Source organism: Colletes latitarsis, chromosome 1 (assembly GCF_051014445.1).
Source record: "Colletes latitarsis isolate SP2378_abdomen chromosome 1, iyColLati1, whole genome shotgun sequence".
In the NCBI taxonomy this organism is placed as follows: Eukaryota; Metazoa; Arthropoda; class Insecta; order Hymenoptera; family Colletidae; genus Colletes; species Colletes latitarsis.
The window spans coordinates 19,600,190-19,888,547 of record NC_135134.1 but is presented as its reverse complement, the minus strand read 5'-3'; the positions used below and the strand labels follow the sequence as shown (position 1 = coordinate 19,888,547).

The 288,358-nt window shown below is 44.3% G+C and overlaps 1 protein-coding gene across 1 annotated transcript; it reads left to right on the top strand.

The window, feature by feature from the left end:
• Positions 1 to 88,648: 88,648 nt before the first annotated feature.
• LOC143342923 (uncharacterized) lies at positions 88,649 to 89,986 on the top strand. The gene has a single exon (XM_076767257.1). It carries the CDS (start codon positions 88,649 to 88,651, stop codon positions 89,984 to 89,986), a length of 1,338 nt encoding a protein of 445 aa, XP_076623372.1.
• Positions 89,987 to 288,358: the final 198,372 nt, after the last annotated feature.

Below are 288,358 nucleotides of genomic sequence, written 5' to 3'. Positions count from 1 at the left end.
GTAATGTGGTACCACACTGAAATAGTCAGTAGAGGATGGTTCCGAATAGTATATTAGAGGATAACGCTGGCTATGTCTGGGTTTGTTCTGGTATTTGCTATCATCTGGCTCATACTTTCGCGTTTTTCGCATATTTGTTGGCCAGATCCTGTGTTTTTTCTGGTTTGGATCCCGTAGTAATGGAGTTCCGCACCGAAACAGTCAATTAAACCTGGTTGCGATTAATATTTTAGACGATAACGCCGGTTTTTTCTCGGTTAGGTCTGGGATTTGCCCTCATCTGTCTCGTACTTCCGCAATTTTCGCACACTTATTGGCAAGATCCTGGCCTTTTTTTGGTTTGTATCACGTAGTAATGCGGTTCCACACCGAAACAGTCAATTAAACCTGGTTGCGATTAGTGTTTTAGAGGATAACGCTGGTTATGTCTGGGTTAGTTCTGGTATTTGCAATCATCTGGCTCATACTTTCGCTTTCTTCGCATACTTGATGGCCAGATGCTGGGTTTTTTCTGGTTTGGATCCCGTAATAATGAAGTTCCACACCGATACAGCCAATTAAACCTGGTTGCGATTAATATTTTAGAGGATAACGCCGGTTATGTCTGGGTTAGGTCTAGTATTTGCCCGCATTTGGCTCGTACTTTCGTATTTTTCTCATACTTGTTGGGCAGATCCTGGGCTCTTTCTGGATTGGATCACGTAATAATGTGGTAACACACTGAAACAGTCAAATAAACCTGGTTCCGATTAATATTTCAGAAGGATAACGCCGGCTATGTCTGGGTTAGGTCTGGTATTTCCCATCATCTAGTTCGTACTTTCGCATTTTTCGCTTACTTGTTGGCCAGACTCTGGCCTTTTTCTGGTTTGGAACACGTAGTATTGTGGTACCACACTGACACTGTCAATAAAAGCTGGTTCCGATTAGTATTTTAGAGGAGAACGCTGGTTAGGTCTGGGTTACGTCTGGTATTTGCAATCATCTGCCACATACATTCGCATTTTTTGCATACTTGTTGGCGAGATCCTGCGTTTTTTCTGGTTTGGATCACGTAGTAATGCGGTACCACACCAAAACAGTCAATTAATCCTGGTTGCGATTAATATTTTAGAGGATAACGCCGGTTATGTCTCGGTTAGGTCTGTGATTTGCCCTCATCTGTCTCGTTCTTTCGTATTTTTCGCATTCTTGTTGGCCAGATCCTGGGCTTTTTCTGCTTTGTATCACGTAGTAATGTGGTACCACACTGAAACAGTCAATAGAAGCTGGCTCCGAATAGTATTTTAGAGGATAACGCCGGTTATATCTGGGTTAGTTCTGGTATTTGCAATCATCTTGCTCATACTTTCGATTTTTTCGCATGCATGTTGGCCATATGCTGGGTTTTTTCTGGTTTGGATCCCGTAATAATGACGTTCCACACCGAAACAGCCAATTAAACCTGGTTTCGATTAATATTTTAGAGGATATTACTGGTTATATCTCGGTTAGGTCTGGGATTTGCCCTCATCTGGCCCGTACTTTCGCATTTTTCGCATACTTGAATGGCCAGATCCTGTGTTTTTCTGTTGTTAGGATCACGTAGTAATGTGGTATCACCCTGAAACAGTCAATTAAACCTGGTTGCGATTAAAATTTTAGAGGATAACGCCGGTTATGTCTCGGTTAAGTCTGCGATTTGCCCTCATCTGGCTCGTACTTTCGCATTTTTCCCAAACTTGTTGGCCAGATCCTGGGCTTTTTCTGGTTTGTATCACGTAGTAATGTGGTACCACACTGAAACAGTCAATAAAAGCTGGTTCCGATTAGTGTTTTAGAGGATAACGCTGGTTATGTCTGGGTTAGTTCTGGTATTTGCAATCATCTGGCTCATACTTTCACTTTTTTCGCATACTTGTTGGCCAGATGCTGGGTTTTTTCTGGTTTGGATCCCGTAATAATGACGTTCCACACCGAAACAGCCAATTAAACCTGGTTTCGATTAATATATTAGAGGATAACGCCGGTTATATCTCGGTTAGGTCAGGGATTTGCCCTCATCTGGCTCGTACCTTCGCATTTTTCGCATACTTGTTGGCCAGATCCTGGCCTTTTTCTGGCTCGGACCACGTAGTAATGTGGTACCACACCGAAACAGTCAATTAAACCCGGTTGCGATTAATATTTTAGAGGATAACGCCGGTTATGTCTTGGTTAGGTCTGGGATTTGCCCCCATCTGGCTCGTACTTTCGCATTTCTCGCATACTTGTTGGCCAGATACTGGCCTTTTCCTGGTTTCGATCCCGTAGTAGTGCGGTACCATACTGAAACAGTCAATTAAATCTGGTTGCGATTAATATTTTGGAGGATAACGCTGGTTATGTCTGGGTTACGTCTGGTATTTGCAATCATCTGCCACATACTTTCGCATTTTTGGCATACTTGTTTGCCACATCCTGGGTTCTTTTCTGGTTCGAACCACGTAGTAATGTGGTACCACACCGAAACAGTCAATTAAACCTGGTTGCGATTAATATTTTAGAGGATAACGCTGGTTATGTCTGGGTTAGGTCTAGTATTTGCCCTCACTTGGCTCGTACGTTCGTATTTTTCTCATACTTGTTGGGCAGATCCTGGGCTTTTTCTGGATTGGAGCACGTAATAATGTGGTACCACACTGAAACAGTCAATAGAAGCTGGTTCCGATTAGTATTTTCGATGATAACGCCGGCTATGTCTGGGTTAGGTCTGGTATTTGCCATCATCTAGCTCGTACTTTCGCATTTTTCGCTTACTTGTTGGCCACATCCTGGGTTCTTTTCTGGCTCGAACCACGTAGTAATGTGGTACCTCACCGAAACAGTCAATTAAACCTGGTTGCGATTAATATTTTAGAGGATAACGCCGGTTATATCTCGGTTAGGTCAGGTATTTGCCATCATCTAGCTCGTACTTTCGCATTTTTCGCTTACTTGTTGGCCAGACTCTGGCCTTTTTCTGGTTTGGAACACGTAGTAATGTGGTACCACACTGACACTGTCAATAAAAGCTGGTTCCGATTAGTATTTTAGAGGAGAACGCTGGTTAGGTCTGGGTTACGTCTGGTATTTGCAATCATCTGCCACATACATTCGCATTTTTCGCATACTTGTTGGCGAGATCCTGCGTGTTTTCTGGTTTGGATCACGTAGTAATGCGGTACCACACCGAAACAGTCAATTAATCCTGGTTGCGATTAATATTTTAGAGGATAACGCCGCTTATGTCTCGGTTAGGTCTGTGATTTGCCCTCATCTGGCCCGTACTTTCGCATTTTTCGCATACTCGAATGGCCAGATCCTGTGTTTTTCTATTGTTAGGATCACGTAGTAATGTGGTACCACACTGAAACAGTCAGTAGAAGATCGTTCCGAATAGTATTTTAGAGGATAACGCTGGCTATGGCTGGGTTTGTTCTGGTATTTGCTATCATCTGGCTCATACTTTCGCGTTTTTCGCATATTTGTTGGCCAGATCCTGTGTTTTTTCTGGTTTGGATCCCGTAGTAATGGGGTTCCACACCGAAACAGTCAATTAAACCTGGTTGCGATTAATATTTTAGAGGATGACGCCGGTTATCTCTCGGTTAGGTCTGGGATTTGCCCTCATCTGGCTCGTACTTGCGCATTTTTTGCATACTTGTTGGCCAGATCCTGGGCTTCTTCTGGTTTGGATCACGTAGCAATGTGGGACCACTCTGAAACAGTCAATTAAACCTGGTTGCGATTAATATTTTAGACGATAACGCCGGTTTTTTCTCGGTTAGGTCTGGGATTTGCCCTCATCTGTCTCGTACTTCCGCAATTTTCACACACTTATTGGCAAGATCCTGGCCTTTTTTTGGTTTGTATCACGTAGTAATGCGGTTCCACACCGAAACAGTCAATTAAACCTGGTTGCGATTAATATTTTCGAGGATAACGCCGGTTATCTCTCGGTTAGGTCTGGGATTTGCCCTCATCTGGCCCGTACTTTCGCATTTTTACATACTTGTTGGCCAGATCCTAGGCTTTTTGCTGGCTTGGATCACGTAGTAATGTGGTCCCACACTGAAACAGTCAATAAAAGCTGGTTCCGATTAGTGTTTTAGAGGATAACGCTGGTTATGTCTGGGTTAGTTCTGGTATTTGCAATCATCTGGCTCATACTTTCGCTTTTTTCGTATACTTGTTGGCCAGATGCTGGGTTCTTTCTGGTTTGGATCCCGTAATAATGAAGTTCCACACCGATACAGCCAATTAAACCTGGTTTCGATTAATATTTTAGAGGATAACGCCGGTAATGTCTTGGTTAGGTCTGGGATTTGCCCCCATCTGGCTCGTACTTTCGCATTTCTCGCATACTTGTTGGCCAGATACTGGCCTTTTCCTGGTTTCGATCACGTAGTAGTGCGGAACCATACTGAAACAGTCAATTAAATCTGGTTGCGATTAATATTTTGGAGGATAACGCTGGTTATGTCTGGGTTACGTCTGGTATTTGCAATCATCTGCCACATACTTTCGCATTTTTGGCATACTTGTTTGCCACATCCTGGGTTCTTTTCTGGCTCGAACCACGTAGTAATCTGGTACCACACCGAAACAGTCAATTAAACCTGGTTGCGATTAATATTTTAGAGGATAACGCCGGTTATGTCTGGGTTAGGTCTAGTATTTGCCCCCATTTGGCTCGTACTTTCGTATTTTTCTCATACTTGTTGGGCAGATCCTGGGCTTCTTCTGGTTTGTATCACGTAGTAATGCGGTTCCACACCGAAACAGTCAATTAAACCTGGTTGCGATTAATATTTTAGAGGATAACGCTGTTTATGTCTCAGTTAGGTCTGGGATTTTCCCTCATCTGGCTCGTACCTTCGCATTTTTCGCATACTTGTTGGCCAGATCCTGGCCTTTTTCTGGCTCGGACCACGTAGTAATGTGGTACCACACCGAAACAGTCAATTAAACCCGGTTGCGATTAATATTTTAGAGGATAACGCCGGTTATGTCTTGGTTAGGTCTGGGATTTGCCCCCATCTGGCTCGTACTTTCGCATTTCTCGCATACTTGTTGGCCAGATACTGGCCTTTTCCTGGTTTCGATCCCGTAGTAGTGCGGTACCATACTGAAACAGTCAATAGAAGCTGGCTCCGAATAGTATTTTAGAGGATAACGCCGGTTATGTCTGGGTTAGTTCTGGTATTTGCAATCATCTTGCTCATACTTTCGATTTTTTCGCATACATGTTGGCCATATGCTGGGTTTTTTCAGGTTTGGATCCCGTAATAATGACGTTCCACACCGAAACAGCCAATTAAACCTGGTTTCGATTAATATTTTAGAGGGTATTGCCGGTTATATCTCGGTTAGGTCTGGGATTTGCCCTCATCTGGCCCGTACTTTCGCATTTTTCGCATACTTGAATGGCCAGATCCTGTGTTTTTCTGTTGTTAGGATCACGTAGTAATGTGGTATCACCCTGAAACAGTCAATTAAACCTGGTTGCGATTAAAATTTTAGAGGATAACGCCGGTTATGTCTCGGTTAAGTCTGCGATTTGCCCTCATCTGGCTCGTACTTTCGCATTTTTCCCATACTTGTTGGCCAGATCCTGGGCTTCTTCTGGATTGGATCGCGTTGTAATGTGGGACCACACTGAGACAGTCAATAAAAGCTGGTTCCGATTAGTATTTTAGACGATAACGCTGGTTATGTCAGGGTTAGTTCTGGTATTTGCAATCATCTGGCTTATACTTTCGCGATTCTCGCATACTTGTTGGCAAGATCCTGGGCTTTTTCTTGTTTGTGTCACGTAGTAATGCGGTAGCACACCGAAACAGTCAATTAAACCTGGTTGCGATTAATATTTTAGAGGATAACGCCGGTTATGTCTCGGTTAAGTCTGCGATTTGCCCTCATCTGGCTCGTACTTTCGCATTTTTCGCATACTTGTTGGCCAGATCCTGTGTTTTTCTGGTTTGTATCACGTAGTAATGTGGTACCACACTGAAACAGTCAGTAGAAGATCGTTCCGAATAGTATTTTAGAGGATAACGCTGGCTATGTCTGGGTTTGTTCTGGTATTTGCTATCATCTGGCTCATACTTTCGCGTTTTTCGCATATTTGTTGGCCAGATCCTGTGTTTTTTCTGGTTTGGATCCCGTAGTAATGGGGTTCCACACCGAAACAGTCAATTAAACCTGGTTGCGATTAATATTTTAGAGGATAACGCCGGTTATCTCTCGGTTAGGTCTGGGATTTGCCCTCATCTGGCTCGTACTTGCGCATTTTTTGCATACTTGTTGGCCAGATCCTGGGCTTCTTTTGGTTTGGATTACGTAGTAATGTGGTATCACCCTGAAACAGTCAATTAAACCTGGTTGCGATTAAAATTTTAGAGGATAACGCCGGTTATGTCTCGGTTAAGTCTGCGATTTGCCCTCATCTGGCTCGTACTTTCGCATTTTTCCCATACTTGTTGGCCAGATCCTGGGCTTCTTCTGGATTGGATCGCGTTGTAATGTGGGACCACACTGAGACAGTCAATAATAGCTGGTTCCGATTAGTATTTTAGGCGATAACGCTGGTTATGTCAGGGTTAGTTCTGGTGTTTGCAATCATCTGGCTTATACTTTCGCGTTTCTCGCATACTTGTTGGCAAGATCCTGGGCTTTTTCTTGTTTGTGTCACGTAGTAATGCGGTAGCACACCGAAACAGTCAATTAAACCTGGTTGCGATTAATATTTTAGAGGATAACGCCGGTTATGTCTCGGTTAAGTCTGCGATTTGCCCTCATCTGGCTCGTACTTTCGCATTTTTCGCATACTTGTTGGCCAGATCCTGTGTTTTTCTGGTTTGTATCACGTAGTAATGTGGTACCACACTGAAACAGTCAGTAGAAGATCGTTCCGAATAGTATTTTAGAGGATAACGCTGGCTATGTCTGGGTTTGTTCTGGTATTTGCAATCATCTGGCTCATACTTTCGCTTTTTTCGCATACTTGTTGGCCGGATGCTGGGTTCTTTCTGGTTTGGATCCCGTAATAATGAAGTTCCACACTGATACAGCCAATTAAACCTGGTTTCGATTAATATTTTAGAGGATAACGCCGGTAATGTCTTGGTTAGGTCTGGGATTTGCCCCCATCTGGCTCGTACTTTCGCATTTCTCGCATACTTGTTGGCCAGATACTGGCCTTTTCCTGGTTTCGATCACGTAGTAGTGCGGAACCATACTGAAACAGTCAATTAAATCTGGTTGCGATTAATATTTTGGAGGATAACGCTGGTTATGTCTGGGTTACGTCTGGTATTTGCAATCATCTGCCACATACTTTCGCATTTTTGGCATACTTGTTTGCCACATCCTGGGTTCTTTTCTGGCTCGAACCACGTAGTAATCTGGTACCACACCGAAACAGTCAATTAAACCTGGTTGCGATTAATATTTTAGAGGATAACGCCGGTTATGTCTGGGTTAGGTCTAGTATTTGCCCCCATTTGGCTCGTACTTTCGTATTTTTCTCATACTTGTTGGGCAGATCCTGGGCTTCTTCTGGTTTGTATCACGTAGTAATGCGGTTCCACACCGAAACAGACAATTAAACCTGGTTGCGATTAATATTTTAGAGAATAACGCTGTTTATGTCTCAGTTAGGTCTGGGATTTTCCCTCATGTGGCTCGTACCTTCGCATTTTTCGCATACTTGTTGGCCAGATCCTGGCCTTTTTCTGGCTCGGACCACGTAGTAATGTGGTACCACACCGAAACAGTCAATTAAACCCGGTTGCGATTAATATTTTAGAGGATAACGCCGGTTATGTCTTGGTTAGGTCTGGGATTTGCCCCCATCTGGCTCGTACTTTCGCATTTCTCGCATACTTGTTGGCCAGATACTGGCCTTTTCCTGGTTTCGATCCCGTAGTAGTGCGGTACCATACTGAAACAGTCAATAGAAGCTGGCTCCGAATAGTATTTTAGAGGATAACGCCGGTTATGTCTGGGTTAGTTCTGGTATTTGCAATCATCTTGCTCATACTTTCGATTTTTTCGCATACATGTTGGCCATATGCTGGGTTTTTTCTGGTTTGGATCCCGTAGTAATGGGGTTCCACACCGAAACAGTCAATTAAACCTGGTTGCGATTAATATTTTAGAGGATAACGCCGGTTATCTCTCGGTTAGGTCAGGGATTTGCCCTCATCTGGCTCGTACCTTCGCATTTTTCGCATACTTGTTGGCCAGATCCTGGCCTTTTTCTGGCTCGGACCACGTAGTAATGTGGTACCACACTGACACTGTCAATAAAAGCTGGTTCCGATTAGTATTTTAGAGGAGAACGCTGGTTAGGTCTGGGTTACGTCTGGTATTTGCAATCATCTGCCACATACATTCGCATTTTTCGCATACTTGTTGGCGAGATCCTGCGTTTTTTCTGGTTTGGATCACGTAGTAATGCGGTACCACACCGAAACAGTCAATTAATCCTGGTTGCGATTAATATTTTAGAGGATAACGCCGCTTATGTCTCGGTTAGGTCTGTGATTTGCCCTCATCTGGCTCGTACTTTCGCATTTCTCGCATACTTGTTGGCCAGATACTGGCCTTTTCCTGGTTTCGATCACGTAGTAGTGCGGAACCATACTGAAACAGTCAATTAAATCTGGTTGCGATTAATATTTTGGAGGATAACGCTGGTTATGTCTGGGTTACGTCTGGTATTTGCAATCATCTGCCACATACTTTCGCATTTTTGGCATACTTGTTTGCCACATCCTGGGTTCATTTCTGGCTCGAAACACGTAGTAATCTGGTACCACACCGAAACAGTCAATTAAACCTGGTTCCGATTAGTATTTTCGATGATAACGCCGGCTATGTCTGGGTTAGGTCAGGTATTTGCCATCATCTAGCTCGTACTTTCGCATTTTTCGCTTACTTGTTGGCCAGACTCTGGCCTTTTTCTGGTTTGGAACACGTAGTAATGTGGTACCACACTGACACTGTCAATAAAAGCTGGTTCCGATTAGTATTTTAGAGGAGAACGCTGGTTAGGTCTGGGTTACGTCTGGTATTTGCAATCATCTGCCACATACATTCGCATTTTTCGCATACTTGTTGGCGAGATCCTGCGTTTTTTCTGGTTTGGATCACGTAGTAATGCGGTACCACACCGAAACAGTCAATTAATCCTGGTTGCGATTAATATTTTAGAGGATAACGCCGCTTATGTCTCGGTTAGGTCTGTGATTTGCCCTCATCTGGCTCGTACTTTCGCATTTCTCGCATGCTTGTTGGCCAGATCCTGGGCTTTTTCTGCTTTGTATCACGTAGTAATGTGGTACCACACTGAAACAGTCAATAGAAGCTGGTTCCGAATAGTATTTTAGAGGATAACGCCGGTTATGTCTGGGTTAGTTCTGGTATTTGCAATCATCTTGCTCATACTTTCGCTTTTTTCGCATACATGTTGGCCAGATGCTGGGTTTTTTCTGGTTTGGCTCCCGTAATAATGACGTTCCACACCGAAACAGACAATTAAACCTGGTTTCGATTAATATTTTAGAGGATATTGCCGGTTATATCTCGGTTAGGGCTGGGATTTGCCCTCATCTGGCCCGTACTTTCGCATTTTTCGCATACTTGAATGGCCAGATCCTGTGTTTTTCTATTGTTAGGATCACGCAGTAATGTGGTACCACACTGAAACAGTCAGTAGAAGATGGTTCCGAATAGTATTTTAGAGGATAACGCTGGCTATGTCTGGGTTTGTTCTGGTATTTGCTATCATCTGGCTCATACTTTCGCGTTTTTCGCATATTTGTTGGCCAGATCCTGTGTTTTTTCTGGTTTGGATCCCGTAGTAATGGGGTTCCACACCGAAACAGTCAATTAAACCTGGTTGCGATTAATATTTTAGAGGATAACGCCGGTTATCTCTCGGTTAGGTCTGGGATTTGCCCTCATCTGGCTCGTACTTGCGCATTTTTTGCATACTTGTTGGCCAGATCCTGGGCTTCTTCTGGTTTGGATCACGTAGCATTGTGGGACCACTCTGAAACAGTCAATTAAACCTGGTTGCGATTAATATTTTAGAGGATAACGCCGGTTATGTCTTGGTTAGGTCTGGGATTTGCCCCCATCTGGCTCGTACTTTCGCATTTCTCGCATACTTGTTGGCCAGATACTGGCCTTTTCCTGGTTTCGATCCCGTAGTAGTGCGGTACCATACTGAAACAGTCAATTAAATCTGGTTGCGATTAATATTTTGGAGGATAACGCTGGTTATGTCTGGGTTAGTTCTGGTATTTGCAATCATCTGGCTCATACTTTCGCTTTTTTCGCATACTTGTTGGCCAGATGCTGGGTCTTTTCTGGTGTGGATCCCGTAATAATGAAGTTCCACACCGATACAGCCAATTAAACCTGGTTTCGATTAATATTTTAGAGGATAACGCCGGTAATGTCTTGGTTAGGTCTGGGATTTGCCCCCATCTGGCTCGTACCTTCGCATTTCTCGAATACTTGTTGGCCAGATACTGGCCTTTTCCTGGTTTCGATCACGTAGTAGTGCGGAACCATACTGAAACAGTCAATTAAATCTGGTTGCGATTAATATTTTGGAGGATAACGCTGGTTATGGCTGGGTTACGTCTGGTATTTGCAATCATCTGCCACATACTTTCGCATTTTTGGCATACTTGTTTGCCACATCCTGGGTTCATTTCTGGCTCGAAACACGTAGTAATCTGGTACCACACCGAAACAGTCAATTAAACCTGGTTCCGATTAGTATTTTCGATGATAACGCCGGCTATGTCTGGGTTAGGTCAGGTATTTGCCATCATCTAGCTCGTACTTTCGCATTTTTCGCTTACTTGTTGGCCAGACTCTGGCCTTTTTCTGGTTTGGAACACGTAGTAATGTGGTACCACACTGACACTGTCAATAAAAGCTGGTTCCGATTAGTATTTTAGAGGAGAACGCTGGTTAGGTCTGGGTTACGTCTGGTATTTGCAATCATCTGCCACATACATTCGCATTTTTCGCATACTTGTTGGCGAGATCCTGCGTTTTTTCTGGTTTGGATCACGTAGTAATGCGGTACCACACCGAAACAGTCAATTAATCCTGGTTGCGATTAATATTTTAGAGGATAACGCCGCTTATGTCTCGGTTAGGTCTGTGATTTGCCCTCATCTGGCTCGTACTTTCGCATTTCTCGCATACTTGTTGGCCAGATCCTGGGCTTTTTCTGCTTTGTATCACGTAGTAATATGGTACCACACTGAAACAGTCAATAGAAGCTGGTTCCGAATAGTATTTTAGAGGATAACGCCGGTTATGTCTGGGTTAGTTCTGGTATTTGCAATCATCTTGCTCATACTTTCGCTTTTTTCGCATACATGTTGGCCAGATGCTGGGTTTTTTCTGGTTTGGCTCCCGTAATAATGACGTTCCACACCGAAACAGACAATTAAACCTGGTTTCGATTAATATTTTAGAGGATATTGCCGGTTATATCTCGGTTAGGGCTGGGATTTGCCCTCATCTGGCCCGTACTTTCGCATTTTTCGCATACTTGAATGGCCAGATCCTGTGTTTTTCTATTGTTAGGATCACGCAGTAATGTGGTACCACACTGAAACAGTCAGTAGAAGATGGTTCCGAATAGTATTTTAGAGGATAACGCTGGCTATGTCTGGGTTTGTTCTGGTATTTGCTATCATCTGGCTCATACTTTCGCGTTTTTCGCATATTTGTTGGCCAGATCCTGTGTTTTTTCTGGTTTGGATCCCGTAGTAATGGGGTTCCACACCGAAACAGTCAATTAAACCTGGTTGCGATTAATATTTTAGAGGATAACGCCGGTTATCTCTCGGTTAGGTCTGGGATTTGCCCTCATCTGGCTCGTACTTGCGCATTTTTTGCATACTTGTTGGCCAGATCCTGGGCTTCTTCTGGTTTGGATCACGTAGCATTGTGGGACCACTCTGAAACAGTCAATTAAACCTGGTTGCGATTAATATTTTAGACGATAACGCCGGTTTTTTCTCGGTTAGGTCTGGGATTTGCCCTCATCTGGCTCGTACTTCCGCAATTTTCACACACTTACTGGCAAGATCCTGGCCTTTTTTTGGTTTGTATCACGTAGTAATGCGGTTCCACACCGAAACAGTCAATTAAACCTGGTTGCGATTAATATTTTCGAGGATAACGCCGGTTATGTCTGGGTTAGGTCTAGTATTTGCCCTCATTTGGCTCGTACTTTCGTATTTTTCTCATACTTGTTGGGCAGATCCTGGGCTTCTTCTGGTTTGGATCACGTAGTAATGTGGGACCACTCTGAAACACTCAATTAAACCTGGTTGCGATTAATATTTTAGAGGACAACGCCGGTTATTTCTCGGTTAGGTCTGGGATTTGCCCTCATCTGTACCGTACTTCCGCAATTTTCGCACACTTATTGGCAAGATCCAGGCCTTTTTTTGGTTTGTATCACGTAGTAATGCGGTTCCACACCGAAACAGTCAATTAAACCTGGTTCCGATTAGTATTTTAGAGGAGAACGCTGGTTAGGTCTGGGTTACGTCTGGTATTTGCTATCATCTGCCACATACATTCGCGTTTTTCGCATATTTGTTGGCCAGATCCTGTGTTTTTTCTGGTTTGGATCCCGTAGTAATGGGGTTCCACACCGAAACAGTCAATTAAACCTGGTTGCGATTAATATTTTAGAGGATAACGCCGGTTATCTCTCGGTTAGGTCAGGGATTTGCCCTCATCTGGCTCGTACCTTCGCATTTTTCGCATACTTGTTGGCCAGATCCTGGCCTTTTTCTGGCTCGGACCACGTAGTAATGTGGTGCCACACCGAAACAGTCAATTAAACCCGGTTGCGATTAATATTTTAGAGGATAACGCCGGTTATGTCTTGGTTAGGTCTGGGATTTGCCCCCATCTGGCTCGTACTTTCGCATTTCTCGCATACTTGTTGGCCAGATACTGGCCTTTTCCTGGTTTCGATCACGTAGTAGTGCGGTACCATACTGAAACAGTCAATTAAATCTGGTTGCGATTAATATTTTGGAGGATAACGCTGGTTATGTCTGGGTTACGTCTGGTATTTGCAATCATCTGCCACATACTTTCGCATTTTTGGCATACTTGTTTGCCACATCCTGGGTTCTTTTCTGGCTCGAACCACGTAGTAATGTGGTACCACACCGAAACAGTCAATTAAACCTGGTTGCGATTAATATTTTAGAGGATAACGCCGGTTATGTCTGGGTTAGGTCTAGTATTTGCCCTCATTTGGCTCGTACTTTCGTATTTTTCTCATACATGTTGGGCAGATCCTGGGCTTTTTCTGGATTGGATCACGTAATAATGTGGAACCACACTGAAACAGTCAATAGAAGCTGGTTTCGATTAGTATTTTAGATGATCACGCAGGCTATGTCTCGGTTAGGTCTGGCATTTTCACTAATCTGGATCGTAATTACGCATTTTTCGCATTACTTGTTGGCCAGATCCTGGCCTTTTTCAGGCTTGGACCACGTAGTAATGTGGTACCACACTGAAACAGTCAATTAAACCTGGTTGCGATTAATATTTTAGAGGATAACGCCGGTTATGTCTCGGTTAAGTCTGCAATTTGCCCTCATCTGGCTCGTACTTTCGCATTTTTCGCATACTTGTTGGCCAGATCCTGGGCTATTTCTGGTTTGTATCACGTAGTAATGACATTCCACACCGAAACAGTCAATTAAACCTGGTTCCGAATAGTATTTTAAAGGATAACGCAGGTTATGTCTCGGTTAGGTCTGGGATTTGCCCTTATCTGGCTCGTACTTTCGCATTTTTCGCATACTTGTTGGCCAGATCCTGGCCTTTTTCTGGCTTGGACCAAGTAGTAATGTGGGACCACACTGAAACAGTCAATTAAACCTGGTTGCGATTAATATTTTAGAGGATAACGCCGGTTATGTCTCGGTTAGTTCTGGGATTTTCACTAATCTGGATCGTAATTTCGCGTTGCTCGCATACTTGTTGGCAATATCCTGGGCTTTTTCTGGTTTGGATCCCGTAGTAATGAGGTTCCACACCGAGACAGTCAATTAAACCTGGTTGCGATTAATATTTTAGAGGATAACGCCGGTTATGTCTCGGTTAGGTCTGGGATTTTCACTAATCTGGATCGTAATTTCGCGTTTCTCGCGTACTTGTTGGCAAGACCCTGGGCTTTTTCTGGTTTGTGTCACGTAGTAATGCGGTAGCACACCGAAACAGCCAATTAAACCTGGTTGCGATTAATATTTTAGAGGATAACGCCGGTTATGTCTCGGTTAAGTCTGCAATTTGCCCTCATCTGGCTCGTACTTTCGCATTTTTCGCATACTTGTTGGCCAGATCCTGGGCTTTTTCTGGTTTGTATCATGTAGTAATGACATTCCACACCGAAACAGTCAATTAAACCTGGTCCCGAATAGTATTTTAGAGGATAACGCAGGTTATGTCTCGGTTAGGTCTGGGATTTGCCCTTATCTGGCCCGTACTTTCGCATTTTTCGCATACTTGTTGGCCAGATCCTGGCCTTTTTCTGGCTTGGACCAAGTAGTAATGTGGGACCACACTGAAACAGTCAATTAAACCTGGTTGCGAATAATATTTTAGAGGATAACGCCGGTTATGTCTCGGTTAAGTCTGCAATTTGCCCTCATCTCGCTCGTACTTTCGCATTTTTCGCATACTTGAATGGCCAGACCATGTGTTTTTCTATTGTTAGGATCACGTAGTAATGTGGTACCACACTGTAACAGTCAATTAAACCTGGTTGCGATTAAAATTTTACAGGATAACGCCGGTTATGTCTCGGTTAAGTCTGCAATTTGCCCTCATCTGGCTCGTACTTTCACATTTTTCGCATACTTGTTGGCCAGATCCTGGGCATTCTCTGGTTTGGATCACGTAGTAATGTGGTACCACACTGAGACAGTCAATAAAAGCTGGTTCCGATTAGTATTTTAGACGATAATGCTGGTTATGTCTGGGTTAGTTCTGGTATTTGCAATCATCTGGCTCATACTTTCGCGTTTCTCGCATACTTGTTGGCAAGATCCTGGGCTTTTTCTGGTTTGCGTCACGTAGTAATGGGGTTCCATACCGAAACAGTCAGTTAAACCTGGTTGCGATTAATATTTTAGAGGATAACGCCGTTTATCTCCCGGTTAGGTCTGGGATTTGCCCTCATCTGGCTCGTACTTTCGCATTTTACGCATACTTGTTGGCCAGATCCTGGGCTTCTTCTGGTTTGGATCACGTAGTAATGTGGGACCACTCTGAAACAGTCAATTAAACCTGGTTGCGATTAATATTTTAGAGGATAACGCCGGTTATGTCTCGGTTAGGTCAGGGATTTGCCCTCATCTGGCTCGTACCTTCGTATTTTTCGCATACTTGTTGGCCAGATCCTGGCCTTTTTCTGGCTCGGACCACGTAGTAATGCGGTACCACACCGAAACAGTCAATTAAACCTGGTTGCGATTAATATTTTAGAGGATAACGCCGATTATGTCTCGGTTAAGTCTGCGATTTGCCCTCATCTGGCTCGTGCTTTTGCATTTTTCGCATACTTGTTGGCCAGATCCTGGGCTTTTTCTGGTTTGTATCACGTAGTAATGTGTTACCACACTGAAAGAGTCAATAGAAGCTGGTTCCGAATAGTATTTTAGAGGATAACGCTGGCTATGTCTGGGTTAGTTCTGGTACTTGCAATCATCTGGCTCATACTTTCGCGTTTTTCGCATATTTGTTGGCCAGATCCAGGGTTTTTTCTGGTTTGGATCCCGTAGTAATGAGGTTCCACAACGAAACAGTCAATTAAACCTGGTTGCGATTAATATTTTAGAGGATAACGGCGGTTATGTCTTGGTTAGGTCTGGGATTTGCCCTCATCTGGCTCGCCCTTGCGCATTTTTCGCATACCTGTCGGCCAGATCCTGGGCTTCTTCTGGTTTGGATCACGTAGTAATGTGGGACCACACTGAAACAGTCAATTAAACCTGGTTTCGAATTGTTTAAATAACGCGTTAATTCGTTGTTTGAAAAGTCGGTTAAACCGTCGCGTGATCGATAGAAAAAGCAGAAAGTTTCTTATACGGTATTCTCAGTTTACGCGACATTCCAGAGCCTTCTCTGCGGCGTAATATGTTTCGAGCAATACCGTGTAGAAAAACTACAAACTTACTTTCGATACAAATCACGCGATCGGCCTAGTAACGGTTCCCTGAGAACACGTGTTCATACGCCAAAATTACAGAGAGGATACAAAATTAATAAGAGACAGACAGCTTAGACCAGATAGCGCCACGAGATGAAAATTTCCCCTCCCTCGTGGCCACGGTTAAGCAGGTATGTCTCGGGAGCACTTGCTATCTGGTTCTCGACGAGTGCGGATCGCCTGAGCCGACCTCGTCAATCTGTCGGAATCGATACATACGATTAATTAGATTCGTCTAATACGACGTGGATCCACTTAACCGAAACGGTACAAGACAGAGACTGCTGCGGATTCGAAAGAATCACGTCCAGTCGAATTTCGTACCCTACGGTTTCGTGAGAATATCTCGATTTCCGCGGTAACTGAACCATAGGAACGGGAAAATTTACTCGATAACTTGAGTAATTTTCATAACCCGCCATCGGTGGCTGAATATAATCAGATTGCACTTAAACAGTGCTTGATTATCGCCACCGTTGTGACGGACAAACACGTATTGCTGAAATCAGTGGTCGTGTTTGAGAGCCGAGAGAATTTCTTGATTCTCTGCTTGGCTATTGTACGGTTCAGAACCCCAACCTACAGGGAGCCTTCGTTGCAAAATCCCTGGGTTGGGTTCGTCGTTTTCCAGGGTCGAAACAAAAGTTTGGGATAACACCCGATAGGGGCCTTATTGGCATTCCCTGGGTAAATATCTCGGCTAGTTTCGACCTGCTCGAGCGTGGGTTCCAGATCGTCAGTGGGTACGGACACTCGACGTAGAACTACGTTCAAAGGGACCCGTGGTGTTAGAACCTTAATAATCAGTCGCTTCTGCGCAGTTAAGGCTCTGCATCACACCGGTCCCGTACGGACCAGGGAACGGCGAGGGACCGCGGAGTTGACAACCTTTGGAGCCTTACAACCTCCACTTGTTGTCCTCTCCTGCAAAAACCAAGCCTGCAGCAGTGGGAAGATAGACATTCGAATCTCGTCTTCCCTATCTGCAATTCAACGTTTCCAAAATCTGAAACGTTGAAATAATAATACAGTCCACTAACACAGTTGTGTATCGCTGTGTAAGAATCCCGCTCCTGTTTACCGTAAACGGAAGGAGGAGCGAGGGGATTAGAGCGAGTCAGACAACGCACCGAGCGTTGTCAGGTATTAACCGCCGGATTTCGGTATTTCTTTTGATTACAGAAGACCGAGACGAGAGCCGTAGGGGCCGACGGCGGCGCAGGTTTTTTTCCCCGAGCCATCAGCTCGGGGTTTTTTCCTGCAATTTTTAAAAAATCACAAATATAAATTTAATTTTCGTTAATTTTCTTTTTTACGTTTATTTAATTTTTGCATATTTCATCTTAATAAACGGCCAGTCCATTGGACTAGGCGAAAGAAAATTATAAACTGTACATTCACTTTCCCCCATATTCCCAATCCCTCGTGATCCGGGCCAAACTTCGTTAAAGGGTACGAGACAAGGTCTTTTCACATCCTTTGCACATACTCGTACCTATTTTAACAAAGGTCCTTCGAGCCGGATTTAACACGAGGTTGAGAGGAATTGGGAAAGGTACAGTAAATCACACGTGTCGAATATCCACGTGAGAGGTTAGTTCGAGCTGATTAATCCTCGATAAAACCCAACAATGGCCGTGGCTAAAGAAACCATGTGGACGGAAGCTGATGAGCACATAGAGACCATGTGCGAAATCACCTACCGCCTAAGCAAATTGGGTACTAACCTGAGAAAAACTGGCAGAGCGAATTACTCGGTGAGACTTCTCGAGGAAAAGCTCGATTTTGCCAAAACACAATGGAAGGAGTTAAACGATCGGTATACGGCCGTGCGCAAGCTCTTAAAGCCGGCGCAAAGACAAAACTACGATTTCTTTAAACAGAATATTATCGTAGCCGCCGAAAACGATTTCCACGAATACATGGATCTCGTAAGCACGGAAATCGACCAACTCACCACTGACAAAAGAACAGCGGTGTCGGTCGAACCATGCAACGTACCGATCGAGCTCCCCAAGCAGCGAATACCCAAATTCGGAGGTGATCCTCGAGAGTGGGAACACTTTGAGGATCTGTTTACCGCCGGGGTAATTAACAATGCTGCGTTGGGAGACATCCAACGATTGTATTTTCTAAATGCCTGCCTTGAGGGGCCGGCTGCAGCAATCGTTGCTTCCCTTCCAGTCGTGGGTCGCAACTTCACGGAAGCGTGGACGAGGCTGAAGACCGAATTCGGCCTCCCACGCATAGTCACTGGGAAACTACTGGACAAGCTTCTATATCTGAAGCCCATCGATATGAACGACTTGTCCAGCATGCAATAAGTGACCGTGGGTTGCACCCAAGCAATCGCTGTTCTGGATACAAAGGGCACACCAGAACAGCAACGAGACTGGCTGCTCGCTCATTGGGTGAAGCAACACTTCACCCCCGAAATGGAGCTGGAATGGCAAAAAACGCTAGACCTCTCGCCCGATTATCCTACGTTCGAGGACGTAAGGAAATTCGTGGACAAACGGTCACGTGCCTTGCTCTCCATGAACGAGGAGCGCAGAAAAGCTGCCTTGGGGCTTCCAACAAAATCCACGCGTAATCGAAGCGCGGCGTGGGAAGTCAGCGCCGCCTCGAAGAACGTGAGAAGCCATAACGTTGTCATGGAAAACGTCCAGGCTGAACAGCCACGACGAACGGGTTCCGATAACGTCAGGCAGGTTGGAACAACGCCCACTCAATTGTGCGGATTCTGTAACGGGCCGCACAGTTTGCCGAACTGCCGAAATTTTGCAATATTGACTGCAAAAATGCGCAGTCAGTATGTGAAAGGTCGCCGGTGGTGCATCCAGTGCCTGGGCACCACTCATACGGTGACCAAATGCAAAAACTCCACGGCATGTACGACGTGCGGCGGGATGCACCATTCCCTGCTGCACTTCGAGGTAAAACGGGAAGCTCAACCGACTAAGCCGTTACCAAAAAGTGAGGTCGGCAACCGGGAAGAGCGGCGTCTTAATGACCAATCCCGTCGGCCTACGAAATCGAGGCCGAAACCCAACACTTCGGCGAGTGCTAAAACAACGCCCGCCTCTACGTCGCACTGTACCGCTCTTGGTACAGGCGCACCGAGGCCAGTGCTATTAGCGACCGCCCGAGTTAAAGTGTTCGGCAAAAATGGCACGACGCGAATCGCGCGCGCCCTACTCGATCAAGGATCGGAAACGTCCTTCATATCCGCGAGTTTGGTGAATGACCTCAAACTCGCGCGGAGGAAAACCCCAGCTACGGTGACGGGCCTAGGGGGTGACCGAACCCGATCGATAAAGTACAGTGTCGGAATGAGTCTCGGCGCAAAAGACGGTGAGAAACCGATGTGTGTGGCTGATGCGTACGTCGTGCCTCAAATCACGACCTACGCGACTCCATCGGTAGGAACGCTCGGATACGAAGCGTTCCTGGAATTACCGCTTGCCGACCCCGACCCCGCATCGGATCAAACCATTGAAATTTTGATCGGTGCGGACTTATACGCACAGATTATGCGAGCGGGATTCCGTCGCATAAACGATGCAGGTCCCATTGCACAAGAAACTGCATTCGGCTGGGTGATATCCGGGCCGACAAACGCAGCAAGTGGTGCGCAGAACACGGTGCAGTCGCTGCACTGCACCGTACTCGAATCGCTGGATCAAGCGGTTCGAAAGTTCTGGGAAATGGAAGAAATTCCCGCAACCTCCACGCATACCAAAGCAGAAGAGGAGTGCGAAGCATTCTTTCAAAAAACCGTTACCCGTGACGAAACTGGGCGGTTTGTAGTTCGACTCCCCCTCAATTGCCCGAGACCGGAAGAAGCGTTGGGAAATTCCTTCCATATCGCGCTTTCCGCTCTCACAAGGCTGAGGAAGAAACTGGACACGAATCCGACTCTCGGTAAAGAATACGCAGAGTTTCTAGCGGAATACGAGTCTTTAGGTCATATGTCGCGTATCGAACCTATTGACCAAACTAGACTTTACATTCCGCACCGAGCGGTCATTCGCACGGACAGCGCGACCACCAAATTGCGAGTCGTCTTTAATGCGACCAGCAGGACAGTGGGTGGACGCTCCCTAAACGACATCCTACACGTAGGTCCGAAATTACAAAACGATATTACCTCGGTATTAACGAGATGGCGTTTGTACGAATACGTGTTGGTGGCTGATATCGAGAAGATGTTTCGACAGATTCTCGTCGCCCCTGAGGATCGTCGTTTTCAATGCATAGTATGGAATGCACCCGAAACCGAACAGCTGGTAGCGTTCGAGTTAAATACCGTTACATACGGAACGGCGTGCGCCCCGTACTTGTCGATGCGTACCCTCCTCGAATTAAAGGAACAGGATGGAAAGAAATTTCCGCTTGCCGCTCCGATTCTCGAGAAGGACATTTACGTCGACGATGTATTCCTGGGAGCACCTGATAAATCCTTGTTGGAGAAAATCCGCACACAAGTCTGCGAGCTCCTCCAAGGAGGCGGGTTTGAGCTGAAGTGGGCAGGAAATTCGCCACAATTATTGCGAAATATTCCCCACAGCGCTCACTCCCACGCCGTTGACCTCACTTTGTTCGATGATTCTGAACTAAAAGCGCTCGGTTTACGATGGATACCGTCTGGAGATTATTTCTATTTCAATCTCCAACGGTTCCAACCCTCGGCATCACCGATGACAAAAAGAAATTTGTTTTCGGAAATTGCCAAGCTCTTCGATCCGCTCGGCTGGCTCTCGCCGGTTGTAATTCGCGCGAAGATTTTGATGCAGTCTCAGTGGCTGGAGAAAATCCAGTGGGACGATCAAATCTCCGCGAATACGCAAAAAACGTGGAATGCGTTCTGTACGGATTGGAGCAGCTTAAAGGAGCTAAAAATTCCTAGATGGATATGTTTCGGAGCTGATACGGTGTCAGTAGAATTGCATGGATTCTGCGACGCTTCGCTCGCGGCCTATTCGGCCGTCACGTATTTACGCGTGACGACGATAAGCAACGAAATTTTTACGACGTTGCTGATGGCAAAAACGCGAGTCGCTCCGATTAAAACGCAGTCCATCCCAGTCCTCGAATTAAACGGGGCGGCACTCCTCTCCGAGCTGGTGGTGCACGTGCAGCGGTCACTTCCGATAAAAGTGCACCGCGTAATCTGCTGGACAGATTCCACGATTGCATTGGCTTGGTTAAGGAAGCATGCATCGACATGGAAGGTTGTAATCGCCAACCGAGTGTCGAAAATCCAGACATTACTCCCGAACGCTGAATGGCATCATGTTCCCACGCGCTCGAACCCCGCGGATCTAAATTCGCGTGGGGTGGACGCGTCGGAACTCCTTCAGTCGGAGCTCTGGATTTCCGGGCCGACGTGGCTTCGACAAGCGGAAGAAAATTGGCCAAAAATGCCCGCTTCGATCGAGACCGAGGAGGGTAAGCGCGTATCGCATACCCTCGTAGCAACTCCACAAAAGGAATGGGATTTTGTATTCCGATTTTCCAAATGGAGTAAGCTACTCCGCGTAACCGCCTACTGTCTTCGTCTAAAAAGGACGTGGGACGGGGAGCGGCGGTCTTTCGGTGCCAAAATCGTCGAAGCACCGGAATTACAGCGTGCAACAGAAAGAATTGTGCGCTATTTACAACGCATGCACTTTGCGGAAGAGTACCAAAGCTTAAAAAAGCGGAAGGGAATTCCTGCAAAGTCTCCGTTAAAAAGCCTCAACCCTTTCCTCGACGAAAAAGACGTCTTGCGAGTGGGTGGAAGGCTGGAGAATGCAGCACTTGCATGGGAAACAAAACACCCGGTAATTCTGCCAAAGCATCATGTTTCTAACATGATAATCCGGCAATGTCACGTTGATACGTTACACGGGGGTTTGCAATTAACCATGTACACGGTGAGACAGAAATTCTGGATCATCGGTTGTCGTAACGCGGCGCGTACGGTTATCCATAATTGCATACGATGCGTGAGATGGCAAGCAAACGCCTCTACGCAGATAATGCAGGATTTAATTCCGGAACGCAGTCGCGAGGCACGAGTTTTTTCGAACTGCGGAGTAGATTACGCTGGACCATACCGTGTCCGCGACTCCGCCGGTCGAGGAAAAGCAGCTCATAAACCTTACATAGCAGTATTCGTCTGCTTCGCTACAAGAGCCGTGCATATCGAACTCGTGCATGATTACACAACAAGTGCATTTTTGGCCGCCTTGGATCGATTTATCGCTCGTCGAGGAGTTCCGTCCTGCATGTTCAGTGACAACGGAACAAACTTCGTCGGAGCGGATCGAGAATTGCGAGAACATTTCAATATCGTGTACAATACACAGGAAATGCGCAATAAGTGCGGCCAGAAGGGTATTACGTGGAAATTTAATCCACCTAGTGCACCTCATTTCGGCGGTATGCAAGAAGCCGGTGTGAAATCGGTGAAACATCACCCCAAACGCACCCTCGGCGATTTCGCGCCTACAAGCGAGGAAATGCAGACATTACTCTGCAAGATCGAAGCGAGCTTGAATTCTCGACCGATTTCCGCTTTAAGCGATAACCCTGAGGATTATGCGCCTCTCACACCGGGCCACTTCTTGATCGAAAGTCCGATAAATGCACTTCCGTTCGAGTCCGTGGAAACTGAAAAACTCTCCCGCCTTACACGTTGGAGAGCGATACAGAAATTCCACGAGCAACTCTGGAGGCATTGGACGCGTGATTATCTCACGCACCTCCAGAACCGCTATAAGTGGCATACCGCCCACGCACAGCTAAAACCAAACGATTTGGTGTTAGTGCAAAATCCTCTTCTCCCCCCAAATCAATGGGAAATGGGGAGAATCGAGGAAACATTCCCGGGTAAAGACAGGCGTGTGCGTGTAGTTAAAGTTCGCACAGCAACGTCCACCTACACACGTCCTATTACACGTCTGTGTAAATTGCCCGTGGAAGAGTCGGTAACGACAACAAACGTCGACGACGCTATCGGGACATAAGAAATCCCGAATTCCGCTAGACAAAGAGACACAGTAGAGTGAGAAAGACCATTGACACAATCCTGGTGTTGTCTCACACGTTCTACAAGTCTCAGCTGAGGGATACGGACAGAGGGGTACCATACCCTACCATCCCGTCAAGAATTGAGGAAGGGAGCGATTCCCCGATTCCCCGGGATCCACGGCTTTAAAAGCAGGATCCGCGGACCGAATCGGTTCAGTTCCGGATCAAATCAAGCGGAAACAATGTCGAGCGACGAGAGTGTAATAACGGTAGTGGGGTCCAACCGTATTGACCCGGAAATGGAGGCGCAGTTTGGGCGCCTCCTCAAATTGGGGGAAGTGTTCGCCCCCAAAAGCACCAAGGAGGCGGAGGAGCCCGAAGCAGTGGCCTCGACTTCAACCGCCCCAGAAAACAGGACCACCGAGGCAGCGGATCCCGAAAAAGAACCGCCAGCCGCCACCGTCGGCACTTTGCCGACCTACGACGTATACATGGGGCCGGAGTTAATACGTGTGCCGGCCCATATACCGTGGACCACCAAACGATATAAATGTCCGGCCGAAGGCGGCCACTTTCATCTAAAATGGGCACCATGTGGCCGGCTCGTCGCCTGTAACTTTCGGCCGCTAAAGGCCCGAAAGAGCGCGACGACAACGGCCGTTCAGCCGCCACCAACGCCAACCGGGCCGCCCCCGCCGACAAAGCCGACCTCGTCGAGGAAGCGGCCAGTCAGGGAGAACCCGGTGCCCCGGGAAACAGGGAGGTCCTGGCGCCGCAGTGAGCAGCGACGAAAGGCAAGGGCGAGGGCCCGGCAACCCTCCGGTGATGGCCAGCGGCGGGACAACTCCCTAACGGAGGTGGTCCTCACCTCCCTGAAGCTGCTGCAGGAGCAGCAGGCAAGCAGCCAGGCGTCATCGTCGAAGTAAGTAACTTAATTTTGTTAATTAAGTGAACAAAATCCTCTCTGTGTCGAAAAAACCGCGAATTACCGCTCCTTTGTTTAATGCACGGACCGTGCAAGGGGGGCGGTATGTTTAAATAACGCGTTAATTCGTTGTTTGAAAAGTCGGTTAAACCGTCGCGTGATCGATAGAAAAAGCAGAAAGTTTCTTATACGGTATTCTCAGTTTACGCGACATTCCAGAGCCTTCTCTGCGGCGTAATATGTTTCGAGCAATACCGTGTAGAAAAACTACAAACTTACTTTCGATACAAATCACGCGATCGGCCTAGTAACGGTTCCCTGAGAACACGTGTTCATACGCCAAAATTACAGAGAGGATACAAAATTAATAAGAGACAGACAGCTTAGACCAGATAGCGCCACGAGATGAAACTTTCCCCTCCCTCGTGGCCACGGTTAAGCAGGTATGTCTCGGGAGCACTTGCTATCTGGTTCTCGACGAGTGCGGATCGCCTGAGCCGACCTCGTCAATCTGTCGGAATCGATACATACGATTAATTAGATTCGTCTAATACGACGTGGATCCACTTAACCGAAACGGTACAAGACAGAGACTGCTGCGGATTCGAAAGAATCACGTCCAGTCGAATTTCGTACCCTACGGTTTCGTGAGAATATCTCGATTTCCGCGGTAACTGAACCATAGGAACGGGAAAATTTACTCGATAACTTGAGTAATTTTCATAACCCGCCATCGGTGGCTGAATATAATCAGATTGCACTTAAACAGTGCTTGATTATCGCCACCGTTGTGACGGACAAACACGTATTGCTGAAATCAGTGGTCGTGTTTGAGAGCCGAGAGAATTTCTTGATTCTCTGCTTGGCTATTGTACGGTTCAGAACCCCAACCTACAGGGAGCCTTCGTTGCAAAATCCCTGGGTTGGGTTCGTCGTTTTCCAGGGTCGAAACAAAAGTTTGGGATAACACCCGATAGGGGCCTTATTGGCATTCCCTGGGTAAATATCTCGGCTAGTTTCGACCTGCTCGAGCGTGGGTTCCAGATCGTCAGTGGGTACGGACACTCGACGTAGAACTACGTTCAAAGGGACCCGTGGTGTTAGAACCTTAATAATCAGTCGCTTCTGCGCAGTTAAGGCTCTGCATCACACCGGTCCCGTACGGACCAGGGAACGGCGAGGGACCGCGGAGTTGACAACCTTTGGAGCCTTACAACCTCCACTTGTTGTCCTCTCCTGCAAAAACCAAGCCTGCAGCAGTGGGAAGATAGACATTCGAATCTCGTCTTCCCCATCTGCAATTCAACGTTTCCAAAATCTGAAACGTTGAAATAATAATACAGTCCACTAACACAGTTGTGTATCGCTGTGTAAGAATCCCGCTCCTGTTTACCGTAAACGGAAGGAGGAGCGAGGGGATTAGAGCGAGTCAGACAACGCACCGAGCGTTGTCAGGTATTAACCGCCGGATTTCGGTATTTCTTTTGATTACAGAAGACCGAGACGAGAGCCGTAGGGGCCGACGGCGGCGCAGGTTTTTTTCCCCGAGCCATCAGCTCGGGGTTTTTTCCTGCAATTTTTAAAAAATCACAAATATAAATTTAATTTTCGTTAATTTTCTTTTTTACGTTTATTTAATTTTTGCATATTTCATCTTAATAAACGGCCAGTCCATTGGACTAGGCGAAAGAAAATTATAAACTGTACATTCACTTTCCCCCATATTCCCAATCCCTCGTGATCCGGACCAAACTTCGTTAAAGGGTACGAGACAAGGTCTTTTCACAACCTTTGCACATACTCGTACCTATTTTAACACGAATAGTGTTTTAGAGGATAACGCTGGTTATGTCTGGGTTAGTTCTGGTATTTGCAATCATCTGGTTCATACTTTCGCTTTTTTCGCATACTTGTTGGCCAGATGCTGGGTTTTTTCTGGTTTGGATCCCATAATAATGACGTTCCACACCGAAACAGCCAACTAAACCTGGTTTCGATTCATATTTTAGAGGATAACGCCGGTTATATCTCGGTTAGGTCAGGGATTTGCCCTCATCTGGCTCGTACCTTCGCATTTTTCGCATACTTGTTGGCCAGATCCTGGCCTATTTCTGGCTCGGACCACGTAGTAATGCAGTACCACACCGAAACAGTCAATTAAACCTGGTTGCGATTAATATTTTAGAGGATAACGCCGGTTATGTCTCGGTTAGGTCTGGGATTTGCCCCCATCTGGCTCGTACTTTCGCATTTCTCGCATACTTGTTGGCCAGATGCTGGGTTTTTTCTGGTTTGGATCCCATAATAATGACGTTCCACACCGAAACAGCCAACTAAACCTGGTTTCGATTCATATTTTAGAGGATAACTCCGGTTATTTCTCAGTTAGGTCGGGGATTTGCCCTCATCTGTCTCGTACTTCCGCAATTTTCGCACACTTATTGGCAAGATCCTGGCCTGTTTCTGGTTTCGATCACGTAGTAGTGCGGTACCATACTGAAACAGTCAATTAAATCTGGTTGCGATTAATATTTTGGAGGATAACGCTGGTTATGTCTGGGTCACGTCTGGTATTTGCAATCATCTGCCACATACTTTCGCATTTTTGGCATACTTGTTTGCCACATCCTGGGTTCTTTTCTGGCTCGATCCACGTAGTAATGTGGTACCACACCGAAACAGTCAATTAAACCTGGTTGCGATTAATATTTTAGAGGATAACGCCGGTTATGTCTGGGTTAGGTCTAGTATTTGCCCTCATTTGGCTCGTACTTTCGTATTTTTCTCATACTTGTTGGGCAGATCCTGGGCTTTTTCTGGATTGGATCACGTAATAATGTGGTACCACACTGAAACAGTCAATAGAAGCTGGTTCCGATTAGTATTTTAGATGATAACGTAGGCTATGTCTCGCTTAGGTCTGGGATTTGCCCTCATCTGGCCCGTACTTTCGCATTTTTCGTATACTTGTTGGCCCGATCCTAGGCTTTTTGCTGGTTTGGATCACATAGAAATGTGGTACCACACTTAAACAGTCAATAAAAGCTGGTTCCGATTAGTATTTTAGAGGATAACGCAGGTTATGTCTCGGTTAGTTCTGGGATATGCCCTTATTTGGCTCGTACTTACGTATTTTTCTCATACTAGATGGGCAGCTACTGGCCTATTTTCTGGTTAGGATCACGTATTAATGTGGTGCCGCCATGAGATAGTCAATTCAACCTGGATTCTATCAATATTCTAGATGATAACGCCGGTTAGGTCTGACTTAGGTCTGGTATTTGCCCTCATCTGGCTCGTACTTTCGCATTTTTCGCATACTTGTTGGCCAGATCCTGGCCTTTTTCTGGCTTGGACCAAGTAGTAATGTGGGACCACACTGAAACAGTCAATTAAACCTGGTTGCGATTAATATTTTAGAGGATAAAGCCGGTTATGTCACGGTTAGGTCTGGGATTTTCACTAATCTGGATCGTAATTTCGCGTTTCACGCATACTTGTTGGCAAGATCCTGGGCTTTTTCTGGTTTGGATCCCGTAGTAATGAGGTTCCACACCGAAACAGTCAATTAAACCTGGTTGCGATTAATATTTTAGAGGATAACGCCGGTTATGTCTCGGTTAGGTCTGGGATTTGCCCTTATCTGGCTCGTACTTTCGCATTTTTCGCATACTTGTTGGCCAGATCCTGGCCTTTTTCTGGCTTGGACCAAGTAGTAATGTGGGACCACACTGAAACAGTCGATTAAGCCTGGTTGCGATTAATATTTTAGAGGATAACGCCGGTTATGTCTCGGTTAAGTCTGCAATTTGCCCTCATCTGGCTCGTACTTTCGCATTTTCCGCATACTTGTTGGCCAGATCATGGGCTTTTTCTGGTTTGTATCACGTAGTAATGACATTCCACACCGAAACAGTCAATTAAACCTGGTTCCGAATAGTATTTTAGAGGATAACGCAGGTTATGTCTCGGTTAGGTCTGGGATTTGCCCTTATCTGGCCCGTACTTTCGCATTTTTCGCATACTTGTTGGCCAGATCCTGGCCTTTTTCTGGCTTGGACCAAGTAGTAATGTGGGACCACACTGAAACAGTCAATTAAACCTGGTTGCGATTAATATTTTAGAGGATAACGCCGGTTATGTCTCGGTTAGGTCTGGGATTTGCCATCATCTGGCTCGTCCTTTCGCATTTTTCGCATACTTGTGGCCAGATCCTGGGTTTTTTCAGGTTTGGATCCCGTAATAATGACATTCCACACCGAAACAGTCAATTAAACCTGGTTTCGATTAATATTTTAGAGGATATTGCCGGTTATATCTCGGTTAGGTATGGGATATGCCCTCATCTGGCCCGTACTTTCGCATTTTTCGCATACTTGAATGGCCAGACCCTGTGTTTTTCTATTGTTAGGACCACGTAGTAATGTGGTACCACACTGAAACAGTCAATTAAACCTGGTTGCGATTAAAATTTTAGAGGATAACGCAGGATATGTCTCGGTTAGGTCTGGGATTTGCCCTCATCTGGCTCGTACTTTCGCATTTTTCGCATACTCGTTGGCCAGATCCTGGGCTTTTTCTGGTTTGTATCACGTAGTAATGACATTCCACACCGAAACAGTCAATTAATCCTGGTTCCGAATAGTATTTTAGAGGATAACGCAGGTTATGTCTCGGTTAGGTCTGGGATTTGCCGTTATCTGGCCCGTACTTTCGCATTTTTCGCATACTTGTTGGCCAGATCCTGGCCTTTTTCTGGCTTGGACCAAGTAGTAATGTGGGACCACACTGAAACAGTCAATTAAACCTGGTTGCGATTAATATTTTAGAGGATAACGCCGGTTATGTCTCGGTTAGGTCTGGGATTTGCCATCATCTGGCTCGTACTTTCGCATTTTTCGCATACTTGTTGGCCAGATCCTGGGTTTTTTCTGTTTTGGATCCCGTAATAGTGACATTCCACACCGAAACAGTCAATTAAACCCGGTTTCGATTAATATTTTAGAGGATATTGCCGGTTATATCTCGGTTAGGTATGGGATATGCCCTCATCTGGCCCGTACTATCGCATTTTTCGCATACTTGAATGGCCAGACCCTGTGTTTTTCTATTGTTAGGATCACGTAGTAATGTGGTACCACAGTGAAACAGTCAATTAAACCTGGTTGCGATTAAAATTTTAGATGATAACGCAGGATATGTCTCGGTTAGGTCTGGGATTTGCCCCCATCTGGCCCGTACTTTCGCATTTTTCGCATACTTCAATGACCAGATCCTGGGTTTTTCTATTGTTAGGATCACGTAGTAATGTGGTACCACACTGAGACAGTCAATAAAAGCTGGTTCCGATTAGTATTTTAGACGATAACGCTGGTTATGTCTGGGTTAGTTCTGGTATTTGCAATCATCTGGCTCATAGTTTCGCGTTTCTCGCATACTTGTTGGCAAGATCCTGGGCTTTTTCTGGTTTGCGTCACGTAGTAATGCGGTAGCACACCGAAACGGTCAATTAAACCTGGTTGCGATTAATATTTTAGAGGATAACGCCGGTTATGTCTCGGTTAAGTCTGCGATTTGCACTCATCTGGCTCGTACTTTCGCATTTTTCGCATACTTGTTGGCCAGATCCTGGGCTTTTTCTGGTTTGGATCCCGTAGTAGTGCGGTACCATACTGAAACAGTCAATTAAATCTGGTTGCGATTAATATTTTGGAGGATAACGCTGGTTATGTCTGGGTTACGTCTGGTATTTGCAATCATCTGCCACATACTTTCGCATTTTTGGCATACTTGTTTGCCACATCCTGGGTTCTTTTCTGGCTCGAACCACGTAGTAATGTGGTACCACACCGAAACAGTCAATTAAACCTGGTTGCGATTAATATTTTAGAGGATAACGCAGGTTATGTCTCGGTTAGCTCTGGGAATTGCCCTCATTTGGCTCGTACTTTCGTATTTTTCTCATACTTGTTGGGCAGCTACTGGGCGTTTTTATGGTTAGGATCACGTATTAATGTGGTGCCACACTGAGATAGTCAATTCAACCTGGATTCTTTCAATATTTTAGAGGATAACGCCGGTTAGGTCTGAGTTAGGTCTGGTATTTGCCCTCATCTGGCTCGTACTTCCGCATTTTTCGCATACCTGTTGGCCAGATCCTGGGCTTTTTCTGGTTTGGATCACGCAGTAATGTGGTACCACACTGAAACAGTCAATGAAGGCTGGTTCCGATTAGTATTTTAGAGGATAACGCAGGTTATGTCTCGGTTAGCTCTGGGAATTGCCCCCATTTGGCTCGTACTTTCGTATTTTTCTCATACTTGTTGTGCAGATCCTGGGCTTTTTGCTGGTTTGGATCACGTAGAAATGTGGTACCACACTGAAACAGTCAATAGAAGCTGGTTCCGATTAGTATTTTAGATGATAACGCAGGCTATGTCTCGGTTAGGTCTGGGATTTGCCCTCATCTGGCTCGTACTTTCGCATTTTTCGCATACTCGTTGGCCAGATCCTGGGCTTTTTCTGGTTTGTATCACGTAGTAATGACATTCCACACCGAAACAGTCAATTAATCCTGGTTCCGAATAGTATTTTAGAGGATAACGCAGGTTATGTCTCGGTTAGGTCTGGGATTTGCCGTTATCTGGCCCGTACTTTCGCATTTTTCGCATACTTGTTGGCCAGATCCTGGCCTTTTTCTGGCTTGGACCAAGTAGTAATGTGGGACCACACTGAAACAGTCAATTAAACCTGGTTGCGATTAATATTTTAGAGGATAACGCCGGTTATGTCTCGGTTAGGTCTGGGATTTGCCATCATCTGGCTCGTACTTTCGCATTTTTCGCATACTTGTTGGCCAGATCCTGGGTTTTTTCTGTTTTGGATCCCGTAATAGTGACATTCCACACCGAAACAGTCAATTAAACCCGGTTTCGATTAATATTTTAGAGGATATTGCCGGTTATATCTCGGTTAGGTATGGGATATGCCCTCATCTGGCCCGTACTATCGCATTTTTCGCATACTTGAATGGCCAGACCCTGTGTTTTTCTATTGTTAGGATCACGTAGTAATGTGGTACCACAGTGAAACAGTCAATTAAACCTGGTTGCGATTAAAATTTTAGATGATAACGCAGGATATGTCTCGGTTAGGTCTGGGATTTGCCCCCATCTGGCCCGTACTTTCGCATTTTTCGCATACTTCAATGACCAGATCCTGGGTTTTTCTATTGTTAGGATCACGTAGTAATGTGGTACCACACTGAGACAGTCAATAAAAGCTGGTTCCGATTAGTATTTTAGACGATAACGCTGGTTATGTCTGGGTTAGTTCTGGTATTTGCAATCATCTGGCTCATAGTTTCGCGTTTCTCGCATACTTGTTGGCAAGATCCTGGGCTTTTTCTGGTTTGCGTCACGTAGTAATGCGGTAGCACACCGAAACGGTCAATTAAACCTGGTTGCGATTAATATTTTAGAGGATAACGCCGGTTATGTCTCGGTTAAGTCTGCGATTTGCACTCATCTGGCTCGTACTTTCGCATTTTTCGCATACTTGTTGGCCAGATCCTGGGCTTTTTCTGGTTTGGATCCCGTAGTAGTGCGGTACCATACTGAAACAGTCAATTAAATCTGGTTGCGATTAATATTTTGGAGGATAACGCTGGTTATGTCTGGGTTACGTCTGGTATTTGCAATCATCTGCCACATACTTTCGCATTTTTGGCATACTTGTTTGCCACATCCTGGGTTCTTTTCTGGCTCGAACCACGTAGTAATGTGGTACCACACCGAAACAGTCAATTAAACCTGGTTGCGATCAATATTTTAGAGGGTAACGCCGGTTATGTCTGGGTTAGGTCTAGTATTTGCCCTCATTTGGCTCGTACTTTCGTATTTTTCTCATACTTGTTGGGCAGATCCTGGGCTTTTTCTGGTTTGGAGCACGTAATAATGTGGAACCACACTGAAACAGTCAATAGAAGCTGGTTCCGATTAGTATTTTAGATGATAACGCAGGCTATGTCTCGGTTAGGTCTGGGATTTGCCCTCATCTGGCCCGTACTTTCGCATTTTTCGTACACTTGTTGGCCAGATCCTTTGCTTTTTGCTGGTTTGGATCACGTAGTAATGTGGTACCACACTGAAACAGTCAATAAAAGCTGGTTCCGATTAGTATTTTAGAGGATAACGCAGGTTATGTCTCGGTTAGCTCTGGGAATTGCCCTCATTTGGCTCGTACTTTCGTATTTTTCTCATACTTGTTGGGCAGCTACTGGGCTTTTTTATGGTTAGGATCACGTATTAATGTGGTGCCACACTGAGATAGTCAATTCAACCTGGATTCTTTCAATATTTTAGAGGATAACGCCGGTTAGGTCTGAGTTAGGTCTGGTATTTGCCCTCATCTGGCTCGTACTTCCGCATTTTTCGCATACCTGTTGGCCAGATCCTGGGCTTTTTCTGGTTTGGATCACGCAGTAATGTGGTACCACACTGAAACAGTCAATGAAGGCTGGTTCCGATTAGTATTTTAGAGGATAACGCAGGTTATGTCTCGGTTAGCTCTGGGAATTGCCCCCATTTGGCTCGTACTTTCGTATTTTTCTCATACTTGTTGTGCAGATCCTGGGCTTTTTGCTGGTTTGGATCACGTGGAAATGTGGTACCACACTGAAACAGTCAATAGAAGCTGGTTCCGATTAGTATTTTAGATGATAACGCAGGCTATGTCTCGGTTAGGTCTGGTATTTGCCCTCATCTGGCTCGTACTTCCGCATTTTTCGCATACTTGTTGGCCAGATCCTGGGTTTTTTCTGGTTTGGATCCCGTAGTAATGAGGTTCCAGACCGAAACAGTCAATTAAACCTGGTTGCGGTTAATATTTTAGAGGATAACGCCGGTTATGTCTCGGTTAGGTCTGGGATTTTCACTCTTCTGGATCGCAATTTCGCATTTTTCGCATACTTGTTGGCCAGATCCAGGCCTTTTTCAGGCTTGGACCACGTAGTAATGTGGTACCACACTGAAACAGTCAATAAAAGCTGGTTCCGATTAGTGTTTTAGAGGATAACGCTGGTTATGTCTGGGTTAGTTCTGGTATTTGCAATCATCTGGCTCATACTTCCGCTTTTTTCGCATACTTGTTGGCCAGGTGCTAGGTTTTTTCTGGTTTGGATCCCGTAATAATGACGTTCCACACCGAAAGAGTCAAATAAACCTGGTTGCGATTAATATTTTAGAGGATAACGCCGGTTATGTCTCGGTTAGGTCTGGGATTTTCACTAATCTGGATCGTACCTTCGCATTTTTCGCATACTTGTTGGCCAGATCCTGGCCTTTTTCTGGCTTGGACCAAGTAGTAATGTGGGACCACACTGAAACAGTCAATTAAAGCTGGTTCCGATTAGTGTTTTAGAGGATAACGCTGGTTATGTCTGGGTTAGTTCTGGTATTTGCAATCATCTGGGTCATACTTTCGCTTTTTTCGCATACTTGTTGGCCAGATGCTGGGTTTTTTCTGGTTTGGATCCCGTAATAATGACGTTCCACACCGAAACAGTCAATTAAACCTGGTTGCGATTAATATTTTAGAGGATAACGCCGGTTATGTCTCGGTTAGGTCTGGGATTTTCACTAATCTGGATCGTAATTTCGCGTTTCTCGCATACTTGTTGGCAAGATCCTGGGCTTTTTCTGATTTGTGTCACGTAGTAATGCGGTAGCACACCGAAACAGTCGATTAAACCTGGTTGCGATTAATATTTTAGAGGATAACGCCGGTTATGTCTCGGTTAGGTCTGGGATTTGCCATCATCTGGCTCGTACTTTCGCATTTTTCGCATACTTGTTGGCCAGATCCTGGGTTTTTTCAGGTTTGGATCCCGTAATAATGACATTCCACACCGAAACAGTCAATTAAACCTGGGTTCGATTAATATTTTAGAGGATATTGCCGGTTATATCTCGGTTAGGTATGGGATATGCCCTCATCTGGCCCGTACTTTCGCATTTTTCGCATACTTGAATGGCCAGACCCTGTGTTTTTCTATTGTTAGGATCACGTAGTAATGTGGTACCACACTGAAACAGTCAATTAAACCTGGTTGCGATTAAAATTTTAGATGATAACGCAGGATATGTCTCGGTTAGGTCTGGGATTTGCCCTATCTGGCCCGTACTTTCGCATTTTTCGCATACTTCAATGACCAGATCCTGGGTTTTTCTATTGTTAGGATCACGTAGTAATGTGGTACCACACTGAGACAGTCAATAAAAGCTGGTTCCGATTAGTATTTTAGACGATAACGCTGGTTATGTCTGGGTTAGTTCTGGTATTTGCAATCATCTGGCTCATACTTTCGCGTTTCTCGCATACTTGTTGGCAAGATCCTGGGCTTTTTCTGGTTTGCGTCACGTAGTAATGCGGTAGCACACCGAAACGGTCAATTAAACCTGGTTGCGATTAATATTTTAGAGGATAACGCCGGTTATGTCTCGGTTAAGTCTGCGATTTGCACTCATCTGCCTCGTACTTTCGCATTTTTCGCATACTTGTTGGCCAGATCCTGGGCTTTTTCTGGTTTGTATCACGTAGCAATGTGGTACCACACTGAAACAGTCAATAGAAGCTGGTTCCGACTAGTATTTTAGAGGATAACGCTGGCTATGTCTGGGTTTGTTCTGGTATTTGCTATCATCTGGCTCATAGTTTCGCGTTTTTCGCATATTTGTTGGCCAGATCCTGTGTTTTTTCTGGTTTGGACCCCGTAGTAATGGGGTTCCATACCGAAACAGTCAGTTAAACCTGGTTGCGATTAATATTTTGGAGGATAACGCCGTTTATCTCCCGGTTAGGTCTGGGATTTGCCCCCATCTGGCCCGTACTTTCGCATTTTTCGCATACTTCAATGACCAGATGCTGGGTTTTTCTATTGTTAGGATCACGTAGTAATGTGGTACCACACTGAGACAGTCAGTAAAAGCTGGTTCCGATTAGTATTTTAGACGATAACGCTGGTTATGCCTGGGTTAGTTCTGGTATTTGCAATCATCTGGCTCATACTTTCGCGTTTCTCGCATACTTGTTGGCAAGATCCTGGGCTTTTTCTGGTTTGCGTCACGTAGTAATGCGGTAGCACACCGAAACGGTCAATTAAACCTGGTTGCGGTTAATATTTTAGAGGATAACGCCGGTTATGTCTCGGTTAAGTCTGCGATTCGCCCTCATCTGGCTCGTACTTTCGCATTTTTCGCATACTTGTTGGCCAGATCCTGGGCTTTTTCTGGTTTGGATCCCGTAGTAATGAGGTTCCACACCGAAACAGTCAATTAAACCTGGTTGCGATTAATATTTTAGAGGATAACGCCGGTTATGTCTCGGTTAGGTCTGGGATTTTCACTCATCTGGATCGCAATTTCGCATTTTTCGCATACTTGTTGGCCAGATCCAGGCCTTTTTCAGGCTTGGACCACGTAGTAATGTGGTACCACACTGAAACAGTCAATAAAAGATGGTTCCGATTAGTGTTTTAGAGGATAACGCTGGTTATGTCTGGGTTAGTTCTGGTATTTGCAATCATCTGGCTCATACTTTCGCTTTTTTCGCATACTTGTTGGCTAGGTGCTGGGTTTTTTCTGGTTTGGATCCCGTAATAATGACGTTCCACACCGAAACAGTCAAATAAACCTGGTTGCGATTAATATTTTAGAGGATAACGCCGGTTATGTCTCGGTTAGGTCAGGGATTTTCACTAATCTGGATCGTACCTTCGCATTTTTCGCATACTAGTTGGCCAGATCCTGGCCTTTTTCTGGCTCGGACCACGTAGTAATGTGGTACCACACAGAAGCAGTCAATTAAACCTGGTTGCGATTAATATTATGGAGGATAACGCCGGTTATGTCTCGGTTAGGTCTGGGCTTTGCCCCCATCTGGCTCGTACTTCCGCAATTTTCGCACACTTATTGGCAAGATCCTGGCCTTTTTCTGGTTTCGATCACGTAGTAGTGCGGTACCATACTGAAACAGTCAATTAAATCTGGTTGCGATTAATATTTTGGAGGATAACGCTGGTTATGTCTGGGTTACGTCTGGTATTTGCCCTCATTTTGCTCGTACTTTCGTATTTTTCTCATACTTGTTGGGCAGATCCTGGGCTTTTTCTGGTTTGGAGCACGTAATAATGTGGTACCACACTGAAACAGTCAATAGAAGCTGGTTCCGAATAGTATTTTAGATGATAACGCAGGCTATGTCTCGGTTAGGTCTGGGATTTGCCCTCATCTGGCCCGTACTTTCGCATTTTTCGTACACTTGTTGGCCAGATCCTAGGCTTTTTGCTGGTTTGGATCACGTAGTAATGTGGTACCACACTGAAACAGTCAATAAAAGCTGGTTCCGATTAGTATTTTAGAGGATAACGCAGGTTATGTCTCGGTTAGCTCTGGGAATTGCCCTCATTTGGCTCGTACTTTCGTATTTTTCTCATACTTGTTGGGCAGCTACTGGGCTTTTTTATGGTTAGGATCACGTATTAATGTGGTGCCACACTGAGATAGTCAATTCAACCTGGATTCTTTCAATATTTTAGAGGATAACGCCGGTTAGGTCTGAGTTAGGTCTGGTATTTGCCCTCATCTGGCTCGTACTTCCGCATTTTTCGCATACCTGTTGGCCAGATCCTGGGCTTTTTCTGGTTTGGATCACGCAGTAATGTTGTACCACACTGAAACAGTCAATGAAGGCTGGTTCCGATTAGTATTTTAGATGATAACGCAGGCTATGTCTCGGTTAGGTCTGGTATTTGCCCTCATCTGGCTCGTACTTTCGCATTTTTCGCATACTTGTTGGCCAGATCCTGGGCTTTTTCTGGTTTGGATCCCGTAGTAATGAGGTTCCACACCGAAACAGTCAATTAAACCTGGTTGCGATTAATATTTTAGAGGATAACGCCGGTTATGTCTCGGTTAGGTCTGGTATTTGCCCTCATCTGGCTCGTACTTCCGCATTTTTCGCATACCTGTTGGCCAGATCCTGGGCTTTTTCTGGTTTGGATCACGCAGTAATGTGGTACCACACTGAAACAGTCAATGAAGGCTGGTTCCGATTAGTATTTTAGAGGATAACGCAGGTTATGTCTCGGTTAGCTCTGGGAATTGCCCCCATTTGGCTCGTACTTTCGTATTTTTCTCATACTTGTTGTGCAGATCCTGGGCTTTTTGCTGGTTTGGATCACGTAGAAATGTGGTACCACACTGAAACAGTCAATAGAAGCTGGTTCCGATTAGTATTTTAGATGATAACGCAGGCTATGTCTCGGTTAGGTCTGGTATTTGCCCTCATCTGGCTCGTACTTCCGCATTTTTCGCATACTTGTTGGCCAGATCCTGGGTTTTTTCTGGTTTGGATCCCGTAGTAATGAGGTTCCAGACCGAAACAGTCAATTAAACCTGGTTGCGGTTAATATTTTAGAGGATAACGCCGGTTATGTCTCGGTTAGGTCTGGGATTTTCACTCTTCTGGATCGCAGTTTCGCATTTTTCGTATACTTGTTGGCCAGATCCAGGCCTTTTTCAGGCTTGGACCACGTAGTAATGTGGTACCACACTGAAACAGTCAATAAAAGCTGGTTCCGATTAGTGTTTTAGAGGATAACGCTGGTTATGTCTGGGTTAGTTCTGGTATTTGCAATCATCTGGCTCATACTTCCGCTTTTTTCGCATACTTGTTGGCCAGGTGCTAGGTTTTTTCTGGTTTGGATCCCGTAATAATGACGTTCCACACCGAAAGAGTCAAATAAACCTGGTTGCGATTAATATTTTAGAGGATAACGCCGGTTATGTCTCGGTTAGGTCTGGGATTTTCACTAATCTGGATCGTACCTTCGCATTTTTCGCATACTTGTTGGCCAGATCCCGGCCTTTTTCTGGCTCGGACCACGTAGTAATGTGGTACCACACCGAAACAGTCAATTAAACCTGGTTGCGATTAATATTTTAGAGGATAACGCCGGTTATGTCTGGGTTAGCTCTGGGAATTGCCCTCATTTGGCTCGTACTTTCGTATTTTTCTCATACTTTTTGGGCAGATCCTGGGCTTTTTGCTGGTTTGGATAACGTAGGAATGTGGTACCACACTGAAACAGTCAATAGAAGCTGGTTCCGATTAGTATTTTAGATGATAACGCAGGCTATGTCTCGGTTAGGTCTGGTATTTGCCCTCATCTGGCTCGTACTTCCGCATTTTTCGCATACTTGTTGGCCAGATCCTGGGCTTTTTCTGGTTTGGATCCCGTAGTAATGAGGTTCCACACCGAAACAGTCAATTAAACCTGGTTGCGATTAATATTTTAGAGGATAACGCCGGTTATGTCTCGGTTAGGTCTGGGATTTTCACTCATCTGGATCGTAATTTCGCATTTTTCGCATACTTGTTGGCCAGATCCAGGCCTTTTTCAGGCTTGGACCACGTTGTAATGTGGTACCACACTGAAACAGTCAATTAAAGCTGGTTCCGATTAGTGTTTTAGAGGATAACGCTGGTTATGTCTGGGTTAGTTCTGGTATTTGCAATCATCTGGGTCATACTTTCGCTTTTTTCGCATACTTGTTGGCCAGATGCTGGGTTTTTTCTGGTTTGGATCCCGTAATAATGACGTTCCACACCGAAACAGTCAATTGAACCTGGTTGCGATTAATATTTTAGAGGATAACGCCGGTTATGTCTCGGTTAGGTCTAGGATTTTCACTAATCTGGATCGTAATTTCGCGTTTCTCGCATACTTGTTGGCAAGATCGTGGGCTTTTTCTGATTTGTGTCACGTAGTAATGCGGTAGCACACCGAAACAGTCGATTAAACCTGGTTGCGATTAATATTTTAGAGGATAACGCCGGTTATGTCTCGGTTAAGTCTGCAATTTGCCCTCATCTGGCTCGTACTTTCGCATTTTCCGCATACTTGTTGGCCAGATCATGGGCTTTTTCTGGTTTGTATCACGTAGTAATGACATTCCACACCGAAACAGTCAATTAAACCTGGTTCCGAATAGTATTTTAGAGGATAACGCAGGTTATGTCTCGGTTAGGTCTGGGATTTGCCCTTATCTGGCCCGTACTTTCGCATTTTTCGCATACTTGTTGGCCAGATCCTGGCCTTTTTCTGGCTTGGACCAAGTAGTAATGTGGGACCACACTGAAACAGTCAATTAAACCTGGTTGCGATTAATATTTTAGAGGATAACGCCGGTTATGTCTCGGTTAGGTCTGGGATTTGCCATCATCTGGCTCGTACTTTCGCATTTTTCGCATACTTGTTGGCCAGATCCTGGGTTTTTTCAGGTTTGGATCCCGTAATAATGACATTCCACACCGAAACAGTCAATTAAACCTGGTTTCGATTAATATTTTAGAGGATATTGCCGGTTATATCTCGGTTAGGTATGGGATATGCCCTCATCTGGCCCGTACTTTCGCATTTTTCGCATACTTGAATGGCCAGACCCTGTGTTTTTCTATTGTTAGGATCACGTAGTAATGTGGTACCACACTGAAACAGTCAATTAAACCTGGTTGCGATTAAAATTTTAGATGATAACGCAGGATATGTCTCGGTTAGGTCTGGGATTTGCCCCCATCTGGCCCGTACCTTCGCATTTTTCGCATACTTCAATGACCAGATCCTGGGTTTTTCTATTGTTAGGATCACGTTGTAATGTGGTACCACACTGAGACAGTCAATAAAAGCTGGTTCCGATTAGTATTTTAGACGATAACGCTGGTTATGTCTGGGTTAGTTCTGGTATTTGCAATCATCTGGCTCATACTTTCGCGTTTCTCGCACACTTGTTGGCAAGATCCTGGGCTTTTTCTGGTTTGCGTCACGTAGTAATGCGGTAGCACACCGAAACGGTCAATTAAACCTGGTTGCGATTAATATTTTAGAGGATAACGCCGGTTATGTCTCGGTTAAGTCTGCGATTTGCACTCATCTGCCTCGTACTTTCGCATTTTTCGCATACTTGTTGGCCAGATCCTGGGCTTTTTCTGGTTTGTATCACGTAGCAATGTGGTACCACACTGAAACAGTCAATAGAAGCTGGTTCCGACTAGTATTTTAGAGGATAACGCTGGCTATGTCTGGGTTTGTTCTGGTATTTGCTATCATCTGGCTCATACTTTCGCGTTTTTCGCATATTTGTTGGCCAGATCCTGTGTTTTTTCTGGTTTGGACCCCGTAGTAATGGGGTTCCATACCGAAACAGTCAGTTAAACCTGGTTGCGATTAATATTTTAGAGGATAACGCCGTTTATCTCCCGGTTAGGTCTGGGATTTGCCCCCATCTGGCCCGTACTTTCGCATTTTTCGCATACTTCAATGACCAGATCCTGGGTTTTTCTATTGTTAGGATCACGTAGTAATGTGGTACCACACTGAGACAGTCAATAAGAGCTGGTTCCGATTAGTATTTTAGACGATAACGCTGGTTATGTCTGGGTTAGTTCTGGTATTTGCAATCATCTGGCTCATACTTTCGCGTTTCTCGCATACTTGTTGGCAAGATCCTGGGCTTTTTCTGGTTTGCGTCACGTAGTAATGCGGTAGCACACCGAAACGGTCAATTAAACCTGGTTGCGGTTAATATTTTAGAGGATAACGCCGGTTATGTCTCGGTTAAGTCTGCGATTCGCCCTCATCTGGCTCGTATTTTCGCATTTTTCGCATACTTGTTGGCCAGATCCTGGGCTTTTTCTGGTTTGGATCCCATAGTAATGAGGTTCCACACCGAAACAGTCAATTAAACCTGGTTGCGATTAATATTTTAGAGGATAACGCCGGTTATGTCTCGGTTAGGTCTGGGATTTTCACTCATCTGGATCGCAATTTCGCATTTTTCGCATACTTGTTGGCCAGATCCAGGCCTTTTTCAGGCTTGGACCACGTAGTAATGTGGTACCACACTGAAACAGTCAATAAAAGATGGTTCCGATTAGTGTTTTAGAGGATAACGCTGGTTATGTCTGGGTTAGTTCTGGTATTTGCAATCATCTGGCTCATTCTTTCGCTTTTTTCGCATACTTGTTGGCTAGGTGCTGGGTTTTTTCTGGTTTGGATCCCGTAATAATGACGTTCCACACCGAAACAGTCAAATAAACCTGGTTGCGATTAATATTTTAGAGGATAACGCCGGTTATGTCCCGGTTAGGTCAGGGATTTTCACTATTCTGGATCGTACCTTCGCATTTTTCGCATACTTGATGGCCAGATCCTGGCCTTTTTCTGGCTCGGACCACGTAGTAATGTGGTACCACACAGAAACAGTCAATTAAACCTGGTTGCGATTAATATTATGGAGGATAACGCCGGTTATGTCTCGGTTACGTCTGGGCTTTGCCCCCATCTGGCTCGTACTTCCGCAATTTTCGCACACTTATTGGCAAGATCCTGGCCTTTTTCTGGTTTCGATCACGTAGTAGTGCGGTACCATACTGAAACAGTCAATTAAATCTGGTTGCGATTAATATTTTGGAGGATAACGCTGGTTATGTCTGGGTTACGTCTGGTATTTGCCCTCATTTGGCTCGTACTTTCGTATTTTTCTCATACTTGTTGGGCAGATCCTGGGCTTTTTCTGGTTTGGAGCACGTAATAATGTGGTACCACACTGAAACAGTCAATAGAAGCTGGTTCCGAATAGTATTTTAGATGATAACGCAGGCTATGTCTCGGTTAGGTCTGGGATTTGCCCTCATCTGGCCCGTACTTTCGCATTTTTCGTACACTTGTTGGCCAGATCCTAGGCTTTTTGCTGGTTTGGATCACGTAGTAATGTGGTACCACACTGAAACAGTCAATAAAAGCTGGTTCCGATTAGTATTTTAGAGGATAACGCAGGTTATGTCTCGGTTAGCTCTGGGAATTGCCCTCATTTGGCTCGTACTTTCGTATTTTTCTCATACTTGTTGGGCAGCTACTGGGCTTTTTTATGGTTAGGATCACGTATTAATGTGGTGCCACACTGAGATAGTCAATTCAACCTGGATTCTTTCAATATTTTAGAGGATAACGCCGGTTAGGTCTGAGTTAGGTCTGGTATTTGCCCTCATCTGGCTCGTACTTCCGCATTTTTCGCATACCTGTTGGCTAGATCCTGGGCTTTTTCTGGTTTGGATCACGCAGTAATGTGGTACCACACTGAAACAGTCAATGAAGGCTGGTTCCGATTAGTATTTTAGAGGATAACGCAGGTTATGTCTCGGTTAGCTCTGGGAATTGCCCCCATTTGGCTCGAACTTTCGTATTTTTCTCATACTTGTTGTGCAGATCCTGGGCTTTTTGCTGGTTTGGATCACGTAGAAATGTGGTACCACACTGAAACAGTCAATAGAAGCTGGTTCCGATTAGTATTTTAGATGATAACGCAGGCTATGTCTCGGTTAGGTCTGGTATTTGCCCACATCTGGCTCGTACTTCCGCATTTTTCGCATACTTGTTGGCCAGATCCTGGGTTTTTTCTGGTTTGGATCCCGTAGTAATGAGGTTCCAGACCGAAACAGTCAATTAAACCTGGTTGCGGTTAATATTTTAGAGGATAACGCCGGTTATGTCTCGGTTAGGTCTGGGATTTTCACTCATCTGGATCGCAATTTCGCATTTTTCGCATACTTGTTGGCCAGATCCAGGCCTTTTTCAGGCTTGGACCACGTAGTAATGTGGTACCACACTGAAACAGTCAATAAAAGCTGGTTCCGATTAGTGTTTTAGAGGATAACGCTGGTTATGTCTGGGTTAGTTCTGGTATTTGCAATCATCTGGCTCATACTTCCGTTTTTTTCGCATACTTGTTGGCCAGGTGCTGGGTTTTTTCTGGTTTGGATCCCGTAATAATGACGTTCCACACCGAAAGAGTCAAATAAACCTGGTTGCGATTAATATTTTAGAGGACAACGCCGGTTATGTCTCGGTTAGGTCTGGGATTTTCACTAATCTGGATCGTACCTACGCATTTTTCGCATACTTGTTGGCCAGATCCCGGCCTTTTTCTGGCTCGGACCACATAGTAATGTGGTACCACACCGAAACAGTCAATTAAACCTGGTTGCGATTAATATTTTAGAGGATAACGCCGGTTATGTCTGGGTTAGCTCTGGGAATTGCCCTCATTTGGCTCGTACTTTCGTATTTTTCTCATACTTTTTGGGCAGATCCTGGGCTTTTTGCTGGTTTGGATAACGTAGGAATGTGGTACCACACTGAAACAGTCAATAGAAGCTGGTTCCGATTAGTATTTTAGATGATAACGCAGGCTATGTCTCGGTTAGGTCTGGTATTTGCCCTCATCTGGCTCGTACTTCCGCATTTTTCGCATACTTGTTGGCCAGATCCTGGGTTTTTTCTGGTTTGGATCCCGTAGTAATGAGGTTCCAGACCGAAACAGTCAATTAAACCTGGTTGCGGTTATTATTTTAGAGGATAACGCCGGTTATGTCTCGGTTAGGTCTGGGATTTTCACTCATCTGGATCGCAATTTCGCATTTTTCGCATACTTGTTGGCCAGATCCAGGCCTTTTTCAGGCTTGGACCACGTAGTAATGTGGTACCACACTGAAACAGTCAATAGAAGCTGGTTCCGACTAGTATTGTAGAGGATGACGCAGGTTACGTCTGGGTTAGTTCTGGTATTTACAATCATCTGGCTCATACTTTCGCGTTTTTCGCATACTTGTTGGCCAGATCATGGGTTCTTTCTGGTTTGGATCCCGTAGTAATGAGGTTCCACACCGAAACAGTCAATTAAACCTGGTTGCGATTAATATTTTAGAGGATAACGACGGTTATGTCTCGGTTAGGTCTGGGATTTTCACTCATCTGGATCGTAATTTCGCATTTTTCGCATACTTGTTGGCCAGATCCAGGCCTTTTTCAGGCTTGGACCACGTTGTAATGTGGTACCACACTGAAACAGTCAATTAAAGCTGGTTCCGATTACTGTTTTAGAGGATAACGCTGGTTATGTCTGGGTTAGTTCTGGTATTTGCAATCATCTGGGTCATACTTTCGCTTTTTTCGCATACTTGTTGGCCAGATGCTGGGTTTTTTCTGGTTTGGATCCCGTAATAATGACGTTCCACACCGAAACAGTCAATTAAACCTGGTTGCGATTAATATTTTAGAGGATAACGCCGGTTATGTCTCGGTTAGGTCTGGGATTTTCACTAATCTGGATCGTAATTTCGCGTTTCTCGCATACTTGTTGGCAAGATCCTGGGCTTTTTCTGATTTGTGTCACGTAGTAATGCGGTAGCACACCGAAACAGTCGATTAAACCTGGTTGCGATTAATATTTTAGAGGATAACGCCGGTTATGTCTCGGTTAAGTCTGCAATTTGCCCTCATCTGGCTCGTACTTTCGCATTTTCCGCATACTTGTTGGCCAGATCATGGGCTTTTTCTGGTTTGTATCACGTAGTAATGACATTCCACACCGAAACAGTCAATTAAACCTGGTTCCGAATAGTATTTTAGAGGATAACGCCGGTTATGTCTCGGTTAAGTCTGCAATTTGCCCTCATCTGGCTCGTACTTTCGCATTTTCCGCATACTTGTTGGCCAGATCATGGGCTTTTTCTGGTTTGTATCACGTAGTAATGACATTCCACACCGAAACAGTCAATTAAACCTGGTTCCGAATAGTATTTTAGAGGATAACGCCGGTTATGTCTCGGTTAGGTCTGGGATTTGCCATCATCTGGCTCGTACTTTCGCATTTTTCGCATACTTGTTGGCCAGATCCTGGGTTTTTTCAGGTTTGGATCCCGTAATAATGACATTCCACACCGAAACAGTCAATTAAACCTGGTTTCGATTATTATTTTAGAGGATATTGCCGGTTATATCTCGGTTAGGTATGGGATATGCCCTCATCTGGCCCGTACTTTCGCATTTTTCGCATACTTGAATGGCCAGACCCTGTGTTTTTCTATTGTTAGGATCACGTAGTAATGTGGTACCACACTGAAACAGTCAATTAAACCTGGTTGCGATTAAAATTTTAGATGATAACGCAGGATATGTCTCGGTTAGGTCTGGGATTTGCCCCCATCTGGCCCGTACTTTCGCATTTTTCGCATACTTCAATGACCAGATCCTGGGTTTTTCTATTGTTAGGATCACGTTGTAATGTGGTACCACACTGAGACAGTCAATAAAAGCTGGTTCCGATTAGTATTTTAGACGATAACGCTGGTTATGTCTGGGTTAGTTCTGGTATTTGCAATCATCTGGCTCATACTTTCGCGTTTCTCGCATACTTGTTGGCAAGATCCTGGGCTTTTTCTGGTTTGCGTCACGTAGTAATGCGGTAGCACACCGAAACGGTCAATTAAACCTGGTTGCGATTAATATTTTAGAGGATAACGCCGGTTATGTCTCGGTTAAGTCTGCGATTTGCACTCATCTGCCTCGTACTTTCGCATTTTTCGCATACTTGTTGGCCAGATCCTGGGCTTTTTCTGGTTTGTATCACGTAGCAATGTGGTACCACACTGAAACAGTCAATAGAAGCTGGTTCCGACTAGTATTTTAGAGGATAACGCTGGCTATGTCTGGGTTTGTTCTGGTATTTGCTATCATCTGGCTCATACTTTCGCGTTTTTCGCATATTTGTTGGCCAGATCCTGTGTTTTTTCTGGTTTGGACCCCGTAGTAATGGGGTTCCATACCGAAACAGTCAGTTAAACCTGGTTGCGATTAATATTTTAGAGGATAACGCCGTTTATCTCCCGGTTAGGTCTGGGATTTGCCCCCATCTGGCCCGTACTTTCGCATTTTTCGCATACTTCAATGACCAGATCCTGGGTTTTTCTATTGTTAGGATCACGTAGTAATGTGGTACCACACTGAGACAGTCAATAAAAGCTGGTTCCGATTAGTATTTTAGACGATAACGCTGGTTATGTCTGGGTTAGTTCTGGTATTTGCAATCATCTGGCTCATACTTTCGCGTTTCTCGCATACTTGTTGGCAAGATCCTGGGCTTTTTCTGGTTTGCGTCACGTAGTAATGCGGTAGCACACCGAAACGGTCAATTAAACCTGGTTGCGATTAATATTTTAGAGGATAACGCCGGTTATGTCTCGGTTAAGTCTGCGATTCGCCCTCATCTGGCTCGTACTTTCGCATTTTTCGCATACTTGTTGGCCAGATCCTGGGCTTTTTCTGGTTTGGATCCCGTAGTAATGAGGTTCCACACCGAAACAGTCAATTAAACCTGGTTGCGATTAATATTTTAGAGGATAACGCCGGTTATGTCTCGGTTAGGTCTGGGATTTGCCATCATCTGGCTCGTACTTTCGCATTTTTCGCATACTTGTTGGCCAGATCCTGGGTTTTTTCAGGTTTGGATCCCGTAATAATGACATTCCACACCGAAACAGTCAATTAAACCTGGTTTCGATTATTATTTTAGAGGATATTGCCGGTTATATCTCGGTTAGGTATGGGATATGCCCTCATCTGGCCCGTACTTTCGCATTTTTCGCATACTTCAATGACCAGATCCTGGGTTTTTCTATTGTTAGGATCACGTTGTAATGTGGTACCACACTGAGACAGTCAATAAAAGCTGGTTCCGATTAGTATTTTAGACGATAACGCTGGTTATGTCTGGGTTAGTTCTGGTATTTGCAATCATCTGGCTCATACTTTCGCGTTTCTCGCATACTTGTTGGCAAGATCCTGGGCTTTTTCTGGTTTGCGTCACGTAGTAATGCGGTAGCACACCGAAACGGTCAATTAAACCTGGTTGCGATTAATATTTTAGAGGATAACGCCGGTTATGTCTCGGTTAAGTCTGCGATTTGCACTCATCTGCCTCGTACTTTCGCATTTTTCGCATACTTGTTGGCCAGATCCTGGGCTTTTTCTGGTTTGTATCACGTAGCAATGTGGTACCACACTGAAACAGTCAATAGAAGCTGGTTCCGACTAGTATTTTAGAGGATAACGCTGGCTATGTCTGGGTTTGTTCTGGTATTTGCTATCATCTGGCTCATACTTTCGCGTTTTTCGCATATTTGTTGGCCAGATCCTGTGTTTTTTCTGGTTTGGACCCCGTAGTAATGGGGTTCCATACCGAAACAGTCAGTTAAACCTGGTTGCGATTAATATTTTAGAGGATAACGCCGTTTATCTCCCGGTTAGGTCTGGGATTTGCCCCCATCTGGCCCGTACTTTCGCATTTTTCGCATACTTCAATGACCAGATCCTGGGTTTTTCTATTGTTAGGATCACGTAGTAATGTGGTACCACACTGAGACAGTCAATAAAAGCTGGTTCCGATTAGTATTTTAGACGATAACGCTGGTTATGTCTGGGTTAGTTCTGGTATTTGCAATCATCTGGCTCATACTTTCGCGTTTCTCGCATACTTGTTGGCAAGATCCTGGGCTTTTTCTGGTTTGCGTCACGTAGTAATGCGGTAGCACACCGAAACGGTCAATTAAACCTGGTTGCGATTAATATTTTAGAGGATAACGCCGGTTATGTCTCGGTTAAGTCTGCGATTCGCCCTCATCTGGCTCGTACTTTCGCATTTTTCGCATACTTGTTGGCCAGATCCTGGGCTTTTTCTGGTTTGGATCCCGTAGTAATGAGGTTCCACACCGAAACAGTCAATTAAACCTGGTTGCGATTAATATTTTAGAGGATAACGCCGGTTATGTCTCGGTTAGGTCTGGGATTTTCACTCATCTGGATCGCAATTTCGCATTTTCCGCATACTTGTTGGCCAGATCCAGGCCTTTTTCAGGCTTGGACCACGTAGTAATGTGGTACCACACTGAAACAGTCAATAAAAGCTGGTTCCGATTAGTGTTTTAGAGGATAACGCTGGTTATGTCTGGGTTAGTTCTGGTATTTGCAATCATCTTGCTCATACTTTCGCTTTTTTCGCATACTTGTTGGCCAGATGCTGGGTTTTTTCTGGTTTGGATCCCGCAATAATGACGTTCCACACCGAAAGAGTCAAATAAACCTGGTTGCGATTAATATTTTAGAGGATAACGCCGGTTATGTCTCGGTTAGGTCTGGGATTTTCACTAATCTGGATCGTACTTTCGTATTTTTCTCATACTTTTTGGGCAGATCCTGGGCTTTTTGCTGGTTTGGAAAACGTAGGAATGTGGTACCACACTGAAACAGTCAATAGAAGCTGGTTCCGATTAGTATTTTAGATGATAACGCAGGCTATGTCTCGGTTAGGTCTGGGATTTTCACTCATCAGGATCGTAATTTCGCATTTTTCGCATTACTTGTTGGCCAGATGCTGGCCTTTTTCAGGCTTGGACCACGTAGTAATGTTGGTACCACACTGAAGCAGTCAATAGAAGCTGGTTCCGATTAGTATTTTAGATGATAACGCAGGCTATGTCTCGGTTAGGTCTGGTATTTGCCCTCATCTGGCTCATACTTTCGCTTTTTTCGCATACTTGTTGGCCAGATGCTGGGTTTTTTCTGGTTTGGATCCCGTAATAATGACGTTCCACACCGAAACAGTCAACTAAACCAGGTTGCGATTAATATTTTAGAGGATAACGCCGGTTATGTCTCGGTTAGGTCTGGGATTTTCACTAATCTGGATCGTAATTTCGCATTTTTCGCACACTTGTTGGCCAGATCCTGGCCTTTTTCTGGCTTAGACCAAGCAGTAATGTGGGACCACACTGAAACAGTCAATTAAACCTGGTTGCGATTAATATTTTAGAGGATAACGCCGGTTATGTCTCGGTTAGGTCTGGGATTTGCCCTCATCTGGCTCGTACTTTCGCATTTTTCGCATACTTGTTGGCCAGATCCTGGGTTTTTTCTGGTTTGGATACCGTAATAATGACATTCCACACCGAAACAGTCAATTAAACCTGGTTTCGATTAATATTTTAGAGGATATTGCCGGTTATATCTCGGTTAGGTATGGGATTTGCCCCCATCTGGCCCGTATTTTCGCATTTTTCGCATACTTGAATGGCCAGATCCTGGGTTTTTCCATTGTTAGGATCACGTAGTAATGTGGTACCACACTGAGACAGTCAATAAAAGCTGGTTCCGATTAGTATTTTAGACGATATCGCTGGTTATGTCTGGGTTAGTTCTGGTATTTGCAATCATCTGGCTCATACTTTCGCTTTTTTCGCATACTTGTTGGCCAGATGCTGGGTTTTTTCTGGTTTGGATCCCATAATAATGACGTTCCACACCGAAACAGCCAATTAAACCTGGTTTCGATTAATATTTTAGAGGATAACGCCGGTTATGTCTCGGTTAGGTCTGGGATTTGCCCCCATCTGGCTCGTACTTCCGCAATTTTCGCACACTTATTGGCAAGATCCCGGCCTTTTTCTGGTTTCGATCACGTAGTAGTGCGGTACCATACTGAAACAGTCAATTAAATCTGGTTGCGATTAATATTTTGGAGGATAACGCTGGTTATGTCTGGGTTACGTCTGGTATTTGCTATCATCTGCCACATACTTTCGCATTTTTGGCATACTTGTTTGCCACATCCTGGGTTCTTTTCTGGCTCGAACCACGTAGTAATGTGGTACCACACCGAAACAGTCAATTAAACCTGGTTGCGATTAATATTTTAGAGGATAACGCCGGTCATGTCTGGGTTAGGTCTAGTATTTGCCCTCATTTGGCTCGTACTTTCGTATTTTTCTCATACTTGTTGGGCAGCTACTGGGCTTTTTCTGGTTTGTATCACGTAGTAATGTGGTACCACACTGAAACAGTCAATAGAAGCTGGTTCCGATTAGTATTTTAGATGATAACGCAGGCTATGTCTCGGTTAGGTCTGGGATTTGCCCTCATCTGGCCCGTACTTTCGCATTTTTCGTATACTTGTTGGCCAGATCCTAGGCTTTTTGCTGGTTTGGATCACGTAGTAATGTGGTACCACACTGAAACAGTCAATAAAAGCTGGTTCCGATTAGTATTTTAGAGGATAACGCGGGTTATGTCTCGGTTAGCTCTGGGAATTGCCCTCATTTGGCTCGTACTTTCGTAGTTTTCTCATACTTGTTGGGCAGCTACTGGGCTTTTTTCTGGTTAGGATCACGTATTAATGTGGTGCCGCACTGAGATAGTCAATTCAACCTGGATTCTATCAATATTTTAGAGGATAACGCCGGTTAGGTCTGAGTTAGGTCTGGTATTTGCCCTCATCAGGCTCGTACTTTCGTATTTTTCTCATACTTGTTGGGCAGCTACTGGGCTTTTTCTGGTTTGTATCACGTAGTAATGTGGTACCACACTGAAACAGTCAATAGAAGCTGGTTCCGATTAGTATTTTAGATGATAACGCAGGCTATGTCTCGGTTAGGTCTGGTATTTGCCCTCATCTGGCTCGTACTTTCGCGTTTTTCGCATATTTGTTGGCCAGATCCTGTGTTTTTTCTGGTTTGGATCCCGTAGTAATGGGGTTCCACACCGAAACAGTCAATTAAACCTGGTTGCAATTAATATTTTAGAGGATAACGCCGGTTATGTCTCGGTTAGGTCTGGGATTTTCACTCATCTGGATCGTAAATTCGCATTTTTCGCATTACTTGTTGGCCAGATCCTGGCCTTTTTCAGGCTTGGACCACGTAGTAATGTGGTACCACACTGCAACAGTCAAATCAACCTGGTTCCGATTAATATTTTACAGCATAACGCCGGCTATGTCTGGGATAGGTCTGGTATTTGCCCTCATTTTGCTCGTGCTTTCGCATTTTTCGCTTACTTGTTGGCCAGATTCTGGCCTTTTTCTGCTTTGTATCACGTAGTAATGTGGTACCACACTGAAACAGTCAATAGAAGCTGGTTCCGAATAGTATTTTAGAGGATGACACAGGTTACGTCTGGGTTAGTTCTGGTATTTACAATCATCTGGCTCATACTTTCGCGTTTTTCGCATACTTGTTGGCCAGATCCTGGGTTTTTTCTGGTTTGGATCCCGTAATAATGACATTCCACAACGAAACAGTCAATTAAACCTGGTTTCGATTAATATTTTAGAGGATATTGCCGGTTATATCCCGGTTAGGTATGGGATTTGCCCCCACCTGGCCCGTATTTTCGCATTTTTCGCATACTTGAATGGCCAGATCCTGGATTTTTCTATTGTTATGATCACGTAGTAATGTGGTACCACACTGAAACAGTCAATAAAAGCTGGTTCCGATTAGTATTTTAGACGATATCGCTGGTAATGTCTGGGTTAGTTCTGGTATTTGCAATCATCTGGCTCATACTTTCGCTTTTTTCGCATACTTTTTGGCCAGATGCTGGGTTTTGCTGGTTTGGATCCCGTAAGAATGACGTTCCACACCGAAACAGTCAATTAAACCAGGTTGCGATTAATATTTTAGAGGATAACGCCGGTTATGTCTCGGTTAGGTCTGGGATTTTCACTAATCTGGATCGTAATTTCGAATTTTTCGCACACTTGTTGGCCAGATCCTGGCCTTTTTCTGGCTTAGACCAAGCAGTAATGTGGGACCACACTGAAACAGTCAATTAAATCTGGTTGCGATTAATATTTTAGAGGATAACGCCGGTTATGTCTCGGTTAGGTCTGGGATTTGCCCTCATCTGGCTCGTACTTTCGCATTTTTCGCATACTTGTTGGCCAGATCCTGGGTTTTTTCTGGTTTGGATCCCGTAATAATGACATTCCACACCGAAACAGTCAATTAAACCTGGTTTCGATTAATATTTTAGAGGATATTGCCGGTTATATCTCGGTTAGGTATGGGATTTGCCCCCATCTGGCCCGTATTTTCGCATTTTTCGCATACTTGAATGGCCAGATCCTGGGTTTTTCCATTGTTAGGATCACGTAGTAATGTGGTACCACACTGAGACAGTCAATAAAAGCTGGTTCCGATTAGTATTTTAGACGATATCGCTGGTTATGTCTGGGTTAGTTCTGGTATTTGCAATCATCTGGCTCATACTTTCGCTTTTCTCGCATACTTGTTGGCCAGATGCTGGGTTTTTTCTGGTTTGGATCCCATAATAATGACGTTCCACACCGAAACAGCCAATTAAACCTGGTTTCGATTAATATTTTAGAGGATAACGCCGGTTATGTCTCGGTTAGGTCTGGGATTTGCCCCCATCTGGCTCGTACTTCCGCAATTTTCGCACACTTATTGGCAAGATCCCGGCCTTTTTCTGGTTTCGATCACGTAGTAGTGCGGTACCATACTGAAACAGTCAATTAAATCTGGTTGCGATTAATATTTTGGAGGATAACGCTGGTTATGTCTGGGTTACGTCTGGTATTTGCTATCATCTGCCACATACTTTCGCATTTTTGGCATACTTGTTTGCCACATCCTGGGTTCTTTTCTGGCTCGAACCACGTAGTAATGTGGTACCACACCGAAACAGTCAATTAAACCTGGTTGCGATTAATATTTTAGAGGATAACGCCGGTCATGTCTGGGTTAGGTCTAGTATTTGCCCTCATTTGACTCGTACTTTCGTATTTTTCTCATACGTGTTGGGCAGATCCTGGGCTTTTTCTGGTTTGGATCACGTAATAATGTGGTACCACACTGAAACAGTCAATAGAAGCTGGTTCCGATTAGTATTTTAGATGATAACGCAGGCTATGTCTCGGTTAGGTCTGGGATTTGCCCTCATCTGGCCCGTACTTTCGCATTTTTCGTATACTTGTTGGCCAGATCCTAGGCTTTTTGCTGGTTTGGATCACGTAGTAATGTGGTAACACACTGAAACAGTCAATAAAAGATGGTTCCGATTAGTATTTTAGAGGATAACGCGGGTTATGTCTCGGTTAGCTCTGGGAATTGCCCTCATTTGGCTCGTACTTTCGTAGTTTTCTCATACTTGTTGGGCAGCTACTGGGCTTTTTTCTGGTTAGGATCACGTATTAATGTGGTGCCGCACTGAGATAGTCAATTCAACCTGGATTCTATCAATATTTTAGAGGATAACGCCGGTTAGGTCTGAGTTAGGTCTGGTATTTGCCCTCATCAGGCTCGTACTTTCGTATTTTTCTCATACTTGTTGGGCAGCTACTGGGCTTTTTCTGGTTTGTATCACGTAGTAATGTGGTACCACACTGAAACAGTCAATAGAAGCTGGTTCCGATTAACATTTTAGATGATAACGCAGGCTATGTCTCGGTTAGGTCTGGTATTTGCCCTCATCTGGCTCGTACTTTCGCGTTTTTCGCATATTTGTTGGCCAGATCCTGGGTTTTTTCTGGTTTGGATCCCGTAGTAATGGGGTTCCACACCGAAACAGTCAATTAAACCTGGTTTCGATTAATATTTTAGAGGATATTGCCGGTTATATCCCGGTTAGGTCTGGGATTTTCACTCATCTGGATCGTAAATTCGCATTTTTCGCATTACTTGTTGGCCGGATCCTGGCCTTTTTCAGGCTTGGACCACGTAGTAATGTGGTACCACACTGCAACAGTCAAATCAACCTGGTTCCGATTAATATTTTAGAGCATAACGCCGGCTATGTCTGGGATAGGTCTGGTATTTGCCCTCATTTTGCTCGTGCTTTCGCATTTTTCGCTTACTTGTTGGCCAGATTCTGGCCTTTTTCTGCTTTGTATCACGTAGTAATGTGGTACCACACTGAAACAGTCAATAGAAGCTGGTTCCGAATAGTATTTTAGAGGATGACACAGGTTACGTCTAGGTTAGTTCTGGTATTTACAATCATCTGGCTCATACTTTCGCGTTTTTCGCATACTTGTTGGCCAGATCCTGGGTTTTTTCTGGTTTGGATCCCGTAATAATGACATTCCACACCGAAACAGTCAATTAAACCTGGTTTCGATTAATATTTTAGAGGATATTGCCGGTTATATCCCGGTTAGGTATGGGATTTGCCCCCATCTGGCCCGTATTTTCGCATTTTTCGCATACTTGAATGGCCAGATCCTGGATTTTTCTATTGTTATGATCACGTAGTAATGTGGTACCACACTGAAACAGTCAATAAAAGCTGGTTCCGATTAGTATTTTAGACGATATCGCTGGTAATGTCTGGGTTAGTTCTGGTATTTGCAATCATCTGGCTCATACTTTCGCTTTTTTCGCATACTTTTTGGCCAGATGCTGGGTTTTGCTGGTTTGGATCCCGTAAGAATGACGTTCCACACCGAAACAGTCAATTAAACCAGGTTGCGATTAATATTTTAGAGGATAACGCCGGTTATGTCTCGGTTAGGTCTGGGATTTTCACTAATCTGGATCGTAATTTCGCATTTTTCGCACACTTGTTGGCCAGATCCTGGCCTTTTTCTGGCTTAGACCAAGCAGTAATGTGGGACCACACTGAAACAGTCAATTAAATCTGGTTGCGATTAATATTTTAGAGGATAACGCCGGTTATGTCTCGGTTAGGTCTGGGATTTGCCCTCATCTGGCTCGTACTTTCGCATTTTTCGCATACTTGTTGGCCAGATCCTGGGTTTTTTCTGGTTTGGATCCCGTAATAATGACATTCCACACCGAAACAGTCAATTAAACCTGGTTTCGATTAATATTTTAGAGGATATTGCCGGTTATATCTCGGTTAGGTATGGGATTTGCCCCCATCTGGCCCGTATTTTCGCATTTTTCGCATACTTGAATGGCCAGATCCTGGGTTTTTCCATTGTTAGGATCACGTAGTAATGTGGTACCACACTGAAACAGTCAATAGAAGCTGGTTCCGATTAACATTTTAGATGATAACGCAGGCTATGTCTCGGTTAGGTCTGGTATTTGCCCTCATCTGGCTCGTACTTTCGCGTTTTTCGCATATTTGTTGGCCAGATCCTGGGTTTTTTCTGGTTTGGATCCCGAAGTAATGGGGTTCCACACCGAAACAGTCAATTAAACCTGGTTTCGATTAATATTTTAGAGGATATTGCCGGTTATATCCCGGTTAGGTCTGGGATTTTCACTCATCTGGATCGTAAATTCGCATTTTTCGCATTACTTGTTGGCCGGATCCTGGCCTTTTTCAGGCTTGGACCACGTAGTAATGTGGTACCACACTGCAACAGTCAAATCAACCTGGTTCCGATTAATATTTTAGAGCATAACGCCGGCTATGTCTGGGATAGGTCTGGTATTTGCCCTCATTTTGCTCGTGCTTTCGCATTTTTCGCTTACTTGTTGGCCAGATTCTGGCCTTTTTCTGCTTTGTATCACGTAGTAATGTGGTACCACACTGAAACAGTCAATAGAAGCTGGTTCCGAATAGTATTTTAGAGGATGACACAGGTTACGTCTAGGTTAGTTCTGGTATTTACAATCATCTGGCTCATACTTTCGCGTTTTTCGCATACTTGTTGGCCAGATCCTGGGTTTTTTCTGGTTTGGATCCCGTAATAATGACATTCCATACCGAAACAGTCAATTAAACCTGGTTTCGATTAATATTTTAGAGGATATTGCCGGTTATATCCCGGTTAGGTATGGGATTTGCCCCCATCTGGCCCGTATTTTCGCATTTTTCGCATACTTGAATGGCCAGATCCTGGATTTTTCTATTGTTATGATCACGTAGTAATGTGGTACCACACTGAAACAGTCAATAAAAGCTGGTTCCGATTAGTATTTTAGACGATATCGCTGGTAATGTCTGGGTTAGTTCTGGTATTTGCAATCATCTGGCTCATACTTTCGCTTTTTTCGCATACTTTTTGGCCAGATGCTGGGTTTTGCTGGTTTGGATCCCGTAAGAATGACGTTCCACACCGAAACAGTCAATTAAACCAGGTTGCGATTAATATTTTAGAGGATAACGCCGGTTATGTCTCGGTTAGGTCTGGGATTTTCACTAATCTGGATCGTAATTTCGCATTTTTCGCACACTTGTTGGCCAGATCCTGGCCTTTTTCTGGCTTAGACCAAGCAGTAATGTGGGACCACACTGAAACAGTCAATTAAATCTGGTTGCGATTAATATTTTAGAGGATAACGCCGGTTATGTCTCGGTTAGGTCTGGGATTTGCCCTCATCTGGCTCGTACTTTCGCATTTTTCGCATACTTGTTGGCCAGATCCTGGGTTTTTTCTGGTTTGGATCCCGTAATAATGACATTCCACACCGAAACAGTCAATTAAACCTGGTTTCGATTAATATTTTAGAGGATATTGCCGGTTATATCTCGGTTAGGTATGGGATTTGCCCCCATCTGGCCCGTATTTTCGCATTTTTCGCATACTTGAATGGCCAGATCCTGGGTTTTTCCATTGTTAGGATCACGTAGTAATGTGGTACCACACTGAGACAGTCAATAAAAGCTGGTTCCGATTAGTATTTTAGACGATATCGCTGGTTATGTCTGGGTTAGTTCTGGTATTTGCAATCATCTGGCTCATACTTTCGCTTTTCTCGCATACTTGTTGGCCAGATGCTGGGTTTTTTCTGGTTTGGATCCCGTAATAATGACATTCCACACCGAAACAGTCAATTAAACCTGGTTTCGATTAATATTTTAGAGGATAACGCCGGTTATGTCTCGGTTAGGTCTGGGATTTGCCCCCATCTGGCTCGTACTTCCGCAATTTTCGCACACTTATTGGCAAGATCCTGGCCTTTTTCTGGTTTCGATCACGTAGTAGTGCGGTACCATACTGAAACAGTCAATTAAATCTGGTTGCGATTAATATGTTGGAGGATAACGCTGGTTATGTCTGGGTTACGTCTGGTATTTGCTATCATCTGCCACATACTTTCGCATTTTTGGCATACTTGTTTGCCACATCCTGGGTTCTTTTCTGGCTCGAACCACGTAGTATTGTGGTACCACACCGAAACAGTCAATTAAACCTGGTTGCGATTAATATTTTAGAGGATAACGCCGGTTATGTCTGGGTTAGGTCTAGTATTTGCCCTCATTTGGCTCGTGCTTTCGCATTTTTCGCTTACTTGTTGGCCAGATTCTGGCCTTTTTCTGCTTTGTATCACGTAGTAATGTGGTACCACACTGAAACAGTCAATAGAAGCTGGTTCCGAATAGTATTTTAGAGGATGACACAGGTTACGTCTGGGTTAGTTCTGGTATTTACAATCATCTGGCTCATACTTTCGCGTTTTTCGCATACTTGTTGGCCAGATCCTGGGTTTTTTCTGGTTTGGATCCCGTAATAATGACATTCCACACCGAAACAGTCAATTAAACCTGGTTTCGATTAATATTTTAGAGGATATTGCCGGTTATATCCCGGTTAGGTATGGGATTTGCCCCCATCTGGCCCGTATTTTCGCATTTTTCGCATACTTGAATGGCCAGATCCTGGATTTTTCTATTGTTATGATCACGTAGTAATGTGGTACCACACTGAAACAGTCAATAAAAGCTGGTTCCGACTAGTATTTTAGACGATATCGCTGGTAATGTCTGGGTTAGTTCTGGTATTTGCAATCATCTGGCTCATACTTTCGCTTTTTTCGCATACTTTTTGGCCAGATGCTGGGTTTTGCTGGTTTGGATCCCGTGGTAATGGGGTTCCACACCGAAACAGTCAATTAAACCTGGTTGCAATTAATATTTTAGAGGATAACGCCGGTTATGTCTCGGTTAGGTCTGGGATTTTCACTCATCTGGATCGTAAATTCGCATTTTTCGCATTACTTGTTGGCCAGATCCTGGCCTTTTTCAGGCTTGGACCACGTAGTAATGTGGTACCACACCGCAACAGTCAAATCAACCTGGTTCCGATTAATATTTTAGAGCATAACGCCGGCTATGTCTGGGATAGGTCTGGTATTTGCCCTCATTTTGCTCGTGCTTTCGCATTTTTCGCTTACTTGTTGGCCAGATTCTGGCCTTTTTCTGCTTTGTATCACGTAGTAATGTGGTACCACACTGAAACAGTCAATAGAAGCTGGTTCCGAATAGTATTTTAGAGGATGACACAGGTTACGTCTGGGTTAGTTCTGGTATTTACAATCATCTGGCTCATACTTTCGCGTTTTTCGCATACTTGTTGGCCAGATCCTGGGTTTTTTCTGGTTTGGATCCCGTAATAATGACATTCCACACCGAAACAGTCAATTAAACCTGGTTTCGATTAATATTTTAGAGGATATTGCCGGTTATATCCCGGTTAGGTATGGGATTTGCCCCCATCTGGCCCGTATTTTCGCATTTTTCGCATACTTGAATGGCCAGATCCTGGATTTTTCTATTGTTATGATCACGTAGTAATGTGGTACCACACTGAAACAGTCAATAAAAGCTGGTTCCGATTAGTATTTTAGACGATATCGCTGGTAATGTCTGGGTTAGTTCTGGTATTTGCAATCATCTGGCTCATACTTTCGCTTTTTTCGCATACTTTTTGGCCAGATGCTGGGTTTTGCTGGTTTGGATCCCGTAAGAATGACGTTCCACACCGAAACAGTCAATTAAACCAGGTTGCGATTAATATTTTAGAGGATAACGCCGGTTATGTCTCGGTTAGGTCTGGGATTTTCACTAATCTGGATCGTAATTTCGCATTTTTCGCACACTTGTTGGCCAGATCCTGGCCTTTTTCTGGCTTAGACCAAGCAGTAATGTGGGACCACACTGAAACAGTCAATTAAATCTGGTTGCGATTAATATTTTAGAGGATAACGCCGGTTATGTCTCGGTTAGGTCTGGGATTTGCCCTCATCTGGCTCGTACTTTCGCATTTTTCGCATACTTGTTGGCCAGATCCTGGGTTTTTTCTGGTTTGGATCCCGTAATAATGACATTCCACACCGAAACAGTCAATTAAACCTGGTTTCGATTAATATTTTAGAGGATATTGCCGGTTATATCTCGGTTAGGTATGGGATTTGCCCCCATCTGGCCCGTATTTTCGCATTTTTCGCATACTTGAATGGCCAGATCCTGGGTTTTTCCATTGTTAGGATCACGTAGTAATGTGGTACCACACTGAGACAGTCAATAAAAGCTGGTTCCGATTAGTATTTTAGACGATATCGCTGGTTATGTCTGGGTTAGTTCTGGTATTTGCAATCATCTGGCTCATACTTTCGCTTTTTTCGCATACTTGTTGGCCAGATGCTGGGTTTTTTCTGGTTTGGATCCCATAATAATGACGTTCCACACCGAAACAGCCAATTAAACCTGGTTTCGATTAATATTTTAGAGGATAACGCCGGTTATGTCTCGGTTAGGTCTGGGATTTGCCCCCATCTGGCTCGTACTTCCGCAATTTTCGCACACTTATTGGCAAGATCCTGGCCTTTTTCTGGTTTCGATCACGTAGTAGTGCGGTACCATACTGAAACAGTCAATTAAATCTGGTTGCGATTAATATTTTGGAGGATAACGCTGGTTATGTCTGGGTTACGTCTGGTATTTGCTATCATCTGCCACATACTTTCGCATTTTTGGCATACTTGTTTGCCACATCCTGGGTTCTTTTCTGGCTCGAACCACGTAGTAATGTGGTACCACACCGAAACAGTCAATTAAACCTGGTTGCGATTAATATTTTAGAGGATAACGCCGGTTATGTCTGGGTTAGGTCTAGTATTTGCCCTCATTTGGCTCGTACTTTCGTATTTTTCTCATACTTGTTGGGCAGATCCTGGGCTTTTTCTGGTTTGGATCACGTAATAATGTGGTACCACACTGAAACAGTCAATAGAAGCTGGTTCCGATTAGTATTTTAGATGATAACGCAGGCTATGTCTCGGTTAGGTCTGGGATTTGCCCTCATCTGGCCCGTACTTTCGCATTTTTCGTATACTTGTTGGCCAGATCCTAGGCTTTTTGCTGGTTTGGATCACGTAGTAATGTGGTACCACACTGAAACAGTCAATTCAACCTGGATTCTATCAATATTTTAGAGGATAACGCCGGTTAGGTCTGAGTTAGGTCTGGTATTTGCCCTCATCAGGCTCGTACTTTCGTATTTTTCTCATACTTGTTGGGCAGCTACTGGGCTTTTTCTGGTTTGTATCACGTAGTAATGTGGTACCACACTGAAACAGTGAATAGAAGCTGGTTCCGATTAGTATTTTAGATGATAACGCAGGCTATGTCTCGGTTAGGTCTGGTATTTGCCCTCATCTGGCTCGTACTTTCGCGTTTTTCGCATATTTGTTGGCCAGATCCTGTGTTTTTTCTGGTTTGGATCCCGTAGTAATGGAGTTCCACACCGAAACAGTCAATTAAACCAGGTTGCGATTAATATTTTAGAGGATAACGCCGGTTATGTCTCGGTTAGGTCTGGGATTTTCACTAATCTGGATCGTAATTTCGCATTTTTCGCACACTTGTTGGCCAGATCCTGGCCTTTTTCTGGCTTAGACCAAGCAGTAATGTGGGACCACACTGAAACAGTCAATTAAATCTGGTTGCGATTAATATTTTAGAGGATAACGCCGGTTATGTCTCGGTTAGGTCTGGGATTTGCCCTCATCTGGCTCGTACTTTCGCATTTTTCGCATACTTGTTGGCCAGATCCTGGGTTTTTTCTGGTTTGGATCCCGTAATAATGACATTCCACACCGAAACAGTCAATTAAACCTGGTTTCGATTAATATTTTAGAGGATATTGCCGGTTATATCTCGGTTAGGTATGGGATTTGCCCCCATCTGGCCCGTATTTTCGCATTTTTCGCATACTTGAATGGCCAGATCCTGGGTTTTTCCATTGTTAGGATCACGTAGTAATGTGGTACCACACTGAAACAGTCAATAAAAGCTGGTTCCGATTAGTGTTTTAGAGGATAACGCTGGTTATGTCTGGGTTAGTTCTGGTATTTGCAATCATCTTGCTCATACTTTCGCTTTTTTCGCATACTTGTTGGCCAGATCCTGGGTTTTTTCTGGTTCGGATCCCGTAATAATGACATTCCACACCGAAACAGTCAATTAAACCTGGTTTCGATTAATATTTTAGAGGATATTGCCGGTTATATCTCGGTTAGGTATGGGATTTGCCCCCATCTGGCCCGTATTTTCGCATTTTTCGCATACTTGAATGGCCAGATCCTGGGTTTTTCCATTGTTAGGATCACGTAGTAATGTGGTACCACACTGAGACAGTCAATAAAAGCTGGTTCCGATTAGTATTTTAGACGATATCGCTGGTTATGTCTGGGTTAGTTCTGGTATTTGCAATCATCTGGCTCATACTTTCGCTTTTTTCGCATACTTGTTGGCCAGATGCTGGGTTTTTTCTGGTTTGGATCCCATAATAATGACGTTCCACACCGAAACAGCCAATTAAACCTGGTTTCGATTAATATTTTAGAGGATAACGCCGGTTATGTCTCGGTTAGGTCTGGGATTTGCCCCCATCTGGCTCGTACTTCCGCAATTTTCGCACACTTATTGGCAAGATCCTGGCCTCTTTCTGGTTTCGATCACGTGGTAGTGCGGTACCATACTGAAACAGTCAATTAAATCTGGTTGCGATTAATATTTTGGAGGATAACGCTGGTTATGTCTGGGTTACGTCTGGTATTTGCTATCATCTGCCACATACTTTCGCATTTTTGGCATACTTGTTTGCCACATCCTGGGTTCTTTTCTGGCTCGAACCACGTAGTAATGTGGTACCACACCGAAACAGTCGATTAAACCTGGTTGCGATTAATATTTTAGAGGATAACGCCGGTTATGTCTGGGTTAGGTCTAGTATTTGCCCTCATTTGGCTCGTACTTTCGTATTTTTCTCATACTTGTTGGGCAGATCCTGGGCTTTTTCTGGTTTGGATCACGTAATAATGTGGTACCACACTGAAACAGTAAATAGAAGCTGGTTCCGATTAGTATTTTAGATGATAACGCAGGCTATGTCTCGGTTAGGTCTGGGATTTGCCCTCATCTGGCCCGTACTTTCGCATTTTTCGTATACTTGTTGGCCAGATCCTAGGCTTTTTGCTGGTTTGGATCACGTAGTAATGTGGTACCACACTGAAACAGTCAATAAAAGCTGGTTCCGATTAGTATTTTAGAGGATAACGCAGGTTATGTCTCGGTTAGCTCTGGGAATTGCCCTCATTTGGCTCGTACTTTCGTAGTTTTCTCATACTTGTTGGGCAGCTACTGGGCTTTTTTCTGGTTAGGATCACGTACTAATGTGGTGCCGCACTGAGATAGTCAATTCAACCTGGATTCTATCAATATTTTAGAGGATAACGCCGGTTAGGTCTGAGTTTGGTCTGGTATTTGCCCTCATCAGGCTCGTACTTTCGTATTTTTCTCATACTTGTTGGGCAGCTACTGGGCTTTTTCTGGTTTGTATCACGTAGTAATGTGGTACCACACTGAAACAGTCAATAGAAGCTGGTTCCGATTAGTATTTTAGATGATAACGCAGGCTATGTCTCGGTTAGGTCTGGTATTTGCCCTCATCTGGCTCGTACTTTCGCGTTTTTCGCATATTTGTTGGCCAGATCCTGTGTTTTTTCTGGTTTGGATCCCGTAGTAATGGGGTTCCACACCGAAACAGTCAATTAAACCTGGTTGCAATTAATATTTTAGAGGATAACGCCGGTTATGTCTCGGTTAGATCTGGGATTTTCACTCATCTGGATCGTAAATTCGCATTTTTCGCATTACTTGTTGGCCAGATCCTGGCCTTTTTCAGGCTTGGACCACGTAGTAATGTGGTACCACACTGCAACAGTCAAATCAACCTGGTTCCGATTAATATTTTAGAGCATAACGCCGGCTATGTCTGGGATAGGTCTGGTATTTGCCCTCATTTTGCTCGTGCTTTCGCATTTCTCGCTTACTTGTTGGCCAGATTCTGGCCTTTTTCTGCTTTGTATCACGTAGTAATGTGGTACCACACTGAAACAGTCAATAGAAGCTGGTTCCGAATAGTATTTTAGAGGATGACGCAGGTTACGTCTGGGTTAGTTCTGGTATTTACAATCATCTGGCTCATACTTTCGCGTTTTTCGCATACTTGTTGGCCAGATCATGGGTTTTTTCTGGTTTGGATCCCGTAGTAATGAGGTTCCACACCGAAACAGTCAATTAAACCTGGTTGCGATTAATATTTTAGAGGATAGCGCCGGTTATGTCTCGGTTAGGTCTGAGATTTTCACTCATCTGGATCGTAATTTCGCATTTTTCGCATACTTGTTGGCCAGATCCAGGCCTTTTTCGGGCTTGGACCACGTAGTAATGTGGTACCACACTGAAACAGTCAATAAAAGCTGGTTCCGATTAGTGTTTTAGAGGATAACGCTGGTTATGTCTGGGTTAGTTCTGGTATTTGCAATCATCTGGCTCGTACTTTCGCATTTTTCGCATACTTGTGGGCCAGATCCTGCGCTTCTTCTGGTTTGTGTCACGTAGTAATGCGGTACCACACCCAAACAGTCAATTAAACCTGGTTGCGATAAATATTTTAGAGGATAACGCCTGTTATGTCTCGGTTAGGTCTGGGATTTGCCGTCATCTGGCTCATACTTTCGCGTTTTTCGCATATTTGTTGGCCAGATCCTGGGTTTTTTCTGGTTTGGATCCCGAAGTAATGAGGTTCCACACCCAAACAGTCAATTAAACCTGGTTGCGATAAATATTTCAGAGGATAACGCCGTCTATGTCTCGGTTAGGTCTGGGATTTGCCCTCATCTGGCTCGTACTTTCGCATTTTTCGCATACTTGAATGGCCAGATCCTGGGTTTTTCCATTGTTAGGATCACGTAGTAATGTGGTACCACACTGAGACAGTCAATAAAAGCTGGTTGCGATTAATATTTTAGAGGATAACGCTGGTTATGTCTCGGTTAGGTCTGGGATTTGCCCTCATCTGGCCCATACTTTCGCATTTTTCGCATACTTTAATGGCCAGATCCTGGGTTTTTTTATTGTTAGGATCACGTAGTAATGTCGTACCACACTGAGACAGTCAATAAAAGCTGGTTCCGATTAGTATTTTAGACGATAACGCTGGTTATGTCTGGGTTAGTTCTGGTATTTGCAATCATCTTGCTCGTACTTTCGCATTTTTCGCATACTTGAATGGCCAGATCCTGTGTTTTTCAATTGTTAGGATCACATAGTAATGTGGTACCACACTAAAACAGTCAATTAAACCTGGTTGCGATTAAAATTTTAGAGGATAACGCAGGTTATGTCTCGGTTAGGTCTGGGATTTGCCCTCATCTGGCCCATACTTTCGCATTTTTCGCATACTTTAATGGCCAGATCCTGGGTTTTTTTATTGTTAGGATCACGTAGTAATGTCGTACCACACTGAGACTGTCAATAAAAGCTGGTTCCGATTAGTATTTTAGACGATAACGCTGGTTATGTCTGGGTTAGTTCTGGTATTTGCAATCATCTTGCTCGTACTTTTGCATTTTTCGCATACTTGTTGGGGAGATCCTGGGCTTCATCTGGTTTGGATCACGTAGTAATGTGGGACCACTCCGAAACAGTCAATTAAACCTGGTTGCGATTAATATTTTAGAGGATAACGCCGGTTATGTCTCGGTTAGGTCTGGTATTTGCAATCATCTTGCTCGTACTTTTGCATTTTTCGCATACTTGTTGGGGAGATCCTGGGCTTCATCTGGTTTGGATCACGTAGTAATGTGGGACCACTCCGAAACAGTCAATTAAACCTGGTTGCGATTAATATTTTAGAGGATAACGCCGGTTATGTCTCGGTTAGGTCTGGGATTTGCCCTCATCTGGCTCGTACTTTCGCACTATTTCGCATACTTGTTGGCCAGATCCTGGGCTTTTTCTGGTTTGTATCACGTAGTAATGTGGTACCACACTGAGACTGTCAATAAAAGCTGGTTCCGATTAGTATTTTAGACGATAACGCTGGTTATGTCTGGGTTAGTTCTGGTATTTGCAATCATCTTGCTCGTACTTTTGCATTTTTCGCATACTTGTTGGGGAGATCCTGGGCTTCATCTGGTTTGGATCACGTAGTAATGTGGGACCACTCCGAAACAGTCAATTAAACCTGGTTGCGATTAATATTTTAGAGGATAACGCCGGTTATGTCTCGGTTAGGTCTGGAATTTGCAATCATCTGGCTCATACTTTCGCGTTTTTCGCATATTTGTTGGCCAGATACTGTGTTTTTTCTGGTTTGGATCCCGTAGTAATGGGGGTCCACACCGAAACAGTCAATTAAACCTGGTTGCGATTAATATTTTAGAGGATAACGCCGTTTATGTCTCGGTTAGGTCTGGGATTTGCCCTCATCTGGCTCGTACTTTCGCACTATTTCGCATACTTGTTGGCCAGATCCTGGGCTTCTTCTGGTTTGGATCACGTAGTAATGTGGGACCACACTGAAACAGTCAATTAAACCTGGTTTCGATTAATATTTTAGAGGATAACTCCGGTTATTTCTCGGTTAGGTCTGGGATTTGCCCTCATCTGTCTCGTATGTCCGCAATTTTCGCATACATATTGGCAAGATCCTGGCCTTTTTCTGGTTTATATCACGTAGTAATGCGGTACTACACTGAAACAGTCAATTAAACCTGGTTGCGATTAATATTTTAGAGGATAACGCTGGTTATTTGTCGGTTAGGTCTGGGATTTGCCCTCATCTGGCCCGTACTTTCGCATTTTTGCATACTTGTTGGCCAGATCCTAGGCTTTTTGCTGGTTTGGATGACGTAGTAATGTGGTACCACACTGAAACAGTCAATAAAAGCTGGTTCCGATTAGTGTTTTAGAGGATAACGCTGGTTATGTCTGGGTTAGTTCTGGTATTTGCAATCATCTTGCTCATACTTTCGCTTTTTTCGCATACTTGTTGGCCAGATCCTGGGTTTTTTCTGGTTTGGATCCCTTAATAATGACGTTCCATACCGAAACAGCCAATTAAACCTGGTTTCGATTAATATTTTAGAGGATAACGCCGGTTATGTCTCGGTTAGGTCTGGGATTTGCCCCCATCTGGCTCGTACTTCCGCAATTTTCGCACACTTATTGGCAAGATCCTGGCCTTTTTCTGGTTTCGATCACGTAGTAGTGCGGTACCATACTGAAACAGTCAATTAAATCTGGTTGCGATTAATATTTTGGAGGATAACGCTGGTTATGTCTGGGTTACGTCTGGTATTTGCTATCATCTGCCACATACTTTCGCATTTTTCCCATACTTGTTGGCCAGATCCTGGGCTTTTTCTGGTTTGGATCACGTAATAATGTGGTACCACACTGAAACAGTCAATTAAAGCTGGTTGCGATTAATATTTTAGAGGATAACGCTGGTTATGTCTCGGTTAGGTCTGGGATTTGCCCTCATCTGGCTCGTACTTTTGCATTTTTCGCATACTTGTTGGGGAGATCCTGGGCTTCATCTGGTTTGGATCACGTAGTAATGTGGGACCACTCCGAAACAGTCAATTAAACCTGGTTGCGATTAATATTTTAGAGGATAACGCCGGTTATGTCTCGGTTAGGTCTGGTATTTGCAATCATCTTGCTCATACTTTCGCGTTTTTCGCATATTTGTTGGCCAGATACTGTGTTTTTTCTGGTTTGGATCACGTAATAATGTGGTACCACACTGAAACAGTCAATAAAAGCTGGTTCCGATTAGTATTTTAGAGGATAACGCAGGTTATGTCTCGGTTAGCTCTGGGAATTGCCCTCATTTGGCTCGTACTTTCGTAGTTTTCTCATACTTGTTGGGCAGCTACTGGGCTTTTTTCTGGTTAGGATCACGTATTAATGTGGTGCCGCACTGAGATAGTCAATTCAACCTGGATTCTATCAATATTTTAGAGGATAACGCCGGTTAGGTCTGAGTTAGGTCTGGTATTTGCCCTCATCAGGCTCGTACTTTCGTATTTTTCTCATACTTGTTGGGCAGCTACTGGGCTTTTTCTGGTTTGTATCACGTAGTAATGTGGTACCACACTGAAACAGTCAATAGAAGCTGGTTCCGATTAGTATTTTAGATGATAACGCAGGCTATGTCTCGGTTAGGTCTGGTATTTGCCCTCATCTGGCTCGTACTTTCGCGTTTTTCGCATATTTGTTGGCCAGATCCTGTGTTTTTTCTGGTTTGGATCCCGTAGTAATGGGGTTCCACACCGAAACAGTCAATTAAACCTGGTTGCAATTAATATTTTAGAGGATAACGCCGGTTATGTCTCGGTTAGGTCTGGGATTTTCACTCATCTGGATCGTAAATTCGCATTTTTCGCATTACTTGTTGGCCAGATCCTGGCCTTTTTCAGGCTTGGACCACGCAGTAATGTGGTACCACACTGCAACAGTCAAATCAACCTGGTTCCGATTAATATTTTAGAGGATAACGCCGGTTATGTCTCGGTTAGGTCTGAGATTTTCACTCATCTGGATCGTAATTTCGCGTTTTTCGCATATTTGTTGGCCAGATCCTGGGTTTTTTCTGGTTTGGATCCCGAAGTAATGAGGTTCCACACCCAAACAGTCAATTAAACCTGGTTGCGATAAATATTTTAGAGGATAACGCCGTTTATGTCTCGGTTAGGTCTGGGATTTGCCCTCATCTGGCTCGTACTTTCGCATTTTTCCCATACTTGTTGGCCAGATCCTGGGCTTTTTCTGGTTTGGATCACGTAATAATGTGGTACCACACTGAAACAGTCAATTAAAGCTGGTTGCGATTAATATTTTAGAGGATAACGCTGGTTATGTCTCGGTTAGGTCTGGGATTTGCCCTCATCTGGCTCGTACTTTTGCATTTTTCGCATACTTGTTGGGGAGATCCTGGGCTTCATCTGGTTTGGATCACGTAGTAATGTGGGACCACTCCGAAACAGTCAATTAAACCTGGTTGCGATTAATATTTTAGAGGATAACGCCGGTTATGTCTCGGTTAGGTCTGGTATTTGCAATCATCTTGCTCATACTTTCGCGTTTTTCGCATATTTGTTGGCCAGATACTGTGTTTTTTCTGGTTTGGATCACGTAATAATGTGGTACCACACTGAAACAGTCAATTAAAGCTGGTTGCGATTAATATTTTAGAGGATAACGCCGGTTATGTCTCGGTTAGGTCTGGGATTTGCCCTCATCTGGCTCGTACTTTTGCATTTTTCGCATACTTGTTAGGGAGATCCTGGGCTTCATCTGGTTTGGATCACGTAGTAATGTGGGACCACTCCGAAACAGTCAATTAAACCTGGTTGCGATTAATATTTTAGAGGATAACGCCGGTTATGTCTCGGTTAGTTCTGGTATTTGCAATCATCTTGCTCGTACTTTTGCATTTTTCGCATACTTGTTGGGGAGATCCTGGGCTTCATCTGGTTTGGATCACGTAGTAATGTGGTACCACTCTGAGACAGTCAATAGAAGCTGGTTCCGAATAGTATTTTAGAGGATAACGCTGGCTATGTCTGGGTTAGTTCTGGTATTTGCAATCATCTGGCTCATACTTTCGCGTTTTTCGCATATTTGTTGGCCAGATACTGTGTTTTTTCTGGTTTGGATCCCGTAGTAATGGGGGTCCACACCGAAACAGTCAATTAAACCTGGTTGCGAATAATATTTTAGAGGATAACGCCGTTTATGTCTCAGTTAGGTCTGGGATTTGCCCTCATCTGGCTCGTACTATCGCACTATTTCGCATACTTGTTCGCCAGATCCTGGGCTTCTTCTGGTTTGGATCACGTAGTAATGTGGGACCACACTGAAACAGTCAATTAAACCTGGTTTCGATTAATATTTTAGAGGATAACTCCGGTTATTTCTCGGTTAGGTCTGGGATTTGCCCTCATCTGTCTCGTATGTCCGCAATTTTCGCATACATATTGGCAAGATCCTGGCCTTTTTCTGGTTTATATCACGTAGTAATGCGGTACTACACTGAAACAGTCAATTAAACCTGGTTGCGATTAATATTTTAGAGGATAACGCTGGTTATTTGGCGGTTAGGTCTGGGATTTGCCCTCATCTGGCCCGTACTTTCGCATTTTTGCATACTTGTTGGCCAGATCCTAGGCTTTTTGCTGGTTTGGATCACGTAGTAATGTGGTACCACACTGAAACAGTCAATAAAAGCTGGTTCCGATTAGTGTTTTAGAGGATAACGCTGGTTATGTCTGGGTTAGTTTTGGTATTTGCAATCATCTTGCTCATACTTTCGCTTTTTTCGCATACTTGTTGGCCAGATGCTGGGTTTTTTCTGGTTTGGATCCCGTAATAATGACGTTCCACACCGAAACCGTCAATTAAACCTGGTTCCGGTTAATATTTTAGAGGATAACGCTGGTTATGTCTCGGTTAGGTCTGGGATTTGCCCTCATCTGGCCCGTACTTTCGCATTTTTCGCATACTTGTTGGCCAGTTCCTGGGCTTTTTCTGGTTTGGATCACGTAGTAATGTGGTACCACACTGAAACAGTCAGTAAAAGCTGGTTCCGATTTGTGTTTTAGAGGATAACGCTGGTTATGTCTGGGTTTGTTCTGGTATTTGCAATCATCTTGCTCATACTTTCGCTTTTTTCGCATACTTGTTGGCCAGGTGCTGGGTTTTTTCTGGTTTGGATCCCGTAATAATGACGTTCCACACCGAAACAGTCAATTAAACCTGGTTTCGATTAATATTTTAGAGGATATTGCCGGTTATATCTCGGTTAGGTCTGGGATTTGCCCTCATCTGGCTCGTACCTTCGCATTTTTCGCATACTTGTTGGCCAGATCCTGGCCTTTTTCTGGCTTGGACCAAGTAGTAATGTGGGACCACACTGAAACAGTCAATTGAACCTGGTTGCGATTAATATTTTAGAGGATAACGCCGGTTATGTCTCGGTTAGGTCTGGGATTTGCCCTCATCTGCCTCGTACTTTCGCATTTTTCGCATACTTGTTGGCCAGATCCTGGGTTTTTCTGGTTTGGATCCCGTAATAATGACATTCCACACCGAAACAGTCAATTAAACCTGGTTTCGATTAATATTTTAGAGGATACTGCCGGTTATATCTCGGTTAGGTCTGGGATTTGCCCTTATCTGGATCGTAATTTCGCATTTTTCGCATACTTGTTGGCCAGATCCAGCCTTTTTCAGGCTTGGACCACGTAGTAATGTGGTACCACACTGAAACAGTCAATAAAAGCTGGTTCCGATTAGTGTTTTAGAGGATAACGCATGTTAGGTCTAGGTTAGGCCTGGGATTTGCTCTCATCAGGCTCATACTTTCGCATATTTCTCATACTTGATGGCCAGATTCTGGGCTTTTTCTGGTTTGGATCACGTAGTAATGTGGTACCACACTGAAGCAGTCGACTAAACGTGGTCTCGATCAGTATTTTAGAGGATAACGCATGTTAGGTCTGGATTAGGTCTGGGATTTGACCTCATCAGGGTCATACTTACGCATACTTCTCATACTTGTTGGCCTGATCCTGGGCTTTTTCTGGTTTGGATCACGTAGTAATGTGGTGCCAGACTGAAACAGTCGACTGACCCTGGTCATGATCAGTATGTTAGAGGATAACGCATGTTGGGTCTGGATTAGGTCTGGATTAGGTCTGGGATTTGCCCTCTTCAGTCTCATACTTTCGCAATCTTCACAAACCTCATGAACAGATCCTGGGTTTGTTGTGCTTTGGATCACATAGCAATGTGGTACCACCCAGAAGCGGTCGATTAAACCAGGTTTCGATCAATATTTTAGATGATAAAGCATGTTAGGGCTAGGTTAGGCCTGGGATTTGCCCTCACCAGGCTCATACTTTCGCATTCTTCACATACTTGTTGAACAGATCCTGGGATTTTTCTGCTTTGGAACACGTAGTAATGTGGTACCACACTGAAAGAGACGATTAAACCTGGTTTCGATCGATATTTTAGAGGATATCGCATGTTAGGTCTAGGTTAAGCCTGGGATTTGCCCTCATCAGGGTCATACTTTCACATTTTTCGCATACTTGTTGGCCAGATCTCGGGCATTTTCAGGTTTGGATCACGTGGTAATGTGGTATCACACTGAAACAGTCCATTAACCCTGGTCTCGATCAATATTTTAGTGGATAACGCATGTTAGGTCTGTGTTCGGTCTGGATTAGGTCTGGGATTTGCCCTCATCAGTCTCATACTTCCGCATTCTTCACATACTTCTTGAACAGATCCTGTGTTTTTTGTGGTTTGGATCACATAGTAGTGTGGTACCACACTGAAACAGTCGATTAAACATGGTTTTGATCAATATTTTAGAGGATGACTCATGTTAGGTCAGAGTTGGGTCTAGGATTTGCCTTCATCAGGCTCATACTTTCGCATATTTCTCTTACTTGTTAGCCAGATCCTTTGCTCTTTCTGGTTTGGATCACATAGAAATGTGGTACCACACTGAAACAGTCAACTAAACCTGGTTTCGATCAATATTTTAGAGGATAACGCATGTTAGGTCTGGATTAGGTCTTGATTAGGTCTGGCATTTGCCCTCTTCAGTCTCATACTTTCGCATTCTTCACAAACTTCTTGAACAGATCCTGGGTTTGTTCTGGTTTGGATCACATAGTAATGTGGTACCACCCAGAAACTGTCGACTAAACCTGGTCACGATCAATATTTTAGAGGATAACGCATGTTAGGTCTAGGTTGGGTCTGGGATTTGCTCTCATCAAGCTCATACTTTCGCATATTTCTCATACTCGATGGCCAGATTCTGGGTTTTTTATGGTTTTGATCGCGTAGTAGTGTGGTACCGTACTGAAACTGTCGACTAAAGCTGGTCTCGATCAGCATTTTCGAGGATAACGCATGTTAGGTCTGTGTTCGGTCTGGATTAGGTCTGGGATTTGCCCTCATCAGTCTCATACTTCCGCATTCTTCAGATACTTCTTGAACAGATCCTGTGTTTTTTGTGGTTTGGATCACATAGTAGTGTGGTACCACACCGAAACAGTCGATTAAACATGGTTTTGATCAATATTTTAGAGGATGACTCATGTTAGGTCAGAGTTGGGTCTAGGATTTGCCCTCATCAGGCTCATAATTTCGCATTCTTCACATACTTGTTGAACAGATCCCATGTTTTTTCTGGTTTGGATCACGTAGAAATGTGGTACCACACTGAAACAGTCGATTAACCCTGGTCTCGATCAATATTTTAGAGGATAACGCATGTTAGGTCTGTGTTCGGTCTGGATTAGGTCTGGGATTTGCCCTCATCAGTCTCATACTTCCGCATTCTTCACATACTTCTTGAACAGATCCTGGGTTTTTTGTGGTTTGGATCACATAGAAATGTGGTACCACACTGAAACAGTCAATTAAACCTGGTTTCGATCATTATTTTAGAGGATAACGCATGTTAGGTCTGGATTAGGTCTGGATTAGGTCTGGGATTTGCCCTCTTCAGTCTCATACTTTCGCAATCTTCACAAACTTCTTGAACAGATCCTGGGTTTGTTCTGGTTTGGGTCACATAGTAATGTGGTACCACCCAGAAACAGTCGACTAAACCTGGTCACGATCAATATTTTAGAGGATAACGCATGTTAGGTCTGGATTAGTTCTGGATTAGGTCTGGGATTTGCCCTCATCAGTCTCATACTGCCGCATTCTTCAGATACTTCTTGAACAGATCCTGGGTTTTTTCTTGTTTGGATCACATAGTAGTGTGGTACCACACTGAAACAGTCGATTAAACATGGTTTCGATCAATGTTTTAGAGGATAACGCATGTTAGGTGTAGGTTAGGCCTTGAATTTGCCCTCATCAGACTCATAATTTCGCATTCTTCACATACTTCTTGAACAGATCCTGGGTTTGTTCTGGTTTGGATCACATAGTAATGTGGTACCTCCCAGAAACTGTCGATTAAACCAGGTTTCGATCAATATTTTAGAGGATAACGCATGTTAGGTCTAGGTTAGGCCTTGAATTTGCCCTCATCAGACTCATAATTTCGCATTCTTCACATACTTCTTGAACAGATCCTGGGTTTCTTCTGGTTTGGATCACATAGTAATGTGGTACCTCCCAGAAACTGTCGATTAAACCAGGTTTCGATCAATATTTTAGATGATAACGCATGTTAGGGCTAGGTTAGGCCTGGGATTTGCCCTCACCAGGCTCATACTTTCGCATTCTTCACATACATGTTGAACAGATCCTGGGATTTTTCTGCTTTGGATCACGTAGTAATGTGGTACCACACTGAAAGAGACGATTAAACCTGGTGCCGATCAATATTTTAGAGGATAACTCATGTTAGGTCAGAGTTGGGTCTAGGATTTGCCCTCATCAGGCTCATACTTTCGCATATTTCCCTTAGTTGTTAGCCAGATCCTTTGCTCTTTCTGGTTTGAATCACATAGAAATGTGGTACCACACTGAAACAGTCAATTAAACCTGGTTTCGATCAATATTTTAGAGGATAACGCATGTTAGGTCTAGGTTAGTTCTGTGATTTGCTCTCATCAGGCTCATACTCTCGCTTATTTCTCATACTTGATGGCCAGATTCTGGGCTTTCTCTGGTTGGGATCACACAGTAATGTGGTACCACACTGAAAGAGACGATTAAACCTGGTTCCGATCAATATTTTTGAGGATAACGCATGCTAGGTCTACGTTAGGTGTGGGATTTGCTTGCATCAGGCTCATACCTTCGCTTATTTCTCATACTTGTTGGCCAGATCTCGGGCATTTTCAGGTTTGGATCACGTGGTAATGTGGTATCACACTGAAACAGTCCATTAACCCTGGTTACGATCAATATTTTAGAGGATAACGCATGTTAGGTCTGGATTAGGTCTGGATTAGGTCTGGGATTTGCCCTCTTCAGTCTCATACTTTCGCAATCTTCACAAACTTCTTGAACAGATCCTGGGTTTGTTCTGGTTTGGATCACATAGTAATGTGGTACCACCCAGAAACAGTCGACTAAACCTGGTCACGATCAATATTTTAGTGGCTAACGCATGTTAGGTCTAGGTTAGGTCTGGGATTTGCTCTCATCAAACTCATACTTTCGCATATTTTTCATACTCGATGGCCAGATTCTGGGTTTTTTCTGGTTTTGATCGCGTAGTAGTGTGGTACCACACTGAAACAGTCGACTAAAGCTGGTCTCGATCAGCATTTTCGAGGATAACGCATGTTAGGTCTGGATTAGGTCTGGATTAGGTCTGGCATTTGCCCACATCAGTCTCATACTTCCGCATTCTTCAGATACTTCTTGAACAGATCCTGGGTTTTTTCTTGTTTGGATCACATAGTCGGGCGGTACCACACTGAAGCAGTCGATTAAACATGGTTTCGATCAATATTTTAGAGGATAACTCATGTTAGGTCAGAGTTGGGTCTAGGATTTGCCCTCATCAGGCTCATACTTTCGCATATTTCTCTTACTTGTTAGCCTGATCCTTTGCTCCTTCTGCTTTGGATCACGTAGTAATGTGGTACCACACTGAAAGAGACGATTAAACCTGGTTCCGATCAATATTTTTGAGGATAACGCATGCTAGGTCTACGTTAGGTGTGGGATTTGCTCGCATCAGACTGATACTTTCGCATATTTCTCGTACTTGATGGCCAGATTCTGGACTTTTTCTGGTTGGGATCACACAGTAATGTGGTTCCACACTGAAACAGTCCATTAAACCTGGTTTCGATCGATATTTTAGAGGATATCGCGTGTTAGGTCTAGGTTAGGCCTGGGATTTGCCCTCATCAGGGTCATACTTTCACATTTTTCGCATACTTGTTGGCCAGATCCTGGCCTTTTTCAGGCTTGGACCACGCAGTGATGTGGTACCACACTGAAACAGTCAGTTAAACCTGGTTCCGATTAATATTTCAGAAGGATAACGCCGGCTATGTCTGGGTTAGGTCTGGTATTTCCCATCATCTAGCTCGTACTTTCGCATTTTTCGCTTACTTGTTGGCCAGACTCTGGCCTTTTTCTGGTTTGGAACACGTAGTAAAGTGGTACCACACTGACACTGTCAATAAAAGCTGGTTCCGATTAGTATTTTAGAGGAGAACGCTGGTTAGGTCTGGGATACGTCTGGTATTTGCAATCATCTGCCACATACATTCGCATTTTTCGCATACATGTTGGCGAGATCCTGGGCTTTTTCTTGTTTGTGTCACGTAGTAATGCGGTAGCACACCGAAACAGTCAATAAAACCTGGTTGCGATTAATATTTTAGAGGATAACGCCGGTTGTGACTCGGTTAAGTCCGCGATTTGCCCTCATCTGGCTCGTACTTTCGCATTTTTCGCATACTTGATGGCCAGATCCTGGGCTTTTTCTGGTTTGTATCACGTAGTAATGTGGAACCACACTGAAACAGTCAGTACAAGATGGTTCCGAATAGTATTTTAGAGGATAACTCTGGCTATGTCTGGGTTTGTTCTGGTATTTGCTATCAACTGGCTCATACATTCGCGTTTTTCGCATATTTGGTGGCCAGATCCTGTGTTTTTTCTGGTTTGGATCCCGTAGTAATGGGGTTCCACACCGAAACAGTCAATTAAACCTGGTTGCGATTAATATTTTAGAGGATAACGCCGGTTATCTCTCGGTTAGGTCTGGGATTTGCCCTCATCTGGATCGTACTTGCGCATATTTTGCATACTTGTTGGCCAGATCCTGGGCTTCTTCTGGTTTGGATCACGTAGTAATGTGGGTCCACTCTGAAACAGTCAATTAAACCTGGTTGCGATTAATATTTTAGAGGACAACGCCGGTTATTTCTCGGTTAGGTCTGGGATTTGCCCTCATCTGTCTCGTACTTCCGCAATTTTCGCACACTTATTGACAAGATCCTGGCCTTTTTTTGGTTTGTATCACGTAGTAATGCGGTTCCACACCGAAACAGTCAATTAAACCTGGTTGCGATTAATATTTCAGAGGATAACGCTGGTTATGTCTCAGTTAGGTCTGGGATTTGCCCTCATCTGGCCCGTACTTTCGCATTAATGCATACTTGTTGGCCAGATCCTTGGCTTTTTGCTCTTTTGGATCACGTAGTAATGTGGTACCACACTGAAACAGTCAATAAAATCTGGTTCCGATTAGTATTTTAGAGGAGAACGCTGGTTAGGACTGGGTTACGTCTGGTATTTGCAATCATCTGCCACATACATTCGCATTTTTCGCATACTTGTTGGCGAGATCCTGCGTTTTTTCTGGTTTGGATCACGTAGTAATGCGGTACCACACCGAGACAGTCAATTAATCCTGGTTGCGATTAATATTTTAGAGGATAACGCCGGTTATGTCTCGGTTAGGTCTGTGATTTGCCCTCATCTGTCTCGTGCTTTCGTATTTTTCGCATACTTGTTGGCCAGATCCTGGGCTTTTTCTGCTTTGGATCACGTGGTAATGTGGTACCACACTGAAACAGTCAATAAAAGCTGGTTCCGATTAGTGTTTTAGAGGATAACGCTGGTTATGTCTGGGTTAGTTCTGGTATTTGCAATCATCTGGCTCATACTTTCGCTTTTTTCTCATACTTGTTGGCCAGATGCTCGGTTTTTTCTGGTTTGGATCCCGTAATAATGACGTTCCACACCGAAACAACCAATTAAACCTGGTTTCGATTAATATTTTAGAGGATAACGCCGGTTATATCTCGGTTAGGTCAGGGATTTGCCCTCATCTGGCTCGTACCTTCGCATTTTTCGCATACTTGTTGGCCAGATCCTGGCCTTTTTCTGGCTCGGACCACGTAGTAATGTGGTACCACACCGAAACAGTCAATTAAACCTGATTGCGATTAATATTTTAGAGGTTAACGCCGGTTATGTCTGGGTTAGGTCTAGTATTTGCCCTCATTTGGCTCGTACTTTCGTATTTTTCTCATACTTGTTGGGCAGATCCTGGGCTCTTTCTGGATTGAATCACGTAGTAATGTGGTACAACACTGAAACAGTCAGTAGAAGATGGTTCCGAATAGTATTTTAGTGGATAACGCTGACTATGTCTGGGTTCGTTCTGGTATTTGCTATCATCTGGCTCATACTTTCGCGTTTTTCGCATATTTGTTGGCCAGATCCTGTGTTTTTTCTGGTTTGGATCCCGTAGTAATGGGGTTCCACACCGAAACAGTCAATTAAACCTGGTTGCGATTAATATTTTAGATGATAACGCCGGTTATCTCTCGGTTAGGTCTGGGATTTGCCCTCATCTGGCTCGTACTTGCGCATTATTTGCATACTTGTTGGCCAGATCCTGGGCTTCTTCTGGTTTGGATCACGTAGTAATGTGGGACCACTCTGAAACAGTCAATTAAACCTGGTTGCGATTAATATTTTAGAGGACAACGCCGGTTATTTCTCGGTTAGGTCTGGGATCTGCCCTCATCTGTCTCGTACTTCCCCAATTTTCGCACACTTATTGGCAAGATCCTGGCCTTTTTTTGGCTTGTATCACGTAGTAATGCGGTAGCACACCGAAACAGTCAATTAAACCTGGTTGCGATTAATATTTTAGAGGATAACGCTGGTTATGTCACAGTTAGGTCTGGGATTTGCCCTCATCTAGCCCGTACTTTCGCATTTTTGCATACTTGTTGGCCAGATCCTTGGCTTTTTGCTGGTTTGGATCACGTAGTAATGTGGTACCACACTGAAACAGTCAATAAAAGCTGGTTCCGATTAGTGTTTTAGAGGATAACGCTGGTTATGTCTGGGTTAGTTCTGGTATTTGCAATCATCTGGCTGATACTTTCGCTTTTTTCGCATACTTGTTGGCCAGATGCTGGGTTTTTTCTGGTTTGGATCCCGTAATAATGACGTTCCACACCGAAACAGCCAATTAAACCTGGTTTCGATTAATATATTAGAGGATAACGCCGGTTATATCTCGGTTAGGTCAGGGATTTGCCCTCATCTGGCTCGTACCTTCGCATTTTTCGCATACTTGTTGGCCAGATCCTGGCCTTTTTCTGGCTCGGACCACGTAGTAATGTGGTACCACACCGAAACAGTCAATTAAACCCGGTTGCGATTAATATTTTTGGGGATAACGCCGGTTATGTCTTGGTTGGGTCTGGGATTTGCCCCCATCTGGCTCGTACTTTCGCATTTCTCGCATACTTGTTGGCCAGATACTGGCCTTTTCCTGGTTTCGATCACGTAGTAGTGCGGTACCATACTGAAACAGTCAATTAAATCTGGTTGCGATTAATATTTTGGAGGATAACGCTGGTTATGTCTGGGTTACGTCTGGTATTTGCAATCATCTGCCACATACTTTCGCATTTTTGGCATACTTGTTTGCCACATCCTGGGTTCTTTTCTGGCTCGAACCACGTAGTAATGTGGTACCACACCGAAACAGACAATTAAACCTGGTTGCGATTAATATTTTAGAGGTTAACGCCGGTTATGTCTGGGTTAGGTCTAGTATTTGCCCTCATTTGGCTCGTACTTTCGTATTTTTCTCATACTTGTTGGGCAGATCCTGGGCTCTTTCTGGATTGGATCACGTAATAATGTGGTACCACACTGAAACAGTCAAATAAACCTGGTTCCGACTAATATTTCAGAACGATAACGCCGGCTATGTCTGGGTTAGGTCTGGTATTTCCCATCATCTAGCTCGTACTTTCGCATTTTTCTCTTACTTGTTGGCCAGACTCTAGCCTTTTTCTGGTTTGGAACACGTAGTAATGAGGTACCACACTGACACTGTCAATAAAAGCTGGTTCCGATTAGTATTTTAGAGGAGAACGCTGGTTATGTCAGGGTTAGTTCTGGTATTTGCAATCATCTGGCTTATACTTTCGCGTTTCTCGCATACTTGTTGGCAAGATCCTGGGCTTTTTCTTGTTTGTGTCACGTAGTAATGCGGTAGCACACCGAAACAGTCAATTAAACCTGGTTGCGATTAATATTTTAGAGGACAACGCCGGTTATTTCTCGGTTAGGTCTGGGATCTGCCCTCATCTGTCTCGTACTTCCCCAATTTTCGCACACTTATTGGCAAGATCCTGGCCTTTTTTTGGCTTGTATCACGTAGTAATGCGGTAGCACACCAAAACAGTCAATTAAACCTGGTTGCGATTAATATTTTAGAGGATAACGCTGGTTATGTCTCAGTTAGGTCTGGGATTTGCCCTCATCTGGCCCGTACTTTCGCATTTTTGCATACCTGTTGGCCAGATCCTTGGCTTTTTGCTGGTTTGTATCACGTAGTAATGTGGTACCACACTGAAACAGTCAATAGAAGCTGGTTCCGAATAGTATTTTAATGGATAACGCCGGTTATGTCTGGGTTAGTTCTGGTATTTGCAATCATCTTGCTCATACTTTCGATTTTTTCGCATACATGTTGGCCAGATGCTGGGTTTTTTCTGGTTTGGATCCCGTAATAATGACGTTCCACACCGAAACAGCCAATTAAACCTGGTTTCGATTAATATTTTAGAGGATATTGCCGGTTATATCTCGGTTAGGTCTGGGATTTGCCCTCATCTGGCCCGTACTTTCGCATTTTTCGCATACTTGTTGGCCAGATCCTGGGCTTTTTCTGGTTTGTATCACGTAGTAATGTGGTACCACACCGAAACAGTCAATTAAACCCGGTTGCGATTAATATTTTAGAGGATAACGCCGGTTATGTCTTGGTTAGGTCTGGGATATGCCCCCATCTGGCTCGTACTTTCGCATTTCTCGCATACTTGTTGGCCAGATACTGGCCTTTTCCTGGTTTCGATCCCGTAGTAGTGCGGTACCATACTGAAACAGTCAATTAAATCTGGTTGCGATTAATATTTTGGAGGATAACGCTGGTTATGTCTGGGTTACGTCTGGTATTTGCAATCATCTGCCACATACTTTCGCATTTTTGGCATACTTGTTTGCCACATCCTGGGTTCTTTTCTGGCTCGAACCACGTAGTAATGTGGTACCACACCGAAACAGTCAATTAAACCTGGTTGCGATTAATATTTTAGAGGATAACGCCGGTTATGTCTGGGTTAGATCTAGTATTTGCCCTCATTTGGCTCGTACTTTCGTATTTTTCTCATACTTGTTGGGCAGATCCTGGGCTTCTTCTGGTTTGGATCATGTAGTAATGTGGGACCACTCTGAAACAGTCAATTAAACCTGGTTGCGATTAATATTTTAGAAGACAACGCCGGTTATGTCTCAGTTAGGTCTGAGATTTGCCCTCATCTGGCGCGTACTTTCGCATTTTTGCATACTTGTTGGCCAGATCCTTGGCATTTTGCTGGTTTGGATCACGTAGTAATGTGGTACCACACTGAAACAGTCAATAAAAGCTGGTTCCGATTAGTGTTTTAGAGGATAACGCTGGTTATGTCTGGGTTAGTTCTGGTATTTGCAATCATCTGGCTCATACTTTCGCTTTTCTCGCATACTTGTTGGCCAGATGCTGGGTTTTTTCTGGTTTGGATCCCGTAATAATGACGTTCCACACCGAAACAGCCAATTAAACCTGGTTTCGATTAATATTTTAGAGGATAACGCCGGTTATATCTTGGTTAGGTCAAGGATTTGCCCTCATCTGGCTCGTACCTTCGCATTTTTCGCATACTTGTTGGCCAGATCCTGGCCTTTTTCTGGCTCGGACCACGTAGTAATGTGGTACCACACCGAAACAGTCAATTAAACCCGGTTGCGATTAATAGTTTAGAGGATAACGCCGGTTATGTCTTGGTTAGGTCTGGGATTTGCCCCCATCTGGCTCGTACTTTCGCATTTTTCTCGTACTTGTTGGGCAGATCCTGGGCTTTTTCTGGATTGGATCACGTAACAATGTGGTACCACACTGAAACAGTCAATAGAAGCTGGTTCCGATTAGTATTTTCGATGATAACGCCGGCTATGTCTGGGTTAGGTCTGGTATTTGCCATCATCTAGCTCGTACTTTCGCATTTTTCGCATACTTGTTGGCGAGATCCTGCGTTTTTTCTGGTTTGGATCACGCAGTAATGCGGTACCACACCGAAACAGTCAATTAATCCTGGTTGCGATTAATATTTTAGAGGATAACGCCGCTTATGTCTCGGTTAGGTCTGTGATTTGCCCTCATCTGTCTCGTGCTTTCGTATTTTTCGCATACTTGTTGGCCAGATCCTGGGCTTTTTCTGCTTTGTATCACGTAGTAATGTGGTACCACACTGAAACAGTCAATAGAAGCTGGTTCCGAATAGTATTTTAGAGGATAACGCCGGTTATGTCTGGGTTAGTTCTGGTATTTGCAATCATCTTGCTGATACCTTCGCTTTTTTCGCATACATGTTGGCCAGATGCTGGGTTTTTTCTGGTTTGGCTCCCGTAATAATGACGTTCCACACCAAAACAGACAATTAAACCTGGTTTCGATTAATATTTTAGAGGATATTGCCGGTTATATCTCGGTTAGGGCTGGGATTTGCCCTCATCTGGCCCGTACTTTCGCATTTTTCGCATACTTGAATGGCCAGATCCTGTGTTTTTCTATTGTTAGGATCACGTAGTAATGTGGTACCACACTGAAACAGTCAGCAGAAGATGGTTCCGAATAGTATTTTAGAGGATAACGCTGGCTATGTCTGGGTTTGTTCTGGTATTTGCTATCATCTGGCTCATACTTTCGCGTTTTTCGCATATTTGTTGGCCAGATCCTGTGTTTTTTCTGGTTTGGATCCCGTAGTAATGGGGTTCCACACCGAAACAGTCAATTAAACCTGGTTGCGATTAATATTTTAGAGGATAACGCCGGTTACCTCTCGGTCAGGACTGGGATTTGCCCTCATCTGGCTCGTACTTGCGCATTTTTACATACTTGTTGGCCAGATCCTAGGCTTTTTGCTAGCTTGGATCACGTAGTAATGTGGTCCCACACTGAAACAGTCAATAAAAGCTGGTTCCGATTAGTGTTTTAGAGGATAACGCTGGTTATGTCTGGGTTAGTTCTGGTATTTGCAATCATCTGGCTCATACTTTCGCTTTTCTCGCATACTTGTTGGCCAGACTCTGGCCTTTTTCTGGTTTGGAACACGTAGTAATGTGGTACCACACTGACACTGTCAATAAAAGCTGGTTCCGATTAGTATTTTAGAGGAGAACGCTGGTTAGGCCTGGGTTACGTCTGGTATTTGCAATCATCTGCCACATACATTCGCATTTTTCGCATACTTGTTGGCGAGATCCTGCGTTTTTTCTGGTTTGGATCACGTAGTAATGCGGTACCACACCGAAACAGTCAATTAATCCTGGTTGCGATTAATATTTTAGAGGATAACGCCGGTTATATCTCGGTTAGGTCTAGTATTTGCCCTCATTTGGCTCGTACGTTCGTATTTTTCTCATACTTATTGGCCAGATCCTGGGCTTTTTCTGCTTTGTATCACGTAGTAATGTGGTACCACACTGAAACAGTCAATAGAAGCTGGTTCCGAATAGAATTTTAGAGACTAACGCCGGTTATGTCTGGGTTGGTTCTGGTATTTGCAATCATCCTGCTCATACTTTCGCTTTTTTCGCATACATGTTGGCCAGATGCTGGGTTTTTTCTGGTTTGGATCCCGTAATAATGACGTTCCACACCGAAACAGACAATTAAACCTGGTTTCGATTAATATTTTAGAGGATATTGCCGGTTATATCTCGGTTAGGTCTGGGATTTGCCCTGATCAGGCCCGTACTTTCGCATTTTTCGCATACATGAATGGCCAGATCCTGTGTTTTTCTATTGTTAGGATCACGTAGTAATGTGGTATCACACTGAAACAGTCAATTAAACCTGGTTGCTGTTAAAATTTTAGAGGATAACGCCGGTTATGTCTCGGTTAAGTCTGCAATTTGCCCTCATCTGGCTCGTACTTTCGCATTTTTCGCATACTTGTTGGCCAGATCCTGGGCTTCTACTGGTTTGGATCACGTTGTAATGTGGGACCACACTGAAACAGTCAATTAAACCTGATTTCGATTAATATTTTAGAGGATAACGCCGGTTATGTCTCGGTTAGGTCTGGGATTTGCCCTCATCTGGCCCGTACTTTCGCATTTTTCGCATACTTGAATGGCCAGAACCTGGGTTTTTCTGTTGTTAGGAACACGTAGTAATGTGGTACCACACTGAGGCAGTCAATAAAAGCTGGTTCCGATTAGTATTTTAGACGATAACGCTGGTTATGTCAGGGTTAGTTCTGGTATCTGCAATCATCTGGCTCATACTTTCGCGTTTCTCGCATACTTGTTGGCAAGATCCTGGGCTTTTTCTTGTTTGTGTCACGTAGTAATGCGGTAGCACACCGAAACAGTCAATTAAACCTGGTTGCGGTTAATATTTTAGACGATAACGCCGGTTTTTTCTCGGTTAGGTCTGGGATTTGCCCTCATCTGTCTCGTACTTCCGCAATTTTCGCACAATTATTGGCAAGATCCTGGCCTTTTTTTGGTTTGTATCACGTAGTAATGCGGTTCCACACCGAAACAGTCAATTAAACCTGGTTGCGATTAGTGTTTTAGAGGATAACGCTGGTTATGTCTGGGTTAGTTCTGGTATTTGCAATCATCTGGCTCATACTTTCGCTTTTTTCGCATACTTGATGGCCAGATGCTGGGTTTTTTCTGGTTTGGATCCCGTAATAATGAAGTTCCACACCGATACAGCCAATTAAACCTGGTTTCGATTAATATTTTAGAGGATAACGCCGGTTATGTCTTGGTTAGGTCTGGGATTTGCCCCCATCTGGCTCGTACTTTCGCATTTCTCGCATACTTGTTGGCCAGATACTGGCCTTTTCCTGGTTTCGATCACGTAGTAGTGCGGAACCATACTGAAACAGTCAATTAAATCTGGTTGCGATTTATATTTTGGAGGATAACACTGGTTATGTCTGGGTTACGTCTGGTATTTGCAATCATCTGCCACATACTTTCGCATTTTTGGCATACTTGTTTGCCACATCCTGGGTTCTTTTCTGGCTCGAACCACGTAGTAATGTGGTACCACACCGAAACAGTCAATTAAACCTGGTTGCGATTAATATTTTAGAGGATAACGCCGGTTATGTCTGGGTTAGGTCTAGTATTTGCCCTCATTTGGCTCGTACTTTCGTATTTTTCTCATACTTGTTGGGCAGATCCTGTGCTTTTTCTGGATTGGATCACGTAATAATGTGGAACCACACTGAAACAGTCAATAGAAGCTGGTTTCGATTAGTATTTTAGATGATAACGCAGGCTATGTCTCGGTTAGGTCTGGGATTTGCCCTCATCTGGCCCGTACTTTCGCATTTTTCGTATACTTGTTGGCCCGATCCTAGGCTTTTTGCTGGTTTGGATCGCGTAGAAATGTGGTACCACACTGAAACAGTCAATAAAAGCTGGTTCCGATTAGTATTTTAGAGGATAACGCAGGTTATGTCTCGGTTAGTTCTGCGATATGCCCTTATTTGGCTCGTACTTACGTATTTTTCTCATACTAGTTGGGCAGCTATTGGCCTTTTTTCTGGTTAGGATCACGTATTAATGTGGTACCGCACTGAGATAGTCAATTCAACCTGGATTCTATCAATATTTTAGATGATAACGCCGGTTAGGTCTGACTTATGTCTGGTATTTGCCCTCATCTGGCTCGTACTTCCGCATTTTTCGCATACCTGTTGGCCAGATCCTGGGCTTTTTCTGGTTTGGATCACGCAGTAATGTGGTACCACACTGAAACAGTCAATGAAGGCTGGTTTCGATATATATTTTAGAGGATAACACCGGTTACGTCTGGGTTCATTCTGGTATTTGCAATCATCTGGCTCATACTTTCGCGTTTTTCGCATACTTGTTGGCCAGATCTTGGGTTTTTTCTGGTTTGGATCCCGTAGTAATGAGTTTCCACACCGAAACAGTCAATTAAACCTGGTTCCGAATAGTATTTTAAAGGATAACGCAGGTTATGTCTCGGTTAAGTCTGCAATTTGCCCTCATCTGGCTCGTACTTTCGCATTTTTCGCATACTTGAATGGCCAGACCCTGTGTTTTTCTATTGTTAGGATCACGTAGTAATGTGGTACCACACTGAAACAGTCAATTAAACCTGGTTGCGATTAAAATTTTAGAGGATAACGCCGGTTATGTCTCGGTTAAGTCTGCAATTTGCCCTCATCTGGCTCGTACTTTCGCATTTTTCGCATACTTGAATGGCCAGACCCTGTGTTTTTCTATTGTTAGGATCACGTAGTAATGTGGTACCACACTGAGACAGTCAATAAAAGCTGGTTCCGATTAGTATTTTAGACGATAACGCTGGTTATGTCTGGGTTAGTTCTGGTATTTGCAATCATCTGGCTCATACTTTCGCATTTTTCGCACACTTGTTGGCAAGATCCTGGGCTTTTTCTGGTTTGCGTCACGTAGTAATGCGGTAGCACACCGAAACGGTCAATTAAACCTGGTTGCGATTAATATTTTAGAGGATAACGCCGGTTATGTCTCGGTTATGTCTGCGATTTGCCCTCATCTGGCTCGTACTTTCGCATTTGTCGCATACTTGTTGGCCAGATCCTGGGCTTTTTCTGGTTTGTATCACGTAGTAATGTGGTACCACACTGAAACAGTCTATAGAAGCTGGTTCCGACTAGTATTTTAGAGGATAACGCTGGCTATGTCTGGGTTTGTTCTGGTATTTGCTATCATCTGGCTCATACTTTCGCGTTTTTCGCATATTTGTTGTCCAGATCCTGTGTTTTTTCTGGTTTGGATCCCGTAGTAATGGGGTTCCATACCGAAACATTCAGTTAAACCTGGTTGTGATTAATATTTTAGAGGATAACGCCGTTTATCTCCCGGTTAGGTCTGGGATTTGCCCTCATCTGGCTCGTACTTTCGCATTTTTCGCATACTTGTTGGCCAGATCCGGGGCTTCTTCTGGTTTGGATCACGTAGTAATGTGGGACCACTCTGAAACAGTCAATTAAACCTGGTTGCGATTAATATTTTAGAGGATAACGCCGGTTATGTCTCGGTTAGGTCAGGGATTTGCCCTCATCTGGCTCGCACCTTCGCATTTTTCGCATACTTGTTGGCCAGATCCTGGCCTTTTTCTGGCTCGGACCACGTAGTAATGCGGTACTACACCGAAACAGTCAATTAAACCTGGTTGCGATTAATATTTTAGAGGATAACGCCGGTTATGTCTCGGTAAAGTCTGCGATTTGCCCTTATCTGGCTCGTGCTTTTGCATTTTTCGCATACTTGTTGGCCAGATCCTGGGCTTTTTCTGGTTTGTATCACGTAGTAATGTATTACCACACTGAAAGAGTCAATAGAAGCTGGTTCCGAATAGTATTTTAGAGGATAACGCTGGCTATGGCTGGGTTAGTTCTGGTACTTCCAATCATCTGGCTCATACTTTCGCGTTTTTCGCCTATTTGTTGGCCAGATCCTGGGTTTTTTCTGGTTTGGATCCCGTAGTAATGAGGTTCCACAACGAAGCAGTCAATTAAACCTGGTTGCGATTAATATTTTAGAGGATAACGCCGGTTATGTCTTGGTTAGATCTGGGATTTTCCCTCATCTGGCTCGCACTTTCGCATTTTTCGCATACCTGTCGGCCAGATCCTGGGCTTCTTCTGGTTTGGATCACATAGTAATGTGGGACCACACTGAAACAGTCAATTAAACCTGGTTTCGAATTGTTTAAATAACGCGTTAATTCGTTGTTTGAAAAGTCGGTTAAACCGTCGCGTGATCGATAGAAAAGTCAGAATGTTTCTTATACGGTATTCTCAGTTTACGCGACATTCCAGAGCCTTCTCTGCGGCGTAATATGTTTCGAGCAATACCGTGTAGAAAAACTACAAACTTACTTTCGATACAAATCACGCGATCGGCCTAGTATCGGTTCCCTGAGAACACGTGTTCATACGCCAAAATTACAGAGAGGATACAAAATTAATAAGAGACAGACAGCTTAGACCAGATAGCGCCACGAGATGAAACTTTCCCCTCCCTCGTGGCCACGGTTAAGCAGGTATGTCTCGGGAGCACTTGCTATCTGGTTCTCGACGAGTGCGGATCGCCTGAGCCGACCTCGTCAATCTGTCGGAATCGATACATACGATTAATTAGATTCGTCTAATACGATCGTGGATCCACTTAACCGAAACGGTACAAGACAGAGACTGCTGCGGATTCGAAAGAATCACGTCCAGTCGAATTTCGTACCCTACGGTTTCGTGAGAATATCTCGATTTCCGCGGTAACTGAACCATAGGAACGGGAAAATTTACTCGATAACTTGAGTAATTTTCATAACCCGCCATCGGTGGCTGAATATAATCAGATTGCACTTAAACAGTGCTTGATTATCGCCACCGTTGTGACGGACAAACACGTATTGCTGAAATCAGTGGTCGTGTTTGAGAACCGAGAGAATTTCTTGATTCTCTGCTTGGCTATTGTACGGTTCAGAACCCCAACCTACAGGGAGCCTTCGTTGCAAAATCCCTGGGTTGGGTTCGTCGTTTTCCAGGGTCGAAACAAAAGTTTGGGATAACACCCGATAGGGGCCTTATTGGCATTCCCTGGGTAAATATCTCGGCTAGTTTCGACCTGCTCGAGCGTGGGTTCCAGATCGTCAGTGGGTACGGACACTCGACGTAGAACTACGTTCAAAGGGACCCGTGGTGTTAGAACCTTAATAATCAGTCGCTTCTGCGCAGTTAAGGCTCTGCATCACACCGGTCCCGTACGGACCAGGGAACGGCGAGGGACCGCGGAGTTGACAACCTTTGGAGCCTTACAACCTCCACTTGTTGTCCTCTCCTGCAAAAACCAAGCCTGCAGCAGTGGGAAGATAGACATTCGAATCTCGTCTTCCCCATCTGCAATTCAACGTTTCCAAAATCTGAAACGTTGAAATAATAATACAGTCCACTAACACAGTTGTGTATCGCTGTGTAAGAATCCCGCTCCTGTTTACCGTAAACGGAAGGAGGAGCGAGGGGATTAGAGCGAGTCAGACGACGCACCGAGCGTTGTCAGGTATTAACCGCCGGATTTCGATATTTCTTTTGATTACAGAAGACCGAGACGAGAGCCGTAGGGGCCGACGGCGGCGCAGGTTTTTTTCCCGAGCCATCAGCTCGGGGTTTTTTCCTGCAATTTTTAAAAAATCACAAATATAAATTTAATTTTCGTTAATTTTCTTTTTTACGTTTATTTAATTTTTGAATCTTTCATCTTAATAAACGGCCAGTCCATTGGACTAGGCGAAAGAAAATTATAAACTGTACATTCACATTCCCCCATATTCCCAATCCCTCGTGATCCGGACCAAACTTCGTTAAAGGGTACGAGACAAGGTCTTTTCACAACCTTTGCACATACTCGTACCTATTTTAACAAAGGTCCTTCGAGCCGGATTTAACACGAGGTTGAGAGGAATTGGGAAAGGTACAGTAAATCACACGTGTCGAATATCCACGTGAGAGGTTAGTTCGAGCTGATTAATCCTCGATAAAACCCAACAATGGCCGTGGCTAAAGAAACCATGTGGACGGAAGCTGATGAGCACATAGAGACCATGTGCGAAATCACCTACCGCCTAAGCAAATTGGGTACTAACCTGAGGAAAACTGGCAGAGCGAATTACTCGGTGAGACTTCTCGAGGAAAAGCTCGATTTTGCCAAAACACAATGGAAGGAGTTAAACGATCGGTATACGGCCGTGCGCAAGCTCTTAAAGCCGGCGCAAAGACAAAACTACGATTTCTTTAAACAGAATATTATCGTAGCCGCCGAAAACGATTTCCACGAGTACATGGATCTCGTAAGCACGGAAATCGACCAACTCACCACTGACAAAAGAACAGCGGTATCGGTCGAACCATGCAACGTACCGATCGAGCTCCCCAAGCAGCGAATACCCAAATTCGGAGGTGATCCTCGAGAGTGGAAACACTTTGAGGATCTGTTTACCGCCGGGGTAATTAACAATGCTGCGTTGGGAGACATCCAACGATTGTATTTTCTAAATGCCTGCCTTGAGGGGCCGGCTGCAGCAATCGTTGCTTCCCTTCCAGTCGTGGGTCGCAACTTCACGGAAGCGTGGACGAGGCTGAAGACCGAATTCGGCCTCCCACGCATAGTCACTGGGAAACTACTGGACAAGCTTCTATATCTGAAGCCCATCGATATGAACGACTTGTCCAGCATGCAACAAGTGACCGTGGGTTGCACCCAAGCAATCGCTGTTCTGGATACAAAGGGCACACCAGAACAGCAACGAGACTGGCTGCTCGCTCATTGGGTGAAGCAACACTTCACCCCCGAAATGGAGCTGGAATGGCAAAAAACGCTAGACCTCTCGCCCGATTATCCTACGTTCGAGGACGTAAGGAAATTCGTGGACAAACGGTCACGTGCCTTGCTCTCCATGAACGAGGAGCGCAGAAAAGCTGCCTTGGGGCTTCCAACAAAATCCACGCGTAATCGAAGCGCGGCGTGGGAAGTCAGCGCCGCCTCGAAGAACGTGAGAAGCCATAACGTTGTCATGGAAAACGTCCAGGCTGAACAGCCACGACGAACGGGTTCCGATAACGTCAGGCAGGTTGGAACAACGCCCACTCAATTGTGCGGATTCTGTAACGGGCCGCACAGTTTGCCGAACTGCCGAAATTTTGCAATATTGACTGCAAAAATGCGCAGTCAGTATGTGAAAGGTCGCCGGTGGTGCATCCAGTGCCTGGGCACCACTCATACGGTGACCAAATGCAAAAACTCCACGGCATGTACGACGTGCGGCGGGATGCACCATTCCCTGCTGCACTTCGAGGTAAAACGGGAAGCTCAACCGACTAAGCCGTAACCAAAAAGTGAGGTCGGCAACCGGGAAGAGCGGCGTCTTAATGACCAATCCCGTCGGCCTACGAAATCGAGGCCGAAACCCAACACTTCGGCGAGTGCTAAAACAACGCCCGCCTCTACGTCGCACTGTACCGCTCTTGATACAGGCGCACCGAGGCCAGTGCTATTAGCGACCGCCCGAGTTAAAGTGTTCGGCAAAAATGGCACGACGCGAATCGCGCGCGCCCTACTCGATCAAGGATCGGAAACGTCCTTCATATCCGCGAGTTTGGTGAATGACCTCAAACTCGCGCGGAGGAAAACCCCAGCTACGGTGACGGGCCTAGGGGGTGACCGAACCCGATCGATAAAGTACAGTGTCGGAATGAGTCTCGGCGCAAAAGACGGTGAGAAACCGATGTGTGTGGCTGATGCGTACGTCGTGCCTCAAATCACGACCTACGCGACTCCATCGGTAGGAACGCTCGGATACGAAGCGTTCCTGGAATTACCGCTTGCCGACCCCGACCCCGCATCGGATCAAACCATTGAAATTTTGATCGGTGCGGACTTATACGCACAGATTATGCGAGCGGGATTCCGTCGCATAAACGATGCAGGTCCCATTGCACAAGAAACTGCATTCGGCTGGGTGATATCCGGGCCGACAAACGCAGCAAGTGGTGCGCAGAACACGGTGCAGTCGCTGCACTGCACCGTACTCGAATCGCTGGATCAAGCGGTTCGAAAGTTCTGGGAAATGGAAGAAATTCCCGCAACCTCCACGCATACCAAAGCAGAAGAGGAGTGCGAAGCATTCTTTCAAAAAACCGTTACCCGTGACGAAACTGGGCGGTTTGTAGTCCGACTCCCCCTCAATTGCCCGAGACCGGAAGAAGCGTTGGGAAATTCCTTCCATATCGCGCTTTCCGCTCTCACAAGGCTGAGGAAGAAACTGGACACGAATCCGACTCTCGGTAAAGAATACGCAGAGTTTCTAGCGGAATACGAGTCTTTAGGTCATATGTCGCGTATCGAACCTATTGACCAAACTAGACTTTACATTCCGCACCGAGCGGTCATTCGCACGGACAGCGCGACCACCAAATTGCGAGTCGTCTTTAATGCGACCAGCAGGACAGTGGGTGGACGCTCCCTAAACGACATCCTACACGTAGGTCCGAAATTACAAAACGATATTACCTCGGTATTAACGAGATGGCGTTTGTACGAATACGTGTTGGTGGCTGATATCGAGAAGATGTTTCGACAGATTCTCGTCGCCCCTGAGGATCGTCGTTTTCAATGCATAGTATGGAATGCACCCGAAACCGAACAGCTGGTAGCGTTCGAGTTAAATACCGTTACATACGGAACGGCGTGCGCCCCGTACTTGTCGATGCGTACCCTCCTCGAATTAAAGGAACAGGATGGAAAGAAATTTCCGCTTGCCGCTCCGATTCTCGAGAAGGACATTTACGTCGACGATGTATTCCTGGGAGCACCTGATAAATCCTTGTTGGAGAAAATCCGCACACAAGTCTGCGAGCTCCTCCAAGGAGGCGGGTTTGAGCTGAAGTGGGCAGGAAATTCGCCACAATTATTGCGAAATATTCCCCACAGCGCTCACTCCCACGCCGTTGACCTCACTTTGTTCGATGATTCTGAACTAAAAGCGCTCGGTTTACGATGGATACCGTCTGGAGATTATTTCTATTTCAATCTCCAACGGTTCCAACCCTCGGCATCACCGATGACAAAAAGAAATTTGTTTTCGGAAATTGCCAAGCTCTTCGATCCGCTCGGCTGGCTCTCGCCGGTTGTAATTCGCGCGAAGATTTTGATGCAGTCTCAGTGGCTGGAGAAAATCCAGTGGGACGATCAAATCTCCGCGAATACGCAAAAAACGTGGAATGCGTTCTGTACGGATTGGAGCAGCTTAAAGGAGCTAAAAATTCCTAGATGGATATGTTTCGGAGCTGATACGGTGTCAGTAGAATTGCATGGATTCTGCGACGCTTCGCTCGCGGCCTATTCGGCCGTCACGTATTTACGCGTGACGACGATAAGCAACGAAATTTTTACGACGTTGCTGATGGCAAAAACGCGAGTCGCTCCGATTAAAACGCAGTCCATCCCAGTCCTCGAATTAAACGGGGCGGCACTCCTCTCCGAGCTGGTGGTGCACGTGCAGCGGTCACTTCCGATAAAAGTGCACCGCGTAATCTGCTGGACAGATTCCACGATTGCATTGGCTTGGTTAAGGAAGCATGCATCGACATGGAAGGTTGTAATCGCCAACCGAGTGTCGAAAATCCAGACATTACTCCCGAACGCTGAATGGCATCATGTTCCCACGCGCTCGAACCCCGCGGATCTAAATTCGCGTGGGGTGGACGCGTCGGAACTCCTTCAGTCGGAGCTCTGGATTTCCGGGCCGACGTGGCTTCGACAAGCGGAAGAAAATTGGCCAAAAATGCCCGCTTCGATCGAGACCGAGGAGGGTAAGCGCGTATCGCATACCCTCGTAGCAACTCCACAAAAGGAATGGGATTTTGTATTCCGATTTTCCAAATGGAGTAAGCTACTCCGCGTAACCGCCTACTGTCTTCGTCTAAAAAGGACGTGGGACGGGGAGCGGCGGTCTTTCGGTGCCAAAATCGTCGAAGCACCGGAATTACAGCGTGCAACAGAAAGAATTGTGCGCTATTTACAACGCATGCACTTTGCGGAAGAGTACCAAAGCTTAAAAAAGCGGAAGGGAATTCCTGCAAAGTCTCCGTTAAAAAGCCTCAACCCTTTCCTCGACGAAAAAGACGTCTTGCGAGTGGGTGGAAGGCTGGAGAATGCAGCACTTGCATGGGAAACAAAACACCCGGTAATTCTGCCAAAGCATCATGTTTCTAACATGATAATCCGGCAATGTCACGTTGATACGTTACACGGGGGTTTGCAATTAACCATGTACACGGTGAGACAGAAATTCTGGATCATCGGTTGTCGTAACGCGGCGCGTACGGTTATCCATAATTGCATACGATGCGTGAGATGGCAAGCAAACGCCTCTACGCAGATAATGCAGGATTTAATTCCGGAACGCAGTCGCGAGGCACGAGTTTTTTCGAACTGCGGAGTAGATTACGCTGGACCATACCGTGTCCGCGACTCCGCCGGTCGAGGAAAAGCAGCTCATAAACCTTACATAGCAGTATTCGTCTGCTTCGCTACAAGAGCCGTGCATATCGAACTCGTGCATGATTACACAACAAGTGCATTTTTGGCCGCCTTGGATCGATTTATCGCTCGTCGAGGAGTTCCGTCCTGCATGTTCAGTGACAACGGAACAAACTTCGTCGGAGCGGATCGAGAATTGCGAGAACATTTCAATATCGTGTACAATACACAGGAAATGCGCAATAAGTGCGGCCAGAAGGGTATTACGTGGAAATTTAATCCACCTAGTGCACCTCATTTCGGCGGTATGCAAGAAGCCGGTGTGAAATCGGTGAAACATCACCCCAAACGCACCCTCGGCGATTTCGCGCCTACAAGCGAGGAAATGCAGACATTACTCTGCAAGATCGAAGCGAGCTTGAATTCTCGACCGATTTCCGCTTTAAGCGATAACCCTGAGGATTATGCGCCTCTCACACCGGGCCACTTCTTGATCGAAAGTCCGATAAATGCACTTCCGTTCGAGTCCGTGGAAACTGAAAAACTCTCCCGCCTTACACGTTGGAGAGCGATACAGAAATTCCACGAGCAACTCTGGAGGCATTGGACGCGTGATTATCTCACGCACCTCCAGAACCGCTATAAGTGGCATACCGCCCACGCACAGCTAAAACCAAACGATTTGGTGTTAGTGCAAAATCCTCTTCTCCCCCCAAATCAATGGGAAATGGGGAGAATCGAGGAAACATTCCCGGGTAAAGACAGGCGTGTGCGTGTAGTTAAAGTTCGCACAGCAACGTCCACCTACACACGTCCTATTACACGTCTGTGTAAATTGCCCGTGGAAGAGTCGGTAACGACAACAAACGTCGACGACGCTATCGGGACATAAGAAATCCCGAATTCCGCTAGACAAAGAGACACAGTAGAGTGAGAAAGACCATTGACACAATCCTGGTGTTGTCTCACACGTTCTACAAGTCTCAGCTGAGGGATACGGACAGAGGGGTACCATACCCTACCATCCCGTCAAGAATTGAGGAAGGGAGCGATTCCCCGATTCCCCGGGATCCACGGCTTTAAAAGCAGGATCCGCGGACCGAATCGGTTCAGTTCCGGATCAAATCAAGCGGAAACAATGTCGAGCGACGAGAGTGTAATAACGGTAGTGGGGTCCAACCGTATTGACCCGGAAATGGAGGCGCAGTTTGGGCGCCTCCTCAAATTGGGGGAAGTGTTCGCCCCCAAAAGCACCAAGGAGGCGGAGGAGCCCGAAGCAGTGGCCTCGACTTCAACCGCCCCAGAAAACAGGACCACCGAGGCAGCGGATCCCGAAAAAGAACCGCCAGCCGCCACCGTCGGCACTTTGCCGACCTACGACGTATACATGGGGCCGGAGTTAATACGTGTGCCGGCCCATATACCGTGGACCACCAAACGATATAAATGTCCGGCCGAAGGCGGCCACTTTCATCTAAAATGGGCACCATGTGGCCGGCTCGTCGCCTGTAACTTTCGGCCGCTAAAGGCCCGAAAGAGCGCGACGACAACGGCCGTTCAGCCGCCACCAACGCCAACCGGGCCGCCCCCGCCGACAAAGCCGACCTCGTCGAGGAAGCGGCCAGTCAGGGAGAACCCGGTGCCCCGGGAAACAGGGAGGTCCTGGCGCCGCAGTGAGCAGCGACGAAAGGCAAGGGCGAGGGCCCGGCAACCCTCCGGTGATGGCCAGCGGCGGGACAACTCCCTAACGGAGGTGGTCCTCACCTCCCTGAAGCTGCTGCAGGAGCAGCAGGCAAGCAGCCAGGCGTCATCGTCGAAGTAAGTAACTTAATTTTGTTAATTAAGTGAACAAAATCCTCTCTGTGTCGAAAAAACCGCGAATTACCGCTCCTTTGTTTAATGCACGGACCGTGCAAGGGGGGCGGTATGTTTAAATAACGCGTTAATTCGTTGTTTGAAAAGTCGGTTAAACCGTCGCGTGATCGATAGAAAAAGCAGAAAGTTTCTTATACGGTATTCTCAGTTTACGCGACATTCCAGAGCCTTCTCTGCGGCGTAATATGTTTCGAGCAATACCGTGTAGAAAAACTACAAACTTACTTTCGATACAAATCACGCGATCGGCCTAGTAACGGTTCCCTGAGAACACGTGTTCATACGCCAAAATTACAGAGAGGATACAAAATTAATAAGAGACAGACAGCTTAGACCAGATAGCGCCACGAGATGAAAATTTCCCCTCCCTCGTGGCCACGGTTAAGCAGGTATGTCTCGGGAGCACTTGCTATCTGGTTCTCGACGAGTGCGGATCGCCTGAGCCGACCTCGTCAATCTGTCGGAATCGATACATACGATTAATTAGATTCGTCTAATACGACGTGGATCCACTTAACCGAAACGGTACAAGACAGAGACTGCTGCGGATTCGAAAGAATCACGTCCAGTCGAATTTCGTACCCTACGGTTTCGTGAGAATATCTCGATTTCCGCGGTAACTGAACCATAGGAACGGGAAAATTTACTCGATAACTTGAGTAATTTTCATAACCCGCCATCGGTGGCTGAATATAATCAGATTGCACTTAAACAGTGCTTGATTATCGCCACCGTTGTGACGGACAAACACGTATTGCTGAAATCAGTGGTCGTGTTTGAGAACCGAGAGAATTTCTTGATTCTCTGCTTGGCTATTGTACGGTTCAGAACCCCAACCTACAGGGAGCCTTCGTTACAAAATCCCTGGGTTGGGTTCGTCGTTTTCCAGGGTCGAAACAAAAGTTTGGGATAACACCCCATAGGGGCCTTATTGGCATTCCCTGGGTAAATATCTCGGCTAGTTTCGACCTGCTCGAGCGTGGGTTCCAGATCGTCAGTGGGTACGGACACTCGACGTAGAACTACGTTCAAAGGGACCCGTGGTGTTAGAACCTTAATAATCAGTCGCTTCTGCGCAGTTAAGGCTCTGCATCACACCGGTCCCGTACGGACCAGGGAACGGCGAGGGACCGCGGAGTTGACAACCTTTGGAGCCTTACAACCTCCACTTGTTGTCCTCTCCTGCAAAAACCAAGCCTGCAGCAGTGGGAAGATAGACATTCGAATCTCGTCTTCCCCATCTGCAATTCAACGTTTCCAAAATCTGAAACGTTGAAATAATAATACAGTCCACTAACACAGTTGTGTATCGCTGTGTAAGAATCCCGCTCCTGTTTACCGTAAACGGAAGGAGGAGCGAGGGGATTAGAGCGAGTCAGACGACGCACCGAGCGTTGTCAGGTATTAACCGCCGGATTTCGGTATTTCTTTTGATTACAGAAGACCGAGACGAGAGCCGTAGGGGCCGACGGCGGCGCAGGTTTTTTTCCCGAGCCATCAGCTCGGGGTTTTTTCCTGCAATTTTTAAAAAATCACAAATATAAATTTAATTTTCGTTAATTTTCTTTTTTACGTTTATTTAATTTTTGAATCTTTCATCTTAATAAACGGCCAGTCCATTGGACTAGGCGAAAGAAAATTATAAACTGTACATTCACATTCCCCCATATTCCCAATCCCTCGTGATCCGGACCAAACTTCGTTAAAGGGTACGAGACAAGGTCTTTTCACAACCTTTGCACATACTCGTACCTATTTTAACACGAATAGTGTTTTAGAGGATAACGCTGGTTATGTCTGGGTTAGTTCTGGTATTTGCAATCATCTGGTTCATACTTTCGCTTTTTTCGCATACTTGTTGGCCAGATGCTGGGTTTTTTCTGGTTTGGATCCCATAATAATGACGTTCCACACCGAAACAGCCAATTAAACCTGGTTTCGATTAATATTTTAGAGGATAACGCCGGTTATATCACGGTTAGGTCAGGGATTTGCCCTCATCTCGCTCGTACCTTCGCATTTTTCGCATACTTGTTGGCCAGATCCTGGCCTATTTCTGGCTCGGACCACGTAGTAATGCGGTACCACACCGAAACAGTCAATTAAACCTGGTTGCGATTAATATTTTAGAGGATAACGCCGGTTATGACTCGGTTAGGTCTGGGATTTGCCCCCATCTGGCTCGTACTTTCGCATTTCTCGCATACTTGTTGGCCAGATCCTGGGCTTCTTCTGGTTTGGATCACGTAGTAATGTGGGACCACACTGAAACAGTCAATTAAACCTGGTTTCGATTAATATTTTAGAGGATAACTCCGGTTATTTCTCGGTTAGGTCGGGGATTTGCCCTCATCTGTCTCGTACTTCCGCAATTTTCGCACACTTATTGGCAAGATCCTGGCCTGTTTCTGGTTTCGCTCACGTAGTAGTGCGGTACCATACTGAAACAGTCAATTAAATCTGGTTGCGATTAATATTTTGGAGGATAACGCTGGTTATGTCTGGGTCACGTCTGGTATTTGCAATCATCTGCCACATACTTTCGCATTTTTGGCATACTTGTTTGCCACATCCTGGGTTCTTTTCTGGCTCGATCCACGTAGTAATGTGGTACCACACCGAAACAGTCAATTAAACCTGGTTGCGATTAATATTTTAAAGGATAACGCCGGTTATGTCTGGGTTAGGTCTAGTATTTGCCCTCATTTGGCTCGTACTTTCGTATTTTTCTCATACTTGTTGGGCAGATACTGGGCCTTTTCTGGATTGGATCACGTAATAATGTGGTACCACACTGAAACAGTCAATAGAAGCTGGTTCCGATTAGTATTTTAGATGATAACGTAGGCTATGTCTCGGTTAGGTCTGGGATTTGCCCTCATCTGGCCCGTACTTTCGCATTTTTCGTATACTTGTTTGCCCGATCCTAGGCTTTTTGCTAGTTTGGATCACATAGAAATGTGGTACCACACTGAAACAGTCAATAAAATCTGGTTCCGATTAGTATTTTAGAGGATAACGCAGGTTATGTCTCGGTTAGTTCTGGGATATGCCCTTATTTGGCTCGTACTTACGTATTTTTCTCATACTAGTTGGGCAGCTACTGGCCTTTTTTCTGGTTAGGATCACGTATTAATGTGGTGCCGCACTGAGATAGTCAATTCAACCTGGATTCTATCAATATTTTAGATGATAACGCCGGTTAGGTCTGACTTAGGTCTGGTATTTGCCCTCATCTGGCTCGTACTTCCGCATTTTTCGCATACCTGTTGGTCAGATCCTGGGCTTTTTCTGGTGTGGATCACGCAGTAATGTGGTACCACACTGAAACAGACAATGAAGGCTGGTTTCGATATATATTTTAGAGGATAACACCGGTTAGGTCTGGGTTACGTCTGGTATTTGCAATCATCTGCCACATACATTCTCATTTTTCACATACTTGTTGGAGAGATCCAACATTTTCTCTGGTTTGGATCATGTAGTAATGCGGTACCACACCGAAAGAGTCAATTAAACCTGGTTGCGATTAATATTTTAGAGGATAACGCCGGTTATGTCTCGGTTAGGTCTGGGATTTGCCCCCATCTGTCTCGATCTTTCGTATTCTTCACATACTTGTCGGCCAGATCCTGGGCTTTTTCTGCTTTGTATAACGTAGTAATGTGGTACCACACTGAAACAGTCAATGGAAGCTGGTTCCGAATAGTATCTTAGAGGATAACGCAGGTTACGTCTGGGTCCATTCTGGTATTTGCAATTATCTGGCTTATACTTTCGCGTTTTTCGCATACTTGTTGGCCAGATCTTGGGTTTTTTCTGGTTTGGATCCCGTAGTAATGAGTTTCCACACAGAAACAGTCAATTAAACCAGGTTGCGATTAATATTTTAGAGGATAACGCCGGATATGTCTCGGTTAGTTCTGGGATTTTCACTCATCTGGATCGTAATTTCGCATTTTTCGCATTACTTGTTGGCCAGATCCTGGCCTTTTTCAGGCTTGGACCACGTAGTAATGTGGTACCACACTGAAACAGTCAAATAAACCTGGTTCCGATTAATATTTTAGAGGATAACGCCGGCTATGTCTGGGTTAGGTCTGGTATTTGCCCTCATCTAGCTCGTACTTTCGCATTTTTCGCTTACTTGTTGGCCAGATTCTGGCCTTCTTCTGGTTTGGATCACGTAGTAATGTGGTACCACTCTGAGACTGTCAATAAAAGCTCGTTCCGATTAGTATTTTAGAGGAGAACGCTGGTTAGGTCTGGGATACGTCTGGTATTTGCAATCATCTGCCACATACATTCGCATTTTTCGCATACTTGTTGGCGAGATCCTGCGTTTTTTCTGGTTTGGATCACGTAGTTATGCGGTACCACACCGAAACAGTCAATTAAACCTGGTGGCGATTAATATTTTAGAGGTTAACGCCGGTTGTGTCTCGGTTAGGTCTGGGATTTGCCCTCATCTGTCTCGTGCTTTCGTATTTTTCGCATACTTGTTGGCCAGATCCTGGGCTTTTTCTGCTTTGTATCACGTAGTAATGTGGTACCACACTGAAACAGTCAATAGAGGCTGGTTCCGAATAGTATTTTAGAGGATAACCCAGGTTATGTCTCGGTTAGGTCTGGGATTTGCCCTTATTTGGCCCGTACTTTCGCTTTTTTCGCATTCTTGTTGTCCAGATCCTGGGTTTTTTCTGGTTTGGATCCCGTAGTAATGAGGTTCCACACCGAAACAGTCAATTAAACCTGGTTGCGATTAATATTTTAGAGGATAACGCCGGTTATGTCTCGGTTAAGTCTGCAATTTGCCCTCATCTGGCTCGTACTTTCGCATTTTTCGCATACTTGTTGGCCAGATCCTGGCCTTTTTCTGGCTTGGACCAAGTAGTAATGTGGGACCACACTGAAACAGTCAATTAAACCTGGTTGCGATTAATATTTTAGAGGATAACGCTGGTTATGTCTCGGTTAGGTCTGGGATTTTCACTAATCTGGATCGTAATTTCGCGTTTCTCGCATACTTGTTGGCAATATCCTGGGCTTTTTCTGGTTTGGATCCCGTAGTAATGATGTTCCACACCGAAACAGTCAATTAAACCTGGTTGCGATTAATATTTTAGAGGATAACGCCGGTTATGTCTCGGTTAGGTCTGGGATTTTCACTAAACTGGATCGTAATTTCGCGTTTCTCGCATACTTGTTGGCAAGATCCTGGGCTTTTTCTGGTTTGTGTCAGGTAGTAATGCGGTAGCACACCGAAACAGCCAATTAAACCTGGTTGCGATTAATATTTTAGAGGATAACGCCGGTTATGTCTCGGTTAAGTCTGCAATTTGCCCTCATCTGGCTCGTACTTTCGCATTTTTCGCATACCTGTTGGCCAGATCCTGGGCTTTTTCTGGTTTGTATCATGTAGTAATGACATTCCACACCGAAACAGTCAATTAAACCTGGTTCCGAATAGCATTTTACAGGATAACGCAGGTTATGTCTCGGTTAGGTCTGGGATTTGCCCTTATCTGGCCCGTACTTTCGCATTTTTCGCATACTTGTTGGCCAGATCCTGGCCTTTTTCTGGCTTGGACCAAGTAGTAATGTGGGACCACACTGAAACAGTCAATTAAACCTGGTTGCGATTAATACTTTAGAGGATAACGCCGGTTATGTCTCGGTTAGGTCTGGGATTTGCCATCATCTGGCTCGTACTTTCGCATTTTTCGCATACTTGTTGGCCAGATCCTGGGCTCTTTCTGGTTTGTATCACGTAGTAATGACATTCCACACCGAAACGGTCAATTAAACCTGGTTCCGAATAGTATTTTAGAGGATAACGCAGGTTATGTCTCGGTTAGGTCTCGGATTTGCCCTTATCTGGCCCGTACTTTCGCATTTTTCGCATACTTGTTGGCCAGATCCTGGCCTTTTTCTGGCTTGGACCAAGTAGTAATGTGGGACCACACTGAAACAGTCAATTAAACCTGGTTGCGTTTAATATTTTAGAGGATAACGCCGGTTATGTCTCGGTTAGGTCTGGGATTTGCCATCATCTGGCTCGTACTTTCGCATTTTTCGCATACTTGTTGGCCAGATCCTGGGTTTTTTCTGGTTTGGATCCCGTAATAATGACATTCCACACCGAAACAGTCAATTAAACCTGGTTTCGATTAATATTTTAGAGGATATTGCCGGTTATATCTCGGTTAGGTATGGGATATGCCCTCATCTGGCCCGTACTATCGCATTTTTCGCATACTTGAATGGCCAGACCCCCGGCTGCTGGAGGACGTGGTCAATACACTCTTCCCAATTGGGGAGAGGGGACCGCGTCCTCCGGCGGCGGCGGCTGTCCCAGTGGAGTGGACGGCCGAGCTGGGGGTCACGCAGGAGGAGCTGGCAGCGGCCATCAGACGGCTCGGGGTTCGTAACACGGCCCCGGGTCCGGATGGTGTGCCCGGCCGGGTTTGGGTCCTGACCCAGGGCGTCCTTGGGGCCGACCTCAGGCGGTTGTTCGACCGCTGCCTGAGGGACGGGCGATTCCCCCCCAGTTGGAAGGTGGCGAGGATGGTCCTCCTCCGGAAGGAGGGTCGGCCCGCGGAGTCTCCCTCCGCATACCGGCCCATTTGTCTCCTCGACGAGGTGGGCAAGCTCTTCGAGCGTGTGATTGCTGCCCGCCTCGTCGAGCACCTGTCGCGGGGTGATCCCGGTCTGGCCGACTGCCAGTTCGGTTTCCGGGGGGGCCGATCGACTATCGACGCGATAGGTCGTGTGAGGGCCCTCTCGGAGGCGGCCGTCTCCCGGGGAGGGGTGGCATTGGCAATATCCTTGGATATTGCCAATGCCTTTAACACCCTCCCCTGGGAAGAGATAAGGAGGGGACTCGAATATCATCGAGTCCCCCCTTGTCTCAGGGCGGTCGTCGGGGATTATCTCCGCGGCAGGTGGATCGAGTATCCGGGCCGGGATGGTGATATGCGGAGGGAGGTGTACTGCGGTGTTCCGCAGGGGTCGGTCCTCGGGCCACTCCTGTGGAACATCGCGTACGACTCGGTGTTGCGGGCCGGCCTCCCCGACGGCGTCAGCACGGTGTGTTATGCGGATGACACACTGGTGCTGGCCGTCGGGGCGCACTGGGGGAGGGCCATGCGTCGCGCGGAGGAGGGGTCGCAACGCGTCGTCGACCGGATCAGGGGGATGGGGATGACGGTGGCGGTCCATAAGACCGAGGTGATTGCGTTTCATTCACCTCGGCAGGATCCGCCACCCCCTCTGATTCGGGTGGGTGGGGCTGACATCTAGGTGAAGCCCCAGATCAGGTATCTAGGGCTGATCCTCGATAGCCACTGGCGTTTCGAGAAGCATTTCCGGTGCCTGGTCCCCCGGTTGGAAAGGATGGTTGCGGCTCTGGGCCAGATCCTGCCCAACCTGGGGGGCCCGGCGGGCCGAGTTTGTCGCCTCTATGTGGCAATGGTCCAGTCGGTGGCCCTATACGGGGCCCCCGTCTGGGCGGACGACCTGGCTGCCTCCCGGCGCAGCATGACTATGCTGCGTCGGGTGCAGAGGCGCGTGGCGCTCAGGGTCGTCCGCGGGTATCGGACCATGTCACATGAGGCGGCGACGGTTCTAGCGGGGATGCCGCCCATGGACCTGCTCGCGCGGTCGCACGCGGTGATGTACCGGCACCGCGTCGACCGTCGCGCGGGGGTGGGGGCGGTCCCGGGCGGGCAGGAACCTGCTTGGGGCGATTTGAAGCGCCAGGCCCGGCAGTCCGTGTTGCTCGCGTGGCAGGAGCGGCTGGCTCTGCCAACCGCGGGGCACCGGACTGTCGGGGCTGTTCGGCCACTCCTGAAGGAGTGGCTGGACAGAGGCCATGGCAGCCTCACCTACCGGATGGCGCAGGTATTTTCCGGGCATGGCAGCTTCGGAAGATACCTGTGCCGGATAGGGAAGGAGCCGACGGCGCGTTGCTGCCACTGCGACGCTGAGCAGGACACGGCGGATCATACCCTGGAGGTATGCCCCGCGTGGGAGGGGGAGCGCCGTGTCCTGGTCGGCGTCGTCGGGCGGGATGTCTCGCTGCCGGGCGTGGTGCGCGCCATGCTCGGCAGCGAGGAGAAGTGGAGGGCCGTGGCCTCCTTCTGCGAGAACGTAATGTTGCAGAAGGAGGCCGCGGGGAGGGAGCGCGAGCTTCAGCGGCGCACTGAAGCTCGCGCTCGTGCGGTGGCCCGAGGTCGTCGCCCGGTCGCGAGGCGTCGCGGGCGGCCGCCTCGGCGTGGCGGATGACCTAGGCTGGGAGGGGGGTCCCCTCAGGACCCCCCTCCCGCCACGCGGCGCCGGGTCGGACCGGTTGGGGGTAGGAGTGCCTCCCCCTACCGGTCCGACGCAAGGGGAGGCACCCTCGGCGGTCTGGTGCGGCCATGAACGCCCGGCCGCCGAGGGGTGGAAACGGGGTCGCGGGCGGTTGCGAGTTGGGGCTCGCAGCCGCCACTAAACGCGGCCCCGGGACGGATAGCGGCGGGATGGAGTGGCCCCGTCCCGCCGCTATGAGGCAGTGTGTCTACTGGGGGGACCGATTGTCCCCCGGGGGATGGGCGCGAAAGCGCGGGCACGGGGAGGATACCGGAAGAATGCTTCGAGCGATTCCCGGTATCCTCCCAAAGCGTGCCGAAGGGTCACCGTGGGGTTTTTAGTGGGTAGGTCCCGCGCCTGCCGTTGTACGGGCGCGGGGAATCCCACACACCCCTCCCACATCTCCCCAAGGAGGTGGGTGGGAGTCTTTCGAAGATTTTCCCCACGACAAAAAAAAAAAAAAAAAAAATACTTGAATGGCCAGACCCTGTGTTTTTCTATTGTTAGGATCACGTAGTAATGTGGTACCACACTGAAACAGTCAATTAAACCTGGTTGCGATTAAAATTTTAGAGGATAACGCAGGATATGTCTCGGTTAGGTCTGGGATTTGCCCTCATCTGGCTCGTACTTTCGCATTTTTCGCATACTTGTTGGCCAGATCCAGGCCTTTTTCAGGCTTGGACCACGTAGTAATGTGGTACCACACTGAAACAGTCAATAAAAGCTGGTTCCGATTAGTGTTTTAGAGGATAACGCTGGTTATGTCTGGGTTAGTTCTGGTATTTGCAATCATCTGGCTCATACTTTCGCTTTTTTCGCATACTTGTTGGCTAGGTGCTGTGTTTTTTCTGGTTTGGATCCCGTAATGATGACGTTCCACACCGAAACAGTCAAATAAACCTGGTTGCGATTAATATTTTAGAGGATAACGCCGGTTATGTCTCGGTTAGGTCTGGGCTTTGCCCCCATCTGGCTCGTACTTTCGCATTTCTCGCATACTTGTTGGCCAGATCCTGGGCTTCTTCTGGTTTGGATCACGTAGTAATGTGGGACCACACTGAAACAGTCAATTAAACCTGGTTTCGATTAATATTTTAGAGGATAACTCCAGTTATTTCTCGGTTAGGCCTGGGATTTGCCCTGATCTGTCTCGTACTTCCGCATTTTTCGCACACTTATTGGCAAGATCCTGGCCTTTTTCTGGTTTCGATCACGTAGTAATGTGGTACCACACATAAACAGTCAATAGAAGCTGGTTCCGACTAGTATTTTAGAGGATGACGCTGGTTATGTCTGGGTTACGTATGGTATTTGCAATCATCTGCCACATACTTTCGCATTTTTGGCATACTTATTTACCACATCCTGGGTTCTTTTCTGGCTCGAACCACGTAGTAATGTGGTACCACACCGAAACAGTCAATTAAACCTGGTTGCGATTAATATTTTAGAGGGTAACGCCGGTTATGTCTGGGTTAGGTCTAGTATTTGCCCTCATTTGGCTCGTACTTTCGCATTTTTCTCATACTTGTTGGGCAGATCATGGGTTTTTTCTGGTTTGGATCCCGTAGTAATGAGGTTCCGCACCGAAACAGTCAATTAAACCTGGTTGCGATTAATATTTTAGAGGATAACGCCGTTATGTCTCGGTTAGGTCTCGGATTTTCACTCATCTGGATCGTAATTTCGCATTTTTCGCATACTTGTTGGCCAGATCCAGGCCTTTTCCAGGCTTGGACCACGTAGTAATGTGGTAGCACACTGAAGCAGTCAATAAAAGCTGGTTCCGATTAGTGTTTTAGAGGATAACGCTGGTTATGTCTGGGTTAGTTCTGGTATTTGCAATCATCTGGCTCATACTTTCGCATTTTTCGCACACTTGTTGGCCAGATCCTGGCCTTTTTCTGGCTTGGACCAAGCAGTAATGTGGGACCACACTGAAACAGTCAATAGAAGCTGGTTCCGATTAGTATTTTAGATGATAACGCAGGCTATGTCTCGGTTAGGTCTGGTATTTGCCCTCATCTGGCTCGTACTTCCGCATTTCTCGCATACTTGTTGGCCAGATCCTGGGCTTTTTCTGGTTTGTATCACGTAGTAATGTGGTACCACACATAAACAGTCAATAGAAGCTGTTTCCGACTAGTATTTTAGAGGATGACGCAGGTTACGTCTGGGTTAGTTCTGGTATTTACAATCATCTGGCTCATACTTTCGCTTTTTTCGCATACTTGTTGGCCAGATGCTGGGTTTTTTCTGGTTTGGATCCCGTAATAATGACGTTCCACACCGAAACAGTCAATTAAGCCTGGTTGCGATTAATATTTTAGAGGATAACGCCGGTTATGTCTCGGTTAGGTCTGGGATTTTCACTAATCTGGATCGTAATTTCGCATTTTTCGCATACTTGTTGGCCAGATCCTGGCCTTTTTCTGGCTTGGACCAAGTAGTAATGTTGGACCACACTGAAACAGTCAATTAAACCTGGTTGCGATTAATATTTTAGAGGATAACGCCGGTTATGTCTCGGTTAGGTCTGGGATTTGCCCTCATCTGGCTCGTACTTTCGCATTTTTCGCATACTTGTTGGCCAGATCCTTGGTTTTTTCTGGTTTGGATCCCGTAATAATGACATTCCACACCGAAACAGTCAATTAAACCTGGTTGCGATTAATATTTTAGTGGATATTGCCGGTTATATCTCGGTTAGGTAAGGGATTTGCCCTCATCTGGCCCGTACTTTCGCATTTTTCGCATACTTCAATGGCCAGACCCTGTGTTTTACTATTGTTAGGATCACGTAGTAATGTGGTACCACACTGAAACAGTCAAATAAACCTGGCTGCGATTAAAATTTTAGAGGATAACGCAGGTTATGTCTCGGTTAGGTCCGGGATTTGCCCACATCTGGCCCGTACTTTCGCATTTTTCGCATACTTAAGTGGCCAGATCCTGGGTTTTTCTATTGTTAGGATCACGTAATAATGTGGTACCACACTGAAACAGTCAATTAAACCTGGTTGCGATTAATATTTTAGAGGATAACGCCGGTTATGTCTCGGTTAGGTCTGGGATTTTCACTAATCTGGACGTAATTTCGCATTTTTCGCATACTTGTTGGCCAGGTCCTGGCCTTTTTCTGGCTTGGACAAAGTAGTAATGTGGGACCACACTGAAACAGTCAATTAAACCTGGTTGCGATTAATATTTTAGAGTATAACGCCGGTTATGTCTCGGTTAGGTCTGGGATTTGCCCTCATCTGGCTCATACTTTCGCGTTTTTCGCATATTTGTTGGCCAGATCCTGTGTTTTTTCTGGTTTGGACCCCGTAGTAATAGGGTTCCACACCGAAACAGTCAATTAAACCTGGTTGCGACTAATATTTTAGAGGATAACGCCGGTTATGTCTTGTTTAGGTCTGGGATTTTCACTCATCAGGATCGTAACTTCGCATTTTTCGCATTACTTGTTGGCCAGATCCTGGCCTTTTTCAGGCTAGGACCACGTAGTAATGTGGTACCACACTGAAGCAGTCAATAGAAACTGGTTCCGATTAGTATTTTAGATGATAACGCAGGCTATGTCTCGGTTAGGTCTGGGATTTGCCCTCATCTGGCTCATACTTTCGCGTTTTTCGCATATTTGTTGGCCAGATCCTGTGTTTTTTCTGGTTTGGATCCCGTAGTAATAGGGTTCCACACCGAAACAGTCAATTAAACCTGGTTGCGACTAATATTTTAGAGGATAACGCCGGTTATGTCTTGTTTAGGTCTGGGATTTTCACTCATCAGGATCGTAATTTCGCATTTTTCGCATTACTTGTTGGCCAGATCCTGGCCTTTTTCAGGCTTGGACCACGTAGTAATGTGGTACCACACTGAAGCAGTCAATAAAAGCTGGTTCCGATTAGTGTTTTAGAGGATAAAGCAGGTTATGTCTGGGTTAGGTCTGGTATTTGCAATCATCTGGCTCATACTTTCGCATTTTTCGCACACTTGTTGGCCAGATCCTGGCCTTTTTCTGGCTTGGACCAAGCAGTAATGTGGGACCACACTGAAACAGTCAATTAAACCTGGTTGCGATAAATATTTTAGAGGATAACGCCGGCTATGTCTGGGATAGGTCTGGTATTTGCCCTCATTTTGCTCGTACTTTCGCATTTTTCGCTTACTTGTTGGCCAGATTCTGGCCTTTTTCTGCTTTGTATCACGTAGTAATGTGGTACCACACTGAAGCAGTCAATAGAAGCTGGTTCCGAATAGTATTTTAGAGGATGACGCAGGTTACGTCTGGGTTAGTTCTGGTATTTGCAAACATCTGGCTCGTACTTTCGCATTTTTCGCAAACTTGTGGGCCAGATCCTGGGCTTCTTCTGGTTTGTGTCACGTAGTAATGCGGTACCACACCCAACCAGTCAATTAAACATAGTTGCGATAAATATTTTAGAGGATAACGCCTGTTATGTCTCGGTTAGGTCTGGGATTTGCCGTCATCTGGCTCATACTTTCGCGTTTTTCGCATATTTGTTGGCCAGATCCTGGGTTTTTTCTGGTTTGGATCCCGAAGTAATGAGGTTCCACACCCAAACAGTCAATTAAACCTGGTTGCGATTAATATTTTAGGGGATAACGCTGGTTATGTCTCGGTTAGGTCTGGGATTTGCCCTCATCTGGCTCGTACTTTCGCATTTTTCGCATACTTGAATGGCCAGATCCTGTGTTTTTCTATTGTTAGGATCACATAGTAATGTGGTACCACACTGAAACAGTCAATTAAACCTGGTTGCGATTAAAATTTTAGAGGATAACGCAGGTTATGTCTCGGTTAGGTCTGGGATTTGCCCTCATCTGGCCCGTACTTTCGCATTTTTCGCATACTTTAATGGCCAGATCCTGGGTTTTTTTATTGTTAGGATCACGTAGTAATGTCGTACCACACTGAGACAGTCAATAAAAGCTGGTTCCGATTAGTATTTTAGACGATAACGCTGGTTATGTCTGGGTAAATTCTGGTATTTGCAATCATCTGGCTATTACTTTCGCGTTTCTCGCATACTTGTTGGCAAGATCCTGGGCTTCATCTGGTTTGGATCACGTAGTAATGTGGGACCACTCCGAAACAGTCAATTAAACCTGGTTGCGATTAATATTTTAGAGGATAACGCCGGTTATGTCTCGGTTAGGTCTGGGATTTGCCCTCATCTGGCTCGTACTTTCGCACTATTTCGCATACTTGTTGGCCAGATCCTGGGCTTTTTCTGGTTTGTATCACGTAGTAATGTGGTACCACTCTGAAACAGTCAATAGAAACTGGTTCCGAATAGTATTTTAGAGGATAACGCTGGCTATGTCTGGGTTAGATCTGGTATTTGCAATCATCTGGCTCATACTTTCGCGTTTTTCGCATATTTGTTGGCCAGATACTGTGTTTTTTCTGGTCTGGATCCCGTAGTAATGGGGGTCCACACCGAAACAGTCAATTAAACCTGGTTGCGATTAATATTTTAGAGGATAACGCCGGTTATCTCTCGGTTAGGTCTGACATTTGCCCTCATCTGGCTCGTACTTTCGCATTTTTCGCATACTTGTTGGCCAGATCCTGGGCTTCTTCTGGTCTGGATCACGTAGTAATGTGGGACCACTCTGAAACAGTAAATTAAACCTGGTTGCGAATAATACTTTAGAGGATAACGCCGGTTATGTCTCGGTTAGGTCTGGGATTTGCCCTCATCTGGCTCGTACTTTCGCACTATTTCGCATACTTGTTGGCCAGATCCTGGGCTTTTTCTGGTTTGTATCACGTAGTAATGTGGTACCACACTGAAACAGTCAATAGAAGCTGGTTCCGAATAGTATTTTAGAGGATAACGCTGGTTATGTCTCGGTTAGTTCTGGGATTTGCCCTCATCTGGCTCGTACTTTCGCGTTTTTCGCATATTTGTTGGCCAGATACTGTGTTTTTTCTGGTCTGGATCCCGTAGTAATGGGGGTCCACACCGAAACAGTCAATTAAACCTGGTTCCGAATAGTATTTTAGAGGATAACGCCGGTTATCTCTCGGTTAGGTCTGACATTTGCCCTCATCTGGCTCGTACTTTCGCATTTTTCGCATACTTGTTGGCCAGATCCTGGCCTTTTTCTGGTTTATATCACGTAGTAATGCGGTACTACACTGAAACAGTCAATTAAACCTGGTTGCGATTAATATTTTAGAGGATAACGCTGGTTATTTGTCGGTTAGGTCTGGGATTTGCCCTCATCTGGCCCGTACTTTCGCATTTTTGCATACTTGTTGGCCAGATCCTAGGCTTTTTGCTGGTTTGGATCACGTAGTAATGTGGTACCACTCTGAAACAGTCAATAGAAACTGGTTCCGAATAGTATTTTAGAGGATAACGCTGGCTATGTCTGGGTTAGATCTGGTATTTGCAATCATCTGGCTCATACTTTCGCGTTTTTCGCATATTTGTTGGCCAGATACTGTGTTTTTTCTGGTCTGGATCCCGTAGTAATGGGGGTCCACACCGAAGCAGTCAATTAAACCTGGTTGCGATTAATATTTTAGAGGATAACGCCGGTTATCTCTCGGTTAGGTCTGACATTTGCCCTCATCTGGCTCGTACTTTCGCATTTTTCGCATACTTGTTGGCCAGATCCTGGGTTTTTCTGGTTTGGATCCCGTAATAATGACATTCCACACCGAAACAGTCAATTAAACCTGGTTTCGATTAATATTTTAGAGGGTACTGCCGGTTATATCTCGGTTAGGTCTGGAATTTGCCCTCATCTGGCTCGTACCTTCGCATTTTTCGCATACTTGTTGGCCAGATCCTGGCCTTTTTCTGGTTTATATCACGTAGTAATGCGGTACTACACTGAAACAGTCAATTAAACCTGGTTGCGATTAATATTTTAGAGGATAACGCTGGTTATTTGTCGGTTAGGTCTGGGATTTGCCCTCATCTGGCCCGTACTTTCGCATTTTTGCATACTTGTTGGCCAGATCCTAGGCTTTTTGCTGGTTTGGATCACGTAGTAATGTGGTACCACACTGAAACAGTCAATCAAAGCTGGTTCCGAATAGTATTTTAGAGGATGACGCAGGTTACGTGTGGGTTAGTTCTGGTATTTACAATCATCTGGCCCATACTTTCGCGCTTTTCGCATACTTGTTGGCCAGATCATGGGTTTTTTTCTGGTTTAGGATCCCGTAGTAATGAGGTTCCACACCGAAACAGTCAATTAAACCTGGTTGCGATTAATATTTTAGAGGATAACGCCGGTTATGTCTCGGTTAGGTCTGGGATTTGCCCTCATCTGCCTCGTACTTTCGCATTTTTCGCATACTTGTTGGCCAGATCCTGGGTTTTTCTGGTTTGGATCCCGTAATAATGACATTCCACACCGAAACAGTCAATTAAACCTGGTTTCGATTAATATTTTAGAGGGTACTGCCGGTTATATCTCGGTTAGGTCTGGAATTTGCCCTCATCTGGCTCGTACCTTCGCATTTTTCGCATACTTGTTGGCCAGATCCTGGCCTTTTTCTGGCTTGGACCAAGTAGTAATGTGGGACCACACTGAAACAGTCAATTAAACCTGGTTGCGATTAATATTTTAGAGGATAACGCTGGTTATGTCTCGGTTAGGTCTGGGATTTTCACTCATCTGGATCGTAATTTCGCATTTTTCGCATACTTGTTGGCCAGATCCAGCCTTTTTCAGGCTTGCACCACGTAGTAATGTGGTGCCACACTGAAACAGTCAATAAAAGCTGGTTCCGATTAGTGTTTTAGTGGATAACGCTGGTTATGTCTGGGTTAGTTCTGGTATTTGCAATCATCTTGCTCATACTTTCGCTTTTTTCGCATACTTGTTGGCCAGGTGCTGGGTTTTTTCTGGTTTGGATCCCGTAATAATGACGTTCCACACCGAAACAGTCAATTAGACCTGGTTCCGATTAATATTTTAGAGGATATTGCCGGTTATATCACGGTTAGGTCTGGGATATGCCCTCACCTGGCTCGTACCTTCGCATTTTTCGCATACTTGTTGGCCAGATCCTGGCCTTTTTCTGGCTTGGACCAAGTAGTAATGTGGGACCACACTGAAACAGTCAATTGAACCTGGTTGCGATTAATATTTTAGAGGATAACGCCGGTTATGTCTCGGTTAGGTCTGGGATTTGCCCTCATCTGCCTCGTACTTTCGCATTTTTCGCATACTTGTTGGCCAGATCCAGCCTTTTTCAGGCTTGGACCACGTAGTAATGTGGTACCACACTGAAACAGTCAATAAAAGCTGGTTCCGATTAGTGTTTTAGAGGATAACGCTGGTTATGTCTGGGTTAGTTCTGGTATTTGCAATCATCTGGCTCGTACTTTCGTATTTTTCGCATACTTGTGGGCCAGATCCTGGGCTTCTTCTGGTTTGTGTCACGTAGTAATGCGCTACCACACCCAAACAGTCAATTAAACCTGGTTGCGACAAATATTTTAGAGGATAACGCCGGTTATGTCTCGGTTAGGTCTGGGATTTGCCGTCATCTGGCTCATACTTTCGCGTTTTTCGCATATTTGTTGGCCAGATCCTGGGTTTTTTCTGGTTTGGATCCCGAAGTAATGAGGTTCCACACCCAAACAGTCAATTAAACCTGGTTGCGATTAATATTTTAGAGGATAACGCCGGTTATGTCTCGGTTAGGTCTGGGATTTGCCCTCATCTGGCTCGTACTTTCGCATTTTTCGCATACTTGAATGGCCAGATCTTGGGTTTTTTTATTGTTAGGATCACGTAGTAATGTCGTACCACACTGAGACAGTCAATAAAAGCTGGTTCCGATTAGTATTTTAGACGATAACGCTGGTTATGTCTGGGTTAGTTCTGGTATTTGCAATCATCTGGCTCATACTTTCGCGTTTCTCGCATACTTGTTGGCAAGATCCTGGGCTTCATCCGGTTTGGATCACGTAGTAATGTGGGACCACTCCGAAACAGTCAATTAAACCTGGTTGCGATTAATATTTTAGAGCATAACGCCGGTTATGTCTCGGTTAGGTCTGGGATTTGCCCTCATCTGGCTCATACTTTCGCGTTTTTCGCATATTTGTTGGCCAGATCCTGTGTTTTTTCTGGTTTGGATCCCGTAGTAATAGGGTTCCACACCGAAACAGTCAATTAAACCTGGTTGCGACTAATATTTTAGAGGATAACGCCGGTTATGTCTTGTTTAGGTCTGGGATTTTCACTCATCAGGATCGTAATTTCGCATTTTTCGCATTACTTGTTGGCCAGATCCTGGCCTTTTTCAGGCTTGGACCACGTAGTAATGTGGTACCACACTGAAGCAGTCAATAGAAACTGGTTCCGATTAGTATTTTAGATGATAACGCAGGCTATGTCTCGGTTAGGTCTGGTATTTGCCCTCATCTGGCTTGTACTTCCGCATTTTTCGCATACTTGTTGGCCAGATCATGGGTTTTTTCTGGTTTGGATCCCGTAGTAATGAGGTTCCGCACCGAAACAGTCAATTAAACCTGGTTGCGATTAATATTTTAGAGGATAACGCCGTTATGTCTCGGTTAGGTCTCGGATTTTCACTCATCTGGATCGTAATTTCGCATTTTTCGCATACTTGTTGGCCAGATCCAGGCCTTTTCCAGGCTTGGACCACGTAGTAATGTGGTACCACACTGAAGCAGTCAATAAAAGCTGGTTCCGATTAGTGTTTTAGAGGATAACGCTGGTTATGTCTGGGTTAGTTCTGGTATTTGCAATCATCTGGCTCATACTTTCGCATTTTTCGCACACTTGTTGGCCAGATCCTGGCCTTTTTCTGGCTTGGACCAAGCAGTAATGTGGGACCACACTGAAACAGTCAATTAAACCTGGTTGCGATAAATATTTTAGAGGATAACGCCGGCTATGTCTGGGATAGGTCTGGTATTTGCCCTCATTTTGCTCGTACTTTCGCATTTTTCGCTTACTTGTTGGCCAGATTCTGGCCTTTTTCTGCTTTGTATCACGTAGTAATGTGGTACCACACTGAAGCAGTCAATAGAAGCTGGTTCCGAATAGTATTTTAGAGGATGACGCAGGTTACGTCTGGGTTAGTTCTGGTTTTTACAATCATCTGGCTCATACTTTCGCATTTTTCGCATACTTGTTGGCCAGATCCAGGCCTTTTTCAGGCTTGGACCACGTAGTAATGTGGTACCACACTGAAACAGTCAATAAAAGCTGGTTCCGATTAGTGTTTTAGAGGATAACGCTGGTTATGTCTGGGTTAGTTCTGGTATTTGCAAACATCTGGCTCGTACTTTCGCATTTTTCGCAAACTTGTGGGCCAGATCCTGGGCTTCTTCTGGTTTGTGTCACGTAGTAATGCGGTACCACACCCAACCAGTCAATTAAACATAGTTGCGATAAATATTTTAGAGGATAACGCCTGTTATGTCTCGGTTAGGTCTGGGATTTGCCGTCATCTGGCTCATACTTTCGCGTTTTTCGCATATTTGTTGGCCAGATCCTGGGTTTTTTCTGGTTTGGATCCCGAAGTAATGAGGTTCCACACCCAAACAGTCAATTAAACCTGGTTGCGATTAATATTTTAGGGGATAACGCTGGTTATGTCTCGGTTAGGTCTGGGATTTGCCCTCATCTGGCTCGTACTTTCGCATTTTTCGCATACTTGAATGGCCAGATCCTGTGTTTTTCTATTGTTAGGATCACATAGTAATGTGGTACCACACTGAAACAGTCAATTAAACCTGGTTGCGATTAAAATTTTAGAGGATAACGCAGGTTATGTCTCGGTTAGGTCTGGGATTTGCCCTCATCTGGCCCGTACTTTCGCATTTTTCGCATACTTTAATGGCCAGATCCTGGGTTTTTTTATTGTTAGGATCACGTAGTAATGTCGTACCATACTGAGACAGTCAATAAAAGCTGGTTCCGATTAGTATTTTAGACGATAACGCTGGTTATGTCTGGGTAAATTCTGGTATTTGCAATCATCTGGCTATTACTTTCGCGTTTCTCGCATACTTGTTGGCAAGATCCTGGGCTTCATCTGGTTTGGATCACGTAGTAATGTGGTACCACTCTGAAACAGTCAATAGAAACTGGTTCCGAATAGTATTTTAGAGGATAACGCTGGCTATGTCTGGGTTAGATCTGGTATTTGCAATCATCTGGCTCGTACTTTCGCATTTTTCGCATACTTGTTGGCCAGATCCTGGGCTTCTTCTGGTCTGGATCACGTAGTAATGTGGGACCACTCTGAAACAGTAAATTAAACCTGGTTGCGAATAATACTTTAGAGGATAACGCCGGTTATGTCTCGGTTAGGTCTGGGATTTGCCCTCATCTGGCTCGTACTTTCGCATTTTTCGCATACTTGTTGGCCAGATCCTGGCCTTTTTCTGGCTTGGACCAAGTAGTAATGTGGGACCACACTGAAACAGTCAATTAAACCTGGTTGCGATTAATATTTTAGAGGATAACGCCGGTTATGTCTCGGTTAGGTCTGGGATTTGCCCTCATCTGGCTCGTACTTTCGCATTTTTCGCATACTTGAATGGCCAGATCTTGGGTTTTTTTATTGTTAGGATCACGTGGTAATGTCGTACCACACTGAGACAGTCAATAAAAGCTGGTTCCGATTAGTATTTTAGACGATAACGCTGGTTATGTCTGGGTTAGTTCTGGTATTTGCAATCATCTGGCTCATACTTTCGCGTTTCTCGCAGACTTGTTGGCAAGATCCTGGGCTTCATCCGGTTTGGATCACGTAGTAATGTGGGACCACTCCGAAACAGTCAATTAAACCTGGTTGCGATTAATATTTTAGAGCATAACGCCGGTTATGTCTCGGTTAGGTCTGGGATTTGCCCACATCTGGCTCGTACTTTCGCACTATTTCGCATACTTGTTGGCCAGATCCTGGGCTTTTTCTGGTTTGTATCACGTAGTAATGTGGTACCACTCTGAAACAGTCAATAGAAGCTGGTTCCGAGTAGTATTTTAGAGGATAACGCTGGCTATGTCTGGGTTAGTTCTGGTATTTGCAATCATCTGGCTCATACTTTCGCGTTTTTCGCATATTTGTTGGCCAGATACTGTGTTTTTTCTGGTTTGCGTCCCGTAGTAATGGGGTTCCACACCGAAACAGTCAATTAAACCTGGTTGCGATTAATATTTTAGAGGATAACGCCGGTTATCACTCGGTTAGTTCTGGGATTTGCCCTCATCTGGCTCGTACTTTCGCATTTTTCGGATACTTGTTGGCCGGTTCCTGGGCTTCTTCTGGTTTGGATCACGTAGTAATGTGGGACCACACTGTAACAGTCAATTAAACCTGGTTTCGATTAATATTTTAGAGGATAACTCCGGTTATTTCTCGGTTAGGTCTGGGATTTGCCCTCATCTGTCTCGTATGTCCGCAATTTTCGCATACTCATTGGCAAGATCCTGGCCTTTTTCTGGTTTATATCACGTAGTAATGCGGTGCTACACTGAAACAGTCAATTAAACCTGGTTGCGATTAGTATTTTAGAGGATAACGCCGGTTATGTCTCGGTTAGGTCTGGGATTTGCCCTCATCTGGCTCATACTTTCGCGTTTTTCGCATATTTGTTGGCCAGATCCTGTGTTGTTTCTGGTTTGGATCCCGTAGTAATAGGGTTCCACACCGAAACAGTCAATTAAACCTGGTTGCGACTAATATTTTAGAGGATAACGCCGGTTATGTCTTGTTTAGGTCTGGGATTTTCACTCATCAGGATCGTAATTTCGCATTTTTCGCATTACTTGTTGGCCAGATCCTGGCCTTTTTCAGGCTTGGACCACGTAGTAATGTGGTACCACACTGAAGCAGTCAATAGAAACTGGTTCCGATTAGTATTTTAGATGATAACGCAGGCTATGTCTCGGTTAGGTCTGGTATTTGCCCTCATCTGGCTCGTACTTCCGCATTTTTCGCATACTTGTTGGCCAGATCATGGGTTTTTTCTGGTTTGGATCCCGTAGTAATGAGGTTCCGCACCGAAACAGTCAATTAAACCTGGTTGCGATTAATATTTTAGAGGATAACGCCGTTATGTCTCGGTTAGGTCTCGGATTTTCACTCATCTGGATCGTAATTTCGCATTTTTCGCATACTTGTTGGCCAGATCCAGGCCTTCTCCAGGCTTGGACCACGTAGTAATGTGGTACCACACTGAAGCAGTCAATAAAAGCTGGTTCCGATTAGTGTTTTAGAGGATAACGCTGGTTATGTCTGGGTTAGTTCTGGTATTTGCAATCATCTGGCTCATACTTTCGCATTTTTCGCACACTTGTTGGCCAGATCCTGGCCTTTTTCTGGCTTGGACCAAGCAGTAATGTGGGACCACACTGAAACAGTCAATTAAACCTGGTTGCGATAAATATTTTAGAGGATAACGCCGGCTATGTCTGGGATAGGTCTGGTATTTGCCCTCATTTTGCTCGTACTTTCGCATTTTTCGCTTACTTGTTGGCCAGATTCTGGCCTTTTTCTGCTTTGTATCACGTAGTAATGTGGTACCACACTGAAGCAGTCAATAGAAGCTGGTTCCGAATAGTATTTTAGAGGATGACGCAGGTTACGTCTGGGTTAGTTCTGGTTTTTACAATCATCTGGCTCATACTTTCGCATTTTTCGCATACTTGTTGGCCAGATCCAGGCCTTTTTCAGGCTTGGACCACGTAGTAATGTGGTACCACACTGAAACAGTCAATAAAAGCTGGTTCCGATTAGTGTTTTAGAGTATAACGCTGGTTATGTCTGGGTTAGTTCTGGTATTTGCAAACATCTGGCTCGTACTTTCGCATTTTTCGCAAACTTGTGGGCCAGATCCTGGGCTTCTTCTGGTTTGTGTCACGTAGTAATGCGGCACCACACCCAACCAGTCAATTAAACATAGTTGCGATAAATATTTTAGAGGATAACGCCTGTTATGTCTCGGTTAGGTCTGGGATTTGCCGTCATCTGGCTCATACTTTCGCGTTTTTCGCATATTTGTTGGCCAGATCCTGGGTTTTTTCTGGTTTGGATCCCGAAGTAATGAGGTTCCACACCCAAACAGTCAATTAAACCTGGTTGCGATTAATATTTTAGGGGATAACGCTGGTTATGTCTCGGTTAGGTCTGGGATTTGCCCTCATCTGGCTCGTACTTTCGCATTTTTCGCATACTTGTTGGCCAGATCCTGGCCTTTTTCTGGCTTGGACCAAGTAGTAATGTGGGACCACACTGAAACAGTCAATTAAACCTGGTTGCGATTAATATTTTAGAGGATAACGCCGGTTATGTCTCGGTTAGGTCTGGGATTTGCCCTCATCTGGCTCGTACTTTCGCATTTTTCGCATACTTGAATGGCCAGATCCTGTGTTTTTCTATTGTTAGGATCACATAGTAATGTGGTACCACACTGAAACAGTCAATTAAACCTGGTTGCGATTAAAATTTTAGAGGATAACGCAGGTTATGTCTCGGTTAGGTCTGGGATTTGCCCTCATCTGGCCCGTACTTTCGCATTTTTCGCATACTTTAATGGCCAGATCCTGGGTTTTTTTATTGTTAGGATCACGTAGTAATGTCGTACCACACTGAGACAGTCAATAAAAGCTGGTTCCGATTAGTATTTTAGACGATAACGCTGGTTATGTCTGGGTAAATTCTGGTATTTGCAATCATCTGGCTATTACTTTCGCGTTTCTCGCATACTTGTTGGCAAGATCCTGGGCTTCATCTGGTTTGGATCACGTAGTAATGTGGTACCACTCTGAAACAGTCAATAGAAACTGGTTCCGAATAGTATTTTAGAGGATAACGCTGGCTATGTCTGGGTTAGATCTGGTATTTGCAATCATCTGGCTCGTACTTTCGCATTTTTCGCATACTTGTTGGCCAGATCCTGGGCTTCTTCTGGTCTGGATCACGTAGTAATGTGGGACCACTCTGAAACAGTAAATTAAACCTGGTTGCGAATAATACTTTAGAGGATAACGCCGGTTATGTCTCGGTTAGGTCTGGGATTTGCCCTCATCTGGCTCGTACTTTCGCATTTTTCGCATACTTGTTGGCCAGATCCTGGCCTTTTTCTGGCTTGGACCAAGTAGTAATGTGGGACCACACTGAAACAGTCAATTAAACCTGGTTGCGATTAATATTTTAGAGGATAACGCCGGTTATGTCTCGGTTAGGTCTGGGATTTGCCCTCATCTGGCTCGTACTTTCGCATTTTTCGCATACTTGAATGGCCAGATCTTGGGTTTTTTTATTGTTAGGATCACGTGGTAATGTCGTACCACACTGAGACAGTCAATAAAAGCTGGTTCCGATTAGTATTTTAGACGATAACGCTGGTTATGTCTGGGTTAGTTCTGGTATTTGCAATCATCTGGCTCATACTTTCGCGTTTCTCGCATACTTGTTGGCAAGATCCTGGGCTTCATCCGGTTTGGATCACGTAGTAATGTGGGACCACTCCGAAACAGTCAATTAAACCTGGTTGCGATTAATATTTTAGAGCATAACGCCGGTTATGTCTCGGTTAGGTCTGGGATTTGCCCACATCTGGCTCGTACTTTCGCACTATTTCGCATACTTGTTGGCCAGATCCTGGGCTTTTTCTGGTTTGTATCACGTAGTAATGTGGTACCACTCTGAAACAGTCAATAGAAGCTGGTTCCGAGTAGTATTTTAGAGGATAACGCTGGCTATGTCTGGGTTAGTTCTGGTATTTGCAATCATCTGGCTCATACTTTCGCGTTTTTCGCATATTTGTTGGCCAGATACTGTGTTTTTTCTGGTTTGCGTCCCGTAGTAATGGGGTTCCACACCGAAACAGTCAATTAAACCTGGTTGCGATTAATATTTTAGAGGATAACGCCGGTTATCACTCGGTTAGTTCTGGGATTTGCCCTCATCTGGCTCGTACTTTCGCATTTTTCGGATACTTGTTGGCCGGTTCCTGGGCTTCTTCTGGTTTGGATCACGTAGTAATGTGGGACCACACTGTAACAGTCAATTAAACCTGGTTTCGATTAATATTTTAGAGGATAACTCCGGTTATTTCTCGGTTAGGTCTGGGATTTGCCCTCATCTGTCTCGTATGTCCGCAATTTTCGCATACTCATTGGCAAGATCCTGGCCTTTTTCTGGTTTATATCACGTAGTAATGCGGTGCTACACTGAAACAGTCAATTAAACCTGGTTGCGATTAGTATTTTAGAGGATAACGCCGGTTATGTCTCGGTTAGGTCTGGGATTTGCCCTCATCTGGCTCATACTTTCGCGTTTTTCGCATATTTGTTGGCCAGATCCTGTGTTGTTTCTGGTTTGGATCCCGTAGTAATAGGGTTCCACACCGAAACAGTCAATTAAACCTGGTTGCGACTAATATTTTAGAGGATAACGCCGGTTATGTCTTGTTTAGGTCTGGGATTTTCACTCATCAGGATCGTAATTTCGCATTTTTCGCATTACTTGTTGGCCAGATCCTGGCCTTTTTCAGGCTTGGACCACGTAGTAATGTGGTACCACACTGAAGCAGTCAATAGAAACTGGTTCCGATTAGTATTTTAGATGATAACGCAGGCTATGTCTCGGTTAGGTCTGGTATTTGCCCTCATCTGGCTCGTACTTCCGCATTTTTCGCATACTTGTTGGCCAGATCATGGGTTTTTTCTGGTTTGGATCCCGTAGTAATGAGGTTCCGCACCGAAACAGTCAATTAAACCTGGTTGCGATTAATATTTTAGAGGATAACGCCGTTATGTCTCGGTTAGGTCTCGGATTTTCACTCATCTGGATCGTAATTTCGCATTTTTCGCATACTTGTTGGCCAGATCCAGGCCTTCTCCAGGCTTGGACCACGTAGTAATGTGGTACCACACTGAAGCAGTCAATAAAAGCTGGTTCCGATTAGTGTTTTAGAGGATAACGCTGGTTATGTCTGGGTTAGTTCTGGTATTTGCAATCATCTGGCTCATACTTTCGCATTTTTCGCACACTTGTTGGCCAGATCCTGGCCTTTTTCTGGCTTGGACCAAGCAGTAATGTGGGACCACACTGAAACAGTCAATTAAACCTGGTTGCGATAAATATTTTAGAGGATAACGCCGGCTATGTCTGGGATAGGTCTGGTATTTGCCCTCATTTTGCTCGTACTTTCGCATTTTTCGCTTACTTGTTGGCCAGATTCTGGCCTTTTTCTGCTTTGTATCACGTAGTAATGTGGTACCACACTGAAGCAGTCAATAGAAGCTGGTTCCGAATAGTATTTTAGAGGATGACGCAGGTTACGTCTGGGTTAGTTCTGGTTTTTACAATCATCTGGCTCATACTTTCGCATTTTTCGCATACTTGTTGGCCAGATCCAGGCCTTTTTCAGGCTTGGACCACGTAGTAATGTGGTACCACACTGAAACAGTCAATAAAAGCTGGTTCCGATTAGTGTTTTAGAGTATAACGCTGGTTATGTCTGGGTTAGTTCTGGTATTTGCAAACATCTGGCTCGTACTTTCGCATTTTTCGCAAACTTGTGGGCCAGATCCTGGGCTTCTTCTGGTTTGTGTCACGTAGTAATGCGGTACCACACCCAACCAGTCAATTAAACATAGTTGCGATAAATATTTTAGAGGATAACGCCTGTTATGTCTCGGTTAGGTCTGGGATTTGCCGTCATCTGGCTCATACTTTCGCGTTTTTCGCATATTTGTTGGCCAGATCCTGGGTTTTTTCTGGTTTGGATCCCGAAGTAATGAGGTTCCACACCCAAACAGTCAATTAAACCTGGTTGCGATTAATATTTTAGGGGATAACGCTGGTTATGTCTCGGTTAGGTCTGGGATTTGCCCTCATCTGGCTCGTACTTTCGCATTTTTCGCATACTTGTTGGCCAGATCCTGGGCTTTTTCTGGTTTGTATCACGTAGTAATGTGGTACCACTCTGAAACAGTCAATAGAAGCTGGTTCCGAGTAGTATTTTAGAGGATAACGCTGGCTATGTCTGGGTTAGTTCTGGTATTTGCAATCATCTGGCTCATACTTTCGCGTTTCTCGCATACTTGTTGGCAAGATCCTGGGCTTCATCCGGTTTGGATCACGTAGTAATGTGGGACCACTCCGAAACAGTCAATTAAACCTGGTTGCGATTAATATTTTAGAGCATAACGCCGGTTATGTCTCGGTTAGGTCTGGGATTTGCCCACATCTGGCTCGTACTTTCGCACTATTTCGCATACTTGTTGGCCAGATCCTGGGCTTTTTCTGGTTTGTATCACGTAGTAATGTGGTACCACTCTGAAACAGTCAATAGAAGCTGGTTCCGAGTAGTATTTTAGAGGATAACGCTGGCTATGTCTGGGTTAGTTCTGGTATTTGCAATCATCTGGCTCATACTTTCGCGTTTTTCGCATATTTGTTGGCCAGATACTGTGTTTTTTCTGGTTTGCGTCCCGTAGTAATGGGGTTCCACACCGAAACAGTCAATTAAACCTGGTTGCGATTAATATTTTAGAGGATAACGCCGGTTATCACTCGGTTAGTTCTGGGATTTGCCCTCATCTGGCTCGTACTTTCGCATTTTTCGGATACTTGTTGGCCGGTTCCTGGGCTTCTTCTGGTTTGGATCACGTAGTAATGTGGGACCACACTGTAACAGTCAATTAAACCTGGTTTCGATTAATATTTTAGAGGATAACTCCGGTTATTTCTCGGTTAGGTCTGGGATTTGCCCTCATCTGTCTCGTATGTCCGCAATTTTCGCATACTCATTGGCAAGATCCTGGCCTTTTTCTGGTTTATATCACGTAGTAATGCGGTGCTACACTGAAACAGTCAATTAAACCTGGTTGCGATTAGTATTTTAGAGGATAACGCCGGTTATGTCTCGGTTAGGTCTGGGATTTGCCCTCATCTGGCTCATACTTTCGCGTTTTTCGCATATTTGTTGGCCAGATCCTGTGTTGTTTCTGGTTTGGATCCCGTAGTAATAGGGTTCCACACCGAAACAGTCAATTAAACCTGGTTGCGACTAATATTTTAGAGGATAACGCCGGTTATGTCTTGTTTAGGTCTGGGATTTTCACTCATCAGGATCGTAATTTCGCATTTTTCGCATTACTTGTTGGCCAGATCCTGGCCTTTTTCAGGCTTGGACCACGTAGTAATGTGGTACCACACTGAAGCAGTCAATAGAAACTGGTTCCGATTAGTATTTTAGATGATAACGCAGGCTATGTCTCGGTTAGGTCTGGTATTTGCCCTCATCTGGCTCGTACTTCCGCATTTTTCGCATACTTGTTGGCCAGATCATGGGTTTTTTCTGGTTTGGATCCCGTAGTAATGAGGTTCCGCACCGAAACAGTCAATTAAACCTGGTTGCGATTAATATTTTAGAGGATAACGCCGTTATGTCTCGGTTAGGTCTCGGATTTTCACTCATCTGGATCGTAATTTCGCATTTTTCGCATACTTGTTGGCCAGATCCAGGCCTTCTCCAGGCTTGGACCACGTAGTAATGTGGTACCACACTGAAGCAGTCAATAAAAGCTGGTTCCGATTAGTGTTTTAGAGGATAACGCTGGTTATGTCTGGGTTAGTTCTGGTATTTGCAATCATCTGGCTCATACTTTCGCATTTTTCGCACACTTGTTGGCCAGATCCTGGCCTTTTTCTGGCTTGGACCAAGCAGTAATGTGGGACCACACTGAAACAGTCAATTAAACCTGGTTGCGATAAATATTTTAGAGGATAACGCCGGCTATGTCTGGGATAGGTCTGGTATTTGCCCTCATTTTGCTCGTACTTTCGCATTTTTCGCTTACTTGTTGGCCAGATTCTGGCCTTTTTCTGCTTTGTATCACGTAGTAATGTGGTACCACACTGAAGCAGTCAATAGAAGCTGGTTCCGAATAGTATTTTAGAGGATGACGCAGGTTACGTCTGGGTTAGTTCTGGTTTTTACAATCATCTGGCTCATACTTTCGCATTTTTCGCATACTTGTTGGCCAGATCCAGGCCTTTTTCAGGCTTGGACCACGTAGTAATGTGGTACCACACTGAAACAGTCAATAAAAGCTGGTTCCGATTAGTGTTTTAGAGTATAACGCTGGTTATGTCTGGGTTAGTTCTGGTATTTGCAAACATCTGGCTCGTACTTTCGCATTTTTCGCAAACTTGTGGGCCAGATCCTGGGCTTCTTCTGGTTTGTGTCACGTAGTAATGCGGTACCACACCCAACCAGTCAATTAAACATAGTTGCGATAAATATTTTAGAGGATAACGCCTGTTATGTCTCGGTTAGGTCTGGGATTTGCCGTCATCTGGCTCATACTTTCGCGTTTTTCGCATATTTGTTGGCCAGATCCTGGGTTTTTTCTGGTTTGGATCCCGAAGTAATGAGGTTCCACACCCAAACAGTCAATTAAACCTGGTTGCGATTAATATTTTAGGGGATAACGCTGGTTATGTCTCGGTTAGGTCTGGGATTTGCCCTCATCTGGCTCGTACTTTCGCATTTTTCGCATACTTGTTGGCCAGATCCTGGCCTTTTTCTGGCTTGGACCAAGTAGTAATGTGGGACCACACTGAAACAGTCAATTAAACCTGGTTGCGATTAATATTTTAGAGGATAACGCCGGTTATGTCTCGGTTAGGTCTGGGATTTGCCCTCATCTGGCTCGTACTTTCGCATTTTTCGCATACTTGAATGGCCAGATCCTGTGTTTTTCTATTGTTAGGATCACATAGTAATGTGGTACCACACTGAAACAGTCAATTAAACCTGGTTGCGATTAAAATTTTAGAGGATAACGCAGGTTATGTCTCGGTTAGGTCTGGGATTTGCCCTCATCTGGCCCGTACTTTCGCATTTTTCGCATACTTTAATGGCCAGATCCTGGGTTTTTTTATTGTTAGGATCACGTAGTAATGTCGTACCACACTGAGACAGTCAATAAAAGCTGGTTCCGATTAGTATTTTAGACGATAACGCTGGTTATGTCTGGGTAAATTCTGGTATTTGCAATCATCTGGCTATTACTTTCGCGTTTCTCGCATACTTGTTGGCAAGATCCTGGGCTTCATCTGGTTTGGATCACGTAGTAATGTGGTACCACTCTGAAACAGTCAATAGAAACTGGTTCCGAATAGTATTTTAGAGGATAACGCTGGCTATGTCTGGGTTAGATCTGGTATTTGCAATCATCTGGCTCGTACTTTCGCATTTTTCGCATACTTGTTGGCCAGATCCTGGGCTTCTTCTGGTCTGGATCACGTAGTAATGTGGGACCACTCTGAAACAGTAAATTAAACCTGGTTGCGAATAATACTTTAGAGGATAACGCCGGTTATGTCTCGGTTAGGTCTGGGATTTGCCCTCATCTGGCTCGTACTTTCGCATTTTTCGCATACTTGTTGGCCAGATCCTGGCCTTTTTCTGGCTTGGACCAAGTAGTAATGTGGGACCACACTGAAACAGTCAATTAAACCTGGTTGCGATTAATATTTTAGAGGATAACGCCGGTTATGTCTCGGTTAGGTCTGGGATTTGCCCTCATCTGGCTCGTACTTTCGCATTTTTCGCATACTTGAATGGCCAGATCTTGGGTTTTTTTATTGTTAGGATCACGTGGTAATGTCGTACCACACTGAGACAGTCAATAAAAGCTGGTTCCGATTAGTATTTTAGACGATAACGCTGGTTATGTCTGGGTTAGTTCTGGTATTTGCAATCATCTGGCTCATACTTTCGCGTTTCTCGCATACTTGTTGGCAAGATCCTGGGCTTCATCCGGTTTGGATCACGTAGTAATGTGGGACCACTCCGAAACAGTCAATTAAACCTGGTTGCGATTAATATTTTAGAGCATAACGCCGGTTATGTCTCGGTTAGGTCTGGGATTTGCCCACATCTGGCTCGTACTTTCGCACTATTTCGCATACTTGTTGGCCAGATCCTGGGCTTTTTCTGGTTTGTATCACGTAGTAATGTGGTACCACTCTGAAACAGTCAATAGAAGCTGGTTCCGAGTAGTATTTTAGAGGATAACGCTGGCTATGTCTGGGTTAGTTCTGGTATTTGCAATCATCTGGCTCATACTTTCGCGTTTTTCGCATATTTGTTGGCCAGATACTGTGTTTTTTCTGGTTTGCGTCCCGTAGTAATGGGGTTCCACACCGAAACAGTCAATTAAACCTGGTTGCGATTAATATTTTAGAGGATAACGCCGGTTATCACTCGGTTAGTTCTGGGATTTGCCCTCATCTGGCTCGTACTTTCGCATTTTTCGGATACTTGTTGGCCGGTTCCTGGGCTTCTTCTGGTTTGGATCACGTAGTAATGTGGGACCACACTGTAACAGTCAATTAAACCTGGTTTCGATTAATATTTTAGAGGATAACTCCGGTTATTTCTCGGTTAGGTCTGGGATTTGCCCTCATCTGTCTCGTATGTCCGCAATTTTCGCATACTCATTGGCAAGATCCTGGCCTTTTTCTGGTTTATATCACGTAGTAATGCGGTGCTACACTGAAACAGTCAATTAAACCTGGTTGCGATTAGTATTTTAGAGGATAACGCCGGTTATGTCTCGGTTAGGTCTGGGATTTGCCCTCATCTGGCTCATACTTTCGCGTTTTTCGCATATTTGTTGGCCAGATCCTGTGTTGTTTCTGGTTTGGATCCCGTAGTAATAGGGTTCCACACCGAAACAGTCAATTAAACCTGGTTGCGACTAATATTTTAGAGGATAACGCCGGTTATGTCTTGTTTAGGTCTGGGATTTTCACTCATCAGGATCGTAATTTCGCATTTTTCGCATTACTTGTTGGCCAGATCCTGGCCTTTTTCAGGCTTGGACCACGTAGTAATGTGGTACCACACTGAAGCAGTCAATAGAAACTGGTTCCGATTAGTATTTTAGATGATAACGCAGGCTATGTCTCGGTTAGGTCTGGTATTTGCCCTCATCTGGCTCGTACTTCCGCATTTTTCGCATACTTGTTGGCCAGATCATGGGTTTTTTCTGGTTTGGATCCCGTAGTAATGAGGTTCCGCACCGAAACAGTCAATTAAACCTGGTTGCGATTAATATTTTAGAGGATAACGCCGTTATGTCTCGGTTAGGTCTCGGATTTTCACTCATCTGGATCGTAATTTCGCATTTTTCGCATACTTGTTGGCCAGATCCAGGCCTTCTCCAGGCTTGGACCACGTAGTAATGTGGTACCACACTGAAGCAGTCAATAAAAGCTGGTTCCGATTAGTGTTTTAGAGGATAACGCTGGTTATGTCTGGGTTAGTTCTGGTATTTGCAATCATCTGGCTCATACTTTCGCATTTTTCGCACACTTGTTGGCCAGATCCTGGCCTTTTTCTGGCTTGGACCAAGCAGTAATGTGGGACCACACTGAAACAGTCAATTAAACCTGGTTGCGATAAATATTTTAGAGGATAACGCCGGCTATGTCTGGGATAGGTCTGGTATTTGCCCTCATTTTGCTCGTACTTTCGCATTTTTCGCTTACTTGTTGGCCAGATTCTGGCCTTTTTCTGCTTTGTATCACGTAGTAATGTGGTACCACACTGAAGCAGTCAATAGAAGCTGGTTCCGAATAGTATTTTAGAGGATGACGCAGGTTACGTCTGGGTTAGTTCTGGTTTTTACAATCATCTGGCTCATACTTTCGCATTTTTCGCATACTTGTTGGCCAGATCCAGGCCTTTTTCAGGCTTGGACCACGTAGTAATGTGGTACCACACTGAAACAGTCAATAAAAGCTGGTTCCGATTAGTGTTTTAGAGTATAACGCTGGTTATGTCTGGGTTAGTTCTGGTATTTGCAAACATCTGGCTCGTACTTTCGCATTTTTCGCAAACTTGTGGGCCAGATCCTGGGCTTCTTCTGGTTTGTGTCACGTAGTAATGCGGTACCACACCCAACCAGTCAATTAAACATAGTTGCGATAAATATTTTAGAGGATAACGCCTGTTATGTCTCGGTTAGGTCTGGGATTTGCCGTCATCTGGCTCATACTTTCGCATTTTTCGCATATTTGTTGGCCAGATCCTGGGTTTTTTCTGGTTTGGATCCCGAAGTAATGAGGTTCCACACCCAAACAGTCAATTAAACCTGGTTGCGATTAATATTTTAGGGGATAACGCTGGTTATGTCTCGGTTAGGTCTGGGATTTGCCCTCATCTGGCTCGTACTTTCGCATTTTTCGCATACTTGTTGGCCAGATCCTGGCCTTTTTCTGGCTTGGACCAAGTAGTAATGTGGGACCACACTGAAACAGTCAATTAAACCTGGTTGCGATTAATATTTTAGAGGATAACGCCGGTTATGTCTCGGTTAGGTCTGGGATTTGCCCTCATCTGGCTCGTACTTTCGCATTTTTCGCATACTTGAATGGACAGATCCTGTGTTTTTCTATTGTTAGGATCACATAGTAATGTGGTACCACACTGAAACAGTCAATTAAACCTGGTTGCGATTAAAATTTTAGAGGATAACGCAGGTTATGTCTCGGTTAGGTCTGGGATTTGCCCTCATCTGGCCCGTACTTTCGCATTTTTCGCATACTTTAATGGCCAGATCCTGGGGTTTTTTATTGTTAGGATCACGTAGTAATGTCGTACCACACTGAGACAGTCAATAAAAGCTGGTTCCGATTAGTATTTTAGACGATAACGCTGGTTATGTCTGGGTAAATTCTGGTATTTGCAATCATCTGGCTATTACTTTCGCGTTTCTCGCATACTTGTTGGCAAGATCCTGGGCTTCATCTGGTTTGGATCACGTAGTAATGTGGGACCACTCCGAAACAGTCAATTAAACCTGGTTGCGATTAATATTTTAGAGGATAACGCCGGTTATATCTCGGTTAGGTCTGGGATTTGCCCTCATCTGGCTCGTACTTTCGCACTATTTCGCATACTTGTTGGCCAGATCCAGGGCTTTTTCTGGTTTGTATCACGTAGTAATGTGGTACCACTCTGAAACAGTCAATAGAAACTGGTTCCGAATAGTATTTTAGAGGATAACGCTGGCTATGTCTGGGTTAGATCTGGTATTTGCAATCATCTGGCTCATACTTTCGCATTTTTCGCATACTTGTTGGCCAGATCCTGGCCTTTTTCTGGCTTGGACCAAGTAGTAATGTGGGACCACACTGAAACAGTCAATTAAACCTGGTTGCGATTAATATTTTAGAGGATAACGCCGGTTATGTCTCGGTTAGGTCTGGGATTTGCCCTCATCTGGCTCGTACTTTCGCATTTTTCGCATACTTGAATGGACAGATCCTGTGTTTTTCTATTGTTAGGATCACATAGTAATGTGGTACCACACTGAAACAGTCAATTAAACCTGGTTGCGATTAAAATTTTAGAGGATAACGCAGGTTATGTCTCGGTTAGGTCTGGGATTTGCCCTCATCTGGCCCGTACTTTCGCATTTTTCGCATACTTTAATGGCCAGATCCTGGGTTTTTTTATTGTTAGGATCACGTAGTAATGTCGTACCACACTGAGACAGTCAATAAAAGCTGGTTCCGATTAGTATTTTAGACGATAACGCTGGTTATGTCTGGGTAAATTCTGGTATTTGCAATCATCTGGCTATTACTTTCGCGTTTCTCGCATACTTGTTGGCAAGATCCTGGGCTTCATCTGGTTTGGATCACGTAGTAATGTGGGACCACTCCGAAACAGTCAATTAAACCTGGTTGCGATTAATATTTTAGAGGATAACGCCGGTTATATCTCGGTTAGGTCTGGGATTTGCCCTCATCTGGCTCGTACTTTCGCACTATTTCGCATACTTGTTGGCCAGATCCAGGGCTTTTTCTGGTTTGTATCACGTAGTAATGTGGTACCACTCTGAAACAGTCAATAGAAACTGGTTCCGAATAGTATTTTAGAGGATAACGCTGGCTATGTCTGGGTTAGATCTGGTATTTGCAATCATCTGGCTCATACTTTCGCGTTTTTCGCATATTTGTTGGCCAGATACTGTGTTTTTTCTGGTCTGGATCCCGTAGTAATGGGGGTCCACACCGAAACAGTCAATTAAACCTGGTTGCGATTAATATTTTAGAGGATAACGCCGGTTATCTCTCGGTTAGGTCTGACATTTGCCCTCATCTGGCTCGTACTTTCGCATTTTTCGCATACTTGTTGGCCAGATCCTGGGCTTCTTCTGGTCTGGATCACGTAGTAATGTGGGACCACTCTGAAACAGTAAATTAAACCTGGTTGCGAATAATACTTTAGAGGATAACGCCGGTTATGTCTCGGTTAGGTCTGGGATTTGCCCTCATCTGGCTCGTACTTTCGCACTATTTCGCATACTTGTTGGCCAGATCCTGGGCTTTTTCTGGTTTGTATCACGTAGTAATGTGGTACCACACTGAAACAGTCAATAGAAGCTGGTTCCGAATAGTATTTTAGAGGATAACGCTGGTTATGTCTCGGTTAGTTCTGGGATTTGCCCTCATCTGGCTCGTACTTTCGCGTTTTTCGCATATTTGTTGGCCAGATACTGTGTTTTTTCTGGTCTGGATCCCGTAGTAATGGGGGTCCACACCGAAACAGTCAATTAAACCTGGTTCCGAATAGTATTTTAGAGGATAACGCCGGTTATCTCTCGGTTAGGTCTGACATTTGCCCTCATCTGGCTCGTACTTTCGCATTTTTCGCATACTTGTTGGCCAGATCCTGGCCTTTTTCTGGTTTATATCACGTAGTAATGCGGTACTACACTGAAACAGTCAATTAAACCTGGTTGCGATTAATATTTTAGAGGATAACGCTGGTTATTTGTCGGTTAGGTCTGGGATTTGCCCTCATCTGGCCCGTACTTTCGCATTTTTGCATACTTGTTGGCCAGATCCTAGGCTTTTTGCTGGTTTGGAGCACGTAGTAATGTGGTACCACACTGAAACAGTCAATCAAAGCTGGTTCCGAATAGTATTTTAGAGGATGACGCAGGTTACGTGTGGGTTAGTTCTGGTATTTACAATCATCTGGCCCATACTTTCGCGCTTTTCGCATACTTGTTGGCCAGATCATGGGTTTTTTTCTGGTTTAGGATCCCGTAGTAATGAGGTTCCACACCGAAACAGTCAATTAAACCTGGTTGCGATTAATATTTTAGAGGATAACGCCGGTTATGTCTCGGTTAGGTCTGGGATTTGCCCTCATCTGCCTCGTACTTTCGCATTTTTCGCATACTTGTTGGCCAGATCCTGGGTTTTTCTGGTTTGGATCCCGTAATAATGACATTCCACACCGAAACAGTCAATTAAACCTGGTTCCGATTAATATTTTAGAGGGTACTGCAAGTTATATCTCGGTTAGGTCTGGGATTTGCCCTCATCTGGCTCGTACCTTCGCATTTTTCGCATACTTGTTGGCCAGATCCTGGCCTTTTTCTGGCTTGGACCAAGTAGTAATGTGGGACCACACTGAAACAGTCAATTAAACCTGGTTGCGATTAATATTTTAGAGGATAACGCTGGTTATGTCTCGGTTAGGTCTGGGATTTTCACTCATCTGGATCGTAATTTCGCATTTTTCGCATACTTGTTGGCCAGATCCAGCCTTTTTCAGGCTTGGACCACGTAGTAATGTGGTACCACACTGAAACGGTCAATAAAAGCTGGTTCCGATTAGTGTTTTAGAGGATAACGCTGGTTATGTCTGGGTTAGTTCTGGTATTTGCAATCATCTTGCTCATACTTTCGCTTTTTTCGCATACTTGTTGGCCAGGTGCTGGGTTTTTTCTGGTTTGGATCCCGTAATAATGACGTTCCACACCGAAACAGTCAATAAAAGCTGGTTCCGATTAGTGTTTTAGAGGATAACGCTGGTTATGTCTCGGTTAGGTCTGGGATTTTCACTCATCTGGATCGTAATTTCGCATTTTTCGCATACTTGTTGGCCAGATCCAGCCTTTTTCAGGCTTGGACCACGTAGTAATGTGGTACCACACTGAAACAGTCAATAAAAGCTGGTTCCGATTAGTGTTTTAGAGGATAAAGCAGGTTGTGTCTGGGTTAGGTCTGGTATTTGCAATCATCTGGCTCATACTTTCGCATTTTTCGCACACTTGTTGGCCAGATCCTGGCCTTTTTCTGGCTTGGACCAAGCAGTAATGTGGGACCACACTGAAACAGTCAATTAAACCTGGTTGCGATTAATATTTTAGAGGATAACGCTGGTTATGTCTCGGTTAGGTCTGGGATTTTCACTCATCTGGATCGTAATTTCGCATTTTTCGCATACTTGTTGGCCAGATCCAGCCTTTTTCAGGCTTGGACCACGTAGTAATGTGGTACCACACTGAAACAGTCAATAAAAGCTGGTTCCGATTAGTGTTTTAGAGGATAACGCTGGTTATATCTCGGTTAGGTCTGGGATTTGCCCTCATCTGGCTCGTACCTTCGCATTTTTCGCATACTTGTTGGCCAGATCCTGGCCTTTTTCTGGCTTGGACCAAGTAGTAATGTGGGACCACACTGAAACAGTCAATTAAACCTGGTTGCGATTAATATTTTAGAGGATAACGCTGGTTATGTCTCGGTTAGGTCTGGGATTTTCACTCATCTGGATCGTAATTTCGCATTTTTCGCATACTTGTTGGCCAGATCCAGCCTTTTTCAGGCTTGGACCACGTAGTAATGTGGTACCACACTGAAACAGTCAATAAAAGCTGGTTCCGATTAGTGTTTTAGAGGATAAAGCAGGTTGTGTCTGGGTTAGGTCTGGTATTTGCAATCATCTGGCTCATACTTTCGCATTTTTCGCACACTTGTTGGCCAGATCCTGGCCTTTTTCTGGCTTGGACCAAGCAGTAATGTGGGACCACACTGAAACAGTCAATTAAACCTGGTTGCGATAAATATTTTAGAGGATAACGCCGGCTATGTCTGGGATAGGTCTGGTATTTGCCCTCATTTTGCTCGTACTTTCGCATTTTTCGCTTACTTGTTGGCCAGATTCTGGCCTTTTTCTGCTTTGTATCACGTAGTAATGTGGTACCACACTGAAGCAGTCAATAGAAGCTGGTTCCGAATAGTATTTTAGAGGATGACGCAGGTTACGTCTGGGTTAGTTCTGGTTTTTACAATCATCTGGCTCATACTTTCGCATTTTTCGCATACTTGTTGGCCAGATCCAGGCCTTTTTCAGGCTTGGACCACGTAGTAATGTGGTACCACACTGAAACAGTCAATAAAAGCTGGTTCCGATTAGTGTTTTAGAGGATAACGCTGGTTATGTCTGGGTTAGTTCTGGTATTTGCAAACATCTGGCTCGTACTTTCGCATTTTTCGCAAACTTGTGGGCCAGATCCTGGGCTTCTTCTGGTTTGTGTCACGTAGTAATGCGGTACCACACCCAACCAGTCAATTAAACATAGTTGCGATAAATATTTTAGAGGATAACGCCTGTTATGTCTCGGTTAGGTCTGGGATTTGCCGTCATCTGGCTCATACTTTCGCGTTTTTCGCATATTTGTTGGCCAGATCCTGGGTTTTTTCTGGTTTGGATCCCGAAGTAATGAGGTTCCACACCCAAACAGTCAATTAAACCTGGTTGCGATTAATATTTTAGGGGATAACGCTGGTTATGTCTCGGTTAGGTCTGGGATTTGCCCTCATCTGGCTCGTACTTTCGCATTTTTCGCATACTTGTTGGCCAGATCCTGGCCTTTTTCTGGCTTGGACCAAGTAGTAATGTGGGACCACACTGAAACAGTCAATTAAACCTGGTTGCGATTAATATTTTAGAGGATAACGCCGGTTATGTCTCGGTTAGGTCTGGGATTTGCCCTCATCTGGCTCGTACTTTCGCATTTTTCGCATACTTGAATGGCCAGATCCTGTGTTTTTCTATTGTTAGGATCACATAGTAATGTGGTACCACACTGAAACAGTCAATTAAACCTGGTTGCGATTAAAATTTTAGAGGATAACGCAGGTTATGTCTCGGTTAGGTCTGGGATTTGCCCTCATCTGGCCCGTACTTTCGCATTTTTCGCATACTTTAATGGCCAGATCCTGGGTTTTTTTATTGTTAGGATCACGTAGTAATGTCGTACCACACTGAGACAGTCAATAAAAGCTGGTTCCGATTAGTATTTTAGACGATAACGCTGGTTATGTCTGGGTAAATTCTGGTATTTGCAATCATCTGGCTATTACTTTCGCGTTTCTCGCATACTTGTTGGCAAGATCCTGGGCTTCATCTGGTTTGGATCACGTAGTAATGTGGTACCACTCTGAAACAGTCAATAGAAACTGGTTCCGAATAGTATTTTAGAGGATAACGCTGGCTATGTCTGGGTTAGATCTGGTATTTGCAATCATCTGGCTCGTACTTTCGCATTTTTCGCATACTTGTTGGCCAGATCCTGGGCTTCTTCTGGTCTGGATCACGTAGTAATGTGGGACCACTCTGAAACAGTAAATTAAACCTGGTTGCGAATAATACTTTAGAGGATAACGCCGGTTATGTCTCGGTTAGGTCTGGGATTTGCCCTCATCTGGCTCGTACTTTCGCATTTTTCGCATACTTGTTGGCCAGATCCTGGCCTTTTTCTGGCTTGGACCAAGTAGTAATGTGGGACCACACTGAAACAGTCAATTAAACCTGGTTGCGATTAATATTTTAGAGGATAACGCCGGTTATGTCTCGGTTAGGTCTGGGATTTGCCCTCATCTGGCTCGTACTTTCGCATTTTTCGCATACTTGAATGGCCAGATCTTGGGTTTTTTTATTGTTAGGATCACGTGGTAATGTCGTACCACACTGAGACAGTCAATAAAAGCTGGTTCCGATTAGTATTTTAGACGATAACGCTGGTTATGTCTGGGTTAGTTCTGGTATTTGCAATCATCTGGCTCATACTTTCGCGTTTCTCGCATACTTGTTGGCAAGATCCTGGGCTTCATCCGGTTTGGATCACGTAGTAATGTGGGACCACTCCGAAACAGTCAATTAAACCTGGTTGCGATTAATATTTTAGAGCATAACGCCGGTTATGTCTCGGTTAGGTCTGGGATTTGCCCACATCTGGCTCGTACTTTCGCACTATTTCGCATACTTGTTGGCCAGATCCTGGGCTTTTTCTGGTTTGTATCACGTAGTAATGTGGTACCACTCTGAAACAGTCAATAGAAGCTGGTTCCGAGTAGTATTTTAGAGGATAACGCTGGCTATGTCTGGGTTAGTTCTGGTATTTGCAATCATCTGGCTCATACTTTCGCGTTTTTCGCATATTTGTTGGCCAGATACTGTGTTTTTTCTGGTTTGCGTCCCGTAGTAATGGGGTTCCACACCGAAACAGTCAATTAAACCTGGTTGCGATTAATATTTTAGAGGATAACGCCGGTTATCACTCGGTTAGTTCTGGGATTTGCCCTCATCTGGCTCGTACTTTCGCATTTTTCGGATACTTGTTGGCCGGTTCCTGGGCTTCTTCTGGTTTGGATCACGTAGTAATGTGGGACCACACTGTAACAGTCAATTAAACCTGGTTTCGATTAATATTTTAGAGGATAACTCCGGTTATTTCTCGGTTAGGTCTGGGATTTGCCCTCATCTGTCTCGTATGTCCGCAATTTTCGCATACTCATTGGCAAGATCCTGGCCTTTTTCTGGTTTATATCACGTAGTAATGCGGTGCTACACTGAAACAGTCAATTAAACCTGGTTGCGATTAGTATTTTAGAGGATAACGCCGGTTATGTCTCGGTTAGGTCTGGGATTTGCCCTCATCTGGCACATACTTTCGCGTTTTTCGCATATTTGTTGGCCAGATCCTGTGTTGTTTCTGGTTTGGATCCCGTAGTAATATTGTTCCACACCGAAACAGTCAATTAAACCTGGTTGCGACTAATATTTTAGAGGATAACGCCGGTTATGTCTTGTTTAGGTCTGGGATTTTCACTCATCAGGATCGTAATTTCGCATTTTTCGCATTACTTGTTGGCCAGATCCTGGCCTTTTTCAGGCTTGGACCACGTAGTAATGTGGTACCACACTGAAGCAGTCAATAGAAACTGGTTCCGATTAGTATTTTAGATGATAACGCAGGCTATGTCTCGGTTAGGTCTGGTATTTGCCCTCATCTGGCTCGTACTTCCGCATTTTTCGCATACTTGTTGGCCAGATCATGGGTTTTTTCTGGTTTGGATCCCGTAGTAATGAGGTTCCGCACCGAAACAGTCAATTAAACCTGGTTGCGATTAATATTTTAGAGGATAACGCCGTTATGTCTCGGTTGGGTCTCGGATTTTCACTCATCTGGATCGTAATTTCGCATTTTTCGCATACTTGTTGGCCAGATCCAGGCCTTCTCCAGGCTTGGACCACGTAGTAATGTGGTACCACACTGAAGCAGTCAATAAAAGCTGGTTCCGATTAGTGTTTTAGAGGATAACGCTGGTTATGTCTGGGTTAGTTCTGGTATTTGCAATCATCTGGCTCATACTTTCGCATTTTTCGCACACTTGTTGGCCAGATCCTGGCCTTTTTCTGGCTTGGACCAAGCAGTAATGTGGGACCACACTGAAACAGTCAATTAAACCTGGTTGCGATAAATATTTTAGAGGATAACGCCGGCTATGTCTGGGATAGGTCTGGTATTTGCCCTCATTTTGCTCGTACTTTCGCATTTTTCGCTTACTTGTTGGCCAGATTCTGGCCTTTTTCTGCTTTGTATCACGTAGTAATGTGGTACCACACTGAAGCAGTCAATAGAAGCTGGTTCCGAATAGTATTTTAGAGGATGACGCAGGTTACGTCTGGGTTAGTTCTGGTTTTTACAATCATCTGGCTCATACTTTCGCATTTTTCGCATACTTGTTGGCCAGATCCAGGCCTTTTTCAGGCTTGGACCACGTAGTAATGTGGTACCACACTGAAACAGTCAATAAAAGCTGGTTCCGATTAGTGTTTTAGAGTATAACGCTGGTTATGTCTGGGTTAGTTCTGGTATTTGCAAACATCTGGCTCGTACTTTCGCATTTTTCGCAAACTTGTGGGCCAGATCCTGGGCTTCTTCTGGTTTGTGTCACGTAGTAATGCGGTACCACACCCAACCAGTCAATTAAACATAGTTGCGATAAATATTTTAGAGGATAACGCCTGTTATGTCTCGGTTAGGTCTGGGATTTGCCGTCATCTGGCTCATACTTTCGCGTTTTTCGCATATTTGTTGGCCAGATCCTGGGTTTTTTCTGGTTTGGATCCCGAAGTAATGAGGTTCCACACCCAAACAGTCAATTAAACCTGGTTGCGATTAATATTTTAGGGGATAACGCTGGTTATGTCTCGGTTAGGTCTGGGATTTGCCCTCATCTGGCTCGTACTTTCGCATTTTTCGCATACTTGTTGGCCAGATCCTGGCCTTTTTCTGGCTTGGACCAAGTAGTAATGTGGGACCACACTGAAACAGTCAATTAAACCTGGTTGCGATTAATATTTTAGAGGATAACGCCGGTTATGTCTCGGTTAGGTCTGGGATTTGCCCTCATCTGGCTCGTACTTTCGCATTTTTCGCATACTTGAATGGACAGATCCTGTGTTTTTCTATTGTTAGGATCACATAGTAATGTGGTACCACACTGAAACAGTCAATTAAACCTGGTTGCGATTAATATTTTAGGGGATAACGCTGGTTATGTCTGGGTTAGTTCTGGTATTTGCAAACATCTGGCTCGTACTTTCGCATTTTTCGCAAACTTGTGGGCCAGATCCTGGCCTTTTTCTGGTTTATATCACGTAGTAATGCGGTACTACACTGAAACAGTCAATTAAACCTGGTTGCGATTAATATTTTAGAGGATAACGCTGGTTGTTTGTCGGTTAGGTCTGGGATTTGCCCTCATCTGGCCCGTACTTTCGCATTTTTGCATACTTGTTGGCCAGATCCTAGGCTTTTTGCTGGTTTGGATCACGTAGTAATGTGGTACCACACTGAAACAGTCAATCAAAGCTGGTTCCGAATAGTATTTTAGAGGATGACGCAGGTTACGTGTGGGTTAGTTCTGGTATTTACAATCATCTGGCCCATACTTTCGCGCTTTTCGCATACTTGTTGGCCAGATCATGGGTTTTTTTCTGGTTTAGGATCCCGTAGTAATGAGGTTCCACACCGAAACAGTCAATTAAACCTGGTTGCGATTAATATTTTAGAGGATAACGCCGGTTATGTCTCGGTTAGGTCTGGGATTTGCCCTCATCTGCCTCGTACTTTCGCATTTTTCGCATACTTGTTGGCCAGATCCTGGGTTTTTCTGGTTTGGATCCCGTAATAATGACATTCCACACCGAAACAGTCAATTAAACCTGGTTTCGATTAATATTTTAGAGGGTACTGCCGGTTATATCTCGGTTAGGTCTGGGATTTGCCCTCATCTGGCTCGTACCTTCGCATTTTTCGCATACTTGTTGGCCAGATCCTGGCCTTTTTCTGGCTTGGACCAAGTAGTAATGTGGGACCACACTGAAACAGTCAATTAAACCTGGTTGCGATTAATATTTTAGAGGATAACGCTGGTTATGTCTCGGTTAGGTCTGGGATTTTCACTCATCTGGATCGTAATTTCGCATTTTTCGCATACTTGTTGGCCAGATCCAGCCTTTTTCAGGCTTGGACCACGTAGTAATGTGGTACCACACTGAAACAGTCAATAAAAGCTGGTTCCGATTAGTGTTTTAGAGGATAACGCTGGTTATGTCTGGGTTAGTTCTGGTATTTGCAATCATCTTGCTCATACTTTCGCTTTTTTCGCATACTTGTTGGCCAGGTGCTGGGTTTTTTCTGGTTTGGATCCCGTAATAATGACGTTCCACACCGAAACAGTCAATTAGACCTGGTTCCGATTAATATTTTAGAGGATATTGCCGGTTATATCACGGTTAGGTCTGGGATTTGCCCTCACCTGGCTCGTACCTTCGCATTTTTCGCATACTTGTTGGCCAGATCCTGGCCTTTTTCTGGCTTGGACCAAGTAGTAATGTGAGACCACACTGAAACAGTCAATTGAACCTGGTTGCGATTAATATTTTAGAGGATAACGCCGGTTATGTCTCGGTTAGGTCTGGGATTTGCCCTCATCTGCCTCGTACTTTCGCATTTTTCGCATACTTGTTGGCCAGATCCAGCCTTTTTCAGGCTTGGACCACGTAGTAATGTGGTACCACACTGAAACAGTCAATAAAAGCTGGTTCCGATTAGTGTTTTAGAGGATAACGCTGGCTATGTCTGGGTTAGTTCTGGTATTTGCAATCATCTGGCTCATACTTTCGCGTTTTTCGCATATTTGTTGGCCAGATACTGTGTTTTTTCTGGTTTGCGTCCCGTAGTAATGGGGTTCCACACCGAAACAGTCAATTAAACCTGGTTGCGATTAATATTTTAGAGGATAACGCCGGTTATCACTCGGTTAGTTCTGGGATTTGCCCTCATCTGGCTCGTACTTTCGCATTTTTCGGATACTTGTTGGCCGGTTCCTGGGCTTCTTCTGGTTTGGATCACGTAGTAATGTGGGACCACACTGTAACAGTCAATTAAACCTGGTTTCGATTAATATTTTAGAGGATAACTCCGGTTATTTCTCGGTTAGGTCTGGGATTTGCCCTGATCTGGCTCGTACTTTCGCATTTTTCGCATACTTGTTGGCCAGATCCTGGGCTTTTTCTGGTTTGGATCACGTAATAATGTGGTACCACACTGAAACAGTCAATTAAACCTGGTTGCGATTAATATTTTAGAGGATAACGCTGGTTATGTCTCGGTTAGGTCTGGGATTTGCCCTCATCTGGCTCGTACTTTCGCATTTTTCGCATACTTGTTGGCCAGATCCTGGCCTTTTTCTGGCTTGGACCAAGTAGTAATGTGGGACCACACTGAAACAGTCAATTAAACCTGGTTGCGATTAATATTTTAGAGGATAACGCCGGTTATGTCTCGGTTAGGTCTGGGATTTGCCCTCATCTGGCTCGTACTTTCGCATTTTTCGCATACTTGAATGGCCAGATCTTGGGTTTTTTTATTGTTAGGATCACGTAGTAATGTCGTACCACACTGAGACAGTCAATAAAAGCTGGTTCCGATTAGTATTTTAGACGATAACGCTGGTTATGTCTGGGTTAGTTCTGGTATTTGCAATCATCTGGCTCATACTTTCGCGTTTCTCGCATACTTGCTGGCAAGATCCTGGGCTTCATCCGGTTTGGATCACGTAGTAATGTGGGTACCACTCCGAAACAGTCAATTAAACCTGGTTGCGATTAATATTTTAGAGCATAACGCCGGTTATGTCTCGGTTAGGTCTGGGATTTGCCCACATCTGGCTCGTACTTTCGCACTATTTCGCATACTTGTTGGCCAGATCCTGGGCATTTTCTGGTTTGGATCACGTAATAATGTGGTACCACACTGAAACAGTCAATTAAACCTGGTTCCGATTAGTATTTTAGACGATAACGCTGGTTATGTCTGGGTTAGTTCTGGTATTTGCAATCATCTGGCTCATACTTTCGCGTTTCTCGCATACTTGTTGGCAAGATCCTGGGCTTCATCCGGTTTGGATCACGTAGTAATGTGGGACCACTCCGAAACAGTCAATTAAACCTGGTTGCGATTAATATTTTAGAGCATAACGCCGGTTATGTCTCGGTTAGGTCTGGGATTTGCCCACATCTGGCTCGTACTTTCGCACTATTTCGCATACTTGTTGGCCAGATCCTGGGCTTTTTCTGGTTTGTATCACGTAGTAATGTGGTACCACTCTGAAACAGTCAATAGAAGCTGGTTCCGAGTAGTATTTTAGAGGATAACGCTGGCTATGTCTGGGTTAGTTCTGGTATTTGCAATCATCTGGCTCAAACTTTCGCGTTTTTCGCATATTTGTTGGCCAGATACTGTGTTTTTTCTGGTTTGCGTCCCGTAGTAATGGGGTTCCACACCGAAACAGTCAATTAAACCTGGTTGCGATTAATATTATAGAGGATAACGCCGGTTATCACTCGGTTAGTTCTGGGATTTGCCCTCATCTGGCTCGTACTTTCGCATTTTTCGGATACTTGTTGGCCGGTTCCTGGGCTTCTTCTGGTTTGGATCACGTAGTAATGTGGGACCACACTGTAACAGTCAATTAAACCTGGTTTCGATTAATATTTTAGAGGATAACTCCGGTTATTTCTCGGTTAGGTCTGGGATTTGCCCTCATCTGTCTCGTATGTCCGCAATTTTCGCATACTCATTGGCAAGATCCTGGCCTTTTTCTGGTTTATATCACGTAGTAATGCGGTGCTACACTGAAACAGTCAATTAAACCTGGTTGCGATTAGTATTTTAGAGGATAACGCCGGTTATGTCTCGGTTAGGTCTGGGATTTGCCCTCATCTGGCTCATACTTTCGCGTTTTTCGCATATTTGTTGGCCAGATCCTGTGTTGTTTCTGGTTTGGATCCCGTAGTAATAGGGTTCCACACCGAAACAGTCAATTAAACCTGGTTGCGACTAATATTTTAGAGGATAACGCCGGTTATGTCTTGTTTAGGTCTGGGATTTTCACTCATCAGGATCGTAATTTCGCATTTTTCGCATTACTTGTTGGCCAGATCCTGGCCTTTTTCAGGCTTGGACCACGTAGTAATGTGGTACCACACTGAAGCAGTCAATAGAAACTGGTTCCGATTAGTATTTTAGATGATAACGCAGGCTATGTCTCGGTTAGGTCTGGTATTTGCCCTCATCTGGCTCGTACTTCCGCATTTTTCGCATACTTGTTGGCCAGATCATGGGTTTTTTCTGGTTTGGATCCCGTAGTAATGAGGTTCCGCACCGAAACAGTCAATTAAACCTGGTTGCGATTAATATTTTAGAGGATAACGCCGTTATGTCTCGGTTAGGTCTCGGATTTTCACTCATCTGGATCGTAATTTCGCATTTTTCGCATACTTGTTGGCCAGATCCAGGCCTTCTCCAGGCTTGGACCACGTAGTAATGTGGTACCACACTGAAGCAGTCAATAAAAGCTGGTTCCGATTAGTGTTTTAGAGGATAACGCTGGTTATGTCTGGGTTAGTTCTGGTATTTGCAATCATCTGGCTCATACTTTCGCATTTTTCGCACACTTGTTGGCCAGATCCTGGCCTTTTTCTGGCTTGGACCATGCAGTAATGTGGGACCACACTGAAACAGTCAATTAAACCTGGTTGCGATAAATATTTTAGAGGATAACGCCGGCTATGTCTGGGATAGGTCTGGTATTTGCCCTCATTTTGCTCGTACTTTCGCATTTTTCGCTTACTTGTTCGCCAGATTCTGGCCTTTTTCTGCTTTGTATCACGTAGTAATGTGGTACCACACTGAAGCAGTCAATAGAAGCTGGTTCCGAATAGTATTTTAGAGGATGACGCAGGTTACGTCTGGGTTAGTTCTGGTTTTTACAATCATCTGGCTCATACTTTCGCATTTTTCGCATACTTGTTGGCCAGATCCAGGCCTTTTTCAGGCTTGGACCACGTAGTAATGTGGTACCACACTGAAACAGTCAATAAAAGCTGGTTCCGATTAGTGTTTTAGAGTATAACGCTGGTTATGTCTGGGTTAGTTCTGGTATTTGCAAACATCTGGCTCGTACTTTCGCATTTTTCGCAAACTTGTGGGCCAGATCCTGGGCTTCTTCTGGTTTGTGTCACGTAGTAATGCGGTACCACACCCAACCAGTCAATTAAACATAGTTGCGATAAATATTTTAGAGGATAACGCCTGTTATGTCTCGGTTAGGTCTGGGATTTGCCGTCATCTGGCTCATACTTTCGCGTTTTTCGCATATTTGTTGGCCAGATCCTGGGTTTTTTCTGGTTTGGATCCCGAAGTAATGAGGTTCCACACCCAAACAGTCAATTAAACCTGGTTGCGATTAATATTTTAGGGGATAACGCTGGTTATGTCTCGGTTAGGTCTGGGATTTGCCCTCATCTGGCTCGTACTTTCGCATTTTTCGCATACTTGTTGGCCAGATCCTGGCCTTTTTCTGGCTTGGACCAAGTAGTAATGTGGGACCACACTGAAACAGTCAATTAAACCTGGTTGCGATTAATATTTTAGAGGATAACGCCGGTTATGTCTCGGTTAGTTCTGGGATTTGCCCTCATCTGGCTCGTACTTTCGCATTTTTCGCATACTTGAATGGACAGATCCTGTGTTTTTCTATTGTTAGGATCACATAGTAATGTGGTACCACACTGAAACAGTCAATTAAACCTGGTTGCGATTAAAATTTTAGAGGATAACGCAGGTTATGTCTCGGTTAGGTCTGGGATTTGTCCTCATCTGGCCCGTACTTTCGCATTTTTCGCATACTTTAATGGCCAGATCCTGGGTTTTTTTATTGTTAGGATCACGTAGTAATGTCGTACCACACTGAGACAGTCAATAAAAGCTGGTTCCGATTAGTATTTTAGACGATAACGCTGGTTATGTCTGGGTAAATTCTGGTATTTGCAATCATCTGGCTATTACTTTCGCGTTTCTCGCATACTTGTTGGCAAGATCCTGGGCTTCACCTGGTTTGGATCACGTAGTAATGTGGGACCACTCCGAAACAGTCAATTAAACCTGGTTGCGATTAATATTTTAGAGGATAACGCCGGTTATGTCTCGGTTAGGTCTGGGATTTGCCCTCATCTGGCTCGTACTTTCGCACTATTTCGCATACTTGTTGGCCAGATCCAGGGCTTTTTCTGGTTTGTATCACGTAGTAATGTGGTACCACTCTGAAACAGTCAATAGAAACTGGTTCCGAATAGTATTTTAGAGGATAACGCTGGCTATGTCTGGGTTAGATCTGGTATTTGCAATCATCTGGCTCATACTTTCGCGTTTTTCGCATATTTGTTGGCCAGATACTGTGTGTTTTCTGGTCTGGATCCCGTAGTAATGGGGGTCCACACCGAAACAGTCAATTAAACCTGGTTGCGATTAATATTTTAGAGGATAACGCCGGTTATCTCTCGGTTAGGTCTGACATTTGCCCTCATCTGGCTCGTACTTTCGCATTTTTCGCATACTTGTTGGCCAGATCCTGGGCTTCTTCTGGTCTGGATCACGTAGTAATGTGGGACCACTCTGAAACAGTAAATTAAACCTGGTTGCGAATAATACTTTAGAGGATAACGCCGGTTATGTCTCGGTTAGGTCTGGGATTTGCCCTCATCTGGCTCGTACTTTCGCACTATTTCGCATACTTGTTGGCCAGATCCTGGGCTTTTTCTGGTTTGTATCACGTAGTAATGTGGTACCACACTGAAACAGTCAATAGAAGCTGGTTCCGAATAGTATTTTAGAGGATAACGCTGGTTATGTCTCGGTTAGTTCTGGGATTTGCCCTCATCTGGCTCGTACTTTCGCGTTTTTCGCATATTTGTTGGCCAGATACTGTGTTTTTTCTGGTCTGGATCCCGTAGTAATGGGGGTCCACACCGAAACAGTCAATTAAACCTGGTTCCGAATAGTATTTTAGAGGATAACGCCGGTTATCTCTCGGTTAGGTCTGACATTTGCCCTCATCTGGCTCGTACTTTCGCATTTTTCGCATACTTGTTGGCCAGATCCTGGCCTTTTTCTGGTTTATATCACGTAGTAATGCGGTACTACACTGAAACAGTCAATTAAACCTGGTTGCGATTAATATTTTAGAGGATAACGCTGGTTGTTTGTCGGTTAGGTCTGGGATTTGCCCTCATCTGGCCCGTACTTTCGCATTTTTGCATACTTGTTGGCCAGATCCTAGGCTTTTTGCTGGTTTGGATCACGTAGTAATGTGGTACCACACTGAAACAGTCAATCAAAGCTGGTTCCGAATAGTATTTTAGAGGATGACGCAGGTTACGTGTGGGTTAGTTCTGGTATTTACAATCATCTGGCCCATACTTTCGCGCTTTTCGCATACTTGTTGGCCAGATCATGGGTTTTTTTCTGGTTTAGGATCCCGTAGTAATGAGGTTCCACACCGAAACAGTCAATTAAACCTGGTTGCGATTAATATTTTAGAGGATAACGCCGGTTATGTCTCGGTTAGGTCTGGGATTTGCCCTCATCTGCCAAGTACTTTCGCATTTTTCGCATACTTGTTGGCCAGATCCTGGGTTTTTCTGGTTTGGATCCCGTAATAATGACATTCCACACCGAAACAGTCAATTAAACCTGGTTTCGATTAATATTTTAGAGGGTACTGCCGGTTATATCTCGGTTAGGTCTGACATTTGCCCTCATCTGGCTCGTACCTTCGCATTTTTCGCATACTTGTTGGCCAGATCCTGGCCTTTTTCTGGCTTGGACCAAGTAGTAATGTGGGACCACACTGAAACAGTCAATTGAACCTGGTTGCGATTTATATTTTAGAGGATAACGCCGGTTATGTCTCGGTTAGGTCTGGGATTTGCCCTCATCTGCCTCGTACTTTCGCATTTTTCGCATACTTGTTGGCCAGATCCAGCCTTTTTCAGGCTTGGACCACGTAGTAATGTGGTACCACACTGAAACAGTCAATAAAAGCTGGTTCCGATTAGTGTTTTAGAGGATAACGCTGGCTATGTCTGGGTTAGTTCTGGTATTTGCAATCATCTGGCTCATACTTTCGCGTTTTTCGCATATTTGTTGGCCAGATACTGTGTTTTTTCTGGTTTGCGTCCCGTAGTAATGGGGTTCCACACCGAAACAGTCAATTAAACCTGGTTGCGATTAATATTTTAGAGGATAACGCCGGTTATCACTCGGTTAGTTCTGGGATTTGCCCTCATCTGGCTCGTACTTTCGCATTTTTCGGATACTTGTTGGCCGGTTCCTGGGCTTCTTCTGGTTTGGATCACGTAGTAATGTGGGACCACACTGTAACAGTCAATTAAACCTGGTTTCGATTAATATTTTAGAGGATAACTCCGGTTATTTCTCGGTTAGGTCTGGGATTTGCCCTGATCTGGCTCGTACTTTCGCATTTTTCGCATACTTGTTGGCCAGATCCTGGGCTTTTTCTGGTTTGGATCACGTAATAATGTGGTACCACACTGAAACAGTCAATTAAACATGGTTGCGATTAATATTTTAGAGGATAACGCTGGTTATGTCTCGGTTAGGTCTGGGATTTGCCCTCATCTGGCTCGTACTTTCGCATTTTTCGCATACTTGTTGGCCAGATCCTGGCCTTTTTCTGGCTTGGACCAAGTAGTAATGTGGGACCACACTGAAACAGTCAATTAAACCTGGTTGCGATTAATATTTTAGAGGATAACGCCGGTTATGTCTCGGTTAGGTCTGGGATTTGCCCTCATCTGGCTCGTACTTTCGCATTTTTCGCATACTTGAATGGCCAGATCTTGGGTTTTTTTATTGTTAGGATCACGTAGTAATGTCGTACCACACTGAGACAGTCAATAAAAGCTGGTTCCGATTAGTATTTTAGACGATAACGCTGGTTATGTCTGGGTTAGTTCTGGTATTTGCAATCATCTGGCTCATACTTTCGCGTTTCTCGCATACTTGTTGGCAAGATCCTGGGCTTCATCCGGTTTGGATCACGTAGTAATGTGGGACCACTCCGAAACAGTCAATTAAACCTGGTTGCGATTAATATTTTAGAGCATAACGCCGGTTATGTCTCGGTTAGGTCTGGGATTTGCCCACATCTGGCTCGTACTTTCGCACTATTTCGCATACTTGTTGGCCAGATCCTGGGCTTTTTCTGGTTTGTATCACGTAGTAATGTGGTACCACTCTGAAACAGTCAATAGAAGCTGGTTCCGAGTAGTATTTTAGAGGATAACGCCGGCTATGTCTGGGTTAGTTCTGGTATTTGCAATCATCTGGCTCATACTTTCGCGTTTTTCGCATATTTGTTGGCCAGATACTGTGTTTTTTCTGGTTTGCGTCCCGTAGTAATGGGGTTCCACACCGAAACAGTCAATTAAACCTGGTTGCGATTAATATTTTAGAGGATAACGCCGGTTATCACTCGGTTAGTTCTGGGATTTGCCCTCATCTGGCTCGTACTTTCGCATTTTTCGGATACTTGTTGGCCGGTTCCTGGGCTTCTTCTGGTTTGGATCACGTAGTAATGTGGGACCACACTGTAACAGTCAATTAAACCTGGTTTCGATTAATATTTTAGAGGATAACTCCGGTTATTTCTCGGTTAGGTCTGGGATTTGCCCTGATCTGGCTCGTACTTTCGCATTTTTCGCATACTTGTTGGCCAGATCCTGGGCTTTTTCTGGTTTGGATCACGTAATAATGTGGTACCACACTGAAACAGTCAATTAAACCTGGTTGCGATTAATATTTTAGAGGATAACGCTGGTTATGTCTCGGTTAGGTCTGGGATTTGCCCTCATCTGGCTCGTACTTTCGCATTTTTCGCATACTTGTTGGCCAGATCCTGGCCTTTTTCTGGCTTGGACCAAGTAGTAATGTGGGACCACACTGAAACAGTCAATTAAACCTGGTTGCGATTAATATTTTAGAGGATAACGCCGGTTATGTCTCGGTTAGGTCTGGGATTTGCCCTCATCTGGCTCGTACTTTCGCATTTTTCGCATACTTGAATGGCCAGATCTTGGGTTTTTTTATTGTTAGGATCACGTAGTAATGTCGTACCACACTGAGACAGTCAATAAAAGCTGGTTCCGATTAGTATTTTAGACGATAACGCTGGTTATGTCTGGGTTAGTTCTGGTATTTGCAATCATCTGGCTCATACTTTCGCGTTTCTCGCATACTTGTTGGCAAGATCCTGGGCTTCATCCGGTTTGGATCACGTAGTAATGTGGGACCACTCCGAAACAGTCAATTAAACCTGGTTGCGATTAATATTTTAGAGCATAACGCCGGTTATGTCTCGGTTAGGTCTGGGATTTGCCCTCATCTGGCCCGTACTTTCGCATTTTTGCATACTTGTTGGCCAGATCCTAGGCTTTTTGCTGGTTTGAATCACGTAGTAATGTGGTACCACACTGAAACAGTCAATAAAAGCTGGTTCCGATTAGTGTCTTAGTGGATAACGCTGGTTATGTCTGGGTTAGTTCTGGCATTTGCAATCATCTTGCTCATAGTTTCGCTTTTTTCGCATACTTGTTGGCCAGGTGCTGGGTTTTTTCTGGTTTGGATCCCGTAATAATGACGTTCCACACCGAAACCGTCAATTAAACCTGGTTCCGATTAATATTTTAGAGGATAACGCCGGTTATGTCTCGGTTAGGTCTGGGATTTGCCCTCATCTGCCTCGTACTTTCGCATTTTTCGCATACTTGTTGGCCAGATCCTGGGTTTTTCTGGTTTGGATCCCGTAATAATGACATTCCACACCGAAACATGCAATTAAACCCGGTTTCGATTAATATTTTAGAGGATACTGCCGGTTATATCTCGGTTAGGTCTGGGATTTGCCCTTATCTGGATCGTAATTTCGCATTTTTCGCATACTTGTTGGCCCGATCCAGCCTTTTTCAGGCTTGGACCACGTAGTAATGTGGTACCACACTGAAACAGTCAATAAAAGCTGGTTCCGATTAGTGTTTTAGAGGATAACGCTGGTTATGTCTGGGTTAGTTCTGGTATTTGCAATCATCTGGCTTGTACTCTCGTATTTTTCGCATACTTGTGGGCCAGATCCTGGGCTTCTTCTGGTTTGTGTCACGTAGTAATGCGCTACCACACCCAAACAGTCAATTAAACCTGGTTGCGATAAATATTTTAGAGGATAACGCCGGTTATGTCTCGGTTAGGTCTGGGATTTGCCGTCATCTGGCTCATACTTTCGCGTTTTTCGCATATTTGTTGGCCAGATCCTGGGTTTTTTCTGGTTTGGATCCCGAAATAATGAGGTTCCACACCCAAACAGTCAATTAAACCTGGTTGCGATAAATATTTTAGAGGATAACGCCGTTTATGTCTCGGTTAGGTCTGGGATTTGCCCTCATCTCGCTCGTACTTTCGCATTTTTCGCATACTTGTTGGCCAGATCCTGGGCTTTTTCTGGTTTGGATCACGTAATAATGTGGTACCACACTGAAACAGTCAATTAAACCTGGTTGCGATTAATATTTTAGAGGATAACGCTGGTTATGTCTCGGTTAGGTCTGGGGTTTGCCCTCATCTGGCTCGTACCTTCGCATTTTTCGCATACTTGTTGGCCAGATCCTGGCCTTTTTCTGGCTTGGACCAAGTAGTAATGTGGGACCACACTGAAACAGTCAACTAAACCTGGTTGCGATTAATATTTTAGAGGATAACGCCGGTTATGTCTCGGTTAGGTCTGGGATTTGCCCTCATTTGGCTCGTACTTTCGCATTTTTCGCATACTTGAATAGCCAGATCTTGGGTTTTTTTATTGTTAGGATCACGTAGTAATGTCGTACCACACTGAGACAGTCAATAAAAGCTTGTTCCGATTAGTATTTTAGACGATAACGCTGGTTATGTCTGGGTTAGTTCTGGTATTTGCAATCATCTGGCTCATACTTTCGCGTTTTTCGCATATTTGTTGGCCAGATACTGTGTTTTTTCTGGTTTGGGTCCCGTAGTAATGGGGTTCCACACCGAAACAGTCAATTAAACCTGGTTGCGATTAATATTTTAGAGGATAACGCCGGTTATCTCTCGGTTAGTTCTGGGATTTGCCCTCATCTGGCTCGTACTTTCGCATTTTTCGGATACTTGTTGGCCGGTTCCTGGACTTCTTCTGGTTTGGATCACGTAGTAATGTGGGACCACAATGTAACAGTCAATTAAACCTGGTTTCGATTAATATTTTAGAGGATAACTCCGGTTATTTCTCGGTTAGGTCTGGGATTTGCCCTCATCTGTCTCGTATGTCCGCAATTTTCGCATACTCATTGGCAAGATCCTGGCCTTTTTCTGGTTTATATCACGTAGTAATGCGGTACTACACTGAAACAGTCAATTAAACCTGGTTGCGATTAGTATTTTAGAGGATAACGTTGGTTATTTGTCGGTTAGGTCTGGGATTTGCCCTCATCTGGCCCGTACTTTCGCATTTTTGCATACTTGTTGGCCAGATCCTAGGCTTTTTGCTGGTTTGAATCACGTAGTAATGTGGTACCACACTGAAACAGTCAATAAAAACTGGTTCCGATTAGTGTCTTAGTGGATAACGCTGGTTATGTCTGGGTTAGTTTTGGTATTTGCAATCATCTTGCTCATAGTTTCGCTTTTTTCGCATACTTGTTGGCCAGATGCTGGGTTTTTTCTGGTTTGGATCCCGTAATAATGACGTTCCACACCGAAACCGTCAATTAAACCTGGTTCCGATTAATATTTTAGAGGATAACGCTGGTTATGTCTCGGTTAGGTCTGGGATTTGCCCTCATCTGGCCCGTACTTTCGCATTCTTCGCATACTTGTTGGCCAGTTCCTGGGCTTTTTCTGGTTTGGATCACGTAGTAATGTGGTACCACACTGAAACAGTCAGTAAAAGCTGGTTCCGATTTGTGTTTTAGAGGATAACGCTGGTTATGTCTGGGTTTGTTCTGGTATTTGCAATCATCTTGCTCATACTTTCGCTTTTTTCGCATACTTGTTGGCCAGGTGCTGGGTTTTTTCTGGTTTGGATACCGTAATAATGACGTTCCACACCGAAACAGTCAATTAAACCTGGTTTCGATTAATATTTTAGAGGATATTGCCGGTTATATCTCGGTTAGGTCTGGGATTTGCCCTCATCTGGCTCGTACCTTCGCATTTTTCGCATACTTGTTGGCCAGATCCTGGCCTTTTTCTGGCTTGGGCCAAGTAGTAATGTGGGACCACACTGAAACAGTCAATTAAACCTGGTTGCGATTAATATTTTAGAGGATAACGCCGGTTATGTCTCGGTTAGGTCTGGGATTTGCCCTCATCTGGCTCGTACTTTCGTATTTTTCGCATACTTGTTGGCCAGATCCTGGGCTTTTTCTGGTTTGTATCACGTAGTAATGTCGTACCACACTGAAACAGTCAATAGAAGCTGGTTCCGACTAGTATTTTAGAGGATAACGCTGGCTATGTCTGGGTTTGTTCTGGTATTTGCTATCATCTGGCTCATACTTTCGCGTTTTTCGCATATTTGTTGGCCAGATCCTGTGTTTTTTCAGGCTTGGACCACGTAGTAATGTGGTACCACACTGCAGCAGTCAAATCAACCTGGTTCCGATTAATATTTTAGAGGATAACGCCGGCTATGTCTGGGATAGGTCTGGTATTTGCCCTCATTTTGCTCGTACTTTCGCATTTTTCGCTTACTTGTTGGCCAGATTCTGGCCTTTTTCTGCTTTGTATCACGTAGTAATATGGGACCACACTGAAACAGTCAATTAAACCTGGTTTCGATTAATATTTTAGAGGATAACGCCGGTTATGTCTGGGTTAGGTCTGGGATTTTCACTCATCTGGATCGTAATTTCGCATTTTTCGCATACTTGTTGGCCAGATCCAGCCTTTTTCAGGCTTGGACCACGTAGTAATGTGGTACCACACTGAAACAGTCAATAAAAGCTGGTTCCGATTAGTGTTTTAGAGGATAACGCTGGTTATGTCTGGGTTAGTTCTGGTATTTGCAATCATCTGGCTCGTACTTTCGTATTTTTCGCATACTTGTCGGCCAGATCCTGGGCTTCTTCTGGTTTGTGTCACGTAGTAATGCGGTACCACACCCAAACAGTCAATTAAACCTGGTTGCGATAAATATTTTAGAGGATAACGCCGGTTATGTCTCGGTTAGGTCTGAGATTTGCCGTCATCTGGCTCATACTTTCGCGTTTTTCGCATATTTGTTGGCCAGATTCTGGGTTTTTTCTGGTTTGGATCCCGAAGTAATGAGGTTCCACACCCAAACAGTCTATTAAACCTGGTTGCGATAAATATTTTAGAGGATAACGCCGTTTATGTCTCGGTTAGATCTGGGATTTGCCCTCAACTGGCTCGTACTTTCGCATTTTTCGCATACTTGTTGGCCAGATCCTGGGCTTTTTCTGGTTTGGATCACGTAATAATGTGGTACCGCACTGAAACAGTCAATTAAACCTGGTTGCGATTAATATTTTAGAGGATAGCGCTGGTTATGTCTCGGTTAGGTCTGGGATTTGCCCTCATCTGGCTCGTACTTTCGCATTTTTCGCATACTTGTTGGCCAGATCCTGGCCTTTTTCTGGCTTGGACCAAGTAGTAATGTGGGACCACACTGAAACAGTCAATTAAACCTGGTTGCGATTAATATTTTAGAGGATAACGCCGGTTATGTCTCGGTTAGGTCTGGGATTTGCCCTCATCTGGCTCGTACTTTCGCAATTTTCGCATACTTGAATGGCCAGATCTTGGGTTTTTTTATTGTTAGGATCACGTAGTAATGTCGTACCACACTGAGACAGTCAATAAAAGCTGGTTCCGATTAGTATTTTAGACGATAACGCAGGTTATGTCTGGGTTAGTGCTGGTATTTGCAATCATCTGGCTCATACTTTCGCGTTTCTCGCATTCTTGTTGGCAAGATCCTGGGCTTCATCTGGTTTGGATCACGTAGTAATGTGGGACCACTCCGAAACAGTCAATTAAACCTGGTTGCGATTAATATTTTAGAGGATAACGCCGGTTATGTCTCGGTTAGGTCTGGGATTTGCCCTCATCTGGCTCGTACTTTCGCACTATTTCGCATACTTGTTGGCCAGATCCTGGCTTTTTCTGGTTTGTATCACGTAGTAATGTGGTACCACTCTGAAACAGTCAATAGAAGCTGGTTCCGAATAGTATTTTAGAGGATAACGCTGGCAATGTCTGGGTTAGTTCTGGTATTTGCAATCATCTGGCTCATACTTTCGCGTTTTTCGCATATTTGTTGGCCAGATTCTGTGTTTTTTCTGGTTTGGATCCCGTAGTAATGGGGTTCCACACCGAAACAGTCAATTAAACCTGGTTGCGATTAATATTTTAGAGGATAACGCCGGTTATCTCTCGGTTAGTTCTGGGATTTGCCCTCATCTGGTTCGTACTTTCGCATTTTTCGCATACTTGTTGGCCAGATCCTGGGCTTCTTCTGGTTTGGATAACGTAGTAATGTGGGACCACACTGTAACAGTCAATTAAACCTGGTTTCGATTAATATTTTACAGGATAACTCCGGTTATTTCTCGGTTAGGTCTGGGAATTGCCCTCATCTGGCTCGTACTTTCGCATTTTTCGGATACTTGTTGGCCGGTTCCTGGGCTTCTTCTGGTTTGGATCACGTAGTAATGTGGGACCACAATGTAACAGTCAATTAAACCTGGTATCGATTAATATTTTAGAGGATAACTCCGGTTATTTCTCGGTTAGGTCTGGGATTTGCCCTCATCTGTCTCGTATGTCCGCAATTTTCGCATACTCATTGGCAAGATCCTGGCCTTTTTCTGGTTTATATCACGTAGTAATGCGGTACTACACTGAAACAGTCAATTAAACCTGGTTGCGATTAGTATTTTAGAGGATAACGCTGGTTATTTGTCGGTTAGGTCTGGGATTTGCCCTCATCTGGCCCGTACTTTCGCATTTTTGCATACTTGTTGGCCAGATCCTAGGCTTTTTGCAGGTTTGAATCACGTAGTAATGTGGTACCACACTGAAACAGTCAATAAAACCTGGTTCCGATTAGTGTCTTAGTGGATAACGCTGGTTATGTCTGGGTTAGTGTTGGTATTTGTAATCATCTTGCTCATAGTTTCGCTTTTTTCGCATACTTGTTGGCCAGATGCTGGGTTTTTTCTGGTTTGGATCCCGTAATAATGACGTTCCACACCGAAACCGTCAATTAAACCTGGTTCCGATTAATATTTCAGAGGATAACGCTGGTTATGTCTCGGTTAGGTCTGGGATTTGCCCTCATCTGGCCCGTACTTTCGCATTCTTCGCATACTTGTTGGCCATTTCCTGGGCTTTTTCTGGTTTGGATCACGTAGTAATGTGGTACCACACTGAAACAGTCAGTAAAAGCTGGTTCCGATTTGTGTTTTAGAGGATAACGCTGGTTATGTCTGGGTTTGTTCTGGTATTTGCAATCATCTTGCTCATACTTTCGCTTTTTTCGCATACTTGTTGGCCAGGTGCTGGGTTTTTTCTGGTTTGGATACCGTAATAATGACGTTCCACACCGAAACAGTCAATTACACCTGGTTTCGATTAATATTTTAGAGGATATTGCCGGTTATATCTCGGTTAGGTCTGGGATTTGCCCTCATCTGGCTCGTACCTTCGCATTTTTCGCATACTTGTTGGCCAGATCCTGGCCTTTTTCTGGCTTGGGCCAAGTAGTAATGTGGGACCACACTGAAACAGTCAATTAAACCTGGTTGCGATTAATATTTTAGAGGATAACGCCGGTTATGTCTCGGTTAGTTCTGGGATTTTCACTCATCTGGATCGTAATTTCGCATTTTTCGCATACTTGTTGGCCAGATCCAGCCTTTTTCAGGCTTGGACCACGTAGTAATGTGGTACCACACTGAAGCAGTCAATAAAAGCTGGTTCCGATTAGTGTTTTAGAGGATAACGCTGGTTATGTCTAGGTTAGTTCTGGTATTTGCAATCATCTGGCTCGTACTTTCGCGATTTTCGCATATTTGTTGGCCAGATCCTGGGTTTTTTCTGGTTTGGATCCCGAAGTAATGAGGTTCCACACCCAAACAGTCAATTAAACCTGGTTGCGATAAATATTTTAGAGGATAACGCCGTTTATGTCTCGGTTAGATCTGGGATTTGCCCTCATCTGGCTCGTACTTTCGCATTTTTCGCATACTTGTTGGCCAGATCCTGGGCTTTTTCTGGTTTGGATCACGTAATAATGTGGTACCGCACTGAAACAGTCAATTAAACCTGGTTGCGATTAATATTTTAGAGGATAACGCTGGTTATGTCTCGGTTAGGTCTGGGATTTGCCCTCATCTGGCTCGTACTTTCGCATTTTTCGCATACTTGTTGGCCAGATCCTGGCCTTTTTCTGGCTTGGACCAAGTAGTAATGTGGGACCACACTGAAACAGTCAATTAAACCTGGTTGCGATTAATATTTTAGAGGATAACGCCGGTTATGTCTCGGTTAGGTCTGGGATTTGCCCTCATCTGGCTCGTACTTTCGCAATTTTCGCATACTTGAATGGCCAGATCTTGGGTTTTTTTATTGTTAGGATCAGGTAGTAATGTCGTACCACACTGAGACAGTCAATAAAAGCTGGTTCCGATTAGTATTTTAGACGATAACGCAGGTTATGTCTGGGTTAGTTCTGGTATTTGCAATCATCTGGCTCATACTTTCGCGTTTCTCGCATTCTTGTTGGCAAGATCCTGGGCTTCATCTGGTTTGGATCACGTAGTAATGTGGGACCACTCCGAAACAGTCAATTAAACCTGGTTGCGATTAATATTTTAGAGGATAACGCCGGTTATGTCTCGGTTAGGTCTGGGATTTGCCCTCATCTGGCTCGTACTTTCGCACTATTTCGCATACTTGTTGGCCAGATCCTGGGCTTTTTCTGGTTTGTATCACGTAGTAATGTGGTACCACTCTGAAACAGTCAATAGAAGCTGGTTCCGAATAGTATTTTAGAGGATAACGCTGGCTATGTCTGGGTTAGTTCTGGTATTTGCAATCATCTGGCTCATACTTTCGCGTTTTTCGCATATTTGTTGGCCAGATACTGTGTTTTTTCTGGTTTGGATCCCGTAGTAATGGGGTTCCACACCGAAACAGTCAATTAAACCTGGTTGCGATTAATATTTTAGAGGATAACGCCGGTTATCTCTCGGTTAGTTCTGGGATTTGCCCTCATCTGGTTCGTACTTTCGCATTTTTCGCATACTTGTTGGCCAGATCCTGGGCTTCTTCTGGTTTGGATAACGTAGTAATGTGGAACCACACTGTAACAGTCAATTATACCTGGTTTCGATTAATATTTTAGAGGATAACTCCGGTTATTTCTCGGTCAGGTCTGGGAATTGCCCTCATCTGTCTCGTATGTTCGCAATTTTCGCATACTCATTGGCCAGATCCTGGGCTTTTTCTGGTTTGTATCACGTAGTAATGTCGTACCACACTGAAACAGTCAATAGAAGCTGGTTCCGACTAGTATTTTAGAGGATAACGCTGGCTATGTCTGGGTTTGTTCTGGTATTTGCTATCATCTGGCTCATACTTTCGCTTTTTTCGCATACTTGTTGGCCAGATCCTGGCCTTTTTCTGGCTTGGACCAAGTAGTAATGTGGGACCACACTGAAACAGTCAATTAAACCTGGTTGCGATTAATATTTTAGAGGATAACGCCGGTTATGTCTCGGTTAGGTCTGGGATTTGCCCTCATCTGGCTCGTACTTTCGCAATTTTCGCATACTTGAATGGCCAGATCTTGGGTTTTTTTATTGTTAGGATCAGGTAGTAATGTCGTACCACACTGAGACAGTCAATAAAAGCTGGTTCCGATTAGTATTTTAGACGATAACGCAGGTTATGTCTGGGTTAGTTCTGGTATTTGCAATCATCTGGCTCATACTTTCGCGTTTCTCGCATTCTTGTTGGCAAGATCCTGGGCTTCATCTGGTTTGGATCACGTAGTAATGTGGGACCACTCCGAAACAGTCAATTAAACCTGGTTGCGATTAATATTTTAGAGGATAACGCCGGTTATGTCTCGGTTAGGTCTGGGATTTGCCCTCATCTGGCTCGTACTTTCGCACTATTTCGCATACTTGTTGGCCAGATCCTGGGCTTTTTCTGGTTTGTATCACGTAGTAATGTGGTACCACTCTGAAACAGTCAATAGAAGCTGGTTCCGAATAGTATTTTAGAGGATAACGCTGGCTATGTCTGGGTTAGTTCTGGTATTTGCAATCATCTGGCTCATACTTTCGCGTTTTTCGCATATTTGTTGGCCAGATACTGTGTTTTTTCTGGTTTGGATCCCGTAGTAATGGGGTTCCACACCGAAACAGTCAATTAAACCTGGTTGCGATTAATATTTTAGAGGATAACGCCGGTTATCTCTCGGTTAGTTCTGGGATTTGCCCTCATCTGGTTCGTACTTTCGCATTTTTCGCATACTTGTTGGCCAGATCCTGGGCTTCTTCTGGTTTGGATAACGTAGTAATGTGGAACCACACTGTAACAGTCAATTATACCTGGTTTCGATTAATATTTTAGAGGATAACTCCGGTTATTTCTCGGTCAGGTCTGGGAATTGCCCTCATCTGTCTCGTATGTTCGCAATTTTCGCATACTCATTGGCCAGATCCTGGGCTTTTTCTGGTTTGTATCACGTAGTAATGTCGTACCACACTGAAACAGTCAATAGAAGCTGGTTCCGACTAGTATTTTAGAGGATAACGCTGGCTATGTCTGGGTTTGTTCTGGTATTTGCTATCATCTGGCTCATACTTTCGCTTTTTTCGCATACTTGTTGGCCAGATGCTGGGTTTTTTCTGGTTTGGATCCCGTAATAATGACGTTCCACACCGAAACCGTCAATTAAACCTGGTTCCGATTAATATTTTAGAGGATAACGCTGGTTATGTCTCGGTTAGGTCTGGGATTTGCCCTCATCTGGCCTGTACTTTCGCATTCTTCGCATACTTGTTGGCCAGTTCCTGGGCTTTTTCTGGTTTGGATCACGTAGTAATGTGGTACCACACTGAAACAGTCAGTAAAAACTGGTTCCGATTTGTGTTTTAGAGGATAACGCTGGTTATGCCTGGGTTTGTTCTGGTATTTGCAATCATCTTGCTCATACTTTCGCTTTTTTCGCATACTTGTTGGCCTGGTGCTGGGTTTTTTCTGGTTTGGATCCCGTAATAATGACGTTCCACACCGAAACAGTCAATTAAACCTGGTTTCGATTAATATTTTAGAGGATATTGCCGGTTATATCTCGGTTAGGTCTGGGATTTGCCCTCATCTGGCTCGTACCTTCGCATTTTTCGCATACTTGTTGGCCAGATCCTGGCCTTTTTCTGGCTTGGGCCAAGTAGTAATGTGGGACCACACTGAAACAGTCAATTAAACCTGGTTGCGATTAATATTTTAGAGGATAACGCCGGTTATGTCTCGGTTAGGTCTGGGATTTGCCCTCATCTGGCTCGTACTTTCGCATTTTTCGCATGCTTGTGGGCCAGATCCTGGGCTTCTTCTGGTTTGTGTCACGTAGTAATGCGGTACCACACCCAAACAGTCAATTAAACCTGGTTGCGATAAATATTTTAGAGGATAACGCCGGTTATGTCTCGGTTAGGTCTGGGATTTGCCGTCATCTGGCTCATACTTTCGCGTTTTTCGCATATTTGTTGGCCAGATCCTGTGTTTTTTCTGGTTTGGACCACGTAGTAATGTGGTACCACACTGAAACAGTCAATAAAAGCTGGTTCCGATTAGTGTTTTAGAGGATAACGCTGGTTATGTCTGGGTTAGTTCTGGTATTTGCAATCATCTGGCTCGTACTTTCGCATTTTTCGCATACTTGTTGGCCAGATCCTGGGCTTTTTCTGGTTTGTATCACGTAGTAATGTCGTACCACACTGAAACAGTCAATAGAAGCTGGTTCCGACTAGTATTTTAGAGGATAACGCTGGCTACGTCTGGGTTTGTTCTGGTATTTGCTATCATCTGGCTCATACTTTCGCGTTTTTCGCATATTTGTTGGTCAGATCCTGTGTTTTTTCTGGTTTGGATCCCGTAGTAATGGGGTTCCACACCGAAACAGTCAATTAAACCTGGTTGCGATTAATATTTTAGAGGATAACGCCGGTATGTCTCGGTTAGGTCTGCGATTTTCACTCATCTGGATCGTACTTTCGCATTTTTCGCATACTTGTTGGCCAGATCCTGGGCTTTTTCTGGTTTGGATCACGTAATAATGTGGTACCGCACTAAAACAGTCAATTAAACCTGGTTGCGATTAATATTTTAGAGGATAACGCTGGTTATGTCTCGGTTAGGTCTGGGATTTGCCCTCATCTGGCTCGTACTTTCGCATTTTTCGCATACTTGTTGGGCAAGATCCTGGGCTTCATCTGGTTTGGATCACGTAGTAATGTGGGACCACTCCGAAACAGTCAATTAAACCTGGTTGCGATTAATATTTTAGAGGATAACGCCGGTTATGTCTCGGTTAGGTCTGGGATTTGCCCTCATCTGGCTCGTACTTTCGCACTATTTCGCATACTTGTTGGCCAGATCCTGGGCTTTTTCTGGTTTGTATCACGTAGTAATGTGGTACCACTCTGAAGCAGTCAATAGAAGCTGGTTCCGAATAGTATTTTAGAGGATAACGCTGGCTATGTCTGGGTTAGTTCTGGTATTTGCAATCATCTTGCTCATACTTTCGCTTTTTTCGCATACTTGTTGGCCAGATCCTGGGCTTTTTCTGGTTTGTATCACGTAGTAATGTCGTACCACACTGGAACAGTCAATAGAAGCTGGTTCCGACTAGTATTTTAGAGGATAACGCTGGCTATGTCTGGGTTTGTTCTGGTATTTGCTATCATCTGGCTCATACTTTCGGGTTTTTCGCATATTTGTTGGTCAGATCCTGTGTTTTTTCTGGTTTGGATCCCGTAGTAATGGGGTTCCACACCGAAACAGTCAATTAAACCTGGTTGCGATTAATATTTTAGAGGATAACGCCGGTTTTGTCTCGGTTAGTTCTGGGATTTTCACTCATCTGGATCGTAATTTCGCATTTTTCGCATACTTGTTGGCCAGATCCAGCCTTTTTCAGGCTTGGACCACGTAGTAATGTGGTACCACACTGAAACAGTCAATAAAAGCTGGTTCCGATTAGTGTTTTAGAGGATAACGCTGGTTATGTCTAGGTTAGTTCTGGTATTTGCAATCATCTGGCTCGTACTTTCGTATTTTTCGCATACTTGTCGGCCAGATCCTGGGCTTCTTCTGGTTTGTGTCACGTAGTAATGCGGTACCACACCCAAACAGTCAATTAAACCTGGTTGCGATAAATATTTTAGAGGATAACGCCGGTTATGTCTCGGTTAGGTCTGAGATTTGCCGTCATCTGGCTCATACTTTCGCGTTTTTCGCATATTTGTTGGCCAGATCCTGGGTTTTTTCTGGTTTGGATCCCGAAGTAATGAGGTTCCACACCCAAACAGTCAATTAAACCTGGTTGCGATAAATATTTTAGAGGATAACGCCGTTTATGTCTCGGTTAGATCTGGGATTTGCCCTCATCTGGCTCGTACTTTCGCATTTTTCGCATACTTGTTGGCCAGATCCTGGGCTTTTTCTGGTTTGGATCACGTAATAATGTGGTACCGCACTGAAACAGTCAATTAAACCTGGTTGCGATTAATATTTTAGAGGATAACGCTGGTTATGTCTCGGTTAGGTCTGGGATTTGCCCTCATCTGCCTCGTACTTTCGCATTTTTCGCATACTTGTTGGCCAGATCCTGGCCTTTTTCTGGCTTGGACCAAGTAGTAATGTGGGACCACACTGAAACAGTCAATTAAACCTGGTTGCGATTAATATTTTAGAGGATAACGCCGGTTATGTCTCGGTTAGGTCTGGGATTTGCCCTCATCTGGCTCGTACTTTCGCAATTTTCGCATACTTGAATGGCCAGATCTTGGGTTTTTTTATTGTTAGGATCACGTAGTAATGTCGTACCACACTGAGACAGTCAATAAAAGCTGGTTCCGATTAGTATTTTAGACGATAACGCAGGTTATGTCTGGGTTAGTTCTGGTATTTGCAATCATCTGGCTCATACTTTCGCGTTTCTCGCATTCTTGTTGGCAAGATCCTGGGCTTCATCTGGTTTGGATCACGTAGTAATGTGGGACCACTCCGAAACAGTCAATTAAACCTGGTTGCGATTAATATTTTAGAGGATAACGCCGGTTATGTCTCGGTTAGGTCTGGGATATGCCCTCATCTGGCTCGTACTTTCGCACTATTTCGCATACTTGTTGGCCAGATCCTGGGCTTTTTCTGGTTTGTATCACGTAGTAATGTGGTACCACTCTGAAACAGTCAATAGAAGCTGGTTCCGAATAGTATTTTAGAGGATAACGCTGGCTATGTCTGGGTTAGTTCTGGTATTTGCAATCATCTGGCTCATACTTTCGCGTTTTTCGCATATTTGTTGGCCAGATACTGTGTTTTTTCTGGTTTGGATCCCGTAGTAATGGGGTTCCACACCGAAACAGTCAATTAAACCTGGTTGCGATTAATATTTTAGAGGATAACGCCGGTTATCTCTCGGTTAGTTCTGGGATTTGCCCTCATCTGGTTCGTACTTTCGCATTTTTCGCATACTTGTTGGCCAGATCCTGGGCTTCTTCTGGTTTGGATAACGTAGTAATGTGGAACCACACTGTAACAGTCATTTAAACCTGGTTTCGATTAATATTTTAGAGGATAACTCCGGTTATTTCTCGGTCAGGTCTGGGAATTGCCCTCATCTGTCTCGTATGTCCGCAATTTTCGCATACTCATTGGCCAGATCCTGGGCTTTTTCTGGTTTGTATCACGTAGTAATGTCGTACCACACTGAAACAGTCAATAGAAGCTGGTTCCGACTAGTATTTTAGAGGATAACGCTGGCTATGTCTGGGTTTGTTCTGGTATTTGCTATCATCTGGCTCATACTTTCGCTTTTTTCGCATACTTGTTGGCCAGATGCTGGGTTTTTTCTGGTTTGGATCCCGTAATAATGACGTTCCACACCGAAACCGTCAATTAAACCTGGTTGCGATTAATATTTTAGAGGATAACGCTGGTTATGTCTCGGTTAGGTCTGGGATTTGCCCTCATCTGGCTCGTACTTTCGCATTTTTCGCATACTTGTTGGGCAAGATCCTGGGCTTCATCTGGTTTGGATCACGTAGTAATGTGGGACCACTCCGAAACAGTCAATTAAACCTGGTTGCGATTAATATTTTAGAGGATAACGCCGGTTATGTCTCGGTTAGGTCTGGGATTTGCCCTCATCTGGCTCGTACTTCCGCACTATTTCGCATACTTGTTGGCCAGATCCTGGGCTTTTTCTGGTTTGTATCACGTAGTAATGTGGTACCACTCTGAAGCAGTCAATAGAAGCTGGTTCCGAATAGTATTTTAGAGGATAACGCTGGCTATGTCTGGGTTAGTTCTGGTATTTGCAATCATCTTGCTCATACTTTCGCTTTTTTCGCATACTTGTGGGCCAGATCCTGGGCTTTTTCTGGTTTGTATCACGTAGTAATGTCGTACCACACTGAAACAGTCAATAGAAGCTGGTTCCGACTAGTATTTTAGAGGATAACGCTGGCTATGTCTGGGTTTGTTCTGGTATTTGCTATCATCTGGCTCATACTTTCGGGTTTTTCGCATATTTGTTGGTCAGATCCTGTGTTTTTTCTGGTTTGGATCCCGTAGTAATGGGGTTCCACACCGAAACAGTCAATTAAACCTGGTTGCGATTAATATTTTAGAGGATAACGCCGGTTTTGTCTCGGTTAGTTCTGGGATTTTCACTCATCTGGATCGTAATTTCGCATTTTTCGCATACTTGTTGGCCAGATCCAGCCTTTTTCAGGCTTGGACCACGTAGTAATGTGGTACCACACTGAAACAGTCAATAAAAGCTGGTTCCGATTAGTGTTTTAGAGGATAACGCTGGTTATGTCTAGGTTAGTTCTGGTATTTGCAATCATCTGGCTCGTACTTTCGTATTTTTCGCATACTTGTCGGCCAGATCCTGGGCTTCTTCTGGTTTGTGTCACGTAGTAATGCGGTACCACACCCAAACAGTCAATTAAACCTGGTTGCGATAAATATTTTAGAGGATAACGCCGGTTATGTCTCGGTTAGGTCTGAGATTTGCCGTCATCTGGCTCATACTTTCGCGTTTTTCGCATATTTGTTGGCCAGATCCTGGGTTTTTTCTGGTTTGGATCCCGAAGTAACGAGGTTCCACACCCAAACAGTCAATTAAACCTGGTTGCGATAAATATTTTAGAGGATAACGCCGTTTATGTCTCGGTTAGATCTGGGATTTGCCCTCATCTGGCTCGTACTTTCGCATTTTTCGCATACTTGTTGGCCAGATCCTGGGCTTTTTCTGGTTTGGATCACGTAATAATGTGGTACCGCACTGAAACAGTCAATTAAACCTGGTTGCGATTAATATTTTAGAGGATAACGCTGGTTATGTCTCGGTTAGGTCTGGGATTTGCCCTCATCTGGCTCGTACTTTCGCATTTTTCGCATACTTGTTGGCCAGATCCTGGCCTTTTTCTGGCTTGGACCAAGTAGTAATGTGGGACCACACTGAAACAGTCAATTAAACCTGGTTGCGATTAATATTTTAGAGGATAACGCCGGTTATGTCTCGGTTAGGTCTGGGATTTGCCCTCATCTGGCTCGTACTTTCGCAATTTTCGCATACTTGAATGGCCAGATCTTGGGTTTTTTTATTGTTAGGATCACGTAGTAATGTCGTACCACACTGAGACAGTCAATAAAAGCTGGTTCCGATTAGTATTTTAGACGATAACGCAGGTTATGTCTGGGTTAGTTCTGGTATTTGCAATCATCTGGCTCATACTTTCGCGTTTCTCGCATTCTTGTTGGCAAGATCCTGGGCTTCATCTGGTTTGGATCACGTAGTAATGTGGGACCACTCCGAAACAGTCAATTAAACCTGGTTGCGATTAATATTTTAGAGGATAACGCCGGTTATGTCTCGGTTAGGTCTGGGATATGCCCTCATCTGGCTCGTACTTTCGCACTATTTCGCATACTTGTTGGCCAGATCCTGGGCTTTTTCTGGTTTGTATCACGTAGTAATGTGGTACCACTCTGAAACAGTCAATAGAAGCTGGTTCCGAATAGTATTTTAGAGGATAACGCTGGCTATGTCTGGGTTAGTTCTGGTATTTGCAATCATCTGGCTCATACTTTCGCGTTTTTCGCATATTTGTTGGCCAGATACTGTGTTTTTTCTGGTTTGGATCCCGTAGTAATGGGGTTCCACACCGAAACAGTCAATTAAACCTGGTTGCGATTAATATTTTAGAGGATAACGCCGGTTATCTCTCGGTTAGTTCTGGGATTTGCCCTCATCTGGTTCGTACTTTCGCATTTTTCGCATACTTGTTGGCCTGATCCTGGGCTTCTTCTGGTTTGGATAACGTAGTAATGTGGAACCACACTGTAACAGTCAATTAAACCTGGTTTCGATTAATATTTTAGAGGATAACTCCGGTTATTTCTCGGTCAGGTCTGGGAATTGCCCTCATCTGTCTCGTATGTCCGCAATTTTCGCATACTCATTGGCCAGATCCTGGGCTTTTTCTGGTTTGTATCACGTAGTAATGTCGTACCACACTGAAACAGTCAATAGAAGCTGGTTCCGACTAGTATTTTAGAGGATAACGCTGGCTATGTCTGGGTTTGTTCTGGTATTTGCTATCATCTGGCTCATACTTTCGCTTTTTTCGCATACTTGTTGGCCAGATGCTGGGTTTTTTCTGGTTTGGATCCCGTAATAATGACGTTCCACACCGAAACCGTCAATTAAACCTGGTTCCGATTAATATTTTAGAGGATAACGCTGGTTATGTCTCGGTTAGGTCTGGGATTTGCCCTCATCTGGCCCGTACTTTCGCATTCTTCGCATACTTGTTGGCCAGTTCCTGGGCTTTTTCTGGTTTGGATCACGTAGTAATGTGGTACCACACTGAAACAGTCAGTAAAAACTGGTTCCGATTTGTGTTTTAGAGGATAACGCTGGTTATGCCTGGGTTTGTTCTGGTATTTGCAATCATCTTGCTCATACTTTCGCTTTTTTCGCATACTTGTTGGCCTGGTGCTGGGTTTTTTCTGGTTTGGATCCCGTAATAATGACGTTCCACACCGAAACAGTCAATTAAACCTGGTTTCGATTAATATTTTAGAGGATATTGCCGGTTATATCTCGGTTAGGTCTGGGATTTGCCCTCATCTGGCTCGTACCTTCGCATTTTTCGCATACTTGTTGGCCAGATCCTGGCCTTTTTCTGGCTTGGGCCAAGTAGTAATGTGGGACCACACTGAAACAGTCAATTAAACCTGGTTGCGATTAATATTTTAGAGGATAACGCCGGTTATGTCTCGGTTAGGTCTGGGATTTGCCCTCATCTGGCTCGTACTTTCGCATTTTTCGCATACTTGTTGGCCAGATCCTGGGCTTTTTCTGGTTTGTATCACGTAGTAATGTGGTACCACACTGAAACAGTCAATAGAAGCTGGTTCCGACTAGTATTTTAGAGGATAACGCTGGCTATGTCTGGGTTTGTTCTGGTATTTGCTATCATCTGGCTCATACTTTCGCGTTTTTCGCATATTTGTTGGCCAGATCCTGTGTTTTTTCTGGTTTGGACCACGTAGTAATGTGGTACCACACTGAAACAGTCAATAAAAGCTGGTTCCGATTAGTGTTTTAGAGGATAACGCTGGTTATGTCTGGGTTAGTTCTGGTATTTGCAATCATCTGGCTCGTACTTTCGTATTTTTCGCATGCTTGTGGGCCAGATCCTGGGCTTCTTCTGGTTTGTGTCACGTAGTAATGCGGTACCACACCCAAACAGTCAATTAAACCTTGTTGCGATAAATATTTTAGAGGATAACGCCGGTTATGTCTCGGTTAGGTCTGGGATTTGCCGTCATCTGGCTCATACTTTCGCGTTTTTCGCATATTTGTTGGCCAGATCCTGTGTTTTTTCTGGTTTGGACCACGTAGTAATGTGGTACCACACTGAAACAGTCAATAAAAGCTGGTTCCGATTAGTGTTTTAGAGGATAACGCTGGTTATGTCTGGGTTAGTTCTGGTATTTGCAATCATCTGGCTCGTACTTTCGTATTTTTCGCATGCTTGTGGGCCAGATCCTGGGCTTCTTCTGGTTTGTGTCACGTAGTAATGCGGTACCACACCCAAACAGTCAATTAAACCTTGTTGCGATAAATATTTTAGAGGATAACGCTGGCTATGTCTGGGTTTGTTCTGGTATTTGCTATCATCTGGCTCATACTTTCGCGTTTTTCGCATATTTGTTGGTCAGATCCTGTGTTTTTTCTGGTTTGGATCCCGTAGTAATGTGGTACCACTCTGAAGCAGTCAATAGAAGCTGGTTCCGAATAGTATTTTAGAGGATAACGCTGGCTATGTCTGGGTTAGTTCTGGTATTTGCAATCATCTTGCTCATACTTTCGCTTTTTTCGCATACTTGTTGGCCAGATCCTGGGCTTTTTCTGGTTTGTATCACGTAGTAATGTCGTACCACACTGAAACAGTCAATAGAAGCTGGTTCCGACTAGTATTTTAGAGGATAACGCTGGCTACGTCTGGGTTTGTTCTGGTATTTGCTATCATCTGGCTCATACTTTCGCGTTTTTCGCATATTTGTTGGTCAGATCCTGTGTTTTTTCTGGTTTGGATCCCGTAGTAATGGGGTTCCACACCGAAACAGTCAATTAAACCTGGTTGCGATTAATATTTTAGAGGATAACGCCGGTATGTCTCGGTTAGGTCTGCGATTTTCACTCATCTGGATCGTACTTTCGCATTTTTCGCATACTTGTTGGCCAGATCCTGGGCTTTTTCTGGTTTGGATCACGTAATAATGTGGTACCGCACTAAAACAGTCAATTAAACCTGGTTGCGATTAATATTTTAGAGGATAACGCTGGTTATGTCTCGGTTAGGTCTGGGATTTGCCCTCATCTGGCTCGTACTTTCGCATTTTTCGCATACTTGTTGGGCAAGATCCTGGGCTTCATCTGGTTTGGATCACGTAGTAATGTGGGACCACTCCGAAACAGTCAATTAAACCTGGTTGCGATTAATATTTTAGAGGATAACGCCGGTTATGTCTCGGTTAGGTCTGGGATTTGCCCTCATCTGGCTCGTACTTTCGCACTATTTCGCATACTTGTTGGCCAGATCCTGGGCTTTTTCTGGTTTGTATCACGTAGTAATGTGGTACCACTCTGAAGCAGTCAATAGAAGCTGGTTCCGAATAGTATTTTAGAGGATAACGCTGGCTATGTCTGGGTTAGTTCTGGTATTTGCAATCATCTTGCTCATACTTTCGCTTTTTTCGCATACTTGTTGGCCAGATCCTGGGCTTTTTCTGGTTTGTATCACGTAGTAATGTCGTACCACACTGAAACAGTCAATAGAAGCTGGTTCCGACTAGTATTTTAGAGGATAACGCTGGCTATGTCTGGGTTTGTTCTGGTATTTGCTATCATCTGGCTCATACTTTCGGGTTTTTCGCATATTTGTTGGTCAGATCCTGTGTTTTTTCTAGTTTGGATCCCGTAGTAATGGGGTTCCACACCGAAACAGTCAATTAAACCTGGTTGCGATTAATATTTTAGAGGATAACGCCGGTTTTGTCTCGGTTAGTTCTGGGATTTTCACTCATCTGGATCGTAATTTCGCATTTTTCGCATACTTGTTGGCCAGATCCAGCCTTTTTCAGGCTTGGACCACGTAGTAATGTGGTACCACACTGAAACAGTCAATAAAAGCTGGTTCCGATTAGTGTTTTAGAGGATAACGCTGGTTATGTCTAGGTTAGTTCTGGTATTTGCAATCATCTGGCTCGTACTTTCGTATTTTTCGCATACTTGTCGGCCAGATCCTGGGCTTCTTCTGGTTTGTGTCACGTAGTAATGCGGTACCACACCCAAACAGTCAATTAAACCTGGTTGCGATAAATATTTTAGAGGATAACGCCGGTTATGTCTCGGTTAGGTCTGAGATTTGCCGTCATCTGGCTCATACTTTCGCGTTTTTCGCATATTTGTTGGCCAGATCCTGGGTTTTTTCTGGTTTGGATCCCGAAGTAATGAGGTTCCACACCCAAACAGTCAATTAAACCTGGTTGCGATAAATATTTTAGAGGATAACGCCGTTTATGTCTCGGTTAGATCTGGGATTTGCCCTCATCTGGCTCGTACTTTCGCATTTTTCGCATACTTGTTGGCCAGATCCTGGGCTTTTTCTGGTTTGGATCACGTAATAATGTGGTACCGCACTGAAACAGTCAATTAAACCTGGTTGCGATTAATATTTTAGAGGATAACGCTGGTTATGTCTCGGTTAGGTCTGGGATTTGCCCTCATCTGGCTCGTACTTTCGCATTTTTCGCATACTTGTTGGCCAGATCCTGGCCTTTTTCTGGCTTGGACCAAGTAGTAATGTGGGACCACACTGAAACAGTCAATTAAACCTGGTTGCGATTAATATTTTAGAGGATAACGCCGGTTCTGTCTCGGTTAGGTCTGGGATTTGCCCTCATCTGGCTCGTACTTTCGCAATTTTCGCATACTTGAATGGCCAGATCTTGGGTTTTTTTATTGTTAGGATCACGTAGTAATGTCGTACCACACTGAGACAGTCAATAAAAGCTGGTTCCGATTAGTATTTTAGACGATAACGCAGGTTATGTCTGGGTTAGTTCTGGTATTTGCAATCATCTGGCTCATACTTTCGCGTTTCTCGCATTCTTGTTGGCAAGATCCTGGGCTTCATCTGGTTTGGATCACGTAGTAATGTGGGACCACTCCGAAACAGTCAATTAAACCTGGTTGCGATTAATATTTTAGAGGATAACGCCGGTTATGTCTCGGTTAGGTCAGGGATATGCCCTCATCTGGCTCGTACTTTCGCACTATTTCGCATACTTGTTGGCCAGATCCTGGGCTTTTTCTGGTTTGTATCACGTAGTAATGTGGTACCACTCTGAAACAGTCAATAGAAGCTGGTTCCGAATAGTATTTTAGAGGATAACGCTGGCTATGTCTGGGTTAGTTCTGGTATTTGCAATCATCTGGCTCATACTTTCGCGTTTTTCGCATATTTGTTGGCCAGATACTGTGTTTTTTCTGGTTTGGATCCCGTAGTAATGGGGTTCCACACCGAAACAGTCAATTAAACCTGGTTGCGATTAATATTTTAGAGGATAACGCCGGTTATCTCTCGGTTAGTTCTGGGATTTGCCCTCATCTGGTTCGTACTTTCGCATTTTTCGCATACTTGTTGGCCAGATCCTGGGCTTCTTCTGGTTTGGATAACGTAGTAATGTGGAACCACACTGTAACAGTCAATTAAACCTGGTTTCGATTAATATTTTAGAGGATAACTCCGGTTATTTCTCGGTCAGGTCTGGGAATTGCCCTCATCTGTCTCGTATGTCCGCAATTTTCGCATACTCATTGGCCAGATCCTGGGCTTTTTCTGGTTTGTATCACGTAGTAATGTCGTACCACACTGAAACAGTCAATAGAAGCTGGTTCCGACTAGTATTTTAGAGGATAACGCTGGCTATGTCTGGGTTTGTTCTGGTATTTGCTATCATCTGGCTCATACTTTCGCTTTTTTCGCATACTTGTTGGCCAGATGCTGGGTTTTTTCTGGTTTGGATCCCGTAATAATGACGTTCCACACCGAAACCGTCAATTAAACCTGGTTGCGATTAATATTTTAGAGGATAACGCTGGTTATGTCTCGGTTAGGTCTGGGATTTGCCCTCATCTGGCTCGTACTTTCGCATTTTTCGCATACTTGTTGGGCAAGATCCTGGGCTTCATCTGGTTTGGATCACGTAGTAATGTGGGACCACTCCGAAACAGTCAATTAAACCTGGTTGCGATTAATATTTTAGAGGATAACGCCGGTTATGTCTCGGTTAGGTCTGGGATTTGCCCTCATCTGGCTCGTACTTCCGCACTATTTCGCATACTTGTTGGCCAGATCCTGGGCTTTTTCTGGTTTGTATCACGTAGTAATGTGGTACCACTCTGAAGCAGTCAATAGAAGCTGGTTCCGAATAGTATTTTAGAGGATAACGCTGGCTATGTCTGGGTTAGTTCTGGTATTTGCAATCATCTTGCTCATACTTTCGCTTTTTTCGCATACTTGTTGGCCAGATCCTGGGCTTTTTCTGGTTTGTATCACGTAGTAATGTCGTACCACACTGAAACAGTCAATAGAAGCTGGTTCCGACTAGTATTTTAGAGGATAACGCTGGCTATGTCTGGGTTTGTTCTGGTATTTGCTATCATCTGGCTCATACTTTCGGGTTTTTCGCATATTTGTTGGTCAGATCCTGTGTTTTTTCTGGTTTGGATCCCGTAGTAATGGGGTTCCACACCGAAACAGTCAATTAAACCTGGTTGCGATTAATATTTTAGAGGATAACGCCGGTTTTGTCTCGGTTAGTTCTGGGATTTTCACTCATCTGGATCGTAATTTCGCATTTTTCGCATACTTGTTGGCCAGATCCAGCCTTTTTCAGGCTTGGACCACGTAGTAATGTGGTACCACACTGAAACAGTCAATAAAAGCTGGTTCCGATTAGTGTTTTAGAGGATAACGCTGGTTATGTCTAGGTTAGTTCTGGTATTTGCAATCATCTGGCTCGTACTTTCGTATTTTTCGCATACTTGTCGGCCAGATCCTGGGCTTCTTCTGGTTTGTGTCACGTAGTAATGCGGTACCACACCCAAACAGTCAATTAAACCTGGTTGCGATAAATATTTTAGAGGATAACGCCGGTTATGTCTCGGTTAGGTCTGAGATTTGCCGTCATCTGGCTCATACTTTCGCGTTTTTCGCATATTTGTTGGCCAGATCCTGGGTTTTTTCTGGTTTGGATCCCGAAGTAATGAGGTTCCACACCCAAACAGTCAATTAAACCTGGTTGCCATAAATATTTTAGAGGATAACGCCGTTTATGTCTCGGTTAGATCTGGGATTTGCCCTCATCTGGCTCGTACTTTCGCATTTTTCGCATACTTGTTGGCCAGATCCTGGGCTTTTTCTGGTTTGGATCACGTAATAATGTGGTACCGCACTGAAACAGTCAATTAAACCTGGTTGCGATTAATATTTTAGAGGATAACGCTGGTTATGTCTCGGTTAGGTCTGGGATTTGCCCTCATCTGGCTCGTACTTTCGCATTTTTCGCATACTTGTTGGCCAGATCCTGGCCTTTTTCTGGCTTGGACCAAGTAGTAATGTGGGACCACACTGAAACAGTCAATTAAACCTGGTTGCGATTAATATTTTAGAGGATAACGCCGGTTATGTCTCGGTTAGGTCTGGGATTTGCCCTCATCTGGCTCGTACTTTCGCAATTTTCGCATACTTGAATGGCCAGATCTTGGGTTTTTTTATTGTTAGGATCACGTAGTAATGTCGTACCACACTGAGACAGTCAATAAAAGCTGGTTCCGATTAGTATTTTAGACGATAACGCAGGTTATGTCTGGGTTAGTTCTGGTATTTGCAATCATCTGGCTCATACTTTCGCGTTTCTCGCATTCTTGTTGGCAAGATCCTGGGCTTCATCTGGTTTGGATCACGTAGTAATGTGGGACCACTCCGAAACAGTCAATTAAACCTGGTTGCGATTAATATTTTAGAGGATAACGCCGGTTATGTCTCGGTTAGGTCTGGGATATGCCCTCATCTGGCTCGTACTTTCGCACTATTTCGCATACTTGTTGGCCAGATCCTGGGCTTTTTCTGGTTTGTATCACGTAGTAATGTGGTACCACTCTGAAACAGTCAATAGAAGCTGGTTCCGAATAGTATTTTAGAGGATAACGCTGGCTATGTCTGGGTTAGTTCTGGTATTTGCAATCATCTGGCTCATACTTTCGCGTTTTTCGCATATTTGTTGGCCAGATACTGTGTTTTTTCTGGTTTGGATCCCGTAGTAATGGGGTTCCACACCGAAACAGTCAATTAAACCTGGTTGCGATTAATATTTTAGAGGATAACGCCGGTTATCTCTCGGTTAGTTCTGGGATTTGCCCTCATCTGGTTCGTACTTTCGCATTTTTCGCATACTTGTTGGCCTGATCCTGGGCTTCTTCTGGTTTGGATAACGTAGTAATGTGGAACCACACTGTAACAGTCAATTAAACCTGGTTTCGATTAATATTTTAGAGGATAACTCCGGTTATTTCTCGGTCAGGTCTGGGAATTGCCCTCATCTGTCTCGTATGTCCGCAATTTTCGCATACTCATTGGCCAGATCCTGGGCTTTTTCTGGTTTGTATCACGTAGTAATGTCGTACCACACTGAAACAGTCAATAGAAGCTGGTTCCGACTAGTATTTTAGAGGATAACGCTGGCTATGTCTGGGTTTGTTCTGGTATTTGCTATCATCTGGCTCATACTTTCGCTTTTTTCGCATACTTGTTGGCCAGATGCTGGGTTTTTTCTGGTTTGGATCCCGTAATAATGACGTTCCACACCGAAACCGTCAATTAAACCTGGTTCCGATTAATATTTTAGAGGATAACGCTGGTTATGTCTCGGTTAGGTCTGGGATTTGCCCTCATCTGGCCCGTACTTTCGCATTCTTCGCATACTTGTTGGCCAGTTCCTGGGCTTTTTCTGGTTTGGATCACGTAGTAATGTGGTACCACACTGAAACAGTCAGTAAAAACTGGTTCCGATTTGTGTTTTAGAGGATAACGCTGGTTATGCCTGGGTTTGTTCTGGTATTTGCAATCATCTTGCTCATACTTTCGCTTTTTTCGCATACTTGTTGGCCTGGTGCTGGGTTTTTTCTGGTTTGGATCCCGTAATAATGACGTTCCACACCGAAACAGTCAATTAAACCTGGTTTCGATTAATATTTTAGAGGATATTGCCGGTTATATCTCGGTTAGGTCTGGGATTTGCCCTCATCTGGCTCGTACCTTCGCATTTTTCGCATACTTGTTGGCCAGATCCTGGCCTTTTTCTGGCTTGGGCCAAGTAGTAATGTGGGACCACACTGAAACAGTCAATTAAACCTGGTTGCGATTAATATTTTAGAGGATAACGCCGGTTATGTCTCGGTTAGGTCTGGGATTTGCCCTCATCTGGCTCGTACTTTCGCATTTTTCGCATACTTGTTGGCCAGATCCTGGGCTTTTTCTGGTTTGTATCACGTAGTAATGTGGTACCACACTGAAACAGTCAATAGAAGCTGGTTCCGACTAGTATTTTAGAGGATAACGCTGGCTATGTCTGGGTTTGTTCTGGTATTTGCTATCATCTGGCTCATACTTTCGCGTTTTTCGCATATTTGTTGGCCAGATCCTGTGTTTTTTCTGGTTTGGACCACGTAGTAATGTGGTACCACACTGAAACAGTCAATAAAAGCTGGTTCCGATTAGTGTTTTAGAGGATAACGCTGGTTATGTCTGGGTTAGTTCTGGTATTTGCAATCATCTGGCTCGTACTTTCGTATTTTTCGCATGCTTGTGGGCCAGATCCTGGGCTTCTTCTGGTTTGTGTCACGTAGTAATGCGGTACCACACCCAAACAGTCAATTAAACCTTGTTGCGATAAATATTTTAGAGGATAACGCCGGTTATGTCTCGGTTAGGTCTGGGATTTGCCGTCATCTGGCTCATACTTTCGCGTTTTTCGCATATTTGTTGGCCAGATCCTGTGTTTTTTCTGGTTTGGACCACGTAGTAATGTGGTACCACACTGAAACAGTCAATAAAAGCTGGTTCCGATTAGTGTTTTAGAGGATAACGCTGGTTATGTCTGGGTTAGTTCTGGTATTTGCAATCATCTGGCTCGTACTTTCGTATTTTTCGCATGCTTGTGGGCCAGATCCTGGGCTTCTTCTGGTTTGTGTCACGTAGTAATGCGGTACCACACCCAAACAGTCAATTAAACCTTGTTGCGATAAATATTTTAGAGGATAACGCTGGCTATGTCTGGGTTTGTTCTGGTATTTGCTATCATCTGGCTCATACTTTCGCGTTTTTCGCATATTTGTTGGTCAGATCCTGTGTTTTTTCTGGTTTGGATCCCGTAGTAATAGGGTTCCACACCGAAACAGTCAATTAAACCTGGTTGCGATTAATATTTTACAGGATAACTCCGGTTATTTCTCGGTTAGGTCTGGGAATTGCCCTCATCTGGCTCGTACTTTCGCATTTTTCGGATACTTGTTGGCCGGTTCCTGGGCTTCTTCTGGTTTGGATCACGTAGTAATGTGGGACCACAATGTAACAGTCAATTAAACCTGGTATCGATTAATATTTTAGAGGATAACTCCGGTTATTTCTCGGTTAGGTCTGGGATTTGCCCTCATCTGTCTCGTATGTCCGCAATTTTCGCATACTCATTGGCAAGATCCTGGCCTTTTTCTGGTTTATATCACGTAGTAATGCGGTACTACACTGAAACAGTCAATTAAACCTGGTTGCGATTAGTATTTTAGAGGATAACGCTGGTTATTTGTCGGTTAGGTCTGGGATTTGCCCTCATCTGGCCCGTACTTTCGCATTTTTGCATACTTGTTGGCCAGATCCTAGGCTTTTTGCTGGTTTGAATCACGTAGTAATGTGGTACCACACTGAAACAGTCAATAAAAACTGGTTCCGATTAGTGTCTTAGTGGATAACGCTGGTTATGTCTGGGTTAGTTTTGGTATTTGCAATCATCTTGCTCATAGTTTCGCTTTTTTCGCATACTTGTTGGCCAGATGCTGGGTTTTTTCTGGTTTGGATCCCGTAATAATGACGTTCCACACCGAAACCGTCAATTAAACCTGGTTCCGATTAATATTTTAGAGGATAACGCTGGTTATGTCTCGGTTAGGTCTGGGATTTGCCCTCATCTGGCCCGTACTTTCGCATTCTTCGCATACTTGTTGGCCAGTTCCTGGGCTTTTTCTGGTTTGGATCACGTAGTAATGTGGTACCACACTGAAACAGTCAGTAAAAGCTGGTTCCGATTTGTGTTTTAGAGGATAACGCTGGTTATGTCTGGGTTTGTTCTGGTATTTGCAATCATCTTGCTCATACTTTCGCTTTTTTCGCATACTTGTTGGCCAGGTGCTGGGTTTTTTCTGGTTTGGATACCGTAATAATGACGTTCCACACCGAAACAGTCAATTAAACCTGGTTTCGATTAATATTTTAGAGGATATTGCCGGTTATATCTCGGTTAGGTCTGGGATTTGCCCTCATCTGGCTCGTACCTTCGCATTTTTCGCATACTTGTTGGCCAGATCCTGGCCTTTTTCTGGCTTGGGCCAAGTAGTAATGTGGGACCACACTGAAACAGTCAATTAAACCTGGTTGCGATTAATATTTTAGAGGATAACGCCGGTTATGTCTCGGTTAGGTCTGGGATTTGCCCTCATCTGGCTCGTACTTTCGTATTTTTCGCATACTTGTTGGCCAGATCCTGGGCTTTTTCTGGTTTGTATCACGTAGTAATGTCGTACCACACTGAAACAGTCAATAGAAGCTGGTTCCGACTAGTATTTTAGAGGATAACGCTGGCTATGTCTGGGTTTGTTCTGGTATTTGCTATCATCTGGCTCATACTTTCGCGTTTTTCGCATATTTGTTGGCCAGATCCTGTGTTTTTTCAGGCTTGGACCACGTAGTAATGTGGTACCACACTGCAGCAGTCAAATCAACCTGGTTCCGATTAATATTTTAGAGGATAACGCCGGCTATGTCTGGGATAGGTCTGGTATTTGCCCTCATTTTGCTCGTACTTTCGCATTTTTCGCTTACTTGTTGGCCAGATTCTGGCCTTTTTCTGCTTTGTATCACGTAGTAATATGGGACCACACTGAAACAGTCAATTAAACCTGGTTTCGATTAATATTTTAGAGGATAACGCCGGTTATGTCTCGGTTAGGTCTGGGATTTTCACTCATCTGGATCGTAATTTCGCATTTTTCGCATACTTGTTGGCCAGATCCAGCCTTTTTCAGGCTTGGACCACGTAGTAATGTGGTACCACACTGAAACAGTCAATAAAAGCTGGTTCCGATTAGTGTTTTAGAGGATAACGCTGGTTATGTCTGGGTTAGTTCTGGTATTTGCAATCATCTGGCTCGTACTTTCGTATTTTTCGCATACTTGTCGGCCAGATCCTGGGCTTCTTCTGGTTTGTGTCACGTAGTAATGCGGTACCACACCCAAACAGTCAATTAAACCTGGTTGCGATAAATATTTTAGAGGATAACGCCGGTTATGTCTCGGTTAGGTCTGAGATTTGCCGTCATCTGGCTCATACTTTCGCGTTTTTCGCATATTTGTTGGCCAGATTCTGGGTTTTTTCTGGTTTGGATCCCGAAGTAATGAGGTTCCACACCCAAACAGTCTATTAAACCTGGTTGCGATAAATATTTTAGAGGATAACGCCGTTTATGTCTCGGTTAGATCTGGGATTTGCCCTCAACTGGCTCGTACTTTCGCATTTTTCGCATACTTGTTGGCCAGATCCTGGGCTTTTTCTGGTTTGGATCACGTAATAATGTGGTACCGCACTGAAACAGTCAATTAAACCTGGTTGCGATTAATATTTTAGAGGATAGCGCTGGTTATGTCTCGGTTAGGTCTGGGATTTGCCCTCATCTGGCTCGTACTTTCGCATTTTTCGCATACTTGTTGGCCAGATCCTGGCCTTTTTCTGGCTTGGACCAAGTAGTAATGTGGGACCACACTGAAACAGTCAATTAAACCTGGTTGCGATTAATATTTTAGAGGATAACGCCGGTTATGTCTCGGTTAGGTCTGGGATTTGCCCTCATCTGGCTCGTACTTTCGCAATTTTCGCATACTTGAATGGCCAGATCTTGGGTTTTTTTTTTGTTAGGATCACGTAGTAATGTCGTACCACACTGAGACAGTCAATAAAAGCTGGTTTCGATTAGTATTTTAGACGATAACGCAGGTTATGTCTGGGTTAGTTCTGGTATTTGCAATCATCTGGCTCATACTTTCGCGTTTCTCGCATTCTTGTTGGCAAGATCCTGGGCTTCATCTGGTTTGGATCACGTAGTAATGTGGGACCACTCCGAAACAGTCAATTAAACCTGGTTGCGATTAATATTTTAGAGGATAACGCCGGTTATGTCTCGGTTAGGTCTGGGATTTGCCCTCATCTGGCTCGTACTTTCGCACTATTTCGCATACTTGTTGGCCAGATCCTGGGCTTTTTCTGGTTTGTATCACGTAGTAATGTGGTACCACTCTGAAACAGTCAATAGAAGCTGGTTCCGAATAGTATTTTAGAGGATAACGCTGGCAATGTCTGGGTTAGTTCTGGTATTTGCAATCATCTGGCTCATACTTTCGCGTTTTTCGCATATTTGTTGGCCAGATACTGTGTTTTTTCTGGTTTGGATCCCGTAGTAATGGGGTTCCACACCGAAACAGTCAATTAAACCTGGTTGCGATTAATATTTTAGAGGATAACGCCGGTTATCTCTCGGTTAGTTCTGGGATTTGCCCTCATCTGGTTCGTACTTTCGCATTTTTCGCATACTTGTTGGCCAGATCCTGGGCTTCTTCTGGTTTGGATAACGTAGTAATGTGGGACCACACTGTAACAGTCAATTAAACCTGGTTTCGATTAATATTTTACAGGATAACTCCGGTTATTTCTCGGTTAGGTCTGGGAATTGCCCTCATCTGGCTCGTACTTTCGCATTTTTCGGATACTTGTTGGCCGGTTCCTGGGCTTCTTCTGGTTTGGATCACGTAGTAATGTGGGACCACAATGTAACAGTCAATTAAAACTGGTATCGATTAATATTTTAGAGGATAACTCCGGTTATTTCTCGGTTAGGTCTGGGATTTGCCCTCATCTGTCTCGTATGTCCGCAATTTTCGCATACTCATTGGCAAGATCCTGGCCTTTTTCTGGTTTATATCACGTAGTAATGCGGTACTACACTGAAACAGTCAATTAAACCTGGTTGCGATTAGTATTTTAGAGGATAACGCTGGTTATTTGTCGGTTAGGTCTGGGATTTGCCCTCATCTGGCCCGTACTTTCGCATTTTTGTATACTTGTTGGCCAGATCCTAGGCTTTTTGCTGGTTTGAATCACGTAGTAATGTGGTACCACACTGAAACAGTCAATAAAACCTGGTTCCGATTAGTGTCTTAGTGGATAACGCTGGTTATGTCTGGGTTAGTGTTGGTATTTGTAATCATCTTGCTCATAGTTTCGCTTTTTTCGCATACTTATTGGCCAGATGCTGGGTTTTTTCTGGTTTGGATCCCGTAATAATGACGTTCCACACCGAAACCGTCAATTAAACCTGGTTCCGATTAATATTTCAGAGGATAACGCTGGTTATGTCTCGGTTAGGTCTGGGATTTGCCCTCATCTGGCCCGTACTTTCGCATTCTTCGCATACTTGTTGGCCATTTCCTGGGCTTTTTCTGGTTTGGATCACGTAGTAATGTGGTACCACACTGAAACAGTCAGTAAAAGCTGGTTCCGATTTGTGTTTTAGAGGATAACGCTGGTTATGTCTGGGTTTGTTCTGGTATTTGCAATCATCTTGCTCATACTTTCGCTTTTTTCGCATACTTGTTGGCCAGGTGCTGGGTTTTTTCTGGTTTGGATACCGTAATAATGACGTTCCACACCGAAACAGTCAATTACACCTGGTTTCGATTAATATTTTAGAGGATATTGCCGGTTATATCTCGGTTAGGTCTGGGATTTGCCCTCATCTGGCTCGTACCTTCGCATTTTTCGCATACTTGTTGGCCAGATCCTGGCCTTTTTCTGGCTTGGGCCAAGTAGTAATGTGGGACCACACTGAAACAGTCAATTAAACCTGGTTGCGATTAATATTTTAGAGGATAACGCCGGTTATGTCTCGGTTAGTTCTGGGATTTTCACTCATCTGGATCGTAATTTCGCATTTTTCGCATACTTGTTGGCCAGATCCAGCCTTTTTCAGGCTTGGACCACGTAGTAATGTGGTACCACACTGAAACAGTCAATAAAAGCTGGTTCCGATTAGTGTTTTAGAGGATAACGCTGGTTATGTCTAGGTTAGTTCTGGTATTTGCAATCATCTGGCTCGTACTTTCGTATTTTTCGCATACTTGTCGGCCAGATCCTGGGCTTCTTCTGGTTTGTGTCACGTAGTAATGCGGTACCACACCCAAACAGTCAATTAAACCTGGTTGCGATAAATATTTTAGAGGATAACGCCGGTTATGTCTCGGTTAGGTCTGAGATTTGCCGTCATCTGGCTCATACTTTCGCGATTTTCGCATATTTGTTGGCCAGATCCTGGGTTTTTTCTGGTTTGGATCCCGAAGTAATGAGGTTCCACACCCAAACAGTCAATTAAACCTGGTTGCGATAAATATTTTAGAGGATAACGCCGTTTATGTCTCGGTTAGATCTGGGATTTGCCCTCATCTGGCTCGTACTTTCGCATTTTTCGCATACTTGTTGGCCAGATACTGTGTTTTTTCTGGTTTGGATCCCGTAGTAATGGGGTTCCACACCGAAACAGTCAATTAAACCTGGTTCCGATTAATATTTTAGAGGATAACGCCGGTATGTCTCGGTTAGGTCTGCGATTTTCACTCATCTGGATCATACTTTCGCATTTTTCGCATACTTGTTGGCCAGATCCTGGGCTTTTTCTGGTTTGGATCACGTAATAATGTGGTACCGCACTAAAACAGTCAATTAAACCTGGTTGCGATTAATATTTTAGAGGATAACGCTGGTTATGTCTCGGTTAGGTCTGGGATTTGCCCTCATCTGGCTCGTACTTTCGCATTTTTCGCATACTTGTTGGGCACGATCCTGGGCTTCATCTGGTTTGGATCACGTAGTAATGTGGGACCACTCCGAAACAGTCAATTAAACCTGGTTGCGATTAATATTTTAGAGGATAACGCCGGTTATGTCTCGGTTAGGTCTGGGATTTGCCCTCATCTGGCTCGTACTTTCGCACTATTTCGCATACTTGTTGGCCAGATCCTGGGCTTTTTCTGGTTTGTATCACGTAGTAATGTGGTACCACTCTGAAGCAGTCAATAGAAGCTGGTTCCGAATAGTATTTTAGAGGATAACGCTGGCTATGTCTGGGTTAGTTCTGGTATTTGCAATCATCTTGCTCATACTTTCGCTTTTTTCGCATACTTGTTGGCCAGATCCTGGGCTTTTTCTGGTTTGTATCACGTAGTAATGTCGTACCACACTGAAACAGTCAATAGAAGCTGGTTCCGACTAGTATTTTAGAGGATAACGCCGGTTTTGTCTCGGTTAGTTCTGGGATTTTCACTCATCTGGATCGTAATTTCGCATTTTTCGCATACTTGTTGGCCAGATCCAGCCTTTTTCAGGCTTGGACCACGTAGTAATGTGGTACCACACTGAAACAGTCAATAAAAGCTGGTTCCGATTAGTGTTTTAGAGGATAACGCTGGTTATGTCTAGGTTAGTTCTGGTATTTGCAATCATCTGGCTCGTACTTTCGTATTTTTCGCATACTTGTCGGCCAGATCCTGGGCTTCTTCTGGTTTGTGTCACGTAGTAATGCGGTACCACACCCAAACAGTCAATTAAACCTGGTTGCGATAAATATTTTAGAGGATAACGCCGGTTATGTCTCGGTTAGGTCTGAGATTTGCCGTCATCTGGCTCATACGTTCGCGTTTTTCGCATATTTGTTGGCCAGATCCTGGGTTTTTTCTGGTTTGGATCCCGAAGTAATGAGGTTCCACACCCAAACAGTCAATTAAACCTGGTTGCGATAAATATTTTAGAGGATAACGCCGTTTATGTCTCGGTTAGATCTGGGATTTGCCCTCATCTGGCTCGTACTTTCGCATTTTTCGCATACTTGTTGGCCAGATCCTGGGCTTTTTCTGGTTTGGATCACGTAATAATGTGGTACCGCACTGAAACAGTCAATTAAACCTGGTTGCGATTAATATTTTAGAGGATAACGCTGGTTATGTCTCGGTTAGGTCTGGGATTTGCCCTCATCTGGCTCGTACTTTCGCATTTTTCGCATACTTGTTGGCCAGATCCTGGCCTTTTTCTGGCTTGGACCAAGTAGTAATGTGGGACCACACTGAAACAGTCAATTAAACCTGGTTGCGATTAATATTTTAGAGGATAACGCCGGTTATGTCTCGGTTAGGTCTGGGATTTGCCCTCATCTGGCTCGTACTTTCGCAATTTTCGCATACTTGAATGGCCAGATCTTGGGTTTTTTTATTGTTAGGATCACGTAGTAATGTCGTGCCACACTGAGACAGTCAATAAAAGCTGGTTCCGATTAGTATTTTAGACGATAACGCAGGTTATGTCTGGGTTAGTTCTGGTATTTGCAATCATCTGGCTCATACTTTCGCGTTTCTCGCATTCTTGTTGGCAAGATCCTGGGCTTCATCTGGTTTGGATCACGTAGTAATGTGGGACCACTCCGAAACAGTCAATTAAACCTGGTTGCGATTAATATTTTAGAGGATAACGCCGGTTATGTCTCGGTTAGGTCTGGGATATGCCCTCATCTGGCTCGTACTTTCGCACTATTTCGCATACTTGTTGGCCAGATCCTGGGCTTTTTCTGGTTTGTATCACGTAGTAATGTGGTACCACTCTGAAACAGTCAATAGAAGCTGGTTCCGAATAGTATTTTAGAGGATAACGCTGGCTATGTCTGGGTTAGTTCTGGTATTTGCAATCATCTGGCTCATACTTTCGCGTTTTTCGCATATTTGATGGCCAGATACTGTGTTTTTTCTGGTTTGGATCCCGTAGTAATGGGGTTCCACACCGAAACAGTCAATTAAACCTGGTTGCGATTAATATTTTAGAGGATAACGCCGGTTATCTCTCGGTTAGTTCTGGGATTTGCCCTCATCTGGTTCGTACTTTCGCATTTTTCGCATACTTGTTGGCCAGATCCTGGGCTTCTTCTGGTTTGGATAACGTAGTAATGTGGAACCACACTGTAACAGTCAATTAAACCTGGTTTCGATTAATATTTTAGAGGATAACTCCGGTTATTTCTCGGTCAGGTCTGGGAATTGCCCTCATCTGTCTCGTATGTCCGCAATTTTCGCATACTCATTGGCCAGATCCTGGGCTTTTTCTGGTTTGTATCACGTAGTAATGTCGTACCACACTGAAACAGTCAATAGAAGCTGGTTCCGACTAGTATTTTAGAGGATAACGCTGGCTATGTCTGGGTTTGTTCTGGTATTTGCTATCATCTGGCTCATACTTTCGCTTTTTTCGCATACTTGTTGGCCAGATGCTGGGTTTTTTCTGGTTTGGATCCCGTAATAATGACGTTCCACACCGAAACCGTCAATTAAACCTGGTTGCGATTAATATTTTAGAGGATAACGCTGGTTATGTCTCGGTTAGGTCTGGGATTTGCCCTCATCTGGCTCGTACTTTCGCATTTTTCGCATACTTGTTGGGCAAGATCCTGGGCTTCATCTGGTTTGGATCACGTAGTAATGTGGGACCACTCCGAAACAGTCAATTAAACCTGGTTGCGATTAATATTTTAGAGGATAACGCCGGTTATGTCTCGGTTAGGTCTGGGATTTGCCCTCATCTGGCTCGTACTTCCGCACTATTTCGCATACTTGTTGGCCAGATCCTGGGCTTTTTCTGGTTTGTATCACGTAGTAATGTGGTACCACTCTGAAGCAGTCAATAGAAGCTGGTTCCGAATAGTATTTTAGAGGATAACGCTGGCTATGTCTGGGTTAGTTCTGGTATTTGCAATCATCTTGCTCATACTTTCGCTTTTTTCGCATACTTGTTGGCCAGATCCTGGGCTTTTTCTGGTTTGTATCACGTAGTAATGTCGTACCACACTGAAACAGTCAATAGAAGCTGGTTCCGACTAGTATTTTAGAGGATAACGCTGGCTATGTCTGGGTTTGTTCTGGTATTTGCTATCATCTGGCTCATACTTTCGGGTTTTTCGCATATTTGTTGGTCAGATCCTGTGTTTTTTCTGGTTTGGATCCCGTAGTAATGGGGTTCCACACCGAAACAGTCAATTAAACCTGGTTGCGATTAATATTTTAGAGGATAACGCCGGTTTTGTCTCGGTTAGTTCTGGGATTTTCACTCATCTGGATCGTAATTTCGCATTTTTCGCATACTTGTTGGCCAGATCCAGCCTTTTTCAGGCTTGGACCACGTAGTAATGTGGTACCACACTGAAACAGTCAATAAAAGCTGGTTCCGATTAGTGTTTTAGAGGATAACGCTGGTTATGTCTAGGTTAGTTCTGGTATTTGCAATCATCTGGCTCGTACTATCGTATTTTTCGCATACTTGTCGGCCAGATCCTGGGCTTCTTCTGGTTTGTGTCACGTAGTAATGCGGTACCACACCCAAACAGTCAATTAAACCTGGTTGCGATAAATATTTTAGAGGATAACGCCGGTTATGTCTCGGTTAGGTCTGAGATTTGCCGTCATCTGGCTCATACTTTCGCGTTTTTCGCATATTTGTTGGCCAGATCCTGGGTTTTTTCTGGTTTGGATCCCGAAGTAATGAGGTTCCACTCCCAAACAGTCAATTAAACCTGGTTGCGATAAATATTTTAGAGGATAACGCCGTTTATGTCTCGGTTAGATCTGGGATTTGCCCTCATCTGGCTCGTACTTTCGCATTTTTCGCATACTTGTTGGCCAGATCCTGGGCTTTTTCTGGTTTGGGTCACGTAATAATGTGGTACCGCACTGAAACAGTCAATTAAACCTGGTTGCGATTAATATTTTAGAGGATAACGCTGGTTATGTCTCGGTTAGGTCTGGGATTTGCCCTCATCTGGCTCGTACTTTCGCATTTTTCGCATACTTGTTGGCCAGATCCTGGCCTTTTTCTGGCTTGGACCAAGTAGTAATGTGGGACCACACTGAAACAGTCAATTAAACCTGGTTGCGATTAATATTTTAGAGGATAACGCCGGTTATGTCTCGGTTAGGTCTGGGATTTGCCCTCATCTGGCTCGTACTTTCGCAATTTTCGCATACTTGAATGGCCAGATCTTGGGTTTTTTTATTGTTAGGATCACGTAGTAATGTCGTACCACACTGAGACAGTCAATAAAAGCTGGTTCCGATTAGTATTTTAGACGATAACGCAGGTTATGTCTGGGTTAGTTCTGGTATTTGCAATCATCTGGCTCATACTTTCGCGTTTCTCGCATTCTTGTTGGCAAGATCCTGGTCTTCATCTGGTTTGGATCACGTAGTAATGTGGGACCACTCCGAAACAGTCAATTAAACCTGGTTGCGATTAATATTTTAGAGGATAACGCCGGTTATGTCTCGGTTAGGTCTGGGATATGCCCTCATCTGGCTCGTACTTTCGCACTATTTCGCATACTTGTTGGCCAGATCCTGGGCTTTTTCTGGTTTGTATCACGTAGTAATGTGGTACCACTCTGAAACAGTCAATAGAAGCTGGTTCCGAATAGTATTTTAGAGGATAACGCTGGCTATGTCTGGGTTAGTTCTGGTATTTGCAATCATCTGGCTCATACTTTCGCGTTTTTCGCATATTTGTTGGCCAGATACTGTGTTTTTTCTGGTTTGGATCCCGTAGTAATGGGGTTCCACACCGAAACAGTCAATTAAACCTGGTTGCGATTAATATTTTAGAGGATAACGCCGGTTATCTCTCGGTTAGTTCTGGGATTTGCCCTCATCTGGTTCGTACTTTCGCATTTTTCGCATACTTGTTGGCCTGATCCTGGGCTTCTTCTGGTTTGGATAACGTAGTAATGTGGAACCACACTGTAACAGTCAATTAAACCTGGTTTCGATTAATATTTTAGAGGATAACTCCGGTTATTTCTCGGTCAGGTCTGGGAATTGCCCTCATCTGTCTCGTATGTCCGCAATTTTCGCATACTCATTGGCCAGATCCTGGGCTTTTTCTGGTTTGTATCACGTAGTAATGTCGTACCACACTGAAACAGTCAATAGAAGCTGGTTCCGACTAGTATTTTAGAGGATAACGCTGGCTATGTCTGGGTTTGTTCTGGTATTTGCTATCATCTGGCTCATACTTTCGCTTTTTTCGCATACTTGTTGGCCAGATGCTGGGTTTTTTCTGGTTTGGATCCCGTAATAATGACGTTCCACACCGAAACCGTCAATTAAACCTGGTTCCGATTAATATTTTAGAGGATAACGCTGGTTATGTCTCGGTTAGGTCTGGGATTTGCCCTCATCTGGCCCGTACTTTCGCATTCTTCGCATACTTGTTGGCCAGTTCCTGGGCTTTTTCTGGTTTGGATCACGTAGTAATGTGGTACCACACTGAAACAGTCAGTAAAAACTGGTTCCGATTTGTGTTTTAGAGGATAACGCTGGTTATGCCTGGGTTTGTCCTGGTATTTGCAATCATCTTGCTCATACTTTCGCTTTTTTCGCATACTTGTTGGCCTGGTGCTGGGTTTTTTCTGGTTTGGATCCCGTAATAATGACGTTCCACACCGAAACAGTCAATTAAACCTGGTTTCGATTAATATTTTAGAGGATATTGCCGGTTATATCTCGGTTAGGTCTGGGATTTGCCCTCATCTGGCTCGTACCTTCGCATTTTTCGCATACTTGTTGGCCAGATCCTGGCCTTTTTCTGGCTTGGGCCAAGTAGTAATGTGGGACCACACTGAAACAGTCAATTAAACCTGGTTGCGATTAATATTTTAGAGGATAACGCCGGTTATGTCTCGGTTAGGTCTGGGATTTGCCCTCATCTGGCTCGTACTTTCGCATTTTTCGCATACTTGTTGGCCAGATCCTGGGCTTTTTCTGGTTTGTATCACGTAGTAATGTGGTACCACACTGAAACAGTCAATAGAAGCTGGTTCCGACTAGTATTTTAGAGGATAACGCTGGCTATGTCTGGGTTTGTTCTGGTATTTGCTATCATCTGGCTCATACTTTCGCGTTTTTCGCATATTTGTTGGCCAGATCCTGTGTTTTTTCTGGTTTGGACCACGTAGTAATGTGGTACCACACTGAAACAGTCAATAAAAGCTGGTTCCGATTAGTGTTTTAGAGGATAACGCTGGTTATGTCTGGGTTAGTTCTGGTATTTGCAATCATCTGGCTCGTACTTTCGTATTTTTCGCATGCTTGTGGGCCAGATCCTGGGCTTCTTCTGGTTTGTGTCACGTAGTAATGCGGTAGCACACCCAAACAGTCAATTAAACCTTGTTGCGATAAATATTTTAGAGGATAACGCCGGTTATGTCTCGGTTAGGTCTGGGATTTGCCGTCATCTGGCTCATACTTTCGCGTTTTTCGCATATTTGTTGGCCAGATCCTGTGTTTTTTCTGGTCTGGACCACGTAGTAATGTGGTACCACACTGAAACAGTCAATAAAAGCTGGTTCCGATTAGTGTTTTAGAGGATAACGCTGGTTATGTCTGGGTTAGTTCTGGTATTTGCAATCATCTGGCTCGTACTTTCGTATTTTTCGCATGCTTGTGGGCCAGATCCTGGGCTTCTTCTGGTTTGTGTCACGTAGTAATGCGGTACCACACCCAAACAGTCAATTAAACCTTGTTGCGATAAATATTTTAGAGGATAACGCTGGCTATGTCTGGGTTTGTTCTGGTATTTGCTATCATCTGGCTCATACTTTCGCGTTTTTCGCATATTTGTTGGTCAGATCCTGTGTTTTTTCTGGTTTGGATCCCGTAGTAATGGGGTTCCACACCGAAACAGTCAATTAAACCTGGTTGCGATTAATATTTTAGAGGATAACGCCGGTATGTCTCGGTTAGGTCTGCGATTTTCACTCATCTGGATCGTACTTTCGCATTTTTCGCATACTTGTTGGCCAGATCCTGGGCTTTTTCTGGTTTGGATCACGTAATAATGTGGTACCGCACTAAAACAGTCAATTAAACCTGGTTGCGATTAATATTTTAGAGGATAACGCTGGTTATGTCTCGGTTAGGTTTGGGATTTGCCCTCATCTGGCTCGTACTTTCGCATTTTTCGCATACTTGTTGGGCAAGATCCTGGGCTTCATCTGGTTTGGATCACGTAGTAATGTGGGACCACTCCGAAACAGTCAATTAAACCTGGTTGCGATTAATATTTTAGAGGATAACGCCGGTTATGTCTCGGTTAGGTCTGGGATTTGCCCTCATCTGGCTCGTACTTTCGCACTATTTCGCATACTTGTTGGCCAGATCCTGGGCTTTTTCTGGTTTGTATCACGTAGTAATGTGGTACCACTCTGAAGCAGTCAATAGAAGCTGGTTCCGAATAGTATTTTAGAGGATAACGCTGGCTACGTCTGGGTTAGTTCTGGTATTTGCAATCATCTTGCTCATACTTTCGCTTTTTTCGCATACTTGTTGGCCAGGTGCTGGGTTTTTTCTGGTTTGGATCCCGTAATAATGACGTTCCACACCGAAACAGTCAATTAAACCTGGTTTCGATTAATATTTTAGAGGATATTGCCGGTTATATCTCGGTTAGGTCTGGGATTTGCCCTCATCTGGCTCGTACCTTCGCATTTTTCGCATACTTGTTGGCCAGATCCTGGCCTTTTTCTGGCTTGGACCAAGCAGTAATGTGGGACCACACTGAAACAGTCAATAAAACCTGGTTGCGATTAATATTTTAGAGGATAACGCCGGTTATGTCTCGGTTAGGTCTGGGATTTGCCCTCATCTGGCTCGTACTTTCGCAATTTTCGCATACTTGTTGGCCAGATCCTGGGCTTTTTCTGGTTTGTATCACTTAGTAATGTGGTTCCACACTGAAACAGTCAATAGAAGCTGGTTCCGACTAGTATTTTAGAGGATAACGCTGGCTATGTCTGGGTTTGTCCTGGTATTTGCTATCATGTGGCTCATACTTTCGCGGTTTCGCATATTTGTTGGCCAGATCCTGTGTTTTTTCTGGTTTGGATCTCGTAGTAATGGGGTTCCACACCGAAACAGTCAATTAAACCTGGTTGCGATTAATATTTTAGAGGATAACGCCGGTTATGTCTCGGTTAGGTCCGGGATTTTCACTCATCTGGATCGTAATTTCGCATTTTTCGCATACTTGTTGGCCAGATCCAGCCTTTTTCAGGCTTGGACCACGTAGTAATGTGGTACCACACTGAAACAGTCAATAAAAGCTGGTTCCGATTAGTGTCTTAGAGGATAACGCTGGTTATGTCTGGGTTAGTTCTGGTATTTGCAATCATCTGGCTCGTACTTTCGTATTTTTCGCATACTTGTGGGCCAGATCCTGGGCTTCTTCTGGTTTGTGTCACGTAGTAATGCGGTACCACACCCAAACAGTCAATTAAACCTGGTTGCGATAAATATTTTAGAGGATAACGCCGGTTATGTCTCGGTTAGGTCTGGGATTTGCCGTCATCTGGCTCATACTTTCGCGTTTTTCGCATATTTGTTGGCCAGATCCTGGGTTTTTTCTGGTTTGGATCCCGAAGTAATGAGGTTCCACACCCAAACAGTCAATTAAACCTGGTTGCGATAAATATTTTAGAGGATAACGCTGGTTATGTCTCGGTTAGGTCTGGGATTTGCCCTCATCTGGCTCGTACTTTCGCAATTTTCGCATACTTGTTGGCCAGATCCTGGGCTTTTTCTGGTTTGTATCACTTAGTAATGTGGTTCCACACTGAAACAGTCAATAGAAGCTGGTTGCGATTAGTATTTTAGACGATAACGCAGGTAATGTCTGGGTTAGTTCTGGTATTTGCAATCATCTGGCTCATACTTTCGCGTTTCTCGCATACTTGTTGGCAAGATCCTGGGCTTCATCTGGTTTGGATCACGTAGTAATGTGGGACCACTCCGGAACAGTCAATTAAACCTGGTTGCGATTAATATTTTAGAGGATAACGCCGGTTATGTCTCGGTTAGGTCTGGGATTTGCGCTCATCTGGCTCGTACTTTCGCACTATTTCGCATACTTGTTGGCCAGATCCTGGGCTTTTTCTGGTTTGTATCACGTAGTAATGTGGTACCACTCTGAAACAGTCAATAGAAGCTGGTTGCGATTAATATTTTAGAGGATAACGCTGGTTATGTCTCGGTTAGGTCTGGGATTTGCCCTCATCTGGCTCGTACTTTCGCATTTTTCGCATACTTCTTGGCCAGATCCTGGGCTTTTTCTGGTTTGTATCACTTAGTAATGTGGTTCCACACTGAAACAGTCAATAGAAGCTGGTTCCGAATAGTATTTTAGAGGATAACGCTGGCTATGTTTGGGTTTGTTCTGGTATTTGCTATCGTCTGGCTCATACTTTCGCGTTTTTCGCATATTTGTTGGCTAGATACTGTGTTTTTTCTGGTTTGGAGCCCGTAGTAATGGGGTTCCACACCGAAACAGTCAATTAAACCTGGTTGCGATTAATATTTTAGAGGATAACGCTGGTAATTTGTCGGTTAGGTCTGGGATTTGCCCTCATCTGGCTCGTACCTTCGCATTTTCCGCATACTTGTTGCCCAGATCCTGGGCTTTTTCTGGTTTGGATCACGTAGTAATGTGGTACCACACTGAAACAGTCAATAAAAGCTGATTCCGATTAGTGTTTTAGAGGATAACGCTGGTTATGTCTGGGTTAGTTCTGGTATTTGCCCTCATCTGGTTCGTACTTTCGCATTTTTCGCATACTTGTTGGCCAGGTCCTGGCCTTTTTCTGGCTTGGACCACGTAGTAATGTGGTACCACACTGAAACAGTCAATTATACCTGGTTGCGATTAATATTTTAGAGGATAACGCCGGTTATGTCTGGGTAAGTTCTGGGATTTGCCCTCATCTGGCTGGTACTTTCGCATTTTTGCATACTTGTTGGCCAGACCCTGGGCTTTTTCTACCTTGGATCATGTAGTAGTATCGTACCACACTGAAACAGTCAATAAAAGCTGGTTCCGATTAATATTTTAGTGGAGAACACAGGTTATGCCTGGGTTAGGTTTGCTATTTGCCATCATCTAGCACATACTTTCGCATTTTTCGCATACTTGCTGTCCTGATCTTGGGATTCTTGTGGCTTGGATCACGTAGTAATGTGGTACCACACTGAAACAGTCAATGAAAGCAGGTTCCGATTAGTATTTTAGAGGATATGGCTCGTTATGTCTAGGTTAGTTCTGGTATTTGCACTCATCTGGCTCGTATTTTCGCATTTTTCGCATACTTGTTTGCCAGATCCTGGCCTTTTTCTGGCTTGGACCACGTAGTAATGTGGTACCACACTGAAACATTCAATTAATCCAGGTTGCGATTAATATTTTAGAGGATAACGCCGGTTATGTCTGGGATAGGTCTGGTATTTGCCCTCATCAGGCTCGTACTTTCGCATTTTTCGCATACTTGCTGGCCAGACCCTGGGATTTTTCTGGTTTGGATCACGTAGTAATGTGGTACCACACTGAAACAGTCAATAAAAGCTGGTTCCGATTAATATTTTAGTGGAGAACACCGGTTATTCCTGGGTTAGGTCTGCTATTTGCCATCATCTAGCACATACTTTCGCATTCTTCGCATACTTGCTGTCCAGATCTTGGGTTTTTTGTGGCTTGGATCACGCAGTAATGTGGTACCACACTGAAACAGTCAATTAATCCTGGTTCCGATTAGTATTTTAGAGGACAAGGCTGGTTATGTCTGGGTTAGTTCTGGTATTTGCCCTCATCTGGCTCGTACTTTCGCATTTTTCGCATACTTGCTGGCCAGACCCTGGGATTTTTCTGGTTTGGATCACGTAGTAATGTGGTACCACACTGAAACAGTCAATAAAAGCTGGTTCCGATTAATATTTTAGTGGAGAACACCGGTTATTCCTGGGTTAGGTCTGCTATTTGCCATCATCTAGCACATACTTTCGCATTTTTCGCATACTTGTTGGCCATACCCTGGGCTTTCTCTGGTTTGGTTCAGGTAGTAATGTGGGACCACACCGAAAGAGTCAATTAAACCTGGTTGCGATTAATATTTTAGAGGATAACGCCGGTTATGTCTGGGTTAGGTCTGGTATTTGCCCTCATCTGGCTCCTACCTTCGCATTTTTCGCATACTTGTTGGCCAGATCCTGGCCTTTTTCTGGCTAGGACCAAGTAGTAATGCGGTACCACACCGAATCAGTCAATTAAACCTGGTTCCGATTAGTATTTTAGAGGATAAGGCTGGTTATGTCTGGGTTAGTTCTGGTATTTGCCCTCATCTGGCTCGTACTTTCGCATTTTTCGCATACTTGTTGGCCATATCCTGGCCTTTTTCTGGCTTGGACCACGTAGTAATGTGGTACCACACTGAAACTGTCAATGAAAGCTGGTTCCGATTAATATTTTAGAGGATAACCCCGGTTATGTCTCGGTAAGGTATGGGATTTGCCCTCATCTGTCTCGTACTTTCGCATTTTTCTCATACTTGTTGGACAGATCCTGGCCTCTTTCTGGTTTGTGTCACGTAGTAATACGGTACCGCACCGTAACAGTCTATTAAACCTGGTTGCGATTAATATTTTAGTGGAGAACACCGGTTATTCCTGGGTTAGGTCTGCTATTTGCCATCATCTAGCACATACTTTCGCATTCTTCGCATACTTGCTGTCCAGATCTTGGGTTTTTTCTGGTTTGGCTCACGTAGTCATGTGGTACCACATTGAAACAGTCAATAAAAGCTGGTTCCGATTAATATTTTAGAGCATAACGCCGGTTATGTCTGGGTTAGGTCTGGTATTAGTCCTGATCTGGCTCGCATTATCGCATTCTTCGCATACTTGCTGTCCAGATATTGGGTTTTTTGTGGCTTTGATCACGTAGTAATGTGGTACCACACTGAAACAGTCAATTAATCCTGGTTCCGATTATTATTTTAGAGGATAAGGCTGGTTATGCCTGGGTTAGTTCTGGTATTTGCCCTCATCTGGCTCGTACTTTCGCATTTTTCCCATACTTGTTGGACAGACCCTGGGCTTTTTCTGGTTTGGTTCAGGTAGTAATGTGGTACCACACTGAAACAGTCAATAAAAGCTGGTTCCGATTAATATTTTAGAGGAGAACGTCGGTTATGTCTCGGTTAAGTCTGGGATTTTCCCTCATATGTCTCGTACTTTCTCATTTTTCGCATACTTGTTGGCCAGATCCTGGGCTTTTTCTGGTTTGGATCACGTAGTAATGTGGTACCACACTGAAACAGTCAATTAATCCTGGTTGCGATTAATATTTCAGTGGATAACGCCGGTTATGTCTGTGTTAGGTCTGGTATTTGCCCTCATCTGGCTCGTACTTTCGCATTTTTCGCATACTTGTTGGCCAGACCCTGGGCCTTTTCTGGTTTGGATCACGTAGTAATGCGGTACCACACCGAAACAGTCAATTAAACCTGGTTGCGATTACTATTTTAGAGGATAACGACGGTTATGTGTCGGTTAGGTCTGGGATTTGCCCTCATATGTCTCGTACTTTCTCATTTTTCGCATACTTGTTTGCCAGATCCTGGGCTTTTTCTGGTTTGGATCACGTAGTAATGTGGTACCACACTGAAAAAGTCAATGAAAGCTGGTTCCGATTAGTATTTTAGAGGATAAGGCTGGTTATGTCTGGGTTAATTCTGGTATTTGCCCTCATCTGGCTCGTACTTTCGGATTTTTCGCATACTTGTTTGCCAGATCCTGGGCTTTTTCTGGTTTGGATCACGTAGTAATGTGGTACCACACTGAAACAGTCAATGAAAGCTGGTTCCGATTAGTATTTTAGAGGATAAGGCTGGTTATGTCTGGGTTAATTCTGGTATTTGCCCTCATCTGGCTCGTACTTTCGCATTTTTCGCATACTTGTTGGCCAGACCCTGGGCCTTTTCTGGTTTGGATCACGTAGTAATGCGGTACCACACCGAAACAGTCAATTAAACCTGGTTGCGATTACTATTTTAGAGGATAACGACGGTTATGTGTCGGTTAGGTCTGGGATTTGCCCTCATCTGGCTCGTACTTTCGCATTTTTCGCATACTTGCTTTCCAGATCTTGGGTTTTTTGTGGCTTGGATCACGTAGTAATGTGGTACCACTCTGAAACAGTCAATGAAAGCTGGTTCCGATTAGTATTTTAGAGGATAAGGCTGGTTATGTCTGGGTTAGTTCTGGTATTTGCCCTCATCTGGCTCGTACTTTCGGATTTTTCGCATACTTGCTGTCCAGATCTTGGGTTTTTTGTGGCTTGGATCACGTAGTAATGTGGTACCACACTGAAACAGTCAATGAAAGCTGGTTCCGATTAGTATTTTAGAGGATAAGGCTGGTTATATCTGGGTTAGTTCTGGTAATTGCCCTCATCTGGCTCGTACTTTCGCATTTTTCGCATACTTGCTGTCCAGATCTTGTGTTTTTTGTGGTTTGGATCACGTAGTAATGTGGTACCACACTGAAACAGTCAATAAAAGCTGGTTCCGATTAATGTTTTAGAGGATAACGCCGGTTATGTCTGGGTTAGGTCTGGTATTTGCCCTCATCTGGCTCGTACTTTCGCATTTTTCGCATACTTGCTTTCCAGATATTTGGTTTTTTGTGGCTTGGATCACGTAGTAATGTGGTACCACTCTGAAACAGTCAATGAAAGCTGGTTCCGATTAGTATTTTAGAGAATAACGCTAGTTATGTCTGGGTTTGTTCTGGTATTTGCAATCATCTTGCCAATACTTTCGCATTTTTCGCATACTTGTTGGCCAGATCCTTGGCTTTTTCTGGTTTGGATCACGTAGTAATGTGGTACAACACTGAAACAGTCAATAAAAGCTGGTTCCGATTAATATTTTAGTGGAGAACACCGGTTATTCCTGGGTTAGGTCTGGTATTAGCCATCATCTAGCACATACTTTCGCATTTTTCGCATACTTGTTGGCCAGATCTTGGATTTTTGTGGTTTCGATCTCGTCGCAATGTGGTTCCACACCGAAACAGTCAATTAAACCTGGTTGCGATTAATCTTTTGGAGGGTAACGCTGGTTATGTTTGGGTTAGTGCTGGTATTTGCAATCATCTGGCTCGTACTGTCGCATTTTTCGCATACTTGTTGGCCAGATCCTGGCCTTATTCTGGTTTGTATCACGTAGTAATGCGGTTCCACACCGAGACAATCAATTAAACCTTGTTGCGATTAATATTTTAGAGGCTAGCGCCGGTTATGTCTCGGTTGGGTCTGGGATTTGCCCTCATATGGCTCGTGATTTCGTATTTTCGCGTACTTGTTGGCCAGATCCTGGGCATTCTCTGGTTTGGATCACGTAGTAATGTGGTACCACACTGAAACAGACAATAGAAGCTGGTTCCGAATAGTACTTTAGCGGATAACGCTAGTTATGTCTGGGTTAGTTCTGGTATTTGCAATCATCTGGCCCATACTTTCGCGTGTTTCGCATATTTGTTGGCCAGATCCGGGGTTTTTTCTGGCTTGGAACCCGTAGTAATGAGGTTCCACACCGAAAGTGTCAATTAAACCTGGTTGCGATTAATATTTTAGAGGATAACGCCGGTTATGTATGGGTTAGGTCTGGTATTTGCCCTCATCTGGCTCGTACCTTCGCATTTTTCGCATACTTGTTGGCCAGATCCTGGCCTTTTTCTGGCTTGGACCAAGTAGTAATGTGAGACCACACTGAAACAGTCAATTAAACCTGGTTTGATTAATGTTTTAGAGGATAACGCCGTTTATGTCTGAGTTAGGTCTGGTATTTGCCCTCATCTGGTTCGTACTTTCGCATTTTTCGCATACTTGTTGGCCGGACCCTGGGCTTTTTCTAGGTTGGATCACGTAGTAATGTGGGGATCACCACACCGAGACAGTCAATTAAACCTGGTTGCGATTAATATTTTAGAGGCTAACGCCGGTTATGTCTCGGTTGGGTCAGGGATTTGCCCTCATCTGGCTCGTGATTTCGTATTTTTCGCATACTTGTTGGCCAGATCCTGGGCATTTTCTGGTTTGAATCACGTAGTAATGTGGTACCACCCTGAAACAGTCAATAGAAGCTGGTTCCGAATAGTATTTTAGAGGATAACGCTAGTTATGTCTGGGTTAGTTCTGGTATTTGCAATCATGTGGCCCATACTTTCGCATTTTTCGCATACTTGTTGGCCAGATCCTGGCCTTTTTCTGGCTTGGACCAAGTAGTAATGTGGGGCCACACTGAAACAGTCAATTAAACCTGGTTTGATTAATGTTTTAGAGGATAACGCCGGCTATGTCTGGGTTAGGTCTGGTATTTGCCCTCATCTGGTTCGTACCTTCGCATTTTTCGCATACTTGTTGGCCATACCCTGGGCTTTCTCTGGTTTGTTTCAGGTAGTAATGTGGGACCACACCGAAAGAGTCAATTAAACCTGGTTGCGATTAATATTTTAGAGGATAACGCCGGTTATGTCTGGGTTAGGTCTGGTATTTGCCCTCATCTGGCTCCTACCTTCGCATTTTTCGCATACTTGTTGGCCAGATCCTGGCCTTTTTCTGGCTAGGACCAAGTAGTAATGCGGTACCACACCGAATCAGTCAATTAAACCTGGTTCCGATTAGTATTTTAGAGGATAACGCTGGTTATGTCTGGGTTAGTTCTGGTATTTGACCTCATCTGACTCGTACTTTCCATTTTTCGCATACTTGTTGGACAGATCCTGGCCTTTTTCCGGTTTGTATCACGTACTAATGCGGTGCCACACCGAAACAGTCAATAGAAGCTGGTTCCGAATATTATTTTAGACAATAACGCTAGTTATGTCTGGATTTGTTCTGGTATTTGCAATCATCTTGCCAATACTTTCGCATTTTTCGCATACTTGTTGGCCAGATCCTTGGCTTTTTCTGGTTTGGATCACGTAGTAGTGTGGTACAACACTGAAACAGTCAATAAAAGCTGGTTCCGATTAATATTTTAGTGGAGAACACCGGTTATTCCTGGGTTAGGTCTGGTATTAGCCATCATCTAGCACATACTTTCGCATTTTTCGCATACTTGTTGGCCAGATCTTGGATTTTTGTGGTTTGGATCTCGTCGCAATGTGGTTCCACACCGAAACAGTTAATTAAACCTGGTTGCGATTAATATTTTGGAGGGTAACGCTGGTTATGTTTGGGTTAGTGCTGGTATTTGCAATCATCTGGCTCGTACTGTCGCATTTTTCGCATACTTGGTGGCCAGATCCTGGCCTTATTCTGGTTTGTATCACGTAGTAATGCGGTTCCACACCGAGACAGTCAATTAAACCTGGTTGCGATTAATATTTTAGAGGCTAACGCCGGTTATGTCTCGGTTGGGTCTGGGATTTGCCCTCATCTGGCTCGTGATTTCGTATTTTTCACATACTTGTTGGCCAGATCCTGGGCATTCTCTGGTTTGGATCACGTAGTAATGTGGTACCACACTGAAGCAGTCAATAGAAGCTGGTTCCGAATAGTACTTTAGCGGATAACGCTAGTTATGTCTGGGTTAGTTCTGGTATTTGCAATCATCTGGTCCATACTTTCGCGTGTTTCGCATATTTGTTGGCCAGATCCTGGGTTTTTTCTGGCTTGGCACCCGTAGTAATGAGGTTCCACACCGAAAGAGTCAATTAAACCTGGTTGCGATTAATATTTAAGAGGATAACGCCGGTTATGTCTGGGTTAGGTCTGGTATTTGCCCTCATCTGGCTCGTACTTTCGCATTTTTCGCATACTTGTTGGCCAGACCCTGGGCTTTCTCTGGTTTGGTTCAGGTAGTAATGTGGTACCACACTGAAACAGTCAATAAAAGCTGGTTCCGATTAATATTTTAGAGGATAACGCCGGTTATGTCTGGGTTAGGTCATGTATTTGCCCTCATCTGGCTCGTACCTTCGCATTTTTCGCATACTTGTTGGCCAGATCCTGGCCTTTTTCTGGCTTGGACCAAGTAGTAATGTGGGACCACACTGAAGCAGTCAATTAAACCTGGTTTGATTAATGTTTTAGAGGATAACGCCGGTTATGTCTGGGTTAGGTCTGGTATTTGCCCTCATCTGGCTCGTACTTTCGCATTTTTCGCATACTTGTTGGCCGGACCCTGGGCTTTTTCTAGCTTTGATCACGTAGTAATGTGGGACCGCACCGAGACAGTCAATTGAACCTGGTTGCGATTAATATTTTAGAGGCTAACGCCGGTTATGTCTCGGTTGGGTCAGGGATTTGCCCTCATCTGGCTCGTGATTTCGTATTTTTCGCATACTTGTTGGCCAGATCCTGGGCATTTTCTGGTTTGAATCACGTAGTAATGTGTTACCACACTGAAACAGTCAATAGAAGCTGGTTCCGAATAGTATTTCAGAGGATAACGCTAGTTATGTCTGGGTTAGTTCTGGTATTTGCAATCATCTGGCCCATACTTTCGCATTTTTCGCATACTTGTTGGCAAGATCCCGGCCTTTTTCTTCCTTGGACAAAGTAGTAATGTGGGACCACACTGAAACAGTCAATTAAACCTGGTTTGATTAATGTTTTAGAGGATAACGCCGGTTATGTCTGGGTTAGGTCTGGTATTTGCCCTCATCTGGCTCGTACTTTCGCATTTTTCGCATACTTGTTGGCCAGACCCTGGGCTTTCTCTGGTTTGGTTCAGGTAGTAATGTGGGACCACACCGAAAGAGTCAATTAAACCTGGTTGCGATTAATATTTTAGAGGATAACGCCGGTTATGTCTGGGTTAGGTCTGGTATTTGCCCTCATCTGGCTCGTACCTTCGCATTTCTCGCATACTTGTTGGCCAGATCCTGGCCTTTTTCTGGCTAGGACCAAGTAGTAATGTGGGACCACACTGAAACAGTCAATTAAACCTGGATTGATTAATACTTTAGAGGATAACGCCGGTTATGTCTCAGTTAGGTCTGGTATTTGCCCTCATCTGGTTCGTACTTTCGCATTTTTCGCATACTTGTTGGCCAGATCCTGACCTTTTTCTGGTTTGTATCACGTAGTAATGCGGTACCACACTGCAACAGTCAATAGAAGCTGGTTCCGAATAGTATTTTAGAGGATAACGCCGGTTATGTCTCGGGTAGGTCTAGGATTTTCCTTCATCTGGCTCATACCTTCGAACTCTTAGCATACCTCAATGGCCAGATCCTGGCCCTTTTCTGGTTTGGATCACGTAGTAAGGTGGTACCACACTGAAACAGTCAGCTAAACCTGTTTCCGATTAATGTTTTAGGAGATAACACCGGATAGGTCTGGGTTAGGTCTGGGATTTGCTCTCATCTGACTCGTACGTTCGCATTTTTCGCATACTTGTTGGCCAGATCCTAGCCTTTTTCTGGAGTGGATAACGTAGTCATGTGGTACCACACCGAAACAGTCAATTAAACCTGGTTCCGATTAATATTTTAGAGGATAACACCGGTTAGGTCTGGGTTACGTCTGGTATTTGCAATCATCTTCCTCATACTTTCGCATTTTTCGCATACTTGTTGGCCAGATCCTGGACTTTTTCTGATTTGAATCACGTAGTAACGTGGTACCACACTGAAACCGTCAATCAAACCAGGATTTGATCTATGCTTTAGAGGATAACACCGTATGGGTTTGTGTTAGGTCTGGTATTTGCAATCATCTGGCTCATACTTTCGCATTTTTCGCATACTTGTTGGTCAGATCCTGTGTTTTTCCTGGTTTGGATCACGTAGTAATGTCGTACCACGCCGAAACAGTCATTTAAACCTAGTTGCGATTAATATTTTATAGGATAACGCCTGTTATGTCTGGGGTAGTTCTGGTATTTGCCCTCATCTAGCTCATACAATCGCATTTTTCGCATACTTGAATGGCCAGATCCTGTCCTTCTTCTGGTTTGGATCACGTATTAAACTGGTACCCCACCGAAACAGTCATTTCAACATGGTTGCGATTAATATTTAATAGGATAACGCCTGTTATGTCTAGGGTAGTTCTGGTATTTGCAATCATCAGGCTCATACTTTCACATTTTTCGCATACTTGAATGTCCAGATCCTGGGCCTTTTTTGATTGGGATCGCGTAGTAATGTGGTACCACACCGAAACAGTCAATTAAACCTGGATTTGATCAAGACTTTAGAGGATAACACCGATTAGGTTTGTGTTAGGTCTGGTATTTGCAATCATCTGCCTCATACTTTCGCATTTTTCGCATAGTTGTTGGTCAAATCCTGGGTGTTTTCTGGTTTGGATCACGTAGTAAAGTGGTACAACACTAAAACAGTCAATTAAACCTTGTTCCGATTAATATTTTAGAGGATAACGCTGGTTATGTCTGGGTTAGTTCTGGTATTTGCCCTGATCTAGCTCATACAATCGCATTTTTCGCATACTTGAATGACCAGATCCTGGGTTTTTTTGTGCTTAGGATCACGTATTTGTGGGGTGCCACATTGAAATAGTCAATTCAGCCTGGATTCGATCAATATTTTGGAGGATGGAACCGGTTAGATCTGGGTTGCGTCTGGTATTTGCCATCATCTAGCACATACTTTCGCATTCTTTGCATACTTGAATGGCCAGATACTGTCCTTTTTCTGGTTTGGATCACGTAGTAAAGTGGTACCACACTGAAACCGGCAAATAAACCTTGTTCCGATTAATATTTTAGAGAATAACGCTGGTTATGTTTGGGTTAGTTCTTGTATTTGCAATCATCTGCCTCATACTTTCGCATCCTTCGCATACTTGTTGGCCAGATCCTGGGTTTTTTTCTGATTAGGATCACGTATTAAACTGGTACCACACTGAAATAGCCAATTCAACCGGGGTTCGATCAATATTTTAGAGGATAACACCGGTTAGGTCAGGGTTGCGTCTGGTATTTGCCATCATCTAGCTCATACTTTCGCATTTTTCGCATACTTGAATGGCCAGATCCTGTCCTTCTTCTGGCTTGGATCACGTATTAAACAGCTACCCCACCGAAACAGTCATTTCAACATGGTTGCGATTAATATTTTAGAGGATAATTCCGGTTAGGTCTGGGTTACGTCTGGTATTTGCAATAATCTGCCTCATACTTTCGCAATTTTTGCATACTTGAATGGCCAGATCCTGGGCTTTTTCAGGTTTGGATCACGTAGAAATGTGGTTCCACACCGAAACAGTCATTTCAACCTGGTTGCGATTAATAATTTAGAGGATAACGCCGGTTATCTCTGGGTTAGGTCTGGTATTTGTAATCATCTGGCTCATGCTTTCGCATTTTTCTCATTCTTGTTGGCCAGATCCTGGTTTTTTTTCTGGTTAGGATCACGTATTAATGTGGTGCCATACTGAAATAGTCAATTCAATCTAGATTCGATCAGTATTGTAGTGGATAACACCGGTGAGGTCTGGGTTAGGTTTGGTATTTGCCATCATCTACCTCATACTTTCGAATTTTTCGCATACTTGTTGGCCAGATCCTTGGTCTTTTTCTGGATAAGATCACGTACCAATGTGATACCACACTTAAACAGTCAATCAAACCTGGATGCGATTATTATTTTATAGGATAACGCGGGTTAAATCTAGGTTAGGTCTGGTATTTGAAAACATCTGGCTCATACTTTCGCATTTTTCGCATACTTGTTGCTCAGATCCTGTGTTTTTTCTGGCTTGGATCACGTAGTAAAGTGGTACCCCACCGAAACAGTCAATTAAACCAGGATTTGATCAATGCTTTAGAGGATAACACCGTATAGGTTTGTGTTAGGTCTGGTATTTGCAATCATCTGGCTCATACTTTCGCATTTTTCGCATACTTGTTGGTCAGATCCTGGGTTTTTTTCTGGTTAGGATCACGTAGTAATGTGGTATCCTACCGAAACAGTCATTTCAACCTGGTTGCGATTAATATTTTAGAGGATAATTCCGGTTAGGTCTGGGTTACGTCTGGTATTTGCAATAATCTGCCTCATACTTTCGCAATTTTTGCATACTTGAATGACCAGATCCTGGGCTTTTTCAGGTTTGGATCACGTAGAAATGTGGTTCCACACCGAAACAGTCATTTCAACCTGGTTGCGATTAATAATTTAGAGGATAACGCCGGTTAGGTTTGTGTTTGGTCTGGTATTTGCAATATTCTGGGTCATACTTTCGCATTTTTCGCATACTTGTTGGTCAGATCCTGGGTTTTTTCTGGTCAGGATCACGTATTAATGTGGTGCCACACTGAAATAGTCAATTCAACCTAGATTCGATCAGTCTTTTGGAGGATAACACCGGTGAGGTATGGGTTAGGTTTGATATTTGCCATCATCTAGCACATACTTACGCATTTTTCGCATACTTGATGGCCAGATCCTTGGTTTATTTCTGGATAAGATCACGTACCAATGTGATACCACACTTAAACAGTCAATCAAACCTGGTTGCGATTATTATTTTATAGGATAACGTGGGTTAAATCTAGGATAGGTCTGGTATTTGAAAACATCTGGCTCATACTTTCGCATTTTTCGCATACTTGTTGCTCAGATCCTGTGTTTTTCCTGGCTTGGATCACGTAGTAAAGTGGTACCCAACCGAAACAGTCAATTAAACCAGGATTTGATCAATGCTTTAGAGGATAACACCGTATAGGTTTGTGTTAGGTCTGGTATTTGCAATCATCTGGCTCATACTTTCGCATTTTTCGCATACTTGTTGGTCAGATCCTGGGTTTTTTCTGGTTTGTATCACGTAGTAATGTGGTATCCCACCGAAACAGTCATTTCAACCTGGTTGCGATTAATAATTTAGAGGATAACGCCGGTTAGGTTTGTGTTTGGTCTGGTATTTGCAATAATCTGGGTCATACTTTCGCATTTTTCGCATACTTGTTGGTCAGATCCTGGGTTTTTTCTGGTCAGGATCACGTATTAATGTGGTGCCACACTGAAATAGTCAATTCAACCTAGATTCGATCAGTCTTTTAGAGGATAACACCGGTGAGGTATGGGTTAGGTATGGTATTTGCCATCATCTAGCTCATACTTTCGCATTTTTCGCATACTTGAATGGCCATATCCTGGGCCTTTTCTGATTTGGATCGCGTAGTAATGTGGTACCACACCGAAACAGTCAATTAAACCTGGATTTGATTAAGACTATAGAGGATAACACCGGTTATATCTGGGTTACGTCTGGTATATGCAGTCATCTACCTCATACTTTCGCATTTTTCGCATACTTGTTGGGCAGATCCTAGTTTTTTTTCTGGTTAGGATCGCGTATTAATGTGGTGCCACACTGAAATTGTCAATTCAACCGAGATTCGATCAGTATTTTAGAGGATAACACCGGTGAGGTCTGGGTTAGGTTTGGTATTTGCCATCATCTAGCTCATACTTTCGAATTTTTCGCGTACTTGTTGGCCAGATCCTTGGTCTTTTTCTGGATAAGATCACGTATCGATGTGGTACCACACTGAAACAGTCAATTCAACCTGGTTGCGATTAATATTTTATAGGATAACGCAGGTTACATCTGGGTCAGGTCTGGTATTTGAAAACATCTGGCTCATACTTTCGCACTTTTCGCATACTTGTTGGCCAGATCCTGGGTTTTTTTCTGGTTAGGATCACGTATTAATGTGGTACCACAGCGAAACAGTCAATTAAACATGGATTTGATCAAGACAATAGAGGATAACAACGGTTAGGTCTGGGTTAGGTCTGGTATTTGCAATCATCTGCCTCATACTTTCACATTTTTCGCATACTTGTTGGTCAGATCCTGGGTTTTTTCTGGTTCGGATCACGTAGTAATGTGGTACCAAACCGAAACAGTCATTTCAACCTGGTTGCGATTAATATTTTGGAGGATAATACCGGTAAGGTCTGGGTTGCGTCTGGTATTTGCAATAATCTGCCTCATACTTTCGCATATTTCGCATACTTGAATGGCCAGATCCTGTCCTTTTTCTGGTTGGGATCACGTAGTAAAGTGGTACAACACTAACACAGTCAATTAAACCTTGTTCCGATTAATATTTTAGAGGATAACGCTGGTTAGGTCTGGGTTAGTTATGGTATTTGCAATCATCTGGCTCATACTTTCGCATCTTTCGCATACTTGTTGGCCAGATCCTGGGCTTCTGTCTGGTTAGAATCACGTATTAAAGTGGTACCACATTGAAATAGTCAAATCAACCTGGGTTCGATCAATATTTTAGAGGATAACACCGGTTACGTCTGGGTTACGTCTGGTATTTGCAATCATCTTCCTCATACATTCGCATTTTTGGTATACTTGTTGGCCAGATACTGCGCTTTTTCTGATTTGAATAACGTAGTACTGTGGTACCACACTGAAACCGTCAATTAAACCTGGGTGCGATTAATATTTTATAGGATAACGCCGGTTATGTCTGGGTTAGTTATGGTATTTGCTGTCATCTACCTCATACTTTCGCATTTTTCGCATACTTGTTGGACAGATCCTGGTTTTTTTTCTGGTTAGGATCACGTATTAATGTGGTGCCATACTGAAATTGTCAATTCAACCGAGATTCGATCAGTATTTTAGAGGATAACACCGGGAGGTCCGGGTTAGATTTGGTATTTGCCATCACCTAGCTCATACTTTCGAATTTTTCGTATACTTGTTGGCCAGATCCTAGGTCTTTTTCTGGATAAGATCACGTATCAATGTGATACCACACTTAAACAGTCAATTAAACCTGGTTGCGATTATTATTTTATAGGATAACGCCGGTTAAATCTGGGTTAGGTCTGGTATTTGAAAACATCAGGCTCATACTTTCGCATTTTTCGCATACTTGTTGGTCAGATCCTGTGTTTTTCCTGGCTTGGATCACGTAGTAAAGTGGTACCACACTGAAACAGTCAATTGAACCTGGTTGCGATTAATAATTTAGAGGATAATGCCGGTTAGGTTTGTGTTAGGTCTGGTATTTGCAATAATCTGGGTCATACTTTCGCATTTTTCGCATACTTGTTGGTCAGATCCTGGGTTTTTTCTGGTTTGGATCACGTAGTAATGTGGTATCCCACCGAAACAGTCATTTCAACCTGGTTGCGATAAATATTTTAGAGGATAACACCGGTTATGTCTGGGTTAGTTCTGGTATTTGCAATCATCTGGCTCATACTTTCGCATTTTTCGCATACTTGTTGGTCAGATCCTGGGTTTTTTCTGGTCAGGATCACGTATTAATGTGGTGCCACACTGAAATAGTCAATTAAACCTAGATTCGATCAGTATTTTAGAGGATAACACCGGTGAGGTCTGGGTTAGGTTTGCTATTTGCCATCATCTAGCTCATACTTTCGCATTTTTCGCATACTTGTTGGCCAGATCCTTGGTTTATTTCTGGTTAGGATCACGTATTAATGTGGTACCACACCGAAACAGTCATTTCAACCTGGTTGCGATTAATATTTTAGAGGATAACACCAGTTAGGTCTGGGTTACGTCTGGTAATTTGCAATCATCTTCCACATACTTTCGCATTTTTCGCATACTTGAATGGCCAGATCCTGTCCTTTTTCTGGTTTGGATCACGTAGTAAAGGGGTAGCACACTGGAACGGTCAATTAAACCTTGTTCCGATTAATATTTTAGAGGATAACGCTGGTTATGTCTGGGTTAGTTCTGGTATTTGCAATCATCAGGCTCATACTTTCGCATCTTTCGCATACTAGTTGGCCAGATCCTGGGTTTTTTTCTGGTTTGGATCACGTTTTTAGTGTGGTACCACACTGAAGCAGTCATTTAAACCTGGTTGTGATTAATATTTTAGGGGATAACGCCGGTTAGGTTTGTGTTAGGTGTGGTATTTGCAATAATCTGGCTCATACTGTCGAATTTTTCGCATACTTGTTGGTCAGATCCTGTGTTTTTCCTGGTTTGGATCACGTATTAATGTGGTACCACACCGAAACCGTCATTTAAACCTGGTTGCGATTAATATTTTAGAGGACAATACCGGTTAGGTCGTGGGTTACGTCTGGTATTAGCAATCATCTAGCTGATACTTTCGCATTTTTCGCATAATTGAATGGCCATATCCCGGGCTTTTTTTGGATTGGATCACGTAGTAATGTGGTACCCCACCGAAACAGTCATTTCAACCTGGTTGCGATGAATATTTTAGAGGATAACACCAGTTAGGTCTGGGTTACGTCTGGTAATTTGCAATCATCTTCCACATACTTTCGCATTTTTGGCATACTTGTTGGCCAGATCCTTGGTCTTTTTCTGGATAAGATCACGTATCAATCTGGTACCACTATGAAACAGTCAATTAAACCTGGTTGCGATTAATATTTTATAGGATAACGCCGGTTATGTCAGGGTTAGGTCTGGTATTCGCCACCATCTAGCTCATACTTTCGCATTTTTCGCATACTTGAATGGCCAGATCCTGGGTTTTTCTGGTTTGGATCACGTAGTAAAGAGGTACCACACTGAAACGGTCAATTAATCCCGGTTGCGATTAATAATTTAGAGGATTACACAGATTATGCCTGGGTTAGGTCTGGTATTTGCAATCATCTGCCTCATACTTTCGCATTTTTCGCATTCTTGTTGGCCAGATCCTGGGTTTCCTCTGGTTAGGATCACGTAGTAATGTGGTACCACACTGAAACAGTCAATTAAACCTGATTGCGATTAATATTTTAGAGGATAACCCCGGTTATGTCTGGGTTAGGTCTGGTATTTGCAATCATCTGCTCATACCTTCGCATTTTTCTCATTCTTGAATGGCCAGATCCTGGGCCTTTTCAGGTTTGGATCACATAGAAATGTGGTACCACACCGAAACAGTCGATTAAACCTGGTTCCGATTAATATTTTAGAGGATAACGCCGGTTATCTCTGGGTTAGGTCTGGTATTTGTAATCATCTGGCTCATACTTTCGCATTTTTCGCATACTTGTTGGCCAGATCCTGGGTTTCCTCTGGTTAGGATCACGTAGTAATGTGGTACCACACTAAAACAGTCAATTAAACCTGGTTGCGATTAATATTTTATAGGACAACGCCGGTTATGTCAGGGTTAGGTCTGGTATTCGCCACCATCTAGCTCATACTTTCGCATTTTTCGCATACTTGAATGGCCAGATCCTGGGTTTTTCTCTCGTTAGGATCACGTAGTAATGTGGTACCACACTGAAACAGTCAACTAAACCTGATTGCGATTAACATTTTAGAGGATAACGCTGGTTATGTCTGGGTTAGGTCTGGTATTTGCAAACATCTGGCTCATACTTTCGCATTTTTCGCATACTTGTTGGCCAGATCCTGGGCTTCTTCTGATTTGGATCACGCAGTAATGTGGTACCACGCCGAAACAGTCATTTAAACCTGGTTGTGATTAATATTTCTGGGGATAACCCCGGTTATGTCTGGGTTAGGTCTGGTATTTGTAATCATCTGCTCATACTTTCGCATTTTTCGCATACTTGTTGGCCAGATCCTGGGCTTTTTCTGATTTGAATCACGTAGTAATGTGGTACCACACTGTATCAGTCAATTAAACCTGGTTCCGAGTAATATTTTGGAGGATAAGCGCCGGTTATGTCTGTGTTAGGTCTGGTATTTGCCATCATCTAGCACATACTTACGCATTTTTCGCATACTTGAATGGCCATATCCCGGGCTTCTTCTGATTTGGATCACGCAGTAATGTGGTACCACGCCGAAACAGTCATTTAAACCTGGTTGTGATTAATATTTTAGATGATCACACCGGTTAGGTCTGGGTTACGTCTGGTATTTGTAATCATCTGCTCATACTTTCGCATTTTTCGCATACTTGTTGGCCAGATCCTGGGCTTTTTCTGATTTGAATCACGTAGTAATGTGGTACCACACTGTATCAGTCAATTAAACCTGGTTCCGAGTAATATTTTGGAGGATAAGCGCCGGCTATGTCTGTGTTAGGTCTGGTATTTGCCATCATCTAGCACATACTTACGCATTTTGCGCATACTTGAATGGCCAGATCCTGGACTTTTTCAGGTTTGTATAACGTACTAATGTGGTAGCACACAGAATCAGTCAATTAAACGTGGTTGCGAGTAATATTTTGGAGGATAACGCCGGTTATGTCTCTGTTAGGTCTGGTATTTGGCATCATCTAGCACATACTTACGCATTTTTCTCATACATGTTGGCCAGATCCTGGGTTTTTTTCTGGTTAGGATCGCGTATTAATGTGGTACCACACCGAAACAGTCAATTAAACCTGGTTCCGATTAATATTTTACAGGATAACGCCGGTTATCTCTGGGTTGGGTCTGGTATTTGTAATCATCTGGCTCATACTTTCGCATTTTTCGCATACTTTTTGGCCAGATCCTGGTTTTTTTTCTGGTTAGGATCACGTATGAAAGTGGTACCACACTGAAATAGTCAATTCAACCTGGATTCGATGAATATTTTACAGGACATCACCGGGTAGGTCTGGGTTACGTCTGGCATTTGCAATCATCTGCCTCATAGGTTCGCATAATTCGCGTACTTTTGGCCAGATCCTGGGTACTTTTCTCGTTGGGGTCACGTATTAATGTGGTGCCACACTGAAATGGTTAACTCAACCTAGATTCGACGAATATTTTAGAGGATAACACCGGTTAGGTCAGGGTTAAGTGTGGTATTTGCCATTATCTAGCTCATACTTTCGCATTTTTCGCATACTTGAATGGCCATATCCTGGGCTTTCTCTGGTTAGAATCACGTAGTAAAGTGGTACCACACTGAAACAGTCAATTAAACCTTGTTCCGACTAATATTTTAGAGGATAACGCCGGTTAGGTTTGTGTTAGGTCTGGTATTTGCAATCATCTGGCTCATACTTTCGCATCTTTCGCATACTTGTTGGCCAGATCCTGCCATTTTTCTGGTTTGGATCACGTAGTAAAGTGGCACCACACTGAAATAGTCAATAAAACCTGATTCCGATTAATATTTTAGAGGGGAACGCCGGTTATGCCTGGGTTAGGTCTGGTATTTGCCATCATCTAGCTCATACTTTCACATTTTTCTCATTCTTGTTGGCCGGATCCTGGGCTTTTACTGATTTGAATCAGGTAGTAATGTGGTACCACACTGAAACCGTCAATCAAACCAGGATTTGATCAATTCTTTAGAGGATAACACCGTATAGGTTTGTGTTAGGTCTGGTATTTGTAACAATCTGTCCCATACTTTCGGATTTTTCGCATACTTGTTGGTCAGATCCTGTGTTCTTCCTGGTTTGGATCACGGAGTAAGTGGTACCACGCCGAAACAGTCATTTCAACCTGGTTGTGATTAATATTTTAGGGGATAACGCCGGTTAGGTTTGTGTTAGGTCTGGTATTTGCAATAATCTGGCTCAAGCTTTCGCATTTTCGCATACTTGTTGGCCAGATCCTTGGTCTTTTTCTGGATAAGATCACGTACCAATGTGGTACCGCACTGAAACAGTCAATTAAACCAGGTTGCGATTAATATTTTATAGGATAACGCCGGTTATGTCTGGGTTAGGTCTTGTATTTGCCATAATCTAGCTCATACTTTCGCATTTTTCGCATACTTGAATCGCCAGATCCTGGGGCTTTTCAGGTTTGTATCACGTACTAATGTGGTACCACATTGAATCAGTCAATTAAACCTGGTTCCGAGTAATATTTTGGAGGAAAACGCCGGTTACGTCTGTCTTAGGTCTGGTATTTGCCATCATCTAGCACATACTTAAGCATTTTTCGCATACTTGTTGGCCAGATCCTGGGTTTTTTTCTGGTTAGGATGACGTATTAATGGGGTGCCACACTGAAATAGTCAATTCAACCTGGATTCGATCAATATTTTAGAGGATAACACCGGTTATGTCTGGTTTACGTCTGGGTATTTGCAGTCATCTGGCTCATACTTTTGAATTTTTCGCATACTTGTTGGCCAGATCCTTGGTCTTTTTCTGGATAATATCACGTACCAATGTGGTACCGCACTGAAACAGTCAATTAAACCAGGTTGCGATTAATATTTTATAGGATAACGCCGGTTATGTCTGGGTTAGGTCTTGTATTTGTCATAATCTAGCTCATACTTTCGCATTTTTCGCATACTTGAATCGCCAGATCCTGGGGCTTTTCAGGTTTGTATCACGTACTAATGTGGTACCACATTGAATCAGTCAATTAAACCTGGTTCCGAGTAATATTTTGGAGGAAAACGCCGGTTACGTCTGTCTTAGGTCTGGTATTTGCCATCATCTAGCACATACCTAAGCATTTTTCGCATACTTGGTGCCATATCCTGTGTTTTTTCTCGTTTGGATCACCTAGTAGTGTGGTACCACACTGAAAGAGTCAATAAAACCTGGTTCCGATTAATGTTTCATTCGAAATCGCCGGTTATGTCTGGGTTAATTCTGGTATTTGCAATCATCTGGCTCATACTTTCGCATTTTTCGCATACTTGTTGGCCAGATCCTAGGTCTTGTCTGGTTTGGATCACGTAGTAATGTGGTACCACAACGAAGCAGTCAATTAAACCTGGTTTCGATCAATATTTTAGAGGATAACGCCGGTTAGGTTTGTGTTACGTCTGGTGTTTGCAATCATCTGCCTCATACTTTCGCATAATTCGCGTACTTTTGGCCAGATCCTGGGTACTTTTCTCGTTAGGATCACGTATTAATGTGGTGCCACACTGAAATTGTCAACTCAAACTGGATTCGATTAATATTTTATTGGTAAACTGCAGTTATGTTTGGGTTAGTTTTGGTATTTGCAATCATCTGGCTCATACTTTCGCATCATTCGTATACTCGTTGGCCAGATCCTGGGTTTTTTTCTGGTAAGGATCACGTGTTAATGTGGTACCACACTGATACAGTCAATTAAACCTTGTTCCGACTAATATTTTAGAGGATAACGCCGGTTAGGTTTGTGTTACGTCTGGTGTTTGCAATCATCTGCCTCATACTTTCGCATAATTCGCGTACTTTTGGCCAGATCCTGGGTACTTTTCTCGTTAGGATCACGTATTAATGTGGTGCCACACTGAAATTGTCAACTCAAACTGGATTCGATGAATATTTTAGACGATAGCACCGGTTAGGTCTGGGTACGTCTGGTATTTGCAATCATCTATCTCATACTTTCGCATTTTTCGCATACATGTTGGCCAGATCCTGGGTTCATTTTTCGATAGGATCACGTACTAATGTGGTGGCACACTGAAATAGTCAAATCAACCTGGATTCGATTAATATTTTATTGGTAAACTGCAGTTATGTTTGGGTTAGTTTTGGTATTTGCAATCATCTGGCTCATACTTTCGCATCATTCGTATACTCGTTGGCCAGATCCTGGGTTTTTTTCTGGTAAGGATCACGTGTTAATGTGGTACCACACTGATACAGTCAATTAAACCTGGTTTCGATCGGTATTTTAGAGGATAACACCGGTTAAGTCTGGGTTACGTCTGGTATTTGCAATCATCTGCCTCCTAGTTTCGCATAATTCGCGTACTTTTGGCCAGATCCTGGGTTCATTTTTCGATAGGATCACGTACTAATGTGGTGGCACACTGAAATAGTCAAATCAACCTGGATTCGATTAATATTTTATTGGTAAACTGCAGTTATGTTTGGGTTAGTTTTGGTATTTGCAATCATCTGGCTCATACTTTCGCATCATTCGTATACTCGTTGGCCAGATCCTGGGTTTTTTTCTGGTAAGGATCACGTGTTAATGTGGTACCACACTGATACAGTCAATTAAACCTGGTTTCGATCGGTATTTTAGAGGATAACACCGGTTAGGTCTGGGTTATGTCTGGTATTTGCAATCATCAGGCTCGTACTTTCGCATTTTTCGCATACTTGGTGCCATATCCTGGGTTTTTTCTCGTTTGGATCACCTAGTAGTGTGGTACCACACTGAAAGAGTCAATAAAACCTGGTTCCGATTAATGTTTCATTCGAAATCGCCGGTTACGTCTGGGTTAATTCTGGTATTTGCAATCATCTGGCTCATACTTTCGCATTTTTCGCATACTTGTTGGCCAGATCCTAGGTCTTGTCTGGTTTGGATCACGTAGAAAAGAGGTACCGCACTTAAACAGTCAATTCAACCTGGATTCGATGAATATTTTACAGGATATGACCGGGGAGGTCTGGGTTACGTCTGGTATTTGCAATCATCTGCCTCATAGTTTCGCATAATTCGCGTACTTTTGGCCAGATCCTGGGTACTTTTCTCGTTAGGATCACGTGTTAATGTGGTGCCACACTGAAATTGTCAACTCAAACTGGATTCGATGAATATTTTAGACGATAACACCGGTTAGGTCTGGGTACGTCTGGTATTTGCAATCATCTATCTCATACTTTCACATTTTTCGCATACATGTTGGCCAGATCCTGGGTTCATTTTTCGATAGGATCACGTATTAATGTGGTGGCACACTGAAATAGTCAATTCAACCTGGATTCGATTAATATTTTATTGGAAAACTGCGGTTATGTTAGGGTTAGTTTTTGGTATTTGCAATCATCTGGCTCATACTTTCGCATTTTTCGCATACTTGTTGGATCCTGGGTCATTTCTGGTTTGGATCACGTTGAAAAGTGGAACCACACCGAAGCAGTCAATTAAACCTGGTTGCGATTAGTATTTTAGAGGATAACGCCGGTTATGTCTGGGTTAGTTCTTGTATTTGCCATCATCTAGCTCATACTTTCGCAAATTCCGGATACTTGAATGACCAGATCCTGGGTATTGTCTGGTTTGGACCACGTAGTAATGTGGTACCACACCGAAGCAGTCAACTCAACCTGGATTCGATGAATATTTTAGAGGATAGCACAGGTTAGGTCGGGGTTACGTCTGGTATATGCCATCATCTATCTCATACTTTCGCATTTTCCGCATACTTGAATGGCCAGATGCTGGGTTCTTTTCTCGTTAGGATCACGTCTTAATGCGGTGCCACTCTGAAATTGTCAACTCAACCTGGATTCAATGAATATTCTAGAGGATAACACCGGTTAGGTCTGGGTTAGGTCTGGTATATGCCATCATCTAACTCATACCTTCGCATATTTCGCATACTTGAATGGTCAGATCCTGGGCTTTTTCTGGTTTGCACCACGTACAAACGTGGTATCACACTGAAACAGTCAATTAAGCCTTTTTCGATCAATATTTTGGAGGATAACACCGGTTAGGTCAGGGTTACGTCTGATATTTGCAATCATCTGGCTCGTTCTTTCGCATTTTTCGCATACTTGTTGGACAGGTCCTGGGTATATTCTCCTTTGGATCACGTAGTAATGTGGTACCACACCGAAACAGTGAATTAAACCTGGTTGCAATTAATATTTTAGAGGATATTGCCGGTTATATCTCGGTTAGATCTGGGATTTGCCCTCATCTGGCCCGTACATTCGCATTTTTCGCATACTTGAATGGCCAGATCCTGTGTTTTTCTATTGTTAGGATAACGTAGTAATGTGGTACCACACTGAAGCAGTCAATTAAACCTGGCTGCGATTAAAATTGTAGAGGATAACGCAGGTTATGTCTCGGTTAGGTCTGGGATTTGCCCTCATCAGTCTCATACTTTCGCATATTTCGCATACTTGTTGACCAGATCCTGGCCTATTTCTGGTTTGGATCACCTAGTAAAGTGATGCCACAACGAAACAGTGAACTAAACCTGGTATTGATCAATATTTTGGAGGATAACGCCGGCTATGTCTGGGTTAGTTCTGGTATTTGCAATCATCTGTCCCATACTTTCGCATATTTCGCATACTTGTTGACCAGATCCTGGCCTATTTCTGGTTTGGATCATCCAGTAAAGTGGTACCATAACGAAACACTGAATTAAACCTGGTTGCAATTAATATTTTAGAGGATAAGGCCGGTTATGTCTTGGTTATTCCTGGTAACTGCAATCATCTGTCTCATACTGTCGCATATTTCTCATACTTGTTGACCAGATCCTGGCCGATTTCTGGTTTCGATTACCTAGTAAAGTGCTACCACAACGAAACAGGGAATTAAACCTGGTTGCAATTAATATTTTAGAGGATAAGACCTGTTATGTTTAGGTTAGGTCTGGTATTTGCCTTCATCTTGCTCATACTTTCGCATATTTCGCATACTTGAATTGCCAGATCCTAGGCTTTTTCTGGTTTGGATCACGTAGTAAAGTCGTACCACACTGAAACAGTCAATTAAACCAGTTTTCCATCAATATTTTAGAGGATAACGCTGGGTGAGTCTGTGTTACGTCTGGTATTTGCAATCATCAGCCTCATACTTTCGCATTTTTCGCATACTTGTTGGCCAGTTCCTGGGTTCTTTTCTCGTTAGGATCACTTATTAATGTGGTGCAACACTGAAATAGTCAATTCAACCTGGATTCGATTAATATTTTATTGGAAAACTGCGGTTATGTTTGGGTTAGTTTTTGGTATTTGCAATCATCTGGCTCATACTTTCGCATCATTCGTATACTCGTTGGCCAGATCCAGGGTCTTTTCTGGTTTGGATCACGTAATAATGTGGTACCACATTGAAACAGTCAATTAAACCTTGTTCCGATTAATATTTTAGAGGATAACGCCGGTTATGTCTGGGATACGTCTGGTATTAGCAATCATCTCCCTCATACTTTCGCATTTTTCGCATACTTGTTGGCCATATCCTGGGTTCTTTTCTCGTTAGGATCACATATTAATGTGGCGCCACACAGAAATAGTCAATTCAACCTGGATTCGATGAATATTTTAGAGGGTATCACCGGGTAGGGCTGGGTTACTTCTGGAATATGCCATCATCTGTCTCATACTTTCGCAGATTTCGCATACTTGTTGACCAAATCCTGGCCTTTTTCTGGTTTGGATCATCCAGTAATGTGGTATCACACCGAAGCAGTCAACTCAACCTGGATTCGATGAATATGTTAGAGGATAATACCGTTTAGGTCTGGTATTTGCCATCATCTATCTTATACTTTCGCATTTTTCGCATACTTGAATGGCCAGATCCTGGGCTTTTTCTGGTTTCGATCACGTAGAAATGTGGTGCCACACAGAAATAGATAATTCAACGTGGATTCGAAGAATACTTTAGAGGATATCACCGGTTAGGTCTGGGTTACGTCTGGTGTTTGCAATCATCTGCCGCATACTTTCGCATATTTCGCTTACTTCTTGGCCAGATCCTGGGTTCTTTTCTCGTCAGGATCACGGATTAATGTGGTGCCTCACTGAAATAGTCAACTCAACCTGGATTCGATGAATATTTTAGAGGATAACACCGGTTAGGTCAGGTATATGCCATCATCTCTCTCATACTTTCGCATTTTTCGCATACTTGTTGTGCAGATCCTGGGTTTTGTCTGGTTTGGATCACGTAGTAATGTGGTACCACACCGAAGCAGTCAACTCAACCTACATTCGATGCATATTTTAGAGGATAACACAGGTTAGGTCGGGGTTACGTCTGGTATATGCCACCATCTATCTCATACTTTCGCATTTTCCGCATACTTGAATGGCCAGATCCTGGGTTCTTTTCTCGTTAGGATCACGTATTAATGCGGTGCCACTCTGAAATTGTCAACTGAACCTGGATTCGATGAATATTCTAGAGGATAACACCGGTTAGGTCTGGGTTAGGTCTGGTATATGCCATCATCTAACTCATATTTTCGCATTTTTCGCATACTTGTTGTGCAGATCCTGGGTTTTGTCTGGTTTGGATCACGTAGTAATGTGGTACCACACCGAAGCAGTCAACTCAACCTGGATTCGATGAATATTTTAGAGGATAACACGGGTTAGGTCTGGGTTACGTCTGGTGTTTGCAATCATCTGCCGCATACTTTCGCATATTTCGCATACTTCTTGGCCAGATCCTGGGTTCTTTTCTCGTTAGGATCACGTATTAATGCGGTGCCACTCTGAAATTGTCAACTCAACCTTGATTCGATGAATATTCTAGAGGATAACACCGGTTAGGTCTGGGTTAGGTCTGGTATATGCCATCATCTAACTCATACTTTCTCATTTTTCGCATACTTGAATGGCCAGATCGTGGGCTTTTTCTGGTTTCGATCACGTAGAATTGTGGTGCCACACTGAAATGGTCAATTCAACCTGGATTCGATGAATATTTTACAGGATATCACCGGGTAGGTCTGGGTTAGTTCTGGTATTTGCAATCATCTGGCTCATACTTTCGCATTTTTCGCATACTTGTTGGCCAGATCCTGGGTTTTGTCTGGATTGGATCACGTAGTAATGTGGTACCACACCGAAGCAGTCAACTCAACCTGGATTCGATGAATATGTTAGAGGATAACGCCGGTTATGTCTGGTTTAGTTCTGGTATTTGCAATCATCTGTCTCATACTTTCGCATATTTCGCATACTTGTTGACCAGATCCTGGCCTTTTTCTGGTTTGGATCATCCAGTAATGTGGTACCACACCGAAAGTGTCAATTGCATCTGATTCCGATTAATATTTGAGAGGATAACGCCGGGGCGGTCTGGGTTACGTCTGGTGTTTGCAATCATCTGCCGCATACTTTCGCATATTTCGCTTACTTCTTGGCCAGATCCTGGGTTCTTTTCTCGTTAGGATCACGGATTAATGTGGTGCCACACTGAAATAGTCAACTCAACCTGGATTCGATGAATATTTTAGAGGATAACGCCGGTTATGTCTGGGTTAGTTCTGGTATTTGCAATCATCTGGTTCATACTTTCGCATTTTTCGCATACTTGTTGTGCAGATCCTGGGTTTTGTCTGGTTTGGATCACGTAGTAATGTGGTACCACACCGAAGCAGTCAACTCAACCTGGATTCGATGAATATTTTGGAGGATAACACGGGTTAGGTCTGGGTTACGTCTGGTATTTGCAATGATCTGGCTCTTACTTTCGCATTATTCGCTTCCTTCTTGGCCAGATCCAGGGGTTTTTCTCGTTTGGATCACGTAGTAATGTGGTACCACACCGAAAGAGTCCATTGAACGCGATTCCGATTAATATTTTAGAGGATAACGCTGGGTAAGTCTGTGTTACGCCTGGTATTTGCAATCATCAGCCTCATACATTCGCAACTTTCGCATACTCGTTGCCCAGATCCCGGGTTTTTTTCTGGTAAGGATCACGTATTAATGTGGTACCACTCTGAAACTGTCAGTTAAACCTGGTTCCGATTAATACTGCATTGGAAAACGCGGTTATGTCTAGGATAGGTCTGGTATTTGCCTTCATCTTGCTCATACTTTCGCATATTTCGCATACTTGAATTGCCAGATCCTAGGCTTTTTCTGGTTAGGATCACGTATAAAAGTGGTACCACACTGAAACAGTCAATTAAGCCTTTTTCGTTCAATATATTTTGGTGGATAACACCGGTTAGGTCAGGGTTACGTCTGATATTTGCAATCATCTGGCTCGTTCTTTCGCATTTTTCGCATACTTGTTGGACAGGTCCTGGGTATATTCTCCTTTAGATCACGTAGTAATGTGGTAACACACCGAAAGAGTCAATTGAACATGATACCGATAATATTATAGAGGATAACGCCGGTTATTTCTGGGTTACGTCTGGTATTTGCTATCATCTGCCTCATACTTTCGCACGTTTCGCTTACTCGCTTGCCAGATCCTGGGTTTTTTTCAGGTAAGGATCACGTATTAATATGTTACCACACCGAAACAGTCAATTAAACCAATTTTCGATCAATATTTGAGAGGATAACTCCGGATAGGTCAGGGTTACGTCTGATATTTGCAATCATCTGCCTCATACTTTCGCATATTTCGCATACTTGTTGACAAGATCCTGGCCTATTTCTGGTTTGGATCATCTAGTAAAGTGGTGCCACAACGAAACAGTGAATTAAACCTGGTTTCGGTCAATATTTTACAGGACAACGCCGGTTATGTCTGGGTTAGTTCTGGTATTTGCAATCGTCTGGCTCACACCTTCGCATTTTTCGCATACTTGTTGGCCAGATCCTGGGTGTTTCCTGGTATGGATCACGTAGTTATGTGGTGCCACACTGAAATGGTCAGCTAAACCTGGTTCCGATTAATATTTCATTGGAAAACGCCAGTGATGTCTGGGTAAGTTCTGGTATTTGCAATCATCTGGCTCATACTTTCGCATTTTTCGCATACTTCTTGGCCAGATCCTGGGTCTTTTCTGGTTTGGATCACGTAGTAATGTGGTACCACACCGAAACAGTCAATTAAACCTGGTTGCGATTAATATTTTAGATGATAACGCGAGTTAGGTCTGGGATAGGTCTGGGATTTGCCCTTGTTACATCGCTCGCACGACTTTTGATCTAGCATGTTTCCTATTACTATATTCTATACTTTGTTAATTAAAATTAATATATTATTGTTCAATTGAATATATTCTCTTTTATTATAAATAATATAACGAATTTATATTAATGTTGTAGGATTCTCATTTATATTCTGTTTTGCGAATTAATATATTAATATTCTCTTTTATTATAAATAATATTCAGTATTGCGAATTAATATTAAAGTATTCTCTTTTATTATAAATAATTTTCAGTATTGCGAATTAGTTTTATAAGTATTCTCTATTATTATAAATAGTTGCGAATTAACATTGTATTGTTCTCTACTATTATAAATAATTGCGACTTAACATTGTAGCGTTCTCTATTATTATAAATAATATTCAGTATTATATATTTATACCAATATTTTATACATAATTAAAGAATGGAGGTACGCGTGAATTTGAATTGTTAAATAAGAATGGACATATGTGAGAGTTTAAATTGTTAACTAAGAATGAAGAAACGCGAGGATTTTTATTATTAATTAAGAGTAGGCGAATTGTATTGCCAATCAGGGACCAGCTTAGTTAAGTAACATTCATTATGAACAAACATTTATTGAACATTGTACAAATTCAATTGGGACACCCGTTGTACACATTTCGCCGAGCACCCGGTACGTGGTGCCAAGATAACAGCATCCGGTCAGCTCACTCGTGGAGCCCTGACGCTGAATCAGCAGTCGCCAGAGGGAGAGAGAACGCACGAGAGCAGCCATCCTTCTCGCACCAATAGCTGCTGACGCAGCATCGCTGTCTCTCAATACCTGCACCGTGCTAACCACCAGCTGCTGAAGTTGCAATTCCATCTCGCTCCAGCCAGGAGTTCTCAACGCCGTTTCTTTCCAACCTGGAAGGGAAAAACCGTATAAATTAAGCGCTCAATCAAGAGCGTAGCCTTTAGTCGTCGTCTTAATAGTCACGCTAATTGTCCGCAACGTTATAATTTCTATTTCACGACTCGAGCAAAGGGTCCTTAATTGTACAACGAAATGAACTACATTTTAAGACTTAAACGTCTCTATTCAATTAAACCTCGACGATAATTAATTAATTACTACTCGGCCCGAGCAAGGGGTCTCAAATCGTATAAAGTAGCAACTTATATTCTACGACTAACTTCTTACTTCGTATTAATTATTATAACTTCATTTTGAATAAGTCAAAGTCAAGAATCTTCGGCATTGAATTTAAACGAGTTAGAGTCAAGATTGAATATCATAGTGACTCGACTGTGTGTTCCAGAACGACCACACCTTTACCAAATTATCCTATCACGGTTCAAACATATCTATCTGTGCCCACCAGAGGCACGGGATTTGTGGAAAACCGTTTCCGCCTATAAAATTCATACCATTTCCTATTCAATACCTGTCTATCTGTGCCCACCAGAGGCACGGGACAATGTGGCGAATCTTTCCATCATTCCTCTCAGAATCGTGTTAATTCAAAGGGGACCTATCTGTGCCCACCAGAGGCACGGGGTTTCACGGAGAGTTAAACAGCTTTGAGAGATTCTTCAGGCGAGTATTTCATTGATCGCGTAAATTCATTTTGTAATTGGTAAAGCAATATTAGTGAGAATCAATGCCTAAGAGACGACGTGCGGGTCGTAAGATTCAGCTACGAAAAGTATTCGCGGAACTATATAATCCGGCGGATGTGGAGAGATACCCGTTGGGAATCCGCGAGGTTCCAGTCATCACCTCCATAGTGAAGATCCAGTATCCTGTCGTCGCAGCTGTAACTTCGCTAGCCGATATCAAAGAATTCAGGGTAACGCCGTGGCAGCATTTCGCTGTACCGACACCAGCCACATCGCAGCAGACGTCAGCAGCCGTTACCGACCCTCGCCTGCAGTCAAACAACCCTTCTATGCCAGAGCTGGCATAAGAACACCAGGGCAGCGCCAGATCTACAGCCGGCACATTGCCGACGGCTTTCTGCATCACCAGTAGCTGAGAGCTGCTCTTTCAACCACCGTTCTACAGCCGGCACATTACCGACGGCTTTCTTCATCACCAGCGGCCGTGAGCTGTTTCATCAACCAGCGTACCGGCAGCTTATCATCGACCGGTGAGTCCCTATCCTATTGTACGCTCGAAGCCTGCTACCGTGCGTTAAATTCCCGGTTAGACGTGGACGGAAGTGCCTCGTGGACCAAAAACGACTACTCAAACCGTGACGATCCGGACTCGTGGTGATCTCTTTTTATTTTACCGCGACGAAAACCCGGGACGTGACAAATTTTTGGTGGCAGCGGTGGGATAATTTCGAGTGGTCCGTACGGAACAGTAAAAGCACGTTAGGTCAGGGACAAACATTTTAGGTAACGAGTAAATTTTTGGTGGCAGTGAGAAATTTTTAGTGGCAGCTACAAACGTTTTCGAATTTTAATTTTAACTTTTACAACATGAGCAGCAAAGATAATATGAATTCGAAAGGGGCAGCCAGTCCCCAATCTCTACTCTCGGAAGCAGAATTAATCGCCCTGCAGAAACAGTTAGTTGAAAAGGAGAAGCGGTTACGTAAAGAGGACAAGGCATTAGAAGCACAACGCCGCGAAATTCAGGAAGCCGCGGAATTAAAGTTAGAGTTAGAGAAATTAAACTCCGAGTTAAAAGTTGCGAAAACCAATCCTTCGGGTTTTGATATGGAAGAAATCCGGGCAGAACTAAATGAAGTTAGGCGCGAAATTGACCGTTTACGCGAACTTCGAGAAGAAAGGATTATGGAGGATATACCGCGAGCAAGATTAAACGTAGATAGTCCAGAACCGGGAAATTATTCGTTAAAAGAGGCAGTTGAATCAGTACCAATTTTTGACGGATGTAATATGCCAATATTTTCTTTCAATCGCGCTTGTCGACGCGCGCGAGATATTGTATCGCCTCACGTAGAAGGCACTCTGACAGAATTAGTCATTAATAAATTACGCGGAAGGGCTTATACCGCCGTAGAGGACGAGGGTTGCCGAAATATTTTACAGTTATGCAACCGGCTACAAGATGTTTTTGGATCGAACAAAACTATAGACCATTACCGCGGGGAATTAGCAAATATTTTTCAAGGGCCGTCAGAACATATTTTAGATTACATTAGCCGAGTTAAGGACTTAAGAACCGCGATTCTCGATTGCGAGAGAAGTAATCCAGATCCGATGGACATAAACCGCTTAACGCACGACAGTTTTGTAAATGGTTTAATTCCGGTGTTGCGTATAGACGTAAAGTCGCGACCACATACCACGTTAGGTTCGGCATATGATGCGGCGATCGATGCTTTTAAACAATACGAGCTAGATAGAACTCGTTATGAGCCGCCGAAACGCGTTCAATTTTCGGAGGGAAGACGCGAAATTATTAACCACCCGGTACGTGCGAATAGTATTCCTCCAAGACAAAGCAACTGGTCATATTCTAGCACGGAGCGCACGCGATATCAAGCTCCCGCGTCTCGAGAACTGTTATCTCCGCGATACGAGACGCCCGTTCGCGGCGTAACTTCACCCATACGTAATCCCGGTCCCAGGCGCGACAATTTTAATTCTCGATTCTGTAATTACTGCAAAACTCCTGGTCATGATATACATGAGTGTAGGAAGAGGGAGTTCAATGCTCGGAATTCGGGAAACGGGCAACCCCTCCCCTCGACTTCCGGCCAGCGACGGGAGGAGGTAAACTCGAAAGCAATCAGGCCGATAACGTCGGAAATTACCGAGTCGCCGGTATCCGAACACTGAAGAATTCTACAGTGCCACAAATTCTAGTTTCCGCACCCGAATTGACTAACGCTGCCATTTTTATGATCGACACGGGCGCAGAACTAAATCTTATAAAAGAGAACGCATTAAAAAAGGAGGTCACCATTGATCCGACGGAAATAATTAAATTGTGTGGCATTACAGAGGGTCATGTTAAAACCCTTGATATCAGATCGTATGTGGATTAATAAGACGTTCGCGTATTTGCAAATTCTTTTCTGCTCGTTCAAGTGATTAAAAGCATTTATGCCCGTTGCCCTGCCGTCATATGGCAGGCGATGTTTAGAAATGGTTGATATTTGTGATTCGAACTCGTTATTTTCGTTATGCCATACCGAAACAGATTCGGGTTTACAGGGATAATACCTTTCCTCCGCGTTCGAGTGACTTGGGGAAATTATATTCAGTACTTCTTTATGACTCGACGACGGAGAGTTTGACATAGTAGAACCGGTTTTAGAAATAATATCAGACGAAGAAACGGAGCTAAAGTGCACTTGTGATTCTGACTCTTTATCGAAAAATGCCGAAACGGATTCGGGCTTATTAGAATTATTAAGACTTGCCGGAGCGGATCCGGGCTTACAGTGTTCAACGACGATTGCCGAAACGGATTCGGGCTTACTAGAATTATTAAGACTCGCCGGAGCGGATCCGGATTTACAGTGTTCAACGACGATTGCCGAAACGGATTCGGGCTTACTAGAATTATTAAGACTTGCCGGAGCGGATCCGGGCTTACAGTGTTCAACGACGATTGCCGAAACGGATTCGGGCTTATTACATTCACGTGGCACATCCTTATTACTCTGAATTGATTCTACCTCTTCTATCTCCAAAAATGGCATCGGAAAAGTAACCGATTCGTTAGTTGTGTTCGCGCATTTAACATAAACGTACCCGTTGCGATTTTGGACGAGTGAATCACAAATTAGCACTCCGCTCATAATTTCTTGTTTGCGTATAAAACCCACGGCGGGCCCGGTGGTCCCTGCTTCGATGCATGCTACCGTGCAAGCGGGAATTACTATTTGTTTTACATTGTGAAATGGGATTTCTGTTCCCTTCCATTGAATTGAGCCTTTCGCATAGGATATTTCTGCGCCCTCCTTTAAAAAGATTGATCCCAAAATTCCACTAGTAGGTATTGGGAAATCCTCGTGAACCACACAAAACTTTACGGGGCAAGAATTGATTTTGATTAACGTTGTTCCCAGGGTTTTAACATGACCCTCTGTAATGCCACACAATTTAATTATTTCCGTCGGATCAATGGTGACCTCCTTTTTTAATGCGTTCTCTTTTATAAGATTTAGTTCTGCGCCCGTGTCGATCATAAAAATGGCAGCGTTAGTCAATTCGGGTGCGGAAACTAGAATTTGTGGCACTGTAGAATTCTTCAGTGTTCGGATACCGGCGACTCGGTAATTTCCGACGTTATCGGCCTGATTGCTTTCGAGTTTACCTCCTCCCGTCGCTGGCCGGAAGTCGAGGGGAGGGGTTGCCCGTTTCCCGAATTCCGAGCATTGAACTCCCTCTTCCTACACTCATGTATATCATGACCAGGAGTTTTGCAGTAATTACAGAATCGAGAATTAAAATTGTCGCGCCTGGGACCGGGATTACGTATGGGTGAAGTTACGCCGCGAACGGGCGTCTCGTATCGCGGAGATAACAGTTCTCGAGACGCGGGAGCTTGATATCGCGTGCGCTCCGTGCTAGAATATGACCAGTTGCTTTGTCTTGGAGGAATACTATTCGCACGTACCGGGTGGTTAATAATTTCGCGTCTTCCCTCCGAAAATTGAACGCGTTTCGGCGGCTCATAACGAGTTTTATCTAGCTCGTATTGTTTAAAAGCATCGATCGCCGCATCATATGCCGAACCTTACGTGGTATGTGGTCGCGACTTTACGTCTATACGCAACACCGGAATTAAACCATTTACAAAACTGTCGTGCGTTAAGCGGTTTATGTCCATCGGATCTGGATTACTTCTCTCGCAATCGAGAATCGCGGTTCTTAAGTCCTTAACTCGGCTAATGTAATCTAAAATATGTTCTGACGGCCCTTGAAAAATATTTGCTAATTCCCCGCGGTAATGGTCTATAGTTTTGTTCGATCCAAAAACATCTTGTAGCCGGTTGCATAACTGTAAAATATTTCGGCAACCCTCGTCCTCTACGGCGGTATAAGCCCTTCCGCGTAATTTATTAATGACTAATTCTGTCAGAGTGCCTTCTACGTGAGGCGATACAATATCTCGCGCGCGTCGACAAGCGCGATTGAAAGAAAATATTGGCATATTACATCCGTCAAAAATTGGTACTGATTCAACTGCCTCTTTTAACGAATAATTTCCCGGTTCTGGACTATCTACGTTTAATCTTGCTCGCGGTATATCCTCCATAATCCTTTCTTCTCGAAGTTCGCGTAAACGGTCAATTTCGCGCCTAGCTTCATTTAGTTCTGCCCGGATTTCTTCCATATCAAAACCCGAAGGATTGGTTTTCGCAACTTTTAACTCGGAGTTTAATTTCTCTAACTCTAACTTTAATTCCGCGGCTTCCTGAATTTCGCGGCGTTGTGCTTCTAATGCCTTGTCCTCTTTATGTAACCGCTTCTCCTTTTCAACTAACTGTTTCTGCAGGGCGATTAATTCTGCTTCCGAGAGTAGAGATTGGGGACTGGCTGCCCCTTTCGAATTCATATTATCTTTGCTGCTCATGTTGTAAAAGTTAAAATTAAAATTCGAAAACGTTTGTAGCTGCCACTAAAAATTTCTCACTGCCACCAAAAATTTACTCGTTACCTAAAATGTTTGTCCCTGACCTAACGTGCTTTTACTGTTCCGTACGGACCACTCGAAATTATCCCACCGCTGCCACCAAAAATTTGTCACGTCCCGGGTTTTCGTCGCGGTAAAATAAAAAGAGATCACCACGAGTCCGGATCGTCACGGTTTGAGTAGTCGTTTTTGGTCCACGAGGCACTTCCGTCCACGTCTAACCGGGAATTTAACGCACGGTAGCAGGCTTCGAGCGTACAATAGGATAGGGACTCACCGGTCGATGATAAGCTGCCGGTACGCTGGTTGATGAAACAGCTCACGGCCGCTGGTGATGAAGAAAGCCGTCGGTAATGTGCCGGCTGTAGAACGGTGGTTGAAAGAGCAGCTCTCAGCTACTGGTGATGCAGAAAGCCGTCGGCAATGTGCCGGCTGTAGATCTGGCGCTGCCCTGGTGTTCTTATGCCAGCTCTGGCATAGAAGGGTTGTTTGACTGCAGGCGAGGGTCGGTAACGGCTGCTGACGTCTGCTGCGATGTGGCTGGTGTCGGTACAGCGAAATGCTGCCACGGCGTTACCCTGAATTCTTTGATATCGGCTAGCGAAGTTACAGCTGCGACGACAGGATACTGGATCTTCACTATGGAGGTGATGACTGGAACCTCGCGGATTCCCAACGGGTATCTCTCCACATCCGCCGGATTATATAGTTCCGCGAATACTTTTCGTAGCTGAATCTTACGACCCGCACGTCGTCTCTTAGGCATTGATTCTCACTAATATTGCTTTACCAATTACAAAATGAATTTACGCGATCAATGAAATACTCGCCTGAAGAATCTCTCAAAGCTGTTTAACTCTCCGTGAAACCCCGTGCCTCTGGTGGGCACAGATAGGTCCCCTTTGAATTAACACGATTCTGAGAGGAATGATGGAAAGATTCGCCACATTGTCCCGTGCCTCTGGTGGGCACAGATAGACAGGTATTGAATAGGAAATGGTATGAATTTTATAGGCGGAAACGGTTTTCCACAAATCCCGTGCCTCTGGTGGGCACAGATAGATATGTTTGAACCGTGATAGGATAATTTGGTAAAGGTGTGGTCGTTCTGGAACACACAGTCGAGTCACTATGATATTCAATCTTGACTCTAACTCGTTTAAATTCAATGCCGAAGATTCTTGACTTTGACTTATTCAAAATGAAGTTATAATAATTAATACGAAGTAAGAAGTTAGTCGTAGAATATAAGTTGCTACTTTATACGATTTGAGACCCCTTGCTCGGGCCGAGTAGTAATTAATTAATTATCGTCGAGGTTTAATTGAATAGAGACGTTTAAGTCTTAAAATGTAGTTCATTTCGTTGTACAATTAAGGACCCTTTGCTCGAGTCGTGAAATAGAAATTATAACGTTGCGGACAATTAGCGTGACTATTAAGACGACGACTAAAGGCTACGCTCTTGATTGAGCGCTTAATTTATACGGTTTTTCCCTTCCAGGTTGGAAAGAAACGGCGTTGAGAACTCCTGGCTGGAGCGAGATGGAATTGCAACTTCAGCAGCTGGTGGTTAGCACGGTGCAGGTATTGAGAGACAGCGATGCTGCGTCAGCAGCTATTGGTGCGAGAAGGATGGCTGCTCTCGTGCGTTCTCTCTCCCTCTGGCGACTGCTGATTCAGCGTCAGGGCTCCACGAGTGAGCTGACCGGATGCTGTTATCTTGGCACCACGTACCGGGTGCTCGGCGAAATGTGTACAACGGGTGTCCCAATTGAATTTGTACAATGTTCAATAAATGTTTGTTCATAATGAATGTTACTTAACTAAGCTGGTCCCTGATTGGCAATACAATTCGCCTACTCTTAATTAATAATAAAAATCCTCGCGTTTCTTCATTCTTAGTTAACAATTTAAACTCTCACATATGTCCATTCTTATTTAACAATTCAAATTCACGCGTACCTCCATTCTTTAATTATGTATAAAATATTGGTATAAATATATAATACTGAATATTATTTATAATAATAGAGAACGCTACAATGTTAAGTCGCAATTATTTATAATAGTAGAGAACAATACAATGTTAATTCGCAACTATTTATAATAATAGAGAATACTTATAAAACTAATTCGCAATACTGAAAATTATTTATAATAAAAGAGAATACTTTAATATTAATTCGCAATACTGAATATTATTTATAATAAAAGAGAATATTAATATATTAATTCGCAAAACAGAATATAAATGAGAATCCTACAACATTAATATAAATTCGTTATATTATTTATAATAAAAGAGAATATATTCAATTGAACAATAATATATTAATTTTAATTAACAAAGTATAGAATATAGTAATAGGAAACATGCTAGATCAAAAGTCGTGCGAGCGATGTAACAAGGGCAAATCCCAGACCTATCCCAGACCTAACTCGCGTTATCATCTAAAATATTAATCGCAACCAGGTTTAATTGACTGTTTCGGTGTGGTACCACATTACTACGTGATCCAAACCAGAAAAGACCCAGGATCTGGCCAAGAAGTATGCGAAAAATGCGAAAGTATGAGCCAGATGATTGCAAATACCAGAACTTACCCAGACATCACTGGCGTTTTCCAATGAAATATTAATCGGAACCAGGTTTAGCTGACCATTTCAGTGTGGCACCACATAACTACGTGATCCATACCAGGAAACACCCAGGATCTGGCCAACAAGTATGCGAAAAATGCGAAGGTGTGAGCCAGACGATTGCAAATACCAGAACTAACCCAGACATAACCGGCGTTATCCTCTAAAATATTAATCGGGATCAGGTTTAATTGACTCTTCCGGCGTGGTAACACATTACTTCGTGATCCAAACGAGAAAAAACCCTGGATCTGGCCATTCATGTATGCGAAAAATGCGAAAGTATGAGCTAGATGATGGCAAATACCAGAAGTAACCCAGACCTAACCGGTGTTATCCTTTAAAATATTGATCGGAACCAGGTTTGATTGACTGTTTCAGTGTGGTTCCACATTAATACGTGATGCTAACCAGAAAAAAAAACCCAGGATCTGGCCAACAAGTATGCGAAAGATGCGTAGGTATGAGGCAGATGATTGCAAATACCCAGACGTAACCGGCGTTATCCTCTAAAATATTGATCGAAACCAGGTTTAATTGACTGTTTCAGTGTGGTACCACTTTACAACGTGATCCGAACCAGAAAAGACCCAGGATCTGGCCAACAAGTGTGCGAAAAATGCGACTGTATGAGCCAGATGATGGCAAATACCAGACCTAACCCAGATATAACCGGCGTTATCCACGAAAATATTAATCGCGACCAGGTTTAATTGACTGCTACAGTGTCTTACCACATTACTACGTGATCCAAACCAGAAAAGACCCAGGATCTCGCCAACAAGTATGCGAAAAATGCGAAAGTATGAGGGAGATGATTGCAAATACCAGACCTAACCCAGACATAACCGTAGTTATCCTCTAAAATATTCATCGCAACCAGGTTTAATTGACTGCTTCGGTGTGGAACCACATTCCTACGTAATCCAAACCAGTAAAAACCCAGGAACTGGCCAACAAGTATGCGAAAAATGCGAAAGTATGAGTCTGATGATTGCAAATACCAGACCTAACCCAGACATAACCGGCGTTATCCTCTAAACTATTGATCGAAACCAGGTATAATTGACCGTTTCAGTGTGGTACCACCTTACAACGGGATCCGAACCAGGAAAGACCCAGGATCTGGCCAACATGTATGCGAAAAATGCGACTGTATGAGCCAGATGATGGCAAATACCAGACCTAACCCAGATATAACCGGCGTCATCCTCGAAAATATTAATCGCGACCAGGTTTAATTGACTGCTACAGTGTCTTACCACAATACTACGTGATCCAAACCAGAAAAAGCCCAGGATCTGATCAACAAGTGTGCGAAAAATGCGAAAGTATGAGCTAGCTGATGGCAAATACCAGACCTAACCCAGACATAACCGGCGTTATCCTCTAAAATATTGATCGAAACCAGGTTTAATTGACTGTTTCAGTGCGGCACCTCATTAATACGTGATCCTAACCAAAAAAAATCCAGGATTTGGCCAACAAGTGCGCGAAAAATGCGAAAGTATGAGGGAGATGATTAGAAATACCAGACGTAACCCAGACATAACCGGCGTTATCCTCCAAAATATTAATCGCAACCAGGTTGAATTGACTATTTCTGTGTGGCATCACATGAATACTATTTAGACATAACCCAGACATAACCCAGACCTAACCGGTGTTATCCTTTAAAATATTGATCGAAACCAGGTTTAATTGACTGTTTCAGTGTGGTTCCACATTAATACGTGATGCTAACCAGAAAAAAAACCCAGGATCTGGCCAACAAGTATGCGAAAGATGCGTAAGTATGAGGCAGATGATTGCAAATACCCAGACATAACCGGCGTTATCCTCTAAAATATTGATCGAAACCAGGTTTAATTGACTGTTTCAGTGTGGTACCACTTTACAACGTGATCCGAACCAGAAAAGACCCAGGATCTGGCCAACAAGTCTGCGAAAAATGCGAAAGTATGAGCAAGATGATGGCAAATACCAGACATAACCCGGACATGACCGGCGTCATCCTCCAAAATATTAATCGCAACCAGGTTGAATTGACTATTTCTGTGTGGCACCACATGAATACATGATGCTATCGAGAAAAGAACCCAGGATCTGGCCAACAAGTATGCGAAAAATGCGGAAGTATGAGCTAGATGTTGGCAAATACCAGACCTGACCCGGACATAACCGGCGTTATCCTATAAAATATTGATCCAAACCAGGTTTAATTGACTGTTTCAGTGTGGCACCACATGAATAAGTGATCCTATCGAGAAAAGAACCCAGGACTGGCCAACAAGTATGAGAAAAATGCGAAAGTATGAGCTAGATGTTGGCAAATACCAGACCTAACCCAGACATAACCGGCGTTATCCTGTAAAATATTCATCGAAACCAGGTTTAATTGACTGTTTTAGGATGGCACTTCATTAATACGTGATCCTAACCAAAAAAATCCCAGGATCTGGCGACGAGTATGCGAAAGATGCGAAAGTATTAGCGAGATGATGGCAAATACCAGACCTAACCCAGACCTAACCGGCGTTATCCTCTAAAATATCGACCGAAAACAGGTTTAATTGCCTGTTTCAGTGTGGTACCACTTTACAACGTGATCCGAAGAAGAAAAGACCCAGGATCTGGCCAACAAGTATGTGAAAGATGCGAAAGTATGAGCTAGATGATGGCAAATCCCAGACCTAACCCAGACCTAACCGGTGTTATCCTCCAAAATATTAATCGCAACCAGGTTTAATTGACTGTTTCGGTGTGGTTTGACATTACTACGTTATCCAAACCAGAAGAAACCCTGGATCTGGTCAACAAGTATACGAAAAATGCGAAAGTATGAGCCAGATTGGGTACATATCCCAGACCTAACACAGACATAACCGGCGTTATCCTCTAAAATATTAATCGCAACCAGGATTAATTGACTGTTTCGGTGTGGAACTACATTCCTACGTGATCCAAACCAGTAAAAAACCAGGAACTGGCCAACAAGTATGCGAAAAATACGAAAGTATGAGTCTGATGATTGCAAATACCAGACTTAACCCAGACCTAACCGGTGTTGTCCTCTAATATATTGATCGAAACCAGATTTAATTGATTGCTTCAGTGTGGTACCACATTACTACGTGATCCAAACCAGAAAAAACCCAGGATCTGGTCAAGAAGTATGCGAAAAATGCGTCTGTGTGAGCCAGATGATGGCAAATACCAGACCTAACCCAGACATAACCGGCGTTATCCTAGAAAATATTAATCGCGATCAGGTTTAATTGACTGCTACAGTGTCTTACCACATTACTAGGTGATCCAAACCAGAAAAAGGCCTGGATCTGGTAAACAAGTATGCGAAATATGCGAAAGTATGAGCTAGATGATGGCAAATACCAGACCTAACCCGGACACGACCGGGGTTATCCTCCAAAATATTAATCGCAACCAGGTTGAATTGACTATTTCTGCGTGGCATCACATGAATACGAGATCCTATGGAGAAAAGAACCCAGGATCTGGCCAACAAGTATGCGAAAAATGCGTAAGTATGAGCTAGATGTTGGCAAATACCAGACCTAACCCAGACATAACCGGCGTTATCCTGTATAATATGGATCGAAACCAGGTTTAATTGACTGTTTGATTGTGGTACCACTTTTCCACGTGATCCAAACCAGAAAAAGCCCAGGATCTGGCCATTCAAATATGCGAAATGTGCGAAGATATGAGCTAGATGATGGCAAATACCAGACCTAACCCAGACATGACCGGCGTTATCCTGTAAAATATTAATCGCAACCAAGTTTGATTGACTGTTTCGTTATGGTACCACATTACTAGGTAATCCAAACCAGAAAGAGGCCTGGATTTGGTAAACAAGTATGCGAAAAATGCTAAAGTATGAGCTAATGATGGCAAATGCCAGACCTAACCCAGACATAACCGGCGTTACCCTCTACAATATCAATCGCAACCAGGTTTAATTGACTGCTTCGGTGTGGTACCACATTTCTACGTGATCTAAACCAATAAAAACCCAGGAACTCGCCGACAAGTATGCGAATAATGCGAAAGTATGGGACAGATGATTGCAAATACCAGCACTAACCCAGACATAACTGGCGTTTTGCTCTAAAATATTGATCGAGAGCAGGTTTAGTTGACTGTTTAAGTGTGGCACCACATTAATCCGTGATCTTAACGAGAAAAGAACCCAGGATTTGGCCAACAAGTGTGCGAAATATGCGAAAGTATGAGGGAGATGATTGCAAATACCAAACGTAACCCAGACATAACCGGCGTTATCCTCCAAAATATTTATCGCAACCAGGTTGAATTGACTATTTCAGTGTGGCCTCACATGAATACGTGATCCTATCGAGAAAAGAACCCAGGATCTGGCCAACAAGTATGCGAAAAATGCGACTGTATGAGCCAGATGATTGCAAATACCAGAACTAACCCAGACCTAACCGACGTTATCCTTTAAAATATTAATCGGAATCAGGTTTAATTGACCCTTTCGGTGTGGTACCACATTACTACGTGATTCAAATGAGAAAAAACCAGGATCTGCCCTTTCAAGTATGCGAAAAATGCGAAAGTATGAGCTAGATGATGGCAAATACCAGACCTAACTCAGACATTACTGGCGTTATCCTGTAAACTATTCATCGAAACCAGGTTTAATTGACTGTTTCAGGATGGCACCTCATTAATACGTGATCCTAACCAAAAAAAACCCAGGATCTGGCCATTCAAATATGCGAAAAATGCGAAAGTATGAGCCAGATGATGGCAAATACCAGACCTAACCCGGACATGACCTGCGTTATCCTCCAAAATATTATTCGCAACCAGGTTGAATTGTCTATTTCTGCGTGGCATCACATGAATACGTGATCCTATGGAGAAAAGAACCCAGGATCTGGCCAACAAGTATGCGTAAAATGCGGAAGTATGAGCTAGATGTTTGCAAATACCAGACCTAACCCAGACATAACCGGCGTTATCCTGTATAATATGGATCGAAACCAGGTTTAATTGACTGTTTCAGGGTGGCATCACATGAATACGTGATCCTATCGAGAAAAGAAACCAGGATCTGGCCAACAAGTATGAGAAAAATGCGAAAGTATGAGCTAGATGATGCCAAATACCAGACCTAACCCAGACATGACCGGCGTTATCCTGTAAAATATTAATCGCAACCAGGTTTGATTGACTGTTTCGTTATGGTACCACATTCCTAGGTGATCCAAACCAGAAAAAGGCCTGGATTTGGTAAACAAGTATGCGAAATATGTGAAAGTATGAGCTAGATGATGGCAAATACCAGACCTAACCCAGACATAAACGGCGTTACCCTCTAAAATATTAATCGCATCCAGGTATAATTGACTGTTTCGGTATGGTACCACATTTCTACGTGATCTAAACCAGTAAAAACCCAGGAACTGCCCGATATGTATGCGAATAATGCGAAAGTATGAGACTGATGATTGCAAATACCAGCACTAACCCAGACATAACTGGCGTTATCCTGTAAAATATTGATCGAAACCAGGATTAATTGACTGTTTCAGGATGGCACCTCATTAATACGCGATCTTAACGAGAAAAGAACCCAGGATTTGGCAAACAAGTGTGCGAAAAATGCGAAAGTATGAGGGAGATGATTGCAAATACCAAACGTAACCCAGACATAACCGGCGTTACCCTCTAAAATATTAATCGCAACCAGGTTTAATTGACTGTTTCAGTGTGGTACCATTTTACAACGTGATCCGAACCAGAAAAGGCCCAGGATCTGGCCAACAAGTATGCGAAAAATGCTGAAGTATGAGCTAGATGATGGCAAATACCAGACCTAATCCAGACATAACTGGCGTTATCCTGTAAAATATTGATCGAAACAAGGTTTAATTGACTGTTTCAGGATGGCACCTCATTAATACGTGATCCTAACCAAAAAAAACCCAGGATCTGGCCAACGAGTATGCGAAAGATGCGAAAGTATCAGCGAGATGATGGCAAATACCAGACCTAACCCAGACCTAACCGGTGTTATCCTCTAAAATTACGATCGAACACAGGCTTAATTGACTGTTTCAGTGTGGTGCCACTTTTCTACGTGATCCAAACCAGAAGAAGCCCAGGATCTGGCCATTCAAATATGCGAAAAATGCGAAAGTATGAGTGTGATGATTGCAAATATCAGACCTAACCCAGACATAACCGGCGTTATCCTATACAATATTGATTGAAACCAGGTTTAATTGACTGCTTCAGTGTTGTACCAGTTTACAACGTGATCCGAACCAGAAAAGAACCAGGATCTGGCCAGCAAGTATGCGAAAAATGCGAAAGTATGAGCTAGATGATGGCAAATACCAGACCTAACCCAGACCTAACCGGTGTTATCCTCCAAAATATTAATCGCAACCAGGTTTAATTGACTGTTTCAGTGCGGTACCACTTTACAACGTGATCCGAACCATAAAAGACCCGGGATCTGGCCAACAGGTATGCGAAATATGCGACTGTATGAGCCAGATGATTGCAAATACCAGAACTAACCCAGACCTAACCGACGTTATCCTCTAAAATATTAATCGGAATCAGGTTTAATTGACTCTTTCGGTGTGGTACCACATTACTACGTGATCCAAACGAGAAAAAACCCAGGATCTGGCCAACAAGTATGCGAAAAATGCGACTGTATGAGCCAGATGATTGCAAATACCGGAACTAACCCAGACCTAACCGACGTTATCCTCTATGATATTAATCGGAATCAGGTTTAATTGACTCTTTCGGTGTGGTACCAAATTACTACGTGATCCAAACGAGAAAAAACCCAGGATCTGGCCATTCAAGTATGCGAAAAATGCGAAAGTATGAGCTAGATGATGGCAAATACTAGACCTAACCCAGATCTCACCGGTGTTATCCTCTAAAATATCGATCGAAAACAGGCTTAATTGACTGTTTGATTGTGGTACCACTTTTCTACGTGATCCAAACCAGAAAAAGCCCAGGATCTGGCCATTGAAATATGCGAAAAGTGCGAAGATATGAGCTAGATGATGCCAAATACCAGACCTAACCCAGACATGACCGGCGTAATCCTGTAAAATATTAATCGCAACCAGGTTTGATTGACTGTTACAGTGTCTTACTACATTACTACGTGATCCAAACCAGAAAAAGCCCAGGATCTGGTCAACAAGTATGTGAAAAATGCGAAAGTATGAGCCAGATTGGGGCAAATCCCAGACCTAACCCAGACATAACCGGTGTTATCCTCTAAAATATTAATCGCAACCAGGTTTATTTGACTGTTTCAGTGTGGTACCATTTTACAACGTGATCCGAACCAGAAAAGGCCCAGGATCTGGCCAACAAGTATGCGAAAAATGCTGAAGTATGAGCTAGATGATGGCAAATACCAGACCTAACCCAGACATAACTGGCGTTATCCTGTAAAATATTAATCGCAACCAGGTTTGATTGACTGTTTCGTTATGGTACCACATTCCTAGGTGATCCAAACCAGAAAAAGGCCTGGATCTGGTCAACAAGTATGCGAAATATGCGAAAGTATGAGCTGGATGATCGCAAATACCAGACCTAACCCAGACATAACCGGCGGTATCCTCTTAAATATGGATCGAAAGCAGGTTTAATTGACTGTTTCAGTGTGGTACCACTTTACAACGTGATCCGAACCAGAAAAGACCCAGGATCTGGCCAACAAGTATGCGAAAAATGCGACTGTGTGAGCCAGATGGTGGCAAATACCAGACCTAACCCAGACATAACCGGCGTTATCCTCGAAAATGTTAATCGGAATCAGGTTTAATTGACTCTTTCGGTGTGGTACCACATTACTGCGTGATTCAAATGAGAAAAAACCCAGGATCTGCCCATTCAAGTATGCGAAAAATGCGAAAGTATGAGCTAGATGATGGCAAATACCAGACCTAACCCAGACATAACCGGCGTTACCCTCTACAATATCAATCGCAACCAGGCTTAATTGACTGCTTCGGTGTGGTACCACATTTCTACGTGATCTAAACCAGTAAAAACCCAGGAACTCGCCGACAAGTATGCGAATAATGCGGAAGTATGAGCTAGATGTTGGCAAATACCAGAACTAACCCAGACATAACCGGCGTTATCCTGTATAATATGGATCGAAACCAGGTTTAATTGACTGCTTCAGGGTGGCATCACATGAATACGTGATCCTATCGAGAAAAGAAACCAGGATCTGGCCAACAAGTATGAGAAAAATGCGAAAGTATGAGCTAGACGTTGGCAAATACCAGACATATCTCAGACATAACCGGCGTTATCCTGTAAAATATTGATCGAAACCAGGTTTAATTGACTGTTTCAGGATGGCACCTCATTAATACGTGATCCTAACCAAAAAAAACCCAGGATCTGGCCATTCAAATATGCGAAAAATGCGAAAGTATGAGCTAGATGATGCCAAATACCAGACCTAACCCAGACATGACCGGCATTATCCTGTAAAATATTAATCGCAACCAGGTTTGATTGACTGTTTCGTTATGGTACCACATTCCTAGGTGATCCAAACCAGAAAAAGGCCTGGATCTGGTAAACAAGACTGCGAAATATGCGAAAGTATGAGCTAGATGATGGCTAATACCAGACCTAACCCAGACATAACCGGCGTTACCCTCTAAAATATTAATCGCAACCAGGTTTAATTGACTGTTTCGGTGTGGTACCACATTTCTACGTGATCTAAACCAGTAAAAACCCAGGAACTGGCCGACATGTGTGCGAATAATGCGAAAGTATGAGACTGATGATTGCAAATACCAGCACTAACCCAGACATAACAGGCGTTATCCTGTAAAATATTGACCGAAACCAGGTTTAATTGACTGTTTCAGGATGGCACCTCATTAATACGTGGTCTTAACGAGAAATGAACCCAGGATTTGGCCAACAAGTGTGCGAAAAATGCGAAAGTATGAGGGAGATGATTGCAAATACCAAACGTAACCCAGACAAAACCGGCGTTACCCTCTAAAATATTAATCGCAACCAGGTTTAATTGACTATTTCAGTGTGACATCACATGAATACGTGATCCTATCGAGAAAAGAACCCAGGATCTGGCCAACAAGTGTGCGAAAAATGCGAAAGTATGAGGGAGATTATTGCAAATACCAAACGTAACCCAGACATAACCGGCGTTACCCTCTAAAATATTAATCGCAACCAGGTTTAATTGACTGTTTCAGTGTGATACCACTTTACAAAGTGATCCGAACCAGAAAAGATCCAGGATCTGGCCATTCAAATTTGCGAAAAATGCGAAAGTATGAGCTAGATGATGGCAAATACCAGACCTAACCCAGACATAACTGGCGTTATCCTGTAAAATATTGATTGAAACCAGGTTTAATTGACTGCTTCAGTGTTGTACCAGTTTACAACATGATCCGAACCAGAAAAGACCCAGGATCTGGCCAACAGGTATTTTTTTTTTTTTTTTTTTTTTTTTTTTTTTTGTCGTGGGGAAAATCTTCGAAATACTCCCTCCCACCACCTTGGGGCGAGGTGGGAGGGGTGTGTGGGATTCCCCGCGCCCGTACAACGACAGGCGCGGGACCTACCCACTAAAAACCCCACGGTGACCCTTCGGCACGCTTTGGGAGGATACCGGGAATCGCTCGAAGCATTCTTCCGGTATCCTCCCCGTGCCCGCGCTCTCGCGCCCATCCCCCGGGGGGACAATCGGTCCCCCCAGTAGACACACTGCCTCATAGCGGCGGGACGGGGCCACTCCATCCCGCCGCTATCCGTCCCGGGGCCGCGTTTAGTGGCGGCTGCGAGCCCTAACTCGCAACCGCCCGCGACCCCGTTTCCACCCCTCGGCGGCCGGGCGTTCATGACCGCACCAGACCGCCGAGGGTGCCTCCCCTTGGGTCGGACCGGTAGGGGGAGGCACTCCTATGGCCAACAGGTATGCGAAATATGCGACTGTATGAGCCAGATGATTGCAAATACCAGAACTAACCCAGACCTAACCGACGTTATCCTCTAAAATATTAATCGGAATCAGGTTTAATTGACCCTTTCGGAGTGGTACCACATTACTACGTGATCCAAACGAGAAAAAACCCAGGATCTGGCCATTCAAGTATGCGAAAAATGCGAAAGTATGAGCTAGATGATGGCAAATACCAGACCTAACCCAGACCTAACCGGTGTTATCCTCTAAAATATCGATCGAAAACAGGCTTAATTGACTGTTTGATTGTGGTACCACTTTTCTACGTGATCCAAACCAGAAAAAGCCCAGGATCTGGCCATTCAAATATGCGAAAAGTGCGAAGATATGAGCTAGATGATGGCAAATACCAGACCTAACCCAGACGTGACCGGCGTTATCCTGTAAAATATTAATCGCAACCAGGTTTGATTGACTGTTTCGTTATGGTACCACATTCCTAGGTGATCCAAACCAGAAAAAGGCCTGGATCTGGTCAACAAGTATGCGAAATATGCGAAAGTATGAGCTGGATGATCGCAAATACCAGACCTAACCCAGACATAACCGGCGGTATCCTCTTAAATATGGATCGAAACCAGGTTTAATTGACTGTTTCAGTGTGGTACCACTTTACAACGTGATCCGAACCAGAAAAGACCCAGGATCTGGCCAACAAGTATGCGAAAAATGCGACTGTGTGAGCCAGATGGTGGCAAATACCAGACCTAACCCAGACATAACCGGCGTTATCCTCGAAAATATTAATCGCGACCAGTTTTAATTGACTGTTACAGTGTCTTACTACATTACTACGTGATCCAAACCAGAAAAAGCCCAGGATCTGGTCAACAAGTATGTGAAAAATGCGAAGGTATGAGCCAGATTGGGGCAAATCCCAGACCTAACCCAGACATAACCGGTGTTATCCTCTAAAATATTAATCGCAACCAGGTTTAATTGACTGTTTCAGTGTGGTACCATTTTACAACGTGATCCGAACCAGAGAAGACCCAGGATCTGGCCAACAAGTATGCGAAAAATGCTGAAGTATGAGCTAGATGATGGCAAATACCAGACCTAACCCAGACCTAACCGGTGTTATCCTCTAAAATATCGATCGAAAACAGGCTTAATTGACTGTTAGATTGTGGTACCACTTTTCTACGTGATCCAAACCAGAAAAAGCCCAGGATCTGGCCATTCAAATATGCGAAAACTGCGAAGATATGAGCTAGATGATGGCAAATACCAGACCTAACCCAGACATAACCGGCGTTACCCTCTACAATATCAATCGCAACCAGGTTTAATTGACTGCTTCGGTGTGGTACCACATTTCTACGTGATCTAAACCAGTAAAAACCCAGGAACTCGCCGACAAGTATGCGAATAATGCGAAAGTGTGGGACTGATGATTGCAAATACCAGCACTAACCCAGACATAACTGGCGTTTTGCTCTAAAATATTGATCGAGAGCAGGTTTAGTTGACTGTTTCAGGGTGGCATCACATGAATTCGTGATCCTATCGAGAAAAGAAACCAGGATCTGGCCAACAAGTATGAGAAAAATGCGAAAGTATGAGCTAGATGATGCCAAATACCAGACCTAACCCAGACATGACCGGCGTTATCGTGTAAAATATTAATCGCAACCAGGTTTAATTGACTGTTTCGTTATGGTACCACATTCCTAGGTGATCCAAACCAGAAAAAGGCCTGGATCTGGTAAACAAGTATGCGAAACATGCGAAAGTATGAGCTAGATGATGGCAAATACCAGACCTAACCCACACATAACCGGCGTTTCCCTCTAAAATATTAATCGCAGCCAGGTTTAATTGACTATTTCAGTGTGGCATCACATGAATACGTGATCCTATTGAGAAAAGAACCCAGGATCTGGCCAACAAGTTTGCGAAAAATGCGAAAGTATGAGGGAGATTATTGCAAATACCAAACGTAACCCAGACATAACCGGCGTTACCCTCTAAAATATTAATCGCAACCAGGTTTAATTGACTGTTTCAGTGTGGTACCACATTACAAAGTGATCCGAACCAGAAAAGACCCAGGATCTGGGCATTCAAATTTGCGAAAAATGCGAAAGTATGAGCTAGATGATGGCAAATACCAGACCTAACACAGACATAACTGGCGTTATCCTGTAAAATATTGATCGAAACCAGGTTTAATTGACTGTTTCAGGATGGCTCCTCATTAATACGTGATCCTAACCAAAAAAAACCGAGGATCTGGCCAACGAGTAAGCGAAAGATGCGAAAGTATTAGCGAGATCATGGCAAATACCAGACCTAACCCAGACCTAACCGGTGTTATCCTCTAAAATTACGATCGAACACAGGCTTAATTGACTGTTTCAGTGTGGTGCCTCTTTTCTACGTGATCCAAACCAGAAAAAGCCCAGGATCTGGCCATTCAAATATGCGAAAAATGCGAAAGTATGAGTGTGATGATTGCAAATACCAGACCTAACCCAGACATAACCGGCGTTATCCTATAGAATATTGATTGAAACCAGGTTTAATTGACTGCTTCAATGTTGTACCAGTTTACAACGTGATCCGAACCAGAGAAGGACCAGGATCTGGCCAACAAGTATGCGAAAAATGCGAAAGTATGAACTAGATGTTGGCAAATACCAGACCTAACCCAGACATAACCGGCGTTACCCTCTACAATATCAATAGCAACCAAGTTTATTGACTGCTTCGGTGTGGTACCACATTTCTACGTGATCTAAACCAGTAAAAACCCAGGAACTCGCCGACAAGTATGCGAATAATGCGAAAGTATGGGACTGATGATTGCAGATACCAGCACTAACCCAGACATAACTGGCGTTTTGCTCTAAAATATTGATCGAGAGCAGGTTTAGTTGACTGTTTAAGTGTGGCACCACATTAATCCGTGATCTTAACGAGAAAAGAACCCAGGATATGGCCAACAAGTGTGCGAAATAAGCGAAAGTATGAGGGAGATGATTGCAAATACCAAACGTAACCCTGGCATAACCGGCGTTATCCTCCAAAATATTAATCGCAACCAGGTTGAATTGACTATTTCAGTGTGGCATCACATGAATACATGATCCTATCGAGAAAAGAACCCAGGATCTGGCCAACAAGTATGCGAAAAATGCGACTTTATGAGCCAGATGATTGCAAATACCGGAACTAACCCAGACCTAACCGACGTTATCCTCTAAAATATTAATCGGAATCAGGTTTAATTGACTCTTTCGGTGTGGTACCACATTACTACGTGATTCAAATGAGAAAAAACCCAGGATCTGCCCATTCAAGTATGCGAAAAATGCGAAAGTATGAGCTAGATGATTGCAAATACCAGACCTAACTCAGACATTACCGGCGTTATCCTGTAAAATATTGATCGAAACCAGGTTTAATTGACTGTTTCAGGATGGCACCTCATTAATACGTGATCCTAACCAAAAAAAACCCAGCATCTGGCCAACAAGTATGCGAAAAATGCGACTGTATTAGCCAGATGATTGTAAATACCAGACCTAACCCAGACATGACCGGCGTTATCCTCCAAAATATTAATCGCAACCAGGTTGAATTGACTATTTCTGCGTGGCATCACATGAATAGGTGATCCTATGGAGAAAAGAACCCAGGATCTGGCCAACAAGTATGCGAAAAATGCGACTGTATTAGCCAGATGATTGCAAATACCGGAACTAACCCAGACCTAACCGACGTTATCCTCTATAATATTAATCGGAATCAGGTTTAATTGACTCTTTCGGTGTGGTACCACATTACTACGTGATCCAAACGAGAAAAAACCCAGGATCTGGCCATTCAAATATGCGAAAAGTGCGAAGATATGAGCTAGATGATGCCAAATACCAGACCTAACCCAGACATGACCGGCGTTATCCTGTCAAACATTAATCGCAACCAGGATTGATTGACTGTTTCGTTATGTTACCACATTCCTAGGTGATCCAAACCAGAAAAAGGCCTGGATCTGGTAAACAAGTATGCGAAATATGCGAAAGTATGAGCCAGATTGGGGCAAATCCCACACCTAACCCAGACATAACCGGTGTTATCCTTTAAAATATTAATCGCAACCAGGTTTAATTGACTGTTTCAGTGTGGTACCATTTTACAACGTGATCCGAACCAGAAAAGACCCAGGATCTGGCCAACAAGTATGCGAAAAATGCTAAAGTATGAGCTAGATGATGGCAAATACCAGACCTAACCCAGACGTAACCGGTGTTATCCTCTAAAATATCGATCGAGAACTGGCTTAATTGACTGTTTGATTATGGTACCACTTTTCTACGTGATCCAAACCAGTAAAAACCCAGGAACTCGCCGACAAGTATGCGTATAATGCGAAAGTATGGGACTGATGATTGCAAATACCAGCACTAACCCAGACATAAATGGCGTTATCCTGTAAAATATTGATCGAAACGAGGTTTAATTGACTGTTTGAGTGTGGTACCTTTTTTCTACGTGATCCATACCAGAAAAAGCCCAGGATCTGGCCATTCAAATATGCGAAAAGTGCGAAGATATGAGCTAGATGATGCCAAATACCAGACCTAACCCAGACATGACCGGTGTTATCCTCTAAAATATTAATCGCAACCAGGTTTAATTGACTGTTTCAGTGTGGTACCACTTTACAACGTGATCCGAACCAGAAAAGAACCAGGATCTGGCCAACAAGTATGCGAAAAATGCGAAAGTATGAGCTAGATGATGGCAAATACCAGACCTTACCCAGACATGACCGGCGTTATCCTGTAAAATATTAATCGCAACCAGGTTTGATTGACTGTTTCGTTATGGTACCACATTACTAGGTGATCCAAACCAGAAAAAGGCCTGGATCTGGTAAACAGGTATGCGATATATGCGACTGTATGAGCCAGATGATTGCAAATACTAGAACTAACCCAGACCTAACCGACGTTATCCTCTAAAATATTAATCGGAATCAGGTTTAATTGACTCTTTCGGTGTGGTACCACATTACTAAGTGATCCAAACGAGAAAAAACCCAGGATCTGGCCATTCAAGTATGCGAAAAATGCGAAAGTATGAGCTAGATGATGGCAAATACCAGACCTAACCCAGACATGACCGGCGTTATCCTCTAAAAGATTAATCGCAACCAGGTTTAATTGACTGTTTCAGTGTGGTACCACTTTACAACGTGATCCGAACCAGAAATGACCCAGGATCTGGCCAACAAGTATGCGAAAAATGCGACAGTGTGAGCCAGATGGTGGCAAATACCAGACCTAACCCAGACATAACCCGCGTTATCCTCGAAAATATTAATCGCGACCAGGTTTAATTGACTGTTACAGTGTCTTACTACATTACTACGTGATCCAAACCAGAAAAAGCCCAGGATCTTGTCAACAAGTACGTGAAAAATGCGAAAGTATGAGCCAGATTGGGCCAAATACCAGACCTAACACAGACCTAACCGACGTTATCCTCTAAAATATTAATCGGAATCAGGCTTAATTGCCTGTTTCGGTGTGGTACCACTTTTCTACGTGATCCAAACCAGAAAAACCCAGGATCTGTCCATTCAAATATGCGAAAAATGCGAAGGTATGAGCTAGATGATGGCAAATACCAGACCTAACCCAGACATAACCGGCGTTATCCTCTAAAATATTAATCGAAACCAGGTTTAATTGACTGTTTCAGTGTGGTACCACTTTACAACGTGATCCGAACCAGAAAAGACCCAGGATCTGGCCAACAAGTATGCGAAAAATGCGACTGTGTGAGCCAGATGGTGGCAAATATCAGACCTAACCCAGACATAACCGGCGTTATCCTCGAAAATATAAATCGCGACCAGGTTTAATTGACTGTTACAGTGTCTTACTACATTACTACGTGATCCAAACCAGAAAAAGCCCAGGATCTGGTCAACAAGTATGTGAAAAATGCGAAAGTATGAGCCAGATTGGGGCAAATCCCAGACCTAACCCAGACATAACCGGTGTTATCCTCTAAAATATTAATCGCAACCAGGTTTAATTGACTGTTTCAGTGTGGTACCATTTTACAACGTGATCCGAACCAGAGAAGACCCAGGATCTGGCCAACAAGTATGCGAAAAATGCTGAAGTATGAGCTAGATGATGGCAAATACCAGACCTAACCCAGACCTAACCGGTGTTATCCTCTAAAATATCGATCGAAAACAGGCTTAATTGACTGTTAGATTGTGGTACCACTTTTCTACGTGATCCAAACCAGAAAAAGCCCAGGATCTGGCCATTCAAATATGCGAAAACTGCGAAGATATGAGCTAGATGATGGCAAATACCAGACCTAACCCAGACATAACCGGCGTTACCCTCTACAATATCAATCGCAACCAGGTTTAATTGACTGCTTCGGTGTGGTACCACATTTCTACGTGATCTAAACCAGTAAAAACCCAGGAACTCGCCGACAAGTATGCGAATAATGCGAAAGTGTGGGACTGATGATTGCAAATACCAGCACTAACCCAGACATAACTGGCGTTTTGCTCTAAAATATTGATCGAGAGCAGGTTTAGTTGACTGTTTCAGGGTGGCATCACATGAATTCGTGATCCTATCGAGAAAAGAAACCAGGATCTGGCCAACAAGTATGAGAAAAATGCGAAAGTATGAGCTAGATGATGCCAAATACCAGACCTAACCCAGACATGACCGGCGTTATCGTGTAAAATATTAATCGCAACCAGGTTTAATTGACTGTTTCGTTATGGTACCACATTACAAAGTGATCCGAACCAGAAAAGACCCAGGATCTGGGCATTCAAATTTGCGAAAAATGCGAAAGTATGAGCTAGATGATGGCAAATACCAGACCTAACACAGACATAACTGGCGTTATCCTGTAAAATATTGATCGAAACCAGGTTTAATTGACTGTTTCAGGATGGCTCCTCATTAATACGTGATCCTAACCAAAAAAAACCGAGGATCTGGCCAACGAGTAAGCGAAAGATGCGAAAGTATTAGCGAGATCATGGCAAATACCAGACCTAACCCAGACCTAACCGGTGTTTCCCTCTAAAATATTAATCGCAGCCAGGTTTAATTGACTATTTCAGTGTGGCATCACATGAATACGTGATCCTATTGAGAAAAGAACCCAGGATCTGGCCAACAAGTTTGCGAAAAATGCGAAAGTATGAGGGAGATTATTGCAAATACCAAACGTAACCCAGACATAACCGGCGTTACCCTCTAAAATATTAATCGCAACCAGGTTTAATTGACTGTTTCAGTGTGGTACCACATTACAAAGTGATCCGAACCAGAAAAGACCCAGGATCTGGGCATTCAAATTTGCGAAAAATGCGAAAGTATGAGCTAGATGATGGCAAATACCAGACCTAACACAGACATAACTGGCGTTATCCTGTAAAATATTGATCGAAACCAGGTTTAATTGACTGTTTCAGGATGGCTCCTCATTAATACGTGATCCTAACCAAAAAAAACCGAGGATCTGGCCAACGAGTAAGCGAAAGATGCGAAAGTATTAGCGAGATCATGGCAAATACCAGACCTAACCCAGACCTAACCGGTGTTATCCTCTAAAATTACGATCGAACACAGGCTTAATTGACTGTTTCAGTGTGGTGCCTCTTTTCTACGTGATCCAAACCAGAAAAAGCCCAGGATCTGGCCATTCAAATATGCGAAAAATGCGAAAGTATGAGTGTGATGATTGCAAATACCAGACCTAACCCAGACATAACCGGCGTTATCCTATAGAATATTGATTGAAACCAGGTTTAATTGACTGCTTCAATGTTGTACCAGTTTACAACGTGATCCGAACCAGAGAAGGACCAGGATCTGGCCAACAAGTATGCGAAAAATGCGAAAGTATGAACTAGATGTTGGCAAATACCAGACCTAACCCAGACATAACCGGCGTTACCCTCTACAATATCAATAGCAACCAAGTTTATTGACTGCTTCGGTGTGGTACCACATTTCTACGTGATCTAAACCAGTAAAAACCCAGGAACTCGCCGACAAGTATGCGAATAATGCGAAAGTATGGGACTGATGATTGCAAATACCAGCACTAACCCAGACATAACTGGCGTTTTGCTCTAAAATATTGATCGAGAGCAGGTTTAGTTGACTGTTTAAGTGTGGCACCACATTAATCCGTGATCTTAACGAGAAAAGAACCCAGGATATGGCCAAAAAGTGTGCGAAATAAGCGAAAGTATGAGGGAGATGATTGCAAATACCAAACGTAACCCTGGCATAACCGGCGTTATCCTCCAAAATATTAATCGCAACCAGGTTGAATTGACTATTTCAGTGTGGCATCACATGAATACATGATCCTATCGAGAAAAGAACCCAGGATCTGGCCAACAAGTATGCGAAAAATGCGACTTTATGAGCCAGATGATTGCAAATACCGGAACTAACCCAGACCTAACCGACGTTATCCTCTAAAATATTAATCGGAATCAGGTTTAATTGACTCTTTCGGTGTGGTACCACATTACTACGTGATTCAAATGAGAAAAAACCCAGGATCTGCCCATTCAAGTATGCGAAAAATGCGAAAGTATGAGCTAGATGATTGCAAATACCAGACCTAACTCAGACATTACCGGCGTTATCCTGTAAAATATTGATCGAAACCAGGTTTAATTGACTGTTTCAGGATGGCACCTCATTAATACGTGATCCTAACCAAAAAAAACCCAGCATCTGGCCAACAAGTATGCGAAAAATGCGACTGTATTAGCCAGATGATTGTAAATACCAGACCTAACCCAGACATGACCGGCGTTATCCTCCAAAATATTAATCGCAACCAGGTTGAATTGACTATTTCTGCGTGGCATCACATGAATAGGTGATCCTATGGAGAAAAGAACCCAGGATCTGGCCAACAAGTATGCGAAAAATGCGACTGTATTAGCCAGATGATTGCAAATACCGGAACTAACCCAGACCTAACCGACGTTATCCTCTATAATATTAATCGGAATCAGGTTTAATTGACTCTTTCGGTGTGGTACCACATTACTACGTGATCCAAACGAGAAAAAACCCAGGATCTGGCCATTCAAATATGCGAAAAGTGCGAAGATATGAGCTAGATGATGCCAAATACCAGACCTAACCCAGACATGACCGGCGTTATCCTGTCAAACATTAATCGCAACCAGGATTGATTGACTGTTTCGTTATGTTACCACATTCCTAGGTGATCCAAACCAGAAAAAGGCCTGGATCTGGTAAACAAGTATGCGAAATATGCGAAAGTATGAGCCAGATTGGGGCAAATCCCACACCTAACCCAGACATAACCGGTGTTATCCTTTAAAATATTAATCGCAACCAGGTTTAATTGACTGTTTCAGTGTGGTACCATTTTACAACGTGATCCGAACCAGAAAAGACCCAGGATCTGGCCAACAAGTATGCGAAAAATGCTAAAGTATGAGCTAGATGATGGCAAATACCAGACCTAACCCAGACGTAACCGGTGTTATCCTCTAAAATATCGATCGAGAACTGGCTTAATTGACTGTTTGATTATGGTACCACTTTTCTACGTGATCCAAACCAGTAAAAACCCAGGAACTCGCCGACAAGTATGCGTATAATGCGAAAGTATGGGACTGATGATTGCAAATACCAGCACTAACCCAGACATAAATGGCGTTATCCTGTAAAATATTGATCGAAACGAGGTTTAATTGACTGTTTGAGTGTGGTACCTTTTTTCTACGTGATCCATACCAGAAAAAGCCCAGGATCTGGCCATTCAAATATGCGAAAAGTGCGAAGATATGAGCTAGATGATGCCAAATACCAGACCTAACCCAGACATGACCGGTGTTATCCTCTAAAATATTAATCGCAACCAGGTTTAATTGACTGTTTCAGTGTGGTACCACTTTACAACGTGATCCGAACCAGAAAAGAACCAGGATCTGGCCAACAAGTATGCGAAAAATGCGAAAGTATGAGCTAGATGATGGCAAATACCAGACCTTACCCAGACATGACCGGCGTTATCCTGTAAAATATTAATCGCAACCAGGTTTGATTGACTGTTTCGTTATGGTACCACATTACTAGGTGATCCAAACCAGAAAAAGGCCTGGATCTGGTAAACAGGTATGCGATATATGCGACTGTATGAGCCAGATGATTGCAAATACTAGAACTAACCCAGACCTAACCGACGTTATCCTCTAAAATATTAATCGGAATCAGGTTTAATTGACTCTTTCGGTGTGGTACCACATTACTAAGTGATCCAAACGAGAAAAAACCCAGGATCTGGCCATTCAAGTATGCGAAAAATGCGAAAGTATGAGCTAGATGATGGCAAATACCAGACCTAACCCAGACATGACCGGCGTTATCCTCTAAAAGATTAATCGCAACCAGGTTTAATTGACTGTTTCAGTGTGGTACCACTTTACAACGTGATCCGAACCAGAAATGACCCAGGATCTGGCCAACAAGTATGCGAAAAATGCGACTGTGTGAGCCAGATGGTGGCAAATACCAGACCTAACCCAGACATAACCCGCGTTATCCTCGAAAATATTAATCGCGACCAGGTTTAATTGACTGTTACAGTGTCTTACTACATTACTACGTGATCCAAACCAGAAAAAGCCCAGGATCTTGTCAACAAGTACGTGAAAAATGCGAAAGTATGAGCCAGATTGGGCCAAATACCAGACCTAACACAGACCTAACCGACGTTATCCTCTAAAATATTAATCGGAATCAGGCTTAATTGCCTGTTTCGGTGTGGTACCACTTTTCTACGTGATCCAAACCAGAAAAACCCAGGATCTGTCCATTCAAATATGCGAAAAATGCGAAGGTATGAGCTAGATGATGGCAAATACCAGACCTAACCCAGACATAACCGGCGTTATCCTCTAAAATATTAATCGAAACCAGGTTTAATTGACTGTTTCAGTGTGGTACCACTTTACAACGTGATCCGAACCAGAAAAGACCCAGGATCTGGCCAACAAGTATGCGAAAAATGCGACTGTGTGAGCCAGATGGTGGCAAATATCAGACCTAACCCAGACATAACCGGCGTTATCCTCGAAAATATAAATCGCGACCAGGTTTAATTGACTGTTACAGTGTCTTACTACATTACTACGTGATCCAAACCAGAAAAAGCCCAGGATCTGGTCAACAAGTATGTGAAAAATGCGAAAGTATGAGCCAGATTGGGGCAAATCCCAGACCTAACCCAGACATAACCGGTGTTATCCTCTAAAATATTAATCGCAACCAGGTTTATTTGACTGTTTCAGTGTGGTACCATTTTACAACGTGATCCGAACCAGAAAAGGCCCAGGATCTGGCCAACAAGTATGCGAAAAATGCTGAAGTATGAGCTAGATGATGGCAAATACCAGACCTAACCCAGACATAACTGGCGTTATCCTGTAAAATATTAATCGCAACCAGGTTTGATTGACTGTTTCGTTATGGTACCACATTCCTAGGTGATCCAAACCAGAAAAAGGCCTGGATCTGGTCAACAAGTATGCGAAATATGCGAAAGTATGAGCTGGATGATCGCAAATACCAGACCTAACCCAGACATAACCGGCGGTATCCTCTTAAATATGGATCGAAACCAGGTTTAATTGACTGTTTCAGTGTGGTACCACTTTACAACGTGATCCGAACCAGAAAAGACCCAGGATCTGGCCAACAAGTATGCGAAAAATGCGACTGTGTGAGCCAGATGGTGGCAAATACCAGACCTAACCCAGACATAACCGGCGTTATCCTCGAAAATGTTAATCGGAATCAGGTTTAATTGACTCTTTCGGTGTGGTACCACATTACTGCGTGATTCAAATGAGAAAAAACCCAGGATCTGCCCATTCAAGTATGCGAAAAATGCGAAAGTATGAGCTAGATGATGGCAAATACCAGACCTAACCCAGACATAACCGGCGTTACCCTCTACAATATCAATCGCAACCAGGCTTAATTGACTGCTTCGGTGTGGTACCACATTTCTACGTGATCTAAACCAGTAAAAACCCAGGAACTCGCCGACAAGTATGCGAATAATGCGGAAGTATGAGCTAGATGTTGGCAAATACCAGAACTAACCCAGACATAACCGGCGTTATCCTGTAAAATATTGATCGAAACCAGGTTTAATTGACTGTTTCAGGATGGCACCTCATTAATACGTGATCCTAACCAAAAAAAACCCAGCATCTGGCCAACAAGTATGCGAAAAATGCGACTGTATTAGCCAGATGATTGTAAATACCAGACCTAACCCAGACATGACCGGCGTTATCCTCCAAAATATTAATCGCAACCAGGTTGAATTGACTATTTCTGCGTGGCATCACATGAATAGGTGATCCTATGGAGAAAAGAACCCAGGATCTGGCCAACAAGTATGCGAAATATGCGACTGTATTAGCCAGATGATTGCAAATACCGGAACTAACCCAGACCTAACCGACGTTATCCTCTATAATATTAATCGGAATCAGGTTTAATTGACTCTTTCGGTGTGGTACCACATTACTACGTGATCCAAACGAGAAAAAACCCAGGATCTGGCCATTCAAATATGCGAAAAGTGCGAAGATATGAGCTAGATGATGCCAAATACCAGACCTAACCCAGACATGACCGGCGTTATCCTGTCAAACATTAATCGCAACCAGGATTGATTGACTGTTTCGTTATGTTACCACATTCCTAGGTGATCCAAACCAGAAAAAGGCCTGGATCTGGTAAACAAGTATGCGAAATATGCGAAAGTATGAGCCAGATTGGGGCAAATCCCACACCTAACCCAGACATAACCGGTGTTATCCTTTAAAATATTAATCGCAACCAGGTTTAATTGACTGTTTCAGTGTGGTACCATTTTACAACGTGATCCGAACCAGAAAAGACCCAGGATCTGGCCAACAAGTATGCGAAAAATGCTAAAGTATGAGCTAGATGATGGCAAATACCAGACCTAACCCAGACGTAACCGGTGTTATCCTCTAAAATATCGATCGAGAACTGGCTTAATTGACTGTTTGATTATGGTACCACTTTTCTACGTGATCCAAACCAGTAAAAACCCAGGAACTCGCCGACAAGTATGCGTATAATGCGAAAGTATGGGACTGATGATTGCAAATACCAGCACTAACCCAGACATAAATGGCGTTATCCTGTAAAATATTGATCGAAACGAGGTTTAATTGACTGTTTGAGTGTGGTACCTTTTTTCTACGTGATCCATACCAGAAAAAGCCCAGGATCTGGCCATTCAAATATGCGAAAAGTGCGAAGATATGAGCTAGATGATGCCAAATACCAGACCTAACCCAGACATGACCGGTGTTATCCTCTAAAATATTAATCGCAACCAGGTTTAATTGACTGTTTCAGTGTGGTACCACTTTACAACGTGATCCGAACCAGAAAAGAACCAGGATCTGGCCAACAAGTATGCGAAAAATGCGAAAGTATGAGCTAGATGATGGCAAATACCAGACCTTACCCAGACATGACCGGCGTTATCCTGTAAAATATTAATCGCAACCAGGTTTGATTGACTGTTTCGTTATGGTACCACATTACTAGGTGATCCAAACCAGAAAAAGGCCTGGATCTGGTAAACAGGTATGCGATATATGCGACTGTATGAGCCAGATGATTGCAAATACTAGAACTAACCCAGACCTAACCGACGTTATCCTCTAAAATATTAATCGGAATCAGGTTTAATTGACTCTTTCGGTGTGGTACCACATTACTAAGTGATCCAAACGAGAAAAAACCCAGGATCTGGCCATTCAAGTATGCGAAAAATGCGAAAGTATGAGCTAGATGATGGCAAATACCAGACCTAACCCAGACATGACCGGCGTTATCCTCTAAAAGATTAATCGCAACCAGGTTTAATTGACTGTTTCAGTGTGGTACCACTTTACAACGTGATCCGAACCAGAAATGACCCAGGATCTGGCCAACAAGTATGCGAAAAATGCGACTGTGTGAGCCAGATGGTGGCAAATACCAGACCTAACCCAGACATAACCCGCGTTATCCTCGAAAATATTAATCGCGACCAGGTTTAATTGACTGTTACAGTGTCTTACTACATTACTACGTGATCCAAACCAGAAAAAGCCCAGGATCTTGTCAACAAGTACGTGAAAAATGCGAAAGTATGAGCCAGATTGGGCCAAATACCAGACCTAACACAGACCTAACCGACGTTATCCTCTAAAATATTAATCGGAATCAGGCTTAATTGCCTGTTTCGGTGTGGTACCACTTTTCTACGTGATCCAAACCAGAAAAACCCAGGATCTGTCCATTCAAATATGCGAAAAATGCGAAGGTATGAGCTAGATGATGGCAAATACCAGACCTAACCCAGACATAACCGGCGTTATCCTCTAAAATATTAATCGAAACCAGGTTTAATTGACTGTTTCAGTGTGGTACCACTTTACAACGTGATCCGAACCAGAAAAGACCCAGGATCTGGCCAACAAGTATGCGAAAAATGCGACTGTGTGAGCCAGATGGTGGCAAATATCAGACCTAACCCAGACATAACCGGCGTTATCCTCGAAAATATAAATCGCGACCAGGTTTAATTGACTGTTACAGTGTCTTACTACATTACTACGTGATCCAAACCAGAAAAAGCCCAGGATCTGGTCAACAAGTATGTGAAAAATGCGAAAGTATGAGCCAGATTGGGGCAAATCCCAGACCTAACCCAGACATAACCGGTGTTATCCTCTAAAATATTAATCGCAACCAGGTTTATTTGACTGTTTCAGTGTGGTACCATTTTACAACGTGATCCGAACCAGAAAAGGCCCAGGATCTGGCCAACAAGTATGCGAAAAATGCTGAAGTATGAGCTAGATGATGGCAAATACCAGACCTAACCCAGACATAACTGGCGTTATCCTGTAAAATATTAATCGCAACCAGGTTTGATTGACTGTTTCGTTATGGTACCACATTCCTAGGTGATCCAAACCAGAAAAAGGCCTGGATCTGGTCAACAAGTATGCGAAATATGCGAAAGTATGAGCTGGATGATCGCAAATACCAGACCTAACCCAGACATAACCGGCGGTATCCTCTTAAATATGGATCGAAACCAGGTTTAATTGACTGTTTCAGTGTGGTACCACTTTACAACGTGATCCGAACCAGAAAAGACCCAGGATCTGGCCAACAAGTATGCGAAAAATGCGACTGTGTGAGCCAGATGGTGGCAAATACCAGACCTAACCCAGACATAACCGGCGTTATCCTCGAAAATGTTAATCGGAATCAGGTTTAATTGACTCTTTCGGTGTGGTACCACATTACTGCGTGATTCAAATGAGAAAAAACCCAGGATCTGCCCATTCAAGTATGCGAAAAATGCGAAAGTATGAGCTAGATGATGGCAAATACCAGACCTAACCCAGACATAACCGGCGTTACCCTCTACAATATCAATCGCAACCAGGCTTAATTGACTGCTTCGGTGTGGTACCACATTTCTACGTGATCTAAACCAGTAAAAACCCAGGAACTCGCCGACAAGTATGCGAATAATGCGGAAGTATGAGCTAGATGTTGGCAAATACCAGAACTAACCCAGACATAACCGGCGTTATCCTGTATAATATGGATCGAAACCAGGTTTAATTGACTGCTTCAGGGTGGCATCACATGAATACGTGATCCTATCGAGAAAAGAAACCAGGATCTGGCCAACAAGTATGAGAAAAATGCGAAAGTATGAGCTAGACGTTGGCAAATACCAGACATATCTCAGACATAACCGGCGTTATCCTGTAAAATATTGATCGAAACCAGGTTTAATTGACTGTTTCAGGATGGCACCTCATTAATACGTGATCCTAACCAAAAAAAACCCAGGATCTGGCCATTCAAATATGCGAAAAATGCGAAAGTATGAGCTAGATGATGCCAAATACCAGACCTAACCCAGACATGACCGGCATTATCCTGTAAAATATTAATCGCAACCAGGTTTGATTGACTGTTTCGTTATGGTACCACATTCCTAGGTGATCCAAACCAGAAAAAGGCCTGGATCTGGTAAACAAGACTGCGAAATATGCGAAAGTATGAGCTAGATGATGGCAAATACCAGACCTAACCCAGACATAACTGGCGTTATCCTGTAAAATATTGATTGAAACCAGGTTTAATTGACTGCTTCAGTGTTGTACCAGTTTACAACATGATCCGAACCAGAAAAGACCCAGGATCTGGCCAACAGGTATTTTTTTTTTTTTTTTTTTTTTTTTTTTTTTTTGTCGTGGGGAAAATCTTCGAAATACTCCCTCCCACCACCTTGGGGCGAGGTGGGAGGGGTGTGTGGGATTCCCCGCGCCCGTACAACGACAGGCGCGGGACCTACCCACTAAAAACCCCACGGTGACCCTTCGGCACGCTTTGGGAGGATACCGGGAATCGCTCGAAGCATTCTTCCGGTATCCTCCCCGTGCCCGCGCTCTCGCGCCCATCCCCCGGGGGGACAATTGGTCCCCCCAGTAGACACACTGCCTCATAGCGGCGGGACGGGGCCACTCCATCCCGCCGCTATCCGTCCCGGGGCCGCGTTTAGTGGCGGCTGCGAGCCCTAACTCGCAACCGCCCGCGACCCCGTTTCCACCCCTCGGCGGCCGGGCGTTCATGACCGCACCAGACCGCCGAGGGTGCCTCCCCTTGCGTCGGACCGGTAGGGGGAGGCACTCCTATGGCCAACAGGTATGCGAAATATGCGACTGTATGAGCCAGATGATTGCAAATACCAGAACTAACCCAGACCTAACCGACGTTATCCTCTAAAATATTAATCGGAATCAGGTTTAATTGACCCTTTCGGAGTGGTACCACATTACTACGTGATCCAAACGAGAAAAAACCCAGGATCTGGCCATTCAAGTATGCGAAAAATGCGAAAGTATGAGCTAGATGATGGCAAATACCAGACCTAACCCAGACCTAACCGGTGTTATCCTCTAAAATATCGATCGAAAACAGGCTTAATTGACTGTTTGATTGTGGTACCACTTTTCTACGTGATCCAAACCAGAAAAAGCCCAGGATCTGGCCATTCAAATATGCGAAAAGTGCGAAGATATGAGCTAGATGATGGCAAATACCAGACCTAACCCAGACGTGACCGGCGTTATCCTGTAAAATATTAATCGCAACCAGGTTTGATTGACTGTTTCGTTATGGTACCACATTCCTAGGTGATCCAAACCAGAAAAAGGCCTGGATCTGGTCAACAAGTATGCGAAATATGCGAAAGTATGAGCTGGATGATCGCAAATACCAGACCTAACCCAGACATAACCGGCGGTATCCTCTTAAATATGGATCGAAACCAGGTTTAATTGACTGTTTCAGTGTGGTACCACTTTACAACGTGATCCGAACCAGAAAAGACCCAGGATCTGGCCAACAAGTATGCGAAAAATGCGACTGTGTGAGCCAGATGGTGGCAAATACCAGACCTAACCCAGACATAACCGGCGTTATCCTCGAAAATATTAATCGCGACCAGTTTTAATTGACTGTTACAGTGTCTTACTACATTACTACGTGATCCAAACCAGAAAAAGCCCAGGATCTGGTCAACAAGTATGTGAAAAATGCGAAGGTATGAGCCAGATTGGGGCAAATCCCAGACCTAACCCAGACATAACCGGTGTTATCCTCTAAAATATTAATCGCAACCAGGTTTAATTGACTGTTTCAGTGTGGTACCATTTTACAACGTGATCCGAACCAGAGAAGACCCAGGATCTGGCCAACAAGTATGCGAAAAATGCTGAAGTATGAGCTAGATGATGGCAAATACCAGACCTAACCCAGACCTAACCGGTGTTATCCTCTAAAATATCGATCGAAAACAGGCTTAATTGACTGTTAGATTGTGGTACCACTTTTCTACGTGATCCAAACCAGAAAAAGCCCAGGATCTGGCCATTCAAATATGCGAAAACTGCGAAGATATGAGCTAGATGATGGCAAATACCAGACCTAACCCAGACATAACCGGCGTTACCCTCTACAATATCAATCGCAACCAGGTTTAATTGACTGCTTCGGTGTGGTACCACATTTCTACGTGATCTAAACCAGTAAAAACCCAGGAACTCGCCGACAAGTATGCGAATAATGCGAAAGTGTGGGACTGATGATTGCAAATACCAGCACTAACCCAGACATAACTGGCGTTTTGCTCTAAAATATTGATCGAGAGCAGGTTTAGTTGACTGTTTCAGGGTGGCATCACATGAATTCGTGATCCTATCGAGAAAAGAAACCAGGATCTGGCCAACAAGTATGAGAAAAATGCGAAAGTATGAGCTAGATGATGCCAAATACCAGACCTAACCCAGACATGACCGGCGTTATCGTGTAAAATATTAATCGCAACCAGGTTTAATTGACTGTTTCGTTATGGTACCACATTACAAAGTGATCCGAACCAGAAAAGACCCAGGATCTGGGCATTCAAATTTGCGAAAAATGCGAAAGTATGAGCTAGATGATGGCAAATACCAGACCTAACACAGACATAACTGGCGTTATCCTGTAAAATATTGATCGAAACCAGGTTTAATTGACTGTTTCAGGATGGCTCCTCATTAATACGTGATCCTAACCAAAAAAAACCGAGGATCTGGCCAACGAGTAAGCGAAAGATGCGAAAGTATTAGCGAGATCATGGCAAATACCAGACCTAACCCAGACCTAACCGGTGTTTCCCTCTAAAATATTAATCGCAGCCAGGTTTAATTGACTATTTCAGTGTGGCATCACATGAATACGTGATCCTATTGAGAAAAGAACCCAGGATCTGGCCAACAAGTTTGCGAAAAATGCGAAAGTATGAGGGAGATTATTGCAAATACCAAACGTAACCCAGCCATAACCGGCGTTACCCTCTAAAATATTAATCGCAACCAGGTTTAATTGACTGTTTCAGTGTGGTACCACATTACAAAGTGATCCGAACCTGAAAAGACCCAGGATCTGGGCATTCAAATTTGCGAAAAATGCGAAAGTATGAGCTAGATGATGGCAAATACCAGACCTAACACAGACATAACTGGCGTTATCCTGTAAAATATTGATCGAAACCAGGTTTAATTGACTGTTTCAGGATGGCTCCTCATTAATACGTGATCCTAACCAAAAAAAACCGAGGATCTGGCCAACGAGTAAGCGAAAGATGCGAAAGTATTAGCGAGATCATGGCAAATACCAGACCTAACCCAGACCTAACCGGTGTTATCCTCTAAAATTACGATCGAACACAGGCTTAATTGACTGTTTCAGTGTGCTGCCTCTTTTCTACGTGATCCAAACCAGAAAAAGCCCAGGATCTGGCCATTCAAATATGCGAAAAATGCGAAAGTATGAGTGTGATGATTGCAAATACCAGACCTAACCCAGACATAACCGGCGTTATCCTATAGAATATTGATTGAAACCAGGTTTAATTGACTGCTTCAATGTTGTACCAGTTTACAACGTGATCCGAACCAGAGAAGAACCAGGATCTGGCCAACAAGTATGCGAAAAATGCGAAAGTATGAACTAGATGTTGGCAAATACCAGACCTAACCCAGACATAACCGGCGTTACCCTCTACAATATCAATAGCAACCAAGTTTATTGACTGCTTCGGTGTGGTACCACATTTCTACGTGATCTAAACCAGTAAAAACCCAGGAACTCGCCGACAAGTATGCGAATAATGCGAAAGTATGGGACTGATGATTGCAAATACCAGCACTAACCCAGACATAACTGGCGTTTTGCTCTAAAATATTGATCGAGAGCAGGTTTAGTTGACTGTTTAAGTGTGGCACCACATTAATCCGTGATCTTAACGAGAAAAGAACCCAGGATTTGGCCAACAAGTGTGCGAAATAAGCGAAAGTATGAGGGAGATGATTGCAAATACCAAACGTAACCCTGGCATAACCGGCGTTATCCTCCAAAATATTAATCGCAACCAGGTTGAATTGACTATTTCAGTGTGGCATCACATGAATACATGATCCTATCGAGAAAAGAACCCAGGATCTGGCCAACAAGTATGCGAAAAATGCGACTTTATGAGCCAGATGATTGCAAATACCGGAACTAACCCAGACCTAACCGACGTTATCCTCTAAAATATTAATCGGAATCAGGTTTAATTGACTCTTTCGGTGTGGTACCACATTACTACGTGATTCAAATGAGAAAAAACCCAGGATCTGCCCATTCAAGTATGCGAAAAATGCGAAAGTATGAGCTAGATGATTGCAAATACCAGACCTAACTCAGACATTACCGGCGTTATCCTGTAAAATATTGATCGAAACCAGGTTTAATTGACTGTTTCAGGATGGCACCTCATTAATACGTGATCCTATCCAAAAAAAACCCAGCATCTGGCCAACAAGTATGCGAAAAATGCGACTGTATTAGCCAGATGATTGTAAATACCAGACCTAACCCAGACATGACCGGCGTTATCATCCAAAATATTAATCGCAACCAGGTTGAATTGACTATTTCTGCGTGGCATCACATGAATAGGTGATCCTATGGAGAAAAGAACCCAGGATCTGGCCAACAAGTATGCGAAAAATGCGACTGTATTAGCCAGATGATTGCAAATACCGGAACTAACCCAGACCTAACCGACGTTATCCTCTATAATATTAATCGGAATCAGGTTTAATTGACTCTTTCGGTGTGGTACCACATTACTACGTGATCCAAACGAGAAAAAACCCAGGATCTGGTCATTCAAATATGCGAAAAGTGCGAAGATATGAGCTAGATGATGCCCAATACCAGACCTAACCCAGACATGACCGGCGTTATCCTGTCAAACATTAATCGCAACCAGGATTGATTGACTGTTTCGTTATGTTACCACATTCCTAGGTGATCCAAACCAGAAAAAGGCCTGGATCTGGTAAACAAGTATGCGAAATATGCGAAAGTATGAGCCAGATTGGGGCAAATCCCACACCTAACCCAGACATAACCGGTGTTATCCTTTAAAATATTAATCGCAACCAGGTTTAATTGACTGTTTCAGTGTGGTACCATTTTACAACGTGATCCGAACCAGAAAAGAACCAGGATCTGGCCAACAAGTATGCGAAAAATGCTAAAGTATGAGCTAGATGATGGCAAATACCAGACCTAACACAGACGTAACCGGTGTTATCCTCTAAAATATCGATCGAGAACTGGCTTAATTGACTGTTTGATTATGGTACCACTTTTCTACGTGATCCAAACCAGTAAAAACCCAGGAACTCGCCGACAAGTATGCGTATAATGCGAAAGTATGGGACTGATGATTGCAAATACCAGCACTAACCCAGACATAACTGGCGTTATCCTGTAAAATATTGATCGAAACGAGGTTTAATTGAGTGTTTGAGTGTGGTACCTTTTTTCTACGTGATCCATACCAGAAAAAGCCCAGGATCTGGCCATTCAAATATGCGAAAAGTGCGAAGATATGAGCTAGATGATGCCAAATACCAGACCTAACCCAGACATGACCGGTGTTATCCTCTAAAATATTAATCGCAACCAGGTTTAATTGACTGTTTCAGTGTGGTACCACTTTCCAACGTGATCCGAACCAGAAAAGAACCAGGATCTGGCCAACAAGTATGCGAAAAATGCGAAAGTATGAGCTAGATGATGGCAAATACCAGACCTTACCCAGACATGACCGGCGTTATCCTGTAAAATATTAATCGCAACCAGGTTTGATTGACTGTTTCGTTATGGTACCACATTACTAGGTGATCCAAACCAGAAAAAGGCCTGGATCTGGTAAACAGGTATGCGATATATGCGACTGTATGAGCCAGATGATTGCAAATACTAGAACTAACCCAGACCTAACCGACGTTATCCTCTAAAATATTAATCGGAATCAGGTTCAATTGACTCTTTCGGTGTGGTACCACATTACTAAGTGATCCAAACGAGAAAAAACCCAGGATCTGGCCATTCAAGTATGCGAAAAATGCGAAAGTATGAGCTAGATGATGGCAAATACCAGACCTAACCCAGACATGACCGGCGTTATCCTCTAAAAGATTAATCGCAACCAGGTTTAATTGACTGTTTCAGTGTGGTACCACATTACAACGTGATCCGAACCAGAAATGACCCAGGATCTGGCCAACAAGTATGCGAAAAATGCGACTGTGTGAGCCAGATGGTGGCAAATACCAGACCTAACCCAGACATAACCCGCGTTATCCTCGAAAATATTAATCGCGACCAGGTTTAATTGACTGTTACAGTGTCTTACTACATTACTACGTGATCCAAACCAGAAAAAGCCCAGGATCTTGTCAACAAGTACGTGAAAAATGCGAAAGTATGAGCCAGATTGGGCCAAATACCAGACCTAACACAGACCTAACCGACGTTATCCTCTAAAATATTAATCGGAATCAGGCTTAATTGCCTGTTTCGGTGTGGTACCACTTTTCTACGTGATCCAAACCAGAAAAACCCAGGATCTGTCCATTCAAATATGCGAAAAATGCGAAGGTATGAGCTAGATGATGGCAAATACCAGACCTGACCCAGACATAACCGGCGTTATCCTCTAAAATATTAATCGAAACCAGGTTTAATTGACTGTTTCAGTGTGGTACCACTTTACAACGTGATCCGAACCAGAAAAGACCCAGGATCTGGCCAACAAGCATGCGAGAAATGCGACTGTATGAGCCAGATGATGACAAATACCAGACCTAACCCAGACATAATCGGCGTTATCCTCGAGAATATTAATCGCAACCAGGTTTAATTGACTGTTACAGTGTCTTACCACATTACTACGTGATCCAAACCAGAAAAAGCCCAGGATCTGGTCAACAAGAATGTGAAAAATGCGAAAGTATGAGCCAGATTGGGGCAAATCCCAGACCTAATCCAGACATAACCGGCGTTATCCTCTAAAATATTAATCGCAACCAGGCTTAATTGACTGTTTGAGTGTGGTACCACTTTTCTACGTGATCCAAACGAGAAAAAGCCCAGGATCTGACCATTCAAATATGCGAAAAGTGCGAAGATATGAGCTAGATGATGCCAAATACCAGACCTAACCCAGACATGACCGGTGTTATCCTCTAAAATATTAATCGCAACCAGGTTTAATTGTCTGTTTCAGTGTGGTACCACTTTACAACGTGATCCGAACCAGAAAAGAACCAGGATCTGGCCAACAAGTATGCGAAAAATGCGAAAGTATGAGCTAGATGATGGCAAATACCAGACCTAACCCAGACATGACCGGCGTTATCCTGTAAAATATTAATCGCAACCAGGTTTGATTGACTGTTTCGTTATGGTACCACATTACTAGGTGATCCAAACCAGAAAAAGGCCTGGATCTGGGAAACAGGTATGCGATATATGCGACTGTATGAGCCAGATGATTGCAAATACTAGAACTAACCCAGACCTAACCGACGTTATCCTCTAAAATATTAATCGGAATCAGGTTTAATTGACTCTTTCGGTGTGGTACCACATTACTAAGTGATCCAAACGAGAAAAAACCCAGGATCTGGCCATTCAAGTATGCGAAAAATGCGAAAGTATGAGCTAGATGATGGCAAATACCAGACCTAACCCAGACATGACCGGCGTTATCCTCTAAAAGATTAATCGCAACCAGGTTTAATTGACTGTTTCAGTGTGGTACCACTTTACAACGTGATCCGAACCAGAAATGACCCAGGATCTGGCCAACAAGTATGCGAAAAATGCGACTGTGTGAGCCAGATGGTGGCAAATACCAGACCTAACCCAGACATAACCCGCGTTATCCTCGAAAATATTAATCGCGACCAGGTTTAATTGACTGTTACAGTGTCTTACTACATTACTACGTGATCCAAACCAGAAAAAGCCCAGGATCTTGTCAACAAGTACGTGAAAAATGCGAAAGTATGAGCCAGATTGGGCCAAATACCAGACCTAACACAGACCTAACCGACGTTATCCTCTAAAATATTAATCGGAATCAGGCTTAATTGCCTGTTTCGGTGTGGTACCACTTTTCTACGTGATCCAAACTAGAAAAACCCAGGATCTGTCCATTCAAATATGCGAAAAATGCGAAGGTATGAGCTAGATGATGGCAAATACCAGACCTGACCCAGACATAACCGGCGTTATCCTCTAAAATATTAATCGAAACCAGGTTTAATTGACTGTTTCAGTGTGGTACCACTTTACAACGTGATCCGAACCAGAAAAGACCCAGGATCTGGCCAACAAGCATGCGAGAAATGCGACTGTATGAGCCAGATGATGACAAATACCAGACCTAACCCAGACATAATCGGCGTTATCCTCGAGAATATTAATCGCAACCAGGTTTAATTGACTGTTACAGTGTCTTACCACATTACTACGTGATCCAAACCAGAAAAAGCCCAGGATCTGGCCAACAAGTATGCGAAAAATGCGAAAGTATGAGCTAGATGATGGCAAATACCAGACCTTACCCAGACATGACCGGCGTTATCCTGTAAAATATTAATCGCAACCAGGTTTGATTGACTGTTTCGTTATGGTACCACATTACTAGGTGATCCAAACCAGAAAAAGGCCTGGATCTGGTAAACAGGTATGCGATATATGCGACTGTATGAGCCAGATGATTGCAAATACTAGAACTAACCCAGACCTAACCGACGTTATCCTCTAAAATATTAATCGGAATCAGGTTCAATTGACTCTTTCGGTGTGGTACCACATTACTAAGTGATCCAAACGAGAAAAAACCCAGGATCTGGCCATTCAAGTATGCGAAAAATGCGAAAGTATGAGCTAGATGATGGCAAATACCAGACCTAACCCAGACATGACCGGCGTTATCCTCTAAAAGATTAATCGCAACCAGGTTTAATTGACTGTTTCAGTGTGGTACCACATTACAACGTGATCCGAACCAGAAATGACCCAGGATCTGGCCAACAAGTATGCGAAAAATGCGACTGTGTGAGCCAGATGGTGGCAAATACCAGACCTAACCCAGACATAACCCGCGTTATCCTCGAAAATATTAATCGCGACCAGGTTTAATTGACTGTTACAGTGTCTTACTACATTACTACGTGATCCAAACCAGAAAAAGCCCAGGATCTTGTCAACAAGTACGTGAAAAATGCGAAAGTATGAGCCAGATTGGGCCAAATACCAGACCTAACACAGACCTAACCGACGTTATCCTCTAAAATATTAATCGGAATCAGGCTTAATTGCCTGTTTCGGTGTGGTACCACTTTTCTACGTGATCCAAACCAGAAAAACCCAGGATCTGTCCATTCAAATATGCGAAAAATGCGAAGGTATGAGCTAGATGATGGCAAATACCAGACCTGACCCAGACATAACCGGCGTTATCCTCTAAAATATTAATCGAAACCAGGTTTAATTGACTGTTTCAGTGTGGTACCACTTTACAACGTGATCCGAACCAGAAAAGACCCAGGATCTGGCCAACAAGCATGCGAGAAATGCGACTGTATGAGCCAGATGATGACAAATACCAGACCTAACCCAGACATAATCGGCGTTATCCTCCAAAATATTAATCGCAACCAGGTTGAATTGACTATTTCAGTGTGGCATCACATGAATACATGATCCTATCGAGAAAAGAACCCAGGATCTGGCCAACAAGTATGCGAAAAATGCGACTTTATGAGCCAGATGATTGCAAATACCGGAACTAACCCAGACCTAACCGACGTTATCCTCTAAAATATTAATCGGAATCAGGTTTAATTGACTCTTTCGGTGTGGTACCACATTACTACGTGATTCAAATGAGAAAAAACCCAGGATCTGCCCATTCAAGTATGCGAAAAATGCGAAAGTATGAGCTAGATGATTGCAAATACCAGACCTAACTCAGACATTACCGGCGTTATCCTGTAAAATATTGATCGAAACCAGGTTTAATTGACTGTTTCAGGATGGCACCTCATTAATACGTGATCCTATCCAAAAAAAACCCAGCATCTGGCCAACAAGTATGCGAAAAATGCGACTGTATTAGCCAGATGATTGTAAATACCAGACCTAACCCAGACATGACCGGCGTTATCATCCAAAATATTAATCGCAACCAGGTTGAATTGACTATTTCTGCGTGGCATCACATGAATAGGTGATCCTATGGAGAAAAGAACCCAGGATCTGGCCAACAAGTATGCGAAAAATGCGACTGTATTAGCCAGATGATTGCAAATACCGGAACTAACCCAGACCTAACCGACGTTATCCTCTATAATATTAATCGGAATCAGGTTTAATTGACTCTTTCGGTGTGGTACCACATTACTACGTGATCCAAACGAGAAAAAACCCAGGATCTGGTCATTCAAATATGCGAAAAGTGCGAAGATATGAGCTAGATGATGCCCAATACCAGACCTAACCCAGACATGACCGGCGTTATCCTGTCAAACATTAATCGCAACCAGGATTGATTGACTGTTTCGTTATGTTACCACATTCCTAGGTGATCCAAACCAGAAAAAGGCCTGGATCTGGTAAACAAGTATGCGAAATATGCGAAAGTATGAGCCAGATTGGGGCAAATCCCACACCTAACCCAGACATAACCGGTGTTATCCTTTAAAATATTAATCGCAACCAGGTTTAATTGACTGTTTCAGTGTGGTACCATTTTACAACGTGATCCGAACCAGAAAAGACCCAGGATCTGGCCAACAAGTATGCGAAAAATGCTAAAGTATGAGCTAGATGATGGCAAATACCAGACCTAACACAGACGTAACCGGTGTTATCCTCTAAAATATCGATCGAGAACTGGCTTAATTGACTGTTTGATTATGGTACCACTTTTCTACGTGATCCAAACCAGTAAAAACCCAGGAACTCGCCGACAAGTATGCGTATAATGCGAAAGTATGGGACTGATGATTGCAAATACCAGCACTAACCCAGACATAACTGGCGTTATCCTGTAAAATATTGATCGAAACGAGGTTTAATTGAGTGTTTGAGTGTGGTACCTTTTTTCTACGTGATCCATACCAGAAAAAGCCCAGGATCTGGCCATTCAAATATGCGAAAAGTGCGAAGATATGAGCTAGATGATGCCAAATACCAGACCTAACCCAGACATGACCGGTGTTATCCTCTAAAATATTAATCGCAACCAGGTTTAATTGACTGTTTCAGTGTGGTACCACTTTCCAACGTGATCCGAACCAGAAAAGAACCAGGATCTGGCCAACAAGTATGCGAAAAATGCGAAAGTATGAGCTAGATGATGGCAAATACCAGACCTTACCCAGACATGACCGGCGTTATCCTGTAAAATATTAATCGCAACCAGGTTTGATTGACTGTTTCGTTATGGTACCACATTACTAGGTGATCCAAACCAGAAAAAGGCCTGGATCTGGTAAACAGGTATGCGATATATGCGACTGTATGAGCCAGATGATTGCAAATACTAGAACTAACCCAGACCTAACCGACGTTATCCTCTAAAATATTAATCGGAATCAGGTTCAATTGACTCTTTCGGTGTGGTACCACATTACTAAGTGATCCAAACGAGAAAAAACCCAGGATCTGGCCATTCAAGTATGCGAAAAATGCGAAAGTATGAGCTAGATGATGGCAAATACCAGACCTAACCCAGACATGACCGGCGTTATCCTCTAAAAGATTAATCGCAACCAGGTTTAATTGACTGTTTCAGTGTGGTACCACATTACAACGTGATCCGAACCAGAAATGACCCAGGATCTGGCCAACAAGTATGCGAAAAATGCGACTGTGTGAGCCAGATGGTGGCAAATACCAGACCTAACCCAGACATAACCCGCGTTATCCTCGAAAATATTAATCGCGACCAGGTTTAATTGACTGTTACAGTGTCTTACTACATTACTACGTGATCCAAACCAGAAAAAGCCCAGGATCTTGTCAACAAGTACGTGAAAAATGCGAAAGTATGAGCCAGATTGGGCCAAATACCAGACCTAACACAGACCTAACCGACGTTATCCTCTAAAATATTAATCGGAATCAGGCTTAATTGCCTGTTTCGGTGTGGTACCACTTTTCTACGTGATCCAAACCAGAAAAACCCAGGATCTGTCCATTCAAATATGCGAAAAATGCGAAGGTATGAGCTAGATGATGGCAAATACCAGACCTGACCCAGACATAACCGGCGTTATCCTCTAAAATATTAATCGAAACCAGGTTTAATTGACTGTTTCAGTGTGGTACCACTTTACAACGTGATCCGAACCAGAAAAGACCCAGGATCTGGCCAACAAGCATGCGAGAAATGCGACTGTATGAGCCAGATGATGACAAATACCAGACCTAACCCAGACATAATCGGCGTTATCCTCGAGAATATTAATCGCAACCAGGTTTAATTGACTGTTACAGTGTCTTACCACATTACTACGTGATCCAAACCAGAAAAAGCCCAGGATCTGGTCAACAAGAATGTGAAAAATGCGAAAGTATGAGCCAGATTGGGGCAAATCCCAGACCTAATCCAGACATAACCGGCGTTATCCTCTAAAATATTAATCGCAACCAGGCTTAATTGACTGTTTGAGTGTGGTACCACTTTTCTACGTGATCCAAACGAGAAAAAGCCCAGGATCTGACCATTCAAATATGCGAAAAGTGCGAAGATATGAGCTAGATGATGCCAAATACCAGACCTAACCCAGACATGACCGGTGTTATCCTCTAAAATATTAATCGCAACCAGGTTTAATTGTCTGTTTCAGTGTGGTACCACTTTACAACGTGATCCGAACCAGAAAAGAACCAGGATCTGGCCAACAAGTATGCGAAAAATGCGAAAGTATGAGCTAGATGATGGCAAATACCAGACCTAACCCAGACATGACCGGCGTTATCCTGTAAAATATTAATCGCAACCAGGTTTGATTGACTGTTTCGTTATGGTACCACATTACTAGGTGATCCAAACCAGAAAAAGGCCTGGATCTGGTAAACAGGTATGCGATATATGCGACTGTATGAGCCAGATGATTGCAAATACTAGAACTAACCCAGACCTAACCGACGTTATCCTCTAAAATATTAATCGGAATCAGGTTTAATTGACTCTTTCGGTGTGGTACCACATTACTAAGTGATCCAAACGAGAAAAAACCCAGGATCTGGCCATTCAAGTATGCGAAAAATGCGAAAGTATGAGCTAGATGATGGCAAATACCAGACCTAACCCAGACATGACCGGCGTTATCCTCTAAAAGATTAATCGCAACCAGGTTTAATTGACTGTTTCAGTGTGGTACCACTTTACAACGTGATCCGAACCAGAAATGACCCAGGATCTGGCCAACAAGTATGCGAAAAATGCGACTGTGTGAGCCAGATGGTGGCAAATACCAGACCTAACCCAGACATAACCCGCGTTATCCTCGAAAATATTAATCGCGACCAGGTTTAATTGACTGTTACAGTGTCTTACTACATTACTACGTGATCCAAACCAGAAAAAGCCCAGGATCTTGTCAACAAGTACGTGAAAAATGCGAAAGTATGAGCCAGATTGGGCCAAATACCAGACCTAACACAGACCTAACCGACGTTATCCTCTAAAATATTAATCGGAATCAGGCTTAATTGCCTGTTTCGGTGTGGTACCACTTTTCTACGTGATCCAAACTAGAAAAACCCAGGATCTGTCCATTCAAATATGCGAAAAATGCGAAGGTATGAGCTAGATGATGGCAAATACCAGACCTGACCCAGACATAACCGGCGTTATCCTCTAAAATATTAATCGAAACCAGGTTTAATTGACTGTTTCAGTGTGGTACCACTTTACAACGTGATCCGAACCAGAAAAGACCCAGGATCTGGCCAACAAGCATGCGAGAAATGCGACTGTATGAGCCAGATGATGACAAATACCAGACCTAACCCAGACATAATCGGCGTTATCCTCGAGAATATTAATCGCAACCAGGTTTAATTGACTGTTACAGTGTCTTACCACATTACTACGTGATCCAAACCAGAAAAAGCCCAGGATCTGGTCAACAAGAATGTGAAAAATGCGAAAGTATGAGCCAGATTGGGGCAAATCCCAGACCTAATCCAGACATAACCGGCGTTATCCTCTAAAATATTAATCGCAACCAGGCTTAATTGACTGTTTGAGTGTGGTACCACTTTTCTACGTGATCCAAACGAGAAAAAGCCCAGGATCTGACCATTCAAATATGCGAAAAGTGCGAAGATATGAGCTAGATGATGCCAAATACCAGACCTAACCCAGACATGACCGGTGTTATCCTCTAAAATATTAATCGCAACCAGGTTTAATTGTCTGTTTCAGTGTGGTACCACTTTACAACGTGATCCGAACCAGAAAAGAACCAGGATCTGGCCAACAAGTATGCGAAAAATGCGAAAGTATGAGCTAGATGATGGCAAATACCAGACCTAACCCAGACATGACCGGCGTTATCCTGTAAAATATTAATCGCAACCAGGTTTGATTGACTGTTTCGTTATGGTACCACATTACTAGGTGATCCAAACCAGAAAAAGGCCTGGATCTGGTAAACAGGTATGCGATATATGCGACTGTATGAGCCAGATGATTGCAAATACTAGAACTAACCCAGACCTAACCGACGTTATCCTCTAAAATATTAATCGGAATCAGGTTTAATTGACTCTTTCGGTGTGGTACCATATTACTAAGTGATCCAAACGAGAAAAAACCCAGGATCTGGCCATTCAAGTATGCGAAAAATGCGAAAGTATGAGCTAGATGATGGCAAATACCAGACCTAACCCAGACATGACCGGCGTTATCCTCTAAAAGATTAATCGCAACCAGGTTTAATTGACTGTTTCAGTGTGGTACCACTTTACAACGTGATCCGAACCAGAAATGACCCAGGATCTGGCCAACAAGTATGCGAAAAATGCGACTGTGTGAGCCAGATGGTGGCAAATACCAGACCTAACCCAGACATAACCCGCGTTATCCTCGAAAATATTAATCGCGACCAGGTTTAATTGACTGTTACAGTGTCTTACTACATTACTACGTGATCCAAACCAGAAAAAGCCCAGGATCTTGTCAACAAGTACGTGAAAAATGCGAAAGTATGAGCCAGATTGGGCCAAATACCAGACCTAACACAGACCTAACCGACGTTATCCTCTAAAATATTAATCGGAATCAGGCTTAATTGCCTGTTTCGGTGTGGTACCACTTTTCTACGTGATCCAAACCAGAAAAACCCAGGATCTGTCCATTCAAATATGCGAAAAATGCGAAGGTATGAGCTAGATGATGGCAAATACCAGACCTAACCCAGACATAACCGGCGTTATCCTCTAAAATATTAATCGAAACCAGGTTTAATTGACTGTTTCAGTGTGGTACCACTTTACAACGTGATCCGAACCAGAAAAGACCCAGGATCTGGCCAACAAGCATGCGAGAAATGCGACTGTATGAGCCAGATGATGACAAATACCAGACCTAACCCAGACATAATCGGCGTTATCCTCGAGAATATTAATCGCAACCAGGTTTAATTGACTGTTACAGTGTCTTACCACATTACTACGTGATCCAAACCAGAAAAAGCCCAGGATCTGGTCAACAAGAATGTGAAAAATGCGAAAGTATGAGCCAGATTGGGGCAAATCCCAGACCTAATCCAGACATAACCGGCGTTATCCTCTAAAATATTAATCGCAACCAGGCTTAATTGACTGTTTGAGTGTGGTACCACTTTTCTACGTGATCCAAACGAGAAAAAGCCCAGGATCTGACCATTCAAATATGCGAAAAGTGCGAAGATATGAGCTAGATGATGCCAAATACCAGACCTAACCCAGACATGACCGGTGTTATCCTCTAAAATATTAATCGCAACCAGGTTTAATTGACTGTTTCAGTGTGGTACCACTTTACAACGTGATCCGAACCAGAAAAGAACCAGGATCTGGCCAACAAGTATGCGAAAAATGCGAAAGTATGAGCTAGATGATGGCAAATACCAGACCTAACCCAGACATGACCGGCGTTATCCTGTAAAATATTAATCGCAACCAGGTTTGATTGACTGTTTCGTTATGGTACCACATTACTAGGTGATCCAAACCAGAAAAAGGCCTGGATCTGGTAAACAGGTATGCGATATATGCGACTGTATGAGCCAGATGATTGCAAATACTAGAACTAACCCAGACCTAACCGACGTTATCCTCTAAAATATTAATCGGAATCAGGTTTAATTGACTCTTTCAGTGTGGTACCACATTACTAAGTGATCCAAACGAGAAAAAACCCAGGATCTGGCCATTCAAGTATGCGAAAAATGCGAAAGTATGAGCTAGATGATGGCAAATACCAGACCTAACCCAGACATGACCGGCGTTATCCTCTAAAAGATTAATCGCAACCAGGTTTAATTGACTGTTTCAGTGTGGTACCACTTTACAACGTGATCCGAACCAGAAATGACCCAGGATCTGGCCAACAAGTATGCGAAAAATGCGACTGTGTGAGCCAGATGGTGGCAAATACCAGACCTAACCCAGACATAACCCGCGTTATCCTCGAAAATATTAATCGCGACCAGGTTTAATTGACTGTTACAGTGTCTTACTACATTACTACGTGATCCAAACCAGAAAAAGCCCAGGATCTTGTCAACAAGTACGTGAAAAATGCGAAAGTATGAGCCAGATTGGGCCAAATACCAGACCTAACACAGACCTAACCGACGTTATCCTCTAAAATATTAATCGGAATCAGGCTTAATTGCCTGTTTCGGTGTGGTACCACTTTTCTACGTGATCCAAACCAGAAAAACCCAGGATCTGTCCATTCAAATATGCGAAAAACGCGAAGGTATGAGCTAGATGATGGCAAATACCAGACCTAACCCAGACATAACCGGCGTTATCCTCTAAAATATTAATCGAAACCAGGTTTAATTGACTGTTTCAGTGTGGTACCACTTTACAACGTGATCCGAACCAGAAAAGACCCAGGATCTGGCCAACAAGCATGCGAGAAATGCGACTGTATGAGCCAGATGATGACAAATACCAGACCTAACCCAGACATAATCGGCGTTATCCTCGAGAATATTAATCGCAACCAGGTTTAATTGACTGTTACAGTGTCTTACCACATTACTACGTGATCCAAACCAGAAAAAGCCCAGGATCTGGTCAACAAGAATGTGAAAAATGCGAAAGTATGAGCCAGATTGGGGCAAATCCCAGACCTAATCCAGACATAACCGGCGTTATCCTCTAAAATATTAATCGCAACCAGGCTTAATTGACTGTTTGAGTGTGGTACCACTTTTCTACGTGATCCAAACGAGAAAAAGCCCAGGATCTGACCATTCAAATATGCGAAAAGTGCGAAGATATGAGCTAGATGATGCCAAATACCAGACCTAACCCAGACATGACCGGTGTAATCCTCTAAAATATTAATCGCAACCAGGTTTAATTGACTGTTTCAGTGTGGTACCACTTTACAACGTGATCCGAACGAGAAAAGACCCAGGATCTGGCCAACAAGTATGCGGAAAATGCGACTGTGTGAGCCAGATGGTGGCAAATACCAGACCTAACCCAGACATAACCGGCGTTATCCTCGAAAATATTAATCGCGACCAGGTTTAATTGACTGTTACAGTGTCTTACTACATTACTACGTGATCCAAACCAGAAAAAGCCCTGGATCTTGTCAACAAGTATGTGAAAAATGCGAAAGTATGAGCCAAATTGGGGCAAATACCAGTCCTAACACAGACCTAACCGACGTTATCCTCTAAAATATTAATCGGAATCAGGCTTAATTGCCTGCTTCGGTGTGGTACCACTTTTCTACGTGATCCAAACCAGAAAAACCCAGGATCTGTCCATTCAAATATGCGAAAAATGCGAAGGTATGAGCTAGATGATGGCAAATACCAGACCTAACCCAGACCTAACCGGTGTTATCCTCTAAAATATTAATCGGAATCAGGTTTAATTGACACTTTCGGTGTGGTACCACATTACTACGTGATCCAAACGAGAAAAAACCCAGGATGCGGCCATTCATGTATGGGAAAAATGCGAAAGTATGAGGGAGATGATTGCAGATACCAGACGTAACCCAGACCCAACCGGCGTTATACTATAATATATTAATCGGAATCAGGTTTAATTGACACTTTCGGTGTGGTACCACATTACTACGTGATCCAAACGAGAAAAAACCCAGGATGTGGCCATTCATGTATGGGAAAAATGGGAAAGTATGAGCTAGATGATGGCAAATACCAGACCTAACCCAGACCTAACCGGTGCTATCCTCTAAAATATTCATCGAATCCAGGTTGAATTGACTATTTCAGTGTGGCACCACATTAATACGTGATCCTAACGAGAAAATAACACAGGATCTGGTCAACAGGTATGCGAAAAATGCGAAAGTATGGGGGAGATGATTGCAAATACCAGACATAACCCAGACCTAACCGGTGTTATCCTTTAAAATGTTGATCGAAACCAGGTTTAATTGCCTGTTTGAGTGTGGTACCACTTTTCTACGTGATCCATACCAGAAAAAGCCCAGGATCTGGCCATTCAAATATGCGAATAATGCGAAAGTATGAGACTGATGATTGCAATTACCAGCACTAACCCAGACCTAATCGGCGTTGTCCTCCAAAATATTAATCGCAACCAGGTTGAGTTGACTGCTTCAGTGTGTTACCACGTTAATACGTGATCCAAACCAGAAAAAACCCAGGATCTGGTCAACAAGTGTGCGAAAAATGCGAATTACGAGTCTGATGATTGCAAATACCCAGACATAACCGGCGTTATCCTCTAAAATATTGATCGAAACCAGGTTTAATTGACTGTTTCAGTGTGGTACCACTTTACAACGTGATGCGAACCAGAAATGACCCAGGATCTGGCCAACAAGACTGTGAAAAATGCGAAAGTATGAGCCAGATTGGGGCAAATCCCATACCTAACCCAGACATAACCGGCGTTATCCTCTAAAATATTAATCGCAACCAGGTTTAATTACTGTTTCAGTGTGGCACCACTTTACAACGTGATCCAAACCAGAAAAAACCCTGGATCTGGTCAACAAGAATGTGAAAAATGCGAAAGTATGAGCCAGATTGGGGCAAATCCCAGACCTAATCCAGACATAACCGGCGTTATCCTCTAAAATATTAATCGCAACCAGGTTTTATTGACTGTTACAGTGTCTTACCACATTACTACGTGATCCAAACCAGAAAAAGCCCAGGATCTGGTCAACAAGAATGTGAAAAATGCGAAAGTATGAGCCAGATTGGGGCAAATCCCAGACCTAATCCAGACATAACCGGCGTTATCCTCTAAAATATTAATCGCAACCAGGTTTTATTGACTGTTTGAGTGTGGTACCACTTTTCTACGCGACCCAAACCAGAAAAAGCCCAGGATCTGGCCAATCAAATATGCGTAAAATGCGAAGATATGAGCTAGATGGTGGCAAATACCAGATCTAACCCAGACATGACCGGCGTTATCCTGTAAAATATTAATCGCAACCAGGTTTGGTTGACTGTTTCGTTGTGGTACCACGTTACTAGGTGATCCAAACCAGGAAAAAACCTGGATCTGGTAAACAAGTATGCGAAATATGCGAAAGTATGAGCTAGATGATGGCAAATACCAGACGTAACCCAGACATAACCGGAGTTATCCTCCAAAATATTAATCGCAACCAGGTTGAATTGACTATTTCAGTTCGGCATCACATGAGTACGTGATCATATCGAGAAAAGAACCCAGGATCTGGCCATCAACTATGCGAAAAATGCGACTGTATGAGCCAGATGATTGTAAATACCAGAACTAACCCAGACCTAACCGACGTTATCCTCTAAAATATTAATCGGAATCAGGATTAATTGACTCTTTGGTGTGGTAGCACATTGCTACGTAATTCAAATGAGAAAAAATCCAGGATCTGACCATTCAAGTATGCGAAAAATGCGAAAGTATGAGCTAGATGATGGCAAATACCAGACCTAACCCAGACCTAACCGGTGTTGTCCTCTAAAATATCGATCGAAAACAGGCTTAATTGACTGTTTGAGTGTGGTACCACATTACTACGTTATCCAAACGAGAAAAAACCCAGGATCTGGCCATTCAAGTATGCGAAAAATGCGAAAGTATGAGCTAGATGATGGCAAATACCAGACCTAACCCAGACCTAACCGGTGTTATCCTCGAAAATATTAATCGCAACCAGGTTTAATTGACTGTTTCGGTGTGGTACCACATTACTACGTGGTCCAAACCAGAAAGAACCAAGGATCTGGTCAACAAGTGTGCGAAAAATGCGAAAGTATGAGCCAGATTGGGGCAAATCCCGGACCTAACCCAGACATAACCGGCGTTATCCTCTAAAATATTACTCGCAACCAGGTTTAATTGACTGTTTCGGTGTGGTACCACATTACTACGAGATCCAAACCAGAAGAAGCACAGGATCTGGCCAACCAGTATGCGAAAATTGCGGAAGTATGAGCCAGATGATTTCAAATACCAGACCTAACGCATACAGAACCGGCGTTATCCACTAAAATATTAATCGGAACCTGGTTTCATTGATTGTTACAGTGTGGTACCACATTACTACGTGATCCAAATCAGAAAAAGCCCAGGATCAGGCCATTCAAGTATGCGAAAAATGCGAAAGTATGATTCTGATGATTGCAAATATCAGACCTAACCCAGACATAACCGGCGTTATCCTCGAAAATATTAATCGCGACCAGGTTTAATTGATTGTTACAGTGTCTTACCACATTATTACGTGATCCAAACCAGAAAAATCCCAGGATCTGGTCAACAAGAATGTGAAAAATGCGAAAGTATGAGCCAGATTGTGGCAAATCCCAGACCTAATCCAGACATAACCTGCGTTATCCTCTAAAATATTAATCGCAACCAGGTTTAAGTGACTGTTTCGGTGTGGTACCACTTTACAACGTGATCCGAACCAGAGAAGACCCAGGATCTGGCCAACAGGTATACGACAAATGCGACTGTATCAGCCATATGATTGCAAATACTAGAACTAACCCAGACCTAACCGACGTTATCCTCTAAAATAATAATCGGAATCAGGCTTATTTGACTCTTTCGGTGTGGTACCACAATACTACGTGATTCAAACCAGAAAAAGCCCAGGATCTGGCCATTCAAATATGTGAAAAATGCGAAAGTATGCGGCAGATGATTCCTAATGCCAGACCTCACAGAAACCTAACCGGTGTTATCCTCTAAAGTATTGATCGAAGCCAGGCTGAATTGACTGTTTCAGTGTGGTACCACATTACTACGTAATCCAAATCAGAAAAGCCCAGGATCTGACCAAAAAGTATGCGAAAAATGCGAAAGTATGAGGGAGATCATTGCAAATACCAGACGTAAGCCAGACCTAACCGGTGTTATCCTGTAAAATATTAATAGCAACCAGGTTTGATTGACTGCTCCGTTGTGGTACCACATTACTAGGTGATTCAAACCAGAAAAAGCACAGGATCTGGTCATTCAAATATGCGAAAAATGCGAAAGTATGCGGCAGATGATTCCTAATGCCAGACCTCACAGAAACCTAACCGGTGTTATCCTCTGAAATATAGATCGAAGCCAGGCTTAATTGACTGTTTCAGTGTGGTACCACATTACTACGTGATCTAAACCAGTAATAACCCAGGAACTGGCCAACAAGTATGCGAAAAATGCGAAAGTATGAGACTGACGATTGCAAATACCAGACGCAACCCAGACCTAACCGGGTTCGTCCTCTAAAATATTGGCCGAAAGCAGGTATAATTGACTGTTTCAGTGTGGTACCCCTTTTCTACGTGATCCAAACCAGAAAAAGCCCAGGATCTTGCCCTTCAGGTATGCGAAAAATACGAAAGTCTGAGCTAGATGATGGCAAATATCAGACCTAACCCAGACATAACTGGTGTTACCCGCCAAAATATTAATCGAATCCAGGTTTAATTAACTATTTCAATGTGGCACCACATTAATACGTGATCCTAACCAGAAAAAACTCAGGATCTGGCCATTCAAGTATGTGGAAATTGCGAAAGTTTGAGGTAGATGATGGCAAATACCAGACGTATCCCAGGCCTAACCGGTGTAATCCTCTAAAATATTGATCGAATCCTGGTCCAATTAACTATTTCAATGTGGCACCACTTTACTACGTGATCCGAACCAGAAAAAGGACAGGATCTGCCCAACAAGTATGCGAAAAATGCGATAGTATGAGCCAGATGATTCCAAAGACCAGACGTAACCCAGACATAAACGGTGTTATCCTCTAAAATATTGATCGAATCCAGGTTGAATTGACTATTTCAATGTGGCACCACATTAATACGTGATCCTAGCCAGAAAAAAGCCAGGATCGGCCCAACAAGTATGCGAAAAATGCGAAAGCATGAGCTAGATAATGGCAAATACCAGACATCACCTAGACATAACTGGCGTTTTGCTCTAAAATATAGATCGACACGAGGTTTAATTGACTGTTTAAGTGTGGCACCACCTTAATCCGTGATCTTAACGAGAAAAGAACCCAGGATTTGGCCAACAAGTGTGCGAAAAATGCGAAAGTATGAGGGTGATGATTGCAAATACCAGACCTAACCCTGACATAACCGGCGTTATCCTGTAAAATATTAATCGCAAGCAGGTTTAGTTGACTATTACTGTGTTGCACCACATTACTGCGTGATCCAGACCAGAAATAAACCCAGGATCTGGCCAACAAGTATGAGAAAAATGCGAAAGTACGTGCAAGATGAGGGCAAATACCAGTCCTAACCCAGACATAACCGGCGTTATCCTCTAAAATATTAATCGCAACCAGGTTTACTTGACTGTTTCAGTGTGGTACCACATTACTACGTGACCCAAACCAGAAAAAAACCAGGAACTATGCAACAAATATGCGAATAATGCGAAAGTACGAGCCAGATGAGGGTAAATACCAGACCTAACCCAGACCTAACCGGTGTTATCCTCCAAATTATTGTTCCGAACTAAGTTTAATGGACTGTTTCAGTGTGGTGCCACACTACTGCGTGATTCAAGCCGGAAAAACCCCAGGATCAGGCCAAGAGGTATGCGAGGAATGCGGAAGTAGAAGCCAGATTAGGGTAAATACCAGACCTAACCCAGACCTAACCGGTGTTATCCTCTAAAATATTGATAAGAACCAGGTTTCTTGGACTGTTTCAGTGTGGTACCACATTACTGCGTGATTCAAGCCAGAAAAAGCCCAGGATCAGGCCAACACGTATGCGAAGAATGCGAAAGTATGAGACAGATAAGGGCAAATCCCAGACCTAACACAGACCCAACCGGAGTTATCCTTTAAAATATTGATTGAAACCAAGTTGAATTGTCCGTTTCAGTCTGGTACCACATTACTACGTGATCCAAACCAGAAAAAAACACAGGATCTGGCCAACAGGTATGCGAAATATGCGAAGGTATGAGACATATGATTGCAAATACCAGACCTAACTCAGACCTAACCTGTGTTATCCTCTAAAATATTGATCGAATCCAGGTTTAACTGACTGTTTCAGTGGGGTACCACATGAGAACCTGCTCCAAACCAGAAAAAAAGCCCAGGATCTGGCAAAGATGTGTGCGAAATGTGCGAAAGCATGAGCCAGGTGAGGGCTAAATCCAGACCTAGCACACACCTAGCCGGTGTAATCCTCGAAAATATTGATCCGTACCAGGGTTAGTGGACTGTTTCAGTGCGGAGCCGCATTACTGCGTGATTCAAGCCAGAAAAAGCCCTGGATCAGGCCAACAGGTATGCCAAGAATGCGAAAGTATGAGACAGACGAGGACAAATCCCAGACCTAACCCAGACCCCACCGGAGTTACCCTTTAAAATATTGATCGAGGCCACGTTTAATTGGCTGTTCCAGTGTAGTAGCACATTACTACGAGATCCATACCAGAAAAAGCCCAGGATCTGGCCAACAAGTGTGCGAAGAATGCGCAAGTATGAACTAGATGATTTCAAATACCAGGCCCAACACAAACTTAACCGGTGTGATCCTCTAAAATATAGATCGAATCCAGGATTAGTTGTCCGCTTCAGTCTGGTACCACATTACTACGTGATCCAAACCAGATAAAAACACAGGATCTGGCCAACAAGTATGCGAAGAATGCGAAAGTATGAGCCAGATGAGTGTGAATACCAGACCTAACCCAGACCTAACCGGTGTTATCCTCTAAAATATTGATAAGAACCAGGTTTCTTGGACTGTTTCAGTGTGGTACCACATTACTGCGTGATTCAAGCCAGAAAAAGCCCAGGATCAGGCCAACACGTATGCGAAGAATGCGAAAGTATGAGACAGATAAGGGCAAATCCCAGACCTAACACAGACCCAACCGGAGTTATCCTTTAAAATATTGGCCGAGGCCACGTTTAATGGACTGTTTCAGTGTGGTGCCACACTACTGCGAGATTCAAGCCGGAAAAAGGCCAGGATCTGGCCAACAGGAATGCGAAGAATGGGTAAGTATGAGCTAGATGATGGTAAATACCAGACCTAACACAAACCTAAACGGTGTTATCCTCTAAAATATTGATCGAAACCAAGTTGAATTGTCCGTTTCAGTCTGGTACCACATTACTACGTGATCCAAACCAGAAAAAAACACAGGATCTGGCCAACAGGTATGCGAAATATGCGAAGGTATGAGACATATGATTGCAAATACCAGACCTAACTCAGACCTAACCTGTGTTATCCTCTAAAATATTGATCGAATCCAGGTTTAACTGACTGTTTCAGTGGGGTACCACATGAGAACCTGCTCCAAACCAGAAAAAAAGCCCAGGATCTGGCAAAGATGTGTGCGAAATGTGCGAAAGCATGAGCCAGGTGAGGGCTAAATCCAGACCTAGCACACACCTAGCCGGTGTAATCCTCGAAAATATTGATCCGTACCAGGGTTAGTGGACTGTTTCAGTGCGGAGCCGCATTACTGCGTGATTCAAGCCAGAAAAAGCCCTGGATCAGGCCAACAGGTATGCTAAGAATGCGAAAGTATGAGACAGACGAGGACAAATCCCAGACCTAACCCAGACCCCACCGGAGTTATCCTTTAAAATATTGATCGAGGCCACGTTTAATTGGCTGTTCCAGTGTAGTAGCACATTACTACGAGATCCATACCAGAAAAAGCCCAGGATCTGGCCAACAAGTGTGCGAAGAATGCGCAAGTATGAACTAGATGATTTCAAATACCAGGCCCAACACAAACTTAACCGGTGTGATCCTCTAAAATATAGATCGAATCCAGGATTAGTTGTCCGCTTCAGTCTGGTACCACATTACTACGTGATCCAAACCAGATAAAAACACAGGATCTGGCCAACAAGTATGCGAAGAATGCGAAAGTATGAGCCAGATGAGTGTGAATACCAGACCTAACCCAGACCTAACCGGTGTTATCCTCTAAAATATTGATCAGAACCAGGTTTAGAGGACTGTTTCAGTGTGGAACCACACTACTGCGTGATTCAAGCCAGAAAAAGCCCAGGATCAGGCCAACAGGTATGCGAAGAATGCGAAAGTATGAGACAGATAAGGGCAATTCCCAGACCTACACGCGACCCAACCGGTGTTATACTTTTTTTCTTTTTTTTTTTTTTTTTTTTGTCGTGGGGAAAATCTTCGAAAGACTCCCTCCCACCTCCTTGGGGAGAGGTGGGAGGGGTGTGTGGGATTCCCCGCGCTCGTACAACGACAGGCGCGGGACCTACCCACTAAAAACCCCACGGTGACCCTTCGGCACGCTTTGGGAGGATACCGGGAATCGCTCGAAGCATTCTTCCGGTATCCTCCCCGTGCCCGCGCTTTCGCGCCCATCCCCCGGGGGGACAATCGGTCCCCCCAGTAGACACACTGCCTCATAGCGGCGGGACGGGGCCACTCCATCCCGCCGCTATCCGTCCCGGGGCTGCGTTTAGTGGCGGCTGCGAGCCCCAACTCGCAACCGCCCGCGACCCCGTTTCCACTCCTCGGCGGCCGGGCGTTCATGGCCGCACCAGACCGCCGAGGGTGCCTCCCCTTGCGTCGGACCGGTAGGGGGAGGCACTCCTACCCCCAACCGGTCCGACCCGCCGCCGCCTGGCGGGAGGAGGGTCCCCTCAGGACCCCCCTCCCAGCCTAGGTCATCCGCCACGCCGAGGCGGCCGCCCGCGACGCCTTACGACCGGGCGACGACCTCGGGCCACCGCACGAGCGCGAGCTTCAGCGCGCCGCTGAAGCTCGCGTTCCCTCCCCGCGGCCTCCTTCTGCAACATTACGTTCTCGCAGAAGGAGGCCACGGCCCTCCACTTCTCCTCGCTGCCGAGCATGGCGGGGACCACGCCCGGCAGCGAGACATCCCGCCCGACGACGCCGACCAGGACACGGCGCTCCCCCTCCCACGCGGGGCATACCTCCAGGGTATGATCCGCCGTGTCCTGCTCAGCGTCGCAGTGGCAGCAACGCGCCGTCGGCTCCTTCCCTATCCGGCACAGGTATCTTCCGAAGCTGCCATGCCCGGAAAATACCTGTGCCATCCGGTAGGTGGGGCTGCCATGGCCTCTGTCCAGCCACTCCTTCAGGAGTGGCCGAACCGCCCCGACAGTCCGGTGCCCCGCGGTTGGCAGAGCCAGCCGCTCCTGCCACGCGAGCAACACGGACTGCCGGGCCTGGCGCTTCAAATCGCCCCAAGCAGGTTCCTGCCCGCCCGGGACCGCCCCCACCCCCGCGCGACGGTCGACGCGGTGCCGGTACATCACCGCGTGCGACCGCGCGAGCAGGTCCATGGGCGGCATCCCCGCTAGAACCGTCGCCGCCTCATGTGACACGGTCCGATACCCGCGGACGACCCTGAGCGCCATGCGCCTCTGCACCCGACGCAGCATAGTCATGCTGCGCCGGGAGGCAGCCAGGTCGTCCGCCCAGACGGGGGCCCCGTATAGGGCCACCGACTGGACCATTGCCACATAGAGGCGACGAACTCGACCCGCCGGGCCCCCCAGGTTGGGCAGGATCCGGCCCAGAGCCGCAACCATCCTTTCCAACCGGGGGACCAGGCAGCGGAAATGCTCCTCGAAACGCCAGTGGCTATCGAGGATCAGCCCTAGATACCTGATCTGGGGCTTCACCTCGATGTCAGCCCCACCCACCCGGATCAAAGGGGGTGGCGGATCCTGCCGAGGTGAATGAAACGCAATCACCTCGGGCTTATGGACCGCCACCGTCATCCCCATCCCCCTGATCCGGTCGACGACGCGTTGCGACCCCACCTCCGCGCGACGCATGGCCCTCCACCAGTGCGCCCCGACGGACAGCACCAGTGTGTCATCCGCATAACACACCGTGCTGACGCCGTCGGGGAGGCCGGCCCGCAACACCGAGTCGTACGCGATGTTCCACAGGAGTGGCCCGAGGACCGACCCCTGCGGAACACCGCAGTACACCTCCCTCCGCATATCACCATCCCGGCCCGGATACTCGATCCACCTGCCGCAGAGATAATCCCCGACGACCGCCCTGAGACAAGGGGGGACTCGATGATATTCGAGTCCCCTCCTTATCTCTTCCCAGGGGAGGGTGTTAAAGGCATTGGCAATATCCAAGGATATTGCCAATGCCACCCCTCCCCGGGAGACGGCCGCCTCCGAGAGGGCCCTCACACGACCTATCGCGTCGATAGTCGATCGGCCCCCCCCGGAAACCGAACTGGCGGTCGGCCAGACCGGGATCACCCCGCGACAGGTGCTCGACGAGGCGGGCAGCAATCACACGCTCGAAGAGCTTGCCCACCTCGTCGAGGAGACAAATGGGCCGGTATGCGGAGGGAGACTCCGCGGGCCGACCCTCCTTCCGGAGGAGGACCATCCTCGCCACCTTCCAACTGGGGGGGAATCGCCCGTCCCTCAGGCAGCGGTCGAACAACCGCCTGAGGTCGGCCCCAAGGACGCCCTGGGTCAAGACCCAAACCCGGCCGGGCACACCATCCGGACCCGGGGCCGTGTTACGAACCCCGAGCCGTCTGATGGCCGCTGCCAGCTCCTCCTGCGTGACCCCCAGCTCGGCCGTCCACTCCACTGGGACAGCCGCCGCCGCCGGAGGACGCGGTCCCCTCTCCCCAATTGGGAAGAGTGTATTGACCACGTCCTCCAGCAGCCGGGGGTCAAGACCCTCGGTGACGGGGGGCGCCCACGGGCGGAGCTTATTCAGCATCACCTTATATGGGCGCCCCCATGGATCGTCATCAAGGGTCTGGAGGAGCTCCTTCCATGCCTGGGTCTTGGCCTGTTTGATGGCGACCTGCAGAGCAACCCGCGCCACGCGGTATGCTCCATACAGGTCATCAGCTGCCCTCGCTCGCGCCACGCCGTCGCCTGTACGTTGACGACGGCGCGCGCGGGTGTACTGGCGTCGGGCGCGGACATTCGCGACTCGCAACTCCGCGATCGCGTCCGACCACCAGCACACCGCCCGGCGAGGAGAAGCCCGCCCGACCCGAGGCATCCCCGCGTCGCAAATATCCGCGACCAATGCTCCGAGCCGGGCGACCTCCTCCTCTATGCTCGGCAACTCGGCCGCTCCCTGCGGCCAAGTTGCAGCGAGGGCAGTTGCCATCAGGGCGTCCTTGTCCAGGCGCCGAAGCGCCCAGCGGCGTGGTGGGGCGCCACGCAGGCGGCCGTGTCGGGATGCACTCGCGGCGGCAGAAACCTCCATCCGGATGTACCGGTGATCGGAGAGTGTCTCTGCCCCCGCGACCACGTGCCAACCCGACACCATGCGCACGGCGTTGGGGGTCGCGAATCCAACATCCACGATGGACCCCCCATATCGCCGCACGCATGTGTGCTCCGACCCCCGGTTCAATACCCGGAGGTCGAGCCCCGCCGCCCAATCGCCCAGGATCCCGCCGCGAACGGAGTTCCTGGGGGATCCCCAAGCCACCGACTTGGCATTAAAATACCCCAGGACCAGCACCGGCCGGGCCGCGTAGCGCTGCACGCATGCCGCGACCTCGGCCAAGTACAGCTCAAACGCAGCGTGACCGCTACGGGGCGAAATGTAGCACCCCACCACAGCGACTCCCCCCCAGTCCACGGCGACGAATCCCCGACCGCGCTCCAACAAGGAGAACGGTGGGGACCCGTCGCCCCCTCCCCATACCGTCGCCCCCAAGCCGTCCGCGTCGTCCACCCAATGAGGGTGATCAGGGACGCGGTACGGCTCGGCGGCGACCGCCAGGCCAACCCCCCACTCCGCGAGGACTTGGGACATCAAGTCCTGTGCCGCGCGGCAGTGGTTGAGGTTGGCCTGGAGGAGGAGGCGGGGCGGCATTAATTAATAGCCGCGCCAGCCTCCTCCCGGCCGTCCGTCCCCGTAGCACCGTCCACCTCCATGGAGGACGATGCCACCGCCCTCGGCACCGGAGCCGGTGCAGCCCGCCTCTTCCTCTCCTTCCGGGAGGGGGGGGAGCACTTCTTGCTCCCCACCCTGTGATCGGCTGGCCTCCCCATGTCCGCACACAGCGGGCAGTGGGGGGCCGCCGAGCACTGGCTCGCACGGTGCTCTTTGGCACCGCAGCGGTAACACTGACCGCTGCGGTCCACCGGCGAGGTGCACCACTGCCTCACGTGCCCCAATTCGAGGCAGCGGTGACACTGGAGCGGGCGCGGCGCGAGGATTTCCACTCGCGCCGAAACCCACCCCACCAACACCCTCCCGGATTCCGCCACCTTACGGGCGGCGGAGAGGGGGCACCGGGCCCACACCGACCCGAGGCCGGAGGGCGACCTGCGGATCTCTCCGATCCGCAGGTCCTCCACAGGACAGTCCCCCGCCCTCCCAAGGGCACGGGACACATCCTGTGCGCTGACCGAGTCGTCCAGCCCACAAACGCGCATCTCCGTGCGCTTCGTGGGCCGGGCGACCCGGACACCTCGCTCGCCCAGCTGCTCCCGGAGCCTCTGGGCGAGACGATCCGCCTTCGCGCCGCCTTCTGCACCGGGGATCTCCAGCAAGAGACCCCCGGTCACGGCCCTCTTCGCCCTCACGGAGGCGATGCCCAGCTCTTCCAGGGAGATATTCTCCCTGGCGAGCCGCATCGCCTCCGCGAGGGTCAGGTCGCCCCCCTGCGCAACGGTCAGCGTCACCGCTGCCGTTTTTGGGGGACGACCTGGTCGTCCCTTCCCGACCTTCGCGGCATTTACCTTGGCCGCCGCCGGCGGAGGCGGAGGCTGCGGTTGCGAGGCCTTCCCCGCCGCCAGCTTCGCCTTCCGCCCCACCACCTCACTCCACGCCACCCCCCCTTGGGAGGGTGCTGTGGAGGAGGACGCGACCACCGCGACCACGGGTACACCACCCCCCTTGGGGGTCGCGACCCGGGGCCCTGGTGCCGCAACGCTGGGCGGAGCCTTCACTCCGCCCTTCTTTGCCTTCCCCGACTGTACCGGAACAGGTCGGGGAGGCACCGCCTTCCTGCTGACCGCTCTTCCGGCGAGGAGCTCCTCCCGGAAGGCGGCCAGCTTGCCATCAATCATGTCCCTAATCCTCCTCAGAAGATCGTCTTCTGAGGAGGACGGGGACTTCTTCACGGGCGGAGTGCGGGTGGAGGGGCCCGTGGTGCCCCGCACCACTGCCGCCGCAGTCCGCTTATTTACCTCCGCCGAGGGACGCGGCGGTGGAGGAGGAGGGAGGATGGGAGGGAGGGCCGCGCTGTTCCACAGCGCCTCTGCCCTCCTCCTCCCCTGTCGCTCCTCCTCCAACAGGAGCTGCAGACGGGCGTTCCGCCCTCTGAGCTCCCGCGCCGCCTCCCTCATTTCCTCCGCCGCGGCCTTCAGGGCCTCCGCGCCACCGCTTTTCTGCCCCTTAAAGGCGCAGGCAGCGGCGACTTTCTCCACCCGCCTCAGGGACGAGGAGATCCTCTCCGATATCTCCTCGGTCACCTCGTCCCTGAGGCAACTCAGCCTCACCGACGGGCTCATCGCCCCGCCCACCTCGACGACGGCCTGCCCCGTCCTCTTCCTCTTAGAGCCTATGTGGCTCGTGCTGGAGGAGAAGGACGAGACCGACGCCGTCTCGTCGTCCTCCTCCACCCTCCACGAAGCCGGACCTGGCGCTGAGTGGGGCGCGAGCGCCGCCACCCTAACCCCAACCCCGTCTCCGTCCTCCCCAACCGACAAAACCCGCCCCATCCCCATTTTATTTTCTGTGTCCATAATAATCCCACGAGATGGTCGGAAATAAAGGCCCACCCGGGCAGAGCCGCCTTACCCGGGTAAGCCTAATACTCCGGGGGTTCGGCAGGTTCCCCGGAGGTGGTTGCTTGGGATTGGGCCTTCCCCCCCAACCATGCATCCCATCGCCGCGCACCATAGCTTAGGATTGGAGGGCGATTTTATCGAGTCGCCATACTCGTGGCCCAGGCGGTTAAGCCAAGACCCCCGTTCCTCCTGCCGTCACGTACCATTCACAAAACCAATAGGGAATTGTGAATGGGTCGTTGTGACGACCAACAGGAGGCTTACGGTGTGTGTATGACTCGGGTACCCCGGGTTCGTTAAGCCCGTACTGCAGCTGAAAGGCTGGCAGCCCCTGAGGGGATCTGGCTCATACTTTCGCATTTCTCGCATAGTAGTTGGCCAGATCCTGGCCTTTTTCTGGTTTGGATCACGTAGTAATGTGGTACCACACTGAAACAGTCAATCAAAGCTGGTTCCGATTAGTATTTTAGGGGATAACGCCGGTTATGTCTGGGTTAGGTCTGGTATTTGCTCTCATCTGGCTCGTACTTTCGCATTTTTCGCTTACTTGATGGCCAGATCTCGGGTTTTTTGTGGTTTGGATCCCGTCGTAATGTGGTTCGACACCGAAACAGTCAATTAAACCTGGGTACGATTAATATTTTGGAGGATAACACTGGTTATGTCTGTGTTAGTTCTGGTATTTGCAATCATCTGGCTCATACTTACGCGTTTTTCGCATACTTGTTGGGCAGATCCTGGGTTTTTTCTTGTTTGGATAACGTAGTAATGTGGAACCACACTGAGACACTCAATAAAAGCTGGTTCCGATTAGTATTTTTGGGGACACCGCTGGTTATGTTTGGGTTAGTTCTGGTATTTGCAATCATCTGGCTTATACTTTCGCGTTTTTCGCATACTTGTTGGCCGGATCCTGGCCTTTTTCTGGTTTGGATCACGTAGTAATGCGGTACCACACCGAAACAATCAATTAAACCTGGTTGTGCTTGATATTTTAGAGGATAACGCCGGTTGTGTCTGGGTTAGGTCTGGTATTTGCCCTCATCTGGCTCGACCGGTGTTATACTTTAAAATATTGAACGAGGCCACGTTTAATTTTCTGTTCCAGTGTGGCACAACATTACTACGTGATCCAAACCAGACAAAGCCCAGGATCTGGCCAACAAGTGTGCGAAGAATGCGAAAGTATGAGCCAGATGAGTGTGAATACCAGACCTAACACAAACCTAAACGGTGCTATCCTCTAAAATATTGATCGAAACCAAGTTGAATTGTCCGTTTCAGTCTGGTACCACATTACAACGTGATCCAAACCAGAAAAAAACACAGGATCTGGTCTACAAGTATGCGAACAATGCGAAAGTATAAGCCAGATGTGGGTAAATACCAGACCTAGCACAAACCTAAACGGTGTTATCCTCTAAAATATTGATCGAGGCCACGTTTAATTGACTGTTTCAGTGTGGTGCCACACTACTGCGTGATTCAAGCCAGAAAAAGCCCAGGATCAGGCCAACAGCTATACGAAGAATGCGAAAGTATGAGCCAGGTGAGGGCAAAACCCAGACCTAACACAGGTCTAGCAGTTGTTATCCTCTAAAATATTGATCGGAACCAGGTTTAACTCACTGTTTCAGATTGGTACCACATTACTACATAATCCCAACCAGAAAAAGCCCAGGATCTGGCCAACAGGTATGCGAAAAATGCGAAAGAATGAGACAGATAAGGGTAAATACCTGACCTAACCCAGACCTAACCGGTGTTATCCTCTAAAATATTGATCGAATCCAGGTTTAATTGACTGTTTCAGTGTGGTACCACATGAGAACCTGCTCCAAACCAGAAGAAAAGTCCAGGCTCTGGCCAACAAGTGTGCGAAGAAAGCGAAAGAATGAGCCAGGTGAGTGCCAAACCCAGACCTGACACACACCTAGCCGGTGTTAACCTCTAAAATATTGTTCCGAACCAGGTTTAATGGACTGTTTCAGTGTGGTACCAAATCATTGCGTGATTCAAGCCAGAAAAAGCCCGGGATCAGGCCAACAGCTATACGAAGAATGCGAAAGTATGAGCCAGGTGAGGGCAAAACCCAGACCTAACACAGGCCTGGCAGTTGTTATCCTCTAAAATATTGATCGGAACCAGGTTTAACTCACTGTTTCAGTTTGGTACCACATTACTACATAATCCCAACCAGAAAAAGCCCCGGATCTGGCCAACAGGTATGCGAAGAATGCGAAAGTATGAGACAGATTATTGTAAATACCAGACCTACCACAATCCTAAACGGTGCTGTCCTCTAAAATATTGATCGAAACCAAGTTGAATTGACTGTTTCAGTGTGGCGCACGTGACTACCTGATCCAAACCAGAAAAAGGCCAGGTTCTGGCCAACAAGTATGCGAAGAATTTGAAAGTATGAGCCAGAAGGGGGTAAATACCAGACCTAACCCAGACCTACCCGGTGTTATGCTCTAAAATATTGATCGAATCCAGGTTTAATAGACTGTTTCGTTCTGGTACTACATTAGTACGTGAACCAAACCAGAAAAAAACCCGGGATCTGGCTAAGAAGTAGGCGAAAAATGCGAAAGTGTAAGCCAGACGAGGACAAATCCCAGACCCAACCCAGACCCAACCGGAGTTATCCTCTAAAATAGTGATCGGAACCAGGTTTAATGGACTGTTTCAGTGTGGTACCACACTACTGCGTGATTCAAGCCAGAAAAAGCCCAGGATCAGGCTAACAGGTATGCGAAGAATGCGAATGTATGAGACAGATGAGGGCAAATCCCAAGAACTAAATGTGACCCAACTGGAGTTATACTTTAAAATATTGATCGAGGCCAGGTTTAATTGACTGTTTCAGTGTGGTACCACATTACTACGTGATCCAAACCAGAAAAAGTCCAGGATCTGGCCAACAAGTGTGCGAAGACTGCGAAAGTATGAGCCAGATGATTGCAAATACCAGCGCAAACACAAACCTAAACGGTGTTATCCTCTAAAATATTGATCGAAACCAAGTTGAATTGTCTGTTACATTCTGGTACAAGATTACTACGGGAGCCAAACCAGAAAAATCCAAGGATCTGGCCAACAAGTATGCGAAAAATGCGAAGGTACGAGACAGATGAGAGCATATCCCAGACCTAACCCAGACCAAACCGGTGATATCCTCTAAAATATTGATCAGAACCAGGTTTCATGGACTGTTTCAGTTCGTTACCACAATACTGCGTTCCTCAAATCAGAAAAAAACAAAGGATCTGGCCAAGAAGTATGCGAAAAATACGAAAGTATCAGCCAGATGAGGGCAAATCCCTGACCTAAACGTGACCCAACCGGTGTTATCCTTTAAAATATTGATCGAGGCCACGTTTAATTGACTGTTCCAGTGTGGTACCACATTACTACGAGATCCAAACTAGAAAAAGTCCAGGATCTGGCCAACAAGTGTGCGAAGAATGCGAAAGTATGTGAGCCAGATGATTACAATTACCAGACGTAATCCAGACCTAACCGGTGTTATCGTCTGAAATATAGATCGAAACCAGGATTAGTTGACTGTTTCATTGTGGTACCACATTACAACGTGACCCAAAACAGAAAAAGCCCATGATCTGTCCGACAAGTATGCGGAGAATGTGAAAGTATGAGCCATGTGAGGGTAAATACCAGACCTAAACGTGACACAACCGGTGTTATCCTCTAAAATATTGATCGAAACCAAGTTGAATTGTCTGTTTCAGTCTGGTACCACATTACTACGTGATCCAAACCAAAAAAAAACACAGGATCTGGCCAACAAGTATGCGAAAGATGCGAAAGTATGAGCCAGATGATTGGTAACACCAGTCCTAACCCAGACCTAACCGGTGTTATCCCCTAAAATATTGATCAAAATCAGGTTTTATTTACTACTTCAGTGTAATACCGCATTACTACATGATCCAAATCAGAAAAAGCCCAGGATCTGGCCAACAAGTATGCGAAAAATGCGAAAGTATGAGCTAGATGATGGCAAATACCAGAACTAACCCGGACATAACCGGCGTTATCCTCCAAAATATTAATCGGAACCAGGTTTTTTTGACTGTTTCAGTGTGGTACCACATTACTACGTGATACAAACAAGAAAAAGCCCAGGATCTGGCCAACAAGTATGCGGAAGATGCGAAAGTATGAGCATGATTAATGCAAATACAAGACCTTACCCAGACATAACCGGCGTTATCCTCCAAAGTATTACTCGGAACCACGTTTAATTGACTGTTGTAGTGTGGTGCCACATAAGTACGTGATCCATATTAGAAGAAGCTCAGGATTTGCCAACATGTATGCGAAAAGTGCGAAAGTGTGAGCCAGATGATAGCAAATACCAGACCTAACCCAGACCTAACCGGTGTTATCGCCTAAAATATTGCTCAAAACCAGGTTTTATTGACTTTTTCAGTGTGGTACCACATTAATACGTGATCCTAACCAGAAAAAAACCCAGGACCTGCCCAACAAGAATGCGAAAGTTGCGAAAGTATCAGGCAGATGACAGCAAATACCAGACGCAACCCAGTCCTAACCGGCGTTATCCTCTAAAATAGTAATCGGAACCAGGTTGTATTGACTACTTCTGTGTGGTACAACATTAGTACGTGATCCTAACCAGAAAAAATCCCAGGATCCGGCCAACAAGTATGCGAAAGTTGCGAAAGTATGAAGCAGATTATTGCAAATACCAGACCTAACTCAGACATAACGAGCGTCGTCCTCTAAAATATTATTCGGCACAATGTTGAATTGGCTATTTCGGTGTTGTACAACATTACTACGTGATCCAAACTAGAAAAAACCCAGGATCTGGCCAACAAGTA

Excerpts from the sequence above, each read along its gene's own strand:
- LOC143342923 (XM_076767257.1), top strand. The coding sequence starts at position 88,649 with ATGGCCGTGGCTAAAGAAACCATGTGGACGGAAGCTGATGAGCACATA.